General features: G+C 37.2%; 3 protein-coding genes across 4 annotated transcripts; 2 read left to right on the forward strand and 1 right to left on the reverse strand.

Moving 5' to 3' along the window:
- Positions 1-7,875: 7,875 nt before the first annotated feature.
- LOC6033359 (canalicular multispecific organic anion transporter 1) lies at positions 7,876-12,700 on the forward strand. The gene is made up of 4 exons (XM_001843770.2): positions 7,876-8,001; positions 8,074-8,310; positions 8,385-8,914; positions 9,236-12,700. The coding sequence occupies exons 1-4, from the start codon at positions 7,957-7,959 to the stop codon at positions 12,606-12,608; spliced, it is 4,185 nt and encodes a 1,394-aa protein (XP_001843822.2). The 5' UTR covers positions 7,876-7,956; the 3' UTR covers positions 12,609-12,700.
- Positions 12,701-15,511: 2,811 nt separating this feature from the next.
- Positions 15,512-200,505, reverse strand: LOC6033360 (transient receptor potential-gamma protein). 2 transcript variants are annotated; one of them, XM_038252717.1, is made up of 21 exons: positions 199,466-200,503; positions 120,865-121,086; positions 70,279-70,324; positions 63,370-63,791; positions 53,613-53,932; positions 38,763-38,893; positions 38,344-38,581; positions 38,127-38,269; positions 32,813-33,002; positions 32,570-32,752; positions 26,718-26,829; positions 26,356-26,478; positions 22,101-22,247; positions 20,396-20,535; positions 20,057-20,325; positions 19,854-19,961; positions 19,602-19,797; positions 19,347-19,541; positions 18,461-19,016; positions 17,112-17,569; positions 15,512-17,048 (listed from the first exon to the last, which is right to left on the reverse strand). In XM_038252717.1, the coding sequence occupies exons 5-21, from the start codon at positions 53,892-53,894 to the stop codon at positions 16,584-16,586; spliced, it is 3,936 nt and encodes a 1,311-aa protein (XP_038108645.1). In that variant the 5' UTR covers positions 53,895-53,932; positions 63,370-63,791; positions 70,279-70,324; positions 120,865-121,086; positions 199,466-200,503; the 3' UTR covers positions 15,512-16,583. The 2 variants fall into 2 exon arrangements, with proteins under 2 accessions (XP_038108645.1, XP_038108644.1); XM_038252716.1 differs by having other exon boundaries at positions 16,584-17,048; positions 18,461-19,019; positions 199,466-200,505.
- Positions 94,727-95,272, forward strand: LOC6033367 (myoglobin). Its single transcript, XM_001843779.2, has 2 exons — positions 94,727-94,848; positions 94,912-95,272. The coding sequence occupies exons 1-2, from the start codon at positions 94,745-94,747 to the stop codon at positions 95,270-95,272; spliced, it is 465 nt and encodes a 154-aa protein (XP_001843831.2). The 5' UTR covers positions 94,727-94,744.
- Positions 200,506-257,984: the final 57,479 nt, after the last annotated feature.

The following is a 257,984-nucleotide window of genomic DNA, read 5'->3' on the forward strand; positions in this document are numbered from 1 at the left end:
AAAAAGGTTTATGTAAATAGCATGGCCATTTTTTCTACTCTTAATCAAATCAAATGATGTAATTCATCGATTACCTGAAAACATGTCTATTCCCGTTTTCACAAACAAATCTTTTCATGTCTCAAATTTTATTAGTCACTTATGAAGTGGGGAAAAATTGGGGGGAGGCTAGGCATTGATAAGAGTCTATTTCGCCAATTAGGCTTTATCGGAGTGATAGTACCAGCACCCCGTTGCGGAGCACAGAATGACTATCCAAAACAGAGCATTGCAAAAAGTAAATCGAAGGGAAACGTATCAATCACGATGAGGGTGCAGAATTGAGGGTTTAAAGAACTGAACTGGGAGGCTTGTTAAGTGGAAGGACTAATGCTTCGCTGATTCTTGATGCGTTTGATTCGAAAGGATCTTAGAGGACCTTTTAAAAAACATTAGAAATTCCGTAGTAACTTTTCAAATGGGCGAAACCTTTGATGTTAGTAAACAGTTTATTCCTTTTACTCTAGTGACAGTTTACGTTAATTATGAGTGGGATAGTCTTCTTGTTTACATCCAAATTCCGCCTTTTTGAAAATTTATGGTTTGATGGTAATCATTCTTGAGATTCTTCAGGATCAAAAGCAGCAAGAATCATAAAAATTAGATAATAATTGACTGAGATACAGCTTTAAGAAATTTAAATCCATTTGAAACCCCTTTTGCTGCAACTGATATACATACTTTTGAACGTAATGCTAACACTTTTGATGAATATGCACAGAAAAAAAAAATCCGGTAAATTTACATCATTTATGATGTACCAAAAGTGCACGTCATTAATGATGCTAATTTACATCAAATTCATTGTAAATTTACGTATCATCCGTCGTAATCGTGCGGAACAAACGGCGCTCAGAAACTTGTAAATTTCCGATGAAATCGATGTAATTTTACCCAACCCAAAATTTTTGCTCCGTTGAATTTAGAATCCGATGTAAATTTCAAATGCTTTTTTGACCTGCAATGGCTTTTAACAGTTAACTTTTGTTTCCTTTCAAATCAAATAAAATACTTTGATTTGAATAAAAACATTACTTAACTATTACGCACTGCAAAAGGCAAATAAAAAGAGTGAAATTTCATCAAATTCCAAATTCAACGGAGTAAAATGGACTTATTTGTTTAAAATAAAAGCATGCATTTCCATCGTAAACCTTATTTTGGCATATTAGCACTTTGACGTTCGATATCTGCTTCTAAAAGGCGTTTTAACACCTAAACTCCCAAGCTCGAGAAAAAGGGAGAATTTGTATGGAAATTCCCCCTTTTTCTCGAGCTTGGGAGTTTAGGTGTTAATCACCAGATCGATATTGAACAAGTATTTAAAAGCTTAAAAGGAAGTTAGAAAGCAAGTCTCTACAGATTTTTTTTGCACAATAGTTCTTTGTATAGTGAGAATCTGCAAATTAAATTGATAAAGGACGTAATAATTGCCAAATATTTAAGATTTTTTCCTACAAACAGTTTTTGATTTCTATCTAGGTAAACTTAAAACTTACTCATTTAAAGTTAAGCTTGACTAATGTTGTGATCATGTGACTCGCCTCGCAAAGGATGTCGGAGAGTTGAAGATTTTCTTTTCCAGATGACCGTTTCAGATGGCCAGGCATCGGTGAAATAAACCCTAAAATGAAAAGATCTCACATCAAAAATTTTATACTTTAAACTCAACCTGAACAGCAACTCACACACACAAATGATAAATCAGGTTAAAAGCCAAGTCTTACGAAATTAGCCTCAGCTCAAGGTCATCAAAAACTGGAACTGTCCAGCACCTCCAGCCGTCTTAGCTCAAGATCATCAAATACTAGAACTGTCCGTCGACCGATAACTGATGACCAACTTGGCTAACTCTAGGCTGGCTCCGCTTCCACCGAGCCACAGCTCCTCCAGCAGACGGCACAGATGTGGTAGAACGTCCGACAAGGATTTCGCTTTGGAAATCTCTTCTGTTCTGAAAAATAAAACAGAATGTAAAACAAAGAAGTGGGACAGTTCTACAGTTAGGCATATTTACCGTCCATGTTGAGCGTCTTATGGCCACAAGTTACGGAAATTGATCCTATCACGACTCCCGACCGACGACCGCCGAGGGTAGATCTCCTTCGTTGGCCAGCGGGGGCATCACCTGGAGGTTCAACAATCGCCAGTTGTCTTCAACTAGAGAGGCGGGAACAGCATCCGATGGTGCCGCTACCACTAACCACATCGTTGAGGATGTCAAGCTCGACGTAACGGGCTAGCCGAAATGACGGTCCCTGTGTACTGGCCACGGTTTATGATCTTCGGCGGTTCGATCGAGCTGAGAAATTTCGCCACAAGCTCCAGCTTGATTGAGGACTCGGTGTCGTCGACATCTATGGTTGAGGAGAGGAAAGACCAGAGCTGAAAAGACACAAAAAAACTGCAAATCATGTTTTAAACAATGCAGTTTAATTTTACCCTTGAGGTCACTAGCAACATAACGTCGATCTAGAACTCCAGCTTGATCTTACGCGATGAAATCGTGTCTCTTGGCCACACTTCCGCTCTCAACCGACCGGATAAAGATCGCGTGCTGTGTAACCTTTCATTTTAAAAGAAATAGAATATCAGAATAATATTACAAACATCTCTTACATTTCCAGAAACTCTAGTTGACTGTTGAACTTTTGAAGTCGCCGGTCACGGTTTACCAATTTTTCATGGTAGCCTCGGAAGGGACACATTCCGTCCACCAGTGGACAAATTTTCCTTTTAGACTACACTCGCTTACCTGAAAAGTTATCACTCCCTGTGCACTTTAAACCGTCTGGGCATTTCTACTATCTTAAAACAGAAAAACAAAAACAGTGTTGCACGCTGCAAAAAAAACATCCACCATCATGACAACCCTTATTATCCAAGACACCAACCATATCACTGGGGTACACGTTTCTTTAAGGATACCGAACAAATCAAGAGTTTAGTTTGGTTTAATGACTAACCACTCCATAACGTGTATTCGTTTTTGTGCAGATTTTTTACGAATTCTCCTGCAGCGTGCAACATTTTTTTGATTTCGGTGTTTTTGCTGTCATCCCGTTTGTTTATCTTTTTCTTTCCCTGCCAGAGCAGTTTTTTTTCTGTAAAACAATATTTTTTTACTTTAAACTTTAGTTTTAAAAAGATTTGTGTACTTACCGTGAAGTTCTTTGAAGTCTCTGCATAAATTTAGTTTTATTTGAGCCAAAATCAACTGCAACTAAACATTCAGAACGAAGTTTACGCGTTGTTCAAGTCGGTGTTGAAAAATACTTGAGTAGTTCCAACTTCCTGCCTTCAAGAACCAGTACGACCAACACTGAAGACCTTAGATTCCGCAACTCCGGTAACAAAAGCTGGCGAGTTCGAGTTCCTAGGTTGTAGAGTCCGTTCGTTGACCCCTTACAAGCCCGGAAGGTTGTTCAAAGCATCAAACTTTGTCCTAACCTACGAGTGACCCTCGCTGTCTGGAACATCCAGACCAAAAACGGACTGTACCAAGATAGATCCACCAGAAGTTTGGCATGGAGTTTTTCTTTGCCAAGCTCGTCTTCGAACTGCCGTCCGGCCTGACCGACAACGTCCTCCAGCTGGGGCAAGAACATCTTTGGAAAGGTGAGCAAATACAAGTTCATTCTGAATAACAACTACCCGTCGTCCCCCCAGCTCCAGGCCTCTTCTCGTCTGAAAACCCATTTCCGCTGTTGACGCGCTGGAGGCCCTGCCTAAAAATCTATTCCATGGTCTAAATCACAAGTTGGTTTGTTTACCTGTTTTGATAATCTTGTTGTTTACACCGGCATCTTTCGCACTCAATAACATTTAACATCTCCACCACCAAGTCATGCCAAATACGTCCCCAAATGATTCTCCATCGTAAACAAACATGTTCCCTTAGACTTCCGCCTCCTGGTATCAAATTTTGTGACCTTTCCTCCACCATTCACCAGCGGAATCAACAAGCAGTTTTACGAGAAAAGACTATACATTAGATTTGTGAAGAAGTTTATATTTATTAGGTACTTTTTATCATGTACAATAACATTGCATTGCATACTTACTCTGATTTTTCGAAGTTGAACCATTTTATAAACTACATCAAACAGCTGCCGCCCGCAACTTTTTTTTTCAATGTGCCTCCAATCGGCATCCATTGTTTTTAAATAATTGCATCCAACATGTAGTTTGTCTTTCATAAAATCAAGCAATAAATACAAAAAACAGCTTCAATTTCATGCGCACAAAACAATCATAACAGTGCACTGATTTGTTTTCGCCATCTGCTTGAGCTGTCATTCCAAAATAAGGTAGCAATTTAATTTTAAACGCTTTTTGAGTTTACATTTAAAAATTTTTACATCAAATATGCATTTACATGCTTTTCATACTTTCAAATTTGGCCAATGTCAACAAAATCAAGTTCATTTACATGGGATTCAAAGGTTACATTCAATTCCAATTTACATTTACCCTCTTTAAATGCATTACAACGATTTACAACGATTTTCAAATTTACATTGAGCATGTTTACGTTCAATTCACCAGTTCAGTGTTCTGTAAAATTACACTTTTTTTTCTGTGTGTATCGTTGCATCATGTGGATTAACCATTTTCTCGCTGGGTTCATTTGACCAATTGTCACCACTTTTAATTGAGAGTCTCCGATACAAGCTTTAGATGATTTAGTGACTCCGGCTTTTTTAATATTGCAAAACACAACCCCACCTATCAAATCCTAGTTTCCGTAGAGTTGCTCTAACTCTTTCAGGATTGATGGGACATAAGGTCATAATCATATCAAGCAAAACAATGTAAATGGGCCAAAGCCGAAGTGTAAACAATGAGTCATATTATGATCCATAAATCAAAGTTTTCAATATCATGGTATACCGGCATGGTGAAATATTCAATATTACGTGAAATATATTTTTCAAAACAAAACAAACTACGTTGAGATGTTGAAATCAAGAGTTTTTTTAAAGGTATGTTTATGTATGAAACTCAATAGTTTATAGGACCATTTAAAAAAAACTCTAGAAATTCTGGCTTATTATTTCAATTTTCATATTCTTTATCGGACCAGGAGTCTAATTGTTGAAAAATAATAATAAAAAATCAACTGATATTTATACAACTACATTTATCAAAATACCATTGTTATATTTAAACAATAAAATCAACAAAACTGTTGAGAAATGTGTCGAAAATGTTCAAAAATTATCAGAATTTCAAAAAAACCCGATTTAATCCCACCAGGGGTGAGATAGAGCCTTTCTTACTAAAGAATATAACTTCTCTCAATTCACAACATCGACTTGATACAAAAAAAACTTATGATGAAAGCAAGGTATTATTAATGATGTGTTTTCTAAAAGAAATTGAAAACACAATTTTCACCTATCGAATATTTTTAATCGTACAAATTCTTAGCTTCCAATGCGCAAGTGACGACACGCACCGCGGTTTTGGTTTTCTAGTTTTGGTACGAGCCCAAAAACCGAACAAAGCAGGCGCAAAGCAAAACCGAGTTAACCGCACAGTGGGAAGCTTGCCATTCAGCGTCTACGAAAGTGAGAGAGTCAGAGATAGATATTTTTACAACCGCACCACTACACACTCAATCGCAATACCTTAGGTAGATAGCCATTGGCGTCGCGAGCATTAAAAACATTGAAAACGATATAAAGCTTAGAAGCTTCGAAAGCTCCTATTGGAATCCAATGAACTCTGTTTAATAAAACGACATGACAAATGAAGCCTACTTAAAGGCGATTTTAGGAGCACACGGGAAACAAATTGATTGTACCCGGATGAATGTCCTATGTCAAAAAAGTTTTTGCATTAACATTGGACAGTTATGCAAAAACGGACAGAGCAAAAGAAACCGAAAAGCTACGATATCTTACATGTTGAAGGAAACATCGGTAGACAAGCTACTACGAACGAGTATAAGTCGAGCCGAAACATATGCGCCAGCATTCTCGCGCCAGTATTCGAAGCTCAACTTGACGACTTGGCGACGAAGCGTCGAAAATCGATGCAGTGTGATTTTTTAGCGATTTTTCGGTTTAAAATTCATGCTGATTCGACATATTTACGAAGCTGGAAATGACGTCCTGGCTAAAAGTAAAACCCATACCTTTCTTTAGTAAGAAAGGCAAAAAGTAAATCGTTCTAAAAATTGATCGGGGTTGTCGATCGATGTCAAATTTGTTTCAGATGTTCACTCATGGTCTGTACTATGAATGTAGCAAGAAATTTCGAATAAAATCAGAAATGAAAAATGTTGGCGAAGGTCACCAGGTGGGCATTTACCTTTTTTTAGGGATTTTGTTTCTTATGGTAGGTCAATCAAACGGCTCTAACTCCAGAACTATATTATGAATCTGGATGAAAATTTGGGAGGTTGTAGAGCTCGAAAAATGCAATTTTTGAGATAAATAAAAGATATGAAAAGGAAAAAATTGGACCATATTTTCATTTGGAAACTGTGTATTTTCTGGAAAAGTCTGGCCGCATCCGAAAACAGATGGATAATTCGAAATTTGCGCGGCAACTCGCCCAGGTTCAGCACACTAGCTTTCATCTGCATTTAGGAGAATCGAAATCGGATTTATGGGAGCTGAGAACGGCGCGACACAAAATTTTGCAAAATTTTACCACATACGAACATCACTCGACCTCCACGGAATTTATTTTCTCAAAATTCGAGGGTTCGAGATAGACGAGTTCTATCAAGGTGAATCGATAGAGCGTCGAAAATCGATGCAGTGTGATTTTTTAGCGATTTTTTGGTTTAAAATTCATGCTGATTCGACATATTTACGAAGCTGGAAATGACGTCCTGGCTTAAAGTAAAACCTATACCTTTCTTTAGTAAGAAAGGCAAAAAACATCAGCTGATAGATTTATTTGATAGTTTCATAAATTTAAATAACGTAATTTCCAATTTCATGCCAGTTTCACGGCCATATACAAAATATGATTTATTTATGCATTTGTTAAATTTGTTCAAAAAATCCAAATTCATTTGCTTAAGTTTAACAAAATGTAATTGAAAATAAAACTTGTATTGCATTACTTTAATATAGCTATACTATTTTCAAAATTTTCAACTTGTTGATGCCAAACATTATTTCAATGCGTCATTTCGGTATGGTCCTCAAATTCATTCAACGAAATGAACGAAAGAGTATGGCTGCAGTTGCATTTATTGGATTCCATTGTGGAGTACGAGAGGGTTTATTTCCTCGATAGAGAGAATATAGGTGAGCATTTTCTGCAGGACAAGTATAGGAGAGCAGGTGTGAGTGTTTCTTGATAAGTATTTGATAAGGATGTGAATCATTATTTTTTACTTCTTTGGTGGATCATTAAGTAGGTTAAATAATTATAAAAATTTCTGAATAAATCAATAAATTAATAATTAATTATACATCTTTAAATGATCGACATTAGGCCAGACTACACATAAGAAACTAATCCAGATGTTTGTTTTGTAAAATGCAAAATATTTTACATTATTCGCCACGTCATTGCGCTGCAGCAGCTGCTGTCTACTGCAACTCGATATTATTCTCACCGGCAAAAGTTTGTTAGTTTATTCGCTGTCGCATCGCGTTCAAATCAAGAAATTCACACAGCCACGATGCAATTCGCATGCATCGCAGGGCCGCAGGTACTAATCGTCGATTAATTTCTCATGGCTTGCCTGTGTCTAAATGGTCCCACGCGACGCGCGACACTTTTGTTTTGACGCGTGAGCGCGCGCAGGCGCACCTACTTGAACGAAGACGAGACGAACCGCTGTAGTGCATCTCAGTAGCCGACGGACTTCCGACCAAAAAGGGCGCGTGGACTGCTGTGATCTCTGCTATTTGTTGAAATGAGGCTAGACGGCGCCGGTCACTAGTCATGGCACTCTTCGACGAGTATTTGGCTAGGTTCTTTCAACGAGAGGTGTGTACACTTTGGTTGAGCTGATTTATTGATGGGGGTTTGTATTTCAAGTGTTGTTTACTTTACTCGCAGACATTCCTGGAATCGGTCACGTACCTTCCGCAGCATGTGTTGCTTTGGGCATTGCTGGTGTCCGAGATTCGTTACATCCGGAAGCATTCGTTTGGGAAAAGCTGTCGGCACACCAAGGACCTGTTGCTATTGTTTGCCAAGAGTGTGCTGAATCTGGTCGTTCTAGTTCTGGCCATCTCGAACTTTGGACGTCCGGCAACTCTTCTCGCTACAAAACTCATTGAAGCGCTATCTTACGTACGTTATCAGTCGGCGCTTGTCGACATGATTTGCACAATCTTACCTGGTTTCCTTGTGTCTTCCCCATGCAGATTATAACTCTGACGTTGCTTCATCTCGGTGAACACTACAATGTACGCGATCAAACGTTTCTGCTTTGCTTTTGGACGCTGAATCTACTGGTAAACAGTATCCGCATGGTCGAGCAGTCATCCATCGAGAGCATGGTTTTTGGAGGGATCATGCTGACACTAGTCCTCCTCATAGCCTACTCAAATGTGATTTCAAGTTGCCATAGTAACTCCACCGTCCTGCCAAATCTCATAAGATCGGTGTACTTTAGCTGGTTCAATAACATTAATCGAGCGGTTCATCGTTCGAAATCATCAGATGAGTTGGGAACCCTGAACGATGACATGCAGGCTGCAACCCTGATGAAAACCTTTCGAGGTGTCACGGTATCCAGAGGACAGTACGAGTCGGTTGCGATCAGAGAGGAAGCGTCGCCTACTTTGATATCGATCAGAATTATGCTGCGACCCTTTTTGAGGGATTTGATCATCACGGGAGTCAATCGACTAGTTTTGACTGTATTGTTCTTTGTGTGTCCATTTTTGCTAGGGTGAGTATTTGGATGTGCGATAAAAGATCGAAGGACGAAAGATTGAAGGAGATAAGGTCGAAGGACAAAAGTTTTCTACGATCTCTAGAAAGATATCTATTACCATCACCAGGATTGACGTTGGATCTTGGGGTTGAGATTAGGTCATATAAAAATTCAGAAATTTGTATGACCCACTCTCACTCCCCAGACTCAATGTCACCCCTGATGCCGGTACCATCTTTCCCATGCATCTTTTGACTATTTTCCTTTCGAACTTTTGTCATATTTTCTTGTAACAGACATAAATTTTCTGTATGAAGCATTGTTCTCCCCTTGCAGTCAAATTCTTCGCCAGGATCGATCAACCGAGTTGGAAACGCACTCTCAAGTTATCACCATCTTCATCGTTTCGCTGCTGATCGCGGCCTTGAACGGCCAGTACTTGTACGATACCCAGAAGATTGGCCTCAAGATCAAGTCAGTCCTGATGACGATGGTGTACGAGAAGTCACTCAAGCTGACAAGCTCAAACCATGCGGACGTAACGCTGCTGACCCTGGATTCGTCCCGCTTTATCGATCTACTGCCAAACGTTCACATGATCTGGTCCGGGCCGTTGATCATAGTGGCATCGATTGTGGGTTTGGTGATCGTTTTGGGCTGGTGGTCTGCCCTAGTCGGTGTCCTGGTGATGGTTGTGACCATTTTCGCTACCAAGCTCATCACTGACAAACTACGCTTGCTTCAAAAGGACTTCATGGATCGGAAAGATCCCCGGATATCAACGACCAACGAAGCGCTCGGTATGATAAAGCAGATCAAGCTGTATTGTTGGGAAACGTTCTTTCAAGATCGTATTCAAGCGTATCGCCAGCGAGAACTCCAATCCCTCCGGAAGATCATCATCTGGGACATTCCAAAATACCTCCTCGGAGTAATCTCTCCCTTTGTGGTCTCACTGGCATCCTTCGGGATGATGATCCTCATCGGAGACGCCTCGCTGTTGACTCTCGAGTCAGTATTCGTGTCAATCGCGCTGTTCAACATCCTCAAGTACCCGCTGTCCGTACTTCCGAGTTTATCTTCGACGTGGACAGCCGTGCAAGCGTCAGTCGATCGCATCAACACATTCCTAGGCGCAGCAGAAATACCGACTCTACCAAGACCAAAGTCGTCATCCGGTGGGACGCGATCTCGTCAGCTATCGGACTCGCTCGATGAAGTCCTTGGAGAATGTCGCAAGACGCTGCACCGTCCAGTAGTTTCGATTAAGCGAGCAAGCTTCAGGATCGCCGGTAAACCTATCGTGCAATCGATCGACCTGCAGATATACGAGGGATCCTTCCTAGCGATCACCGGGCCCGTAGGATCCGGCAAATCCTCCCTGCTGGCGGCGATCCTGGGTGAGTTTGATCATAGTGGGGAGATGGCCAGCGTCGTTGGACACAGCGCATACGTGTCACAGGAACCTTGGATCCTGCATCAATCTATACGGCAGAACATCCTGTTTGGACTAGAGTGGGATCAACTGCGGTATAAAGAGGTTATTGAGGCGTGCGAGTTGCTGCCGGACTTGAGCTCATTCCCGGAGGGCGATGCCACCGTTGTTGGTGAGAAGGGTGTGACGGTTTCTGGGGGTCAGAAGCAGAGGATCGTGTTGGCACGGGCCGTCTATCAGAGTGCGGAGATGTATCTTTTTGACGACCCTCTGAGTTCGGTGGATGGTGAAGTGAGTGGGGAGATTTACCGAAAGGTATTCGGAAGGGGTGGGTTGTTGTTTGGAAAGACGGTGGTCCTCGTTACGCAGGACGTGGAGTTAATGAAGGACGCTGATACGATCGTGCTGATGGAGGGTGGTCGAATCTTGGAGAAGCATTCGTACGGGTCTTACCGGGAGAAGTACTGTACGGAAGATTCTTTGTATGGAAAGAGCGAGGAAGAGCCTAAAAGTGATAATCAAAAGTTTGACGAACAGCTGTTTGTGAAGAGAAGATCGGAAACGATCAAGGAGGGTCGAATAGACAGGAAAATCTACTTCAAGTACTTAGAGAAGCTCGGATGGATTTCAGTAATGCTGATCGTGTTGATCAACATTTTGATTCCACTGTGTGACATCTACTCGACGATTTGGTTGGCGGAATGGTCAACTACCAACCATAACTCGGCCTTGAAGGATCATTACTACCTGGGGATCTACAGTCTGTTTGTGCTGGGATTGGCATTCTTCCTAACACTCAACAGCACCGTAACAACGGTTCGCGGTGCTGCCGTATCGAAACAGATGCACAACAAACTCCTACAGAGCACACTCCACAAAGCGATGAACTACTTTGACTCGACCAACTCCGGCCAAATAATGAACCGCTTCTCAACCGATCTCGATGTAGTCGACTCGAAAATCGCGCTCAATTTTCGCGATCTCCTAACCAATCTTTCGAGTGTCATCTCAATCTTGATCCTGTTCTGCTTTAACACAAGCTATTACATTATCATTGTGCTCGTCGTGATCATGGTCTTCTACTACTGGCTGCTCAGCTATCACCTGGAAACGTCCCGTCAACTTAAGCGTTTTGCCGCCTCCAGCAACGCTCCGATCATCCTGCACTTTAACGAATCTCGCGAGGGTCGTACGACGATTCGCGCCTACAGGCAGGAAGACCGCTTTCGCGAGCAGTTCATGATGTTCGTCGATCTACACCAGCATTATTCGTACCTATACCAGGCTTCCAGTAGGTGGTTGGGTATCCGGCTTGAGGTAATTGGCGCGGTCACTATATACTTTGTGACCATGTTTGCGATCCATAACGAGGCTACGATTGGGGCCTCTAATGTTGGGGTCAACATCAGCTACGGACTGCGGTTGATTCCGTTGCTGAATGCATTGGTGCGATCGACGGCACTTCTGGAGGAGAACGCTACCTCGTTGGAGCGTATTGATCAGTCGTTGAACGATCACAGTGAATTGGAGGTCTGTGAAGTTGGTAGCGATCAGAAGGGTTGGCCTGGCGCAGGAAAGATCGAGTTTGTCAACTTTAGCATGGACTACGGATCGCGAACTCATGCCTTGTTGGACATTAATATGGTGATCGGTGCCCGGGAAATGCTTGGGATCGTTGGTCGAACCGGAGCAGGGAAATCCAGTCTCATCAGCTCACTATTCCGACTCTACCCATCTCAAACTAAAGGCGCAATCCTAATCGACGGAGTCAACATTGATCGCGTTCCGCTTAAGCAGCTGAGACAAAGTCTGACGATCATTCCGCAAAATCCAACGCTGTTCTCGGGAACTCTTCGGCAAAACCTCGATCCCACCAATGTCCACGTAAACGACGTCGATCTTTGGAGAGTGCTCGATCACTGCAAGCTAAAAGAGCTTGTCGCAAATTTCCCCGAGCAACTCAACACGATGGTTGATGATCGTCGATCGAACCTTTCCGTGGGACAAAAGCAGCTTCTTTGCTTGGCCAGAGGAATCCTACGTGATACCAGGATCGTAATTCTGGACGAGGCCACGTCGGCGATGGACGGGGAAACTGAGCGGACCATACAGCAGGTGTTCAGGGAGACATTTAAAGAATGTACGGTGTTGATGATCGCACACCGTAAGAGTACGATCAGGGAGGTTGATCGGGTGCTGTACATGAGGCAAGGGAAGATCGTGAAACTGGATCGACCCAGTGAGTTTGGGGAAGGAGATTTGATGGAGCTGTAAGAGGGGTACTTAATTGAGCTAAGATTTATGTGAATTATATGTTATATCAATTATAGAGGACGCTTATTTACATAATATATCGTAATGTGATGTATATGTGTGTGTTTTTTTGACAATAGTTTTGAATACACTCAAACCCCGGTGGTTTAACACTGATTGGGTCCTTTTTCAGTTTGACACTCCTTTTACACGGCGTGAGCGCCTAGTAAAAAGTGACAGTTTGTCACTTTTTAGTTTGACATTATCAAACTAAAAAGTGTCAAACTAAGCACAAAATGTAAGCAAGGAAAAAAAGAAAATAAAACAACCGCTTATCCATCCTTACTTTTGGTTTATTTTTTCATATAAACAGTTAGCATCTTTTCTTCTCTTTATTTCACTAGTTCCTCTTGGTTCTCTACTACATATTAAATAATCTGTGTGTGTAACCAATGACTGGAATTTATACGCCGATAACTAGTAAATATAGTGGTTTAGCTTACTCGTTCCTTGCTTCAATTTTTGCTAGTTTATTCTATCCTTTTCGGCATTTGCTTTCTCTTTCTTTCCTCCTTTTTTAAATATGATTATAATTGAATATTTATCTACCGTGTTAGCTGTGTGTGTGTGTGATTTTTTTCTTTTGTTATTTACTGTATCACCCTAAGTAGTATTCAATGTTTGCCTCATTTCGCATAACTAGCCACCAATTGATTTCTTAATGAGATTTTATCGTTTTAAATCCCAGATTTTGTGATTATCCACAAATACTAAAAAATAAATAAATGGAGTCACAAATGAAACTTGGACTTGCTCAATTCACCAGATTCGTTCCTTGTATCGCTTTTCAATGTTGTTGTGTGTTTTGTTTACGAAACGGTTTTTTTTCTGAAATCTACGTTTGTTCAACAGTTCGTTAATGTTTTCATTTGTTGTTATTTTTAAACAGTAAGTTTATCGTCACCGTGTACAGGCTGCACTGCTTTGACTACTTTGACTTTTAGTTCTAGTTGTGGTATTTCTTGTTATTTGTTTGCTCTGCTTTTTCTTACTTTAATAACATTTAACTTTTCGATTAATAAGGCCTCCTTTGTTTTTTGCTTCTACTTCGACTTCTCGCTCGTTCATGCTCGGTCATGCTTGTATTGGAAAAATTCCTTGTTTGCTTATGGTTGTTTTTGGGGGTGATTTTTTCGCTGTGAGTGAGTGTGTGAGAGGGTGAGTGTTGTTTGCTAAAATATACTGGTGTTTGTTAGAATATATCAATATGAGTTAGTGTGAAGGTTTTCTTTTGATTTTTCTTTTCTTTTCATTTGCTCATCTTTTCAAGAAAACAGTTCAACAGTAAAATTTCTAATGTTTCACATTTCTTTCGGTTTGAAACACCCTGTGGTTGATAAAATCTAACATTTTCTTTTCGTTTTTTTCATGGTTATTATTGTTTGATATTGTAGTATGGTATGGTTCTAGACGCTACTTTTTTTGAACGCCTAACTGTTTGCTGATTTCAGGAGACGTGTGGTCCCGAACTTTGCTTTTTGTCGCGTAAGATTTTTTTTTTAAATATTTGCACAAGTATAGCGCAATTCTTGAAACAATCTGCTTTGGGCATGATATTTACTGATTTTAACAAAACTAAGAGAGATTGTTGAAAAAGGAAACTTTACAATAAAAAAAAATCGAGTTTAATAAATATTTTAAAATTCTTAGGTGCCGTAAAATTTTATTACTGCAACAATTTACATCGAACTCTCAAATACTTAAATACTTAAATACTTAGATGCTTAAATATTTAAATACTTAAATACTTAAATCCTTAAATACTTAAATACTTAAATACTTAAATACTTAAATACTTAAATACTTAAATACTTAAATACTTAAATACTTAAATACTTAAATACTTAAATACTTAAATACTTAAATACTTAAATACTTAAATACTTAAATACTTAAATACTTAAATACTTAAATACTTAAATACTTAAATACTTAAATACTTAAATACTTAAATACTTAAATACTTAAATACTTAAATACTTAAATACTTAAATACTTAAATACTTAAATACTTAAATACTTAAATACTTAAATACTTAAATACTTAAATACTTAAATACTTAAATACTTAAATACTTAAATACTTAAATACTTAAATACTTAAATACTTAAATACTTAAATACTTAAATACTTAAATACTTAAATACTTAAATACTTAAATACTTAAATACTTAAATACTTAAATACTTAAATACTTAAATACTTAAATACTTAAATACTTAAATACTTAAATACTTAAATACTTAAATACTTAAATACTTAAATACTTAAATACTTAAATACTTAAATACTTAAATACTTAAATACTTAAATACTTAAATACTTAAATACTTAAATACTTAAATACTTAAATACTTAAATACTTAAATACTTAAATACTTAAATACTTAAATACTTAAATACTTAAATACTTAAATACTTAAATACTTAAATACTTAAATACTTAAATACTTAAATACTTAAATACTTAAATACTTAAATACTTAAATACTTAAATACTTAAATACTTAAATACTTAAATACTTAAATACTTAAATACTTAAATACTTAAATACTTAAATACTTAAATACTTAAATACTTAAATACTTAAATACTTAAATACTTAAATACTTAAATACTTAAATACTTAAATACTTAAATACTTAAATACTAAAATACTTAAATACTTAAATACTTAAATACTTAAATACTTAAATACTTAAATACTTAAATACTTAAATACTTAAATACTTAAATAATTTAATACTTAAATACTTAAATACTTAAATACTTAAATACTTAAATACTTAAATACTTAAATACTTAAATACTTAAATACTTAAATACTTAAATACTTGAATACTTAAATATTTAAATACCTAAAAATAGTGAAGATCACACCAAAAATTAAGAAAACTTGATTAATAAAATAGTGTTGGCAAGTCAGCAATAAATAATAAAGATATTGATAATAGAATATTTTTCAAAATTCCACCCAATTAGCCTACAGTTTTTTGGTTTTTTAGCAACAATTTTCATTTTTAATGAGTTCTTCAACATTCAAAAATTTTAAAAATATATTTAAATATTTAACCCTTGTTAGCGCTAACAAAAAAAAAGAGATAAAATACAAAAACAAAAATACAAAAAGAGAAAAAAATTTACATTTTTTAAAAAGAGTTATGATTCGAGATATATCATGCCCAACCAAACTTGCTCTAGAATTTGCTCTTATACCAACATGAGTGCTCTTTGAGTGAGTTAGTGTACAATGGATTTAATATTTTTTTTAAAAACTACAAGTTTTTCTTTTTTTGCGTGATTTAGCGAGTGACTTTTTTTTTGGTTTCTGGTGACAGTATGGTGCAATAACGATTAAGGGGATTACATTAGGAGCGTAAGGAGCGGGGGGTTTCCGGTTAAGGGGACAGCCCTGCGTCCAGACTTTATTAAGTGTTTTTTGCGCACAGTTCCCATTTTGTTTTAAATTTCAGAAGTTTCTATTATGTGCAGGTAACTTCCTTTCTAAACTAATCATTTACAGTTTAAAGTCGCGTTTTCCAACGTTTCCATTCCTCGTAGGGATTTAATTAGGCCTTGGTATTATTTTTATTTTGCTTTTTAAAAAAGTACAAAACTAACCGAAACGTTTTTTGTTTAGTTTTGGGTTCGAGGTGTGTCACCAATTGGTTTAGAATTTTGCTTTCAACAAGTGTTTACATCCGATTCGAATAGAGTGAGTTAGTGTAGGTGAGTGAGTGAGTTTGAGTGGTAGGTTGATTAGCGGGTGTGTCCTGTTTCTTTTCCTGATGGCAGTTTAAAATTGTCGCGCCTACTTAGATTACACGTGAGACTCTTATTTCTGTTACTACGTCTACTACTATTAGATGACTAGGGTGGATCCGAACCTTATGTACAGATGACGCACGGCGGCGCTGCACCACAACCACCTCCCCTATAACCATCCCTGGGACTGGAAGTGTCCGCGGACCGGAGTGACGCCGGGGATTCGGCAGGATGCGGACTGCTGACGGTCGGTACCACTCCGGGTGCCACCACCAGTTCGCCCTCCGGCGGTGGCCACCGCAAGTTCGTCGACCGTCGCAGCCCGGCCCGGCCCTATCCGGAGCAGCGGTTCCGTCGAGCTGATCCGGGCGTGGGCCGGATTGTCCACGCTCTCCTCGGTCGTGGACGGAGTAAGCGGGGGTGGTTCGAGCTGTCGCTCGAGTGAGTTTTGCTGACTTTGGGTCTGTTCGTGGCGACGGGCGCCGGCGCCGTTGGAACCACTGTTGTTTTGTTTGCTTTGCGGCTGCTGCGCCTGTTCGGCGGAACATTCCTCGATGACACCGTCAGCACCGCAGCATGTCGTGCCGTCCTCGCAGGTACCCCGCGACGGAACACTGGAAGCACGCTTCAGAACCTGGAAGTTGAAGTTAAGATTGATTGAATTGTGTTGTATTGATGTCTGATCTCCTTAACTCACCTTACTACTAGCGGAATTGTTTGCGGCCACTGTGGCCACCTCACAAGGTGGATCCAACACCGGACTGCTATTCCGACTATTAGAAAACTTTTTCCTCTTCCGCTTCAGAGCAGCCAGCGCCCCAAAGTGCAGATGATAGTGATGGTGAGAATCTTTCGACTTGGAATTACTTCCACCTCCTCCATGAGTCCGGTCACTCCCACCGTGGTGCCCGTGATGATGATGATGGTGGTGATGGGATTTATGAGGATCCGGTGACGGGTCCACGTCCGGCCGGTCCAAGCTTGGATTCGAATCGGACGGAGACTCGGTGATGGCTTCATCCGAGGCCGGGCTGTTACTGTGGGTACCGGATTCACCCCGGTGGCCTCCGCCACCGCCGCACACGGAGTCTTCCGATCGGGATCGTCCGATGAAGCGGGACACGCTACCGTGCTTAGCTGCCTCGATGAGGGTTCCTGAAAAAAAAAAAAAAAAAAATGGAAATGATTAGCTTATTTATTCATCAGATTTGGTTTATTCGTTGGGAGCACCATGCTAAGATGTTTCGGTACTCTGGGATTCTCTGGGATGGGACATTGTGTTTCCATGAATGCCCTGGGACACGAATTGCCGTGGCTATAGCGCCATAACTCGCTCACTGTAACAGTTTTCCTAATTCTAGTTCAAGCTCATCAAGTCTCCATGGCCTAGTGGTTAGCATTTGTGCCTACCAATCCAAAGGACGGGGGATCGAAAAGAGGAACTTTTCAGCATTTGTTTTGAGAAGGGGTTACTATTCGATTCTATGATTTTTGGTACAGAAAAGTAGGCTGATTCGTCGTTCAAGAATGACGGAAGTAGTTTCACGACGGAATTGCAAAAATGATTATACACGTAGGGGAATAGGAAGTAAATAACAAGGGAAATGCGTAAGTTATGATCTTCCTGAACCCTTTAAATTTGCTTTACGGATTATGTGACAGCAAAATTTGGTATCATACCAATTTATGGTATTTTTCTGATATTGAAAATTTGCAAAATTTGTCGATGATCGGATATCAAATGTTTATAACTGTGGGAACATTTTGACTAAATTTAACAAGACAATTTATTTTGCACTACAATGATGCCGCAAAGAAAATGCTGTTATTGAAAACCGAAAATTAAAAAAAATTATTGATATTCCCCCAAAGAAATCACTAGAAATTGTTGAAAACATTCTAAGTCAGGATACCAAATTTTCGTATAGTTTTGGTATTCAAATACCTCTGAAACCATGGGAAAATTTTCACCAAATTTTGACCAATCAGACAAAAACTTAGGAAAATATATGCAACAGCCTTATTATTGAATAAAACCCAACTTACCCCATCGCCTCTTATGCGATCCCTGCCTCTTGGAGTGAAACTTCGGCGCAAGCTTGGACAGCTTGTGCATGGGGTTATTGTTATCGCCGAACGAACTCTGCGACTGCGACGAATACTGGTGCATTGGATTGACCTGATGGAGGGCCTTCTTGGGGGTCAGTCCGGGCCCAAAAACCCCCGCAAACAGCTCTTGGGAAGAATTTTCCGGAAGTTGGGGGTTAAACTCGGACACCGGAGTCAGATGCTGACCGGCTTCCGGCGCCGGTGGTGGAGCAATGTTGAAGCCCTTCATCAGGCGCCGCTCCTTCTGGCGGTTCTTCTTGCCACCGACTCCGCCGCCGGAACCGGTGGCGCTCGTTGTGTTCATGCCGCTGTTCTTCAGAATCTCGACCAGTTCACACCGAAACGCCGAAATGTCCTGCTTGATCTCGTTGACGTCGTCCTCGGTGACGCCCTGGGATTCGGCCTTGCGCTGCTCCACGGTCACGTACCGCCGCACCAGGTTCCGCATGATGCTCTGGTACCGGAAGTCCCGCTCGCTGGCCTGCTTTACCTTCCGCTGAAAGAGAGTGGCCAAGAAGAAGAACAGGAAACAGAGCAAACAGGCGGAAGGAAAACAGAGACGGAAACCGATTCCACATTCAAGAGGGGGAGGGAACAAAAAACCGGAAGTAGTGAGAGAGACAGAGTGAGAGAGACAGTGGCGCCGGAAAGAGATAAAAGTACAGAGAAGTAGAGTAGAGAGGGGGAGAGGGGGGTCGTGATTACACACACATTAACAACAAACTTGGGTGCACGGTTGAAACACTTGAAACCCGGCCTCGTTCGGGGTCTTGGGACGTACGTGGGTCTACGGGTCAACACACCAGATTGGATCACTACTCACTCGAATCGTCTTCATGTGCTCCTTCTTGACGGCCTTGGAGTGACCGCAGAACTTTCGCTTGACCCACTGGAAGACGTACAGGATCGACTTGGGCGTCGGGATGATGTTGAACGGCGGTGGACACGTGCCGCCCTCCTCGAAGTAGCTGATCCACAGCTTAGACCGGGCAAACTTCCACTCGACGTCGGCGCGTTCCTAAAAGAAAATTTAGCTCTTCTTCAATTCTTTAAGCAGACCCAAAAGACTCAGGCTTACCGAAATCAGCTGGTACGAGTGATTCATCATCGCAATCAGCAAGTTCAGCAGCACCACGATGTTGATCACAGAGTACGTGCCGAACATCAGCATGCCCCAGAAGCGCGTGAAAATTTTGATCCCGTCCAGCTCGAAGTTCTCCAGGTCGACCAGTCCGAACACGGCCCAGAACAGGGTTTGGATCGTTTCGAAGAGGCTGAAATAAGGGTTTATTATTCAATCCGAAAAATATGAGGTTGAAGTGGAACCTACTTGGCAAATCTTCGCCACACAACGCACGCGTTCGGATCCGTTGAGGTCGTGTTCGAGGAGAATGTCGTAACGTCCGGACAGCGCTTCTTCTCCAGGTCGGCGTAGTACCTAAGATTATTAAAGGACATAAGTTTATTATTAATATAATTTATGAAAATGCATGAATTTTAAAAAGAATCTAAGGAAAATCTAATTTAACTCACCACAGCAGCTGATTGAGACCACTGCTGAACGCAAACAGCACCAGCACGTACAGGAAGAAGAACTTCATGATGTCCATGACCATCCGCGAGAGGGACACCTGCAGCGGCCCCAGATGGGGGTTCACCGAAAATATGTACACCAGCTTGAGCGAGCTAAATATGTTGGCCGCACTGAAGAGGCCCTCCGAGATCAGCATCGGATCCCACGTGTCCCACTTTTCACGTGGCAAATCCGCCGCAAACTTGTTCACCGCCATCTCCTTTTGGACCTGCGGAATAAGGATTTGAAGAAGTGTGGTCAGTTGAGGGTTAACCAAGAAGAAGTGTCGTCCGTCTAACCTCAAAGTAGGACACCACGCGGAGTGCGACGGTGGCGACGTACAGCGAGTTGGTCACGAAATCTATCACATTCCACATGTCGTTCACGTACTCCTGCAGCCCGACGTCCCAAAGCTGCTTCACTTCGCTCCAAATCAGTCCTGTATGGTCAATTTCGAATTCAGCCAGGTCGAATCATCCGTTGGGTTTTGGTGTTTTCAGATTTTCCGGGAATGAAAAAAAATGCAATCATGGAACAAAGGATATTTTCTCTGTGCAATTTGTAAACTTTTTGACGAAACATAAGTTTTCAAGATGTTTCCAAACCAAACAAAATAAACTTTGAATTTTGAAAATGAAATATTTAATTACAAATGACCTATATTTTTAGTTTTTAGTTTTTAGTTTTTAGTTTTTAGTTTTTAGTTTTTAGTTTTCAGTTTTTAGTTTTCAGTTTTTAGTTTTTAGTTTTTAGTTTTTAGTTTTTAGTTTTTAGTTTTTAGTTTTTAGTTCTTAGTTTTTAGTTTTTAGTTTTTAGTTTTTAGTTTTTAGTTTTTAGTTTTTAGTTTTTAGTTTTTAGTTTTTAGTTTTTAGTTTTTAGTTTTTAGTTTTTCGTTTTTAGTTTTTAGTTTTTAGTTTTTAGTTTTTAGTTTTTAGTTTTTAGTTTTTAGTTTTTAGTTTTTAGTTTTTAGTTTTTAGTTTTTAGTTTTTAGTTTTTAGTTTTTAGTTTTTAGTTTTTAGTTCTTAGTTTTTAGTTTTTAGTTTTTAGTTTTTAGTTTTTAGTTTTTAGTTTTTAGTTTTTAGTTTTTAGTTTTTAGTTTTTAGTTTTTAGTTTTTAGTTTTTAGTTTTTAGTTTTTAGTTTTTAGTTTTTAGTTTTTAGTTTTTAGAAATAAATATATTTTTTTCATTTTGAATAGGGTAGATAAAACTTTGTAATACAAATTTCACAAATCTTTTGCATTGAAACTTTCTTTTATACTCATCAAAATCTTTTTTTTACGTTCAAAGCAGTTTGCAAAAATAGGATGTTTCCTGAAAGACATTTTGTAAAAAATATCAAAAAAGTTGTGTGAATGAAATGATAATTAAAATTAGTAGAATATTTTTTAATTAAGAAAAAAAATTCAAAATTGGGAGTTCAAACATTTCTTTTCGATTGCAAACGGCTCCATAATTCCAATGGAAAAGTTGAATTCACTCTAGCACCGATAACTGTGGAATACTGGCTATTTGTCGGCTGGCCACGGAACCGCAAGCTGGTTCGTTCAGTTCGTGTGGCGAAGAATGAAGTTTTAATTAGATTTCCACATTTTTAATTCCGTTGTCCGAGGCCGGCCAGGCTTTGGTTTTTCTTCTGCGGTTTGCCTTTTCGTCGCGGTTATGGTGTTTTTTTTTGCTGTGAGAGATAAATTGATATTTCCTTCCCTCTCTTTTGGACTTTGTTTTTCCACGAAATCATGGTAGATATATTGTGCCTTTCGGTTCCATGTCGAATGATACAATTCACTTTCAATAGGTTGGTTCACTTTTTTTTATTTAATGTTGATCATTATTATTTTTTTCAAAATTTAAATTAGTTCTGACTAGAATCAGAAATAATTCACTCAAAATAAAACGAAACAAGATTTAAACATGAAACCACCCTATTTCACAACCATTCAATTTCTCTCTAACGCAAATATCATCGACAGATAGAAAGGCAGAGGGGGTTTGAGTTGTACTTACCGCTAACCCAGGCCAGAATGAGCCACTCGATCAACGTGGGGCTCGCCCCCCTTTTTGTAGGCACTTCGTCGTGTTCGCTAACCTCGCTAACTCCCCAAACGCCCCCGATTACCGTTTCGATGCGCTGCGAGGCCAACATCAGCAAAACTGGATTGAATAGAGGGAGGGGAGAAGTCATTAATTTAAATGAAAACAGATGAATAGAGTTTTATAAATGGAGTAGACGATACCTAGAATAAAAAAGGAGAAATTGATGAGCGTTCCACTTTAAAACCAATTGTTGAAACACTTGATATCAAGGATTTAACGTGGTTTTCATATTGAAGAGAGATTAAATATTGACTTGCTAGACTTGTCAAAGAAATCATAGCTAGACATTTTTTTTAACTGAGCTTAATTTGCTGAACATATGGAGCCCAACTTACTAAAAATCATCTGCAATTGTTTACAAAAAAAGATCACAGGCTTGAAATCGAAAAGTGAATTTTATGTAAAAAATTGGACTACTGGAAAAATGACCATCTAATTTCCCAACATTTTATTTTGAGTAAAAAAGGAGTCAATCCTTTCCATGTTTTGTAGTGGAAAGTACAATCTCCACTCAATTTGTTGGATATCTAAAAACACGCAATGATTTTTCATCTTTGATTTGCAAATAAAAGTCTCCATAAAATGTTGGCAGGTATCCATCAGATAATAAAAAAAAGTTCGCTCTACAGCATTGTCTTGGGGTCCGAAGGCTTGATTGTTGAAGCAATTGCAAACCTTTTTTTACACCTAAGCTTCCATCCACCCCGAAGTCGATCCGACGACCTTTGGGTTGTGAGTCCAATTGCCTACCAGCGACTCCACCGAGACAGGGACCCAGGGATACGTCTCGAAAAAATGCCACCGGGACCGTCTGGGATCGAACTCAGACCGACTGAGTGAGAGACAACCACGCGTACCCCTGATTCGAATTTTTAGATCGAATTGGCGAAATTTTAGGTATTATTATTTATTTTTTCAACTTACCAAAATAAATATTTTTTGATTTTTATCATTTGAGGATCAAACATTCTTTCCTTTTCTTTTGAAATGTTAGTCTAGATTTTAGAATTTTCTGAATGTTTTTTTTTGGAGAAAATCAGAAAATTTCACGAAAAGTTCATTTTTGACACTAAAAATTTGACGATTAGTTTCTGAGACATCGGTAACTGAACATTGTGAGCTGTTTAGGTTATAAACTTAGCAAAATATATTTTTGATTTATTTAATTTTCAGGGGCAGAGTTCAATTTACTTTTTCACAATGTTCTTCTTCTTTTCAATTGTTCTTTTTTCTTTGAATTAAAACATTAGGTCAATTTATTTTAGTTTTTTTCTTTAAATGGAGAGTAATATTACAAAAGGGCTCATGATTTTTGTAAACAAGAGCGTATCCCATTAGGTGAGTGGGGGGTTGTGCCCTTATGAAATGGAAGGCTCAAAATTTATTTTTTTTTTCAAAAAAAAAAGAATTGCCGCAGTATAGTATTATTTTTTTGGCCTCCTTTTTTCGATAATCCTAAAGTATTATTTTTTATAGGGTAACTATATTTTTGTTGTGGATAGTCCTTCAATTTTACCGAAGACACAATTCAATCAGATACTTTCTTCCAACTATCCCCCATCTATTAGCTTTTTCGAAGATTATTTTGTAACTTTTTTCCTTTTGTAGATTCACTCGATTCTTTAAACACCCCCAAACCCTGTTCCAAATTTTGAATAAATCAGCTGTTGAAAGGTAGTTCACATCTCAGCTTAGAAAATTTCTTCAAAAGATTCATTCATTTGGATATTTACATACGGATAGTCAAAGTTGTGTGGAAATTTGTAGGGCGGACCTTTCAGTGTTCTATCAATTTGACTCATTATTCAAACCATCAGATTGGGTAGTCAGCTTTTCATAATTCAGGTCAATTATGTGCTTACAACTTTTGATAGAGTTGTCAGATCTCCATTCTTTTGAACTCGGTGGAAAGGTTTTTTGATAACCGTCACATGATAAATCCGGACAACGCTTTCATCAAAACATCTGACATCCGGCTCCAAAAAGTGCATACATAACACTTAAGTGCTTATAACGATTCGATTCTGAGTCGATATGTATACGTGAAGGTGGATCTAGGAGGTCAAATTAAGAATTTCACTTTTTGAGTGATTTTATAGCCTTTCCTCAGTGAGTTGTGGATGGCAAAAATACTTCGTTGCTGATTTCCTGGAGAATTGCTCTGTTGCAATTATTTTGCAAACAGAGCAGTTCTCTCAGATTTCGGTCATTCGATTTTTTTTTTGTATTTTTTAATCCGACTGAAACTTTATTGGTGCCTTCGGTATGCCCAAAAAAGCCATTTTGCATCATTAGTTTGTCCATATAATTTTCCATACAAATTTGGCAGCTGGCCATAAAAAATGATGTATGAAAATTCAAAAATCTGTTTTTGATCGATTTGGTGTTTCGGCAAAGTTGTAGGTATGGATATGGACTATACTGGAATAAAATGATACACGGTAAAAATTTTTTGGTGGTTTTTTTATTTAACTTTTTGTTACTAAAACTTGATTTGCTATTTTTATTTTTTTTTATTTTTTGATATGTTTTAGAGGACATCAAATGCCAACTTTTCAGAAATTTCCAGATTGTGCAAAAAATCTTTGAGCGAGTTATGAATTTTTGAATCAATACTAATTTTAAAAAATATTTTTGAAAAGCTGAGAAAATTCTCTATATTTTGCATTTCTGAATTTTGTTGATACGACCCTTAGTTCCTGAGATATTGCCATGCAAAGGTTTAAAATAGGAAAATTTATATTTTCTAAGTCCCACCCAAACAACACAATTTTATAACGTCGATATCTCAGTAACTATAGGTCCGATTTTCAATGTTAAAATATGAAACATTCGTAAAATATTCCGATCTTTTCGAAAAAAAAATATTTTCAAAATTTGTAAACCAAGACTAACATTTTAAAAGGGCGTAATATTGAATGTTTGGCCCTTTTGAAATGTTAGTCTTGGTTTAAAAAATTTGAAAATATTTTTTTCGAAAATATCGGGAAATTTCACGAATGTTTCATATTTTTACATAAAAAATCGGACCAGTTGCTTGAGTTTCTGAGATATCGACATTAGAAAATGGTGTGTTGTTTGGGTGGGACTTAGAAAACATCAATTTTCCAGTTTTTAAACCTTTGCATGGCAATATCTCAGCAACTAAGGGTCGTATCAACAATGTTCAGAAATGCAAAATATAGAGAATTTTCTCAGCTTTTCAAAAATATTTTTTTCAATGGTGGGCAAACATGTGCACTAATTTAAAAAATGAAAAACTGCAACTATTTTCAGAAAAGTCACCTAAAATGGATTTAACTTGAAAACGGTGCACTTTATCAAAAATTCACTAGAGTACTTTTTTATTGCAAATTTGATTTTACATCGAAAAATGAAGCTGAAAAATTTTTGTGATCAATTTTTCGATTTTTTGAAAAAAAAGTATTGATTCAAAAATTTATATCTCGCTCAAATATTTTTTGCACAATCTGGAAATTTCTGAAAAGTTGGCATTTGATGTCCTCTAAAACATATCAAAAAATTAAAAATAGTGTTAAATAGAAAATTACCAAAAAAATTTAGCGTGTATCATTTTTTTTCAGTGTAGTCCATATCCATACCTACAACTTTGCCCAAGACACCAAATCGATCAAAAAATTCCTTCAAAAGATACAGATTTTTGAATTTTCATACATCATTTTTGTATGGACAGCTGCCAAATTTGTATGGAAAATTATATGGACAAACTAATGATGCAAAATGGCTTCTATGGGCATACCGGAGCCATCAAAAAAGTTTCAGTCGGATTAAAAAATACAAAAATTAAAATTTAAGAAAAATGACCGATTTCGTAGAGAATTGCTCAACACTAAATAACCTTAATCATCTTAGATGACTGATATCATAATGGTCTTAGTATTGGAATTATTTTTGATTATATTTTGAACATATTTTGCCTTCATTTATTTAAATAAAGTTATTTCTAGGCTGAAATCGAAACGCCTTCGCGTTAAAAGAGGTTTTTATCGTTAGAAGTATATTGCAGATGATCAAAAAATTAATAACAACATTTTAATTATAAACATTAATTCCTATCCTGTATTCCCAATGAGAGTAGTCTACGTTCAACATAAAATGCATGATAAAGATCTTCCCTCCCCCCCTTTCTTCCCCAAATACTCACATAAAAAGGTAAAATACGACGCACTGTGGCAAATAAATTTGATAAAAGGTTTCCTCATCGTCTGCCCGATCGGCGAGTGTGGCGCGAGGATGTACGAAAACGAAAACACCGGGAAAAGGATACCTGCGAAGTAGAGATTGAGAGTTGGAGAAAAAAGAGTTAGAAAAAAAAACGTGGAAAAACATTTTCCTTTACTTTTGGTTGGTCCAAGATTGGTTCGTTTTTTTTCCCACGACCCGTGGGAACCATAACTCTTGCTACTCTTTTCTCGACCTAACGCCCCTTCAGCAATGCACTCTAATTGAGGCGAAAATTACAATTTCTTTTTATTACCCAGCAGCAGCAGTGTTGCCATTCCTTACCTATTCGCACTATTTCCAGCGCTTGCAGGGCCATGTTTTTCCGCCGGAAGCCCGGGAGTCCCTCGTACCAGATACTGGCCAGCAGTTGCTGCACGTTGGGATGGGATACAAACTGTTTGAGGGAGAGAAAAAAAAATCAAGAATGAAAAAAAGGTGAACATTACCAAATGGCTGCACTGGTTGGTGATAAGGTGCACAGTTAAAAAGTTTAATAAAATTACGAATAAATTGTACCGTAATTTCAGTGTAATTACACAATTTAAAGAGAAACAAGCATTATTTTGAACATTTTGTATTAAAAAAACATAAACTTAAACAAGTTTTTTCAAGTGTCTCTGGACTTAGTGTGGGCGGGGTAATAAAATCACTTCTTTCAATTGGTTTTATTTGCCCTGTCACCAATTTGTCGTCGCCGATGATGGTGGCGTTGGCGACTTTTGCTAAAAGAGTGTGCAAAAAAAAAACTCGTTTTCATCGCCAGACAAACTCTTTGCGAAAAAGCAATTTTGGTCTTAAAGTTGAGGTTGGCTGTTTAAGGTTTTTCTTTTGGAAGAAGTTGAGTTTTTGGCGCGAAACAATGAGGTGGAAAGCAATTAGCCAAAGCGGGGTGTGAGAGTGAAAAGTTTTAATGGAGTTTGAATTGCTCTCCGCGTAGAGAGAGGTTTTAAGAGCGTTAGATTGTCACTTTGCGAAAGGTGATGAAATGATTAAGAAGATTGGCATAGTTTCTGTTGATCGAACAATTCAATTTGAAAATTTGTGACATTTTCAGCATCTTCAACCAAGCCTCATGAATTGGATAAATTTCTTTCAAAATAATGTTTCTTGGAAATTGACAAACAGTAATTTATATAAATTATTCTTATTCTTTTTAGGCCAACTTAAAGCGTGTTTTTAAAGTTGAAGGAGACAAAAGTAATAAAAATATATTTCATTCAGCTTATTAACAATGACCTATGCAAGTGTAAGACAAGTTATTTAAATTTTTTAACGATATTGTCCGGGAACTGTAGGGGTAAACAAGGTTGCCTCTCACCCCAAGTCGGCTTGCAAAAAAGATATGCGTCGCACTTCGCGACGCCCTAGACGCCTTTTGAGTTTTGCTAGGGTAAATTTTTCGGAAAAAATACCAAACTTTGCAGGTCTGTACCGAACTTTAGGATGCTCCAAACTTCAATGTTTTATATACCAAAGGATGCGCAAGGATTTGGCCTACACGCCAGAGGCGTTGAAAATAAACGATTTAGTGGCCAAAATGCCTCAAAAATTTAGATTTTCGTAAAAAAAATTCAACGGGTTAAATTTTTTTTCAAATTCAAATGCAAAGCGCCAGCTCCTGTTACGCCCAATCAAGCTCATATTTTGGATTTGGGCTCAGTATGCCCACCGGAACAAACCCTTGAATGCCCACCAAAAAGTCATTTTTGTTACATCCTAATGATCATGCTCAAATGTCGAAAAATTTCAATCGCGTTTTTCTCAGTTGTCCTTTTTTGAACATGGGACAATTATGCGTAGAACGGCAATTCAGTGCTGAAAAGTAGAAATTTTTATCATTTGCTTTGAAAAGTATTTCTATTCGATTTTATTGTTTTAGGTAGAGAAAAGTAGGCTGTTTCGTCGTTCGAGAATACAGGAAAAGTAAATAGTTTCATGACGAAATTTCAAAAAATAATATTAGACAATCGGACTATTAGCTTCTTAGGTACAACCTCACTAAGAATTCGAATCGATGAAAATTAGATTTTTCAGGTGTAACATAATTAGCCTGTAATTTTCCACCGACGGTATCTCGGAAACTATTGGTCTATTTAAACTATTGAAAACTGAAGTTTATATATTTTTTTTAATTGTCTAAACAATGAAATTAGGAAAATTGTTTACCTTCTCAAAAGTAAAGCTTGATTTTGAAAAGATAAACATTAACAATTGGACCAATAGTTTCCGAGACATTAATTGTTAAAAATTACAAGCTTTTTAGGTAACATTTGTAAAAACTTATTTGTATTGAATTGTGTGAAATTTTCTCAGCTTTTCAAATATTCGTTTTTAATTAGTGCTTTTTTCAACAATATTTAAAACAACGAAAATAAATCGAAAATCTATACCTTAAAGAAGCTTTAATTCAGGCCTGCCCAACGTCCGGCCCGCGGGCCGGATCCGGCCCGTGAAGCCATTTCATCCGGTCCGCGACGGCTTTTCAAAATAGTTCTATGACCGGCCCTAAAGGTTGTTTATGGAATACTCAATAAATAAATTGAGTGTTAAAATTTAAAATATAATCATGAGATTAATTTTTTTTTCAATATTTTGAAAACAAAACATTTATTTGTTTTATTTTTGTTTTTGACATACCATGTTGCTAATTCAACGTTTTGTTTGGATTTTCCATTTGTATTTTTTTTATTTCACATTCTTTATATTTGAATTTAATTCTTATCATGTCTATATTAATTTTTAAAATCAATTACTAAACCTAAAAAATGTGCAAAAGGAAGTGTCAAATATAAATTTCTAAAAATTTTGGCTGTTTTTACTTCTATTTGAATTGTTACATTTGTGAGGATTTTGATTTGAATTGATTTTGCCTTTCTTACTAAAGAAAGGTATAGGTTTTACTTTAAGCCAGGACGTCATTTCCAGCTTCGTAAATATGTTGATTCAGCATGAATTTTAAACCGAAAAATCGCTAAAAAATCACACTGCATCGATTTTCGACGCTCTATCGATTCACCTTGACAGAACTCGTCTATCTCGAACCCTCGAATTTTGAGAAAATAAATTCCGTGGAGGTCGAGTGATGTTCGTATGTGGTAAAATTTTGCAAAATTTTGTGTCGCGCCGTTCTCAGCTCCCATAAATCCGATTTCGATTCTCCTAAATGCAGATGAAAGCTAGTGTGCTGAACCTGGGCGAGTTGCCGCGCAAATTTCGAAATATCCATCTGTTTTCGGATGTGTCTAGACTTTTCCAGAAAATACACAGTTTTCAAATGAAAATATGGTCAAAATTTTTCATTTTCATACCTTTTATTTATCTCAAAAATTGCATTTTTCGAGCCCTACAACCTCCCAAATTTTCATCCAGATTCATAATGGTTCTGGAGTTAGAGCCGTTTGATTGACCTACCATAAGAAACAAAATCCCTAAAAAAAGGTAAAAGCCTTCCTGGTGACATTCGCCAACATTTTTCATTTCCGATTTTATTCGAAATTTCTTGCTACATTCATAGTACAGACCATGAGTGAGCATCTGAAACAAATTCGACATCGATCGGCAATCCCGATCAATTTTTAGAACGATTTACTTTTTGCCTTTCTTACTAAAGAAAGGTATAGGTTTTACTTTAAGCCAGGACGTCATTTCCAGCTTCGTAAATATGTCGATTCAGCATGAATTTTAAACCGAAAAATCGCTAAAAAATCCCACTGCATCGATTTTCGACGCTTCGACGCTTCGACGCTTCGACGCTTCGACGCTTCGTTGCCAAGTTGTCAAGTTGAGCTTCGAATACTGGCGCGAGAATGCTGGCGCATATGTTTCGGCTCGACTTATACTCGTTCGTAGTAGCTTGTCTACCGATGTTTCCTTCATCATGTAAGATATCGTAGCTTTTCGGTTTCTTTTGCTCTGTCCGTTTTTGCATAACTGTCCAATGTTTATGCAAAAACTTTTTTGACATAGGACATTCATCCGGGTACAATCAATTTGTTTCCCGTGTGCTCCTAAAATCGCCTTTAAGTAGGCTTCATTTGTCGTGTCGTTTTATTAAACAGAGTTCATTGGATTCCAATAGGAGCTTTCGAAGCTTCTAAGCTTTATATCGTTTTCAAAGTTTTCAATGCTCGCGACGCCAATGGCTATCTACCTAAGGTATTGCGATTGAGTGTGTAGTGGTGCGGTTGTAAAAATATCTATCTCTGACTCTCTCACTTTCGTAGACGCTGAATGGCAAGCTTCCCACTGTGCGGTTAACTCGGTTTTGCTTTGCGCCTGCTTTGTTCGGTTTTTGGGCTCGTACCAAAACAAGAAAACCAAAACCGCGGTGTGTGTCGTCACTTGCGCATTGGAAGCTAAGAATTTGTACGATTAAAAATATTCGATAGGTGAAAATTGCGTTTTCAGTTTCTTTTAGAAAACACATCATTAATAATCCCTTGCTTTTATCATAAGATTTTTTGTATCAAGTCGATGTTGTGAATTGAGAGAAGTTATATTCTTTTGTAAGAAAGGCTCTATCTCACCCCTGGTGGGATTAAATCGGGTTTTTCATAAATGAGTAAGCAAAACAATAATAAAGTTTAGCTGGAAAAAAGCTTTAAAAAAGCAAATTAATCATATCGAATATAAAGATCGCTGCAAATATTTTGAAATTTGAAAAAATGTTTCAAAATGAGTCAACAAATCAGATAGCAATTTTTTTTCCATAAACTTCAATTATTTTAGGAAATTTGAAGAATGACAAATTTAAAACTATCAGATATATATTTTTCTCCACATTTTTAAATTTCGTGCCTTGAAAGTCATTTTGAAATGTTTTGTAAAATATTTGAAAAAAGGTGCAAAAAAACTTAAAAAATGTTTTTTCGTAAAGATGATTTGAATCCAAATTTTGTTTCGATGATTTTTATCTTGTCTCGTTGATTTTTCAAACTTGAAAAAAACTTTCAACGACGAAATTTGAATGTTCTTTTTAAGTTAATGATATCAGGGTATTTAATTTCAATCGACAAAAACATTTACAATACAATTTTAAACAAAATAAACATATATAAAAAAAAACATCTTTGAAAGTTATCTTTGTTTGTCTTTCTTATAATCAGGATATATGAATCTTATTAGCAACACTAGTGTATTTAACAACCTTATCAAATAAATTTTATGAAAAAATGTTTACTTTTTTGAACATTTTCTAACATTAGTTCCGGCCCGCCACTGCTTCGGAAAAATCAGATCTGGCCTGCTGGGCCAAAAGGTTGGGCACCCCTGCTTTAATTTAAAAACGTTACATTAAAAAAAGGTAAATCATTGCATTGACCAGCCGCCAAAATTGTATTGATATTTGTATTGTTTTTTTTAAATCTTCTTCGTTGTATTTCGTGAGATCTTTTTTCTCAAAAAGAAATATTCTTGATAGGACGCATGAAAATTTTTCTTCATTTGTGTTTAAAAAAGCAATCACTCTGAATGGCATATTTGTTGTGGTAAAATGTTGCTTTAAGTGTTAATTACGCAATAATTTGACAGTTGCGCAATACTGATTTCTTTGTAAATTTAATATTGGACTGCGTCAATCGAAATCTTACTTAACTTTGTACAACTTTTGATTCTCGAGATATCGCAGTTTGAAAATTTAGCTATTTCACTATTTATAAGAAATAGATGAAACTTTGGGGTGTTGCCCAAATTTGTGCAGCAAGCTGAGAAAAACACATTTGAAGTTTGTCCCATACATTAGGCTACGTGTTAAGTTTTCGTGAAAAAACTGGATTTCCTCCTAATTTCTAGAACAAAGTACTGGATGTTATAGGCTCTTTTGAAAGAGCACGCGGTTCTGAACCAAACTGCATCAAAAACTTGACATCGATGAAAATGTATATGGGACATTTATGCGATCAGGGCCAGTGTACATGTGTCAGCTTTTTCGAAGGGTGCAACAAGATATGAAATTAACTTTTCACTATTTCTTTTTTTCTCCTTCCTTCTTAAAAAAAAACAAAATAAGTATCTAAATACAGAAAATGAATTTTTTTATTCGTTAAATCTATGATAGAAACCCTTAACATGTTTCTTTATTTTTTTGATTTTATTATTTATTGATATTCAAAATGATAATTCAAAACCTTGATTACCTTCTTCTGTCTCAGCTTGACGGCCAGCTTCAACCGGTTCAGATGCATGCGGTCACCGTGCTCGAAGGCCGGCCCGGTGGGATCGTGGTTCAGCAGCACCTCGAGCTCGTGCGATGACCGCGTGTGGTCCAGCAGGGCCGTCGCAAAGTCCTGACACTGTCGCCGCAGTTCCTGGTATTCGTTCTGAAAAGTTATTAAAATGTTAATAATATTCATGGCAGGAATTAATCATCATTTCTTCACCTTGAACTCGTGCTCGAGGAAGCTCAACCGCCGCAGCTCCCAGCTCAGCTCGAACGCCGTCAGGATCGGATCCTTGGAAGATAAGGCCACCAGCGAGGGGCTGGCCAGGGCGCGATATGCATTGATACGGGACCGTGAGTGCCGCAGGGAGTCCTCCTGCCGGGACGTGACACAGTCGTCGCAGCCGCACCTGGATTTTTTGTTGTGCAGAAAACAAAGAAGAAAAATAGAAAGAGTGAGGGAAAATGTAACAAGTCCATCATAAAAGCCACCGATGTTGTCACATCCATGAGGGATTCCAAGGTCCGACAGGGACCGGACGTTTGCAGGGGATTTAAAGGAAACAAAAGAAAAGATGCCCCAACCAACCGGAAGAGGAGACATGCAAAATGAGAAAACTTTTTCAATTGAATAGATGGCGATAATGGCGGATTGATTGGATAAGATTTTCATGATTTATTTGAAATTTACTTGGTGCCCAAACAAATTCAGGAAAAATATGAAATTTTCAGAAATCCTTGTCCAAAAGTTTTCAACGAATCTAACTAGAATATTGTTCAAAGAAATATGTAATCCCAGAATAATAATATTAATTTTCATGAAAATTTCAAACTTTCAAAATAATCTTCTTCGACGGTTGCTGCCTCCATTATCCTGTCGGGATTTATCTGGAGGATTTTTTCCTGTCACGACTTTGACTTTGACCGGATGTTGTGCCCGCCTCGTAAACTTCCAGCAAAGTCCAGCAGCCTTCCAGGTCGTGGATTTACGAGAAACAAAAGCAAGCTGTGACCTTGCTCTAACAGGGCGGGAGGAAGAGCTCCATTATCCCCCTTCCCCTCACTAACACTTCCGCACCTTTTCCTCCCAACTTCTCTGTTTTTTTCCGTTGTTGTTGATTTAATTTCCCTCTTTCCGCCCAGTCTGCACGGGCCACCGAGCGTTCTTATCTCGGGGAAAATGTGACTCTTGTGTTGAGGAATGTCAAAGGGAAGCGGGGCTGGAATTAAAAACAAACCAAATTTAAATGACACAGAGATCCGTTGCTTGGAAAAGTGACACAAGTTGCTGCTGCTAATGAGCAAACAAAATGACAAACGATGGAAAACTGTGGACACAATGAGAGTGAGCAGGAAGGTGGTTGTTGTTGTTCAGGGTTTTTTGCCTTTCTTACTAAAGAAAGGTATAGGGTTTGCTTTTGGCTCCGACGCCAAATCAAGCTTCGTTCCCAAATCATTTCTCGAGCAATATTCATTCGAAAAATCTGCAAAATTTCATGGACAATCGATTTTCGTCGCTTCGTCGCTTCGTCGACAAGTTGTCAAGTTGAGCTTCACATGCAGACGCGAGCAATGCTGGCGCGTGATGCTGGCGCGTATGGAGTTTTGATACTAGATTACCCCCTTTTAGTGCAAGTTGCTTTATCGATTGCTCGTTCATCACACATCGCCTATCATTATTTTCTATGCTAAGCTTCAGTGAACGCAAACTAGACGCAAGCAGCTATCTGTTCTGAAGCCTCATGCTCATTCTTTTGCCTTTCTTTTTTGTTTTGCTCATTCTCTGATCGATATCTGAGCGAATGAATTTCTGGGAAGCGTCCAAGCTTCCCATGTGCCAGTGACAACGCACATCGCGGGTTTGGTTTTCTAGCTTCGGTACTAGCCTTTTTGTGTATTAGTATTTTTGTCTATCGTACCAGCGCACCAAGGTGGTTTATTCGGTACGTTTGCGTTTGTCGTAGTGAAGTCCCACCGAGCGCTCAGTCGTTGTTTGCTTCCCAATCCCAAAAACGCCTAAATGCATACTCTGGCTTGCTTATTGAAAGCTCACAATTTTGCATAACGCCTAAATGACAGTTTAGTGAATTACAGTAGGCGTTTCAAAGCTTTCAAAAACATTTTTGCGGCTTTACCGTTACATAGTTGTTTACAACACGGCAAATTCTCTGGTGTTGAAACACTTTCTGCCAGTCATTTTCTAACCACTTTAACGCATTGGAGCAAGACGGAATTATTTTGTTTTCTCGTTAATTTTTAATATTTTGAAAAGTGCAAAAAACACTCAGAGAATACGAACAATTTAGCGATATGCAGAAAACATTACGAACATCGCAAATTGTGAGCTAATTCTCTGTCGCAAAAACAATGTGTTCTGATTTAAAAAATCGAAAATGCTTGTGTGCGAGCACAGCTCACAACCGGCCATGGCAAATTGGGCAAAAACCAGCGCTTTTCAGTTATATGAAAAAATATGGTTGAGTTTCGAATTGATTAATGAATGGACCATTCTTTATTTTGCTATTTCTTTGAAAAAAAAATCAACTGCCGTTAACTTCCTTTTGTAAGAAAAGCTCTATCTCACCCCAGGTGGGATTAAATCGGGTTTTTTTGTTTTGGTTTGGCGCTTGAAAACATGTTTTTAATTTTGAGGAAAGGTTTGTTTTTTTTTAAATCGTGAGTGCGGGAGATGAAAACTGTTTTCGTTTCTTGAAACATGAGTCATTTTAAAAGCTATTATGTTTCTTTTGAAATAACATCGATAGCCATAATATTTATTTTGAAATCGAGCAAACACTGATTCTAATCAAAACTCTGTTTCATGTTTTCATTTACAAATCTGTACAAATCTTGAGAACGAAATGTTTGATCACTTTGATCCTTACTTATATTTACAACTTTGCCGAAGACAACAGATTGATAAAAAAATCGTTCTCAAAGTACAGATTTTCAAATATTTGTGTACCTTTTTACGGGCAGCTGTCAAATTTGTATGAAACCTTGTGAACAAACAAATGATGCAAAATGGCCGGTTTGATCTCTTTTGGATTCTCAAAATGATTAATAAAATTGAAAAAAAAATACCAAAAAAGTAATAGGTTCAACTTAAAAACATTAATCCGAGCAAAAATTAGAAAACTGAAGAAACAAGTCTAAGTAAAATAAAATAAATTCAAAACATTAAAATAAAAAAGATGTGCGAATTTAGTTTTTTATATTTCTTGTTTTTTTTTGATTTCATAAAAAATTGACCGTAAATATTCAAAAATCTGTTAGTTTTAATGGAATTTTCTGGCAAAGTTGTAGGTCGTCATTTTACCGTTTTTTTAATTAGCATTTTTTCATAAAAACTCAAAAATGCAAAATTCCACCTTTTTCAATTTTAAGATTTTTGACTCAAACTTTGCGAGTATTTATGTCCTAAAACCTATTTTTTCTGAATAGTCCTCATCTATACCTACAACTTTGCCGAAGACACCTAATCGATCAGACATTTTTTCCAAACTCCTTCATTTTGTATGATAATTCTTAATAAATTCATTTTTTTTTTTATAATTTTAGGTATAAAGATTTTTTGTTATAATTTTAATTTCTTAAAATACTTGAAATGTATAAAATACTTGAGATATTTAAAAAAAACTTAAAATTCTTGAAATACTTAAAATACTTAAAATACTTAAAATGCCTAAAATACTTAAAATACTTAAAATACTTAAAGTACTTAAAATACTTAAAATACTTAAAATATTTAAAATACTTAAAATACTTAAAATATTTAAAATACTTAAAATACTTAAAATACTTAAAATACTTAAAATACTTAAAATACTTAAAATACTTAAAATACTTAAAATACTTAAAATACTTAAAATACTTAAAATACTTAAAATACTTAAAATACTTAAAATACTTAAAATACTTAAAATACTTAAAATACTTAAAATACTTAAAATACTTAAAATACTTAAAATACTTAAAATACTTAAAATACTTAAAATACTTAAAATACTTAAAATACTTAAAATACTTAAAATACTTAAAATACTTAAAATACTTAAAATACTTAAAATACTTAAAATACTTAAAATACTTAAAATACTTAAAATACTTAAAATACTTAAAATACTTAAAATACTTAAAATACTTAAAATACTTAAAATACTTAAAATACTTAAAATACTTAAAATACTTAAAATACTTAAAATACTTAAAATACTTAAAATACTTAAAATACTTAAAATACTTAAAATACTTAAAATACTTAAAATACTTAAAATACTTAAAGTACTTAAAATACTTTAAATACTTAAAATACTTAAAATACTTAAAATACTTAAAATACTTAAAATACTTAAAATACTTAAAATACTTAAAATACTTAAAATACTTAAAATACTTAAAAAATTAAAATACTTAAAATACTTAAAATACTTAAAATACTTAAAATACTTAAAATACTTAAAATACTTAAAATACTTAAAATACTTAAAATACTTAAAATACTTAAAATACTTAAAATACTTAAAATACTTAAAATACTTAAAATACTTAAAATACTTAAAATACTTAAAATACTTAAAATACTTAAAATACTTAAAATACTTAAAATACTTAAAATACTTAAAATACTTAAAATACTTAAAATACTTAAAATACTTAAAATACTTAAAATACTTAAAATGCTTAAAATACATAAAATACTTAAAATACTTAAAATACTTAAAATACTTAAAATACTTAAAATACTTAAAATACTTAAAATACTTAAAATACTTAAAATACTTAAAATACTTAAAATACTTAAAATACTTAAAATACTTAAAATACTTAAAATACTTAAAATACCTAAAATACTAAAAATACTTTAAATACCGTCAGTGGGGGTGACTATGGGTCAAAAAACGAAACACCTCTCGAAATTTCTTAATAACAAAAACAATTTAAATAACATCGAAAATCTTTTAACGTAGATTTGTTCTTAGATAGTTTACTAACATTTTCCCAAAATATGGTCGATTTTGATGAACACTACCTTAAATGCCAATTGTTTGAAAATTGACCCAATCTCACCCCTTAGAGGGGTGACATTGGGTCAAATGAAACTAAAATGATGCTGAAATACAAAGATATGGTAAAAACAAGTCATCCAACAGCGTTTCTTGTTTGAGGAATCGTATTGACACGCTACAATGTTTGAAGTGGAGATTTTCAAACACTTGGGTAGTTTTCGAGCAATTCTAACAAAAATATTAGAAAAATGATTTTTCGAGAGGTCATTTTGGCCAAAAACGTACCCCAACTTTAGACATCTGCCAAAATAACAGGATATGTTCTAGGAACGAATTTTTTTCAGCGAAGTCATCTTAAGATGTCCCCTACACAACCCTTTTAACAGAATTCAGTTTCATTGAAAAGAATCTGAGAAATGGTAAAATCCGTAAAAAATCACTTTGACCCAATCTCACCCCCCAGACCCAATGTCACCCCCACTGACGGTACTTAACTTTCCACTGAATTAAAAATTGTTTCCTCACCTCACATCGTGCGGCATCGGCAACGTGGCCCCCCGGTCGAGCAAAATTTTGATGATCTCGTAATTGTCCCGGTGGGCGGCCAGTATCAGCGGCGTAATGTCCGGCGTGAAGGTGGCCGTATCCGGCGGAAGTGCCTCCCAGCTCTGCAGGAAGACAGCATAAATCAGATTTAAAGTGATGAAATTGGTTTAATCCATTTTTGAAAGCGAGGACTCACGTGTGGGTCCCCGTTCTTGTGGCTGCTGTCCTCGTGGTCCAGCAGCACCTCGACGGCCTCGACAAACTCCTCGGAGATGGCGTGCAGCAGGGCGTCCTTCGTGTCCATCCGGTGATTGATGAGCAGCTCCACCATCTCCAGGTTCTCGTTATCGATGGCCATCAGCAGGGCGGACCGGCCGAGCGGATCGACGCAGTTGATGTTGATGTGACCCTCCGCTTCGGCCTTCTCCAGGATTCTACGCGGGAGGTTTCACAAAAGGAAGAAAGAAGCAGATTGAACAAGATGATTGAAGGGCGAAAAAGGTCGAAGAGTTGCAAAGTTGTCCATCAACTTCACACTCCCCGAGTGAAAAGTTCACTTTTTAAAGGATTACGATTGTTTGACTTTTCGAGAAAGGATGACCCGGGTCAACTTACCGCCTCGTGCTGGCCACATCGCCCCGCTCCACCGCCAGCAGGTACTTCTTCTCCTCCAGCGAGAGGGCCGCAATCTCCTGGTGTGGTCGGACCACGTTTTCCTCCTCCATCATGCCGTGGATGCTGTGTCTCTGAGTTTGCGAAAACGAGAAAAAAGAAAAAAAATAAAAGAAATCAAAAGTCACACACGTGATGTTTCAAAACCAAGCAGAAAACGTAACATCTGTAACAGAGCTTATGTTGATGATGATGCTGATGCTGCTGCTGGTCCGATAATGTGAAAGGATGACGGATTTCTGCGGTGATTCTCCGGTGCGGTCACGATGTGACATTGTGAGCAGATTGTGCTGAGTTTATCATACGTGGGAGGACACTCTTCGGTCAGGATGCTGCCGTTTTATGATTGATGGTATGCTGAACAATGCTTCACTTCAACGCGATTGCAATCTCAAATTATCTGAATTTTATTATAACCTACCCCTTTTCCTATCTTTGGGCTGAAAATTCATTTTTGAAGGCTTAAAAGGCTTCATAGAATGAAAAACATGACCGTTACAAAAGGTATACGAAATAGTTTACAACTGATTGTAAAAAAATGATCAAAATTTTTAAGCTTAATTTAATTTGCATTTTTTTTTATTTTTGGGGGAAATTTGGAGGGGGATCAAAACTTGGACAACTTTATTTATTTCAACTCTCAGAATGAAGTATCTTGACGAAACAGTAGATTTCTTCCAATAGGTTTGAACGAGTTCAGGAAAAATCAAGCACTGCAACAGGTGAAATGCATTTTTTTTTCAATTACGGACACATTGAATTTATTATTTTCTTCTGTAAAACGTTTGTTTCCTCACTTGAATGTGATAAGATAAGTGTCAAACTCAAAAACAGTATCGATAAGCATTACTTTTTGATACAACTGCTGAAAAGTTGACTCTTTCTCCACTAAAATGGATGCTGAAATAGTAGTCAAAAATCAAGTTTTGCAACGATTTGCTTACAACATTTTTTGCAGTTCCGAAAAACGTTTATTGAATGGAATTTTATGTCAAACATTCATGAGTTAAGATAAACAAAATCAAATTATTCGCTCTACAGCATTGCCTTGGCGTTCTCGATTGCGAGATTCCTACTCGAAACTAGGTGTCCGAAGGCTTGATTGTTGAGGTAATTGAAAACCTCTTTTCACACCTCAGCTTCCATCCACCCCGGGATTTGAACTGACGGCCTTAGGATTGTTAGTCCAACTGCCTACCAGCGACTCCACCGAGACAGGACCCAGGGAGACGACTTCTACAGCTGACGACCTAACCCTCTAGGTTAGATTGGGGCTAACATTTACTTCCCCGTCCGTTCTTAACAAAACAATATTGAAAAATGTTACTTTTCAATACAAGTGTTGGAAAGTTCAAGTTTTCAGTACCCAGTACCCAGTAGGACTTTTCAGCACTGGTATTAGAATTGATTTTGAAATCTGTTATTTTTAGTAGTAGGGGAAATCTACCCATTTTAATCCTAATAAGCGGTCGTGTTTGAATGATGCTGGATAATCTAGAGTCTCCCTTGAATTTTACTAAAACCAAGTACACCAACGAGTAGAGCAAGTTTTTGTGAACATTTCTGTTTATTTTCACTTTCACTAAAAGTTATTCTATTTCTTTACCAAGCATTTAACAAAAAAAATTCCCAAGGGTATTCTAATCGAGGCGAATGCATTGGGCCACGCCCATTTTTCTAATATCGGCTTAGTTCTTTTTTCTTCCAACACTCTGTCGAGTGTTGCCATTTGCGCTGACAGTTCAAACGAACACTCACGAAATGTGGTATTTATAGGGAAAGTTTCCTGGCATCGCTGGCTGTGCTGCTGGTGGTGTTGACGGCCAGTCTTTGTTCTTTTTTGCCTTCGTCTCTCGCTCGGTTTTCTTTAGCCTTCGATTTGAATGCAAAGTGAAAATTGAAACGTCAAACGACTTGGCGCGTTTGTTTTTTTGATGGCGCTTGCTAATTTATTACATTTTTCGGGATTATCCTTCAAGTGAGTGCCTTACTAATGATCAAAAGAACATGTTGCCGGTAGTTGGAAGCAATTTCATATCTTAAGCGCCGTGAAAAATGTAACACAAGATTTTCTTTCCTCCCAAATAACCACAAAATGCCCGGTGTTCAAAATCACAAAACACGTTTATTTTTCATTCCTTCTCGTCCCATTGTTCTCAATGCCTACTTAGTCCATCAAACCCTTCTTCTCCTCACCCTCTTCTTCCTCAAATGCCGCTCCACGGCCTCACCGTTGGCCGCTCCGCGACCGAAGACACCGCAACCTGCTTCCCAGAACCTGGCGAATCTTTCGGCGTGTCCACCGGCTCCTGCGCGTCGCTGATTTTCTTCGAGCCGCCTCGCGGCCTCGCTTCTAGCGGCCTCCCGCCGCACGTGGTGCCCCGGGTTTCGAAGGGGTTGCGCCTGCCCAGCAGAAGGAACCGATTCCGCTTATCGGACGCGGCGGCCGGGATGAGCTGACCCGGGTTCGCGGCCGATGCTTGCGGACCGCGACGAACAGTTGCGCTCCTCCACAGAACAGCTCCTTTTTTACTCGCGTGTACTTTCGCGCACCGCAATTTTTTCCGCGACCACCAGCAGTTGAACGCAACTGTTCTCACTCCGATTCATCAAACGACTCCTCGAACAGCTCAGGTTTTCCGTCCGTCAACCCGAACTTGCTCTCTCCTTGGTCCCGCTCTCTCTCCCTCCTCCTTGCTTTCTCGTGCACCGCTCTCCCAATCTCTCCGGCGGACCGGAAACAACGCCGATGTATTGGTGAGGACGCAATTGCTCGCGAGGGTGAGGTTTGGTTTGGGGACGTGAACTTATTTTTGGGTAAGCTTCTTAACTCTTAAGCAGTTTAACATCTTTTATGGGGGTTTTCAAATCAAATTACATCCTAAATTCTACCAACGTTACAAAAAGTAAGCAAAAGTGAAAAGTTAATTTTGGCGATATTCATTAAGCGTTTGAGGGATTCTCGTGTGTGTCACTGTGTGTGCCAACAAAATGATGAGAAGTGGTCTCGCAAAATACAAATTATGATCAAAAGTGCATTAAATGTGATCTTTTTGGCCAGTAAGTGGCATACATTTGAGTGCTTACTCGAGGCGGTGCTGTTGCTGGTAAGTTTATAGCCCAAATAGTATTTTTGGAGCTTTAATCGAGCATCAAACTTTCCATATGACGAAGATAGGTGTTTGATTGGAAAGGGTAGATTTCCCCTATAAGTAGGCTGTTTCGTTTCTCCAAAAGGGCAGGAAAAGTCGACAGTTTTACAGCGGGATTGCAAAAAAAAAAAAAATACTTTTGCAATTCCGTTGTTAAACTAATTACTTTTCCTGCCATTCTCGCATGACGAAAAGGCCTACTTTTCTCTACTTAAAATAAAAGTTTCGAAAAGTGATACTTTTCGATACAAGTGCACTGAAATGGAATTTTTCAGCACTCGTATCAAAAATAATACCTTTCAATATTGTTTTGATTTCAACTGCAATAATTTGCATAGATTTAGCTCAAATTTTGGGCAACGGACTATTGTGATGATAGAATCGACCACAAATTATCCAGATCTATCCATGAATCCTTTTTGCAACGCGAATCACACTTATGCCTAAGGCTACCAACTGTACGGATTTTTTACATACCGTACGGATTTTCAACTCTCTCCGCGGATTTTAAACAGGCCGGAATTTTTGTACGGAATTTTTCGCATAATACAGATTTGTACAAAATTTTAACAACTTTTTAAAAAATTCATTGCTTTTTTGATAGGATCAAAGCTTTTGCTAGTTAGACATTTTTATTTAACTGTCAGTTTGATTTTAAGTCTGCCTGTGTGGATCAATCGGACCGCGCACTGGACTCACAATCCAGAGGTCGCTGGTTCGAATCCCGAGGCGGACGCAAAAATTCTAAGTGTAAATATAGGTATTCGGTGCCCTCTCCCCGTGCCATACTTTCACACTTAGGAGACCCGGGAGGCGGAGTCTTGTCGCAAAAAGAACGATACACGCCTGTGGATCCGTTGACGAAACCGCAAGGTTTAAGAGGGCCACATTATAAGGTGTTACGTCGATTCCGTTTTTTTGATTTTAAAGATATAACTTGCATAATTTTCCGGGTTTTCCTCAGTTCAAACTTGATGGTCAATAATTGTTCTTTTCAAATTCCTTACAAAACATATTTATCAAATAAAAGATCAAAAGGCATTCTAAAGCTTGTGAAAATTGATCTTTCCAAAAAAAAACTCTGGAAATGTTTTCGTGAAAACACTGACAACGATATTATTCGTAAAAGCAAACTTGATGTTTCGTAAACTTTTAAACGTTTAACAAAAATATTTCTATTCCCCAAATTCCAAATTTATCTAAATAATTACTTGACATCACTCCCTTGTGGACCACCGATCAGTGAGGTACTCCTGGATATTAGCTCCTGAAAAGTGCTTTGAAAGTGCAAAAAATGCCTCACGGCAAGAAAAAGAGGCGGTCCTCACCAGCAGGATCGGCAGATTTGAAGAAGCTAAAGAATGCCGAAGCGCTACCTGCAAAGCCAGGCAGTTTGAGCAAGGACGCTCAAAATTCGTCTGGAAACCAGTTCGCTACCCTCCTGTGGACGTGAGCGAGAAGGAAGAATTTGAACGACGGGAAAAGTTGCCACCCATTTTTGTGAAAACATCGTCATCGGATTCGGTGCGAAAGTGGCTGACCGGGTTTATCAAATCTGGTGCTTTACGAGCTTCCATTCGCTTGTGTGCTGATGGACTCAAAATTCTGCTACCTACCAGAAAGGATTACAACTACGTTCGGGATTTCCTGAACAACACAAAGATTGAATACTACAGCCATGACGATCCAGGTAAACGCCCCATGAAACAGGTCCTCCGAGGCCTGTACGACATGGATGTGAATGTGTTGAAAGAAGAGCTCAAAACTCTTAAGTTGAACGTAATCGAAGTCTTCAAGATGACGAGACACAACAAGGACATCAAGTATCGTGATCAACTGTACCTGGTTCATCTCGAGAAAGGATCGACAACGCCGTCTGAGCTGAAGGCAGTTCGGGCAATTTTCAACATCATCGTGACTTGGGAACGTTATCGTCCAGTGCACCGTGACGTGACACAGTGTTCGAACTGTTTGCAGTTTGGACATGGTGGAAGGAACTGTTTCATCAAGAGTCGTTGTGCAACCTGCGGAGGTGAGCACAAAACTCAAGCTTGCGAAACAATCAACGAGAACATCGAAGCAAAATGCTTCAATTGCGGCGGCGACCATTCGACCAAGAATCGGAGCTGCCCAAAACGTGCTGAGTTTGTAAAAATTCGGCAGCGAAAGACGACGAGGCCAACCAAATCGTCGCAAAACACCACCAGCATACACGGACGTGGATTTTCCTGCTTTGGCGTCGCCAGTAGCAGGATCTGTTCGAGTGGTTCCAAATGCGCAGCCATTGCCGTTGAATCAGCAGCAAAAATTTGCAGAGAATACAACACCTCCTGGCTTCAGTCAGCATCCGAGGGAAAACCAACCAGCATCAACGGATGAAGGCAGCAGTGACCTGTTTTCACCACAAGAACTTCTGAACATTTTCATCGAGATGACAACAACACTGCGTGGTTGCAAAACTCGCCAAGAACAAGTAAGAACGCTTGGAGCATTTATTTTAAAATACAGTTCGTAGTTTACTCGTTCTAATGATTTTGAATATTTCAATGAATTTATTTTTTTAGTTTTAAGTTAGGATTAGTTGTTAAAGTGATTTTTTTTTCTTTTTTACCCAAATGTATTCGATTAAATGCAATAATGTAAAACAATTTGAAGTAAATAAAATAAATGTTATCAGTTTATAATAAAACGAAAAATACAACAAATATGAAGAGCATTAGGCCATACCACTTAGCATGTAAATGAAATGTAATTATTATAAGAAAGTTCAATAAAGACATATTCATTTAAAAAAAAAAAAAAATTACTTGACATTTTTTGTTATACCATGGTGTCATGTCGGTAAAGTATACGGATTTTTGCTCAGAAAGAGTTGGTAGCCTTACTTATGGCGCATCTTTTTAAAGGATTTATGTTTGACTTAACTAATCATATTCCAATGCTTTGTGTGACTTCAACTCAACTTCTTTTTGATTTGATTGGTCAATAATTTTGATTTATTTCAGATTATGTTGAAATACACTACAAAATGCTGAATTTCAGCAGTCCAATGTTTGTTTTGGCTTTGATTCATGAAACCCTAAGCCAGTTTCGTTACAAGCAGTTAAAATATTTGGTTTTGCTGTTTCCAAGTGAAATCAAATCCCCCTAGATGACCACCAGTACGAATTGCTGGCTGGTATAACGATACAACTCTGCTTTGGTTTGGGTTTGTGGACAAATCCGAGTAACAGAAAATACTAATGAAATGCACCACCGCCGAAGGTAAACGTTGACGTGCAAATGTTGGTATTAACAAACAGCATTTGCACGCTCAGGACGAACCGCAAGCTTTCAGGGAAATGCTCTGCTACACAAATAATTCTGTTGCACCAAGTCCGAGGACAAACACAACATTCGCAAAACCGCAATTTATCATCGTTTACTCGTCATCCTTTCTCTTGCTCACTCTAGTCTAGGCTAATCTTCCAGAGATTCTCCACCACGTCATAGACTGGCTTTCAGCCGTTTTCGTGTCGTTGGTTGGGCGAAAGATTTAAATAAATTTTCCGTAAATTATTTCATCACCACCCCGAGAACCTCCGCACCGTATTCCAGCTGGATTAGTAGCGGGTGATGAAACCGCAAACCATGTGAATGCACGACTTTGAAAAAAGATGTCACGGAATGTGGCGCGAGTGACGAGCTTTGACTTGGCTTTCAGAACCGTTCTACGTCGTCGTCACGTGGCCATTAAACTTCCTACGCCCCACCCCAACCAAGTTCAACCCCGCCCAACTTTCATCTCGAAGCTCTTCAGAAAGCTGTTTTTTCAAGCACTCCACCCTCACTTTGTGGTGTCTCGCTGGGAGCTGCTGTAATGGAATGTTGAGACGAGCGATGCTCGCTGTATGCTGAGACTGGGTTGGTGAGTTGGAAATTAGAATCATAAATTACATAATTTTTCAAGTCGCGCTTTCGTGGTGGAGGAGTGTTTATTCTGAGCGTGTTGTGAATCTGCAAAGCTGGAACAAAATTGCTTTCTGATGCAAATTTGTGGCGGGTTTTGTCTCTTATTTTTATTAAGGATTTCGAGTGAGAATAATATGGACCTTACAGATGTTTTCAGGTTAAAATATATGAGTGATATTGTTGTTAACCTAAAATAATAATATATGTCAGGTAATTTTTATGTGAACCGAGTATGCTTTTGGACTCGATTTTTACCGATTTCGACCAAACTTCGAGGGAACTCTCATGTATCAATAATTAAAAGCGAGTTTTTCACCAATTTGTAACAGGTCGTATCGTGGTGCTCCGATTTGGATGCAAGTTTAAGCGTTTGTTTGACTACTACTAAGGGAAGTGGGGTAAACGAGTATTGAAATTTTAGGTCTAAAAAACTTGAAATATTTTTAAGTTGCTCGCATTTTCGTAAAACTTTATCAATTCTAATTCTCTTAGCTGCATTCGGAAGGTCTTTCGAAGCCCTTCTATGAAGGTTTACAGGGCAAAAATTAATGTTATAGTTTGTTATAGAAAAATCGTAAAACTTTGTGAAAATCTGCGATTGGCAAAAAAATGCTGTAGGCTTATACACGGAGAAAAAAGAGTTCTCAATATCGTGAACATCCGTTCATGAAATTGGGAACCACGAACAAAATGTTCAAATTCCATGGTACGTTTTTGAAAATCGTACCATGGCATTTGAACACTTTGTTCGTGGTTCCCAATTTCACGATTTTGGGAACTATTTTTTCTCCGTGTAGTCCATGAAATTCCCTAACTTTTGACCTGTACGCAACGTTGCCAGATTATGTTATGGGAGATCTGTATTTTCTTAAAAATAAATCTGTATTTTATCTGTATTATGTCAAATTCAAAGCCATAGAAGTTTTTTTTCAACTTTTCACAACAGATTTAAGCTTTTTAATCATATTTAAGCATTATTCAATTACTAAATTGTTAAAATTTTCAAATTAAATCATTTTTGAAAAATCTGTATATACAGATTTTTGTGATTTTTGGGACCAAAAAATCTATATAATACAGATTTATCTGTATATCTGGCATGGCTGCCTATAGGTATGGGTAGTACGGGTGTTGGAGGCTGTTGCAAAAAGTTATTAAGGTTTAAAAAATAACCATTTTTAACAGTAATTTGGAAAAGCTATGAGAAAAAGTAAAACCATTCCTGGTTAGAGAGTTAGAATTGATAAAGTTTTGCGAAAATGCGAACAACTTTAAAAAATTTCATGTTTTCTGGATCTGAAATACAATGCTTGTTTTACCCCACTTCCCTTTGTCGAAGAGGGCTCATATTTGGCATGAGTTCATCTCATGTATAGACAAACCAGAGAGACAAACAAACGCTGAGAGATTCATCAAAACCGGAGCACCTCGATACGACCTCTAGAACAAACCGAACAAAATTTGCAAAAAACTGCTTCTTAACAGAATTCTCAACTTTGGTGTCAGTTCGACTATTTTCGGAAAAGCTCTTCTTTTTGACAAAATAATAAATATATATTTATTGAACGAATTGAACGTTGTAATCATTAGACCAAAAGACTTTTTTCTGGTATTTTTTTTAGGAAATTGTCTTGGGAACGAAAAAGTAACCCTCAACTGCATAGTTTTTAAACGTGATTTTGACCCATTTTTGATTCTGGGTTGCTTTAGATAATTTTAAGCTCACAGATTTTTTGATGAAAAGTGTACAATGTTGGCTTTGGAGAAATTTAAAACAAGATCACTCCAACCCCAATAAATATTGTATCCCAATGCAACGCTCCATCAAACATTGATCCTGAATAAATAATCTCCGAGGCCAGGATTCAAGCGGGGGTCTCCAAAGTCGAACCAATGAAACTTTGCGTTTCGCAATAAAAGTTGAGTCCATAAAACCTGTTCCAGCCAGCATCAGCGAAGAATTGTTAACGACCCAACCGACGCTGCTACCCAGAGCAAATTATTTTACGCGATATCAACTTGGCCGCCACCAACTGTCGACACAATGACCGACAATGGCCGTTTTGGCAAAGGACCCCGCGAGAAGACCCACATTTTTTTATGAACACTTAAAAGCTTGTTCCTTACGAGAAATTCCCCCGAAGCCCAGCGCTGCTTTCGGAATCAGAAGCGGTTGGTGGTGAAAAAGGGCAGAAAATCCCTTCACCAGCAAAGATGTACCGAGCGGGCGAGCTTTTACAGCTTCCGATTTTCACACGCTCTTAACTTTTCGACTTTGGGACCGACATTTGGTCAGAAAAAAGGAGGTAGAATACTTCTGTTTCTGTCGCTTTTGAGACATGCAGTCCCTTTTTTTTTTGGTGTCCAACTGAGGGGGTTTGGAATGTGCGTTGTTCTTTTTTTCCTGGGGCTAAATTTAACCAAAACGAAAAAGGGATTTTTCTGTTGTTTTTGGGTAATGTAAGGCATTCTTTAGACGAGCTGATTTGGGTCTTGTTTCGGGATCTATGTAAAAATGTTGCCAAATTTGAGAGGATTTGTCGAGCGAGCTGGGATTGAAAATTACGATCTGGTTGATATTCTTTGGACATTTTGGGTGAGATCAGTGCATTTGTTAACAGTAAATTTAAACACATTTTGATTATTTTGTTTATTTTTTTCCTGTCTGAAAATGTGAAATAGATTAAAATTCAATTCAAATGGTTCAACGACTGTTACTTGCTTTACTTCGATATCCAGTACTTTTTCAATATTATCTCTCCAATACAAACAAACCCACTAAACACCAACCCGTACAGCAGCACATACCACGCCGGAATCAGTTCATGGGCTTGCAACAGTTCATCCTCTTCCTGCGCCATACCTAGAGCTTGCTCTCTGTACATAATAATCTGCGATCGAAGGTAAAACAAGAACAACACCTGATCCAGCAGGAATCTCCTAATCCCAGCTTCGAAGAAGATCCGCTGACTCTTTAGCAGTTCCCTGGCCAGCGGACTCCTCGGTGCCATCCAAAACTGCCGGATGGTGCTTCCGGGTTGGTAGTTTTTTAGTATCACATACCGAGGACGGATTTCCCTCCGGTGAAAGCAGTTTGTCATCGTGACGATCACGTTAATCAGCGTTTCCTCACCAATCTCGGCGTGGCTTAGATGGGCCGATGTGTTGGCTGGGAACGCTTCTATCAGTGCTTGCAGCTCAGGGTTGTGCATGAAGAACTGGTCGGAGTATCCTTCGTAGAAGGCTATTTTGATTCCCATACGGTGGAGGTCTTGAAGATCGCGGGGATCTTCCTTGTACGGATAGCTGGTCATTAGGGTGATGATCTTAGTTTCGTAGGCTCGCAGGAGGAAGAAGAACATGATTGTGAGGGCCATGGTGAGATGCTTTTCGGTTGTTCCAGTTTGGTAGAAAGAGATTTTCTCAATCCCACACAGTGATGCCAGTACGGGATCGTTGACGAAGGTGCCCGAAAAGTAGTGGATCGCCAAACAGCAAACGAAGATCACCAGAACAAGCAACATCCAGACCTTTAAGCTGAACGGCAGGAGAAACAACTCCAGTATGCTAAGCTTCTGTCCCCGTGGAACTCTGATCACGTCCCGATCCGGCTCAATCGCACTTATAGCAAACGGCATCATCGAATCCTCGTGCATAGGATCCAGGTTTATCTCGTAACGATCCTTCCCGTTCGATCGATACTGGCGTCGACGCTCGCACTCCTTCCGCGATACCTTTCCTTTCTCGCAGTCGATTTTGACGATCCGAGCGCTTCCGTTGAGATGACGGGCGGTTTCCGAGATCCATCGGAAATCACGTCCGTGTATTTTGTGTTCTAAGAACATGGTAGTTTCCGGACGGGCAAAGTAGCAAGATGCGTACACTTTGTAGCCGTTAAGATTGTTAGTTTGATCTACAAAAAGCTCAGAGGGGGGTACATTCAAATGGTTGTATCTAACAACAGATTCCTTGTAGTATCGCAAGCAAATCAAGGAATTGCGATTCAAATCCAAATAAACGACATTCAAGAACTTTAATCTTGCAAAAGCCTTAGCAACATCCATCATTTGTGCTTCACTAGAAATTTGATGCACAACCAAGATCTTTACTTCAGCAGGAACCCGGTAATATCTCAAATGCTTCCAACTCCAGGGATCGTCGCAAAGGACGCATCGAACCACGATCATCGAAGGCTTCTGCTCAAAGGGATCAACGACAGTGGTGTTTGTCGTGGTCATCACCAACCTTACGATGTTAGCAAGGAAAGGTTGCCGCAGAAGATCCGTTACAAATTTATCCCCCGAGGTTTCCAAAGTGTAGATCCAGCAGGTGAAGTGAGACGGGTGTTGTTTTGCAAAAGAATTGACCAAATTAGCAGAAAATTTGACGGCATTATAGTTTGCCTCACTTGCCATGATCAGCAAAAGCAACAATGACGTGAATTCAAGTGTACCAAGCATGATAGTTTGTTTAGCACTGGTACAAACAAAAAGGTTTCCATTTGTTTCTATGTAATTTTGCGGTGGACTTCTGTCACACTTTAAACCATTTTGTAGCAGTCTATAATTCGTCGTTGCCTTGCTATCTTGTCGCCTCTGCAATTTTGACCAAATTTAGTAAAGAAAGCCTTTTTGCAGCTCTCAATGCCTCACGTTTTGATCTTCACAGATCCCCAAAATTCGATTTCAATCCTGAGATATTCAATAAAAACCGAAAAAACTCCGTGTATTTTTGTCACTTTTGATATCATATGAAAGAAAATTCAATCTTGACACACTCCGAAAATTGCTGTAAGTGTGACAGGTGGCCAAAGGGTTTTCAGATCATAACGCGTTTGGCACTCGTACATGCCCGACTGTCGTACACATTTGTAATTATAACTCCGGACTCCGGCAACCAAATTCAATCAAACTTCGGAACAATTCACAGAATTGTCAACCAAAGAAAACGTGTTTGAATTTGTTTAGTGTGTAGTGTGTCCATCCCGGGAATACCCGGGATTTTTCCAAAACCGGGAATTCCCGAAACCCGGGATTATTTACTTTTTTGTCCCGGGAATTCCCGAAATTGGAAAAATATCAAATTTTGGTCTGGAAATTCAGGTTTCGTTGTTATATGAACAACGATGAAAAAATATTAAGCATATATCACGGTTTAGTTTTATAGGTTCTATAAGCTATTATGTTTCATATGTTCATAAGACCTATTAAAAATAACTCTATACATCAGCATTAATTTGACTTAATTTGAATTGACAAAATTGATAAAAATTACCAATCCGTAAATTGCCTAGCGCTTTAAATGTTATCAATATTTAATTTTATAGATTTTTGGAAAGACTACGTTTATTCATGCTTTAAGATTTAAAATATAATATCATTTCAAATTATTTTTCTTGAAACATAATTGGCAAATCAAGACGAATGTATCTAATTAAGACAGCTGTTTTAGTCATTTTTTTGCATGATGTTTAGATTTTTTGGATTGATTTCGGTTAAAACAGAAAAAGACCAAAACAATTAGTACAGCGATCTCCAAATTAATTGCTCTAAAATCTCCTGTACCTAATTGACAGTAGTCCCGATTTTCCCTAGTTGGCAGTAGTGACTTTAAGATAATTTGTAAAATATTTTGTTATATAAAACATGAATGTCTAAACTTATCTAAAAGTTAATATTGGCTGGTATAATTTTAATTGTGGACTTTTTATTTCATTTTTGTAGATAGATATGAGTCTAAAAAGGGCGGAATAAATAATTTTAAGTGGTGCTGGCAAGGAAATTTACTTGGAGAAGTTTGGCAGCGATTTTCTTTTGCGTGATTTGCCTCCTTTCTCTTTCGCAGGTGAAGAAAGCTAGCAAGCGAACATATTTTTTTGAGAACATCCCAAGTAACATTTTTTTCCAGGAGTTCTACAAGAGCTCTTCAAGATATCTACTACATAGCACTTTGGACCGCGGTAGGATAAAACTCTCTTCAAGTACTCTTCCAAACTCCTGAAGAAGTTTTGAAGAGAATTTTATCCTACCGCGGTCTAAACTGCTATGCTGTAGCTATCTTGAAGAGCTCTTGTAGAACTCCTGGAAAAAAATGTTACTTGGGCATTCTATTCCTGGCAAATTGAATTAGAAACCAAAGCACAACAAAGAAAAAAAATCTTTCAAGCAATCTAAAAACTGCTATTCTTGTTTAGATTGAAGAGTAGATAATGACCAATAAATAGTATTGAGCTAATTCTATGATTTTCAGCTCTGAAAACATGACAAATATAATGAAAACATAGATTTTATTACTGTTTTAAAAAATTCCCCGGGATCCCGAAAATTCCTGGGATTTCAAAATTATTTCTTCCCGTTTCCCGGGAAATTCAAAACCCGGGAAAATTGGACGCCCTAAATACGTGCTCTTTTTTGTGTATTTAAGGTCAAACATTAAAACGTGTTTTTCTCGGAACGTAAAAAAATCAACGTGCGGCAAGATAGCACGACAAAGTTGAATTATTACCGAGATTCGGTATCTAAAACAGAACTTAAAAATGTTTGAAAATCTTAAAATAAAAAATGGTTTTTAAATTTTTAGTAATGTTTAATGGCACACATATAGAAGTTGCCGTTTTTAAACTATAATTGTATTTTTCTTTTCTATGGAAATCTTTTTTTTTAATTCTTAATTTTTAATTTCAATCAAATTGAGTGTTCAATTTTACATGAAAGTCTCATTGACACTGAACATCAACCATCACAATGATCAGGGACCAAAATATTGCGCAATTCCCACTAACTTGGACTTCGCACTAAATTATTGCTACTGATCGCACTATTGCGACTTGTCAGACTGGCTTGGGGAGTTTTGAATTTCCTCAAAAATGATCAAAGCGAGCCGAGGTTTATCGCTTGTTTTCCAGCTGTCACTCGCAATTTTGAAGTGCGAAAGTCCAGTTTGGTGGAAACTGCGACTGGAAATGTAAATAAACAACGAGCGGTTGCCTAGTTTTGTGAATTTTTGTTGTAAAAAGTGCGAGAGAAAACTGCGGGCAAAATCCATGTTACACTGAAAGGATCAATAACCTCTTATCACATAATTTCACAAAAATGTCATTCCTAACAGAAAATAACATAAAATCTCAAATCAACTGCAAAATGAATCAAGAACATCGTTTTGGGCAAAAATATCTTTAAAAAAACTTCCCGCACCTCTATGAAACAACCGTAGAACTTTGCACGACGATATTCTTTTCATAGCCGATGAAATGAAGACAAAATAAATTTCTCCAGCAGAAAGGTTCTCCTGGACAACTAAACGTTGTCGTAGACGTCAACGTCGTCGTCGCCGCCGCCGACTGAGATGCATCTGGGCGTGACACTCTATACGAAGGGAGAGAATATTATTATAAACGATGGCGGAAATGATGTGGGAACCAGCTCCAGCATCTTCCTTAGGACAGTTTTTTTCTGCCTCTATTTTTCCTGTGTTTACCGTAGTCATCATCATCATCATCAACTTCATCATCATTACCGCTATTTGCCACTGTTTTGTCTCTACTTTTAATAGTGAATTATGGCTTGGGAAAACTATAATAGTGCAATGGAACGGTGGGTTTGCTAGAACATGCAATTTAAAAAAGTGAGTCTTTTTCTTTCAAACCCACCGTGCCCGAATGCACCTTACGTTGCGCGAAAAAATAACTCACCTTAACTCGTTTATCGGCAAATTTCTCGCCCGTCGACGATGGCTGCATGTACGGTGGCAGCGGGATTTCTATCTTGGTGTCCTTTTTGTTGAGATCCCCGCCGCCACCTCCGGGACCAGGACCGGTTCCAGCACCACCACCTCCACCCCCGGTCGTCGTTGTCGTTGGTTCCGAGGAGTCGTCCCCGCCACGTGCCCGCAGCGTCATACCCTCCGACGTTCGGCGCGTTGCCGCCTTCTCATTTTTGACAAACAGTTTACTTTTTAGTGTTGTGCTTTCCATCGGGTTGTTTTGCCCCACATTTTCCTCCTCACCACTCTCTGGTTGTAACGACATGTGTGGGAAAAAGGAAAAATCAATAAATTAGTTCTGATACTTGGTTGGTGTTAAGTGATGCTAGGGTTAATGTACTTTAAACATGAATCTGGTTAGGAAAAACTTCTACAGCTAATTTTGGAATCACAAAGAACAAGGAATTCAGGATGCGAGTTAAATTTTGGAACAAACTTCTAATTTATCAAAATAACGGAACATGGTTTTAGATCAAACAAACTCTTCTATAATTGAGATTAGATGTGACACATTAAGAACAACCTGTAAATTGAATAATCTTCAAACAAAATGTTACGAACAAAAAATATATTCCAATACTTGAAAGATATAAGTTAGTCATGCAAGACTGTAGAAAATACAGAAAACAGATAGTTGAATTTATGGGGAGAATTGAAACATTGTTTACATTTAGAGTTTGATTTTTCTTATACTAAAAAGACCGATAAATAGAAATCATCATCACACAGAAAAATGAAAAGAGAAAAATACACATTGTGAAATGCATTGAAATCATATTGAATAAAAAAAACTTTGAAACCCAAACTAGTGCGACCAATCCTCTGACAAATTTGTAAGAGGTTTTGCAACTATTCCGTTTACACTCTTCAATCTTGCCCGATTGTAATAAAAATGATATTTCTTGTACACAATTTGAAGTATTTAATTTGATATGATACACGTTTTAACTAAAATGTGTAATAATATTTAAGTTATATCTTTTTGGCTTAGCTAGTATTCGATGTCCTCCAAAATTCTCCGTCCTTGACAAGTTTGTAAGAAAGTTTTGATTAAACTGTAACGATTGCCGCTACAAATTACCCCATTATTGTCCTAGGACATGATTGACGACTGCTTCAAGTGAAGGATCGAAGCCACAGCAGCAGCAGGCGCTCGAAATGACACACAAATTTGCTTCCCATTCCGTTCTCCATCACATTAGGGTGGGTCACTTCTGGCCGAACGCCGTTGGAGCGGCGGAGAAAGCATGCAATTTATTTCCTCGTGCTCGCCATGATAAATCTCTGATTAGCTCTATTCCTCTCGAACCAACCAACCGAACGACTCGAACAACCCCCACCCCCCACAAAACCCGACCAAATGAGCCGAGATTATGTCCCACTGCCCACAGGTTCATTTATTTGCTCCGTGTAACCTTTCAACCCGATCTCCGAACATAAGCTCCGCAACTCTGGCTGGCTCACACTGGCCCACGTGGTAGTCGCACTGTAGGTTTTCAGAGGGAGTGTGTTAGTGATTAGTTTGGGTTACTTGGGCCGGTTGTGGTGAAGTGTGGGCCCGCAACTAATTTATGGTGCGAGTAACGACCCAGCAGCAGGCACTGATTTCGAAACAGGACCTCCCCCCAATCACTTGTCCCTTGCGTTGAAGGGACGATGAGGTGACGGATTGTGGCGCTGTATGGTGTGGCGTGTGCAACAAAACACGTGTGGTCAGACGATTGGGAGGGATTGAGTGGGTTTCGGGAAAGAACACCGCTTTCCAGGTATTTTGAAACAGTTGGGTCAATTCAAGTAGCGAGTTTTATAGGAGTTAAATTGATGAAATACCGATTTTTGTATACACTTAATACCATTTTTCAAATTAGAGATAACATTATTTGAACGAAGTCATTTAACAATCCGAGTATTTTAGATTTAAAGAAAAAACAAATATTACGTTAATTAAGAATATGCATTTCAGTTTTTTTTTGTTATCTAATGGCAAAGCTCCTGCATATAAAGAAGTTCCACAAATGCATGACAATTTTAACGCCCTTTTTTCTTAATTGGAATCTTTTATAGTTCAAGCATTTGGATAATTTGGAAATTAAAAAAAAATCTTTTAATCTTGCCAAGCGTTTGAAAAAAGAGTTGAAACCGGCATTTTTAAAATAATACTTGATCCCCCATGAACATTATAAAGAATTCTTAAACAACATGTTTCTTATTCATTAAAACTATAGATTTTATATTAGTAACAAATATTTCAAATAAAACCTGTACGATTTTATCAAAAAAAAAAAAAAAAAAATAAATAAATGCTTAGGATATTCTTATTTGGATCAAAATTTAGCATGTTTACAAAATCTGATATTTTTGTTTATAAAACATTTCAAAAATAATTCAAACTGCCACCTTAAAAGTCCTTTTTTAAACAATTGATTTAAAAAAAAATGAAAAGATTAATTTAACGTCAAACAATTTAAACAAAATAAAATGTGTCAAAAAAATTTAAGAAAAATTTATACATGGGTAATTCTCTACCAACTCACACGAAATCGGGAAAAGTTGCCCCGACCCCTCTTCGATTTGCGTGAAGCTTTGTCCTAAGGGGTAACTTTTGTTCCTGATCACGAATCTGAGGTCCGTTTTTTGATACAGTCATGCCTCGGTTTTGCACGCCTCGGTTTTGCACTGCCCCGGTTTTGCACCGTTCAGCTGCCTCGGTTAAGCACGGCCCAGTGCTTAACTGAAGCACAGAGCTTATGGGTTTTTGGCTATATGGGAGACATTGGCTTTAATCGTATGGAAAATCATGCAAACATCAAAAAATTATAGTGTTTTGCAATCGGGATGATGTCAGTTATCCATTAAAATTATTATTTCATGAAAATTTTCACAAAAATACGTATTTTTCCTGTATTTTGAAAATGCATTTTTTTTCTCTAAGGAATCCAAAAATATATTGATATTGGAATATGGGTATCAAATGATCAGGTTTTTTCATACATTTCGGATATAATAACAAAATTTTTAGAAAATACTCCAAATTTTCACAAAACTACGTTTTTTCGAAAAAATACTCAAAATTTAAATTTTTTCAACGATCGGGATTTTTTCATACATTTCGAATGTAATAACAATTTTTTTAGAAATTACTCAAAATTTTCACAATACTACGTATTTTCGAATAAAATACTCAAAATTTCAATTTTTACTACATAAGTATTAAACGATCGGGATTTTTTCATACATTTCGAATGTAATATTAACATTTTTAGAAAATACTCTAATTTTTCACAAATCTACGTATTTTTGAGTAAAATACTCAAAATTTCCGTTTTTACTATGTGGGTATCAAACGATCGGGATTTTTTCATACATTTCGAATGTAATAACAATATTTTTTTGAAAATACTCAAAATTTTCACAAAACTTCGTATTTTTGTAGAACTTTTCAAAATTTCAGTTTTTACAATATGGATATCAAATAATCAAACCAATTTTTTTCAAAAATACGTAGTTTTGTTAAAATTTTGAGTATTTTCATTTTTTTAACAACTTTCGAAATATATGAAAAAATTCCGATCGTTTGATACCAACATTGTAAAAACGGAAATTTTGAGTTTTTTTTTGTCGGAAATACGTAGTTTTGTGAAAATTTGGAGTATTTTCAAAAAATATTGTTATTACATTTGAAATGTATGAAAAAATCCCGATCGTTCGATACCCACATTGTAAAAACGGAAATTTTGAGTATTTTATTCGAAAATGCGTAGTTTTGTGAAAATTTTGAGTATTTTCTAAAAATGTTGTTATTACATCCAAAATGTATGAAAAAAAACTGATCGTTTGATACCCATATTGCAATAACAATATATTTTTGGTTTCTTTAGAGAAAAAAATGCATTTTCGAAATACAGGAAAATACGTATTTTTGTGAAAATTTTCATGAAATAATAATTTTAATGGATAGCTGACATCATCCCGATTTCAAAACACTATAATTTTTTTATGTTTGCATGATTTTTCGTACGATTAAAGCCAATGTCTCCAACATAGCCAAAATCCCATAAGCTCTGTGCCTCGGTCATGCACGCCTCGGTTTTGCATCCCCCATATGCGGTGCTAAACCGAGGCATGACTGTACCTCGTGACGAAGGGGCGGTACAACCCCTTCCATTTTTGAAATTGCGAAAAAAGAGATGTTTTTCAATCATTTGCAGCCTGAAACGGTGATGAGATAGAAATTTGGTGTCAAAAGGACTTTTATGTAAAATTAGAAGCCCGATTTAATGCCGTTCTCAGAATTCCGAATAAACATATTTTTCATCGAAAAAAAAAAACACTAAAAAAGTTTTAAAATTTCTCCCATTTTCCGTTTCTTGACTGTAATTTTTTTTGGAACATGTCATTTTAAGGTAAATTTAATGTTTTTTTACGAATGTACATTGACCCAGAAGGGTAATTTTTTCATTAAGAACAAAATTTTTCATTTAAAAATTTCGTATTTTTTCTATCATTGCATGGGTTTTTTTTTAATAGAGTAACAATGTTCTACAAAGTTGTAGAGCTGAAAATTACAAAAAATTTGATATAATAACATAATGGGTTTGCTTATAAACATCACGAGTTATCGCGATTTTACGAAAAAAAAGTTTTGAATAAGTTGGTCGTCGTTGATCATGGCCGTTCATGGCGACAGACACGGACGACTGTTTTTCGTAACATCGTGATAACTCGTGATGTTTATAAACAAACCCATTATGTTATTATATAAAAATTTGTGTAATTTTCAGCTCTACAACTTTGTAGAACATTGTTACTCTCTAAAAAAAACCCATGCAATGATAAAAAAACACGAAATTTTAAAATGAAAATTTTGGTTCTAAATGAAAAAATGACCCTTCTGGGTCAATGTAGATTCGAAAAGTACATTAAATTTCCCTTTAAATGACATGTTCCAAAATTCGGGAAAGTAACGGGAAATGGCAGAGTTTTTAAAACTTTTTCAGTGTTTTTTTCGATGAAAAATACGTTTTTTCGGAATTCTGAGTACGCCATCAAATTGGGCGTCTGCATAACATAAATGTCCCTTTGACACAAAATTTCTATCTCATCACCGTTTCAGGCTGCAAATTATTGAAAAACACCTCTTTTTTCGCATGCTCAAAAATGAAAGGGGTTGTACCGCCCTTCCGTCACGAGATATAAAAAAACGTTGCCCCTTAGGACAAAGTTTCACGCAAATCGAAGAGGGGTCGGGGCAACTTTTCCCGATTTCGTGTGAGTTGGTATATGGTATATTTATATAATAATAATAATAATTAATTAAACAAAAATAAATGAAGTTATATTATTAATACAAAATTTGAAAAATAAGAAAAGTAGTGGACCTGACAAAATTCCAGCAGCTGTTCTTAAAATGAATGCTGTAGCCTTTGCAAAAATTTTATCTCAAATTTTTAATTTAATTGTTCAAACAGGTTCTTATCCAGACTGCCTGAAAATTGCAAAAGTTGTCCCAATTTACAAATCTGGTGATGCTTGGGATTGTAATAATTATCGCCCAATTTCTACGTTGTCAGTTTTTAATAAAATTTTAGAAAAATGCTAGTGTCTAGACTGATTGATTTTTTTAACAAACATGATGTTTTTTATAAATTCCAGTATGGGTTTAGACAAGGGTCTAGCACTCAAACAGCTGTGATTGAACTAGTAGATGAGGTTGTGAAAGGAATTGATGAAGGGAAATTTGTTGGTGGTCTTTTTATAGATTTGAAGAAGGCGTTTGATACGCTCAATCACAACATTTTACTTAACAAACTAGAATGTTATGGTATCAGAGGTGTTGCTAATGAAGTAATCAAAAGTTATTTGACAAATAGAAAACAATTTGTTCACATTGAAGGTGAGTGTAGCTCTCTATCTCCCATCAACGTTGGTGTACCACAAGGTAGTAACATTGGGCCATTATTATTCTTATTGTTTATTAATGATCTGGGTAGATTGAAACTTAATGGAAATGCAAGACTTTTTGCGGATGATACTGCGTTATTTTATCCTCACAATGACATTCACACAATAATATCACTCATGGAAAAAGATCTTCGAATTTTGAATGAATATTTTAATGCAAACTTATTGTCGCTTAATGCTTCCAAAACGAAATATATGATATTCAAATCTATTAAAAAATTGTGCCCGATCACGATCAAGTTAGGCTTGGTTGTAACATAATTGAAAAAGTGTATTGTTTTAAATACTTGGGAATTCTATTTGATCCTGTGTTGTCCTGGATTAACCACATTAACTTAATTGAAAAACGTGTTTCGTCGTACATTGGAATTTTGTGGAGGGTAAGGCTATTTGTTCCATCAAAAACTGTTAACATATTATTATGCCTACATCCACTCTCAAATAAATTACCTAATTTCTGTATGGGGACATACCGCTAGTTCTCATTTATTAAAGTTACAAACCTTACAAAACCGATGCCTGAAAATTATTTTCAAAAAACCAATACTTTATTCAACTCATGAACTTTACTCTGATAATTGTCATAACATATTACCACTAGCCTTTCTCTGTGAAAAACAGACATTACTTTTTGTCCATGATGTACTTAACAATCCTATGTTTCACCACACCATAGAATTTACAAATTCGAATCTGTCACGAAGAACCCGCCAATCGAATAACATTCTAAGCATTAGAGCAGTTACAACACGTGGCCAAAAACGAATCAAGTTTACAGGACCTACGCTATATAATTCACTTCCAAGCAATTTGCAATTAGTAAATAACCGCTCCACTTTTAATGCAAAAATCAAAGAATATTTTAAACAAAAACTCAACGAACTATTTAATTCATCAATTTAGTTTTAAGTAATCACTCGTCAATGTTAGCTTTTAAATAATAAATTTTAATTTCGTGGATCCCTTAAAAGGAAGACTCTTCCACTGGGATACCATCCTTGTAGTTTAACTCACCGCACATCTAATTAGTCCTTGGCTCAATTTTTATTTTCAATTTTCTTGTTTATGTGTGTACGAGCTAAGGATAGTTTGCGTCCACTACCAGGAAGTTCCTAGAGCTTTTGGTGTGGGGGAGTGTGGTGGGCCATTTAAAATAATATAAAAAAAAAAAAAAAAAAAAAAAAAAAATTGGGGTAATTGTTTTGGTAAGACTAGTAATGAAAACTAAATTTAAACTTAAGCAGCTTCTTTTTTGTTATTCAACCTCAGTAAAAAACTAAAACATGTTTAAAGTATTGTTTAACAACCAATAAATTACATAAAACCGTTTGAGTCTATTGACATTCATTGCATAACAGCAGTGTGCCTACCAAAAAGTCAATTGATTCATCTCAATTTCCTTCTCAATCTACCTTGTCACACTAAAGCATCACACTTAATGAAACTTCAAATGCAACAAGTGGTTGCAGGCCTTGGACCAGTCGGCTGTCGGTCCAGCTTTCATCCGTTTGAAGTGCGATTTAGGCCTTAATTAAATGAAACACACAATCGCCTTTCCTGCATCGTCCTGGTGTCGGTTGCTCGTATGATATGATGCTTTTGGTAGCAACCAGACAAATTAATGAGGAGAGCTTTTTCCAATTTACTTTCATTGCCTTATTTTCTTAAAAACATTTATCATAGTTACAATGTTTGTGAGAGAATCAATTTGTAGTTGAATATCAACATGAAATTTTCAAAAAATTCCCCAACTTGTCCTCCGAAATGCGCAAGAAAATAAAAACCTGAAAGTTATCACCTTTTACCGAGTGCCAATGTAATTATTTTCTACTTAAAAACTCCACCCACAAAATGGTGCGTTGATGCAGCAAATTTTATCATCACACCTGCAAGGTGTGAGCAACGTTGTTTTTTGTTGGCTCACTTTGAGGTACCACTTTTTCGTGCTTCTTTCGAGAAAAGCGCAAAAAAGGCGTGAACTGTGAATTAGGGTGATCACTTTTACACGGGATTATTTTTTGTAACATTCACATATTCACATTTCCAAATAATGTCTTAGTTTAGATTCTTGATGGATCTTAAAAAAAATATTCTTTAAAAAAAGATCACCCTTAAAGCACGTGTTAATTTCTTTGAAAGCGGCATCATCATTACCGTGTCTCTCTTTTTCAAAGTTTTTTTTCTGTTGGCATTTTATCAGATGCGAGGGAAACTTTTTTTTCCTGAAGATGCAGTCTTCTTGCACTGCGTTGGAACTGAGGCTGCATCCTCGATGTTGGGGCAAGTGATAAATTTTAAATTCGAAACTATTAGCGAGTTTTCGGAAGACTTTAAGCTGTTAGAGTGGAGGTTTGCCTTTGGGCAGTTCTCACCTTAGTTTGCCATTGAGAAATTTTGATTGTTTTAAACTTTTGAATAAAGTTGTTTTCTTGTTTTCAAACCAAGTTCAGAACAATCGAAGCTACAATTTAAAAATATACGAATATACGAATATTCAAAATAAAAAAAAAATAATAATCAGATAATCGTGTCAGAATAAAATAATTCGAGTATTTCAAGATTATTGACTTTGAACAAAAATTATATTTTATTGCTTTTTACTCAAAAACTGTAATTTAGAAATTTCAACTAAAATACTCATAAAAAATGATTGATTAAAAAATGCATTTTTTGAGGTTTTATTCAGTAAAGAAAAAAAATATAAAATAAGTATTTCAAAATATATTTTCATGACTGGCATTTTAAATCGGCTTATCATGTACAATGTTGCCCCTTTGAAAAGGCCTGATAGAAAATATAGTCAAAAAATATTATAAGTGCCTCTTTGAAACGGCCTGATAGAAAATCTAGTCAGTTTCGGTTTTCAAAATTATTCCCAGAATAGTAAAAGTAACATATTCTAATGTTTTCAAGCTAAATTATAGATTAAACAACATGAGAATTTTAAGATTTAACCCGTTTAAAAATTTCAAGTTGTTTGATAATCTTACTGAAATTTATTAAAAATTAGTATTCAAAATGATTAATTGTTTTGCTATTTGGACATAGTTCGAGTATTTAACACTTAAAACATATTTTTCAGGTAAAAGGTAAGAGCCTGCGATGTTTTTTTCAACTATCGCAATACAAATTAACTTAATTACCGTTAGTATTATTTAAATTGATAATAAATTTGGGTTTCAATGTTCATTTCAATTGTTTTGCAATGATTGAAATTTCCCTTTCCAAACTCGCACAACAATTACACCATGAATTTTTTTCATAAGCCCTAACAATAAAACTAGAACACGTGCACATGAACGTCATAACTTGGACCAATTATTCTGCAGCACCACTACACAAACATTGCCCGCCACAAGCGGTGCGACAAATTTGGCCGTTGTAATAAGCGAAACCGCGCTGCGAAACGAGAGAATGTTGGTTTTATAGCGGCCGCCATTATGGCGGCGGCACCACCGCGACAACGACCCCCCGTGGCCAACGTCATCAAAGCAGGCTGTTGTTTCGCTTTTAAAATAGTTTACAGGGTGGCAATAAATTTCGGCAATTTGTTCGGACTTTTAACAAAGACAGAGTATCTATTAGTAAAACAAACACACACAGTTAACAATAACATTCCATAAACGAAATAGAGAAGGGGGTAAGTGGGGTTTAAACGTCAAAACAGGGAGAACTATCAATAACAAAGGGGGGTAGTAAGAATCAAGAGAGAAGAAGAGCAGTACCGGTACCATTCACAGCTTGGGTTCAACATCGAGAGGATGCGAACCTAGTTTGAGTTGGGACAACACCTTTGTCGCATAACACCACCACCACCAACACGATTTTTGCTTTTGTAGTGTTGTAGAGCAATAGCAGTAGGCGGCGACGACACAAACACAATAGAGACAGAAACGTCACACGCTCGTTGTCGTCTCGCTGTCTATTTACAAACACGTTGCTCGTGTCCCGTGGCCTGCTTAGATTGGAGCTTTTGTTTTGCACTTAAATTTTTCTTTTCTACGATTTTTATTTACACTTGGAATGGTCTTTTGTGTTTGGTTGCTTGTACGTGTACGTGTGTTTGATTGCGAGTCAAATTGTAGTGTTTGTTAACTTTAGAGTGTGTCAGTTTTGGGTTTTTATAGCTAAGCAAGAGTAATCAATTCTGCAAATAAACGAAAAAAAAGAGAAAGAGAGACAGTTTGTTCAGACAAAAGTGGTACAAAAAGCTGTCACGATCACAGGACAAAAAGAGAAATAATTAAATCTTTGATAATCTACTCTATGTCAAGCATGTGACATTTGAGAACGCGTGCGCTTGATGCTATCCGAAAATATGTCATTCTCGTTATGTACACAACCTTGCGTCTCCACCGCATTGCAATCCAATCACCTTGCGACTCCACCACCAGCTCAAATGAAGAGAAAAAGTATTGCCAATCGCAAGTAAACCGTTTACGATTGTTACCAAAAGGGTGATGACTATTGCGAGAAACCGTAAACTGGTAATAAAATACAGTTGGAACCAGCTGCGTTCAATTGGGCACACTGCATTAAATGGCTCTCTTGAAAATAGCAATTTTTGTGTTATGTTATTTTAAACTGAAGTTTAAATATTTTTAAATCAAACTAATTATAAATAAAAATGATTTGCTTTATCTGATTTTTTTAATTATTTCTTAAAGCCATCAAAATCCATGTTTCTAAAATTTAAAATGTTTTCCAATTTCCACAGAACTTCAACAGTATTTCAATGGTATGTATATTAACAGTATTTCAACAGTATTTAAACAGTATTGCAAAAGTATTACAACAGTATTTCAATAGTATTTTAACAGTATATCAACAGTATTTCAACAGTATTTCAAAAGTATTTACACAGCATGCCATAATTGTATTTTTTTAATTTAGCTCTTTTACAGAGATATTCCCAACGTCGAAATTGCAGCACACGCCCGCAATAGGGTGGTGCGAAATAATTTATTCACTAGCTGGTGTTAATAACCGTGGTTCGCAAATACCATTAACACATCTTTGGTCAGCAATTTACTTTCCCGGGGAGGGAGGGAAAAAGGACCATAAAAGCAACAACGGTCATCGACGATATTGGGGCACCGGAAATGAAATCGTTTAACCCCCTCGCTCCTTGACACAGGGGGTCGACAAATGTCCACAGATGTTGCCATCGAACCGGTACCACCAAAAGGAACGGTTCGATGAGTAATGACGCTTGACTCTGTAAGTCCATAAAAGGGAATGTTTTAATGGTGCTTTTTTGTTGTTGTTGCACTTGAGACGAACAAATTACAGATTGGTGTTTATCGAGATCATAAATTCGCTGTCAGCAGTTGTGTACTGAAGTTTATTAAATTTGTTGAAGTTACTTTCTGAAGCGATTTTGCAATCAGTTGAGAAGCTTGATTGAATGCAATTTATTTGAAATTTCGCTTGAAGGGACATCAAAGCATGTTTTGACAGGATTACATAACTTCACTTCCCTTGCGGGAGGTCAGTTTTTTGCTGTGACATTTCAAAACTTTTTTCTTGCCAAGAAGTAATAACAACTTGACAACAAATCAATCAACATTAAATAAATACGAAATGAGGCCATCCCGTCAAGAAAAACTCCTCCCAAATCGAAATTTTCCGACAGTTTTCCATGGAAACCACAGAACAAGCATTTTTACGAGCCAGATCGTCCTAACTTTTCCCTCACCAGATGTCACTCTGCGGTTTGCCAACCTTTAGGCGCTCTAGTCTCCCCCACAATTTCCCTTGCCAAGCCGGGCAAAAAACGGAAGGTTATTTATTTTCCATTATTGTTTCCGCTTCAATTGACTTAAATCGGATAAAATATGTCGCTCATTGGCTCCGAGCTCCGAGCGAAACGAGACAAAGACGGTTGCTGGGATCTTCTCCGGAGGACCTTGGGCCATGGCATGCTGTGGGAGGTTGGTTGAGGGAGTAAATTTATACCGCTCATTGTTTGTTGATCCTGGCGACGTCGTCTTCGGGGCCGATTTGGAAAAAAACAATGGCGGTCAACGAGCTCATCTTTACGGTGTAACAGGATCTGTGAGTAAAAAGCTCGGGCGGAATCGAAGGAAGCTTAACCTAACCTCAAAACCGTACGGGTTGGGGGTGGTATCTCAGTTGGTCAGTCCGTCCAGGGCACCGCGGTCAATCGGACCGGAATACCGCCAAGAGCGAAATTGGAATTTGATATTTTATGTCAAACATAAATTTATTGACCTCCCATGCGATTCCGCTCATGTCCCACTTGAGTGGAGAAGAAGCAAAAAAGAAAAATCCAAGCATTCCCCGTGCTTCCGCCTTTTCCTAGGTGATTCAGAGATTTCGAAAGAATCTCAAATTTTAAGCATTTTCGAATTGTGAACTTTTCAAAAGCTACATTCTTCCTGTTCTCATTGAAGTCGCTGGGGAGCTGTAAATCGATCCTTGGCCACTTGGAGTCAGTTTGCTTGGATTAAACGATTTGGCAAAAATGCTTTTCCTTAAAATAAACAAACATTTTACAGATTTTTAAAAGATTTCAACTGTCACAATATTTCAACAGAAAATCATTAGCAAAAAAATTGTGTCACCCACTGTAATGGTGGACGGTGTGAATTCTGCAGCTGCTCGGTACAGTTTTCGCCTCAAACCCCATGAATGCAACTTGCGAGCGAACCAAGCAGAACAAAAAAAAATCCCCTTTAAAAAGTAAGGTAAAGTGATGATGAATCAGTTTTCATCCTTGTCGGATAGGTACTTTACGATTGTTGCCGAGCTGCTGCTGAAAGTGCAGCACTGATTGATGGTCGGTGCCATAAATTTGTGGCGCTGTTTTCGAACGGAGGGGTTTGACGTTTTTATTGAGTTGGGCAATAGTTTTGCTGGATAGGGAGAAAAATATTGGTTGGTCTCAGCGATGGATTGAGAATAGATTTTGAATTTTTCTCTTTACTGAAAAACAAATTTATAACAATCACAATAACAATCAAATTTTCAATCAAATTAACAACTTTTAGACTTCAAACTTACGTGGAATTTCCTGAAGATTTCGGATATGTAAAAATGGAGCCCAAAAAGTGCCGTCTTCATGAGTTACAGGGCAAAAGTAAACGATGTAAAATGTTTGTTTTAGAAAAATCGTAAATCTATGAGAAAAACTGCGATTGGCCAAACAGTTAACTCAGTAGGCTTATAGTCCATGAAATCACTGATCTTTCGACCTATAGGAGTATGGGTGTTGGAGGTTGTTGCAAAAAGATATTTAGGTTTTAGAAAAATCAATTTTTAACAGTTATTTGCAAAAGCTATGAGAAAAAGTCAAGCCAATCTTAGATGTATATAGCACATTTTAAAGTGCTTCAAAAGACCTTTCTAATGCATCTAAGAGAGTTGTTATTGATCAAGTTTTACGCAAATGGGATCAATTTTATGATTTTTCATGTTTTTTTACCTCAAACTTCAATGCCCGCTTTACCCCACTTCGTTTTGTCATAGAGGGCTCATATTTGGCATGAGTTCATCCCATGTATAGGCAAACAAACGCTGAAATTTTATCCAAATCGGAGCACCTCGATACGATCTGTTATACACTGGTGAAAAACTCGCTCTTAAATCTTTGATTTTACCAAATCTTGTTTTTTTTTTTTAACAAATGATTGCAAATCAACTGAATTAGTGTGAAATGAATGTTAAAATGCCTTTTTTCATTCAGTGTTTAGACTGTGGCTTGATATTTTAATTTTTATTGCTGCAACAGTTATGCTTCTAAAATTGGCAAAACATCTATGAATTTATGATTTTTTTTTTGTTTAAAGCGCCCGATTTGATAAAAAAAAGAGAAATAACGTTATCTTATCTATTTTGAATCTGTTTTTTTAAAGTTATTTTTTTGATTTCCTAATAATATTTGCATGACTGATGGAAATAAATAAAAAGAGCTTATCTCTAAGTCTTCCGAATATATATGAAGAGTTTTTTTTTATTTTCTATAAGCACTTGTGTTTTATATGATTATAGAACTTGCGATATCTGGATTGAAAAAATTACGGGTCTTAGTATTTCGGACAAGGAACTCCGAGAAAAATGTTGAGCTTTATCGGACTATTTTTTTTTTAATCATGCTGTTTTCGTGGGGAATTGCTGTATTTTGATATTTTTGAGTGATTTCGGTTCGACCAGATTCAGAGCAAAATAATGTGTGCATTCATTTCCAAATTTGATGCTTTTAAGTGCTCCTAAACGTGCTGTCCCTGTTCAGACTGTAATCCCAGTTCGCCCCAGTTGACGGTATCGATTTCTCTTGACAGTGTTCCCAGAGTTGAAGAAAATAACTTTGATAGTCAAAAGATTTGTGGAGTAATGATTTCACAATTTAGAGAATTAATGTAAATTTTACCAGTTTCACAAAATGTAAAGAAACACATTTAAGATAGTTAACTGTGGATTTTAAAATTAAACTATTTTTTTTTTCATTCACTTCACTATTTTCAAAATTGCTAGCGATTTTATTTAAGACCATCGAGATAGATGTAATAAAAATAACATTGACAATTTGAGTTATGATTTTCTGTACAATATTTCTGCATTCGATTGTAGGTTTCAGCATAATCACCATTTAACTTAATTTTAAAAATTCTTTGAAAATAAACTGAAAGAAAACGTATATGTTCCGATTTTATTTTAAATATATTGAATAGATTCAAAAGTTTTGATTTAAATACATTTTTAATGAATGAAATTATGGTTAATTAAATTATCAGTGAAAAAACCAAAAAACTCCTTCAAGTGCAGTTTTGCTCAATCTTTTTTAAACTGTAGTTTAATACAGAATTGGTTATGTACAGTGTAAACTTATTAGTTGAAAATACCATACTATGAAATTATTGTGGGTATGTGGGTCTCGTGGCGCAGGGGTAGCGGCTTCGGCTGCCGATCCCGATGATGCTATGAGACGCGGGTTCGATTCCCGCCTTATCCACTGAGCTTCTATCGGATGGTGAAGTAAAACGTCGGTCCCGGTTTCTCCTGTCTCGTCAGAGGCGCTGGAGCAGAAATCCCACGTTAGAGGAAGGCCATGCCCCGGGGGGTGTAGTGCCAATAGTTTCGTTTTCGAAATTATTGTAAAATTTAGATGGTTTGTGATTGGCAGCCAAAAAAAATCTTGCCTTGTGCTGACTATATAAAAAATCTGAATGTCTGATTCATTCAAAAATAAAAATAAAAAATAAATAGGGAATTTTACTTAAAAAGCGATATCATATGAACACTGTAACGAAAATCCTGTGTAAAAAGAAAAGAAAATAGCTTTCAAAAATGCCTGTAATTTTAAATATCTGCGAATCTGGCATCCCTGATGTTTGTGGCTTAAAATATTATTAGGGTTTAAAATAAGTTAATAATAACTTGATTGTAAAGAGAATATCGAGCCCTGACCTCATCCACCACGATTATCACGCAGCATCAATCAATTTCAAATAACTTCAGAAAACATCAACAAGATGCTTGTAAAGCACGACCATTAAAACCGTTTGCCATAAAACTCCATTTAATCACCGAACCACTTTTCAGCACGCCCACCATTAAAGTACCCCATTCCTAGCGGATGATGGCTTCACCATTCCAGCGATCCCAAACACCATTAATAAGGTGTGTGTGTGTGTCCCAAAGCCCGTAAAAGTGCTCACCTTTTTGCCCATTACCCCACCCTACAGAAGGCTCTGGTAATCCTCACCGGGATTAATCCCCAGGTTGGTAAAACTCTCCCGACAAATTTAATCTCAATTATTACATCACAGCAACCATTGCCATTGGTTGCGTCCGGGTGACTTCACGATTATCGTAAGACTGTCTTATTTGCCGTTTTTAAAGATGATTTTTGACTTTTGCATGTTTTTTGTTTCATTTACTCTAGATTTTTTTTTTGTTTCTGTTTAATGAAAATGAGACATTCTTGGTTTAATATATCATTATTTCCAAGTCAATAATAATTTTTGCCGCTCTACAAATAATATTACGTAACAATTTCGACACTCAAATCCCATTTTTTTAGGTAGTTTTTTTTGTTTTGTTTTCTCTTCGTGTACAAACAGGTGAAAACAGAGCACAAAATGACAGCAAAACAAATTGTCAACCATTTTTTCCCCTGCTCCACCTTAACGAGAGCTTTATTTTCTATTGTGGGTGGATTTCCATGGCTTACTGCGATTGGCGTCAGAGGTGGTGGCGGCGGAAAATCGCATCGAGTGGAAAATGGATTTGTTTGGTTGGCGGCGGGACGCAATTCGTTTGATACTGCAGAGAGGGTGGCGCGCAACGGCGGGTTTTTTGATACTGTCCTAGATTATGTTTACGAGAGGAATGGTTAAAGTATCATGTAGGTTTGTTTTTTTTTCTATGCTGGTTTCATTCGCGATGACGATGCAGAATAAAAACAGAGCAGGAATTTTTCATACATTTTAAACGTGTTTTTATTTTTCGACGAGCACAACAGAATAAAGAGAAAATGATGGGCAAGACCAGTTTTAGAGCGGTAAAAAATGAGCAACTTTTTTTTTCGTTGGAATTTTCCAGCATTGTTGAGATGGCCCAGACAGGCCTGGCCTGTATACAAACAGGTTCTGCGGGACGAACCGGCTTACCTTCATCCGGTGCGTCATTTTCGTGCTGATCCGCCCATTCGGAGAACTGGAAAAAATGTGAGAAAAAAAAGAGATTAGAGATGGATTTTTTTTTTCAGGAAGTGTAGGGTCGTTTATCACCTTTAAGTTGTTAGGTAGATTCAAAATGAAATTTAAGAATTAAATTGATGTTGTTTACGAGACATTTTATTAAATTCTCTGATTATCCTGTTGATTTTTTTAAAGTATTGAGATTCAAAATATTGAATATAATTGTCAGGCTATTACAATTGTTATTCAAAGTTAGTGTCCTTTGTCCAAGTCCAGGGGAGGAAAACAGATTCAAGCATCATTTCCATCATTTTGGAACATGTTACTGTCAAAAAGTTCAATGAATTCTTGAATTTGTTTTTCCTATGATTTCATTATTATTTATTAATTCAAATCCATATTTTTTTTAATTTTTTTAATTTTTCGTTAGAAGATATATTTTTAAATTCTTTTCTACGTTTGCAGCAGAAAAAACGTAGGAAATCGAGAACATTATAATTACAAGGAGATATCTTCAGTTTATCTTGCCTTGACAATTTTTTTAACATTAAAATTCGAAGAAAAAAAACATTATCGTTTTATCATTCTTATATACCTTTAACGCAAAACGCAATCAAGAATTTAGCTTGTCTTCATATAACAATTCACGTACAGGGCAAAAATTGAATATGATAAAGATAAATAAAATGTGATATTTCCTAATCTTTTACATGTGCTTTTACATCCCTTACAACCAGCAAAGAGATCACTATCAGATAACTAGTTCTACTTTGACCGAAAAAAAAGCGAAGTGATGTCTACAAAAAAACGACTTCCTTCCTCATTCCCCATTTCATTTCCTCCCGTTCGAAAAAAAAACTCAAGCTGTTTTTCTTCCAGAGCCAATTTCGATGAGGCAACCGAAAAATTAGTCCTCCCCTCCCCAAGTTCCTCTACCCGCAATTCCCCCGACAATATAGTTTCCGCTTCCGGCCTGTAGGGTTTCCACGTGGGGTTGCACACTCAGGTTTGGCCTAATTTCATTGCGTTTGGGGAGGAGGAAGGGCTCATAAAAGCAAACCAAATGGGCTGGCTGGCAGCAGGCTGTTATTTCCGTGTCCTGGCGCCACCCACCCCTTTGCATGTCACCTAACCTACCACCACCTCCCGTTCCTTCGCGGTCAAAGTGTGCCATGAAAAATGCAACTTTCGATTTTTCTTTCTCAGCCATGTTTGAGGGGAAGTTTCTTGGAAGGAACTTTGAGGAAGGTGGGAAAGGGTTGGCACAATAACCAATGAAATTTTAAAATCATTTAATTTTTAAAATACATAAATTTTTGAGGGAATCTTGCTCCAATTTAAAAAAAATCAAACAGGTTTTTTTTGACAGTGCACAACTGGTGCAATAAGTTACATAAAATTGCATGCAAGAAGCAATCGAAACACACAAGGTGAACAACACAAGTCTACACAGAACTGCTGCAGCGGGACAAAGTGGGCCGAGAGTTGAACGAACTTTGTGTCGGCCCGGCCTACTCAGGTGAGGCCACCGCCACCGGCCAGGGTTCGGTTCGTGATTGAAAGCCAGCAACTTCGGTGGTGCCGTGGCCAGACCCGGTGCAATTGCCTGGTCTGGCACGTGGAAATTGTATGGAATTAAAAGGTAATTTGTGGGCTGTCGATTACGAGGAAACGGTTTTATACATCAAAGTAGGCAGGAATGATGATGGCGAAAAACATGCGAGGTGAAAAAATGTGAAAAACATTTTAAAACTTTCAAAACTAAAACAAGACAGTGCCAATTTTTTCATTGGCAGCCTACTACGATCCTCCTCCTTAAATTATCCAACGATGACCCAGTTTTGCGCAAAAGTTTCTCACAAAATTGCAAAGTTCCCACTCTCAAATGTACTATCTGTATAATGCAGTTTCCAATTCGTACCCATCAACAGAAAAGACAGAAAAATAACTAACTATTCTGGCCACTCCTCCGACCCCTTGCCGATACAACTGGGGAGCCCCATCTCTCAATGTCGGGGGCTAGGTTCTATTGCCTGGTGGTGCTGCCTCGTAATTTACTCCTTTTTTTCGCTTCCTTTCAGAAAATTTCCTGTCATTTATCCTATTCATCCCACCCCCTACTGTGGGAATGTTCCACCGTTCCACTTCTACCGGGATCGTGGGAATCGTTATTATCGCTTTTTTAACAGTTACCGTTAAGGATTAGATATACGGTGAGTTTAGAGATGTCAATGTTTTAAAATAAATATTTAAATTTTTCCGATTTAACATCTTCAAAACTCCTTCGAAAAAAAACTTAGGTTACTCCAAATCATGTCAACGACCACATAAAAACTGGCAAAAACAAATATCAATAGCTATAGAGGGTTGTGTAATAAAGGGTTTAAAATACTTATTAAACTTGAAAATTTGGAAAACTGGAAAACTTTAGTTAAATAAGTATATTTTATTATTTTATTCTTGAAAGCATGCTTAAAAAAAAAAAATTATAGGTCCTATAAGTTGTTGTGTTTCATACGTTTATAGGACCTTTTTTATAATAAAAAAAAACTTTAGAAATGCTTTCTCAGCAGTAGTTTATGCAACAAGTTAAAAAATAATGATTTTGACAGCACGTACACGTTGGACGTTCCAGTGTTAAACTAGCAAAAATAAGAAATAAATGAACTGCTCATGATCGAAACAATCCAAAAACTTGAAGAAATCTTTTTTGTTTTAATATTTTGAAGAACTACTCATTTTGGAAGATCATTAAAACTTACATGAACTATCTTTTTAAATAAAATGTAGTATAGCGCAGTTTTGAAAACAAAACCAAAATTATTTAAGAACTGTTCATGTGGAATTATTTAAGAACAAACAATGTGAAAAATTACAGAAATTGTTTTAAGAAACCCCATTTTTTAATTAACAAAAAATCAAAAAATAAATAAATAATCTTTGGAAAAAACTCGAAAACTATATTAAAACCTTTTATTAAGGAATCATTCATGAAAACATTTCTGCATTATTAAGCTTTAATCTGCTAAATACCATCAAAGATGAAATCTAAAGAAATTAAAAAATTCTGTAGTTACTTATCAATGAAATTACCATCAGTTCAAACATTATTTAAAGCATTAAAGTATAAAACAGATAGTACTAGATAAAGATTTAAGATTATGCAAAATTTGTTCAAAAACATTGGATTTCTATTGCATCTTCATTCCCCCCAAGAATGACCAAATTCCCCCCAGGGGGGAATTCCTCACCGGATGAGAATTACTGAGATAGAGTTTCCTGATTTGCAGGGATGGAATAATCGCAAAACAATCAATTTCTTCACCCGCGAAAGAGAGAGGAGGCGAATCACGCAAAAGAAAATCGCTCCCGAAATTCTCCAAAAAAATCAATCTGCTGATGATTATTGGCGAATTTCCTTGTCAGTACCACTTAAAATTATTTATTTCACTTTACTTACACGCATTGCCCTTCCACAAAATGTGACAGGTCATTTTTCGACGTGTGACGTTACATCGGCAAGTGTAGTAGTGAAAAAGATATTCCGCCGAATAAGTAAGATGATGATTTTTTTAGATTCCTTTTACCGATCTTTCGTGCGCGAGAGAGGAGAGCCATGCTCCCTTCGGATTTTTTCTCTTGATGAACATTCAATAATTTTCTTTTGATGATGATTGTTCCATCGCTGCTGATTTGAGTTGGCTGGACTGGACTAAGTCCGTGCGTCCTACCCTTAGTTAAAGCATCGGCATATATATTTTTTCATTTATATATTTTTTGTAATTGTCTGCTCAACAACTTTGTAGAACATTGTTAAAATCTAAAAAAATACCCTGCAAAGTTAGAAAAATCGCAATATTCTAAAATGAAAATTTTTGTTCCGATGGAAAAATGATCCTGTCAAGTGCTGTGTGAGTTGGCGGAGAATGAACCGTCGAGAAGATCGATAGCCTGAGAGTCGACTGTATTTGGAAAAATGTTTGCTAATTTAACCAATTTTTCGCTAAAACTAGCAAATGCGCAAAATCAAAATCAACGACTAAGTTTTGCTGGTTTGTTTTTTGCAAATAACAACCAATAGTACTGTCCAGACTCGATTATCCGAAACCTCGATTATCCGGAGGTTTGTATGAAAGTTTGAATAATCGAATTAAGAAAAAAAAATCCGTATTTTTTTATTTAGGGTATTTTAACCATTAGTGGACCCCCTAGTAGAGCCGAAGCACATTTTTCACAAATTTTCAATATTTTAAGCACTTTTTCATAACCCTTTGAACAAAATAATGGAATCTGGAGTGTTTTGAACAATTTTGAGTATTTGTTTCATCAGTCTTTTGTTTTTGAGCAGAAAAATAGCCATTTGAAAAAAAAGTTTTTTTTTTTGCCTGTACCCCCTTTTCCTATAGTGGACCCGGGTCCGTAATCCGATTGTGGACCCGGGTCCACTATAGGCAAACTGTTATTTTTATACCTTATTTAACCGATATTTGATGTTTTGATGCATTGTGTGGGTCTAATGATAGATATAATGAATAAAAGATGGATTTTGCTCACTTTTCATCATGGAAAAATATGTTTTGTTAACAAATTTGGCTTTAAACAACAAAAAAACCTAACAGACATTTAAACACATTTATTTCCGAAAAAGATCAGAGAAAACGTTTCAAAAACCACTGTAAACATACAAATAATTTGAAAAAGTAATTTTGATGCAATTTTTTCCATATTTATTACATAAATGATTGACCGAAACTAAACAATAGATTTGTTTACAGTTGCTGATAAAACCACGCATGTTTATTTAAAAAAAAAATGTTTTGTAATTGATTTATTATTATAAAATATCATTTCAAACTGCAACTATGATGCTTCAGTTAAGTACCATTAACTAAAGTTTTGATTAATTATAAATTCTTTCGGCTTCAGCATATTTGGTACTTTTAACATGAAAACAGCTATATTTATACTCATAATTGAAAAAAATATGCGTTTAGGTTGATTACAACAAGCATTTATTGTATATTTAAGAGAAACTTTTGCATAAATACACAGTTTTCTTTATTTTTGTAAGTTAAATTAACAGGGGTCCACTTTTGGAAAAGTTTAGATTTTCGTTGTCCTATATTGGACCCCCCTAATTTTTGCTCGAAAATGAGCAATTCTTCGCTTTATTTTAGTAAAGTTTCTTAAACTTACATTATTTCGACCTGCTGAAGTTGAATAATCAATCAAAAAATGATTGAATAGTTAATTCAATCATTAAATATAAATGCAGTTTTGTTGTGAAAATGCTAGAGGCCATGGCTGATTTCAGATGTCGAACTCAAAACACTTATTTTGGCTGAAAGGACACGTCAATGTCAGCCAACATTGTTTAAAATTATGCTGAACATGCCAAATAAAAGATTTGTAGACAAAAACACGCTTGAAATTGTGATTTTATTGATTTTTTCATCAAAAACACTTCAGAGGGTCCACTATAGGAAAGGGGTCCACTAATGGATAACGTACCCTATTACTTTAAACACAAAATTCTCATTTTGATTAAATTTGAATAGTTGATTGTTTTCTTTGCTGGTTTTGCATTATTTTTTTCTTCTTCGTCAGAAATCTTACTGAAAGTGACAGCTGCTAAAAGAACACTTGTCATTTTAATCTCAGCAGCACGACACATGTTTTTGCAAAAAAATTGTATAAGTAAGGTAAAATATTTGCAGGAAAGTTGTACAATGCAGCGGCAGTTTTCTCTCAATTGGATTTGAATGTTTTATATTATTAGCTGACCAAAAAGTCAACGCTTTCAACGCATAACTAGCCGAAAAACAATCTGGTTGATATTGAAATTCGGCAGGCTCGTTAAAAAATGGTTGACTCTAGAGAAAATGAGTAGCCGAACAGCGGAATTTTTCGCTCAATCAATAGTTTTTATTACTGGTTATGTCAAAATCGTGTGAAAAAAAACTAGCGATTTCAGCTTATTTGTCTAGAGGCTGAGAAAATAGAGAGTTTTCTGGCTAGTTTAAGCTTGCCCATTCGCTTTATGGCGATGGATCCTCTTTCCATGTTAATAATATTGGTTTTAAATTGGAAACATATATTAGTATTAGCAACAAAATAATGATTTAAGATTAGGAAACGTAGTAGAGTAAGTAACTTTTAAGATATTGTTTTTCAAAACGTTTTTTTATGCAATGTGTTTTATCTTTTAAACAAACCCAAAACCACTCCATTACGGTACTTGCACCATATTTCACCCACATATCGTGCCTACAAATGGCCACCCCATTAGGCCTGCAGTTGGACCCAAAACCAGCCCACCCACTACAAATACTACTATTCCCACCACCCCAAAAGCTGATGATGTGTAATAGTTTATAGTGCTGGAATGGGGGCAATCAAAAGCAGGGCGAAGGCCGGGGGGAACTTTTCCAACTTTCCATCATAACCCGTCTCAGCCCACAAGGATCAACGAATAATGAGCCTTAAACCCCGCTCAGCTCCGTCACAGTGGAGCAAAACACCTCATGAATCAAGTCACGTGAAATTTTCTGAATGGCCACCCCGTCTAACCCTTGACTCCGCCACCATCCTCATCGTGTAACGGCCGTGTCGCGTGAGCGGTCGTGATTCCGTGGGGCCATCGAACCAGCGCAAAAAAAACACCCCCAGCTTAAACGGTTTTTCACCTCTCTCCCAAGAGAAAGGGAGGGACAGCTGGCGCAGTGTTGCCAGCCACACATTTGCCCTTATGACATTTCGAAGAATAATGGCTGGCCGATTGCGTGCCTTCACTGCAAATTCAAACAGCTGGTGCCACAACTACGTACTAAAAACCCGACCATTCTTACTATTGTTTGAGATGCGTGTGTGTGTGTGAGTAGAATATGGTGGGGGTGAATAGGGACAATAGCGAGTGGGGAAAATGCTATTCAAAATCAGTGACACAAATTGCTTTTGCTAACCACATTAGGGCAGTGTTGCCAGCAGAGGCATTCATTCGTGGGGTTTAATTGATTTTTGTGAACGTGTGTAATGAAACAGTCCGTGGGAAAATGTGTAATGATGGTGTCAAAAAGGGCGCCACGAGTGTCAATTAAAGGGAACATTTGTTTAAAACCGGACTTATTGCGCAATTTATAGCTCCAACGCGGCGTGGGACTGAGGGGGGTGCAATTGTCCAAATTGGATAATGGAATTTGTAGAGCTCAACTGACTGGTTTAAGTGCAAATATAATTAATCCAGCTCAACATGATATTAATTATTCAGCATCAATTGTGGTGGTTAAAATAACATATCAGTAACATAAGTTAACATTATATGTATCATTTACATCGGGGAATTTTAAACATGCATGAGCTCAAATAGGTCTACATTAAAAGAGGAGAAGGCATTTTTAAACAGTTACCAGCCAGCGATGTTTAACCATTGGCCGTCTTGCACAATTTGTTATAATCAAGTAAATTGCAAGCTTTAAAAAATCGTTGGTCACAACATGTTAAGCTCTCCAAAATACTTAGACTTGGATACTTGGAGAAACTTGGGAAAACAGGGTGTGAACTGGATGACAAAATTAATTATGAAAAATTTGTAGAGTTTTTTTATTTAATCAAAATTCTTAAAAGTGGTTTGACAAGATTTTTAACAATCTATGGGATTTTTTTTAAATTGTGTTTCAAATAATTTAGTGGTATCAGGAAGCTACCAAAACCAATTTGAAGCTTAAAGTATTTAACAAATATTTAAAAAAGATCGATACAGGGCTGTGAATTCGGAGTTAGCCAATTTTCAACAACTTTGTATAAAAGTTGCTGTTGAATCCGGAGATGGAGTCGGAGCTAGAATCGCTTTGAACCTTAACTCCAGAGTTACGATTTTAGGAATGGATTTTAAGTTCATTCTCCATTTTATAGAATTTTAGAAGGAGCAATTTGGATTGGATGGCCCGAAGAATGAAGGCGCAGAAATAGTTTTACATATTGTTAAATGCTGAATTATTTTACACTTAAACCAGAAATGGATTTAATTTGTTTTTTTTTTATTTCCTATTCATTTCCTATCCAACCCAGACGGGTCATTTTTTCATTTAAAACGAAATTTTCGTTTTTAAATTACGTGTTTTTTCTAACTTTGCAGGGTTACATTTTAGAGTGCAACTATGTTCTACAAAGTTGTAGAGCAGACAAAAACAAAAAAATTGATGATAGACATAAGGGGCTTGCACGTATTCTTTGTGAGTTATCAGAATTTCACAAAAAAGTTTTTTGAAAAAGTTATGATTTTGACCATTTTTGACCAGTTTGTCAAATTTTCAACCCCAGAAACTAAATCGTGAAAGTTTTTTTTTTTCGGAAAGTTCAGCTAATTTTTTATAAGAATGACCCCTTGGACTATTGTTGTGACTCGTGCATTGCGAGAATCAGAATTTTTTTTCAAAAAAAAATATGTTTGTGGTGAGTGAGTGTATCCGGTTTGTTTTTTTTTTATTTTCGAAAAATCCCCACATACAAGCAGTGCACAAGCCACAACAATCGTCCAAGGGGTCATTCTTATGCAAAATTATCTGAACATTTCGAAAAAAATACTTTCGTGAAGAATACTTGCAAACCCTTATGTCTAGATATCAAAATTTTTATTTTTGTCTGCTCTACAACTTTGTTAAACATGAATACACTCTAAAATGTAACCCTGCAATGTTAGAAAAAAACACGTAAATTTAAAATGATTTTTTTTGTTTTAAATGAAAAAAATGACCCTACTGGGTTATTTCAGATTCGAAAAGTACATTAAATTTCCTTTAAAATGACATGTCTCACGATTTTTGACAGTTGAGTAACGGGAAATGGCAGCGATTTTAAAACTTTTTTTAACTTTTTTTGATGAAAAATACGTTTTTTCGAAACTTTGAGTACGCCATTAAATCGGGCGTCTAATTTTACACAAAAGTCCCTTTGACACCAAATTTCTATTTCTTCACGGTTGCGAGCTACAAATCACTGAAAAACGTGTCTTAGTATTAAAATCCAGAAAAATAAAAGGAGTCGTACCGCCCCACCTTCACGAGATATTGAAAAATGGACCTCGGATTCCGATCAGGGACTAAAATGACCCCTTAGAGCAAAGTTTCACGAAAATCGAAGAGGGGTTGGGGCAACTTTTTCTGATTACGTGTGAGTTTGTGGAGAATTACTCATAAGGAAATGTGGGCAAAAAAAGCAACCCAAAATTTCAGTTTGAATTAAATGACACTTTTCAATGACACTTATCAAAGTGATAGAAAGCTTTATCAATTATCAATAACTGTCACTTTTTGTATTAAAAAAAAAGAAAACCTTGAAGCCATAATAATCATAAAGCCTAAAAAAATATCAAATTCATGAAAACAACAGCCAAATATCCGAAAAATAATTGCAAAAACTAACAACAAAAATTAAAAGAAGCAAAATTACAGATTACAAAAAATCTCTCCGCAAAAGAATTCAGAATCAAATAAACACCATGCCCCGAATCTCAACAAAGTTTCCGACCAGTATGCGGTCATGCCGACTGTCAACATCCAGAGCCACAGTCGGTCGTAGCAGGCCGCTAGCGGCATCGTTTTAGTGCATCTTTTGAGTCGACACCACGCTCCAAGCTTTGAAGTGCATTAGGAGTAATTTGGACTGCTCGTTACAAAATTCGTGTTTATTTTACGACAACCATCTGACATTTGAACCGCAGCATGCTGAGATCGTGGTGCTTTTGATACCCCCTGAGTTGGCGTCTCCCACAGTACTGGTGGTGGAAGCACAGGCACAGGAAAATTAAAAATTAATGTGCACGTTTGAGCTTTGGCTGAGCAGAACTAATTTCGTACTAATTTGTGCGATGAATTATTGATCAGTGCAAATCACCCGCAAAAACGGTTCGGCGAATGTCCCATCGGAGTGGACACTCTACCCCCTTGGTGATGATGGCACCACCGTTTAGATCAAATATTAATCAACTAGTTAGGGATGATCTGATCTGGTATTTGGTAAATTATTTAGATGTTCATAGTATTTTCGATTTGTTATGTATAATCTAACATGTTTTAGATTAATTAATTAACGCTGTTTTCAACTTTTTTGTTTAGAAATGTGTTTTTTCGCTTTTTGAGGTTTTGTAAACAACCTTTTAAGTTTAAAATAATCCTTAACCAGGACCACCTTGCTCAACGCAAGCAATCCAGACGTAGTCTACATTAAAGATTCGAAAAATTGTCAACCATGGTGAGCTTACCCATTCCCAGGGGGAACCATCCCGGAACGATGAAGCGGGGCCGGCAAGCGAAGCGGAGAGACAACCATTTCCAATTCCGACCGGCTGATTGGATTCCAATCAGCTAGCGTTTCACACGGGTTGGGTTCCGTCTGGGACGGGTTATATGGTATACGTCACGGCACACAAATACACTACCTCCCTGCCTGTGGATCTTTGGGACCAAAATCAAGTCATTTGCATGTTGACACCTATCGAACTTCAAATGTGCGAGGTAGAGGATGAGGGAATATGAAAAAGAACTGACAATCAAAAATTTATGTTTATAGTACAGTTATTGTTTTTTAAATTATATTGAAAATAAAAAAAATCAGTTTGAGTCACGCAAATTTTGGACTTCATTTGAATATTAAAAATTTTTCTTTTGATTTCGTACATTTACAACAAGTTAATTTATTCTTCAGTACATCCATAAAGGTTTTATTTGAAATTTTTTGAACAAACCGAGAACTAATTATTCAAATGGACGAGAATCGTTCCTAATCGCTTGACATGACTAAAACACCAATTCTATTCAACTTTCTATTTTGGTCAAAATATGTTTAATGTGTAAGCTTCCAACGAATGCAAAAATTCAGAAAATATACGATAGTATTTATATCTTTCCTCTTCCTCTTCATTTACTTTTAACGTGAATACAATGGATCCCAAAGTTCGAAGAAGTAATAAAAACACTGCTAAGTTGCATGACAGTATACAGTCATGCCCCGGTTTTGCACTGCCCCGGCTTTGATTCGTTCAGCTGCCTCGGTTAAGCACGGTCCAGTGCTTAACTGAAGCACAGAGCTTATGGAATTTTGGCTATTTGGGAAATATTGGCTTTATTAGTATGAAAAATCCACGGATACGTCACGACTGTCATCCACATACAAAGCGAGTGAAGTCAAAATCGAACCAAGATCGAACCAAGTTTTTGCAGCGAGGTTTTTGAAAATGTTGTATGCACATGAATTGTTAAAAATAAAAACTTTTTTTTTTAATCACCAAGTTTTTTTTTCAAGCGATTTACATTTAATTTCACATTTGAACTTTAATTAATATTCAAATAACTTGTAGCAAGCAAACTGTAGTTTTTTTTAAAGATTTCCGTTTAATCTCAGATTTGAACTTTAATATTTAAGGAACTTATAGCACACGTATGTTTGGCTATGTCAATGTCACTGTTGACGACATTTATTCAGTTTGCTTTCTTTGGTGTATAGCAGTTTGCTTTTTTTGGTGTAATTACTAGCAAATCACATTTTGGAACAGGATGCAATGAATAATCATCGAAATATGTTGTTCCAACTCGTTGTTGAATTATGTTTAAATGTTAATTAACTGAGTATTCTACAAGTGTAATTAAATTTAAACCAACAGTCAGGAAGAATCTTACAAAGCTAATTTTGTTTCAAGGACAATGAATATATTCAATTTTTAGTTTAATGTTACGTGTTGTTCTAGTACAACTTTGTTTATCGGTCTTATAAATAATAAATGAGGAAATCTGCACGTAATACTTGCCATTTACTTTAATATACAAACAAAAGATATTTAAAACTTAAAATTAATTAATTTTTAGATAAAAATTAATTAATTTGTTTCATACTACCTTTTCAAAAACCCCACGTAAACAACATTGACAGCGCCGCTGGCGGTGGCTTCGGGAAAGTGCATGCCTGTCAGATCCCTGGAAAAATCATGCAAACATCAAAATATTACAGTGTTTTGGAATCGGGATGATGTCAGCTATCCATTGAAATTATTATTTCATGAAAATTTTCACAAAAATACGTATTTTTCCTGTGTTTTGAAAATACAATGTTTCTCGAAAAAAAAACTCAAAATTATTTGAAAACACTCAAAATTTTCACAAAATTACGTATTTTCGAAAAAATACTCAAAATTTCAGTTTTTTACCATATGGGTATCAAACGATCGCGATTTTTTCATACATTTCGAATGTGATAACAACATATTTTGAAAACACTCAAAATTTTCACAAAACTACGTATCGAAAAAAATCTCAAAATTTCTGTTTTTACAATATGGGTTTCAAACGATCAGGATTTTGTCATACATTTCGAATGTAATAACAATATTTTTTGAAAATGCTCAAAATTTTCACAAAACAACGTATTTTTGAAAAAATGTATGAAATGTCGAAGTGTATGAAAAAATCCATATTGTAAAAACTGAAATTTTGAGTAATTTTTCAAAAAAACGTTGTTTTTTGAAAATTTTGAGTATTTTCAAAAAATGTTGTTATTAAATTCGAAATCTATAAAAAAAATCCCAATCATTTGATACCCATATTGCAAAAACTGAAATTTTGAGTATTTTTATTTCAAAAATACGTAGTTTTGTAAAAAAAATTGAGCAATTAAAAAAATGATTTAACATTAGAAATGTATGAAAAAAATCTGATCATTCAATACCCATATTGCATTAACAATATACTTTTTTGATTTCTAATCTAATCTAATCTAATCTAATCAGACCCTAGCGCAGCCAATCTTTCGAAGGGATCCTGGAGAGTGCCTTAGGTTAGATGACGCCTAGCACTCTTCTTGTCATTTATTAACATTTGTAGTGCGCCATTGCATCGGAATGCATTGAAACATCACAAGCGTTAAAGCGGCCAGGCCTACTGCGTAAAGCCGTATCGCAGAGATGACTCGTAATTGGGTTGAGTTTGAGCACTGAGTGTTCGAACAACAACACAATTCTGAATCGACAGGGGAGGAAGAAGCGTGGGGACACACCACCATACGCTCCGAGATTTTGGTTGTATTCGTTGGGAGCACCATGCTAAGAAGGTTTGGTACTCCAGGACCCTCTGGGATGGGACATTGTATTTCCACGAATGCCCTGGACACTATTTGCCGTGGTTATAGCGCCACAACTCGCTCTCTGTAACAGTATTCCTAATTCCAGTCCACGCTCACCAAGTCGACATGGCCTAGTGGTTAGCATTTTTGCTTACCAATCCAAAGGACGGGGGTTCGAACTCCGCCTCGAGCGACTTTGATTTTTCGTTCATATTCATCATTTCAAATTTATGTGTTCTTAACTTTCTCGTTGGGAGCAGATGGGCATCGAACCCAGAACCATTCGCTTACGAAGCGAACACCGTAACCAGTCAGCCACGGCCGCTCCTTAACAATAAACTTTTTTGATTTCTTTAGAGAAAAAAAATGCATTTTCAAAATACAGGAAAAAAACGTATTTTTGTGAAAATTTTCATGAAATTATAATTTTAATTGATAGCTGCCATCATCCCGATTCCAAAACACTAAATTTTTTATGCTTGCGTGATTTTTCATTCGATTATAGCCAATGTCTACCATATAGCGAAAATCCCATAAGCTCTGTGCTTCAGTAATGCACGCATCGGTTTTGCATCCCCCATATGCGGTGCTATACCGAGGCACGACTGTAATCCGTGATGCATTGTATTTTTAAAAAAAAAACTCATACATTTAAGAATGCATTTTTTTTTGCAATTTTACAAGAAACACCTAACCTAACAGATCACACATTACAAACAATTTAAATGTTTGTATCAATTAAACCTTTTTAAATCAGCTCATAATAAAGTAAGATCTTTGCATCCGGTTCTATCTCGTGTCAAAACAAGTGTCATGAAAACTGCTCCATAACAAGATGATCCGATCGCAGGAGATCATTGATCACCAAATCATGAAAATGGCTAGGTTGTTGTTGATAGATTCAACAATCAAATATGCCCTGTTACTTTTCGGACATTTTTCGGATCAGCGATGCAGTGTAGGACGTCACTTCTTCCTGATGGGTAGCTTGAACGGCCAAAACGATTCCCAAAACTATCTTCATCTTCACGGTACTAAACGGTGCTTAAACAAGTAAAATAGTTTTAAAAGCCTAAAAGCTGATTCCAATCTACCGTAAAAGGCGTGATAGTCATCTGCTTTCAGTCACTTATTACCATCAGTTTGACTTGCGTTCTACACAGTTTCAAAATGACCATCATGTGGATTGTTTTACTGGTTCTGGTTGTTCCTGGGCTTGCCCTGGAATTGCACACGTCCTACACTACTTCGTTAGTTCGGTATCTATCCGAGCGAAGCTCGGGCATCTTCGACTGCTGGTTCTACCAACTACTAGACGATCCTTGGATCGATGAACTGCTTCAATCCAGGGATCTTGAGACTATCCCGAAAAAGTTGATATCAAGTGAGGTGGTTGTACAAGTTGATCATCAACCAAAGATGCTTTTGGTATCTGGAGACTTAAATCCAGTTTCGCTCAAGCAACTGTCCAAATTCATCGAAACCACCAACTTTGACGAAACCCTCAAGATCATCGTGCTCCATCGATGTCCATCAAGAAATGATCTAGAAGCCTTGAACGCGATCTTCACAGCCGCCAAACTGTTCAACGTTCTCTACATCCGCGTGGACCAACTTCAGCTAGACTACCCGCAGCAGTACCGCAAGTCCATCGTCACCATCAACGATCCCATACCCCCCGCTGACCTGTTCCCCGATCAAACCCTGAATCTCCACGGCCGGCTGCACCACGTCTCAATAACATCCGCAACCGTCGACGCGCGTATTGTTGCCGAAGAAGGCGCCAGCCGAGGCTGCCTGATCGAGTGGATCATCAACACGCTGGAGGCCGTCAACGGAACGTTCCACTTTTCCCAGATCTTCTGCGAGGAACTCACCCCTGCGGAGTGCACCCAGCAGCAGCGCATGCTCGATGGCGTGACGCCATTTGACTTTGCCGTGGATGTCAAGACACTAACCGCGGTTGACAATCGCTTCTTAAGCTCGACCTTCCCCGATCAGTTCCTAGTGGTGGCTCCCCGCGGTCGTCGCCTCACGATCTACGAAGTGTTTGCCATCCCGTTCAAGCTGGAACTGTGGATCATGACCTTGGTGGTGATTTGCTTCTTTCGTCTGCTGGCCTGGCGATTCCCCCGCCTGTTCCAGAACGACCTGCTCCTGATGGCGATTTGTGGCTTCGAACGGATGAAACTGTGGCACGTGTCCAAGCTGGAAAAGTTCACCTGCCTGGCGCTGTCGATCGTGACGTTCATGCTGTTCAGCGCGTACGAGGCAAAGATCATTACGTTCATGACGAGCTTTCCGTACGCGCCAAGTCCGCGCACCTTTGACGATCTTTTCCAGTCGAAAATCAAGATCTTTGTGCAGAACACCGAGACTTACGGGGCGACAAATGATCCCTGCTTTGACCAGGTCATCCAGTTCAGTCCCCACGCGTGGGATTACATTGATTTTAACAACAGAAGCATCGGATTTGGTGGCAGTTCGCGGCAAATGTACATGCTGGCTGATCATCCGCTCTACTATGACTTCGACAATAAACGCAACAAACTAGTCCTGCTGGACCAGTTTTCCTTGGGAACCTTCATTCCGTTCCACTTTGTGGGGCATAGGAATCCGCTGAAGTCACGGTTGCATCGAACGGAACAGGCCTTTCTCGAGATGGGTTTGATGGACTATTGGACACGGACCTTGATCAGGCAAGCTTATGGGCCGATGTATATGATTCTGGTTTCAAAGGGAGATGACTCGGAAGGTAGCACGTTATCGCTGGCCGAGCTGGGACCGGTTTGTATCGTAGTGACTGCTGGATTTTGCCTGGCAGCACTGATTTTTGTGGGTGAGTTGGGTATTTATTGGACTCGGAAATGTATGATCTTTTAAGGATGACAAAATATGATCAACAGTGTAGCTCACACCTTTGCTTATTTTGGGGATTTTGCTCATTCTTGGTTGTTGAAAAGATTTCTTAATGTCATTGAGGTTATTTGAAATAAAAATAGAGGTATATTGGTGTTAAAAATGTCGAATATTTACTGCCCAGTAACGCATAGTTAATTTATCTGCGCTGCTCAGAAAAGCATCCTGGATCTGCGTCTTTTGTTTTCATCTCAAATTATTAGCGTTTTTGGGCTTTTCAGTTTCAGTTCTGAGATCTTTTGAAAATTCCTATCCAGTAGGTGGGTAGTGTAACTAAATGGAAATAATTTTAGTAATTTTTGTATTAAGAACCCTACAACATAAAAAAATCATTGCTAACAACAAATGTTTGTGCCAACAAGTTTCTAACCTGTTTCACAAGACAGACCCAGTCCCCTATTAGTAGTGCTTCATAATCCGGGCCATAACCCGGTTCCATAACGATAATCATACCCAGTCGGTACGTGATTCCCAAAGATCTCGCTGGACGCGTGGAATGTGAATGGTCTAATTTTTGGACCCGACGCGCCACGAGGTAGGCCATGACTCTATCCTCTCCACGTTGAGCTCCGAGTTGAGCAAATTTGAGCTCGCGTCCCAACCAAACATGGCCATGATTGCCACTAATTTGGGCATTAATTATGCAACGCGCTTGCTTTGGTACATTTCTCAAGGAGTGTGCTTCGATGACTTTTGCCGGCTGTGCCTTCAGCACACAAATTGCTGCTGATTTTCGTCGACGTCGTCTTCGTTCCGGTTAATGGGTGAGGACGTGTTTTGTGCGACGACGACGACGACTTGTTGCGCTTCACCCGGTTGCTTCCGCCAGATCCGGAACGGCTAAACGGTGAATATTTTATGCTTTCTTTTCCCAGCGGAACAAGTGCCAATCCGGGAGGGAGGTTGATTACGCCAAAAACAGGAAAATATTGGCACAATCTGTTGCGTTCAGCGATTTTGGAGAATTTGGCAACCCTTCAACCTTGACAGACAACACTCGTGAAATCAGTGGATCAAGTTTTACGAGTTCATCAAAGATTTATTCCAAATCTGTTGCGTTTAAACCCCCAAATCGATTCCAAAATCGCTCAACCGTAATGACACGGATGTAATCGCTTGGGACCGCACACTAGATCCGATCTGCTTTTTGTCATTTCCGCTTGAAATAAAGCTCGTGTCACCACATCGTAGTAAGCCACGTGTGTGCCAGCTTCAGCTAAGCTGGGGAAAACGCTTCGAATATAAATAAAGCCTCCATTGAATACTCTCTCCGCCGTTCCGGTGGTGGTTACGCCTCGAGCTCAGACGGAACGAGAACCACTTGGGCTGGGGATCCTCATTTGCACGCTAATGGGGAATTGTGTTGATATTTCATTATTCAGACAGCGCCAAGTTGGAGCCAAGGGTTTGACGAGAGCGAGCAGACGCGTGGGACGGAGAGAAATTAATTGTCTTTTACAACGAAGAGAAACAATTTGGACGCTTTGAGGAACTGTCAATCAAAGGAGGCGACGGGTTCACGGAAAAGATTGAAGGAATGATTACCTAGTTCATTTCTGAAGTTGGTGGGGAGGGCAAATTGAAAAAAATATAATAAATTGTTATATAGTTCAAAAAACTCTTCAAAATTAATCAAAAAATATAAAAATACTACAAAATTCAAAACAAACAAACCATTAAGGTTACGCAGTAGTTGAAAGCCTTTGGCTTGCCAAAGGAGTGAAGTTGTCCGAAAAAAAAAACACTTTTCATTTTAACAGCTCGAAATGTTTTCTTTTCTCCGAAAACCTGTGGCCACAGCCAAGTGGGCAAACTGATGTGTTTAGTTCTCTCCGGGGTAGAATTAAGTGTAAAACACCGGCTTTAGGGGTTGGTTAATGCCCGGGAAATATTATACGAGCTATAGGTGAGAGTGATGGTCTCTATTTGAAGGTAGTAAATTGAATTTAATTTTACCAGATGACCTAGTTCTGGGAAAAATTGTTGTAAAAATGAGTTTTTTTTTTTGGTGGTCAAAATATACTTGTTTTTTTCTAAGTATTTGTCAAAATTCTGGCAAGATTCATCAACAAAGCTCAACATTTTAATAAATATTTCAAACTGTCGATCTCTACGTGCAACGTCAGTTCCAGAGTCCCAGAGGGACGAGTTAGGAAGAAGCGGTTCAGCTCGTTGAATTTATGACCCGAAATAACTTGCTACGGCTGGTTTTTGAAGCATTTGCAACGGCTACACCAGGCCACGCCAAAATGAAGCGGTCTGAGTCAGATTAAATTTCGCCAGGCCACAGACGAAGCATCACAAGTGGTTAGTGGGAGGTAGTAGGGTGCTCTTTCTGAATCTCAATAAAAAAAAATCTATTAAAGATTCATAAAACATTATATTTTCATCATAAAACTCGTTAATTCAATACCAAGCTGTTTTATTATGTATAATTTAAAAAAAACATCACCCTAACAAAGAACGGGCGGATGCTGTTTAGGGGAGAGCAGGTACAGTAGTACCCCTAGGTGGAATAATTGAATTTTCACTTGGTGCATTCCAGCGTGGACTGTAGATGAAACACGGTGAAGCTCTAGTTTGCTCTCCGACGAGCAACCGTTTAGTTGTTATAAATAGGTAATTCTGCTTGATTTATGAAGGGGGATTCCGGATGGTGCACGTTTCATTTGAGTTTCGTGGTGGGAATTGCGCCGATTAGTTTAAAATAGGGACGTTTTATTGCGTCTTACAAATGCCAGTCAGAACCCGGTTGAATGATCGATTCATGCAAACGTTTATTAAAATCAAACAATTTGAACTCTGACACTGACTAAAATGCGTTCAACATTGAAATTTAAGCAGCATGTGACGAATTCATTAAATGTTTTTTGGCTCTAACTATTACCATCATCAATGGAGTAGAAATCAACATCAAACAAAGTCGCCAAATTTTCTCAGCCTTATAGCAGAAACACTCCACAACAAACACCAGTGTTGCCAGTCCACAACCAATTATGAACATGATACAAACCGGTCCAAGCTTATCAATTCCCAGGATGTTCACAGATGAGGCCTCAGTTGTTGATACACGTATGACATGATCAATACCGAAGGAATTGTGCAAAAAATTGAGCGTCCAAAAGTCCAGCAGCCCTGCCTCCAAGAATATCTGTTCAGTTTGGCGAAATCGCTCTCTGAGTGGATTGCGTCGACCTACAAAGTAAAACGGGATAAAGATACCCAACGAAAATTGATCCAAAATGACCAGTTGGCTGTGCATCGTACTAGTTTCCAGGGCCTTTGGATGGTTCACAAGGTACTGGATCTCCCCGGATACTCCACTGTATCCTAGGCGTTTGTTGGTAAGATCGACTTTTTTGGTAGCAAACGGTGCATACTTGAACACTTGGCCAAAGCGAGGATCACCTGCTACACCGTACGAATTGTTTACGTCAACCTGAATAGTGATCCCAGCTTGGAGTAGATCGTCAAAGCTGCGTGGACTAGAAACAGTTGGGAAACTAGTCATGAATGCGATTATCTTGGACTCGTACGCACTGGTTAGAATGAAGGTCGCGATGATCGTAGGCAATATGATAAACTTTTCTAATCGAGAAACTTGATTCAAGGTTTGACGCTCAAAGCCACATAATGGCAGTAGAATTAGATCGTTCTGGAACTGCTTTGGGAAAATAATCATCAGCACACAGCCAGCTAACGTGAATACGACCAGCAATATCCACGCTGGAAGTTGAAATGAGATGAAAAATAGTTCATAAACCAGCAGTTGTCGTCCTCTGGGAGCGGCCACCAGAAACAGATCCGGAATGGCAGAATCCAAAAACTGTTCTTCAACTAGCGAATTTGTCACCATTTCCAGTGAGAAATCGAACGGAGTCGTATCGTCCATCATGTGCTGTCTTCTAGAACAGTCTTGGTCGTACTCATCAATGCATACTATCCTGTGCAACTCACACGATCCATTTACGTGATCGATGGTTCCGAGAATCCACTCCAGCAAGCGACCATGGAAAACACCCTTCCTAGACGAGAGTGCCGAGTCCAGCGAAAGAGTTGTGAAAGAGATGTGCACCACGTTTCCGTTGAGATCCGCCGTCTGATCGACGAAAAGACTATCAAAATTAACTTGGCTGTGCCACCCGTGAAATTCTTCACGATAGTGAAGGGAGAAATTGACCTCAAAATGATCCGTCCGGATATAAACCACGTTGAACAGCTTTGCCGTAGCAAACACGAGGTTGAATCGAGTGAGCATCTTCCCAACGGTACATTGATGAAACACGATGACCTTCAACGATTGCTCAAAGTCCGGGTAGAACACGCAGGCGAACATTTTTCTCAAAGAAAGCACGTTGAGGCAGTCTCCATAAATCAGCAGCATTTTTGGTTGGCGTCCGATGATCCGGCTTGCTTCCCGAGAAGAAATCAATCTCTTCGGGATGTCGGACAATTCCGTCGATTGTAGAAGCTTTTCCATGAGTTCGTGTTGTTCCGGGTCGCCGTACAGCTGCAAGAACCAGCAGTCGAATATTACTGAGTTTTGATCGACGAGGTACCGGATAAGGGATGCACTGTAGGACGTGAGGGATTCTTGGGTAGAACATGTCGCTAGTATTAAACAGAGAAAAAATGTCAACCTTAAGGCCATGTTGGTAGTGTATCGTGTGTAAAGTATGATAGTGAGCTTTTAAAAGTCATCTACACTGATAGTGTCGAAAAAGCTTTTATCAACTCTAAAATTATATACTACTCTAGCACTTTAGATGCATAAAATCTGGTAAACCTGAACCTCTACATCAGCGTTTCTCAACCTTTTGCGATCCATTCCCCCTTTGACTGATTTGCAAGAACTTCATTCAACTTTTGGTACGTGAACTGTTTTTTGTTCCATTTTAACTTCCCCTGTGGATGTTGCTGACCGTACTCGCGATCGCCGGTTGTTTGCTGATGTTGGCGTTTCCTAACCTGTTCCAGAACGATATCATTCTAATGGCTCTTTGTGGATTTGAGCGTCGTTGAAAAAAGTGTCTCGATTTGTCTGCCTGTGTGGATCAATCGGACCGCGCACTGGACTCACAATCCAGAGGTCGCCGGTTCGAATCCCGGGGCGGACGCAAAAAATTCTAAGTGTAAATATAGGTATTCGGTGCCCTCTCCCCGTGCCATACCTTCACACTTAGGAGACCCGGGAGGCGGAGTCTTGTCGCAAAAAGAACGATACACGCCTGTGGATCCGTTGACGAAACCACAAGGTTTAAGAGGGCCATATTATAAGGTGTTACGTCGATTCCGTTTCCGTCTCGATTTGAGTAGTTCATCCTATTTCCGACGATCATCGTCACTTTTTTTCTATTTAGTGCGTACGAGTCTAAGATTATACATACATGAAGAGCTTTCCCCATGTCCCAAGTCCACGCAGTTTCCAGGATCTACTTCAAGCTGGCATCACTGTTCAGGTTGAGTCTAACACTTCTTATTTCGTTTCAAGTGATCCTCAATTTGGCAAAGTTTTCAAGTATGATCCGTCGTTAACAGTAGATATTAGGGTGTTTCATCCATAACCAAAAGTTCTCAGAATCAGGCAAACCGAGGTTCCCCTAGTAGAGGATACCCATAGGGACTCTCATGCCAAATATCAGCCCATTTGGTTGAGAATTGGCCTGTCCCCAGCGGTTTAAAGTTTACATGGAAATTACTATGGGATTTTTGTGATTTTCGTTCAATCGTTCCTACAGGTCTGGGGACAACATGGATTCACTCGGAATAAAGACAGGTGTGGGGATGGTCCAATGAACACATTCCAGAAGGAATTAGGCTTGTCCATTCTGTCCCCAAGGTGCGCATTGGATCGACGTTCGGTGTCTCCAAAACCAACGATTCATCCTTCAAAAGCATCGCATTTCCTTAGTATGCTATGACGGCTAGGTGAAAACCACGACGCCCCATATGAGACGGTGAACACGTGGAGAGGCATCGATTGCATTATTAACACAAAATCATCATTTTACGTTATTTAGAATAGTTGAAATTCTTCCAGGAACAACAATAATTATAATTTTAGTACTTTAAAGAATGTTTCTGAGCCAAAACTCGAGTAGATGCTCTGCCACGTGTTCACCGTCTGACATGGGGCGTCGTAATTTTTTCCTAGCCGTCATAGCATACTAAGGACAATGCGTACATTTGAAGGGTGAATCGTTGATTCTGGAGACACCGGACGTCGATCCAATGCGCACCTTGGGGACAGAATGGACAAGCCTAATTCCTTCTGGAATTTGTTCATTGGACCATCCCCTACACACCTGTCTTTATTCCGAGTGAATCCATGTTGTCCCCAGACCTGTAGGAACGATTGAACGAAAAGCACAAAAATCCCATAGTAATTTCCATGTAAACTTTAAACCGCTGGGGACAGGCCAATTCTCAACCAAATGGGCTGATATTTGGCATGAGAGTCCCTATGGGTATCCTCTACTAGGGGAACCTCGGTTTGCCTGATTCTGAGAACTTTTTTGTTTGGCTGAAACACCCTAGTAGATATAGATCTTACCAACAATCGTCTAGGTTACAGTGGCAAGTCCGTAGAGATCCGATACCTTGTGGATCATCCCAAAAGCTTCGATCGCCCGCACAAAGCGCAGCCGGTCGGTCATTCTGGACCGGTTCTCGATGGGTATCTTTATACCGGCTTTCTTTGTGGGTCGACGCAATCCTCTGCGGGCCAGATTTTACCGAACTGAGCTGATATTTTTAGAAGCAGGTGTGAGGGACTTTTGGACGCGTAAATTTATGCACAAAGCATTTGGCATTGATCATACTCTTCGCGTATCAGCTACTAAGGAATCCGCTGGAACCGTTCTAGGAATGGGTAAATTGGGACCGGTTTGTGTCGTAATGGTGATCGACTGTGGACTAGCAACACGGGTGTTTGTTGGAGAGTGTCTTTATTATGTGGTTAAGAGCGAGTTTTTCACCGATGTGAAACAGGTCGTATCGAGGTGCTCCGATTTGGATGAAACTTTCAGAGTTTGTTTGTCTATACATGAGATGAACTCATGCCAAATATGAGCCCTCTACGACAAAGGGAAGTGGGGTAAAACGGGCATTGAAGTTTGAGGTCCAAAACACATGAAAAATCTTAAAATTGCTCGCATTTTCGTAAAACTTCATCAATTCCAACTCTCTTAGATGCATTCGAAAGGTCTTTTGAAGCCCTTCAAAATGTGCTATAGACATCCAGGATTGGTTTGACTTTTTCTCATAGCTTTTGCAAATTACTGTTAAAAATGGATTTTTTTAAAACCTTAATAACTTTTGGCAACAACCTCCAACACCCATACTCCCAAAAGTCAAAAGTTAGGGAATTTCATGGACTATAAGCCTACGGTATTAACTTTTTGGCTAATCGCAGTTTTTCTCATAGTTTCACGATTTTTCTAGAACAATCATTTTACAACGTTAGTTTTTGCCCTGTATGCCTACATAGCGGCACTTTTTGGTCTCAATTTTGACATATTCGGAATCCTCAGAAATTTTTACATTAGATTGAGGTGTTGGAATTTTGAATTTGATTGGAAAAAATGCCATTTAGAATGAATTAAAATAGTTTCTAACAATTTGTTGGATTGGGGGTAAAAAAGGATTTCGCCTACTTGATACAGCATTTGACGTATTGATCACAGGGTATATAAGATTTATTTCTTTTTTCAAAAATGTTTTATTTAATTAGTTTTTAAATCAAATTTACAACTCCAATACTTCTAACTTACGTGAAATTGTCCAAGGATTCCGAATATGACAAAATTGAGACCAAAGAGTGCCGCTATGGAGGCCTACAGGGCAAAAACTAACGTTGTAAAATGATTGTTCTAGAAAAATCGTGAAACTATGAGAAAAACTGCGATTGGCCAAAAAGTTAATACCGTAGGCTTATAGTCCATGAAATTCCCTAATTTTTGACCTATAGGAGTATGGGTGTTGGAGGCTGTTGCCAAAAGTTATGAAGGTTTTAAAAAAATCCATTTTTAACAGTAATTTGCAAAAGCTATGAGAAAAAGTCAAACCAATCCTGGATGTCTATAGCACATTTTGAAGGGCTTCAAAAGACCATTCAAATGCATCTAAGAGAGTTGGAATTGATGAAGTTTTACGGAAATGCGAGCAATTTTAAGATTTTTCATGTGTTTTGGACCTCAAACTTCGAAACCCGTTTTACCCCACTTTCCTTTGTCGTAGAGGGCTCATCTCATGTATAGACAAACAAACCCTGAAATTTTCATTCAAATCGGAGCACCTCGATACGACCTCTAGAACAAACCGAGCAGAATCTACAAATACTGCCTCTTAAGAAAAATGTTCTTGCTGATAATGACAAAACGTTATCAAAGAAGGCTGTTGCAACAACAAAATGGACGAAACCGGATTGACAGGAAAGCAAAAGATAACTCTTCTCTCAGCCTGGGGCCTCATCAAACAGGACCTGGATCTGCACGGCCGGAACATCATGCTGCTGTAAGTGCTCAACCCAGCTCTCAAAGTCGCCCACCCCTAACCGTCTCAACCTCGTCCCCCCAGCATCTTCCGCGAGCACCCCCACTTCATCCCGTACTTTGACTTCAGTGCCGACCCCAACAACACCAGCCTGTCCGAGAACCGTGCCCTGCAGGCGCACTCGCTGAACCTGATCATGGCCCTGGGTGCACTCATCGAGTACGGCCTCAAGACGCCCAAAATGTTCGAGTGTACGCTGGCGAAGCTGGTCAAGAACCACAAAACGCGGCGCGTCACCAGCCAGGACGTGAAAATGTTCGGCGAGGTCATGCTGATGTACTTTGCCCAGGTGCTGGGCCGGCAGTCGGCCAGCAGTCTGCCGACGGCGTTCAACCGGCTGATTGAGCAGATTGCCGAGGCGTTCGAGGCGGCGCAGTTTACTTAGGATCGTTATTGAAAAGTTAATAAATACATCAAAACTATGAAATTGATCTTTCAAATTGCTTTGTAATCCAAAATGAAAAGCCTCAAGTTTTTTTTTTATAAATGTTCATGTTGCAAGAAATACTAAATGTCTTAAGGTGAAGCCGTAGATCATTTTCGAAGAAAATTGATCATCACTATAAAATATTCTGTATTAAATTCAATTTTACGAATTTCTTCACCAAAAGGAATCAGCATGTGCCGGTTGTTGCCTTCTTGATGCTACTGAAAGATTTTTTGTTCTAAATCAAATGTGTTTCAAAATTTATATAATTTTGTGGTACAATCATTGACGTTCTAGTTGGCAATCATTGATTAATGACGATTTCCATAACTTTGCAAGGAATGGGATAATCGTTACCAAAAGGAATCAGCATGTGTAGGGCACTATTCTAAACAGCTTGTTGAAGGAATTTTGTCAAAATATTGATAGCGAAGCAATATATTTATATCTTTGAACGAAAAATCATGGCAATGATGGAAGTCTTCAAGTTAAGCGGAAACAATGACAACAACAGAATACCTCCACACCGCCTACTGCCTGTAAGAGCTTCATTATTTTTTATCCCTCCTCCCCCAACCTGGATGCCAGGGGGGTTGCCTGTCTGATCGAATTACTTTCCCTCGGAAAAGTGAGAAACAATAACGACGACTCCGCAGGGGATTTGAGCTATCTCGCTGCTGTTGGATTTTGGCAGTCGATTTCCTCCGTTACACTAAATTAGCGTTAATCAATCAAGTTGGGGGAGGAGAGAAGGCCCCACGACACTGAAGATGGTGGCAAAAGGACGGAAAATGACCAGAGAAAAGTGGAAAACGGTGTCGCTGTCGGTGGTTGTTTGGCTTTCGGATGATGACATGGATGATGACTTAATATAGGAATATTTTAACTGAGATGGAAGTCTGAGATCTAATTGACTGTTAGAATTTTCTGTGGCGGAACTTGTTTTTAATGGATATGCTTGGCTAAAAATAGATACATTTTATATTTGTTTTTAATACCGTCAGCTATAAATGAAAAATACAACTTGATTAAAAATTTAACATTTTTCACAAACACAACATTTACTTCTAAAATAGCATAGCTCAAACAAAAAAACCGCAAACGACAAACTGCATCCACCAATTAGCCCAAAACAGACTGGTCCAAGTTCTTTCAATCCGAGAACGTTTCCTTCTGCTTCACCATTAGCAGTCTCAATATGATCAGCAAACTCGGTTCCGAAGAACCGTCTCGCGTTTCGTCTCGTCCAAAAGTCCATCAATCCGGCCTCCATGAATGCCATCTCCGACTGGTGATACCTCCCCTTCAAGAAGTTCCTTCGACCCACAAAGTACGCCGGCACCAGCAGTCCCACCGTAAACCGGTCCAAAATCACAAACTTACTCCGCTGCAAGTAAGCATCATAGTTGACGGTATACTTGATGGCCATCCGAAGGGCTTGCGATGTTCCCAGAAGGCCAACGTTCCGCTGGGTTGAGTCATAGGTCACCGAAGTGGCCGAGCTGTACTTGAATACCTGCGCGAATCGGGTATCGTTACCAACACCAAACGAATCGCGCTCATGCACGGGAATTGTGATGCCAGAACGCAGCAGATCTCCAAACGATCGTGGGCTTGCTGCGTAAGGAAAGCTGGACATAAACGCGACGAGTTTGGCTTCGTAAGCACTGAGGAGAACGAAAGTAACGATGATTAGCGAGATCATGGTGATTTTCTCCAGTCGAGAAACTTGGTTCAGATCATGGCGTTCGAAACCGCAAATCGACATAAGAACTAGATCATTCTGGAACAGGTTGGGACGAATCCACGTTAGCAGGTAACTAAGCACAATGGAGATTGTCAACGCGATCCACAGCTCTCTCCGGAACGGAATAGCAAACAACTCGTAGGCTGTCAACCGTCGACCTCGAGGAGCGGCTACCTGTAGCTTATCCGGAATTGTCGAGTACAAAAAATTGCTCAAATATTCCGTATATACGAGCGTATCCAGCGTGACGTCATACAGTCGAGATGCGTTGTACCAGCGTGCTACGTTATAGCATTGCTCCAAATCCGTCCCCTCACACTTGACCTGGTATGGGTCGCAGGTTCCGTTCAGGTGTCGCAACGTGTTGCAGATCCACTCGATGAGACGACCATCTCCGTAATCGGTGGAAAATACTGCTTCACTGGTGGAGACTGTAACGGAAATCTTCACGGAAAGTCCATTCAAATCTGCGGTTCGATCGAAGAAAATGTCTGTAAAGTTACTTGTACTTCGCGATTTGAGTGTTCCCTGATGCGTAGTGAGTACTTCGAATTGATCCGTTCGAATAAAAATCACATTGAACAAATCTGCTGTTCTGAAGATCAGATGAATTTGATTTAAAACCAAGTTAAAAAATCCCTTTGACGATAGTTGATGGTACACAATGATCTTCAGCGATGAATCAAAGTCTGATTTCAACACAAAGTTTAGTAAACTCATCAAATCCGCATCGAATGTACCGCCGAAAATTAATAACAACTTCGGTTGACGATCAATCACACTCGCTTCAAACGACATCAAACGCTTTGGAATGCTAGTTAGTTTCGAGGACGAAAGTAAACCTTCAAGTGTGGAATCCCTCCCTGCAGCTGTCTCTGGGATTCGGTACAACCAACAGTCAAATATTCCATGCTGTTGATCAGCCAAATGTCGGATCAATGAAACACTGTATGATATTGAGGTTTCCCGCGCGAAAATGGTGACCACCAGCAAAGTGAAAACAGAAGCTACCTTCATGGTGAGCAGTGTTGAACTGAAAACACGCTTAAAGTGTCAACATGGTTTGTTTGGTGGCCCCTAAACTGAAAAATAAAGCATTGAACTGAACAAACTGTTTAATGGCTTTGTTCAAGTGTGTTGATGTGTTGATGAAGAGTTATTAAAAGCAGTTTAAAGAAGTGTAAACATCCACTGGCATGAACAGGATCACAGTTAAAAATGTGTCAATTTCGATGATGCAATTTTGTAAAGTTGAATATTAACTCTTTTATGATTAAATTTTATCTAAAAGTAGCATTACACCAGAGAGTGGTAAAATTAAAAATTTTATGAGGCAAAATTACACAATAAAATATGTGAGCAACTCTATACGAAATCGGCCGATTTCGACCATTTTTTTGTATTTTTTATTTGGCTCAAACTTTGTGGGGGCATTCCCTATGACCAAATAAGCTTTTTTGTGTCATTGGTTCACCCATACAAGTCTCCATACAATTTTGGCTGCTTTCAATACAAAAATGGTATGTTAATATTCAAACAGCTGTAACTTTTGAGTGAATTTTCTGATCAATTTGGTATCTTCGGCAAAGTTGTAGATATTGTTGAGGCCAATTGAGAAAAAATAGGTACACGGAAAAAAATTGCAGAATTGTAAAATTGTAACAGATTCCCAAGTAAGTGTCCACGTGGTTTGTGGATGGTCTCTAGGAATCAAACCAGGTTTCCAAGGGTGATTTGCGTCAAGCCCAATTTGTGCTCACGAGTAAAACGAGCGATTTTGAGCTCGAATTAAACTAAAGGTGGAATTATATTGAAAACAAGGCAACAGATCAATATTTCTCTGAAATGCTTTTTAAACAACTTTTAAACAATATTCTAGCAATTGCCAAAAGAAAGTGCTGCTATTTTGTGATTTTCTGAAAAAAAGGTTGGAAAAATCATCCTTCAAACATGTCTACCAGCACAATTGTCCCACTTTTTAAAACTTTAAGGTTTTTCCTTTTCATCCCTCAGCTCGATTCCGCATGCCAACTCAGCAGCATCCACGTGTGTATCCCATACAGGTTGAAGGAAAAAGTGCTGTTATTTTTCCGTTACGGCAAAGTTTTCCCTTTCACAGCTCTTCTCGGTGAGAAATCTGAGGCAGGTCAGAACATATAGTTTCTTTTTTTATTCCCACAAAACGTGTCAAAGAGTTGTCCTGGAGTCTCCGGAATCGGCAAACTGCCAACTTTTTTCTTCCTCCTGTTACCATCGGATTGTAAAAAACCTCATCGCCACGAACGACCGGTGGTTGGGGAAACTTTTATCGGTTGACCATCCCAGCTTGTCTTTTTTTTGCTTCTCTCTCGACAAAAGAACGTGACTTGAGGCAAGCGGTCTTATCAACAAGCTCGGCGAGTAGCAGGGCAAATACCTTTTCCCTGTTGGAAATTATGGTGGTCAAACTATTCGACCAAGTATGATGCCACACAAACACTGAACTTTTGTACTGCGCGTGGGGGGTGGGGGCGGGATTCTGGGAAGGATTTATCTGTGGAAAAACAAAAGAATTCCCCCCTCTTCCTTTGGGAAAGTTTACAATCTGACCATCGCATCGTAATCAACTCGTTCGTTATCCTCTTAAGGTTGTTTTCATTGATTTAGAAGCTTTTTACGATGTGCCTCTGGCCAATTTTATTTTATTGAAGAAAACTTTTACGAAGTTATTAATTGAATTAGATTATTTGACAGATTTCTAGTAAATATTCATAAATAGCTATAATCTATAACGTGAATCATTCAACTCGATTAACCAAACCAATTAACATTCGATTCCAAGTAAAGTTCATCATTTTCTTGTCCCCCTTCGGGAAATCGGATCCGCTAAGATAAATAGAACCGTGACATCGTCATTAGTGACTTACGGCCCACCGTTCGTCATCAACGGCCGTCCCAAGATCCAGTTTATCGTAATTATACGATTCTTCGACTGCTCCACGTGCCCATCGGTGAAACACGATCCGCGCGATGAACAATATTTATTCATCTCCCACGGCCAATTTGCACAAAGTAGGGGAAATTTGTCAATTTTAAAAACAGTTTAGTCAGAATTAAGTCAAAACTTTAAATCAGTTGATTATTACTTTGATGTCGTTGAAAAGTTCTTAGAAAACTAAAATTTGTTGAAAAAAATTTCAAAGTAGACGATTGAATGTAATAGGTAGGTCCCCCCTAAGGAAGCTCAAGTGGTGGCCCAACCCAACTCCCTTTTGGCCCAGACCAGAAATCGTTCATCATCATCAATTGTCCTGTTGTCAAGTCAAGTGTCGTGGCGGCCCCCTTTCCCCTCCCACCCAGGGTGACGACTTGGCGAGTAATTTATTTTTATATGCGGTTTAATTTTCACTAATTGGTGATAGCGCGTTTGTAATCGTTTATCAAATCGCTCGAGGAGTGACCCCCGACGATGATGAGTGTGACTACTCCTGGTGGGGGGCAATTAGCACACCCACCTACCCACGTGGTGGACTGCAACTTGCGGTGACGTTCAGTTCGATGTCATCCGATATTGGTCTACAGGGGTGACGAATTGAAGTCAATTACGCTAATTGAGTCTAATCGGTCGCAATTTTTTCCTGGCATCAATTTCTTTTATTCTGTCAAAATTAAAGAAACTAAAATTATTCAAATCATTGAGCACGTGCTCACGTTCAAAGCCTCCGACAAATGGGCAGTTGGTAAACAGCTCCCAATTCATATCTGCCAAATCAAATTGCGCTAATAGATTCGCCAAAAGTTTATCTTAAACCTCTCCCCTCTCCAAATGCTGTCAGAAGGGTTTCCATTAAACAATAAACATCTCAACACGCAAAAACGAGGTAAATCCAGTAAGATGAGGCGAGCAAAGTTTACGTTTTCCACCATTCATCTCTCGTTCACTCTCCGTCTCTCGTAAATACGTAAATTAAGATAAACAATGACGATTGATATCTTGTTTATCCGAGTTCGTTCTGTCTTCGGCGTCTTTTCGAAATCAGATCACAATGAACCTTCAACGGACCTTCAAACCAAACAAGTGCTCTCAATTTTCGCAATTTTCCTGCCACAGTAATGAATTGAGGGATAAATTACACTTTTCATTATTGTATGTAAATGTGGTAGGCAGCAAAAATAAGATAAAATCTTGCCGAGGCAAATTTGCGTAGAGTTATTCTCGGATGCTGTAACCCAAAACTTAATCCATTTCCTTTTCCGGACAATGTTGTTGCAACTATGGAAAGTCGTTCTTATTAACATTTGATTGAAATCTTTGCCTTTTTTGTCTGTCTTTTCCGATTCCAGTAACATTTACAATGTAGCGTTTTTGTGGTACAGAAACGAATTACGACGGTTTTTCTTTGGAACATAGGATTATTTTGGGATGATTTCTGCAAAGCTATAGTTTGAGGTGTTGCAATTGAAACAAACGCTGAAAGTTTCATGCAAATTTGTGCTTCTCGATGGAGATTTTTTTATCAAACCATTGTTAGACTTTTTGAAAATTTAGAATTTTGAGGCCAGAGATTGGGAATAGACATTAAACTTTTTGATAAAAAAAAAACATTTTCATACGTATAAATTTTGCATATTTCTGGTAATACCATAAAGCCGCCATGGTTTGAACAATTAAATGAAAAAGGTGTTTTAAAATGAATTTTACTCCAGTCCAGTTGATTTTCAAACATTGGTTTTCAAAAAATCTCAATGCTGACAAAATAAAACTGATCCTCGAAAAAAAAAATTGGTACTGTACAATGGAATTTCACAAAAAAAAAACAAAAAAATATTTTAATCGAGCACAAACAGCCAACGATGCTTTTTTTATTGCAAGAAATTTCAGTTTAAATTGTATTCAGTTGATATGATTTCAATTTCCATTAAAATCTTGATGTTTTTTGAAAAAATATTTTTTGCGCCCTTATTTTTTGAGTCGATTTTGACGAAAATTTCTTCAATATCATAAAAAGGGGAAAACAATAAAAATGTTTACATCACCTTTTAAAGTTTTCCCATGAACATTAAAAATCAAATTTACATTAGCAAGAAAAATGTTATGAAAAACTTATTTAAAAATTATCTGCAATTTTTTTAACCAATTTAGAATTACATCCTGGAGTTTTTGACATCCTAAAAAAATAATTGCAGAGATAATAAAGCTCAAAATATTTTATCATAACAAATTTTTGTATATTGAGCAATTCTCTACGAAATCGGTCTTATTTTAATTTTTATTTTTGTAATTTTTGATCCAACTGAAACTTTTATGGTGCTTTTGGTATACCTAAAAAAGCCATTCTGCATCATTAGTTTGTCCATATAATTTTCCATACAAATTTGACAGCTGTCCATACAGAAATGATGTATGAAAACTAAAAAATCTGTATATTTTGAAGAAATGTTTTGATCGAACTGGTGTCTTCGGCGAAGGACTACACTGAAAAAAATCATACACGATAAAAAAAATTGGCGATTTTTAATCGAACCTTTTGTCACGCCCATTTACGCCCATTTGAAATGTTAGTCTTGATTTAAATTTTGAAAATGTTGTTTTCGAAAAGATCGGAAAATTTCACGAATGTTTCATATTTTAACATCCCGAGCAGACGAAAATATCGTGGGAATAACAAAAAAAAATCTTCCAAATCGTTATTCTTTTTTGTTATTTTAACAACTAATCCGATCATCCCAATAACAGTTGAAGTTATTTTTCCAAAACAAAAAATGTTATTTCCAAGTTGTTTTGGCTTTCAACCAATATCAGATCAATAACAAATTTTGTTATGATAACATAAACTGTTATAAAAGTCTTATGCAAAAATGGATTTAGCAAGAATATTTCATAACACTTTTTTGTTATTTTAACAGTATTTGTTACTGAAATGGCATAAATCTTGTTATTACCATCTGCGAGGGATTGTAAGTCAGACCATTAGTTTGAAGGTGAGACTTAGAAAAACTCAATTTTTCTGTTTTTAAACCTTTGCATGGTAATATCTCAGCAACTCAGGTCGTCTTAACAAAGTTCAAAAGAGCAAAATATAGAGATTTTTTCAGCCTACCAATTTTTTTTCAAAGGTGGGCAAACATTTATGTTAATTTTAAAAAAAAATAACCTAAAATGGCTTAAACTTGAAAACGGAACACTTTATCAAAGTTTCACTAAAGTACTTTTTGATTGCAAATTCGATTTTACATCGAAAGATGCAGTTAAATAAATTTTGCGACCGATATTTCGATTTCTTGAAAAAATCAGTATTGAAACAAAAAATCATAGCTCAGTCACCGATTGCCCATTCTGAAAATTTCTGAAAAGTTGTCATTTGATGTCCCCTAAAACATAAGAAATAGAAACAGAAAATAAAAACAAAATATTTTTTTTTACAAATCAAGTTTTAGTAATTAAAAGTGTGTTTCAGTGTAGTCCCTATCCATAGCTACAACTTTGCCGAAGACACCAAAAAAAAACATTCCTTCAAAAGACACAGATTTTTGAATTTTTATATATCATTTTTCTATGGACTACTGCCAAATTTGTATGGAAAATTATATGAACAAACTAATGATGCAAAATGGCTTCTTTGGGGATACCGAAAGCACCAAAATTTTCAGCCGGATTAAAAAATACACAAAAAATTGAATGACCGAAATCTCAGCGAATTTCTCATATGTAAAACTTAATTTTTCAGTCTTAAACGATTTTGATTGGAAAGCCGGTCTGAATTCTTATTTCAGTCGGACATATTGTCTTGTTGATATCGGCGCATTTGTTTTGCATGTCGAGGGCAGCAGGATATTTTTCAGTGTAATTAGCTGGATTGACAAAATCTGTTCAGCTAATGATTCCATATATATACGCCAATACGTCCGACAGAAATGCGGCCAGAGGCAATCTTAAGAAAAACGGACTTTCCGATAACAATAAATTTGATACTGTTTCTAGTAGTAAACTTGTAACGCCAGCGCCTTATCGAATATCACTTCAAAACATTTTCGGAAAAAACACAGTTGAATGCACTCACTCATTTTGGTCGAATCAACCAAATGAAAAATATATTCGTAGATGAAAATGGTAAATGTTGATGATCAAGCAATGCAAAGTTTTAGATTTTTTGTTTGCAATGCATTGATCTGTATTCTATAAATATTTATATTCATTCATTGTAATGCTTTCAATTCTTTCTACATTAAAAGTGGTTTCCGGCTTAATCGTCAACTGATTCTAACAGATAAATACTCAACCATTTATTGCCCCAATTTTCCCGATAATTTCCGTGGGAAGCCCAATCCACCCAGTCCCTCTCGTTTATCGTACCTGGAACCTGGAATTGCGGTATCGATTTCTAGATAATCCATTGTGTGTTAACCACAGCAGCAAAAAGCAACAAAAAAAGTGTGGAAAACTGTCATCGCCAGCAGCAATATTCGAGCCAATTTATATGTTTACAATTTTCCTGTGAAATTCCAGCAACATTTTCACACCTAATCCACCACCACACACACACACTCGCAAATAGTATGTACTCGAGTTCTATTTATTCAGCGAAACAATTTGGTAAACCATAAAGCCACCCCACCATTGGAACCACTCTTTTATGTTTTGTCAGTCGTGGGGGTGGCTTAACGCCACGTGGTCTCTAATAGAGAGGTTTACCTGGTTTTGATTTCAAAGCAGCGGCTAATCGCTTGAAAATGAGAGTGCTTTGTGGTGTTAAATTAATTTGGTGTGAATTTGGTGTAATGGAATGGAAATTCGGTTATCAATATTTTTGCTTTTAATACAGTAACCAAATTTGTAGACAAGGTTGCCTAATTTCAAGATTGACCCAGTTAGCACAACCACCCACATCAAAAATGTTCCACTTTGTCAACCTGGACCTCACCGCAGAGGATAACAAATTATTCCGGTGGTTTCTCTTCAAGAGAAGCTTCCCCAATCTAGTACATTGTCAGTCGGTTGCCCCATTGTCCCGTGGTTGATGGGACAAAACGAGTAGCTTGAACTCTGCACTTGATTGCTGGCAGCACTTCCTTCTCTACTTTTTCCTCTTTTTCGCAGCTATCAGCACGAAAAAATTACCATCACAATGAGACTTGAACCTGCGATGATGATGATGATGATGGTTTGGCTCGGTTTGCGTCAGAGATCCCCGGCAAAAGATGAAAGTATGTCCTCCACTTTCTAGGCCATGGCTAGGCTTTAATTTCTTCTTTTTCTGTTTCCTGGAACGTGATTTTCGCTGTATCAAGGCAAATACATCAAAGGTAACAAGATGATAATCTTGCAAAATTACTCTAACCTTCCAATAGACGACCTTCGGTATTACGTTTGTCCCAGTTAAGGTCTCAAAATCGAGGAAATAACCTGCCACTGTTGTGGGGTGTGTTTCACCAGCATCCGGAATGGACCATCATCATCATGTGGCCGGTCAGGCATGTCGGGGAGGACGAATCGCCCGAGGGCCAGTTACAGCGTTGATTAGATAGGCGAATGGGATGGCAGTTCACACACACACTCAGAGAACCGTGTAGAAGTCATTCAGAAAGGGGTTATTCTTGGTCACCTATAGGAAGGTCAATGGACGAACGAGAGCTGGTGGCGTTCCCAACGGGATGGTGGTCAGTCGCAATGGTGTTGGAATGTGATAAGAAGCTCACAGCACATATGCTAGTTAGAGGAAATCGTGGAAAATCCTGTTAGTGGAAGCTTTGTGACGAAGCTGGGATTGAATTTGGAACATTGGAGTTCTGATTTGTATGGAGGCATTTTTTTAATTTACATAATAACTGAATTGTATTGATTGAACCTGCTTTTGATGAAATTAATAACCAAAGAATTTTAAATTTTAAGTTGATAACACAAAACACAATTCAATGTTTTTACAAACAAGGTTTTGTAACCTTAACCTGATAAAAAGTTGTAAACTACCTAGCACTCGTCGCAAATAAACAATTACAGTCCAGACTCGAAATTATTCGAAATTTCGATTATCCAAAGTTCGATTAACCGAAGGTTTGTATGGGATTTATTTTCCTATTTTCTACATTTTCATGCTTTTAACAATAAATTCAAGTTCTGCGATCCCATTTTAATCAAATTTTAATGTTTGATTGCCTTTTAAATAAAATAAATCATTTTGTTCAATATGTCAGCACTGTCATCTTGGGTTTTTGTGAAGCCTTTTGAGCAATAAATAGCTTTCAAATGAAATATTCTAAATTTAGCAGTGTTTTATGCTGGAATTTGTATTCAGGTAATCTGTAGTTTTATTTATATGACAAATTGTACAAAGTAAAGATTTTTATTTGGTCGAATGGAGATTTCCAGCTTTGATTTTGGGGTTATCTCATGAAAAGCTAGAAATCTGGTAAATTTGGTTTGGAACTTGAAGGTCAAATATTGGTCAAATATCTAATATAGAGCAATTGTCTGAGATTTCGGTCATTCAATTTTTTGTATTTTTTAATCCGGCTGAAACTTTTTTGGTGCCTTCGGTATGCCCAAAGAAGCCATTTTGCATCATAAGTTTGTCCATTTAATTTGCCACACAAATTTGGCAGCTGTCCATACAAAAATTATTTATGGAAATTCAAAAATCTGTATCTTTTGATGAAATTTTTTGATCGATATGGGGTCTATGGCAAAGTTGTAGGCATTGATAAGGACTACACTGAAAAAATATTATTCACGGTTAATAAAAATAAGTGTTTTTTATTTTCATTTTTTGTCACTAAAACTTGATTTGCAAAAAAAAACCTTTTTTTATTTTTATTTTATTTTCTGATATGTTTTAGGGGACATAAAATGCCAACATTTCAGATTTTCCAGAACGGGCAAAAAATCTTGGTCCGAGTTATGAATTTTTGAATCAATACTATTTTTTTGAAAAAAATTACATTTCAATAGGGCGTATTGAATGCTTGCCGCTTTTGAAATGTTGGTCTGATGTCCCCTAAAACATATCAGAAAATGAAAAAAAAAAATGGTGTTTTTTTGCAAATCAAGTTTTAGCAAAAAAAATCACCAAAAAAATTTTACCGTGGATCATATTTTTTCAGTGTAGTCCTTATCCATACCTACAAATTTGCCGAAGACACCAAATCCAACAAAAAATTCCTTCAAAAGATACAGATTTTCGAATTTTAAATTATTGTATTGACATCTGCCAAATTTGTATGGAAAATTATATGGACAAACCTATGATGCAAAATAGCATCTTTGGGTATACCGAAGGCACCAAATCAGTTTCAGCCGGATAAAAAATACAAACCTTTAAATTGAATAAAAATACCGATTTTGATATTTCAATTTTCATTTAAACAATTAGCACTCATAACCAAACTTGTTATTATTTTTCATTGTTGATTTTTACTTCAACTATGCGAAAAAATTTACCAATTTTCCATAACCCAATTTGTTTCATTTTTTAAATATGAGAAAATAATGGCCAATTTTATCAAGGACATTTTTTTGGCCATGAAAAGCGGTCTTCATATCAAAACTTTTCTAAAAGGTTAGAAATATGAAAGTTGTTTGTATTTTTGAGGGAATCAAAAATTTGTTCATTAAACTTTTACGTGTCCACAATCCATTTTTTTATTTTTTTGTTGTTGCCTAATATGGCAAGACTATGGGCAAATTTTGACCAATTTATTAAAATTTATATTGGTTTTTATTTGGTCATTATTTTGAAAGAAAGTAATAAAATTGAAAGCGAATTTTTTGTGAACATAACGAAATATTTTATTATTTTCCAACACAAATCAACATGACAAATTAAACAAAAGAATAAAATTATGTCATTTTGAGATAAACAATATTCATATTGCAATTACTCAGAAAGCAGTACTACTAATGATATTTCATAAAAATGAAAATAAAGCTCCCTGTCAAAAGCTCCTCCAGTTTCTCATCATATTAAAAACGCTAAAAGCATTTACCCGTACACACGCCCATTATACTCAAAATTACGACATGAGCTTAAAACGAGGAAAGAAAACAAAACCACGGAAAAAAACAATCCGACCCCGCGGCCAAACCAAAGCAAAAAAGAAGAAGCACCAGCAGCAGCACGCAAAAGCCCGCTCTTATTAGCATATTTCGCTCAAGTTCCAAGCGAGCTTTGTCCCGACGACTCGACGATTTCCATCTGGCCTTTCGCCGTGGGTAATTTTTCCAGCTGCTTTCTTTTCTTCATCCCAATTTTGTCGTTAAAACGCCTTCCAGACATAAACTTGCCCTTGCCGCCACCGGGAGCAAGCACAATGAGCTTTTGCATGTTGTCCCTATTAAGACCGTCGGAGTTATGGCACACGCGGGGGTGGGCGTTTCACCCCCCCCCCCTCCCCTCACAACTATGGAGAGTGGTCTTAAAATCGTTGGAAAAATGGTGCCTTCCCAGCGGAGAACGTCTTTATCGTGACCTCTCAGACGTTCGTTCGTAGGTTCGTTTAGCCGGATTTCGGCACTAATTAAGATTTGCCAAAGCAACCACCCACATTCGCACATACAAGTCGGTTGTTGGCAGTGGCATTCCAAGAATCTCTGTCTCTCGGGAAAGCGATCGTTAATTGCTTTCCCGGAAAAATCACGTCACTGTCATTAGGGAGGGATGGCAAAAAGCAACCAGTGCCAGAGAGAGAGGAAAAAGCGGGAACCGCAACAGCACTTATCCTGGAATACCCTTTTTCTCTTCTTGGTGAGAAAATGAGGGAAATGGATCTCTTGTTGGAAGATTTTTCTCGACGCATCTGAAAGAAAAAGGTACTGATTTCTGAGGGGAAAAAAACTAATTTTTGATTTGAAAGCAATCGCGACAATATTGATTTTATTTACTGTTTTTTTATCATTTGAGCAGTTCTCTCAGATTTTGGTCATTCGGTTTTTTTTTGTATTTTTTAATCCGACTGCAACTTTTTTTTTGCCTTCGGAATGCCCAAAGAAGCCATTTTGCATCATTAGTTTGTCCATATAATTTTCCACACAAATTTGGCAGCTGACCATACAAAAATGATGTATGAAAATTCAAAAATCAGTGTCTTTTGAAGGAATTTTTTGGTGATTTTTTATTTAACTTTTTGTCACTAAAACTTGATTTGCAAAAAAAAACACTATTTTTATTTTATAATTTTTTTTTGAAATGTTTTAGAGGACATCAAGTGACAACTTTTTAGAAATTTCCAGGATGTGCAAAACATTTTTGAGCGAGTTATAAATTTTTGAATCAATACTGATTTTTTCAAAAAATCGAATTATCGGCCGCAAAAATTTTTCAACTTCTTTTTTCGATGTAAAATCAAATTTGCAATCAAAAAGTACTGAAGTGAAATTTGAAAATAGCCACCGTTTTTCATTTTTGAAAATTACTGCACATGTTTGCCCACCTTTGAAAAAAATATTTTTGAAAAGCTGTGAAAATTCTCTATATTTTGGATTTTGAACATTGCTAATACGACCTTTAGTTGCTGAGATATTGCCATGCAAAGGTTAAAATGGAGGAAAATTTATGTTTTCTAAGTCTCACCCAAACAACACACCATTTTCTAATGTCGATATCTCAGCAACGAATGGTCTGATTTTCAATGTTAAAATATGAATCATTCGTGAAATTTAATGATCTCTTCGAAAAAAATATTTTCAGAATTTTTAAATCAAGACTAACAAAAGGACTAAATACTCAATGTTTGAAAATGTTTTTTTTTCGAAAAGATGGGAAAATTTCACGAATTCATATTTTAACATTGTAAATCGGACCATTAGTTACTGAGATATCGACATTAGAAAATGGTGGGTTGTTTGGGTGAGACTTAGAAAACATAAATTTTCCTGCTTTTAAAACCTTTGCATGGCAATATCTCAGCAACTAAAGTTCGTATCAACAAAGTTCAAAAAAGCAAAATATAGAGAATTTTCTCAGCTTTTCAAAAATATTTTTTTTCAAATGTGCACTAATTAAAAAAAATGAAAAATTGTGACTTTTTTCAAAAAAGTCACCTAAAATGGATTTTACTTGAAAACGATGCACTTTATCAAAATTTCACTAAAGCACTTTTTGATTGCAAATTGGATTTTACATCGAAAAATGAAGTTGAAAAATTTTTGCGACTAATATTTCGATTTTTAAAAAAATCAGTATTGATTCAAAAATTCATAACTCGCTCCAAAAAATTTTTGCGACCAATATTTCGATTTTTTTTTAAATCAGTATTGATTCAAACATTCATAACTCGCTCAAAAATTTTTTGCACAACCTAGAAATTTCTGAAAAGTTGGCATTTGATGTCCTCTGAAACATATAAAAAAAATAAAAAAAATAAAAATAGTGTTTTTTTGCAAGTCAAGTTTTAGTAACAAAAAGTTAAATAAAAATAATCAATTTTTTTACCTTGCATCATTTTTTTCAGTGCAGTCCATATCCATACCTACAACTTTGCCGAAAACACCAAAACGATCAAAACATTCCTTCAAAAGATACAGATTTTAGAATTTTCATACATAATTTTTGTATGGCCAGCTGCCAAATTTGTATGAAAAATTATACGGACAAACTAATGATGCAAAATAGCTTCTTTGGGCATACCGAAGGCACCAAAAAAGTTTCAGTCGGGTTAAAAAATACAAAAAAAAAAAAAATTTAAGAAAAAATACCGATTTCGTAGAGAATTGCTCTCATACAAAAATGCTGAAACTTGAAATCTAAATCCCCAGATCCAATGTCACCCCCGATGACGGTAAACAAGATTATGGAAACGATTTGAAAATATCGAAAATATAAGATGAGCAAATTTTAATTTTTAAATGCTTAGAACAAATTCATCAGTCTTCACCTAATAAATCTGATGTTCAAATCCAAAAACTAAGCAGTTCCAAGCAATCGAAAATTGTCCAATGAATCCAGAAATTATAAATTTAATGCATTTTTTAATGAAATTTTTAACTCATAAAGCTATTTAAAAAATGGCAACCAAGTAAAAATTAACTTGTTTTGACTTTACTTAAAAATAAAATATACCAAAAATTTAGGAAATGATGTTTCCAGCTTTAAAAATGCGTCAAAAATATATGATTAAACATTAAATTTTATTACAAACGACTATTCTTGGAATATATTTTTTTTCAGTTCCTCTGTGACAGCGATGGAAGAATCATCATAAAAAAATCTTTGAACTTTCATCAAGAGAAACAATCCAAAGGGAATATGGCTCTCCTCTCTCGCGCACGAAAGATCGGTAAAACGAATCGAAAAAAATCATCATCTTGATTATTCGACGGAACATCTTTTTCACTACTACACTAGCTGGTGTAACGTCACAACTCAAAAAATGACCTGACACATTTTGTAGATGGGCAATGTGTGTAAACAAAGTGAAATAATTGATTTTAAGCGGTGCTGACGATTTTCTTGGAAAAGTTTGGGAGCAATTTTCTCCTGCGTGATTTTCCTCCTCTCTCTTTCGCGGGTGAAGAAAGCTCGCAAGCGAAAATGATTTTATTGGGATTATTCCATCCAAAATATTCCATCAAAAATATAATTGCCTAAAATATGAAATAAGTTATTCGAAGTTCTGCAAAATATCCTGCACTACTTAGAAGCAGGCTATCAGATGCTTTAGGTACGTCTATCCCGGAATTTCTCGGAACAGAATATTACCCGGAAAATTAATCCTGGTTTCCCGAAATTGAAAACAATTTTTCTTGAAATTCAGAATCGGTGTGTTTCAAAAAATTCACTAATATTTTGTAAATTAGTACCATAACTGATATAATGTGTTAAGCATTTTGTGATACATTTAGCTTGCAAATTTTGTTTATATAGAATAGAAATTGAATTTCCAATTGCTGTTTTTCAAGCAAATTAATTTTATTTTTATCTTCTTTTTTCAGAAGAAACCCTTCGATACATCATCCTTTTTTCTGGCTATTAATATTGCCATTTTTGAAAAAAAAATAGTTTGTGAAAAGTGTATTTTTTCAACAGCAAATAAAACCTAAGAGCAAATGCAATTCCTTTCAATATCAACAAACAAAACATCAATCAGCTCTTATGCTAACTAGATAGGAAAACCAGCAAGCTTAAGACAAGAGAGCACAGAGGCATTGTTTTGTTAAAATAACCAACAAAACAACAAGAATACGCAAAAAAAATTAACAAAGAAGTTTCACAATCAATCACACTGCTAGGTGACCTCACTGCACAGCACAGCTCGTGTCTCATTTTCCCCTTAAAACACACGTTGAGTTCCCAAGATTTACCACTCCCAGACGACATGGAAATTATAGCCTCAAGTGGCGAATAAGGCACACACCTTTATTTTCCACTCACATCACACACAATTCCCCGCCGTGGTAAAGACAAGTAAGAAGAAGAAAAAAGGAGTGGTGCTTTCTCAAGTTTTAAACGGTCATAAATTAACTCATTTCGCCACGTGTTGAAAAATCCAACCGAGATCTTTCGCTTTCTGAAAAAAATGGAAAAATTTCAAAAGAAAAAAGAAAATTTGTTGACGACAGAGTAATTAATGTTCGTTGCTCCGTCGTCGTCGTCGTCTTGGCTTCAATGGTTTTGGAGCAAGCAACCATGTTTGTAGCTGGTTGTGGTACTACTTGGTAAAAGGACGTAATTTATCATTTGAGTGTTTTCTACTGCTACTTTTGAGATTTGTTGTGCTGCCTCAATGATTTATGTCATAATTAGTGGTTGAGTCCTCAGGGAGTTGACAGGAAAATCAATTTTAAAATTTTAATCCCTCAAATAAAATTTAATATTTTTTTATGATTTCCTCAATCAGTTATCTGAAAATAATTTTTACTTTAATTGAATAACATTAACAGCAAAGGAAAAGTAATTGCAGTAGATCATACCTGATTTATCCTTAAAATAACCAAAAATCAAAATTCTCGTCATGAGAACAGTGCCATTCACTATTTGCTCAAAGAAATAACCCCAACTAAATTTACTCAAATAAACTTGATTTAATGACAGAACAATAGACACACACACGAACGACACGAGATTCTTCCGAAATCTAGTTAGTTTCACAAGGTTAGAGAGACCAACTCTGCAGAGAACAAACCCAAAAGCAAATAGACACGTTCGTTGCCACCAACCGATTTTCACCCGGAAAAGCCAATCTAAACATTTTCTCGGCAGCAGAATGAAAGGCGACACACTACTGCCTGTGTGGCCCCGACATGGCACCGACGGTTGGTTTTGCCGGAAGTGGCCCCGTTTTTCGGGCTGCGAACATCACACTTTAAATTTCCTCTTGCTCTCACTTTGCTCGGGGAAAGAGCGTGACTGTAATGTTTAGTGATGACAGAGTAGGGGAAGGTATCTAATTTTGATAAAGGATAATGTTTTGAGGTCTCTAAATAAGTAGATTTGTAAAAGAGAATGCATTTCAGAGTTTTAGCAAATCATAACCTAATATTTACTGGGTTGACTGGAATTTGAGTTATTTGAACAAAAAAATCAATGTTTTTCATTCAGCATAGTTTTTTTTTAATTGTTACCGTCTGCAGGGGTAAACTTGGGTTTGTAAGTTGAGATTAGCCCACAGACCCAATGTTACCCCGGAACTTTGGAATCTTTTATGTGATTTGTAAGTTAGCATTAATGTTGAAAACATCCGAACAAAAGTTTTTTTTTAAATTCACATTACTGGATTAACATGAATAAAATATTTAAAAAATGTGAAAATTTTAGTGTATTGGAAATAGAAAAACATGAAATTTTACGTGTTTTCACAAGAAGTACAAAATTTTTCAAAGTGATCCAAATTCCACGGATTTACTAGTTTCGTTATCGTTTTAACTGTTTTCATGGATTATCTTAAATTATTAACTATCAAAACTTCAAATAAAATATGCATTGGCCTGACCTTTAAAAAGGCTATTCATAAGAATGATTGAACCTGCATTGTATCAATAAATTTTGATTTTTGTATGGACAAAATGAAGAAATAAACAGCTTATGAAAAATGTCAAATCTTTAGAATAATTTGATTGAATCGGAAAAAATCCTTATTACGTGAAAAAAATGAAAATTCTTTTTGTGTGTATCCCTTAAACATTTTAAAAACAAAATTGATTCCATTTTCAAAGAACTCTGAAAAATCCCTGTATTAGGTTCAAATCGACTCAATTTCTTTAAGTAAAGTAAATAATGTTGCCGAAAAGATAGAAAAGTAAGCTTTATTTTATTAAATCAAGGCAATCACTGTATAGCATAAAAAAGTAATAACTAAAATATAACGAAAAAAAACTTAAATATAACAACTGTTATTCTTCTTTCAAATTTATTAACAATGGAACTAGGAAATTAAAGAAATATGTTAAATTTTAAACAAACAGCCTGCCTACTATGATTAAAACTTTTTAAATGTCTATCTACATATACAGTCAACTCTCTGGCTGTCGATCTTCTCGATATCAATAATTCTCCATCTATCGATTAATTCTTCAGTCCCTTCAATCTGCATACTTCAATTATCTTCATTCCTCGATATTTTCCCTTGCTTGAAGGATCTATTCCTCGACGGTCCCTTGGATTCTTTTTGCTTCAAAAATCTCTTCCGGTTGTCAATAATTTCACTTTCTCATGGCTTGCATAGACATTTTTTTTTTTTGGCGAAAAGAAACTTTGAAGGGTGTACATTAGTTTGTTTTTGTTTGATGGACGTTGCCATGATTCTCTTCCAGAGCTGGGTATCATGAAAAAAAAATTCAATCGAGTCTTCATTTTGCATCGTTCTGTAAACTGATGATTTCTCTTTCTCGACGGTCCCTGGGATATTGACAACCAGAGAGTCGACTGTATATACAAAAAATCGACGGTTTTGATCGACCACGAATCAGTTAAATACGGAGCGTCGGATCGAGGTGCTCTTTGTTGCGTTGGGTTCGTATAAGTCGAAGGAAGGTTCTTACGCCAAAAAGTGATAACTTTGGACAATCTGGAACCGAATCCGGAAAATGTTCAGATTGTATGGGAAAAGTTACGTTTAATCAAATTTTGATCACAGAAGGCTGAATAATCAAACATGCTAAAAACGTCAAGAAACGAAAAAACAAGACCAATTTTGTCGGCTTTAGCTTGTTTTTAATAAAAATTTATTGGAATATACCTTCACAGTAAAAAATGTGTAGAATTGGAAGGTATAATTTTGGAAGGTTGAATATATCTTCTTTTATGAAGTAATTTTACCTTAATTTAGTCTAACAAAGTGACATTACACCAGAAAAGTGGTAAAATTACTCATTTTCAGAGGAAAAGATTTCTTATGACAGATGTAATATTACCATGATTTGCTTTACTGTGTTCAAACACAATTTTATCCTATTAAAATGGGTTTTAATTTTGAATTTGGCAACAATAAAGCTATCTTTTATATAATGTTATGACTTGGTTTATTAAAAAAACCTTTTTTAAGGAAATTAAAAAAAATAAACAAAGTACTATTTGTTGTAGTCTGTTCATTAAAAATCATGTTTATCTGGACTCAGTTCTAAGTTATTTGTTAAATTTAAATATTGTATTTTCTTAGCATGAATATAGAAAATTTTCTGTTTTTGAACTTTTAAAAATAGAAAGTTTAAAAAAATTGGAAATTGGAAAACTACAAGTGAAAGGTCTTGTCAACCTGAAAATGACATTGAATGATGAAAAAGCTCTAACTGTGCAAGATTTTGAAAAGGTGCTTTGGAAAAAGTTGGCAAATCTATTAAATTATCGTACGTCTCAATCCAATGTGGCTAATTTTCAAGCAAATTTTAATCTTATCATAAATATTGTTAAATTTGCGACGTATTTTCGTGTGTCGCATTATTTTCAGAAACAGTCCTTACAAATAAGAATTTATATTGAAAATTCATCTGTAATTAACAAAAAAAAAACAAGTTTAGTTTATTGCGCAATTCTCACTAACTTGATCTTTGCACTAAATAATTACTATCGATCGCACTATTGCGACTTGTCAAACTGGCTTGGGAAGTTTTAATCTTCTCAAAAAATGATCAAAGCGAGCCGATGTTGCTCTCCTGTCAATCGCAATTTTGAAGTGCGAATGTCCAGTTTGGTGGAAACTGCGACTGGAAATATAAATAAACAACTGCTGGTTGCCTAGTTTTTGAAAATTTTGTTGTCAAAAATGCGAGAGAAAAGTGCGGGCCAAATCCAAGTTACAGTGTAAGGATCAATATTCAGTAGGACTTTTCTATCAAAATAAGATAGGATGAATAAGGACAAAATTTCAACTGAGCCCAAATCATTGATTTCGAATTTCTAGAAATGTTTTATATCATCCTGAAATGAGGAGCATCATTTGAAAAGGGCGGATAAGCAGTTTGACAGCTGGAACTGTTCAGCTAATTCCAAAACAACCGGTAACTTTTCCACAAAACTCCAAATTTTTTACCCAAATGTATTCGATTCAATTCAAATATGTAAAACAATTTCAAGTAAATAAATGAATGTGAACAGTTAATAATAAAAAAAATACAACAAAGACGAAGAGCATTTAGCCATACCACTTGGAATGTAAATGAAATGTTATTATTATAAGAATGTTCAATAAAGATATATTTAATTTCAAAAAGAAAAATCCACAAAACAGTTCTAGCTGTCAAAATGCTCATGCGCCATTTTTAAATGTTGCTTCAAAAATGGAGAAATCCCCATAACATTTAAAATATAAGCCACTATTTTATTTTAAAAAAATCCAGAAATAGCAAACCCAACCTTAACCCTAGCTTTTCACCGTAACCAAACCAGCGTTGACTCAAGTGAGCTTTCGGATGATTGTTTTAGTTTCCTGGCTTCTTTCTGCCTGATGCTCTCCTTCCTTTAGAAACTTCCCTGTTTTCGGCAGGACGACATCCATTGTATGCAAAGAGCTTTTCCGGGCCACCACAACCACTCCCGGTAACATTTGTAAGCACCTCTCAAAAGCTCGTAAAATGCTGAGGTTTGATGCAAGAACAAAACGAAGGGGGTGGTGGGTAAAATGTTCTCTTTTGAGTTATAGAACAAATGAGGTATAGTGAGTGTGATTATAATTTGATAAGTATGTGTGACTTTGTGTGTGAGATGTAATTAAAATGGGTGAATTATAGCACTCCGAGGTTAAGTCCTGGCTGGTTTGCCATCATTAATTTGGAAGTGTATTCGCAGCAATGTTTTGCTTCAAACTAGATAAATAAATTTGTCGTTTCTAGCACGACGGTGAATAATTTAGTTGTAGCACCTTTGAGTGTTCTCAGGATTATTTGCTTTACGGGACTAGAGCATTAATTTATTTCACTACGAGTATTTATTCAGCAATTCCCTACGAAAACAGCATGGAAAAAAACAAAAGTGCTCGGATCGGGCTCAAAATTTTTGTGGGAGTTCCCTGGCCGAAATAATTAGACCCGTATTTTTTTGTTTGGCCATTAGGGTGACCTACGCCGTGTTAGGGTGGTCTGAAAAATTGCCATTTTCGTCGATTTTCGCAAAAACCACTTTTTTAGAAAAATCATAACTCCTCGCCATTTCAACCGATTTCAATTGTCTTATACGCAAATAAAAGGTGATAAGTTGGCCTTTCAAAGAAAAATAGTAAGAAGTTTCTAAAATCTAGCCTAACATATGAAAAAGGCGTATGCAACTTTAAAATGCCGTTTTGACGGTGTCTGGACCAAAGAGCCTATGTCTGGAAATAATTTTATCGGATTCCCCAGACATTTTTACATAACATACTAAAAAATGGGAGGAGTTCATTAACAGGATTCCGAGATATGATTTTTGAAAATAAAATCCGTGTGTTCTGACGCGCCGCGCGCAAAAACCGGAGAATGACGAAATTGGCAAAAAATCAACTTTTTTCACAAAAGCTGCGATAACTTAAAAATTTCAGCGATGACGTATACATGTCTGGGTACCAAAAGTTGCGTCTTTTAATTACAAAAATTTTGGTACCCAGACATCTATACACACTAAAAAATAATTAAAATTACATTAGACGTAATTGCAAATCTAACTCAAAATATATCCATGTAATTTAAAATAAAGCGTAAAATTATGTGTTTTCAACGCAATTGCATACATTTTCAAATTAATAAAACAAAACAGAATGTTACGTCTTACGAATCGTAATATTCAATCATCCTTGATGCACATATCTAGAGCGTGTTCTTTGATGTAATTTTACTGCAATTTAGACCGAATTTTAAGGGTATTCAGCTTTATCACTTGAGCGTGCAGTGAAACGTCAGCCATGTTGGAATCAGCAGACGGATGTTTAGTTTGTGCGAAAAGTTTTTATTTTCTCTTGATCTTTGCAGAAAATAGAAGAAATCTACGGGAAGAACCAGCAGAACATTGAAAAACGTTTAGTAAAGGTAAGTTGATTGATTTTCCACTTAAATCCAAAATAATCGAACTTTTTTGACTGTTCGTTGCAGGTGCTCAAGTTTCCAACATGCAGATTATACTGTTTTCCGATCCGGTTCCGGATGTTTACGCTGGTCATAGGTTCCCCTTTCGGAAAAAGAAATACCGAGCTCAAACCACCATCGACAATCGCAGTTCCGATGGACATTGGAGAAGCGCACCACAACAAAAACAAAGGATCTGGTGGAGAATGTTCGCCCTCACATCACCGGGAGCCAGACACCGTGTGCAGAACCAGACGTCTAATCGATTCCGGTGGCCAAGCAAGTTTTCCGGTCAGAGTCCAGCCAGAAACAGCGACTGAGAGCATTCCATAGGTGAACTAGTTTATGAAAGATCCGGGGGAAGTAAACGAGTTGAGAAAATCTTCCGGCAAACTAAGCTCAGTGCAAACAGACCCGCAAACGAAGATGCAAATTGATCAAAAGTGTAGATAAAAAGTGACATGAAGAGAAAACTTTGTATATTTTGTTGAAATGGAAATAAAAACTAAAAAATTTCGATGATTTCATCAAAATGTGTGTTTTTCCTGTCTAATAAGAATATCCAATTCCAACAGGAAATATTCCAACTGAAATGCGTTCAGTGTAATTTTACACGACCGAATCGGTTGATAGTTTGGGACGTGTAATTTCCAAATCAGACATAATTTTCTGTCTTATTTGACGCTCCAGTTATGTGCATCAATAAGACAGAAAATCACACGATTTTTTCGAAGTGTGTAGGTCATCGCTGAAATTTTAAAGTTATCGCAGTTTTTGTGAAAAAAGTTGATTTTTTGCCAATTTCGTCATTCTCCGGTTTTTGCGCGCGGCGCGTCAAAAAACACGGATTTTATTTTCAAAAAATCATATCTCGGAATCCTGTTAATGAACTCCTCCCATTTTTTAGTATGTTATGTAAAAATGTCCGGAAAATCCGATAAAAATATTTCCAGACATAGGCTCTTTGGTTCAGACACTGTCAAAACGACATTTTAAAGTTTCATACGCCCTTTTCATATGTTAGGCTAGATTTTTGAAACTTCATATTATTTTTCTTTGAAAGGCCAACTTATCACCTTTCATTTGCGTATAAGACAATTGAAATCGGTTAAAATGGCGAGGAGTTATGATTTTTCGAAAAAAGTGGTTTTTGCGAAAATCGACGAAAATGGCCATTTTTCAGACCGCCCTAACACGGCGTAGGTCACCCTAATGGCCAAACAAAAAAATACGGGTCTAATTATTTCGGCCAGGGAACCCCCAGAAAAATTTTGAGCCCGATCCGAGCACTTTTGTTTTTTTCCATGCTGTTTTCGTGGGGAATTGCTGTATTGTGATTATTTCTCATGTGTACTCTGTTAGAAATAACACCACACAGATTAATGCATAACTTAAGCTAGTACCTAGCTTTAGATTATTTTACTAAAACTCTAACTTTATGAGTAACACTTATAAAAATTCCAGACAAAACCAATTTTATCATTAGTTTAAAGAGAAAAGGCAGTTCAACTTAATTTCTCAACTCCTCACAAATGCAAGAACCCTTGAAATTTTCAAGAAGGTCACAACTTTCTCCACCTCCCGGAAGGCTACAAAACTTCACTTCAGCAGCAGAAACAACAGCCTCAGCTTAGCTTAATTCAATTGCACTGCCACAGCTTCCGGGGGGCTTTTTTAGCTCCTTCTCTTATCCTTCATACAATCCAGAGCACAAAAAAACGAAACCATCAAGCTAAAAGCACTGCTCTCAGTACAGAAAATCGGCGGAACCGGTTCCCCGGTTACGTCCCCCTGAGGTGCTGCAAACCACACCGGAGAACTAAAACATGTCCCCCAGAAATACTTTCACACATGGTTCAAATATACGGGAGGCGAGGACTCTCAAAATAGAGTCGACTGGTTGTTCATTTTGGGGCGACGGCAACACTGTTGCCCTCCGGAGGTGTTGCTGGAAAATGTCGATTCAGCACGTGCTGGAAAACGGAACGTGGCATCGTAGCCGCCACCGGAGGACATGTCTTGGCTCCAAAGAGAAGGTAAATAAGGTCCCCAAGACAATAAACACGTCTCGGACGAGTTACGATGACGGCAACATAATGGCGTTAGTTTCGCGCCATTTGTCAATGAAGCTCCCCTCCCGAAGATGGCGTCCTTCAGAGGATAAAGTCGTGATAATCTAGTAGGCGAGGGTACTTTAGTACGTGGCGTCATTATGGTTGGTGATATTTCTTCGTGAAATTCTTATGTGTCATTTCGTAAGAATAATAAAATTTTAAATCTGTCAATCTTTCATTTTGAAAGTAGTCGTCATCTCAGCATCACTGCTCAAAGCATCGCCCTTTAAAAGCAAAAACCTATCTCAACGCCTACCTTGACCTTCCGTCCGCGGCGTGCCGCTATGGACCGCGACTGCCGCCGTATCGCCTCCAGTCCCGATGGCGGGGATGTCAGCGCCTACTGCTACTACTACTCTTGTTGCTCCCACTTGTCAGTGCTGCCAGCAGCTAGGATTCGATGTCGTTAGTTCCGGTTCGGCGCTGTAACTTTGCATAAGAACCTCCCAAAATGCAAATCCAGAATTTTGTTATTGAGCTGGAATAGAGAGAAACAAGGGAGCAGATTAGAGGCTATATCATGAAGATAAATTGACAGATTATCTGGAAGAAATGATCTAAAAATAACCCCCGGAGAAATGTCAAAGCAAAGTAGTAAAATAAAAGTCCAAAAATATCCTTGGCACGCGATGATGAGGGTCCGACCATGGTCCGACAAAAGTTTAATCAAATTTTTCGAAGGACGCAACAAACTCAATCTTATTTCTCAAACTTCCGCCCCAAAACAAAACAGAAAAGAAATCGACAGACAGCACATGCTGACACACACCCTAAGAATGATGTAACAAGTGCGTGTGTGTGTGTGCGTCTCCTGAAAGAGGAAGGTTCCAAAAAGAGTCTCGACAATACCACGGAGATTTGCCTCCTATTACGACATCATCCCGAATAAACCATTACGAATGATTAGGGTATTTTTCTCTCAGATTGTATGACTATGTGTGTGTTGCTAGTTGACATTCCATTTAACCTTGCACAAAAAAAAAATCCTGATTTGTTTCCAACTTTGGATTTTTATGGCGTATTTATGGACTCTCAACGCCAACATTACCTTTTTCCACAACAATTTTTCTTTTAAAAGTACCGTCAAACGGGGTGACTTTAACACTCAAACGCTCGGGTAGTCATTTGACCCCTATTTTTTTTCTTAAAAATCTCATAACTTTTGATAGAATTGACCAATTTGGATGCTTCCGGGTGCAAAAGATCAAGATTTGTCTATATTTTCAACTGTCAGACGGAGGACAAATGTGGTCCATTTTTACCCGAGATATTCCGATTCTGTTGGTACCTCGGCCCTCCTAAATGGATATTTGGCCAATATAATAAAAGTTTTCAACAGAATAAAATCGGAAATGATGCAAAACTTCAAGGAATCATCCTAAAACATCATCCTGCATAGATACATGACATGCTGAAGACCTTCGGGCACCGGAACAGGTTCTATCCGGAAACGGTTCACTGAGCTGATGTCAATTGTTGCCCAACTGGAACCGGCTCCGCTGCCCCGTAGGACTTAACCATGTCAATTGTTTTTGCAGGATGATGTATTAGGATGATGCCTTGTAGTTTTGCATCATTTCCGAAATTTTTCTGTTGAAAAGTTTTTATTATATTGGCCAAATACCCATGTAGGAGGGCCGAGGTACCCCAACAGAATCCGGAATATCTCCGGTAAAAATGGACCACATTTGTCCCCCATCTGGCAGTTCAAAATATAGACAAATCTGGATCTTTTGCAACCGAAAGCATCCAAATTGGTCAATTCTATCAAAAGTTATGGGATTTCTAAGAAAAAAAATAGGGGTCAAATGACTACCCGAGCGTTTGAGTGTTAATAGGATTGAGATTTTTTCGCAAAATGAAGAGTACAAATAAAATACGTAAGGAATGGTATTAAATCATACTGACCGAGGTAGAGAAAGGTTCAAGGTACTTCTAGAAGAAGTTAACGTTATGTTTTGAAAAGTTTAAAAAAGTTTGTTAACTATAATTAAGAAAACGTTGATGAAAAGCACTATTTTCATATTTTCAAAGTGTCATGATTTTATCAATGATCGTGATTTCAAATCGAAAAACGGAATGCATTTTCGGATTCTTCGGATAATTTTCCACTAGGAGTAGGTGTTAACGCACAAATTGACGATTTTGTAGAAAACATTTGGACGACACTGTAGTAGAGATTCATGTACTTTTCTGTTGTATGTTTGTAGATGTTTTAGTACATGTGCCATAATGTTTTGTAAAGTCTCCCCGGTTAAGAGATTTAGCTTGCTCAGAATTCCCAGAAACTAGACCAGTTACTTCTGACCAGACGGTCGACCAGAACAGACACAGCAGAAACAAGATAAGTAAAGTTTACCCGTCCACAAACACTCTGTCGACGCAAAGTATTAACGCTCTCGGAAACGATCCGAGCCTGCAATCGAAGGTGTGCTCAGAGAGAAACCGGGTTATTTCATGAAACAAAAATGTTGACGCACATTCCAAGCGTTGGATGTGGTCCTGTGCCTGAGATGTTCGGTGAGTCAAAAAATACGCGTAGAGTTAAGGGACGACTTTATTCCGCTTTGCGTTCAAAAAGACAGAGTGTTTGTGGACGGGTAAACTTTACTTATCTTGTTTCTGCTGTGTCTGTTCTGGTCGACCGTCTGGTCAGAAGTAACTGGTCTAGTTTCTGGGAATTCTGAGCAAGCTAAATCTCTTAACCGGGGAGACTTTACAAAACATTATGGCACATGTACTAAAACATCTACAAACATACAACAGAAAAGTACATGAATCTCTACTACAGTGTCGTCCAAATGTTTTCTACAAAATCGTCAATTTGTGCGTTAACAGTAGGAAAACAAAGTAAGTAAACAATAAAAATTGTGTGTTTCAAATTTCCAAATTTGAAGACATTTTCAATAAAAACTAATTTTGATACAAAATGTAAAAAAATTGATTCGTGCTTTGAATTCAGTTAAAAATGCAATATGAATCGATAATTATATAAACGAAATTATTTTCAACACATTCCAGGCAAAATTCTGACTTTTTAACAATTTTACCTAAATGTATATGTATTTTGGTAAAAAAGCAGATAAACTCAGTTAACTATATATGAAAATTGATTTTTTTTGTTAAAAACTATTTCAGGAACTTAGCGATGGTACATTTGACGTAAAAATAAAATTTGAACACCTTCAACCTGATTTTAACAACAAAAACAATGACTATCAAAGTCACCCCGGTATTTATTTAAAATAAGAATTTTCATCGAAACTATTTTTTTTAAACCATTATGAAAAAACTTTTTTTCAAAAATAGTGCATGTACCTCGTGTGGCCTACCCCAGGATATGTTTTAGAAATAATTGTCTTGAGAAAACCCTTACTAGTTGGAAAATATTCCAAAAATAAATTTAAATCCTATCAATGTCACCCCGGTTTACGGTAAATCAGTTTTCCTCATCAGAGACAGAGTTGCCAGATATTCAATAAATGTTCAAATTTGACAAGTATCATTCGCCTTTCTTAACAATGAATTATATCATCCGTGTTCAATAGTTTGTAAACAAACTGACTTTTGAATCTGATCAAATAAAATTCAACATTAAAATGCCAAAAAAAAGAGCGAGTGAATAAATTGAGACAAAATATGAGTGACTTGCTATGGAATCACCCCTCTCTTGAGACACAGTCAAAGGACGTAATGGTATGGGAAAGAAAAAAAAGTTGCTTCTGTCAAGTTTTATGACCTTTTGGGAATATTGACCATTGTTTTGTAAATATATGCGTGCATCGAACCGGAAAGAAGATTTACGCAATGGGATAATCTAATATTAACTGTGTCTTGTGCTCTAGCGAGTCAACTTTCTTGGAAGGAGACACATTATCATTTGTTTAAATTTTGTTATTTGGACCTTTTAAGAAAGCATCGCTAAAATAATGGTGGTATAAATTATTCACCAAATCACCAAGTCTACTTGTCAAACGTCAAACGCGACCTATGACACTGTCAACTTTCCTCTCCTCCTTCCGTGAACAATAGACTCAAATCGACGACAACATCACGTACGACATTTCGCGCTATCGCACTTCTGTCACGCTGACATCCCGCTCCAAAAAGTGGTTGGCGAGGGAGATAATTTGATTCTGTTTCCAACCGTTTTTTTTCTTCCTCAGAAAAAAAATCTTGTTTTCCGTTCCGTCGCCATTCATTCATGGTTCACCCATAGATTGTGGCCGGGTACTGCCACCTCCCTGGTAATTGCCGGTGCCAGGTACGTGACTACCGGGTTGCTGCGATCGGCACTTTTTCCGCCTGGCATGATGAGAATATTTTTAGAAATTTGAGCTTGAACCCACCGTAGGTCAGGAAGAACCATTCTTGGTGGGAAGGATGTGGAATCATCACAGCAAAATTCTAATGAAGTTTAAAAAAAATATTCTTATACTTTTTATTTATTCGAAAAAAATATATAAAATGTTAAGTACAGTGCGTCTCCATGGAATAATTCAAGATTTTGAATTTCAATGGAGATGCATAGTACTTTAACAGCGATTGAAATATTTAACTAAATTTTCCGATTCATTCATTCGTTTTTTTCCTTTCCTGATTATATTCAGAGAGCTTAAATTGAGACATGTTCAAGTTTCAGTTCACTAAACCGGCTGAAAAGGTAACAAACATTCATGGGTCAACGATTTTCTGACGAACAGATTGCGCTTTTAATTGAGCCTACCGTCCATCAGAGAATAATAATTGCAAATTGGTTCCACTGAAGCGAATGGATGCACTTTCAATAGCCCATCCGTTTTCTTACTGAAACGTGACAAATTACCCCAACCCCCGTACTCAAAAAAGCAACCTCACTCAACCCAAAATCAGAGCCTCACCGGTTTGATTACCCCGTTATTACCACTTATTATTCCAGTATCAATGTGAATGTGCATAAGGAGAGGCAAAAATGGCTCCTGCCCCAAAAATAATCATCCGATCCTATTTGGGTGGGGTGGTTGTCGATGTTTTCGCACCCCATTCCAGAGACCATTGAACGGATTATTATAATGAATATGGGTGCGGCCAAAAGGGTTTACCGTGAAACCAAACCGACGCAAAAAGGAGCAGCTTCCGGCATCGAAATATAATTGGCTGATGATGGTATTTTTTGGGGGGAAATGTATTTGCACTTTTGTACGGGATTCAATATGTTGATTTAATTTTAAAGTGAATGTCTTCTCTGCTATTTTTTTTTAAATTGCTATTGTTGTTAAGGATTACGAAATAGCGGAGCACATCCACCAAAGTATAGTGCACCGAGATTTACGTTGGAAAAAATTTCGTATCCTAAAAACTACGAAAAGTAGCGACATTATCCCCTAAACCAAAAACATTAACTTATTTTAAAATCAAACATTCTAGTAATGGGTACGTAAATACAACGATCTTGAAGGAAGAAGAATACAACTTCCCAAGTTTTTGTGTATTTTAGACGAATAATTCTTCACAAAATCGACTGATTTCGTAAAAAATTTATTTTTTCATTTTTTTATTCGACTGGACATTTTTTGGACCATAGTGATTAGCTACATTATTGCAAACCGACTTTTCTTTGTAATTAGCAGAAAATATTACATAGGATTCAAACTTATAACATAAAAATCGCACTAATAATTTCCGAGATTCCAAGTTGGAAATGAAAGCTAATTAGATGACATTAAGAAAAGCTATTTTTCTACTAGATTTTTAATATAAGGGGCTGCATCCCTGCAACCAGCAATCCGGTCAATGTAACAAAACAAAAATTGAAGGAAACTTTCTCAACGTTTCAAAAATATATCCATCACGAAGAAATAATTAAACATTGCAAAAAATACAACACCTTATCAGAAATCATTTGAATTTTAAATTCTTATTTTAAAATTTGAAAATTTGAGAAATAAATATTTTGGGAATTTATTTTTGGTAAAGGCAATTTAAATACAAAAATCAGGATTTTTTTCGTGTTTCTATTTTATTTCTGAAAAATTCAGATCGATAAGAAAATCTCTTCTTAAGATAATGATTTTTAACTTAGCATTACTAACATATTTTTTTTAATCTGAAAATAAAAATGTTAGAATAATATCTATCATTTAGGAGGAGGAGTAATATTCAAATTTCTTAAAGAAATACAGTCGTGCCTTGGTTTAGCACCGCATATGGGGGATGCAAAACTGAGGCGCGCATAACTGAGGCACAGAGCTTATGGGATTTTGGCTATATGGGAGACATTGGCTATAATCGAATGAAAAATCATACAAACATCAACAAATTAAAGTGTTTTGAATCGGGATGGTGGTACCTATCCATTGTAATTATAGTTACAAGAAAATTTTAACAAAAATAGTTTTATTCCTGTATTTAGATAATTAAATTTTTTACTCTAAAAAAACCTCAAAATATTTGTTATAGCAATATGGGTATTAAATGATCGTGGTTATGTCATACATTTCGAATGTCATACAATTTTTTATGAAAATTCTGAAAATTTTCACAAAACTACGTATTTACGAAAAACTACAGAAAATTTCAGTTTTTTGCTATATAGGTAACAAATAATCGGAACTTTTTCATACATTTGGAATGTAATAACAACATTTTTGACAAAGAACTTTGTCTTAGGGCTCTATACAAGGGTAGCAATCTAGATTTTTCGCGAAGCGAAATGTAACGCGTAGAAGCAAATTTTTGAAAAAAGTGCAAGATTTCAAACGATTGTATCTTTTTTCCCTCTCGACCAATTTGAACGTTTTACCCACCAAACGAAAGGGGAAGACTTACTTAATGATCTTAAAACATGTTTATCACAGTACTTATTTATTTAAGTACTTAAAAGTTAACATAAAACTACTAAAGAATAGCGAACGCTGATTGGTCAAGCGCAACCTTTCCCGAACACATTAATCAGATTCAAGTATCTAGCACTTAGCAAATTTTGCCTTGCCTCCTCCTTCCGTGGAACTGTCACGCGAGAATGTAGCACCATGGTTGCAACATGCCGTGCGATACTATTTAAGTTAGCACTTAGCCTCAGACAAATTCAGTGCCTACCGAGGTTTCATCCGAAGCGGACCTCGCGTTGGTTGTTTAAATGCTCACACATACATTCGCACACTCACACAAAGCACTGTTTAGGTTCCAACTCGGAAGGGTTTGTGTCTAACTTGAAAGGGGGTGTTTTTCGGCAGCTTACTCAAGCAAAAGAAACCAATTTTAATGTTTTTACGTGTATTTATTTGAAACGTGACGAATTACCCTCTCGGCAAATTTCCCCTCTTTTTGGTGCACGCTGGTTGGATGAACGAACGTTTCCCAATCAGTCAATCGAGAGACGTGAGATTGATGTATCTAAAATCACCCCACTCCACCTCATAATTTTCGGATCGTCGACGAGCCAACAAAACTCGGCTCGGTCGGTCCTGAAAAGTCATTCTATTGCTGGACGTCGACGAGAACACATCAGAAGCAGATGGCCTGGTGGCCCGGTAGCAGACGGCCTGGAGGTCTGGGAGCAGATGGCTTGGAGGCAAGGACCAGCTAAGACATGGTAGTCGCGGAGTCGATCATTGGAACTGGCCACCACCTGGACTGGAGTGGCCGGAGGCCCCAGGGATGTTCCGATGGGGGGACATTTTCCAGACCGTAAGAGTTGGGGCAATATGGGTATCAAACTTTATGGTTTTTGCTACTGGACATGAAATTTGACATTTCGGCAGTAGTGGCCACAATCCGGAGTGACCGGAGGCCCCGCGGATGTTCCGATGGGGGGACATTTGTCGGACCGTAAGAGTTGGGGCAATATGGGTATCAAACTTTATGGTTTTTGATACTGGACATGAAATTTGCCATTTTGGCAGTAGTGGCCATAAACCGGAGTGGCCGGAGGCCCCGGGGATGTTCCGATGGGGGGACATTTGCCGAACCATCAGAGTAGGGGCAATATGGGTATCAAACATTATGGTATTTGATACTGGATATGAAATTTGACATTTCGGCAGTAGTGGCCACAATCCGGAGTGGCCGGAGGCCCCGCGGATGTTCCGATGGGGGGACATTTGCCGGACTATAAGAGTTGGGGTAATATGGGTATCAAACTTTATGGTTTTTGATACTGGACATGAAATTTGACATTTCGGCAGTAGTGGCCACAATCCGGAGTGGCGGAGGCCCCGAGGATGTTCTGATGGGAGGACATATGCCGAACCATAAGAGTAGGGGCAATATGGGTATCAAACTTTATGGTTTTTGATACTGAATATGTAATTTGCCATTTCGGCAGTAGTGGCCATAAACCGGAGTGGCCGGAGGCCCCGGGGATGTTCCGATGGGGGGACATTTGTCGAACCATCAGAGTAGGGGCAATATGGGTATCAAACTTTATGGTTTTTGATACTGGATATGAAATTTGACATTTCGGCAGTAGTGGTCACAATCCGGAGTGGCCGGAGGCCCCGCGGATGTTCCGATTGGGGGACATTTTCCAGACCGTAAGAGTTGGGGCAATATGGGTATCAAACTTTATGGTTTTTGATACTGAATGTTAAATTTGACATTTCGGCAGTAGTGGTCACAATCCGGAGTGGCCGGAGGCCCCGGGGATGTTCCGATGGGGGGACATTTGGCGGACTATAAGAGTTGGGGTAATATGGGTATCAAACATTATGGTTTTTGATACTGGACATGAAATTTGACATTTCGGCAGTAGTGGCCACAATCCGGAGTGCCGGAGGCCCCGGGGATGTTCCGATGGGGGGGACATTTTCCGGACCGTAAGAGTTGGGGCAATATGGGTATCAAACTTTATGGTTTTTGATACTGGACATGAAATTTGACATTTCGGCAGTAGTGGCCACAATCCGGAGTGGCCGGAGGCCCCTCGGATGTTCCGATGGGGGGACATTTGCCGGACCGTAAGAGTTGGGACAATATGGGTATCAAACTTTATGGTTTTTGATATTGGACATGAAATTTGACATTTCGGCAGTAGTGGCCACAATCCGGAGTGGCCGGAGGCCCCGCGGATGTTCCGATGGGAGGACATATGCCGAACCATAAGAGTAGAGGCAATATGGGTATCAAACTTTATGGTTTTTGATACTGGATATGAAATTTGACATTTCGGCAGTAGTGGCCACAATCAGGAGTGGCCGGAGGCCCGGGGATGTTCCGAGGGGCGGGGGGACATTTGCCGAACCATAAAAGTAGGGGCAATATGGGTATCAAACTTTATGATTTTTGATACTGGATATGAAATTTGACATTTCAGCAGCAGTGGCCACAAACCGAAGTGGCCGGAGGCCCCGGGGATGTTCCGATGGGAGGACATTTGCCGAACCATAAGAGTTGGGGCAATATGGGTATCAAACTTTATGATTTTTGATACCATAAGAGTAGGGACAAAATGGGTATCAATTTTTATGGTAATTATGAATCTAGTGAATCTTGGGAAATTTGGACCAGACAATGTAATCGAAAATTTCAACAACCATCTTGCAAAGTTCTTTGTCATACTGGTCATGTGTAACATAACCACCTGCACCTTTTTTTAAATTACTCAAAAATTTCACAAACATACGTATTTTTGAAAAAATACAAAAAAATTCACAATATGGGTATGAAATAATCAGAAATTTTTCATACATTTCGATTGTAATAACAACCTTTTTTGAAAATACTCAAAATTTTCACAAAACTACGTATTTTCGAAAAAAAACACTCTGAATTTCAGTTGGGTAACAAACGATCGTAATTTTTTCAAACATTTCAAATGAAATAAATTTCGAAACTTTAAAATTTTGAGTACTTTTTAGAACATACACAGCTTTTGAAATTTTAAGTACTGCCAAAAAAACTGTTATAGCTTTCGAAATTTATTAAAATATCTCAATCTCTTGATCCTCATATTACAAAAAACTGAAATTTTGAGTATTTAAAAAAATGTGAAAATTTTTAGTATTTCCAACAAAAATGTGTAACAATTTTCGAAATGTATGAAAAAATCCCGATTGTTTGATATCCATATTGTAAAAACTGAAATTTTTCGAAAATATTTAGTAAAATTTTTGAGTATTTTCGAAAAAAATAAACTATATTTGAAAGAAGAAATGACAATTTATTCATAAAAATTAAAATTGGTAAGGATACTCTCACAATAACTTAAAAGCAAAGATTTGAAAAAGTACGCAAACTATTTCTTTTTTTCAAGAATATAAAAAAAGATAAGAAAAAGAAGATAAACTATTTATGAAAAGATTACAAATAAGACAAAAAAATGGAAAATGAAATCAATTAATGAAAAGGAGTTAATTTAAATAAATATTTAAAAAAAATCTGAGATACCAACAATAATAACTAAAATGATAACGGTAGCATAATAAACACGAAATAAATTAAAAGAATGATTAAAAAATTGGCCGAAATTGTTTTATCAATGATTCTAGTTTGTTTCAAATTTAAAAAAAAATCGACTTTTAAATATATTGAACCTCAAAATAAAATATGTCAGCGTTAAAACAATAAACGAAACATAAAAAATTCAGCTAGGAGAAATATTACTATTCTCAGCCCATTTCTAATATAACACGAACATTGAGAATGAATAACAGCTTTCATGAAATGTTTTTGACTATTTCAACATAATAAATAGCTAATAACAACTCTCCTTTGTTGATGTATCAGAAAATGTTTGAAAAGTAACAAACTGCAATAGTGATTAGGTCGAAAAGCTTAGTGAAAAAAAGCAATCGCTGTAAATTTTAAAAATACCCCAATTCACCTAGTTTTATGAAAATCAAAACCAAAAGTAGACAAATATAAAATGAAAACACAAGAGGGTCTTGAACAGGGATGGAATAATCACAAAAAAATCAATTTCGCTTGCGAACATTCTTCACCCGCGAAAAAGAGAGGAGGCAAATCACGCAAGAGAAAATCGCTCCAGAAATTCTCCAAGAAAATCAATCTGCTGATGATTTTTTGTGAATTTCCTTGTCAGCACCACTTAATAATGTATATTTCACTTTGTTAACACACATTGCCCATCTACAAAATGTGACAGGTCTTTTCTCGACGTGTGACGTTACACTTGCAAATGTAGTAGTGAAAAAGATATTCCACCGAATAATCAAGATGATGATTTTTTTAGATTCTTTTTTGGAATAGGAACTAGTTTGATTGTTAATGAAAGTAAAATAAAAATTCTCACAATTAAATAATGCTTGAAACAAATTTAAATTTCAACATGCTTGTTAATTTAAGCACCTAATTTCCTAAATAATCTTAATCTTATTGCTATTACATAAAATAATTTTATTTGTATTTAAAGCTCTAATATATTGATATATTCCACCAAAGTTGAATTAAGTTTGTTAGTAAATTTTACTCATGCGTCAGTGGTAATAAATGTGCTCCAAACCGAGCTTAAACTGGCTGACGATGACGGTGATGATGGCCGAAAAAGTCATTGCAGGGAAAAAGTCCTCCTCCAGCAAAAGTTTACTCTGCAAAAAAAGAGAAAGGAAAAAAACAATTATTTATTGTTTGCTCATTTAAATTTGCTTTCAGTTGACATATGAACGATTAAATTTGCAAAATGGAAAACGGCGGTGAAAACGGCTGCCAAAAGAAGAGTTTGATGAGGGAGTATGGGGCAAGGCGCGCGCAACTCGTTATCATATGTAAATTTAATTAGAAGCATCCCATGGCCATGTGTGTGGGTTTCAGTTTCGAGTGTCGTGAGGTTCCGAGTTGGAGGAAATTGAGAGAAAGTTGAAGAGTAAAGAGTAAAGAGTAAAGAGTAAAGAGTAAAGAGTAAAGAGTAAAGAGTAAAGAGTAAAGAGTAAAGAGTAAAGAGTAAAGAGTAAAGAGTAAAGAGTAAAGAGTAAAGAGTAAAGAGTAAAGAGTAAAGAGTAAAGTAAAGAGATAAAGAGTAAAGAGTAAAGAGTAAAGAGTAAAGAGTAAAGAGTAAAGAGTAAAGAGTAAAGAGTAAAGTAAAGAGTAAAGAGTAAAGAGTAAAGAGTAAAGAGTAAAGAGTAAAGAGTAAAGAGTAAAGAGTAAAGAGTAAAGAGTAAAGAGTAAAGAGTAAAGAGTAAAGAGTAAAGAGTAAAGAGTAAAGAGTAAAGAGTAAAGAGTAAAGAGTAAAGAGTAAAGAGTAAAGAGTAAAGAGTAAAGAGTAAAGAGTAAAGAGTAAAGAGTAAAGAGTAAAGAGTAAAGAGTAAAGAGTAAAGAGTAAAGAGTAAAGAGTTATTAGTTTAAATCATTTAGATGTTCAAGCAATAATCATAATTAATTTGATGACAAGTTCTCCTTTTTCGGGTTGTGTTGTCCACCGGACAAGGGACGTTTGCTGGCCAGAACCACGTCCGTTGTCGGTGGGACACCGAACGAATGGCGAAGCAAACCGCTAATCATATTCATGGTGTCCCAGAAGCGGAAAACCGTTGCTCACTCAACGATGCGGACGATTTCGGGTTGTCCTCAAGTACCGTAGCGTTTTTGGGCTTTGGAATTTAGTAATTGATTTTGATTTATTTTTAACTGAACGAATTTATTTAACAAGAATCCGTTCAAACATATCTATAATTTTCAATATTTTCATGATTTAGGACAATTTTCCGTCGAAAATAATCACACCAAAATAGCTGAAACCAGCTCAAACCATATTTCGGCCAGGCTCAGAGGACAGTGGGAAACGATCCCCAGCCGCGTCACGTACGTGTCAGGTCAGCTGTTAAGCGAGATTTTGGTTGTTGAATTAGCAATTTCATTCGGCAAGCCACAGCCCGTGAATAATGTGTTGCACATCGCAACGTGACTTGTAGAGCAGCAGCAGCGCCAGCTCAAAATTTGTTATGGTGATAAGATGCACGTGAAAATGTTGCTGCAAAATTATTCTCCCACAGCTGGCAAATGATGACGAGAGAATGATTGCAATTAGCAAGTTTGTGTTTTTTTTAAATTATGCGCAAACATGTTCTAAAGAGCATTGTTTTGTGTTATTATTTGCAAAAACTTAATTTGATTAAACCATACTCTTTCAAAAATATTATCGAAGTCTCTTTTCTCCGCTTTTCAGGCTATTAACCCTGTCACACGCGTTACAGCCTGGTAAATTCCCTACCCGTACAAGCTTAAAAAATGAGGCCAATTTGTCAGGTGATTTATCCCACCGTTCTTTTTTTTTCGTTAACCTCCTGGGAAATGCTCCACATCTTGCGCCTTGGCTACGTTTCAGGGTGGGGTTGATGGTTTCTTTTTCAAAAGTATTATTTTTTGTAGTTCATTCAAACCGATGTTAATATATTTTTAATCATATGGATAATCGATTCTGCAGTAGCGTTGTCCATAGAGTTTTAAAATGTTTAAAATTATACAAGTGACTTGAAATTAGAAATAAAAAAAAAACATAAACACGTTAAACACACCGTGTATTTTTTCCCAGCAAACCTTGTGACACGGATGAAGGCAAGTGTCACAAACAACAACTGTCTCTTTGCGTTGCTGTTGGTGTTGTTGTTTTTCTCCAAAAATCCCCGTCGCACGCGCGCTTGGCACCCCAAAAGCAGTCCCGAAACCCTCCCCGTCACGGGAAAGCGAACTTTATTTACTTTACTCTTCTCGAGGGGTCCAACGACGGCGTCGTCGAGTGAACTTTTTCCCCAAATTGCTTCATCTTTCTCAAGTTTGTTTACCGTTTAAAGTTTGGCTTGCTTTGCTTCCCTTCAGTCGCTCCGACGTGACGATTATCCATTTTGCCAATGCTAGAGCGAAAATTATTCCAGTTAACACTTTTAGAAGTTGAAGTTTCTTCGCTTTTTTTATTATTTTTCGGGTATGGGAAATTCCCACTTGAGGGAAAAGGGCAGTAGCCCCCCACATAATTGCTTTAAATGATGTCTGTGGGCCCATTTGGGACATACGAACTCCAAGTGGCAGTAGGCCGTGACCTAATGGAAACGCAATTTCCCACGCGCGCCCTTTAATCTTGTAGCCCCTAATGGCATTATTGGCAAGGCTGACTCGATAATGGATTTCAAAAAGTGGGTTGTGAAATCATGCAGGATTGACTCATCAAATAATAAATAGAATTTAAACGTCAAATATCAAACAGTTTATTCTGCAAAATGTTCCAATCAGCAACAAACCTTTTTTATGGATTATGAACAGTTTTCAAATAGCTGCAAATCTTTTTTTTTTTTCATTATTTATTCTAGACATAAACCAAGATTTATGAGTTCATCTGACTCACACCAACAGCGATAAAAAAAATTGAATGAGTTTTGAAGAGCACTCATTGAGAGCAAAAATCGAAAGAGTCGTTTCTCTCGTTTCTGTCACGAAAAATTTCAGAAAAATAATTCAATTTCAACATTTTCAAGACGAATTTTGAACTCACTAATACCGATGAAGCGTCAGATGTCGCTAAACGATGTTGCTTTTCACATTGTGGAAATATTCAAATCTTAATATCGTTTAATCATTGATATTCTTTTGAGGGTTCTTAACAGATTTTCATCTCTTTTTATCATCGTGTTTCAGTACGTCTACCTTTCATCGGTAAGAAAGATTTGGTAATGGAAAATGATTTTTTGAGATAATTCCATCGCTTTCATTGTCGTATTATACAATGAAAGCGATGGAAATTCCAACAGTTACAAGATTATGAGCATTTTTTTTGTATGAACTACATCTATTGTTCTATGATCAAACCCTGGGTGCTGAATAGTGGTTCGCAAAACGGCCTCAATTTTGAACTGTCAAAGCGGAACCAATTTACTGTCCGCCAAAAAAAGAGAGTATTGTTATCGATAATTTTTTTTTCATGCTGGAATAAAAATGCGTGGCTTTTGGAACCTGGAGATGAAGTCAAGAAATCTTAAGAATGTTGAAGGAGTGATCGTCGTTTTTTTTATAATTATGAATAGAAGTTGTTTATGGAGTCGATGCGGTTGTATTTATCCAGAAGCTGTCTTTATTGTTTGATTTTTTTTGAAACCCTACTGGATTGGTGACAATCTTCTTTGTTTGTTGGATCAGCATAACTAGAATTAGCGATGTTTTATAGCTGGACCAGGAATAGCTGCAGGAATCTAAAATCAGTCAGGGAATGTATCTGCTACATCGCAAAATGACACTCTCGCCGCAGTCCTTCGTCAACCGTAAAAAACAAAAACCTCTTCTATCCAATCAAAACTTGAAAACACACCCAATTTTCCAGCAACAAAATGTCGAAAACTTCATAAATAAAACACATACTACTGATTATGAAACAGCTCATTTACCAGCAATAAAAAAGTCATGCTTGTGCTTGAACAGCCTCCTGCTTTGTAGATGAAAACAAAGTGGGATGATTCGAAAATGACGTTACGCATTCTCTCTATTCATCACCCAGATCAAACCCTACGAATGTAATCCTTCCGGTTCAAATTTGTATCCAACATCCACCTGACTTATAAAACACAAGTAAAACTTCCCCTTCTCTGCCCAGTTTTCTCATTACATATGCAGCATCATACGTGTACCAACAACCACCAGATCTTTGGTTTCCGTGAGTTTCGAACCGAAAAGTTTGTGTGTGTTTATGCGAACATGTGTGTGTGTGTGTTCTTTGCCAGTATGAATACGAAATGATTTAATCAAAAGATGCTTCAAAGTTCAACCAGGGAGCCAAATTTGTTTCCTCCCCCTGTACGATGTGGTTTTCATTTGAATAACAAATGTGAAAAGGAAATGAAATATTTCACTCATGTTGAAATTCATGACGCTTAATTCTGGCAACACTTCTTCCGGACGACCTCCCCCAAGCACGTAATCCCACTGCAGAACAGCCCAATCACGATCACGTACCACGCCGGATCCATCTCGTGCATCTGCAGTTCATCGTCGTCCTCCTCACTGTCTTCATCCCCCTCCCGAACCGCGATCAACCGCGATCGCACCCGGTAAATGTGCATCACCTGGTTCATCCAAAACCGACGCAATCCAGCCTCGAAGAAGACCCGTTGCGTCCACTTGAATTTCTGCGCCAGCGGACTCCGGGGTGCCATGTAGAACTGCCGAATTGCCAGCCCCAGCTGGTAGTCTCGCAGCAGTACAAACTTTGGGCGATCGCCACGAGCGTAAAAGTGGTTCGTCATGGACATGATCATGCTGACTTGGGTTTCCTCACCAATCGAAGCGTAGACTGGCGTGTTGGTGGTGTTTGGAGGTAGCGTTACGACCAAGTCCCACAGCTCGGGGTTGTGCTGGAACGAGTAGTTGGAGAAGCCCTCGTAGTAGCGGATCTTGACTCCCAGTCGGCGTAGATCATCTGGCGTTCGAGGATCGCGTTTGTAGGGGTAGCTGGTCATGAGCGCGATGATCTTTGTCTCGTACGCTCGCAGCAGGAAGAAGAACAGAACCGTAAGAGCTATTATGAGAAGCTTCTCGACTCGGTTAGTTTGATAGAAGGAGATCTGCTCAATACCGCACAGTGCTGCCAGTATCGGATCGTTGACGATGAAGTCGGAGTAGTAGAAGACCACCATCCAGCACCCGACGATCACGAACGACAGCGTCAACCAAACGTAAACATGAAACGGAGCAATAAACAGTTCAAGTGCGCTCAGCTTTGCTCCCCTTGGGACCATGATCACTTCACGATCAGGCTCCACCGAATCAATGAAGAACGGCTTAATCTGATCGTCGTGCGTGAGATCCAGATTCATATCGAACCGTCTATTTCTCGAAATGAACTTCCTCCTAAACTCACACTCCTCCGGAGAAACCCTGCTTCGATCACAATCAATATCCACAAAGATCATCGACCCGTTCAGAAACTCCGCACTGGACTCGATCCACTGGGCGTCCCTACCCTGCACCTTGTGCCTCTCAACAAAAGTGACCTCGGGACGCTGCCAGTAGCACGATACGGTCACCTGATAGCCGTTCAAATCTCTAGTCTGATCCACAAACAACGCCCCCGGCGGAACCCGCAGGTTCCGGATCTCAACCGCTCGCCAGAAGTAAACGAGCAGGTAGTGCATCGTGTTGGTGTTCAAATCCAGCAGCACCGTATTGATCAGGCCCAGCTCGTCAAACAGCTCTAGCAAGTCTGAGAGCAGGTTCCGGTTCGGGCACCGGTGCACGATGAAGATTTTTGTTTCCGTTGGAACCCTGTGGAAGGTTAGGTGTTCCCAGGTGAGACGACGATCGCAAACGCGACAATGGATGATGATCAGCGAAGGTATGTCCGGGAAGGTGTCCAAACTGACAGCGGACGTGCTGGTGGAGGTTAAGACTAGGTGGGACGTGGTTTGAAGAGTTGGTGAAGTGAGGAGGTTGTTGATGAAATCGTCACCTGGATGTTCCAAGTCGTAAATCCAGCAGTGGAAGTGGCCAAACGGTTTGTTGGCGAAAAATGGATAAGATGTTCAGTATAGTTGAGTGCGGCTTTGTTTTGGCTGCTCGTGGAAATTGCAAGAACTATTAGAAAACATTGTAACATCATAGTGGTTAAGAGATTACTGAGTGTATTTTGTTCGAAATAGCTTTGATATAGATGTTGAACACCGGTAATTTTCAGAATGCTATCAATATCAAATACACATTAATATTGCGGTACCGATATATCTTTACTTCATGTATACTATATATATCGGCGTATAGGGTGGAGGTCATGATCCGCTTGGGAAGCGTTTGAAGGTCTTGAGTTTGGCGTAGGGAAAGGAGGAAGTTGTCCGTTGATCCAGCAGTTGAAGAATCCTATGTGGCGCTCCGCTACCGTTCGGATCACTTTGAGAGCGTAATCGAAGGCTAGGCGTTTTTGGATGCTAGCTGGGACTTGCAGAACAAAAAAACACACAGTTGTTTGTGTCATCGTGGTGCTTTGAGTAATAAGGATACCAAGGTGTGCAAAGATATTAAGGTCGCAAAAGGGATAAAAATTTAAAAAAAGTTTTAGTTCAAAATCCCAAATATTATTTATTTGTTATCACTCAAATCTTAAAGTGATGAAGTATTTGCCGAAAACCACATATTACTAAGAATTATACGGCCCGACGCTGTTAAGTTCCAGAAAGAATGAAAGATTGAAAGATTGAAAGATTGAAAGATTGAAAGATTGAAAGATTGAAAACCGACGCAATCCAGCCTCGAAGAAGACCCGTTGCGTCCACTTGAATTTCTGCGCCAGCGGACTCCGGGGTGCCATGTAGAACTGCCGAATTGCCAGCCCCAGCTGGTAGTCTCGCAGCAGTACAAACTTTGGGCGATCGCCACGAGCGTAAAAGTGGTTCGTCATGGACATGATCATGCTGACTTGGGTTTCCTCACCAATCGAAGCGTAGACTGGCGTGTTGGTGGTGTTTGGAGGTAGCGTTACGACCAAGTCCCACAGCTCGGGGTTGTGCTGGAACGAGTAGTTGGAGAAGCCCTCGTAGTAGCGGATCTTGACTCCCAGTCGGCGTAGATCATCTGGCGTTCGAGGATCGCGTTTGTAGGGGTAGCTGGTCATGAGCGCGATGATCTTTGTCTCGTACGCTCGCAGCAGGAAGAAGAACAGAACCGTAAGAGCTATTATGAGAAGCTTCTCGACTCGGTTAGTTTGATAGAAGGAGATCTGCTCAATACCGCACAGTGCTGCCAGTATCGGATCGTTGACGATGAAGTCGGAGTAGTAGAAGACCACCATCCAGCACCCGACGATCACGAACGACAGCGTCAACCAAACGTAAACATGAAACGGAGCAATAAACAGTTCAAGTGCGCTCAGCTTTGCTCCCCTTGGGACCATGATCACTTCACGATCAGGCTCCACCGAATCAATGAAGAACGGCTTAATCTGATCGTCGTGCGTGAGATCCAGATTCATATCGAACCGTCTATTTCTCGAAATGAACTTCCTCCTAAACTCACACTCCTCCGGAGAAACCCTGCTTCGATCACAATCAATATCCACAAAGATCATCGACCCGTTCAGAAACTCCGCACTGGACTCGATCCACTGGGCGTCCCTACCCTGCACCTTGTGCCTCTCAACAAAAGTGACCTCGGGACGCTGCCAGTAGCACGATACGGTCACCTGATAGCCGTTCAAATCTCTAGTCTGATCCACAAACAACGCCCCCGGCGGAACCCGCAGGTTCCGGATCTCAACCGCTCGCCAGAAGTAAACGAGCAGGTAGTGCATCGTGTTGGTGTTCAAATCCAGCAGCACCGTATTGATCAGGCCCAGCTCGTCAAACAGCTCTAGCAAGTCTGAGAGCAGGTTCCGGTTCGGGCACCGGTGCACGATGAAGATTTTTGTTTCCGTTGGAACCCTGTGGAAGGTTAGGTGTTCCCAGGTGAGACGACGATCGCAAACGCGACAATGGATGATGATCAGCGAAGGTATGTCCGGGAAGGTGTCCAAACTGACAGCGGACGTGCTGGTGGAGGTTAAGACTAGGTGGGACGTGGTTTGAAGAGTTGGTGAAGTGAGGAGGTTGTTGATGAAATCGTCACCTGGATGTTCCAAGTCGTAAATCCAGCAGTGGAAGTGGCCAAACGGTTTGTTGGCGAAAAAATGGATAAGATGTTCAGTATAGTTGAGTGCGGCTTTGTTTTGGCTGCTCGTGGAAATTGCAAGAACTATTAGAAAACATTGTAACATCATAGTGGTTAAGAGATTACTGAGTGTATTTTGTTCGAAATAGCTTTGATATAGATGTTGAACACCGGTAATTTTCAGAATGCTATCAATATCAAATACACATTAATATTGCGGTACCGATATATCTTTACTTCATGTATACTATATATATCGGCGTATAGGGTGGAGGTCATGATCCGCTTGGGAAGCGTTTGAAGGTCTTGAGTTTGGCGTAGGGAAAGGAGGAAGTTGTCCGTTGATCCAGCAGTTGAAGAATCCTATGTGGCGCTCCGCTACCGTTCGGATCACTTTGAGAGCGTAATCGAAGGCTAGGCGTTTTTGGATGCTAGCTGGGACTTGCAGAACAAAAAAACACACAGTTGTTTGTGTCATCGTGGTGCTTTGAGTAATAAGGATACCAAGGTGTGCAAAGATATTAAGGTCGCAAAAGGGATAAAAATTTAAAAAAAGTTTTAGTTCAAAATCCCAAATATTATTTATTTGTTATCACTCAAATCTTAAAGTGATGAAGTATTTGCCGAAAACCACATATTACTAAGAATTATACGGCCCGACGCTGTTAAGTTCCAGAAAGAATGAAAGATTGAAAGATTGAAAGATTGAAAGATTGAAAGATTGAAAGATTGAAAGATTGAAAGATTGAAAGATTGAAAGATTGAAAGATTGAAAGATTGAAAGATTGAAAGATTGAAAGATTGAAAGATTGAAAGATTGAAAGATTGAAAGATTGAAAGATTGAAAGATTGAAAGATTGAAAGATTGAAAGATTGAAAGATTGAAAGATTGAAAGATTGAAAGATTGAAAGATTGACAGATTGAAAGATTGAAAGATTGAAAGATTGAAAGATTGAACGATTGAAAGATTGAAAGATTGAAAGATTGAAAGATTGAAAGATTGACAGATTGAAAGATTGAAAGATTGAAAGATTGAAAGATTGAAAGATTGAAAGATTGAAAGATTGAAAGATTGAAAGATTGAAAGATTGAAAGATTGAAAGATTGAAAGATTGAAAGATTGAAAGATTGAAAGATTGAAAGATTGAAAGATTGAAAGATTGAAAGATTGAAAGATTGAAAGATTGAAAGATTGAAAGATTGAAAGATTGAAAGATTGAAAGATTGAAAGATTGAAAGATTGAAAGATTGAAAGATTGAAAGATTGAAAGATTAAAAGATTGAAAGATTGAAAGATTGATTTATTGAATTAAAGAAACTTTTAAAGTTTGAGGTTTGCCTGTTTGGTATGTGTTATTTGATAATGCGGTATACCAATTACAAAGTCAGTCCATAAATCGATAAACACATCCAAATGGACCGAGTTCCCGACCCCCCACCAAATGTTCTGAATTTTAATTAGCATCTCGTGTCCATTCCAATCTGCATACTAGTCATGATTTGGCTCTCACAAACACGCCCAACCACGCTGGATGCACACATTAAGGGGAGGCCCAACAATGTTGTTTACTTTTGAAGCCATTTTGTCGCTCCCCCTTGGAGCTTAGTTCAAAGTGCAATCAGGTCCACCCTTGGTGAGCTCATAGTTGGTGTTCAAGCAACGAACTCTGCCAGGTCACGTTTGAGTCATTTTGAGACCAAACAAATTACGACAAATAAACCTCATTACGTGTGTGCTGGTTTGATGTTGTGTAAAAAGAAGGAATTTCCCTCTTAAAAAGCATGCACAATTCTCAGGTTGCATGACCTTAGGCAAAACTTGTTGGGAAAATATCGAACGCGATTTGTTCTAATTAAGCCGGATATTGAATGGCTCCAAGGGACGAACTTTTGGAAATTAAGCTAATTAAGTGATGATTCGGAAAACGTGTTCGGTGTAGAAATTGGTTTTCTCCCAGGTCCAGACGCGAGCACTCGCGCAGGAATCGTTCCGAGAATTGCCCCATGATCTACAGACAGAAAATCTGCGAGGAAATTCTCGCTGGGAAGATGAAACGCCACAAGACGAACACAGATCACAAGTCATTATCGATTTTCTGCCTTTCCATGGGAGCGATGGAAAGCAGCCATTCGTCGTTTTTCCCCAAACAAAAGAACATTCCGGGGAAAATCAGCATGGTGAAGATGGAAGGAGGGAGACTGAAACACTCTCAACTGGAATTGTAATATATTTATATTTATGTTATTATCCCGAGACATCGACTGTGGCAGCCAAAGAGAATGGCAAGTACGGGGAAATATATGATGATGCCCTGATCTTGAGGCTATTTTTACTCCATGGGATGTAATCAACCCCTTCGCTTGCCGTACTTGAGGCCAATGAGATGTGCCGGAGCGTGTCGGGGAAGAAAGGCAGGGAAAACTCCTCCTGCCTTTGTGTAGTATGCGAATGACCTTGCAAACAGTCAAGTGGATGGGTTTTCCGGGATTCCCATCACGGAGCCGGTTACAAATAGGCGCAAATCTGTCCGGAGAGAGCCGGGTGGTTGTTGTTCAAAACAGAATCAATTGTATCAATTCCAACTTCTTTGAAATCATTTGATAATAAAAGAGAAATTCTTGCGTAACATTAAATTTCAATCGATACTTAATCCTCCTATTACAGTGTTCTCAGTCTTTTAAAAATATCTTCGAAAGTAACTCATTCCAATGTTGCGACATTTCCTAACAGCTCTTCCAAGTTCGCGACTCATCAGATATCTGTCAGGAATTTATACAAAAAATGTACAGTAAGACAGCATAATCATTAATTATATTGGGTCTAAAATTCAAAAAATTGAAGTATGATTAAAAAGAAAAAAAGAAAGCAAATAAAAAATTGACACAAACACCGTCGTCGAATTTTCCACACGTGAGTACTATCTAGTATGACAGCTGATTACGCACGTCACAAAACTATTCCTACCAGCCTGAGTCACCACATGCCACCCGCGATGTCGTCCATATTGCTGTCCCCAATTTTGTCGTGGCGGGAAAAAGTTCACATCGTTGACTTTGTTGATAGCGAATTTCCCGCCTCACACGACCTTCCAGATAGCGGAAAAGAAGTTAGGAGGACCGAACGAGAAAAAAGGGAAGAGAAAATAACAACCGAGTAAAATCACTTGCGAAGCTTTCGATTTTGCTATCGCCCACTATTTGATGATCTACTGTTATGTGGGGTGGAACTGAAAAGAAAATTTTAATGTACGACCACATTTTTTGCAGACTACACGAAATTCATTTCATTTAAACTAGTTTTGATCAATATTTACACTTTTGCCTTTCCTTCAACTCAATAAACTTTGAATTTCTGGCAATTGAAAAAGATTAATTAAATTAATTAAAACCTGTTAGTAAAAATTCAAAATTTCAAAAAAAATGAAAATATAAATTTTAAAGCTAAACACTGTGAATTACAAATAATCTCATAAAGAATTTAAATGTCAAGCGTCACACATTCTTCCAAAACAAAACTCAAGTCACTCTTCTTCACAGCTATTTTGACCATATGGATGTTGCCTAGAAAAAAGGAAACTCCACTCGTTCAGAACTTTGAAATTGAATTTGGGGGGCTCGGCGCCTTCTTCACAGTTCGCCTCACTTTTCGCCTACACACCCACTTTGCTGTAAATATTTGCTTGAGTGGCGCGAAATGAGTGGTGGCCCGCGGAGCGAGCGGATGTGACGTGGGCACGTGGATTTCCGGTTTTTGGTTACGGCGTTATTTATTTTTTGCGAAAATAAGGGTCATGAAGGGGAACATCTTTAGCACGTTATGACTGATTTTTTTGTTCAAATTTATGTGATGTTAAATGTTTCTGTTGATTTCTATTTCTAATTTCAATCAAATTTAATGAACAATGATAGCAAAAACTATCACAAAGTGCTCAAGGCATGAATTCAGTTATGCTAATTGTATAACACTTTAAAAAACATATATGAATTCAAGTTTGTACACGAATATATCCGGTAACTTTTTTTTTTTGTCAAATTTGTCAACATTGAAAGTTTTCAAAATCGTCAACATTTTCTTCCCCGATTTTGACAACACTGTTGTCGATTTTGAAATCGTTTACAGCGCAATCAAAAAAAATGATGGCAATTTTGGAGAAAAAAAATAAGGTTTGCATATCTACACATCTTTCTTACATCCTAAATTTTTCAAAGCAAATACCGAATCATTTCTATTCCAAACGATTCCAAAATAGTAATTTATGCAACAAGTTGCAAAAAGAGGATTTTTTCAGCACGTGTCGTACATTTATCCAACGAGGTTCACCGAGTTGGTTAAATACGAAGAGTGCTGAAAAAATCAAGTTTTGCAACGAGTTCCATACAACAATTTTGGCAATTCAAAAAACACACACTGAGTGAAATTTGATGTCAAATTTTCATGTATTTTGTCAATAAATCGTTTAAATAAAAAAAATGTTGAAAAGTGTTACTTTTCGAAACAAGTGCTTTTCAACTTTTCAGCACCCATTTGAGTGCTGAAAAGTAGAACTTTTAAGCATTTATTTTGAAAAGTGTTGCTATTCGATTCTGTTATTTTTGGTACAGAAAAGTAGGCTATTTCGTCGTTTAAGTATGACAGGAAAAGTAAGTAGTTTCACGACGGAATTGCAAAATTATTTTTTCAACAGTTGTTTGTTTTTCAAGTCCTATTTTCATTTCCCATTTTTTCTGAATTGCCTAAAAGCAGGCTATCCCACAATTAGAATAGTCAGTATTATAGACGCCTATTTGACACATTATTTTCAAGCCAGGTAGAGTTAATTCGCTTCGGATTTTGGCCAAAGTCAAGTCAAGTATTTGTATCGGCATTAGTTGTTTTCATAACATTTGAGGCAAACATTTGAAAAGAACTTAATGTGGTTAGATTAAATTAGAAAAGATTACAATAAAATGAAAAATTATTCTCTTTTTTAAAATGATAGTCTCAAATTCCAAATTTTGATATTACAATCGACTCTCTGGTTGTCAATATCCAAGGGACCGTCGAGGAAGAGAATCATCAGTTTACAGAACGATGCAAAATGAAGTCTCGATTGAAAATATTTTTTTCTTGATACCCAGCTATGGGAGAGAATCATGGCAACGTCCATCAAACAAAAACAAACTTATGTCAAACACCCTTCAAAGCTTCGTTTCGCCAAGAAAAATGTCTATGCAAGCCATGAGAAAGTGAAATTATTGACAACCGGAAGAAATTTTTAAAGCAAACAGAATCCAAGGGACCGTCGAGGAAGAGATCCTTCAAGCAAGGGAAAATATCGAGGAATGAAGATTATTGAAGTATGCAGATTGAAGGGACTGAAGAATTCATCGATAGATGGAGAATTATTGATATCGAGAAGATCGACAGTCAGAGAGTCGACTGTATTTACTACGACAAAAAACGCAAAAAGTCACGGACGTTTCATTTTTCGATATTTAAAATTGGACCAATAATGTTAAGATATCGGAATTTCTAGATTTTTTTTTTTTTGAAATGTCCTATAAACAATTGTGTTTGATATGTTTAAAGAGCCTTATTAAAAAAGTCTAGATTTGAAGATTAAGTTCTGTTTCATCGAGACCGTGCTATTTTGTCGCATGTCATTAGAGTTGGAATTACCAACTTTTTAGTTAAATTAGCCAATTTTTATGCAGCAGTTGAAATAAAAAAAAAACGTTACTTAATCCACCCTCAGGTGGTTGGTGCCTTCCTCGCATTTAAAAGGTAATGCAGACACAAAAGAGCGGACTTTTCAGTGTACTATCAACTTGACTTATTATTCATACCATCAGATTGGATAGTCAGATCTTCATATTTCTGGGCACTTATGTGCTTACAACTTATGATAGGGTTGTCAAATCTTCAATGTTTTGGTCGCGTTGGAAAGGTCTTTTGATTACTTATCCAACGGACAAAATCGGTTCAGCCAATGTCGAGATAATCGAGTGACAATTTTTTGATCAACATCCCACCACACACACAGACATTTGCTCAGAATTTAAATCTGAGTCGATAGGTATACATGAAGGTGGGTCTAGGAGGTCTAATTGGGAAGTTCATTTTTCGAGTGATTTTATAGCCTTTCCGCAGTAATGTGAGGAAGGCAAAAAATAAAAACTTGATAAACTTGCCAAAGCAAAAAAAAAACGTTTGATTTATTATTTCTTTCAACCTTAAAATCGTGAAAATCAATTTATATTTAAAAGTGGTTTAAATGCGTCCATCTATGTCAATTTGGTTGACTATGTGAATTAAAAGAATTCAGCCCAAAATCGATGTTGCTTTCAGTTTTTCTGAAGCCAAAAAGTCAATCCGATCTTACATAACCCTTTTATCCTCCCGGTTGAAAAGTCAACCACCTTCGAGAGCCCAAGCACTTCCAACAAACATTTTCCAGAAAGAGGTAGAAGCAGAAGGAAGAAATAGTAAACATTGTTGTCGCAAGTCGCGTGACTCGGAAGTTTTCATGAATTAGCTGAGAAGTCGTTCAACGGGGTTTGACCTGGTGTGGTGGTGAATGAAGAATAAAAAAGAGTTGGTGGTTTCTACTATTCATACTACGAGTCGAAGGTGTACGATAAAGCCAAAGAAAGACTCTATTAATAACTTTCATTCAGCATTTTCCAGTTTATTTTTTCCCACTAGATTTTTTTTCCTTCATTTTTGTTTATTTTTCCCCTTCTTCTTCGAGCACCACCATTGACGGCAGGCACACTTTTCGCCGTCGTCATCGAGTTCAGCTTTTACGTTGGCACCACAAAAGTCTGGTTACGTACAATCTAGATTAAAAGTGGCCATCGCCAGCCTAGCATTTTTGGCCACCACATTGTCGCCATTGACGCCACACGCAAACGGCTTCGAAAAAAAAGAGGCAAAACGATATTTTATTTCCTCGACGATAGTTTTGTTCCAAGGGCGTGCAATAAAAGGGCTCCCCAAAAACTAGGCCACATGGCCGGCAGCACTGGCTGCTACTGGGTAGGCCAACTGGCAGCCACTTTGGCGATTTCGGATGCAGTTTTAACGACGGGGGTTCCCGACTTTGCCCCTGGTGCCAAAGTAATATGCAAATTTGTAGCCTGGATTAGGAAGGGATTATAGGTCGAAATGTGGAGACCTGGAAGGTGTTAATTTACATATTGGTGGTTACGAGCTTTTTTGTAAAAGGAAGTTCTTAGTTTGTTTAGAAAAGTTTAAATGCACTTTCTAGATTGATTTTTTAAACGTTTTTCCTTTTTTTAAATAATGATTACATTTCAATGCAATTTAATATAAGTATACCTTCAGAATCACCAAACAAAGCTTCAAACCACAATGTTTTCCGATGCATTTCGAGAACGCATAAAACTTCCTGCCAAACCGCAAATACTTTAGATTTCCCCGGTGAAAACATCTTTCCTGTGCATCTCAGCTGTACCTACTTCAAACCCCTGACGACAAACATTTTACTCTGCCGCACGTGCTCTATCACACAACAGAAGCCTTCCATCGTTTACCACATTGCACTCACAAGCAACCCACACACTTACAACACTAAGCACCTCGCAAGAAGAAGCTTTTCGTTGTGTCTTCCTGTTTCCGGTTTGTCAATGGAGCGCAAAAGTAAGCCCTCGCGCTGCACCGGCAAGGCGCTCTTTTGTGACAATCACAAGCGCACAAAATTGTGGTTTTGTAATGGTTAAGGAGGGAACAGAATTGTCACTACTAACTTTTTGAATATTTTGATCGAATTTCGGCAAACCTCTAAATAAAAACGAACAAAAAAAACATTTAAAAAGGTCTTTGCAGCATTTGAGGCACATTATTCTGTCCCAACCTTAACCATGCATTTGTCGACGTTGATGCGTCTGGTTTTGGAAAATGAGGCACGAGAAGGAAATCATTTTCTATCCCTCTCTCCCTCCTGCTTTTTTGTGGGAAAGCCTCTTGTTGCTGCGGTGAAAGGCCCTGCTCCCCAAGGGTCTTAGCCTAGTTTCGAGAACGGTTCGGAGAAGATCTTTTGTTGAAACTGCAGTTTTGTCAGCTGTGGGTTTGGTGGAAAATTGGTTTGCTTTAAGATTGGTTTCTCTAAGCTTCCTCTGAGTATTTTTAACTTTTTGTCATTCTAAATATATCTGTAATTTAATTTTTTTTGTTTTGTTTTTAGATCATGTTTTCTTGTAACAAAAATGCAGTAAAAAAAAATCATGAAAACATTGATAATTAGGGTCATTCAAATACTCTCAAAGTGTCATAAATTTCTCAATGTAAATAAGTTCGAATCGGAAATTGGACTGCATTGTCGGATTCTTTGGACAATTTTACACTTAGAACAGCTAAACTAAGTTTCAAAATTTCATGTTTTTAAAAACAAAAATCAAAAATAGCATCAGGTCAGCGTTTTGAGTAGAACAATTATCTAAGTATATTTTGAAATTTCTTGAATCATGCTACAAAATTGTTTTGTTGGAAACACAGACAAAAATTGTGTAAATTTTGAAGGTGTAATTTTGGAAGGTTGAATATTACCTCTTTTATGATGTAATTTTACCTCAATTCAGACTGAAAAAGCAACATTACAAGAGAAAAGTGGTAAAATTACATATTTTCAGAAGTAAAATTACACATTTTTTCTGACATAAACATAAACATAAACATATTACCATGATTTTTTTCTGTGAACTAGAGTGTCCAATTTCCCATCCCAAGAAAAAAAATCCCGGGAATTCCTGAATCTCCGGTGAAGTATTAGGGAAATTCTCCGCCAACTCACTCAGCAGTTGCCCCTTAGGACAAAGTTTCACGCAAATCGAAAAGAGGTCGCCTCTTCGATTTGCGTGAAACTTTGTCCTAAGGGGTAACTTTTGTCCCTGATCACGAATCCGAGGTCCATTTTTTGATATCTCGTGACGAAGGGGCGGTACGACCTCTTCCTTTTTTGAACATGCGAAAAAAGAGGAGTTTTTCAACAATTTGCAGCCTTAAATGGTGATGAGATAGAAATTTGGTGCCAAAGGTACTTTTATGTAAAATTAGACGCCCGATTTAATGGCGTACTCAGAATTCCGAAAAAACGTATTTTTCATCGAAAAAACACTCAAAAAGTTTTAAGTCCCATTTTCCGTTAAATACGTTTTTTTTCGGAATTCTCAGTACGCCATTAAATCGCGCGTCTTTGACACCAAATTTCTATCTCATCACCATTTAAGGCTGCAAATTATTGAAAAACACCTCTTTTTTCGCATGTTCAAAAATTAAAGGGGTCGTGCCACCCCTCCTTTACGAGGTATCAAAGAACGGACCTCGGATTCGTGATCAAGGACAAAAGTTACCCCTTGGGACAAAGTTTCACGCAAATCGAAGAGGGGTCGGGGCAACGGCTATGTGAGTTGGCGGAGAATTATCCATATGTTAAACTTGTCACAACTAATTTTTGAGATTTTTAAGTTATAATTATCGATTTATTTCTACAAAATTTGTTTAAAAAATTAAAGAAATATAAATTAGAATTTTCGTACATGAAGCACGCGACGGGGTTCTTTTTGCCTTCCTCATTTTACTGAGGAAAGGCTATAAAATCACTCGAAAAATGAACTTCTCAATTAGACCTCCTAGACCCACCTTCATGTATACCTATCGACTCAGAATCAAATTCTGAGCAAATGTCTGTGAGTGTGGTGGGATGTTGATCAAAAATTTGTCACTCGATTATCTCAAAATTGGCTGAACCGATTTTATCCGTTTTAACGTCATTCGATCCGTCTTGGGGTCCCATAAGTCGCTATTAAAAATTATGCAGTTTAGTAAAGTACTTCAAAAGTTATGCTAAAAAAACGATTTTAACAAAAGTCCGGAAGATTGTAAAAAGGGTGGTTTTTGTAAGAAAACCCGTCATCTATACATTTTCAGAAAGGTATTTAAAAAACCTTCCCAACGCGTCCAAGACAATGAAGATCTGACAAACCTATCAAAAGTTATAAGCACTTAAGTGTTATTTATACGCTTTTTGGAGGCCGGATCTCAGATATGTTGATGAAAGCGTTGTCCGGATCTCTAATGCTACCTATCGTTGGATAGGTATTCAAAAGAGCTATCCAACGCATCCAAAACATTGAAAATCTGACAACCCTATCAAAAGTTATAAGCACTTAAGTGTTATTTACGCACTTTTTGCATTTTGGATAGCACCATTTAAATGTGAGGAAGGCGCCAACCACCTAAGGGTGGATTAAGTAACGTCATGGTTTCGTTTTTAAGAAATTGTTGCTTAAATGAAGTATAAGACATACTGATTAAACATGGCAAATAATAAACGCAAAATAATTTCACATATGATTAAAATAATTTCCCACGTCTTACGAAAAGCAAACATTTCATATCAAGATTGGGATCAATATCACAACAAGCTCGGAACCTCACATTTCCGAAGAAATTTCCCCTCCCTCCTCGCACAAAGAAGCATCAAGGGGGAAAGGTTGATTCCACGAGGTGTCAATATCACGCTGCCAGAACGTTGAGCTCCAATTTATGTTCGTGCATATTTTCCCCAAAGTTCCCGGGAATTTCTCACGAGCAACCAAAAGTACAATCACGCGAATCGATCCGGCGGAAATTTTCCTCCGAACACAATCATCATGCTAAGAGGAGTACACGTATCGAAAAAGCATGAACCATGAAAACCACCACCACATAAAACCACTCAAAAATCCATCCACGTACCTTACCACCGGAGTACATGTGGGTCGTCGTTCGACTTGTTCCGAACCCACTTAGCGCAGACGATTTTCGCGCCCTGGCAGCGGCACCTCCAAGCCAAATGATGAATTTCCATTAAGGTTCCTTCCCCCGCTACACTTGTGGTGCTAGTGCATTAAATATGTATAAACATTTCGACAGTCAACGCCTAAGTCTTGTACCCTCCCACTGAGTGGTTCAGTTATCTTTCGCTGAAGTACTTTAAGAGCCCTTGTTGGTTCTGGTCTGGATCGGATGACCGCCAGTTCCGGCGTTGTCTAGGCAGGGTTTGAGCTGACAACTGTTCTTGTGTTGCAGAAAATTATTTTAAAAAAATCGACGTGTTTTTAACATTTTCAATTAATTTCAAATAAAACAAAATTTTCTCATTTTCATAATAATTTGATTCAAAATAAGCATAACATCATAATGCTACACAGAACTACAGACCAACTCCGTCCCACTATTCTTCACAGCTACCCTACAAACAAGTCCTCGTCATCATCCTCGTTTCTGTCCCGAAGCCACTCCGGATGGTGCCCGCGGGAAAGTAGCCATAACTATTCCCACTATTCGCGGGTATCGCCATATACCGTCCTCGTCGTACTTTTTTCCCTGGGCGGAAGCTCGGAGTTCCAGCAGCTATCCAGAGTGTAGAGCGCTCGAAAATGACTCTACAACATTGCAAACTATAGAAGCAGCATCAGGAGTTAGTGTCACCGTGGTAAGCCACCACCAAGACTCGTGGTCACCACCGTCGTCGTTCTGTGTTGTCTGTGCAAACACGCGAAGTATTGCCCTGGTTCGGATTCAAGCAGAGGGTAGGCAAAATGATAGCCTCAGCGGCGGTCGGCGCTGGTGAGCGGATTTGCCATGCCTGGAGCTTACAGCAAATTGATTTTACACTCTACACACGCTGGAGTGTTGAACCGATGGATAGATGTGTGAGTGCGTGGTTTGGTTTCGAGTAGTTTGAGTAACGCGTGAGATTGTGGAAATATGCTTGGCATTTTTTTTAATCTTGTCAGTGATCGATGAAGATTGAAGAATTGTGTACAATTTTTAAATTTTATTATCAATCTTCCAGTAACTAATACGCCTGTAGATAACCTCAAAGATGCAAACTGCAGCACTGCAGAGCCATCCAATGAAAATAACGTACCAAGCCGGAGCCATTTCGTCAATTCCAATATTTCCATCGCCTTCGGAGCGTTCCAGTTGTACTCCAGCTTTAAAGTCATCCAATCGTGCGCGCAGCTGATAGATGTGCATCACCTGGTCCATCCAGAACCGGCTCAGTCCAACCTCGAAGAAGATCCGCTGAGTGCGCTTGAACTCCTTCGCCAGCGGACTCCGCTGGGCCATGTAGTACTGCCGGATGGCGAGTCCCAGATGGTAGTCCTTCAGTATGATGAACCGTCCATCGCGGTTATAGATATGTCTGGAAATACTGATGATCAGCTTCAGTAAGTTTTCCTCCCCGATAACCGCGTACTTGAAGATCTCCGAAACGTTACGGGTTGTCACAGTTTGCATCAAACTCTGCAGCTCGGCATTGTTGCTGAAGGTGTACTTGGAGTTGCCTTCGATGTGGCGGACCTTGATCCCAAAACGCTCGAGATCTTCCAGGTCGCGAGGGTCTGACATGTACGGATAGCTGGTCATCATGGCGATGATCTTGGTCTCGTATGCTTGGAGCATGATGAAAAATAGTATTGAGAGTATTAAAATGAGCATCTTCTCTGGCTTCCCAGTAAGATGAAAACTCCTCCTCTCGATTCCACTCAGGGCAGCCAGTATCGGGTCGTTAATAAAGGTGTTCGCGTAGTACAAAACAAGTGTCCAGCAAGCAATGACTAGCAAAGTCAGCATTACCCAAACATACAAGTGAAATGGCACGATAAACACTTCGAGTGGAGTCAATCTTTGACCACCCGGAACCATAATAACCGATCGATCCGGCTCCACACCGTCGATGAAAAAGTACTTCATTCGAGTGGCATACGAAGGATCCAGACTGATGTCGTGTTGCTTTTTATTCGACTGATACATCCTCTTGGAGCTACACTCTGCAGTCGAGAGACGCGAGCAATCGATGATTTTTATGTCCACCGATCCATTCAAATGATCCGCAGTTTGTTCTATCCACTGAAAGTCACGACCAATAACTTTTTTAAACTTTTTAAAGATCGTCGTCTCCGGCTTTGGATCTGACATCGAAACCGATATTCTGTAACCGTACAGGTCCCGTGCGTGATCTACAAACAACTCCGATGGAGGTACTTCAAAGTTGCTGATCACGACCAGTTCCCGCTTGAAAACCATCGCATAAACAATCATATTATCTTCCAAATCCAGAAATACAGTATTCACCAGCTTTAACTTTTCAAACAAACTAAACATCCACTCAAACTGCTTGTCACCTTCGCACTGATGAACCACCAAGATCCTAGTTTCAACCGATACATTAGCATACTTCAAATGCTCCCAGTCATTTCGAGGACCACAAACCACACAACGAATCACGATCAGCGAAGGAGCGTGCTCGAGAGGATTAACGACAGTCATACTGGTCGTGCTCAAGACCTGGCGAGGTATGTTTCGAATGTGGGGTGCTTCCAGTAGTGCCGTAACGAAGCCATCATCCGCTGCTTCCAAGTTGTAGATCCACCAGGTAAAGTGTCCACCATGATTATCCGCAATGGATTCAATCACCTTGAGCGTGAGTTCGATGGCCAAGTACTCCTGGGATGTTATTACACACAAGTAGTAGAGCAGCAAAACAATGTGACTAAACATGATTGACTTTTATAGTTCCAGCAGAGAATTGAGCTTAAAAACGCTGCATCAAACCGTTTTACTCGAACGTCCAAATCAACATAACTTGGCATAGAGATGATACCCATAGACAAAAAAATAGTTGGTAGTAGGAAAGATCCATGGAATACCCGTATAATAACCCGTATAAATGGAAAACGGGTGCTATTGTCCATCAAACAAAAAAAAATGTACACCGTAGGTGGTTATTGTATTGAAAGTTGTCCATTATAGCGTTGAACTAAACGTAGAATTTCCGTTAATGCATTACTGTCAAAAACAAAGGCTTGAATTTAAGTGCCGCCTTTATTCTCAGTCCATGCTCTCACATAACTGACATCAACCTTCAACATGTTACTCTCTTTTTTCTTGCCAATCTTCTGGATTTTGGAAATCGTCACCCAACAGCACTTAGCCGTTGACTTCACAACAAATGTAATCCGATCCATCGCGGACGACCATGGTGGACACTTCACCTGGTGGATCTACAACCTGGAAGCAGCCGACGATAGTTTCGTTAGCGCACTCCTGCAAGCTCCACACCTTCGAAACATCCCCCGCCAGGTCATGAGCACGACCAGTATGACTGTGGTGGATCCCCTCGAGCACGCTCCATCGCTGATCGTGATTCGCTGCCTGGTTTGTGGTCGGAGGAACGACTGGGAACATCTCAAGTACGCCAATGTGTCGGTTGAGACTAGATTCTTGGTGGTTCATCAATGCAAAAGTCGGGATGCATTCTATCTGATGCAAAACGTGTTCAAGAGGCTCATGCTCATCAATACGGTTTTTCTCGATTTGGATGAGAACCTGTTGATGTACGTGTTGCACTTCAAGCAAGAACTGGTTCTGGTACGGAACCTCGAAATTTCACCATCAAAGCTGTTTGTGGAGCAGGCCCGCAACCTGAACGGACGACAGGTCGCAATATCCATGACAGATCCAAAGCCGGAAACGACCGTCTTTCCTCGATATCGAATTATTGGTCGCGACCTCGCGTGGATCAAGTCTACGGTTCTACATTTGAACGGTTCAATAATGCTTAGTATCATTGATTGCAGCCATTACTCAAGTGCTGAGTGTGCTTTCAAGCGGCAATATCAGTTCAAGAACAAAACAATGTACGACATCTGTCTGGATCCTACGTATGCCACTCGAATGAAATACTTCTTCATCGATGGAGTGGAACCGGATCGTTCGGCCATTATGGTCCCGGGCGGTCAAAGATTGACCCCGCTCGAAGTTTTCATCGTTCCGTTTCACCCGCACGTGTGGGTGATGCTGGCCCTACTTTTCGTTGCCTGTTGGGCACTAGTTTTGTTCTACGCGGACACCTTCATCAACGACCCAATACTGGCTGCTCTGAGTGGAATTGAAAGAAGAAGCTTCCACCTTACTGGAAAGCCGGAGAAGCTGCTCATCCTCATACTCTCAATCCTCTTCTTCATCTTGCTCCAAGCATACGAGACCAAGATCATCGCCTTGATGACCAGCTATCCGTACATGTCAGACCCTCGTGACCTGGACGATCTCGAACGATTAGGAATCAAAGTTCGTTACATCGAAGGCAACTCCAAGTACACCTTTAACAACAATGCCGAGCTGCAGAGTTTGATGCAAACTGTGACAACCCGTAACGTTTCGGAGATCTTCAAGTACGCGGTTATCGGGGAGGAAAACTTACTCAAGCTGATCATCAGTATTTCCAGACATATCTATAACCGTGCCGGACGATTCATCATACTGAAGGACTACCATCTGGGACTCGCCATCCGGCAGTACTACATGGCCCAGCGGAGTCCGCTGGCGAAGGAGTTCAAGCGCACTCAGCGGATCGTCTTCGAGGTTGGACTGAGCCGGTTCTGGATGGACCAGGTGATGCACATCTATCGGTTGCGCGCGCGAATGGAAGGCTTTAAAGCTGGAGTATCTCTGAAGAGATCCGAAGACGATGGCATTCTTGGAATTGATGAAATGGCTCCGGCCTGGTACGTAATTTTGATCGGATGGATCTGTTGTGCTGCAGTATGTGTTGGAGAAAAGGTTATTAAACGTTTTATAAGTTTGAAGAAAGGCAGAAAAGCTAACAAGCTGTACACATTAAAAAGAAACATTCTGAAATTGAGTGTTTGATAAGCAAATTGTGTGAAATTTAAAACAAATCATAAAAAAGTAAAGAATTTTAAATCAAGTGTAAACTATTTTCAAACATTTTATAATATTTTATAAAGCTATGTGTGGTAGATTGTAATATTATTTTATTTTTATTTTTTGGAACCCATGCTTCATTGTTTATTTTTTTCTGAAATTACACTTTTGTGAAATCTAAAATACAATTCAAATAATTTTGTCTACCAATGACCGACTGTTTATTACCAATTTTCTTCTGAAGTTTTCGACAAAAACACAATTTAAACTATTCCAGATTTATTTACCTGCCTAGGTTCGAAAATAAAATATTTGTTAATAAATCAAACTTTATAATTATTTGTGTCTTCATGTAACTCACATAACAGCAGTTATGTATCGACAAACTTCGAATCAGCAACTTTACCAGAACTTTTTTCAATCAACTCCCACCTCCCACCGTGTCAAGGGTGTCAATTGCTGGGTGCCAAAATCACAATCGAATCCGGAAAAACTTGTTATCCTGTTTCACCCAACCAGATTTAAATCGAGCTGAAAATTAAAATCGATCGGACTTTTTCGGGCACGGCACCCTCCTTCCCTTCTTGATACGAGAAGTCACTTTTCCGGCGAGCTTTTGTTTTTCCCACGAAATTTTCCCCTCCCCCAGTGCAAAGTGGGGATGCAAAAGTTACTTCTGTGCTGTGATTCGTTTTTGATAAGCTGAATAGAATCCAAATTTTCGGTGCTTTTCATTTGCGCGTTGGAAATTTGAAGCTGATGGAATTTCAAGTCAAAAAACTGCTCGAAACTGACGAAATAAACGAAATAAATAAATTTGCATTTAATTATCCTGATTTCTGCGCGCACACACTGCTGCTTTGTTTTCGTCGAAATTTTTTTATAAATTATTCGTGAGACTCTCAAAGCGCGACTGTACCTTTTCGTCGGTTTAAATTTATTCCATCGTTATTTCCTTGCGTATCCTGAAGGACCTTCGTCTGCAGCAAACCTTAAGGTGTTCCCCAAACTCAAACAAGCGTTGAAGTGAACTGAAAAATTGCCCCGGCATGATTTGATCGCGCGGGCAAAAGTTTTCTGCAAACCAGCCAAAAGGCGCAGCACAAACAAAATTAGAGTTTTTTTCTTTTCGCGGAACCATCGAGGTTCAGTTGGAAAGAGAGAGTGGAAAAAGCGCACGAACTTTTCCTATTGCTGTTTTTGTTTTTCATTTTGGATTTTTTTTTTCGGTTTCAGAAAAAAATGAGGGGCACAGAAAGAGACGTTCCGAACTTTATGATTTTGAGTCGTTGTTAGTGAGGGTGCTGACGAAGGAATTTATGTTCCTGGAAGTGACGGGGGATGTGATTTACGCAAATGAATTATTTAAACAGAACTTTTTGACAATTTTATTGCCGATTAAGGGTTGGTACCATTTTTCAGCTGTTTTTTGTAGATTAATTGTAATTCTAACAAAATTTTAATAAAATTTAATGGTATCTTATCTTTTGTATAAAAATCGATCTCATTTGAATTTTTCTACATTTTTCCTTTTCAAACATATTTTGATCGGACTGCTGGTTTCAAGATATTGCCTCTTCAAGCTTAAAATTTATGAATAATAATTAGTTTTTTCTTTGGAACACAGCTGATGATATCTAGAAATCTATTGATTCGACTTTCAATGTGAAAAAATGAAGCTTTTGTGATTTTATTTCGATAAAAATATTTTCCAAATTTAAGAATCAAGCCTGATATTTGGCTAGGACAAAGTCCAAATGGAGTGTATTCTGCTCAAATTTGTAGAATTTAGATTATGGGTTATCAAAGTTATAAAAAATTGAGCTAAAAAATGGTTTAAGAAATACAAATGAGTTCTTATGGGTTGAAATTGCTACACTCTGACAAAAGAACATTCAAGTGAAAACTTTAAAATGCTTAAAAGAATTTGTATGAGTAATTTCAAAGACCCGGACCTAGACTAGGTGCAGAAAGACTATTTGGAAAGTCAAGTTCAAGTAAAGTACTGACAAATTTGTTAACCTCTTTATGAGTACTTTTATCAAAAATTCCTAAAAATGATGTTTGTGTCACTTCTGATGGTCCCATTTTCTCTAAAAAAAAAACAGAAATTTAATCTCAAACCTGTCTTTTTTCACAACGATCAAACAACGCTGTCCGATTCCAAACTACCCATCAGAACCGAGCCCGGTGGAGCGTTCAACTTTCAGAACACAGCAAAAAATCCGATGGTAAAATCGCATGCAAAAGCATGCACATCACCTTCGTCAAAATAAACACTTAATATTACACACTGCATGTACAATTTTTGCAAACACTACCTAGTTGCAACCGACGGGATTCAAACCCAGCACCAACAGTAAGGACTGGCGCCTTAGCCCGCTCGGCCATCAGACCGATGAAGAACGGATAGGATGAACGCATATATGAGCTTGACATTTCGGTCAAGTAGGTTTCCCATACTGATGGGCTACATATTTCAGGGTGTAAAATCACATAAAATTGCATAAAAAATGCAATATTTAATTTACACCCAGGCCTTTTACACGCAGCTGGATTACTACTTTTTTAGCTGTGAATTTCCAATATCCCTGCCATCGTGTACGATAAGACCACGTTCTCTTCGACACGCCTGAAAAGCCCTCGATTATCCTTATCGTAAGCTTTTTTTAACCTTAGAGTTTCCTTTGACGATGCTTTTTGCAGAATCAGGAAACAAAGTCCAAACTAACTACGTTTTTTTTCTTTTTTTTTTGTCCCCAATTTCATGTTCCCATAGTTTTGATGTAAAAATCTGAAATAAAAAAAAGTTAATCTTAAGCTCTGACTAGAAAAAAATTACGTCAATTTGTGAAACACATGTTTCCCTTTCTTCTTCCTCGAAGCCGTCCGGTGACAATGTGTCACCCTGATTAAAAATTTAATAACTGAAAAACTCGTTCACACAAGCATTATGGGGGGGGGGTCAGAAGGGCTTGGAAAGAGATAATACTGTAAGTCAACTCCCTTTTGTAAAGGTGCCCCAGCTGACCAGTTTTAAACGAGGAGAGCACAAAAAAAAGTGACAGGCAGAAGGGATTTCATGTCAATGTGAGGAGTATGAGAGTGTGAGTAAAATAACAAAATCTGTTGAAAAAAAATAGATAAAATAACACACTATGTTAAAACTGAACAAATATTTTCATCAAATTTTAAAGATTGTGAAATGTTTCTACAGAAAGTTAATGCTTCCAGTTTAAAATGTAAATAAGGATACATTTCAAAAGGAACACAAATTGTTACTAATTCGTGCTAACTTTTGTTCGGGTTCACTAAACCTGAACACAAAACGTTTTCCTTCTACTCAAGTGGATTTAATCTCGCAACCGAAATGGATTGTGGTTTTCACCTATTTACGCCAATCAATCGCCATGAAAGGTAAGCAATTAATCCCATCATGATGGGAACAATCGTAAAATTATCGACAATTTTCGCCTGCGGTCACAACTAACAATACTTATGACAACATGCTGAGCTGTGCACACAGTGACCAATAATTACACATTACACGACCACCACGTACAAGTGTAATGTGCTCCATTCAAGGGTGTGGTGCCGGAGGTCATCTCGTCAATCCGGGGGAAAATTATGACCAATTTATCGACGAGATGAGAGGCGGTGGAGGAAGGATAATGGTCCATCTCGGTGAGGCTTTATCGTCCATCCTCCTTTCAACATCAGTTAAGGGTGGGCACTTTATGGCACAACTTTACGGCCTATCTGGGCTAAACTTTCTCCATTGTTCAATTTCTGGGTATAGCGTGGAGGGAGATTTGAGGTTCGGGTTAAGGGTGAAACACTTACGAAGATTTGGAGATCATAATCAGCAGTTATTTTCGGTATTAAGTTTAGTTCAGACTCAATATTTTATTACTTTTAAATCTTCTCAAACATTTGACAAATTTTAATTCAATTTTCTTTAAATAAAAACACACCTCACCAACAAAAACCAGTGTTGCCAAACCTAACCCGATTAGCATTCCTTTGAAGATTGGTACCAGATGTATCATCCCTAGCGTTTCATCCTCTGGTCCGTTCCCATCCTCAACAATGCGGCTGTACTTTATTCCAAAATACTCCCGGAATATCCTTCTCGTCCAAAAGTCCATCAAACCAGCCTCGTAGAATACCAACTCCGTGCGCTGAAATTTGTCCCTCAAAGGACTCGTAGGTCCTACGTAGTAAAAGTGAACGAAGCTTCCCAGCGGAAATCGATCAAGGATCACCAACATACTACGTTTCGTTCGCAGGTCGTAATTCACCGGATCAACGATTCCCAGCCGTATATCGTTCGATCTGGCGTAGTATCCCATCTTGGGATGATACCTCATGGCGGGAATCCCCGGACTGTACTTGAAGACTTGCTCGTATTTAGGATCGCCGAGCAGTTCGATTGAAGTCCGTGTTGACATGTTAATCGTGATTCCACCTTCGAGAAGATCTTCGAAAGTTCGCGGATTCGCAGCGTAGGGCGCGTTTATCATGAAGGTGATTATTTTGGCCTCGTACGCACTGCACAGCAAGAAGCTTAGAATCACAATCGCAATGTTCAAGATATCGTTCTTGAATAAACGTGGTAACAGCATCAATGAAGCGTAGAAGAACCCTCCCAGTGTGATTATTAGGATCCACAGTGCAGGGGAAAACGGCATGAAAAGCACTTCCCGAATCTCGTACCTTCGCCCAGCGGGTGCAGCTACCAAAAACCTGTCCGGATACGCCGACAATAGGAAGGTGTCCTTAGTATCCAGAAAAGACATCATCTCCAGACAAAATGGGTAAAGATGCGTTGAATTTAGCACGTACAAGTTGTGCTCTGGCGCAAGCCTATGAATCACCACCGTTCCATTGTAATGCTCAACCGTATTCAAAACCCACTCGTAAACACGACCTTTGAACAGTCGTTTCGGCGTAGACACCAGCTGATCCGGATCGTTACGTGAAGTGGACAAGTACATCTCGCGCCCGGCGAGATCCGCGGACTGATCGGGAAACAGTTCCCCGTACGGTACCGCCCCTTGAGACGATACAAACCGCTTCTTGTACACCAGGTAGTAGTGCACCTGTAGGCGATCCGTTCGGATGAAAATCACGTTGAACAGGTTAGAGTAGGTGAACGCCGTTTGAATCAGAACCAGCTGTTTAACGTACAGATGTTCGTAAAATACGATGATTTTGAGGGATGCCTTGAAACGTGAATGTACCAGGAAGTTGTGCAATGATTCAAGGAACTGCTGAGTCCAGTCATCGCAGAAGATAAACAGCAGCTGGGGATGATGATCAAACTTGGCTGCTTCAGAAAGGCACAGCACACGAATCGGAATCGAGGCCAGTTCTTCTGATGTTACAATCTTATACAACATATTAGTTTCCAAAGGAAATTTGGAAAGTTTATAGAACCAACAGTCAAAAGTTCCATATGGATGATGTTCTGCCAGATAGCGAATCAACGCAGCACTGTAAAGTACTGGTGAATGGGTTGTGGAAATTACACAGGAAAGGAAGCAAAGTGTAGCTATCCAACTGAACGTCATGGCTGTACTGTTGCTTCCATTAGAACAAAAACTGTAACGTTATTATGAAATTGTTACGTATGATATCAAATCAAGATAAATTACTCTATTATAGATAATAGAATAATCTTTCAAAAGGCTAATGGAAACCCTAATGTTATGATACCAACAGAGTGGTCAAAATTGACTTTTCGCCGTCTATTCCAGGGCTTAACTATTCTAAATGAAATCCAAATCGAACTGGACTGTTAAATTTTCAATTGGGCTGATTTTTTAGTAATGAAAAACCGCCGTTACAAATTTGTGAATTTTACCGTTTTTGCGTTAGTTCAGAGGAGTTGCTGCAAATTGAAAAGAGATCTTTTGGCTTTTTTCAAAATTAGGGTGTTTTAGAAAAAGTTATATTTTTTTTCTCTTCTAAATTTTTTTTGGGCATGTCAATAGCATCAGAGCAAACCCTTTAAAATCAGTTTTTTAAAGTAGCAATTCAGTTTTATAGAAAAGTGATGTTCAGGTTACATTCAGAGATCTATTAACCAAACATTTTCGTTTGGTGACTTATGACCAAATTTTGCGCACCAAGATGCATTCGAAAGAATAGATTTAGCACTACAAACGTTGAAAAAACCTTAAGGGTATTTTTCTTTAAACTCTAGATATTTTCGTTTGAAAGTGTCTAACTTTCATTATAAAAGTGTATTAAACCACCCTAATGAAATTCGAAGATTGTCCATTTTTTATGTTTTCTCCGTGTATTTTTTCCTGACAAATCAGAATCTGATCTCCAAATTGAGCAGAAGAGTCCAATTATCGCTTATTTGTGGTTTTTGGAGAGTTCTTGTAAAAGAATCCTTAAAAACCCAATTTAATGATGATTCTCTAAAACGAAACCCTGGATTGCTACGGTCAAAAACTGATTGTATAGAGTTCGATAAAGATAGTGGTGTAGAGAACAACTTTATAGAACTTCATGAAAAATAAATGTCCCGTTTGATATCTAGCTGATTAACAATTTTTACTGCGCAGAAATGGATTTCAGTAAAACAACTTTCATCAATATTGAAACAGACGGTTTCCGAGAACCGAAAAGCCAAACCACCATCATCCGGCATTCTTGCGAAAGTACTCGACAAAGTGCACCATTTTCCCCGTCCGTATCGGAAAGGTCATGTCCACTTTGTTTGTCTTCGTTTTCCGGGGGTTCCCGCCACAACCAGCCAGAATAATTAATTGAACCATTTTCCCCGGCACCACTCGCTGTAATTACAGCGGTGCGTTCTTCTCTCGCTCGCTCTCCAAGTTGAACATCATTCATTTTCACTTGCTTCACAAACAGTTGGCAATCCCGGACCCCATTCGAGTTTTGTTCGATGCTATTCAGAGGGAATCGTAAGCCTGGAATGGCTTCAAGTTCAGCAACCACTAGAGAAAACCAGCTGGGAAATAAGTGGAGAGCACTTGGCAAAGTTCCAGTCATTCCAGAGGCTACCGGCAACGATCGGAGACAGTGAAAAGTATGATTTTCAGCAAGTTGAAAGACTTTCGATGTTGATTTCATTTGAAATTATACTTCAAAGATACTGTGTAGAGTTTGTAGAATTTGTAGAATTTGTAGAATTTGTAGAATTTGTAGAATTTGTAGAATTTGTAGAATTTGTAGAATTTGTAGAATTTGTAGAATTTGTAGAATTTGTAGAATTTGTAGAATTTGTAGAATTTGTAGAATTTGTAGAATTTGTAGAATTTGTAGAATTTGTAGAATTTGTAGAATTTGTAGAATTTGAAGAATTTGTAGAATTTGTAGAATTTGTAAAATTTGTGGAATTTGTAGAATTTGTAGAATTTGTAGAATTTGTAGAATTTGTATAATTTGTATAATTTGTAGAATTTGTAGAATTTGTAGAATTTGTAGAATTTGTAAAATTTGTAGAATTTGTAGAATTTGTAGAATTTGTAGAATTTATAGAATTTGTAGAATTTGTAGAATTTGTAGAATTTGTAGAATTTGTAGAATTTGTAGAATTTGTAGAAATTGTAGAATTTGTAGAAATTGAAGAATCTGTAGAATTTGTAGAATTTGTAAAAATTGTTGAATTTGTAGAATTGGTAGAATTTTTGGAATCTGCAGATTTTGTAGAATGTTTAGAACTTGTAGAATTTGTAAAACTTGTAGAATTTGTAGAATTTTTAAAATTCGTAGAATTTGTAAAATTTGTAGAATTTGTAGAATTTGTAAAATTTGTTTTTTTTTATATTTTCTCTGTGAAAATCAGCTTGGCACTAAAACATAGACTAACCCACCCTGAAGATAAAAGCGGAGATGCTGAACATCGATATGCTTCCTGTCTTGTTCGCAGAGCCAGCCGGAAGCCGGACGGCGACTGAAAAATTACAGTTTATGTTTTATTAAATCGAAACCAATAAAATATTCATTTGAGACAAAACATTCCCCACGATGGAAAAGCTCCCCCAACTTTCGTTACAACCAATATCGTTATATCCTTAGGAAAGTTTTCACGAAATAGATTAACTTTTACAAAACTTCTGGAGAGTAATAAATCCATTCGACAACTGCTGCTAACCGCTACCGGGAAAAGGGGGGAAGGGGGGTGAGCTTTCTCATATGCCAAAACTTTGCAGACTACGATGAGCGAGGCGAACCGCTGTGTGACATCGCGCTGAACCGTGCCGTGGAAAGGTTACGGATTCGATGTAGAGTCGAAGTCCAATTTGTAGTTGGTAATCTCGTCGACGCTGACGTAAGCCGGTTCTAGATCGGAGGATGTGTAAATTTGCTAGCATGATTTGGTGAAGTTAGGATGAAGGTTTTGACAATAAATGGTCTTTTATGAAGTTTGTAGAGTCTGTAGAGTTGAAGAGTTTATGGAGCTCAGAGAGTGTTCGTAAAGTTTGTAGAGTTTGTAGTGTTTGTAAAGTTTGTAGAGTATGTAGAGTTTATAGTGTTTGTAGAGTTTGTAGAGTTTATAAATTGCATAGAATTGTAAGTTTGTAGAGTTTTGAAAGTTTGTAGAGTTTGTGAAGGTTGGAGACCTTGAAGAAAATAAAATTCTTAAATAATTCTTACAATAGTTGAAGATTGTAGAGTTAGTTAGGTTTGTAGAAGTTATGGAGTAATTTCAAAATAAGCAAACATCATGACATCATGACCCACTTACGTTCAGCAAATATTAAAACCAGAATCGCAGACAAACCGTCGACGTTTTCACCGTCGTCACCATCATTGTCTGACGCATGTCTCGACTGTGTTTTTTTCCCAACTCTCAACAGACATCCAAAACAAGCTTAAATCGCCCTTAAAAAGGGGCGACACTATAAACCATCTTTCCCAATCTTCTTAATCAACGTGGGATAAAACCCTCGCGCCAAAAGTTGGCCAGTCCGCATGTCGCGCGTAACTTTTACTATGATACTCTCCTTCGGTCCACGACCCACCGTAGCCGACTCTCAAATGCCATTCAGGATTATTTTATTTTCTTGTGAAGCTTTCAACGAACGAATCTCCCCCACCTTCTAGAGTCTGTGCTCACTTTTTTACGATGGGTTGTATGCGTTTTGTAACATGATGACTCGACGACCAAGGCGATGTCTTTAAGGTTGAAGTACAATGCCTTGAACTGACAGCATCTCCACTCCAGTGTCTTGAAGGGAAGGGCATCAGAGCTGTTAGTTTATATTTTGTTGGATTTTTTATCTGACAACTATTTAAGCTTCATAAAATTTGTAGAGATTGTAGAGTTTGTAGATTTTTTTAAAAAAAATTTACACATGATTTTTAAAACGTTTTTAAGGTTTGAACCTAACAATTTTTGATGTTTGTAGAGTTGTGTAGAGTTTAAAAAAAATCAGTTTGTGAATTGCAACCCTGCTGGTTTCAATTTTCTTTCTCTTGCATCGTTTAACAATATCTCGTAACGAATGGCGTAGACAGCAATAATGCCGTTTATCCCTTGAGAAAACTGAAGCTTAAAAAATCGTATGCAATGTGCAAGACATTGCAAATGAAATTTTTTAAAATAGTGCAAGAACAATCTTAAATATAAAGCTTCATAAATTCCAAAATTGATGAAGCCACTTGATATCCGCTCCCCGTCTTTTCCCCTGCCGCCAAAGATTAATGGTGTTTCACATCAGGACGAAAACACCGAAAATTCCTCTAAAACTTGGTAGACCCGCAGGCGCTAGCCTCTCATCTTTCATGGCTAACCGACAATAGCATCTCCTTCAGCCTCGGCATATCCTTGTGCCACGCTGGCTCTACGCCATTCTCTTCCGTGAATTGTCTCTCCTTTTCTCTTTCTTAAAACGTCGTCTATGGGAGGCACTTTAAGGCCTCGACCTCGACAAAGCGCTGAAATGAGCACAGCTCATAGAGTTATGTTCAGGATTTTAAATCATTTAGATTAAACTCTACACAAAATTTCATCTTCTTTTTATACGTGTAATTATTTTGAGTGGATTTTATCTGAAGTTCTCGAGTTCATCAAAATTACTTTAAAAAAGCCAACATTTAACCCATTCATCTGGAATCTCAGTCTATGGCATAAAACACAAAGATGTGAGCTCAAGTGCCCTCCACTCTCCACTCGTTGGAGACTCCGGCGCTGTCTTTTCTCCTTTACGTCATTCGGAAAAGTGTGCCTCCAAGGTTCGTTGTGTCTACTACTACGAGTTAGTGAGTGAGCGCTGTGTTGGAGGAAGGAAGTGCAGAGACTCCACACATGTGACGTCACATGGATGAAATTTATCGATCCAACTTTTACCCGGTTAATGGTTGTTGGGAATAATAGGCTTTTTTGGGTCAAACAGGTCGGAGGCGAGATAAGGTTAACAGTCAAGAACCAAAACAATCTGCCATGCAGTTTTTTTTTTGTAATTCCGTCTTAAAACTACAATAGTTATTCTCGAACGACGAAACAGCCTACTTTGCTCTACCAAAAACAACAGAATCGAATAGAAACACTTTTCAAAATAAATGCTAAAAAGTTCTACTATTCTAATCTAATCTAATCAGACCCTAGCGCAGTCAATCTTTCGAAGGGATCCTGGAGAGTGCCTTAGGTTAGATGACGCCTAGCACTCTTCTTGTCATTTATTAACATTTGTAGTGCGCCATTGCATCGGAATGCATTGAAACATCACAAGCGTTAAAGCGGCCAGGCCTACTGCGTAAAGCCGTATCGCAGAGATGATTCGTAATTGGGTTGAGTTTGAGCACTGAGTATTCGAACAACAACACAATTCAGAATCGACAGGGGAGGAAGAAGCGTGGGGACACACCACCATACGCTCCGTGATCTGGTTGTATTCGTTGGGAACACCCTGCTAAGAAGGTTTGGTACTCCGGGACCCTCTGGGATGGGACATTGTATTTCCACGAATGCCATGGACACTTTTTGCCGTGGTTATAGCGCCACAACTCGCTCGCTAAAAAGTTCTACTATTCAGCAATGAACTGAATGCTAAAAGTATGAACTTTCCAGCACTTGTTTTGATAAGAATTACTTTTAAACATTGATTTAATTTAAACGGTGCATTGACTAAATGCATGGACATTCGATTTACAATTCCATTCAAAGAGTGTTTTTTTTCGGATTTTAAAAAATGTTGATTTTTCATCCTTCCATATATCCAAGTCGGTGAACCTCGTTGGATAAATGTACGACTCTTGCTGTCTTTTTGTAACTTTTTGCATAAACTACCCGAGCAGACGGAAATAAGAGCGGGTTGTGGCGCTATAACCACGGCAAATAGTGTCCAGGGCATTCGTGGAAATACAATGTCCCATCCCAGAGGGTCCCGGAGTACCAAACCATCTTAGCATGGTGCTCCCAACGAATACAACCAAATCTCGGAGCGTATGGTGGTGTGTCCCCACGCTTCTTCCTCCCCTGTCGATTCTGAATTGTGTTGTTGTTCGAACACTCAGTGCTCAAACTCAACCCAATTACGAGTCATCTCTGCGATACGGCTTTACGCAGTAGGCCTGGCCGCTTTAACGCTTGTGTTGTTTCAGTGCATTTCAATGCAATGGCGCACTACAAATGTTAATAAATGACAAGAAGAGTGCTAGGCGTCATCTAACCTAAGGCACTCTCCAGGATCCCTTCGAAAGATTGGCTGCGCTAGGGTCTGATTAGAGATTAGATTAGAAACTACCCGAGCAGACGGAAATAACTTGGGAATAACATTTTTTGATATTTGAAAATACTAGGCCAATAACATTTTTTGTTATTTATAACAAGATTTGTTATTCGTCGTTATGATTTTTTTGTCATTCGGTTGTTATTATAATAACAAAATAATAACATTTTTAGTCATTCTTCGAACAAATCTTTGTTATTATTTTTTGTTATTTTAACAACTAATCCGATCCTCCCAATAACAATTGGCGGTATTCATCCATAACAAGAAATGTTATTCCAAAGTTGTTTTGGATTTCAACCAATATCAGACCAATAACAAATTTTGTTATAATAACATAAATTGTTATTAATGGATTTTTCAAGAAGATTCCATAACAATTTCTGTAATTTTAAAAATATTTGTTATTGAAATGGCATGAATTTTGTTATTACCGTCTGCCCGGGTACTATATTAGCATTCATTTGAGTGCTGAAAAGCCCATCCTTTCAGCACATGTATCGAAAAAGAATATTTTTTCGATACTGTTAGCTTATTTTTCTATGTAAACTAAAATTTGCAATTAAATAGTATTTTGGTAGAAATTTATAATAGGTTGTACTGTTTTCAAGCTTGAGTTATTTTTATTTTTGAATACAGTCGCAATTTCTATTTTTTTTTTCAAATATTTTTTTATTAAGAAAATTTCCTACATTTTCTTGTTTGGTCTTTAACCCTCTACTGCCCAAATTTTTTTCGAAAATTTTTTTTTCCCGTGTTCAGGAGGTCATTTTGAGCAACTTTTGTTCTACGAAAAACTTTACTTCTCTTGTTTTATGTTTTTCTTGTTTAATTTTTAGTATTTTTATTTGCATTTATCTTGTTTAGTTTATGTTTGTTTTTGGTAGTATTTGGCCTACTCTACCGCCTCCTATCATTACATTTTGCCTATCTAATTTTTTCATGTTTTTACAGTAACTTTTTCCATTTTTTGCATGTTTTCACATTTTCTGCTATAAAATGGAACCATTATCATTAAAATTGTAAAAAAATGCGTAGAGGCATAGTCTGGGGCACTAGAAAAATTACTGCATACTTCTTTTTACTTAAAATATAGGAAATGTTAGTAAAAAACACAGCCAAAGTTGACCCGTAAAAAAATTACATTTTTAAAAACATTGGCAAAGTCACATAAAACAAGTCAAACTTCCAACCCTAAAATTTTGCAAAATTTTAAAAGTTCTTCTTTCCAATGCTTTTAGAAGATCAAAAATTGGTTGAAAAATGGATTTTTGGCGATTTTTTAAATCGAAGCCCGTCTAGAGGAGGGGTTGGGTTGTAGAGGGTTTATGATACGGCCTTAGATTGATGGCAAATTTGATTTTAATTAAAAATAAAGTCATAAAAATTGTTTGACCGTTACTGATTTTCTGAGAATTGCTTACATATGAAAAGGCATAAAACCACCTAAAACTGATCAAAAACATCTTTTTTCAAAACAAATATTTGTAAATACGTTTAATGTTTAAAAGAATAATAACAATTGCCAATATGGAGAATTTTAGGTAAATTGTAAGAAGAATCGATCCCGTGGTATTTTTTTAGATTTTGATAAATTTGATAAATAATTTTTGTATTCTTGTTAGGAGAGATGCTCCATCTTCAATTTTTCGTGAGGCTGTAATAAACATGTTAAAAAATAGTGGGTTCACCATTTAATTTGACTTTTATACTGAAGAATCAAAAAATCTCATTAAAATTGGGGTGTATTTTTCTTTTAGTATTTTTTTTATCCCAAATACAGTAAAATTTCCCGTTAAAGTTTGTCTTTGATTACATTTTGATACGATGCAACGGCTTCAAGACACAGCAAGCTGCAGAGAAAAGCGTTCTTTAAAATTTATTGAGCTCAAAATGCTAGTGCAACAAGGTAGCACAATCACAAAAACCTCGTACGATAAACAAATTTCTTAAAAAAATATTCTATTTTGTTTTAGATTCCATTTTCGGTGGGGGGGGGGGTTGGGTCGGGTGAGATTCGTTCATACAAAAATGCTGAAATTTGTATGACCCAATCCCACCCCCAGACCCAATGTCATCCCTAGTGACGGTAGTCAAAATTACAAGCCAGTCATAGCATCATTACTGCTTTTTATGCAATTTATCAAAGCCATATTTCAAAAACAAGGATAAATTCTGAAAATTTTCATCCATTGATCATTTTTTAATCCTTCATTCAATTAGACCTTTAAGGCCACTCCGAAACCCGTGAGGAGCCGACCTTCTTCGGGAGCTATCTTTCACGTAAACAAGCTCTCCGTCGCTCGTGCGGCCACCATCCATTAGCATCCAACGCGTGGCCTCCAGGATCCACCGGATCGGAGCCATTCCCGGGGACGATGTAATTCCAGCTCGAAAACAACGCGCGCACGCCACCGTTGACGACCCTCATAAAAATAAACCAATTAAACTCTGTTCTCACTTTACCCACCACCCACCTTCCCCCTGGCATGGGGGGAGAAGGTATTTTTTCCGGGTGGTGGCTACCGTAACCAATGGATTTCTGCTCCAAAATAAAAGGCTTTTTTGTTATGTTGAAATGAGTGTGCGAGGTAAAGTGGGGTAAATTGGATCGCCCTGGGGCCGAGAATGGACACTTGCGAGGAGGGGTTCAGATGATTATGGACCCCTCCAGGTCCATCCTTTCGCGTCAGCAGTACGCAATTTAGAACACTTTGCTGTCCTCAGGATGTGGAGTGATGGCATAGTGGGATACCAGTTTTGAGAAATTTTGATTTGCTAAACATTCAAAATTTGGAGGTTTTGTAATGTTTTTGAATGGACATACACATTTTATAAATTTTGACGAATTATGAATGTCTCAGTTCCACTGTGCAACGTGGAAATAATAGTATAGCACAGCGCTCAGCAATTAACGAATAATGACCCAAGACTGGCGCACCTGCCATTATTGGCCTGGACGTTACGCGCCACGATTCCACTTTTAATGAGATGCTCAGGGCGGAAACTTGAAACCTGCAAAAACTTCAAAATAGCTTAACTTTTCGCTTCCAAATAAACAGAGCAAAGTGAAAAAGTTCATCTGATTGAGACAGAAGTTTCCCAAAATAGGCCCATATTCTTTCTCCCAAAAGAACGTTGGAAATTCGCTCGATAGCATCGCTTAATTATACCTTTTAGCGGAAGATTCCGGCCCATCTTCCAGGAAAATTTGGCCGATGATCCCTGCCCCTCACCGAGCCACACCCTTTGCTTGCACCCGAAAGTGCCATAATATAGACATCATTAGGGTTTATTACGACGACCTTCCCGGTTGTTCGAAAAACGGCCAAAAACGAAAAATTAATTTCCTCCTAATTGCTTCAATCTGCACAATTTCGCCCATAATCATCGTCTATGGAAAGGAGCTACTTTTGGAGGAGAGAAAAAAAAACGAGTTGAAACAGTCTGAATAAATCATCCGCATAATTAATCGGTCGTAAATTACAAGATACCACGTGCCAACCCCTTCAACCCAAGTAAGCCAAGAACGCAGAGTTCACCGCCTACGTGGATGAGCCAGGAAAAAAGGGAGTACATTACTGCCCATAATTGTAAATTCGGCTATTATGCCAAATCAAGTATTCCGAGAAAAACGCGTTTTAGTGTTTGTCACAAAATCACCGTCAAGGCAATTTCCCATAAGAGTGGCATATTAGCCGTTTGGTTTTTCGCATCGGCAGCCAAATCTAAACATGATTTCTGTGAAATTCAAGGTTCAGAAGATGCGTTGGAACATCCTCTACAACCTAGTGCTTAATCTCGTTTTTGCCAAAAGTGGATATTAGCCGTTTTTTCAATGGTGGGCAGATTACGCCCCATCATGGAAAAAGTCGGGAGTCGAAAGTGCCCCTTTTCCGTGCGAAAGCCATTAACAATGAAACAATGAATTATTGTTCGTTCGCTACCTTTGGAAGTTTGAGGAGTCGAGGGGAGGAAGTGTCTTTACAAGTGTCTAGTCGTTTTTAGGAAAGGGAAACTGGTTTTATATCTTCTCTTTAGGAAAGAAGCTGATGAAGAGTACACTTGTTGAGTTTCCCAAAAAAATTGTGAAAAATGAAACCAGAACAAGGGCGCGTGTTACGTCAAAGAGACAGGATAATTGTTTTTCATGTTTGCGCATTTTTTGATACTAAGTGACCCAAAACTGGACGGAATGGAACAAATCTTGGCCTACGCCGTGATAGGGTGGTCAAACAATTTTCATTTTTTTTTTTTTTTTTGCAAAAACTTCATAAAAAAATAGCTGGGAGTTTAAAAAACCTAGCCTTATTTATGAAAAAGTCATATACAAACTACACATGCCGTTTTGAAAGTGCTTGGACCAAAGAGACTATGTCTAAAAGTATTTTTTCGGATTTCTCGATTTTCAAAACTGAAAGACGCAACATTTGGTATCCAAAAAGTAAAGATCATCGCTGAAATCGTATGATCGTAATTTTAGTGAAAAAGTTGAAATTTTGTAGTTTTTGCGCGCAGCGCGTCGAAGATTCCAGCTTTTATTTTCAAAAAATCATGTATTGGAATTCTATTACTGAACCTAGCACATTTTTTAATATGTTACGTAAAATTTTCCTAAGAATCCGATAAAAACAAAATTCGGCTATTAGGTCCAGACATCGTCCAAACGGCGATTTTATAGTTTCACAAGACATTTTCAAAGGTAAGGCTTGATTTTTCAAACCTCAAACTATTTCTCCTTGAAAGTCAATCTTAACACCGTTCATTTGCGCCTAAGACAGCTGAAATTGGGTAAAATTTAGCGATGTTATGATTTTTAGAAAAATATATTTTAAAATGTATTTTAAATATTTTTTTGGCACCCTAACACGGCCCAGGTTTAATTTTATTATCAAACTTAAAATATGAAATTTCTTTAAAATTCAAAATATTTTAAACGAGTTCAAACCTACTAAATATGAATGTAGAAAAATGCATTTTTGATTGTTTTTAGCTGATTAGACTTATTTACGTTTAAAAAATGTGTTTTTTGAAAAAAAATATGATTTTTCCCCGTGATATCTCATAACAATTTTGAAGGGTTTGCAAAGTGGATATCAAACGAAACGAAATTTTGTAGGGGAGTTTGGGGTAATATGGACAGTGGGGGTAATTTGGACACCCCTTTAAAAATCACGTTTTCTTTGGATATAAAGTGAAAACAGCAATTTAAGTGATAAGGCTTAGACTAGTAATGGCCTAGAAGTATGGACAAACCAAAAAAGTTGGAATAGGTTAAGTAGTTTTGGTATAATATGTAAAAGTTTCCAAAGGCAGGTTGGCACTGCCTTAAGTTCTAATATTTGAGGGTTAGGAAATAAGGTTTTGCAGGGGTTATATGACAAAAAAGTGGACAATTCTTGTTTAAGGGGGTTGCTTGGACGATGCCTGAGATATGTACGTATAAAAATTGCGCATTTTATCCATTTTTATCATCAAAAATGGCAATTTATGATAGAATATGCTATGGGGGTAATTTGGACATGGCTTGTGGGGTAATTTGGACATACCTGAAAGTCTACCTGTCAGGCAACAAAAAATAACTTGCATGGTTGGATGAGTTTTTAAAGGGATTTAGCCAAATTGTTTTGTGAAAGTTCTCATTGTTCACATTCCTTTTTGATTGTTTTGACATATTAAATCCCTCTATTTAATATGTCAAAACAATCAAAAAGGAATGTGAGCAATGAGAACCTTCACAAAACCCCTATTTTTTAATTTAGATAAATTTAATCCAATATTCGAATTGATGAAAATCTGATAACTGTACATTTGGCATTCAACAAGACTCTAATGTTGATTACTTTTAATTAATTTCTTTAATATTTTTAATTTCTCTGCTGGTTTACAATAATATTTAAATTTGAAGGGCTACAGAATGTAAAATTTAAAAAATGATATTTCTAGGCTAATAAATTCTATAAAAAGATTGATTTATATAAACAAAAAAGATACCTTAATCACTAAAAACTATACTTGTGCCTAATCCAAAATCAATGTTTAAATCATTTCAGTATTAAGGTTAAATTATGTATACTACACTGAACTATTTGTTATCTTCCTATTGAATTATAGTTCTATCACAAAATCATTATTGAAACCTTTGATGAAATATTGTGAGCAAAACAATACTTCAAAATATAAAGCAATTACAAAACCAGGTTGAAGGATAAAAAACATGCTCAAAAAATCAAATGTTAAACTTATTCCTCAACATGTGTCCAAATTACCCCACAAAAGGTGTTCATATTACCCCACAAGGTATGTCCAAATTACCCCACAAGGCATGTCCAAATTACCCCACAAGGCATGTCCAAATTACCCCATAGGGGTGTTCATATTACCCCCACACAAAAATGTGGGGGTAATTTGGACACCTTTTAATTTTTGCGATAAAAATGGGGTTTTCATCAAAATTTATCGAAATTAATGACATTTTTCCATCAAATATGGTCTCTATTATCCTCTGGTGTCATCCACATTCGTTTAAAATATCCATACAGCCCGTGACAGAGTAATTTCCTTAGGGTGTCCAAATTACCCCACACTCCCCTATGATTTTTTTAAATAAAATACGGAGTTTTTCACTAAATACCTTATTTTCGAAACACTAAAATTTTTCTGACTTTCTGTATGTGTATCAAACGTAAAGTAATTTAGAATTTATTTTCACGTTCTTAGCCGGGACCGTGGTGTAGGGGTAAGCGTGATTGCCTCTCACCCAGTCGGCGTGGGTTCGATCCCGGAAGGTCTTGGTGGCAAATTTTGAGACGAGATTTGTCTGATCACGCCTTCCGTCGGACGGGAAGTAAATGTTGGCCCCGGACTAACCTAAAGGGTTAGGTCGTTAGCTCAGTCCAGGTGTAGGAGTCGTCTCCCTGGGCCCTGCCTTGGTGGAGTCGCTGGTAGGCAGTTGGACTCACAATCCAAAGGTCGTCAGTTCGAATCCCGGGGTGGATGGAAGCTTAGGTGTGAAAAGAGGTTTGCAATTGCCTCAACAATCAAGCCTTCGGACACATAGTTTCGAGTAGGAATCTCGCAATCGGGAACGCCAAGGTAATGCTGTAGAGCGAATAATTTGATTTTTTATTCACGTTCTTAGTTTTTTTTATACCCCCAGAAAAATTTTGAGCCCGATCCGAGCATTTTTGTTTTTTCCATGCTGTTTTCGTGGGGAATAGCTGTATAAATGTTTTCATAAAATTACGTTTTGTTTTTCGAAATTTTCCCAATTTCCATGATTTGCAAATGTATTAAACGAAGCGAAATTTGGAATGCATTCAAAGTTTTTTTCAAGGCATTATGATAATTATGACATTATGATAATTATTACAAATCACCGCATTTTTCCGAAAACAATTAGATCATTATAACTTGCAATATGGGAATCAAATGAAATGAAACTTTGCATGTATTTTCATTTAATTATAATTTTAGTTTTTGTAGAATAAAAAAAAATCACAATATTTTTTTTTTCAATTACATATGGGTCATTCCAGGTCAACTGAGTACACTTTTGGACTCGACCTTCACCGATTTGGACCAAACTTGGAGGGAACGTTTATCTATCGATAGTTAACATAAATCCCAAGTTTGGTGCTGATTGGACCATCCCCTTTATTTTTGGCACCGCCCTCTTTTTTGGCGATTTTCTAAAAAACTTTTTTTTCTTTTAATCATAACTTTGCAACTATTTGAGCAAAAGACTTTCTACAGGTTGCATTTTATAGAAAATTGTCCAAGGAATTCGATAAAAATAAAATTTTAACCCTTAAATGCCCACTAATATTATATTTTAACGTTTTAAGTATAAAAAATCAGTTTTGACCAATTGATTATATTTTTATTTTTTTTATTTTATCGCCATCGTGTTCCCCGGACAATTTTACATAATAATCAATATTGACTTCAAACTAAAATGAACTATTGGCGAGATACAGCGATTTTACTGAAAAAAGTTTGATTTTGCACTGCACTCTGTCCTATGAATTCAAATCCGAAATAAGTTTCTCACATATAAAAACCGAATTATGCGAGATTCATTCCTTTTTTTTGAAAAGTACACCATGAACTTCAGAGTGCTGCGCAAAATCAAACTTTTTTCAGTAAAATCGCTGTATCTCGTCAATAGTTCATTTTAGTTTGAAGTCTACATTGATTATTATGTAAAATTGTCCGGGGAACACGATGGTGATGAAATAAAACAAATAAAAATATAAGCAATTGGTCAAAACTGAATTTTTATACTTAAAACGATAAAATATAATACTAGTGGGCAATTAAGGGTTAAAATTTTATTTTTATCGAATTCCTTGGACAATTTTCTATAAAATGCAACCTGTTGAAAGTCTTTTGCTCAAATAGTTGCAAAGTTATGATTAAAAGAAAAAAAAGTTTTTTAGAAAATCGCCAAAAAAGAGGGCGGTGCCAAAAATAGAGGGATGGTCCAATCAGCACCAAACTTGGGATTTCTGTTAACTATCGATAGATAAACGTTCCCTCCAAGTTTTGTCCAAATCGGTGAAGGTCGAGTCCAAAAGTGTACTCAGTTGACCTGGAATGACCCATATCATTAATAAATTAATTTGAGTATTTTTGAATTAATACGGTATTTTGTGATAATTGCAACATTTTACAAAAAAAAACTCTAAGCAAGCGAAAATTCAAACACAATTTCTCTTCGTTTGATTGTCATAGTGTAAATTATAACCATTTTAGTATTTTTGAAGAATGCGGTATTTTAGGAAAATTAGAGTTGTTCTTAATTGAAGTTGTTTAAAATATTTTTTTGCAATTCCGTCGTGTAATTACTTACTTTTCCTGTCATTCTTGAACGACGAAACAGCCTACTTTTCTGTACCAAAAATAACAGAATCGAATAGTAACCCTTTTCAAAACAAATGCTGAAAAGTTCTACTTTTCAGCACTGAAATGGATGCTGAAAAGTTGAACTTTTCAGCACTTGTTAGGAAAAGTTATACTTTTCAACATTTTTTTTGATTTGAACGATTCATTGGCTCAATGCATGGACATTTGTCCTATAATTCTGTCCAAAGGGTGTTTTTCGGAATTGCAAAAAAACGGTGTATGGAACTCGTTGCAAAACTTGATTTTTCATCACTCGTCGTATTTATCTAACTCGGTGTACCTCGTTAGATAAATGTACGACTCGTGCTGAAAAAATCCTCTTTTTGCAACTTGTTGCATAAACTACTATTATTGTGTTTGTACATCCTTACCAAAAATCGTGATTTTCTGAGTTCAATATCCCACTTTTCATACGATTTTTTGAGTTCAGGTACTACAACCATAAAAATGAACTGAAAAATTCATATGAAAAGTGGGATATTGAACTCAGAAAATCATGATTTTTGGTTAGGATGTAATTAATAAATTAGCACAACAACAACTGCTTCAACAATTATTTAGCGTTTTCGGTGAAACATTTAAAAAAAATCAAATTATTCGCTCTACAGCATTGCCTTGGCGTTCTCGATTGCGAGATTCCTACTCGAAACTAGGTGTCCGAAGGCTTGATTGTTGAGGCAATTGCAAACCTCTTTTTACACCTAAGCTTCCATCCACCCCGGGATTCGAACTGACGACCTTTGGATTGTGAGTTCAACTGCCTACCAGCAACTCCACGGAGGCAGGTCACAGGGAGACGACTCCTACACCTGGACTGAGCTAACGACCTAACCTCTAGGTTAGACCGGGGCCATATTTACTTCCCCGTCCGACGGAAGGCGTGATCAGACAAATCTCGTCTCAAAATTTGCCACCGGGACCTTCTGGGATCGAACCCAGGCCGACTGGGTGAGAGGCAACCACGCTTACCCCTACACCACGGTCCCGGATGGCTGGTGAAACATTTACACTCACTTATTTTGCTAAATCGCAAGTCAATACAATTTAGCTTGCTGCCAAAAACTTATTTACTTTCACCTCTCAACTCCAATTGATGGGCCTGTTGCATTCCAGCCGCGTTCAAATATTCTCACGTCCAGCAGATGAAACAGACCGGGCCAGAAACCGCGGCACTTCTCACTCCCACCCTATTGGTGCAAAATACCCCAAATTTTACCACGTAGCCGTGCCCACACGCAAAGTTCCGGTTGTGACGATAGAGTAAACACTCAACCGCGCGGGAGTACATAAATCATCCAGATAAACATGGCGCTGCTGCTGCAATCGAAACGCCGGTCTCCTGGAGGGGAACTGACTAGTAATAGAGTAGTATTTTTCCCTTAGATTGGTTCTGGGTTATCTGGTTTTTGGACCCAGAAAGAAAATCTTTGACAGAAGTTCAAATTAAATAATTATAAATTAACAAGTCAAAGTTATCTCGAAACATCACCTTCCAAGAATGTCTTTGATGTCATTTCTGCTAGACCCAACTCCAGCAAATCACTCAAAGTCACCAACGAACGGTCCCTTTGGTATCATGTCTGGACCACGTTTCAAATCCATCTCAACACAGAAAGAAGAAACCTTGTACGCCACAGTAGATCCCCAGCTGTTTATTGGTAGCTGCCCATCAGTCAAGTCATTATCGCCAAACTTTTCCTCGGCCCCAGCCCACCAGAACCAACACCAACACTGCTATCACCGGAGATGACTTTGGGGCATCCTCTCAATCTTCAAACATCAACAACAACAACAATCTCATCATCACACCATCATCATCATGTGCCTTCCTGCGGTGCGAGCAAACAAAATTTGGCCCCAATCCATGTCCGAGCCCGTGTTCGACGCTTGGAATTTCAGGACAACCTCAACCTCGGTCCCCCAAAAAAAAGCCCCCAAAACCTAAATTTCTATTCATTTTTATTTCCGGAGCAGGTCGTTCGTACGTGCTGGTTGGGGATCTTATTACTACAACACACATTCATACATTCAGGGCATTTTTCTACCTACAAATAGAGGTCCTTTTTTGGGGAATGCTTGAAAGTCCCTTCCCGGGGTGACTGAACTGGACTGGTGGTTCTGAAAGCTTGACTTTGAACATCGACGTCCTTGAACTCGCTGAGTTTAGAGTTCATTTCATTTTTAAAAGTAAAAGTCAAAAGGTCTAAAATTCATGATTTGATTGAATTCTAAAAAAATAATAAATTAATAACAGATCTCTAACATGCTTTATAGGTATATTACAAACATTCATGATTAATTTTTTAAATTGTATCGAAATGTTAAAAAATTTACAGATTTCCAAATTGGCTTATTATTTCAAGGTTGAGATTTGAGTTTCAAAATTTGTTTAAACAAATATTTCAAATTTCATTTTTAATTTTTTGGAAAATAAATGAATGAATGATCAACGTTTTAAGAAATGTCTCTTTTTGCTATTGGTAATCGAAAGAATAGTTTCCAAAATAACGCTGCAACAATAAGAGTGAATTTCATCAAACTTTTCTTTTCAACGAAAATTTCATACAAATTTTTAGACTGTTTTTTTTTAATAATTCATTGAAAATTTTCAAAAAACATTATATTTTTTTTAAATCATGGAAAAAATAAGAAAAAAAACTTATTTGTCATGAAAAATATAATTTTCCTATGAAAAGTATTTTATATAATTTCCAAAATTGTGCACAATTTATAAGCTATAAACACTGAAATTTATTTTTTATAAATAACTTGACTTTTCGTAACTTGTGAAACCATGACCATCTATGAAAATATTTTTTTCAAAAACATCAGAAGATTTCCTTTTAATTTGCTTCCAAATTATAGGAAATAGAACCATTGGTTACTGAGAATTTTTGAATCAAAATAAATATGTAAGCTAAGCAAATATGCGTCCGATTTGCGGTGTCAAAAAATTAAAAGTACCGTAAAATTTTCAGAGCTTTAGAATAAAAATATTTTCAAAAATTATCAAATTAACTCTCACATTTGATATGTTTGAAATTAACATTTTAAGTAAATGCCGGACCCTTGAAGAGTATCGGGGCCGGCATTTACAAAGCGGATTCAGTGACAGTCGATCACTTAATGTTAACATGTTAAGGTTAATGATAACAGCTCCAGTTTGTGACGGTACACTACCTTCCCTTTACTATGTTATTGAATCCACAAGAGAAAAAAATCACCAGTTGTGTTGGTCCCAGCCGGAATTTGAACCCCGATCTACCACTTACGAGGCGGAAGCGTTACCTCTGGGCTACGTGGCTCGGTCAGATTAAATCTGAGCAATGCTAATTTATTTTTCGAAACTGGACAACATTATAAATGAACCGTAAGATTTCATTCCAAATTTTATTTATTTTCCAAGGGATTTTTATTTCAAATTTAAGGCATTTGTAGAATGCATTTTTTCATTTTATTTTTTTTTATTTATTTTTTTTTTTGCTACAGATTCTTAGGCTAGTTTAAATGTCATGTTAAGTATTTGTCTCTCTACAGACAAAAAAAAGTAAACGTCACTCGAAATTTTTAAGAAGCGTTGTTAAAAAAATACATTGTACATTTTTTTGCATATTTTTTTGTTTCATATCCTGATTTTTTGGGCGAATTTTGCATTTTTCAATGTTGAAACAAAAAGTGCATTGGCCTTGTTTACTAAAATAAAAACAACATTCCATAGTTCCCGAAGTAGAAATCTGTATGATGTCAAAACGCTATTATCCAGAACATCGATTATCCAATGTTTCGATTATTCGAAGTATTGTATGAAACTATGTACCGTAAACTGGGGTCAATCGGGACACATGGGGCGAATTGGGACAGCAGTTTTAACCATGTTGGAGCACAATATTTTGATTTTTCTGGTTGGTTTCGGTTAGAACAGACTCAGGCCAACTAAAAATGTACATCCATTTCCAAATTTAAAAGCTATAAGTGCTCTAAAAACTGATGTCCCTATTCAGACTGTTGACCCGATTCACCCCAGATTACGGTATAATCGAATCATGACCAAATAAAAGTTTTTTTTTATTATCTTGCTTCTAACATCTAATTTGAGTTCTGGGACAACATCACATTGGTTGCCATCATTCATAAAACAAATAAAATAAAGTGAAATGTTCAAAACTTAAAAATTTAATTTCAAAATGTTCAAATTGCACACATACAATTTCAAAATTCAGACAACCCTTACGCCAGCCTAAAATAATGATGCTAACGCCCCCATTGCCGAAATCACATTTTAACTACCCTACGCGGGAGTCCTTCAATTGCCAGCCATATCCCAGTGTCAAATGATAATAAAAACTACTTCTGAGCCATAAAAGATAGTCGGGACTCACCCCAACCGGATCGACCCCAACCGGTTTCGAAATGTGATTTCTTAATTTTAAACCGATACGAGGACATGACCACTTTTCCACGAGAAAACTCAATAAATTTTTGATTTGATTTAATTTTTCCCAAGCATTTCATCCCGTAATGACTCTTGATTGATCCGGAGAGCTTTTATCTACAGCGAGCAAGGCAGGAAAAAGCAAACTTTTTGTTTGCTTTTTGTATCTTTCACTTGGCAAGCGACCCCAGCAATCCGTGGAGCAAATTGTAAGCACATATCCAGGTCACAGGAAACGGCAACTGCAACAAAAGTTCGCAGCAAGCTTCGCCATCAGAGGCACCCACTGCCAGCGCCACGATGACTGACAAAAACAACTCCCGGACTTTGTCAGGATTGCACACACACGGGAGGTTTGCTTTGATGCACGCAAAATTGAACTTGATTTTTCATTACAATGTTGTTGAAGTAGATTGCTGAGTTGTTAAGTTGTTTAGTTGTTGAGTTGTTGAGTTGTTGATTTATTCTTTTATGCGTGGTTGAGTTGTTCTGCGTGTACAATCATTGCCACTCACTGACACACCCGCTTGCTTACCGTTTGACATGGGAACGCATCAACAATGCACTCAGCGGACATCCAGAAGGCAAGCAGACAGGCAGGTACAGCACACATGGCACACTCCGATGTTGTTGCTGTTGTTGTTGCAGCTGCAAGTGCTCCCACACGTTGCTACTCACACAAAGTGTCACTGCAAGAATCCAGTAGTCGATGACGGGGAGGAGAGTTGGATAATAACAGCCAGTGCAGCCAACCGTTTCTTTTTCCTCTTCTTCCGTTTCGTTTTTTCCCCACACTCGATGTTGATTAGAACCCCAAGTGTTTCCTCAGGCGAAACGTTGTTTATCCTGTGCCAAAGCGGCAGCACATCAAGCAAACTTCTGAACTGACGTTTACCATCGCTCGCTCATTTTCCTCACATGTAATGTTTATTTTTGCTTGTTAAAACAACATAACCTGGCACAAATCTGATTACAAGAATGTTTTCGCTACTGCTGCGGCTGCCAACTTTTGTGGTGCAATATTTTTCAAAGCTCGTATATTTTCATAAATATTCAAGCCATTTCCTCACACATCCACGTGGGCATATTGGGTGGGCCAGAAGGCGCGAACCGACACCGTATCAAAGTGGCCGCAAGCCAGATAACACTTTATCAGTAATTATCATAACAAACGGACAGGCCGGCGTAGCAGGCTCGGCCAAATGTGTGCACAGTAGGCGGACATCAGTACAGAACCGATTGTGGATTGTGGCACCAGCGTGGCCTGCTTGAATTAATCATTTCAACACAGTTGGATTTTTTTTTTAAATTAACTACAAATAATACAAAGTGTTTGATTTTCTTAGATGTCACCGAGCTACCGTGGCCGTTAGGTTACGGGTTTCACCTCGTAAACGGAAGGTGATGGGTTCGATTCATGTCTGGCTCGACAAAGTCAGATCCCGTAAAAGAGTCAATCTGCTCACTGGGAATACTGACCGGTAGAAGATTGGTTTCGACTAGCGGCATGCTGGGGTTCCAATCCAGAGGTCGTGAGCTCGATTCTCGTACCGAGATGATGAAGTTTAAAAAAACGACATGTTTGAATATTTGTGAAATTTCGATGAAAAAATGGTTTTGCTAAGACCATTTTTTTTAACTATGATTGTTCGACATTTGTACCCGTGTCCAAAGCATGTTACAACTTATCATCCATTTAAATTTTGGAAAACATGGATAAATATCATGTTTATGTTTTGAAACGTGTAAAATAACTTGTCCCGAGACTTTAGGAGGTGAATTCATATATTTAGTCCAGTTTTTCTTACACATCTTCTTGATTTTGAAATTTGTTTATTAAGAAAACAAACTGAAATTGGATATCTTTTTTTTTTGTCAATTTTTCATAAAGATATTACATGTCTTTTATCAATTTTAACCCGCGGTAAAAGTTTTTGAGCAGAACTAATAAATGCTCAAACTGTTTTTTCAACTGTAAAGTACTTTCTTTAATTTTTGATATCATCTTCGTTTACAAGTTAAAGCCATTTTTATGTCAAAATTTCCAGAAAAAATCCTTTTTATTTTTTTAAGTAGTGTTTCTCAATCACGTCTAAAAAAAATTTAAAAGCTGAGAAAAATTCTTTATAGCTATCTTTTAAAAACATTGTCAATCCGACCTGGTTTCTTGAGACTATTTTGAATAATAAAAAATAACAATGTTTCTAAAACAAATTAAACCTGAATATGGAGCAAAACATAAAAAAAACACACATTAGTACTTTTTAATTCCAATTTAAATTTTATATCCCAAAGTGAATTTTGAAAGTTTTGTCGAATAGAATTTCGTTACTTTCCAAAAATCACTTTATTTTTCATAGAATAAAAACTCAGCTTAAAGTTGTCCTTTTTGACCTATTTTACAATTTTTTTACCCTTCCTAAGAAACAGATTTTTGAACATTTGCAAAGCAATTTTTCATCAAAGACAAAGTTTCATCCAAAACAAAAAATTTTGAAATTCTAGAGCAAAAACTACGACAATTCTGTCAATTTCTTACTTTAAAAATTTTATAATTTTGTTCGGATATATTTATGTTTAGATCGAAGGTTCGTCGAAAAATTACGTAGCGCAGTATTTCTACAATTTTTGTTGAATTTTTCGCAACCTATATGAGTGAACTTTTCAACTCCATTACAGAAAAAAGTTAGTATTTTTAAAACCGAATAGCAAAAAATATATTATTATAATCTTTTGAATGATCTTGAAATATACAAGCAAAACTAAAATATCTTGTTTTTTTTTTTTCAAATGTCCAATGAATCATTTTTTATTTTTATTTTTAACTTGCATATTTCCTCGAGAGGCGGAAAAAACAAAACTCAAAAATCATAAAATTTGTTTTATTGGATTATTTATGGTCGTTTTCTCATTTCAAACATAATCCCACAATACCTTATTTCTGAATTTCAAATAATAATTTAAACCTCGAAACCACTACGATTTTTTGTTTTCCGATCCAACATTTTAAAAATTAAATAATATAACTAACCTATTCATTTGAAGCATTGTTGGAATTCGAGCGAGAAGAAGGAAAGCATTTCTCGCTCGCGAACGAGGGAGAGAACTTGTAGGTTCTTTTCTCTTCTCGCTCGCGCTCGCATTTTCGTTCGCGTTCTCGCTCTCGCCGCGAGCGCTCGCGAGCGCCTCGTGCTAGCCATTCGTCCCAAGCTAGCAATTTGTTTATCAGGCTTATGAATACGAACCAAGCGATGGTATACAGGTGTAACTTCAATCGCTGTGTTGTTTTTTGTTCGTTTCTAACACGTTCAACTTCTCGCGAACGGGCAATTCTGGCTCGCGAGAAAGCCCGTTCGCGAGCGGAGGAGAGCACGGGCAATCGGTGAGTTTCTCTCGGCAGCTCGAGACTCGCGGCGAGAACTCGAGAGAGAGAAAATTTTCTCGCGAGAGCGCGATAATACCAACACTGATTTGAAGGAATCTACCTGGCAACATTGGCAATCTTTTTTTTCTCACCAAAACTAACAAACCCCTGAAAATGCAATAGAAAACAGTCACTTGCAATAAAACTACATACCTCTTTAATTTTCCACTTGATTAAACATTCCTCCGCCTGGCAAGCTTGCTGGCTTGGCTGATTCACGCGGTTAACGGTGCCGAAACTGCCGCTTAACGCCTCGATGATTCTACTGGTACCGGCCGCCGGAGCTTATAATCAGCATCATCACCACCAGCTTCATCATCATCGTCATCGTCAGGATCAACATCTGTTTTCTCTTCGGTTGGTTTTCGCACGACGGAAGAGGAAAAAATCCATCAAACACAATCACACACACGCGCTCACTCACACAGATAGCTTGGTGTTCATGTGTGTGGCGTTTACGACTTTCTGTCAGCGAAGAGGAATTCTCGTCACGTGAGTCGCTTTTCTCTCGTGCCACCACTGACTTTAACAAACACTAAACTAACCGTTTAAGCCTTGCCACAAGTTGTGTTACATGAAAATGGCACTTTGAGCACAAAAAAGAAAATGTATGATTTGATTTATTTTTACAAAAAAAAAAAAACAAAATGGATAGGTGGCCATTTTGTGCAACATTGCTTTGTTACACGTTTTCGATGTACTAAAAGCCGAGTAAAACGCAAAAAAAACTAACGCTCACGCTCACTATTACCAATAGCCGGAAGTTGAATTTATTGTTGTAGCGATTATTTTCTGCTATTGTTACCCCGTTGCAATAGCACGGGTTGAAACAAGGTTGGAACAGCTATTTTCACACCCCCAACCCAACCCCGAGCTAGCCAAAATTTACACGTGGATGGCTTAATCGGCACCCCCGCCTTGTTTTTCCTCACGTGGCATGATTTCCGGTGTATATTTTCCACGCCTCAATTTACTCGCACTTTTGCACGCACACACACACACACACACACACACACACACACACGCACACGCACACCTCTTTTATTGGCACACCTTGTGCCAGACGTGCGTCGACGTGTTGGTTCTGATTTTGGTGCTTTTTTCGGAATACTCTTTTTTCGTGTTTTTTTTCTTTTTCTTTTGTTGATGGTATGAGATTGGTAACACATGTAAGTGTGTTTCCTTGCCCAAGTGAAACCGGATGCGTCTCATAAACAGGAGCGAGCTCTCTTTGTGCGATACAATCTTTGGTTTATGAAGCTTTACTATTTTCTACCTATTATGAAACGGTAATGAGATTGTCAGCATTTGATACCTTTTTGAATTGATCAATCTTCATTTGATGGTATTTTCAAAATGATTTTTGGACAGATCAGAAAACGTTACGAAAAAATAATATTGTGATAGTTAAACCTGTACATCAGGCTTGGCCGAATGGTTCCGCTGTCCGCTTTGTTAGTGGATGATCATGGGTTCGATTCCCATCTGTTCCAACCTTCTATCGAATGAGGAAGTAAAATGACAAACAACACACCGAACCAAGCCAGCATCGGTGGAATCGCTGGCGGCGGTTGGTCTCGCAATCCAAAGGTCGTCAGTTCAAACCCTGGGGTGAAAGATTCCTTGGTGAAGAAAGAGGTTTTGGTGCTCTTCCCATTCAAGCTTTTGGACTAGAAGGTTCGAGCAGGAACTTGCATAAGATACCATAAAAGACCTGGGGGTCGTTAAAGTGGATGGATTGTTTTTTTTTTTTTTTTTTGTAGAAAGTCTGTGCAACAGTTTTTGACCAATACAATAAGAGGTTATTTTGATAGCACTCCAGAAAAAAAAGTTTATTTTAAAGGGTTTCAGTACTGTCCCACATTTTTTTTAATTTTCACCTTAAGAGCGAGTTTTTCACCGATGTGAAACAGGTCGTATCGAGGTGCTCCGATTTGGATGAAACTTTCAGGGTTTGTTTGTCTATACATTAGATGAACTCATGCCAAATATGAGCCCTCTACGACAAAGGGAAGTGGGGTAAAACGGGCATTGAAGTTTGAGGTCCAAAACACATGAAAAATCTTAAAATTGCTCGCATTTCCGTAAAACTTCATCAATTCCAATTCTCTTTGATGCATTCGAATGGTCTTTTGAAGCACTTCAAAATGTGCCATAGACATCCAGGATTGGCTCGACTTTTTCTCTTAGCTTTTGCAAATTACTGTCAAAAATTATTTTTTTTAAAACCTTAATATCTTTTTGCAACAGCCTCCAACACCCATACTCCCATAGGTCAAAAGTTAGGAAATTTCATGGACTATAAGCCTACGGTATTAACTTTTTGGCCAATCGCAGTTTTTCTCATAGTTTTACGATTTTTCTAGAACAAACATTTTACGACGTTAGTTTTTGCCCTGTAGGCCAAGAAGACGGCACTTTTTGGTCTCAATTTTTTCATATTCGGAATCCTCAGAAAATTTTACATTAGATTGAGGAGTTGGAATTTTGAATTTGATTGGAAAAAATGCCATTTAGAATTAATTAAAATATTATTTAGAATGTTGTCGGATTAGGGGTAAAACCAGTTTTCGCCTACTTGATACAGCATTTGACGTATTGATCATAGGGTAAATAAGATCTATTTCTTTTTTCAAAAATGTTTTATTTAATTATTTTTTAAATCAAAATTACAACTCCAATACTTCTAACTTACGTGAAATTGACCGAGGATTCCTAATATGACAAAATTGAGACCAAAAAGTGCAGTCTTCTTGGGCTACAGGGCAAAAACTAACGTCGTAAAATGCTTGTTCTAGAAAAATCGTAAAACTATGAGAAAAACTGCGATTGGCCAAAAAGTTAATACCGTAGGCTTATAGTCCATGAAATTTCCTAACTTTTGACCTATGGGAGTATGGGTGTTGGAGGCTGTTGCAAAAAGATATTAAGGTTTTAAAAAAATCCATTTTTAACAGTAATTTGCAAAAGCTATGAGAAAAAGTAAAACCAATCCTGGATGTCTATAGCACATTTTGAAGGGCTTCAAAAGACCTTTCGAATGCATCTAAGAGAGTTGGAATTGATGAAGTTTTACGAAAATGCGAGCAATTTTAAGATTTTTCATGTGTTTTCGACCTCAAACTTCAATGCCCGTTTTACCCCACTTCCCTTTGTCGTAGAGGGCTCATATTTGGCATGAGTTCATCTAATGTATAGACAAACAAACCCTGAAAGTTTCATCCAAATCGGAGCACCTCGATACGACCTCTAGAACAAACCGAGCAGAATCTACAAATACTGCCTCTTAAGTCGCTGCAAATATTTTTCATTGTTTTGTTTTTTTTTAATTGTTAGGATCAGACTACTTTTCTCATAGCTTTTGCAAATTACTGTTAAAAATGGATTTTTAAAACCTTAATAACTTTTCCCAACAGCCTCCAACACCCATACTCCCATAGGTCAAAAGTTAGGGAATTTCATGGACTATAAGCCTACGGTATTAACTTTTTGGCCAATCGCAGTTTTTCTCATAGTTTGACGATTTTTCTAGAACAAACATTTTACAACGTTAGTTTTTGCCTTGTAGGCCGCCATAGCGGCATTTTTTGGTCTCAATTTTGTCATATTCGGAATCCTCGGACAATTTCACGTAAGTTAGAAGTATTGGAGTTGTAAATTTGATTGGAAAAATTGCCGTTTGGAATGAATTAAAATATTTTTTAACAATTTGTTGGATTGGGGGTAACACAGGTTTTCACCTACTTGATACAGCATTTGACGTATTGGTCATAGGGTTAATAAGATCTTTTTCTTTTTTCAAAAATGTTTTATTTAATTATTTTTAAAGAAATATTACAACTCAATACTTCTAACTAACGTGAAATTGTCCGAGGATTCCGAATATGACAAAATTGAGACCAAAAGTGCCGTCTTCTCGGTCTACAGGGCAAAAACTAACGTTGTAAAATGTTTGTTCTAGAAAAACCGTAAAACTATGAGAAAAACTGCGATTGGCCAAAAGTTAACACCGTAGGCTTATAGTCCATGAAATTCCTAATTTTTGACCTATGGGAGTATGGGTGTTGGAGGCTGTTGGGAAAAGTTATTAAGGTTTTAAAAATCCATTTTTAACAGTAATTTGCAAAAGCTATGAGAAAAAGTCAAACCGATCCTGGATGTCTATAGCACATTTTGAAGGGCTTCAAAAGACCATTCGAATGCATCTAAGAGAGTTGGAATTGATGAAGTTTTACGGAAATGCGAGCAATTTTAAGATTTTTCATGTTTTTTGGACCTCAAACTTCAATGCCCGTTTTACCCCACTTCCCTTTGTCGTAGAGGGCTCATATTTGGCATGAGTTCATCTCATGTATAGACAAACAAACCCTGAAAGTTTCATCCAAATCGGAGCCCCTCGATACGACCTCTAGAACAAACCGAGCAGAATCTACAAATACTGCCTCTTAAGTCGCTGCAAATATTTTTCATTGTTTTTGTTTTTTTTTTAATTGTTAGGATCAGACTACTGAACGCTGTGACAAAAAACAAATGTTATTCCATACAAATTCCTAAAATTTTAAGGGTGATCAAACAAAATTAGTAGTATTAGATTTTTTTTAAGTATCCTAAAATATTTCTCAAATCTCGAGTTTGTTTTTTTTTTTTTGTTATATGGTCCAGCAATCCATTTTATGTTCGCTTTCTGGGTATTTTTTTCAAATCGCCTTGAGTCAAGGTGGAATAGAGCCTTTCTTACAATTCATTTTTCAGAAACAAAATGATACCACTCAGTGAGAATTTGACCTAAAGCTTCGAATATTTTTAGGCTTAACCAAGAAAACATTTTTTTAAATTTCAGAGTTACATTATGGGTCGCAAGGTATTAAAATTTTATTAAGAAAAACGTATTGGATTAACATTATTACAAAAATATAAAGGGTACTCAGTCTCTAATGTTAGAATATGATTAACTTAAAAAAAATGTATCGCAATTGCACTTTGTCGATCCATTATGAGAAGCCAAAAGGAATACTTTCACGCGCAGCGTAAAACGCGCAAGCGTAAATGTGTTGGCGTTTATGCTTCGACTTGACTACTTTCGAGCGAGAACGTGCCGGGACTTCGAATTTGATGTTCAGTATATGATTCTGTATAGAACCAGAAATTTAATAGGAAAAAATAGGGTAAAAATAAGACGAAAAACACTAATATGGCTATATCTCTGTGAATACATTTTAGAAAAGCTTCTAATTTTGGGCCCAAGCAGTTTATGGCGCATGTTATCGAATGGCTTTTTGTTTGAAACTGAATTCTTTTAATTTGCTAGTGTTATCTGTAAAATAGTCAAAATAAAATACCTCTAAAAATGGCTTTGACCACATTTATTGGTCGAGAATTGTGAATCGAAAAATAAAATGTTCGTCTCCGACCCCATGGCTACAAATCTGAAATATAGAAATTGTGGGTTTTACGAGCGGTTTTCCAATGATGGAAGACAAAAATTTTTAAGAGCGGATACAGACATCGCTCAAGTATTTCAGAAAAGAGCTCTCAAAAATCAAACTTCCGGGTTTTGGGCCAAAATTCAATCGAAAGAGCGCATTTAAACCTTCAATTTGGTAATAGGATTTTTTCCAGGACGACTCCTCGCCGCGCACGATTTTTTTTAAATTTCTGAGAAAAGTGTTTTTTTTTTAAAGCAAACCTTAAACCTTTCTTTTGTAAGATGTGCCATTTCATGATCTGGAAATCAGATCAAGTTTTATCAAAAAATGTCACCTCCAAATTGGCACTAGAAAACGTTTTTACAACATAAATTAGCTTTCCGACCATCAAGAATCCTAAAAAAATAATTGGAGACAATTTTGTAAGTTCGTCAAAATATTTTTAGGGTAGCCAAAAAATAGAATTGAAAGTCAACTGACACCTTGGATATTTAGAATAAAACATTTAATTTCAAAATATATCATAATATGTTTTGTAAAACGACATTAAAATAGTCCTCAAAATTTGTTCCTCCTTTCATAAGAAAATACTTATCAATTATAATACATATTGTGCAATGTTTTTCTGTTATGCCTGTCAGAGGAATTTACATTATTCAAGTTTGTTCTTTTATATATAAAAGTTTATCAAACCAAACTCATACAAATACAAAATTCGAACTTTCTTCTCATCAATGTCTATAGCACATTTTGAAGGGCTTCAAAAGACCTTTCGAATGCATCTAAGAGAGTTGGAATTGATGAAGTTTTACGAAAATGCGAGCAATTTTAAGATTTTTCATGTGTTTTCGACCTCAAACTTCAATGCCCGTTTTACCCCACTTCCCTTTGTCGTAGAGGGCTCATATTTGGCATGAGTTCATCTAATGTATAGACAAACAAACCCTGAAAGTTTCATCCAAATCGGAGCACCTCGATACGACCTCTAGAACAAACCGAGCAGAATCTACAAATACTGCCTCTTAAGTCGCTGCAAATATTTTTCATTGTTTTTGTTTTTTTTTTTTAATTGTTAGGATCAGACTACTTTTTCTCATAGCTTTTGCAAATTACTGTTAAAAATGGATTTTTTTAAAACCTTAATAACTTTTCCCAACAGCCTCCAACACCCATACTCCCATAGGTCAAAAGTTAGGGAATTTCATGGACTATAAGCCTACGGTATTAACTTTTTGGCCAATCGCAGTTTTTCTCATAGTTTGACGATTTTTCTAGAACAAACATTTTACAACGTTAGTTTTGCCTTGTAGGCCGCCATAGCGGCATTTTTTGGTCTCAATTTTGTCATATTCGGAATCCTCGGACAATTTCACGTAAGTTAGAAGTATTGGAGTTGTAAATTTGATTGGAAAAATTGCCGTTTGGAATGAATTAAAATATTTTTTAACAATTTGTTGGATTGGGGGTAACACAGGTTTTCACCTACTTGATACAGCATTTGACGTATTGGTCATAGGGTTAATAAGATCTTTTTCTTTTTTCAAAAATGTTTTATTTAATTATTTTTTAAAGAAATATTACAACTCCAATACTTCTAACTAACGTGAAATTGTCCGAGGATTCCGAATATGACAAAATTGAGACCAAAAAGTGCCGTCTTCTCGGTCTACAGGGCAAAAACTAACGTTGTAAAATGTTTGTTCTAGAAAAACCGTAAAACTATGAGAAAAACTGCGATTGGCCAAAAAGTTAACACCGTAGGCTTATAGTCCATGAAATTCCCTAATTTTTGACCTATGGGAGTATGGGTGTTGGAGGCTGTTGGGAAAAGTTATTAAGGTTTTAAAAAAATCCATTTTTAACAGTAATTTGCAAAAGCTATGAGAAAAAGTCAAACCGATCCTGGATGTCTATAGCACATTTTGAAGGGCTTCAAAAGACCATTCGAATGCATCTAAGAGAGTTGGAATTGATGAAGTTTTACGGAAATGCGAGCAATTTTAAGATTTTTCATGTTTTTTGGACCTCAAACTTCAATGCCCGTTTTACCCCACTTCCCTTTGTCGTAGAGGGCTCATATTTGGCATGAGTTCATCTCATGTATAGACAAACAAACCCTGAAAGTTTCATCCAAATCGGAGCCCCTCGATACGACCTCTAGAACAAACCGAGCAGAATCTACAAATACTGCCTCTTAAGTCGCTGCAAATATTTTTCATTGTTTTTGTTTTTTTAATTGTTAGGATCAGACTACTGAACGCTGTGACAAAAACAAATGTTATTCCATACAAATTCCTAAAATTTTAAGGGTGATCAAACAAAATTAGTAGTATTAGATTTTTTAAGTATCCTAAAATATTTCTCAAATCTCGAGTTTGTTTTTTTTTTTTTGTTATATGGTCCAGCAATCCATTTTATGTTCGCTTTCTGGGTATTTTTTTCAAATCGCCTTGAGTCAAGGTGGAATAGAGCCTTTCTTACAATTCATTTTTCAGAAACAAAATGATACCACTCAGTGAGAATTTGACCTAAAGCTTCGAATATTTTTAGGCTTAACCAAGAAAACATTTTTAAATTTCAGAGTTACATTATGGGTCGCAAGGTATTAAAATTTTATTAAGAAAAACGTATTGGATTAACATTATTACAAAAATATAAAGGGTACTCAGTCTCTAATGTTAGAATATGATTAACTTAAAAAAAATGTATCGCAATTGCACTTTGTCGATCCATTATGAGAAGCCAAAAGGAATACTTTCACGCGCAGCGTAAAACGCGCAAGCGTAAATGTGTTGGCGTTTATGCTTCGACTTGACTACTTTCGAGCGAGAACGTGCCGGGACTTCGAATTTGATGTTCAGTATATGATTCTGTATAGAACCAGAAATTTAATAGGAAAAAATAGGGTAAAAATAAGACGAAAAACACTAATATGGCTATATCTCTGTGAATACATTTTAGAAAAGCTTCTAATTTTGGGCCCAAGCAGTTTATGGCGCATGTTATCGAATGGCTTTTTGTTTGAAACTGAATTCTTTTAATTTGCTAGTGTTATCTGTAAAATAGTCAAAATAAAATACCTCTAAAAATGGCTTTGACCACATTTATTGGTCGAGAATTGTGAATCGAAAAATAAAATGTTCGTCTCCGACCCCATGGCTACAAATCTGAAATATAGAAATTGTGGGTTTTACGAGCGGTTTTCCAATGATGGAAGACAAAAATTTTTAAGAGCGGATACAGACATCGCTCAAGTATTTCAGAAAAGAGCTCTCAAAAATCAAACTTCCGGGTTTTGGGCCAAAATTCAATCGAAAGAGCGCATTTAAACCTTCAATTTGGTAATAGGATTTTTTCCAGGACGACTCCTCGCCGCGCACGATTTTTTAAATTTCTGAGAAAAGTGTTTTTTTTTTAAAGCAAACCTTAAACCTTTCTTTTGTAAGATGTGCCATTTCATGATCTGGAAATCAGATCAAGTTTTATCAAAAAATGTCACCTCCAAATTGGCACTAGAAAACGTTTTTACAACATAAATTAGCTTTCCGACCATCAAGAATCCTAAAAAAATAATTGGAGACAATTTTGTAAGTTCGTCAAAATATTTTTAGGGTAGCCAAAAAATAGAATTGAAAGTCAACTGACACCTTGGATATTTAGAATAAAACATTTAATTTCAAAATATATCATAATATGTTTTGTAAAACGACATTAAAATAGTCCTCAAAATTTGTTCCTCCTTTCATAAGAAAATACTTATCAATTATAATACATATTGTGCAATGTTTTTCTGTTATGCCTGTCAGAGGAATTTACATTATTCAAGTTTGTTCTTTTATATATAAAAGTTTATCAAACCAAACTCATACAAATACAAAATTCGAACTTTCTTCTCATCAACATGGTACAAGAAATCATAATCTGCTTGAACGTCCAAATGTTTCCACTTTGTCTGGTGAACGTAGTATAACTTTCAAAGGTGCAAATTACTTCAATTTCTTTTTTAATAAATTTGGCTTATATTCATCCCTAAGCATTTTCAAAGATCGTTTGAAATTGTATCTAGCTCAACCTGAAATAGTTGAGAAACTTATTAAATCCATTGACATTTTAAGTTAAACAGTATTTTATAACTGGGTAATTCTCTACCAACTCACACGAAATCGGGAAAAGTTGCCCCGACCCCTCTTCGATTTGCGTGAAACTTTGTCCTAAGGGGTAACTTTTGTCCCTGATCACGAATCCGAGGTCCGTTTTTTGATATCTCGTGACGGAGGGGCGGTACGACCCCTTCCATTTTTGAACATGCGAAAAAAGAGGTGTTTTTCAATAATTTGCAGCCTGAAACGGTGATGAGATAGAAATTTGGTGTCAAAGGGACTTTTATGTAAAATTAGACGCCCGATTTGATGGCGTACTCAGAATTCCGAAAAAACGTATTTTTCATCGAAAAAAGCACTAAAAAAGTTCGCCCGATTTGATGGCGTACTCAGAATTCCGAAAAAACGTATTTTTCATCGAAAAAAACACTAAAAAAGTGTTAAAAATTCTCCCATTTTCCGTTACTCGACTGTAAAAAATTTTGGAACATGTCATTTTATGGTAAATTTAATGTACTTTTCGAATCTACATTGTCCCAGAAGGGTCATTTTTTTCATTTAGAACAAAATTTTTCATTTTAAAATTTCGTGTTTTTTCCAACTTTGCAGGGTTATTTTTTAGAGTGTAACAATGTTCTACAAAGTTGTAGAACAGACAATTACAAAAATTTTGATATATAGACATAAGGGGTTTGCTTATAAACATCACAAGTTATCGCGATTTTACGAAAAAAAGTTTTGAAAAAGTTACTTTTTGCGTTTCTCTTTGTTTCGTCGTCCGTGTCTGTCGCGGGTGACCATGAACGGCCATGATCGATGACGACCAACTTTTTAAAACTTTTTTCGTAAAATCGTGATAACTTGTGATGTTTATAAGCAAACCCCTTATGTATATATATCAAAATTTTGTAATTGTCTGCTCTACAACTTTGTAGAACACTGTTACACTCTAAAAATAACCCTGCAAAGTTAGAAAAACACGAAATTTTAAAATGAAAAATTTTGTTCTAAATGAAAAATGACCCTTCTGGGACAATGTAGATTCGAAAAGTACATTAAATTTCCCATAAAATGACATGTTCCAAAATTTTACAGTCGAGTAACGGAAAATGGGAGAATTTTTAACACTTTTAGTGTTTTTTCGATGAAAATACGTTTTTTCGGAATTCTGAGTACGCCATCAAATCGGGCGTCTAATTTTACATAAAAGTCCCTTTGACGCCAAATTTCTATCTCATCACCGTTTCAGGCTGCAAATTATTGAAAAACACCTCTTTTTTCGCATGTGCAAAAATGGAAGGGGTCGTACCGCCCCTCCGTCACGAGATATCAAAAAATGGACCTCGGATTCATGATCAGGGACAAAAGTTACCCCTTAGGACAAAGTTTCACGCAAATCGAAGAGGGGTCGGGGCAACTGCTGTGTGAGTTGGCGGAGAATTACCCAACTATAACTTCATATTTCCTTTATTTCCTTTATTGTTCCGATACAGTTGTCACTTCTATATTTTCATTTGCCACATTCATCTCGTAGGTTCTTTTTTTCTTTTATTTTCTTTCCTGCCCGTAACAGCCAGTTCCGAACTCCTGTAATGGTTTCCACCGATGGAGTTCTGTCTTCAGCCGCAGTTTATTATTTACTTTATAATTGTATTTATTTATTGTATTTTTTGTACCGAAAAGAAGTAGGTTTTTATGCCAGCATTCTAGTGGCTTTTCCTGTCCAAGGAAAATTGATCAAATAAACAAACAATCAATCAATCAATCAATCAATAATCTATTTTTTATGCAATGAAAATACCTTCTAAAATTACAATAAAGAATATTAGACTGGATCACCATTATGTGATATTTTTAGAAATGAGAAAACTTCCTTTGAGTTTTGATTTTGTATTTTTTTAGTAATTAATATTTAAAACAACGCAAATGCGTTAAAGTTTAGACAGTTTTCTTAAACATTCCCAAAGACAGTATGCTGCTACATATATTGCTCCAGCCATTGCTCTCATATTTGGAGGATCATTTTAATGTTGTTTTGAAGAAACCAGGGATGGAATCATCGTAAACAAACCTTTTTCGCTTGTGAACTTTTTTCACCCGCGAAAGAAAGAGGAGGCGAATTACGCAAAAGAAAATCAATCCTTTGATAATTTTCTGTGTATTTCCCTGTCAGCACCACTTAAAATTATTTATATCTCTTTGTTTACCCACATTGCCCATCCACAAAAATCCATTCCAATCTGTCCCCACGAAGGTCAAGGATACAAATAAATAATGACAAAATGTTGGAACTCATGTCCCATGCAGCACAAAACAGACGGCACCAGTCCAACCAGCATGATATAGTTACTATCATCGGGTGCAACGAGTAGTGCCATTACGGTTGCTGAAAAATTGAAGCATGTCGCTGCTGCTTATCCATGATTGCGAAGGAATCCAGCTGGAAATGCCTTTGTGCAGACTCTGCTCCCGTAGCTCATAACAACGTTGAGATGTTGTTCACAGTGTCCCGAATGCCATTATTTTGATTTATCTGGGGGTCTCCTTCTTGATACCGGAGAGGGTACCCTGAAAGTGTGTGATTTATGCAATTTATTCTGGCAGATAATTAATTCTTAATGGAGACGCACGGCACTTGAGGCCAAAATCGTTTAAAAACTCATCCAACTTTTCACACCAGAAGTGAAAATTAATAAAATAATCACTGCCGAGGGAGGCCGACATTCCTCGTGCCCGAAAGTCATTTCGCGCATGAATAGCCACCCGGAAGCCTTCCTATCCCAGCCATAGCATCTGTGTGTGAGAGTTTTCCATGGGATGACTTTTCCATTACCCATCCTTTTTACAGAAACGAAAAATACCCATCTACTCGGTGGTTATGCGAAGACCACCACACACGTGATTACCGATGAGGGTAGAGGGCACAAAAACCACCGGAAGCGGTTTGCCCATGCCAAAACCACAATAACGCTGCCGTACCGAATCCCGGAAAGGTCGTTTGGAAATACTTTTGAGCAGGAAAATGTGGGGGAAAAAAGTTAATTTGCTTGCCAACAAAAGGTAAGCCAGTTAGAATGAGATGATTTTTTTTTTCTAATCTTGCGTGGATTCCAATGATGAAATTGGAATGTTTTGATTGGAAGAGGAATGCAATTGCATTTGGTAAGAATTTCGACGAAGATATATTTTATAAAATTCAATGCATAAATCAGACAACGTTCGAAAATCATTATATTTTTTTTAAACAACAGTTATTTTACTGAATAATTCAGAAGTTGACAAAAAAAATCATTCGTCTCTAACATCAGCGCATTTTTTATGCTTCAATGAATTCAAAAGACTTTAATGGATTATTATTTCAGATCTTTTAGGAATTAAATATTTTTTGAGAATTTACACAGTTCAAATCCACAGGATATCTGTACACTAAAAATTCAAACTTAAAATTAGGCTTTCGAAACTAACCTATTGTGGGAACACAAAACACACTTCTTTTTCTTATATGCTTTTCCTTAAAATTTTTAAAACATGTCTAGATAATTTATGGGGTTACATACATGTAAATCGACAAAAATATAAGAGGTTGGTTTGGGCACACACTTAAAAAAAATTTAAATTATGTTTTAAGGGCATTAAAATACACATTTTCAACTAATAGCAAAATAAATTTGAAGATATTTGGTTGTATCATTGCCGAGATATAGCCATTTTAAGTCAGCAGTTTCAAAAAACGGGTGCCACGATATCTCCACACTGCTTTGACCAAATCGGCTCAAAATTTTGGCAAAGCCTCGTTAAACCAGTTCTGTGTGCATGACGAAGCTCGATTTTCAAAAAAAAATGTTTGAAAAAAAGATAAAAATATGTTTATATTTTTCATATAAAAAATCGCCAGTTTAAGATTTTTGTATTTTTTTAAAAAGCAAAACTTCAAAATCGGGCTTCGTCATGCACACGGAATATGTCTTAAGAGTCTTCACCCCAAATTTCAGCCAATTTGGTCCATCCCATCTCGAGATATCGTGGCACCCGTAAATCAACTCCGAGTTCAGAGAAAAACGCTCACAAAGTTCGACAGTTCGCTTTGCGCATGGCAAAATTTTTAACGTAAATCGTCTCTTACTCTTACTTAGTGATTGAAAATCATCTTTTTAGTGGATTTATTAAATTTTCTGAAATATGAATTTTTTGAATTTCTACATGTATGTAACCCCTTAAACAAATTTCGTATTTTTTTATTACAATTATAGAAAACAAATCTTAAAAAAATAGAATTCCTTCAGTAGCGAAATTCAGGTTCGTCTTCCGATACATAGTAATCTGCATTGTCGCACTACTGAAAAAGGAGAAGGTAAAAAACGATTGGATGTTTGTCTTAATTTCATATTCAAAGGCAAAAATCCGTCAAAAGATTAAAGAGATAATTATTATGATAATTAAATTTAAATTTCATATTTTTTTTGCATTTTTGTGAATGTTAATTTTGCTGCCTGAATTCGAGGTCTTTTTTTCTGTACTATATTAAGACACGTTTTTGAGTGATTGAAACCGTGAAGATAAAAATTTGTTGTCAATAAGACTTTTATGTATTAGACGCCCAATTTTGAAATTATTTTTAAAAAAAATTGAGGAAAATACGTTTTTTTTTTAATTTTGAGTAAGCCATCAAACTTAAAATTTAAAAAAAAAAACGTATTTTTCCTCATAAATTTCTTAAAAATAATTTCAAAATTCCAAAAAAAACTATGAGAAATTTAATGTTTTCAATGAAGCTGCAATAATCAAGAGAGGTAATTTTTCCAAAGAAAACCGAATTTTTCATTTTAAAATTACGTGTTTTTGTAACAGTACACTTTTTTTAATGTTTTACAAAGTTGTAGAAAAGACAGGTATTCTTCACGAGTTATCAAAATTTTACCAAAAATGTTTTTTTAAGTGATAATTTTGACCACTTTTAACAGTTTTTCGTGTTTTAAACTCTAAACAAAATCGTAAACTTTAAAGGTATTATTTGTTTCTCAAACATAATTTTTTATTGATATTTTCGTTTGATACTGGCAATAAATATGAGTTTTCTATCAACAAAAAAAAACCCCAAAATAATCTCATCTCACGGTGAATATTTCAACAATAGATTTTCAATTGCTCAATAATTTCTTGAATAAATAACTAACAGAACAATATTTCCTTTCCAATTCCATTAATTATTGGTCAAATATTAAACACTCTTATTCAACATTGAACATTTTCTCAAAATTTATTGTAAAACGTTTATTTTTAAATTCAGACAGTAGACTAAAAGTACAGTTTTTGATGTCTACGTTGAATTAGATAATTTATGAAAACCGATTTCTTATTTTCGCATATGCGAATGAAAAAAACTCTAAATTTAATTTGCTGCTGAATAACAGTTTTCTGAGTCTAAAATTTTCAGGTTGATGAAAAAATATAGGGAAAATTAATTAGTTCAGTTATTTAAGAAAGTACTATTAAAATAACATTCACTAAACATTGTTGAAAAAAATTCTTGCATCATCTTCTGCAATTCTTTTGGTCTCGTCATCAGTGTAAAATATTATGATCATACCTTTCAAAAGCCAATTCAAACCCAATTCACATCGTTCATCATCCTTCCCTTCTGCTCGAACAAAACGTACAGCCTGAATAATTCAATCCCTTCGGTTTTTACTGCCTCTCGACGTCTGCCGTGTGCAATGCATCAATAAAACTGATATATCATAAACTTCTCGCTTCAACTTCTTCTTCAAACATCCCAACACAGCATCCACTTTACAACATTTTGAGCTCGTCTAAACCCAGTGCTATCAGCTTCACTGCTTTCCTGATCTACTTTCCACACAGAATCCTTTTCAAAGCGATTTCAATTGAAGCGAAATTTGAACGCTGGAAAATAAAAGAAACTTTCTTCCCTTTTTCAGCACTCGTTTGCTCACACTTACTCTTTTTTTTTAACGGTCGTCACTAATTCTCAACTCCACTTCGGGCTTCCGGCTATCAGCGGCTACTTTCACCAGCTCACGAGTGAGTAATTTTCGTTAGATTTCTTCTTTCACCTTATTCTTCAACTTGCCACACTTTCGAACGTGCTGGAATTTCCAACGCCGAAAGTACTCGTTCCGAAATTTCTTCTTTGAAGAGCTTCTTCCGTAAAACACTCACCCTCTCAAAAATCGCCACGAACGCTCGCGGTCAAAATGATTTATCTCACAAACACTTACTGGGTTGGTTTATTGTTTCTTCCTGTTTCACCACTCTCCTCCACCAACACCGTCAATAACCACCACGTTGCTCCATCGAATCTTCTCTTTACCCAAAACACGTTCAAGATCACCGACCTTGTCGTCTATCACCGTCTGAACCCCAGAACTTCACTCACTGCTGATTCTCCCTTAGAACTGGCCAATTAATCCATTGGGGGTTAAAAGGGAAACCGGTTCCGGGAAGATTCCCAGCATCCCCAGCACAGAACAAAAGGTTCAGAGATCTTCTCCCCCACTCTACTTTCTCCACCCCACAAAGAAGCTACAACCACTGACAAGAATTTTCCGCGCCGAATTTTCCACGTCCGATCTCGTTCGCAAGTGCCCGGAGACTGAGCTGTGGCAAACGGACCATCGATGGTCGGCCGGAACCAGCTCAGCGAAGTAAGCGTGAGTACCGCCCGGTGGAAGGACCCCTCGGTCGGCGTCCGCGTTCGGGGAAGGAACGTGACACGTGGTGTGGCACGAGTGATAAAGCGCTGATATCAGCTGCTGGAGGTGAGAGTGTGAGTCGTCGGGATTTTGGGAGAGGGAAAGAGATTGAGAGAAAGTTGTGAGTGATGAGTGACGCTTTCCCGAACGGGGTTCCAGGATGAAGCGATTGGGAGGTTAGTTATGAAAGGGCGCGATTCAAGGCAGTGATGAGGAAAACTACACTAAATCAGTTAAAATTTAATTTGCAGATAAAATTATTCATATCCGATTTTATGTATTTATTAAAAAAACAATTTTAAGATAATTCAATTTCACTTATTTATTTTTTGACGTGTATTTATGGTTATTTTTTTTTAGTTTTTTTAAACAACTCTTTGCTCAACATTGTTTGGAAAAAACACCGCTGTTCGAAATTTTTCGAAAATCTTATTTGGAATTCAAATCTTTAGTTTCCATATTTTACCAATCTAGAGTTTAAGAGGTACTCTAGATTGGTAAGATATGGAAACTAAAGATTTTCTCAATTTCACGGAGCACGTAAAATCCGTACACACTTGATTTTTTTCAGCAAACAATTAATTTATTAAATATGTAAATTAATAAGTAAATTTATTAAATATTAAGTAACTGCTTCGTGAATATTTTTTTTTCTCGACTACAAGCAGTTTTATTTTGCCAAATTAAGATTTTTTTCGATTTTTCCAAAAATAGCTCAATTTTTCAGATGCCAAAAATGTCTTACTTTAAATGAAAATGGTACATTTAAATTGCCATACATATTTAAATCAGCTTTAAGCTTGTGTTGAGATTTGGCAATGAAAATTTCAATATTTTGTTAAAGTGTTTTTTGCTCGTTGATTTTGTGGGGGAATTTTGAAAGACAATAATTTTGAATATATTTTTAATTTATTTTTATGATTTTTTTTCAACTAAATTTTCAAAAAAAAGTACGTTTCGTGATTTTTTTGAGAAATGTTGTGTTATAAATAACTTAGCCTCATATCCTTCACACGCAATTCTGGTATTTGTGAAATTTTTTTTACACATTTACGAAAAATTAAACGTTTTTCGGATTAGTTTTCAAAAAGACGTAAGAGCCAATGGTAAACCAAGCCTTTTTTGCATCGGTATTCGACCTACTTACGAAAAAACTATTTCAATAATGATTAAGATTGTTCATCTACACGTCTTTCAAATGCCAAACTAAAAATAAATGAAATTTTGTTGTCAATTTGAAGAAAAACAAATATTTGTGTCGGAGGTGTGACTTTTATGGTTTTTTGGAAACACACCCGAAATTTAATGAAATATTTGTTGAAATTTTCCATGTTACAAATTCATTTTCTGCAAATTTCGGAAAAGTGTATTCTTCATAAAGTTCAATCATAATATTTACCTTTTTGACAGGAGTGGTGGTGTAATTCTGGTGTGGGCAAATGGATCTCTACACCACCGTACCTGTCATTTTTTTTTTAAATATTTTGATATTATAAACCACAAGACGAATATAACTATAAAAATTCCATTCAATTCGACTTAAATTGTGAAAAAATATGTCGCCTTTCTTCAAAATGCTCAATGGCTGATTTTATCGAAATATTGTTTTCAGAAAAATCTAAAAAAACAAAAGCAATAGAAGTTTAAAATGTTACGTTTAGCATGAAATTTTGAAATGATCGCTCAACTATTTTTTTTATGTTTTGACAAATTCTCATGAACTGATCACGTTTGAAAGAATGCAAAAAATAAAATAAAATCATATTTTCTGGTAACTCAAACATTTTTAGACAATTTTTGATGTTTAAAAGAATGATAAATCACACAGAACTTATTCTTTGAAAATCGAAATATAAATTATTTAAAAAAAACCTAAAGAACAGCTCATGTATAAAACAATTCAAAAAGCTTCATACATTATTTCATAAGGATCGAATTGGTATTCAATGAGCTGCGCATGTTTAAAAGAATAACTCACAGAAAAATTGTTTAAGAACTGCTTAGATTACATAGAATGCAAATTCACAAACGAATAAATAAAAAATCAACTAGACTATTTGAAAACCTGCTCCTGTTCGAAAAACTAGAAAAAAGAAATATATAAGTGTTTGGACATACAGCAATTCCACACGAAAACAGCATGATATGTAACAACGTTCTCCGATCGGGTTCAATTTTTTTCTGGGGGTTCCTTGGCCGAAATAATTAGACCCGTATTTTTTTGTTTGGCCATAAGGGTGACCTACACCATGTTAGGGTGGTCCGAAAAATTGTCATTTTAGTCGATTTTCGCAAAAAAAAACACTTTTTTCAAAAAAAATCATAACACCGCGCCATTACAATTAACTGCAAATGAAAGTGTAATAGATAGGCTTTTTATAAAAAATAGTCATAAGTTTCAAATATCTAGTCTAACATTTGAAAAGGTCGTAAGATAACTTAAAATGCAGTTTTGAAGGTCTCGGGACCAAAGTGCCTATGACATTACTTTTATCGGATTTCTCGGAAAAATTTTCATAATATATCAAAAGTGGTAAAGTTATGTTTTCAATATTCCGAGATACTTTTTTTGAAAATAAAAACTGGGGGTTTCGACGCGTCACGCCTAAAAATGGGAAAATGACGAAAACGGGAAAAAAAATCAGTAAAATTTTCACTAAAACTGCGATAACTTTGAAATAAGAGCGATAACCTATTCATGTTTGAGTACGAAAAGTTGCGTCATTTAATTATCGGTTGAAATGGCGCGGATTTATGATGACCAAACAAAAAAATACGGGTCTAATTATTTCGGCCTTGGAACCCCCAGAAAAAATTTGAACCCGATCGGAGAACTTTGTTTTTGAATCATGCTCGAATCACATTTGTACTCAATACAATTTTACCACTTTATTTTTTAAATAGTTAAAGTAGTAATGAAAAACAGTGTTGTTGATGTTGTTTACTCATTTCTCTCTTGATTTCGATCAGAACAAAATACTTGCCTGAAAACCACGTAAACAAAACTCTCTATTTATATATTGTTTACTCCATATTAATGTCCAATAGAAATTCCCACACACGAAAGAAAAAAAAAGCCCGAACCCCCAAACCAATTACGCGATGCGGTGTGAAAAACGCGAAAATCCGATTGACGTCGACCTTCCAAAAAACATCAAACAGTCAATCAACCACGCGCTCACTCAATCACTCATTCTCCGCATTCAAACTTATCACACGCTCAAACGCGCCTTGCGCAAAATTTTCCCGCCATCGCTCAGCAGGCCAAAGCAGTCCAGAAAATGAGAGCTCTCTCGATTGCAAGATCCAAGAGTTTTTCGCGCTCAGCCTACTGAGTGACGAGACTCTCTGTTTTCCGATGGAGACGCACGGCAGTTGGTGAGATCGCGCCCTCAACGAGCGGCCACTCTCTTAGCTGAGTTCCAAGACCGTTGTTGCAAGTGGATGAAAGTGGTGTCGTAACAGGGCAATTGGCTGGTCCTGGGTGTTTGTGTGTTTGCGCGAAAGAACAAGTACAACGCAAACGACAAATAATTGCATGTAATATCACACACAGGCACAGAGGGAGAGAGAGTGAGTGGCGGGAACGTGCGAGAGGGGTGGGGAGCTGGAAACGGCGATTGAACAGCGATAAGAGACAACCCGGGAAGCAGAGTTTGAGGTTGACATTCTGCGGAAGAAAGGCACTTTTTCCTAGGATAACAACGTGTTTGCCGGGGAACTGTCACGGACTGGGTTGAACATGACTTGGAATGTGATTTTTGAGTATTTTCAGACGATGTTTGACATCGAAGGAGGCGTGCTTAAGAAGAATTGTGAAAGTGGATAGGTTTTGTTAGGAACAACACAGTTTTTAACGGATTTTTAAGGCACTGACTACAGTAAATCTTTCCCACTTTCCCAGACCCTTAAAAATATCAAATTATACTTAATCAGTGTTGATTGTTAAACAACGTCAACGGAAGCACCGAAAATCATCGATTTGCGTGCCGTCCTGGAACCGATGAAGGTAGGTACTCTTTGAACTCGCATGTAAGTAGGTGTTCGGCGGCTGTCAATGAATATCACATGACTTCGTCATTTCCGGACACAATGATCGTAGCGGCTTCGAGAGGTCGTATCGTAATCTTTATGTTCTTGATTTTTTCTTTAAACCGTTCGAAATAGAACATCGGGCTGAGCTCACCTTCTACGAAACAGGGCTGATGGACTTCTGGACGGCTCCTAAAAAAGAGCTGTTTTGCCCACCTCAACTGCAGTGTATGGAATGCGTTCCATCCTGCTAAATCGAGCCGGAGCGGTGAAAACACATCCCCTCCGCCGCCACCGAGGATGAAATTTTTCTCTGAACTAGCAATATTTGACGAGCTTATCGAAAATAGATCCTCATCTTGCTCAACCGCGTACAACCTTTCCAACCTTTACAACTTTCCATTTCATTGATATGCTGTATGGTGTTAAGAACCCACTCGTAGATTCGACCTCTGACGAGTCGCTTAGTAGTAGAGACTAGCACATCATGATTGTTGTATGTAATAGACAAATTGATTTGACGTCTTCAAACGGTACTGATCCGTTTGATTCCACAAACTGATCCTTATAAAACAGATAGTAGTGAACCTCTAGACGATCCGAATGTAAATCACGTTTACCATGTTGTAGAAAGTGACGGCAGTCTGAACGAGAATTACTTCATCCACCGTCAAATGCTGCCAGAAAACGATAATTTTAAGAGGTGCCTTGAAACGAGTCTTCAACAGGAAGTTGTACAGCGAAACTAGTAACTCCTGAGTCCAGTCGTCACCGAATATCAGCAGCAGTTCAGGAGGTCGATCAAACTCAGCTATTTCCATTTCATGCAATACTCGTTTTGGAATATAGTCCAACTCTTTTGCTACTATCAAAGTGAACAACCGTCACTTTGAGGCCATACTGGTGAGAGCTAGCATTAATCCTTAAAACGCTTTTACGTTTATCTTCATGTAGGATTCCCTACCAAATTGCACGCCATTTCAAAGCACTATAAACCACTCACATGTTCGAAATCATTACATTACCACGATGACCCACGGATGGAAAGCACTACTCGTCGCCATCTTCGTGACTTGCACCGCCCACGAAGACCCCATTCAGTACAGTGCAGCGTTAATCCGATACCTGGCCGATCAATCTCCCGGAACATTTGACTGCTGGATCTTCCAGCTGTCAACCGATTCGGAACAGCATGATGCCATGGATGAGCTGCTACAAACCAACGAGCTTGCGGACATCCCGAAGAGGTTGATCGCTACCAGGGATCCGCGAATCAGTATTGAACGCCAACCGAAGCTACTGCTGATTTTCGGCGATTACCACATTGCTGCTCTGCGAGAGTTGTTCGCGCTAGTGTTCGAGCCGGACTTCAAGGAATCCATGAAGATCATCGTATTCCATCAGTGTGCTGAAAAGGAAATTGGTCGGATTTTGAGCGTGTTCGTCTCTGCCAAGTTGTTCAACGTGATCCTGGTCCGGATGAGTTACCTTGAGATACACTACACAAACCGGTATCGTTACGAATTGGTCGCGTGGACCGATCCGGTCGATTTCGAGGATCTTTTTGTCGATCAAACCACGAATCTCGCTGGCCATCCGCTGCGGATTTCTTTCAACACGGTTTCGATGGAAACAATATTCTCCACGAGTAAGGAAATGTTCAACGGACGCACTCTCGAGTGGATTCTTCGTACCTTCGAGCACATCAATGGGACGTGGGAATTTCATAAGAGAATATGCCGCGAGGATGAACGAGAAGAGCGTTGCTGCCGTAGAAAACGCTTGTTTGATGCCAAGACGACGTTCGATTTTGTGCTGGAACCGTTTACGTATGATCATGTTGACAGTCAGTTTATTAGCTCCACTGTTCCGGATCAGTTACTAGTGGCCGCGCCAAGAGGGCGACAGCTAACGGTGTACGAGCTGTTCATCGTCCCTTTTGATATGTATTTGTGGATTTTGTTGATTTTGATGGGTATCTCCTGTTGTTTTCTAATGTGGTGCTTTCCCAACCTGTTCCAAAACGATCTTATTCTTTTGCCGCTCTGTGGGTTCGAGCGCCAAGCTTTAAACCACGTTTCTCAACTGGAAAAATTCATCATCTTCCCCTTGATAGTCGTCACCTTCATTCTGTCCAGTGTGTACGAGTCCAAGATCATCGCGTACATGACGAGCTACCCCAACGTAGCGAATCCGCGATCGCTCGAAGACCTGCTCCAAGCTGGAATCGTAATCGTAACTGACGACGCCAATTTATACGGAGGCAAAAGTGATCCTCAATTCGACCGAGTTTTCAAGTACAACCCCTCGTATGGATCCGAAATGTTCGATCCCTCCAACACCCACTTCGCGTACTGTGGCAGGTCCCAAGAGATCAAATTTTTCGTTGATCACCCCAAATCCCACGATCCGCAAACAAAACTCAGTCGACTGATCATTCTGGACCAGTTCGCCATCGGTTTGGTGGTGCCGTTTTACTTCATAGGTCGTCGAAATCCGCTGAGAGATCGATTCCGGCAATGCGAGATAGCTTTTCAGGAGGCTGGATTGATGGACCTTTGGTCGGTAAAATTTCTCCACCGAACATTCGGCATGAAGTACGTCGTTCGATTATCGGATGCAGCAGGATCCACCGGAAATCACCTGGGAATGGACAAGCTTGGTCCGGTTTGTATTTTGTGGATCGTTGGCTGTGGGTTGACCGCACTGGTATTTGCTGGAGAATGGGGTTGGTTTTTGTTTCAAACTCGGGGAAGAATTTGGATAAAAAGATTAACTGCGAGCTTTAAGAAGCTAAAACATCGAACGATGTTCAAAGCTTTTGAACAACTTCGAAAAATTCACTCAACAAAAACGTTATAACAAGTTTTGTTTTACAAACTTTATCGCATAAAGTTAATCTAAACGCGTATAGTGTTAAACCGAAAAAGGTACTTTTACCATCCAAATCATCAAATTTGAACCAAGCCTACCATAAAGCAGAAATAAACTAAAAAAACGCTTAAGCTTTTCATTCAGCTAAGCTTGAATCCTCATCGTTCCATTACCATAATGATCCATGGCTGAAAAGCATTTCTCGTCACAATCTTCACGGCCTACACTGCCTGCAATTTTTGGCAATTATCACCCTGCTTGGATTGAATATTGGAAAAAATAGGGCAATAACAGAGCAATTCTCGGTCATTCATTTTTTTTTTTGTATTTTTTAATCCGACTGAAACTTTTTTAGTACCTTCGGTGTTCCCAAAGAAGCCATTTTGCATCATCAATTAGTCCATATAATTTTCCATAAAGAATTGGCAGCTGTCCATACAAAAATGATAAATGAAAATTCAAAAATCTGTATCTTTTGAAGGACTTATTTGATCGATTTGGAATCAAAATCAAATTATTCGCTCTACAGCATTGCCTTGGCGTTCTCGATTACGAGATTCCTACTCGAAACTAAGTGTCCGAAGGCTTGATTGTTGAGGCAGATGCAAACATCTTTTTACACCTTAGCTTCCATCCACCCCGGGATTCGACGTGACGACCTTTGGATTGTTAGTCCAACTGCCTACCAGCGACTCCACTGAGGCAGGACCCGAGGAGACGACTCCTACCTACACCTGGACTGAGCTATCGACCTAACCCTTTAGGTTAGACCGGGGCCAACATTTACTTCCCCATCCGACGGAAGGCGTGGTCAGACAAATCTCGTCTCGAAAAATGCCACCGGGACCGTCTGGGATCGAACCCAAGCCGACTGGGTGAGAGGCAACCAAGCTTACCCCTACACCACGGTCCCGAATAAATGCCACACCATCCTCAGAAATTTGTTCTAAATTTGGTCAGGGGGTGTCCACAAATGACGTATTTTTCAAAAGGCCATATTATTGCCCCACCTTCCTTAAAGAGCTGGGCACGCTACCCTAGTAACATTTTTAAACTTACAGGTTTTATCATGGTTCTGAAAACCCTCATACGGCCTAAATAGGCTTTTATGGCCTACTTAAAACCTAAAATGTTACTAGGGATAGTGGTTAGGACTACACTGAAAAAAAATCATACACGGTAAAAAAAATTTAAGATTTTTGTTTCATTTTTAGGCCGATTGCGTAGAGAACTGCTCAACAGCAATTCCATTAATTCCTGATTTTGTTGTTCACATGGACTTAGAAAATGGAATATATTTGATATTGGATATGTGTTAGCCTCTGAAAAAATAAAGTGTGTGTGTGTGTGCAACCAACCAAACGGGACCACGCGGTCGCATCTTACAAATTGAGTTGTTTCCATGTGTTTTAGATTTCCATTCTATACATGCAAATAACTCGCATAGGCATTTGGAGGGTGTTAGCTCTGCCGAGCTTCGGTGACCCATTTCTACGTAGGCTAGCCGTACGCGAGGTACCTCAGCTTGAACCGACAAGCCCCGCTCTAAAGAACGTTTGTATCAATCGGATACAAACGTTATTAAGAACTTCCGGGTCCTTGCCAAATGGATTAAGACCCAGCACGTATTTAGTTGGTAGTAATAGTATTCTTAATTCCAGTCAAAGCTCACCAAGCCGTGATGGCACAGTGGTTAGCATTTTTGCTTACCAATCCATAGAACGGGGGATCGAACCCCGCCTTGAGCGACTTTGATTTTTAGTTCATATTACATATTTCAAGTATTATAAGTCTTAAACTTTCTCGTTGGATGATGAGATGGGCATCGAACCCAGGACCATTCGCTTACAAAGCGAACACCGTTACCAGTCAGCCACGGCACTCCCATATTTTTTCCGTTATGTAATACATGAAAATTAAACGTAGATCCAAAAAGGAAAGAGCTCACCGGGATGGGACAACACGATCCAGGACAAATCGATTTTTTGACAAATCCATTTTTTGACTCGATCATCTCGATCACCATTCAGCATGAATCGATCCCGACAGCACCGAAATTTCCACCAGCAGGGCAAGCTCACCCTTGAAGGTCCCTGTCTTCGGATTTGCTTGCCAAACAAAACTGTCACCGTATTTCCAGTTTACGAATCATATTTCTCTTTGACCTCCAATTTGAAAATTCGTCGCTCAGCATTCGTAATCCGACTCTCAACCTCCCGGGCAATCAAAATATTAAAATTAAAATTCACTTAGAAAACTATAACAATCAAATCAAGACACGAAAAAATCGCGGAGCAAAAATTGAAAACGTCACGACACGCGCACGGCTTGCTTCGATCTCAAGCCTCTGAAAAAATAAAGTATGGTTAAAAATGAATCAATTCGTCATTTTTTTTTGATAAAAAAGCTTTTGTATCATTTTCTTGAATACTATTTAAAAAAAATCAAAATTAAATGCTTAACACTAACGATTAAAAAGTGTCCGGAATTGATTTGACCTTTTGCTAAGAAAATTTCATTTTTGGTACATACATCCACGGATTCCTAAATGCCGTCTGTCATTCCCCAAAGGTCATAACAATCAACAATTAGCTTTCAATAACTCGTTAGAAAAACACGCAAAACGTTACCCGACATGTAGTGAGGTCGTACGTTTTTGGTGCGCTTTGCCAATTACGCGGTGTTTAAAAATTTCATTGCCGTCTCCTCATTAGTGCAAATATCCACCGCAACGGTAGCAAAATAAGAGTCATTTTTGTGTTATTGTTTAGTGCGAGACACGGAAAGTCGTTAGGGTGGTTAAAAATGTATCAACATTAATTTGATCAAATATTTTAAAGTAATTTAAACTGTCAGTTCAATGAGTACATATTTTTTAAGTAACGTTATTTTATTTGTGCAGGAATTTGTAATTTAATTTTTTTTTTAATTGTTTTTAAGATAAAATTTACCACCCTCTCCCACCAACCGGCTCCAACCGGCTCCGGTTGCGTGAAAATGCAAACAACAAACCGGTTCGCTTGTTAAAAACGGAAAATCTTCCCAAGGTATGGCGGCCACCGCGAGGAAAAGTGTAATTACATAAATAAAGTTTACTGTTTGTTTATCCCGATAAATTTTCATTCCGTTTCTTTTACTGTTCCGAAGCGCCGCGCCGTCCGTCCGTCGTTGGAGAACCACCTTGGAGTGGCCGCTCCGTGGTTGCTCACGTGTTTTCCCAGGAGGAGCGATGAATGATATGTGTACAATGGAATCTAAACAAGTTGAAGATTTTTTTGATGAAATATCTGTGCCAAGCAGAGAGATTTAGCTGGCAGGGAATTTATTAAGTCTTCGAAAGTGGGGAAACAAAATAACTGCAAGTGTGAATTTAAAAATTATGTGAGTTCTTAATTTGTTCATTTGTATTGTTTTTTATTAATTTATGTGATCACTTGTTCGCTTAGCTCTTAGGTAATAAAACAAGTTTTAAGTTCGCTTGTAAAATTGACCAAACATTCCAAACCATCATCAAATCCTCACCATCTCACAACACCAGTTCCCACCCACAAAACCATCGTCGAGCACAATCAACAAACAACCCAAACAGGATTTTCGCCGAAACCCAACCCCGAAAACTCCCCTCCAAACAGACTCCAACTTTTCGCTTTGTAACTCACTTTATTTAAATTAATCAAACCGTCAGTCAGAACTTCAACACTCGCCCATCAAAGTTTTGGCGGTGCCAGGTCGCAGCTTCCTTTGGAACCACTCCAGATTTGTTATCATCCTTTCAATCTCTTCTCCCTGGGGCTGTCAGCAGGTCGGTAAGAGAGTTTCGAGGTTTCAAGAAGATGCCAAAGTTCGACAAAATCATAGCGGCCAATTTCTATCCCCTCACAAGGCGCCTGCAAGGTAGGCAAATCCCAGATGATTTGAAGAAAAACATTGCAACATTTTTTAGAAAGCCTTCGAAATCGCAGGGCGATTGATTCGTGGTCTAAGGATGACGGTTTAGTATTTTTAAAAGGGACTTTTGAGAAGTTTTTTTTATTTAATTTACAATTTACTAAACATACATACAGTCACTGAATTCTGAAGATGGCACCAATCGATCAACAGAATCGATGTATGCGATGGGATAAGAGCTACCACAAGGGAAAACACACACACATACTAGCAAACATTTACTGTCGCACATTTCTCTACACCACTAATGGAGTGAATCGAAACTGGCGGGAAAAATCAATCATATCATAGAGCAATGATCGAAAACTTCAATATTGGTTCGAAACAAGCCATGCAAGGTTTTTTAGAATTTTTAACATATACAATATTGTAATTTGACATTGCTTTTTAATCTACTTTCTTAAGAATTCTCAATCAATGAAATCATTCCCTTGACCATGTACTCAACTTAAGTGGCCCTCTCCGCACGAAAACAACCGCCCCAAACGAACCGAGTCCGCCGAAAAAGCCGGACCACATTTCCAACGCCTCACGCGTCATTAAATTCGTTTCCCATCCAAAGAGTTCAGGGGCCAGTCCGTAAGATGGGGCGCGCCTCGCCTTAGACAAACTCTGAGCAGAACAAAGACTTTCACTTTCGCCGAAAGTAAAACAAACACGCGCGCCAGAATCTCATAATGTTATAAATCAAACATCGATTATCGGCCGGGAAATGTGGTTCGAGCCGGCCACAGAAGTGAAAGTTCATCGTATCGGGGCTTGGCTGTTTTTTTTTTGCGGAAAGAGAACGCAATTTTTGCCCCCATCCCTTAAATCTGGTCTTATCGAATCTGCCCAAAGATGACGCATCCTGAAAGTGCGCGATGTTCTGATTTCAGAAATAGGAAGATTTCGTTGTTCTTCGATTCGGGCATCCAGGATATGCACTGCCTAGAATGGATTGCTTGGGCAAATATTTGGTCACCAAACAGAAAGGAAAAGGAATTGATGGGAAAATAAGATCGATGGGAGAAAGAAAAACGCACTGGGAAAGACACTTGAAACATCCAGCAATTTTTAGTTTGGAAAATCCTTCCAAAGTTTATTTAAGCGAGAAGGACAGCAGCAACAAACTCAACAAGGAAAAACCCATCACCGGAAAATTGTTCTAGGAGGGATTGGAAATTCAAATTGATATGATTGGTTTGTAACCATGGTATCGAAGATCGAAACAATGAAAATGAAGCCAGATCAAAAATTTGTCTATTCATTTATCCATATTTTGAGGATTTCATTTTGATTTTATATTGATATTTGCATAGTAAAACTAACTTTTCCTACTATTTTTTGTAATTTTAGTTTTGAACTAAATTTTCAAACCAACTCGAAAAAAATCTTTAAAATGTTTCTCAATTAAATTTGGTCCTATCTTGCTCCTGTCAAAAGAATGCAGAGTATTCCAAAATGGTCTAAAATGCAAAATTCACGTTTAGACTTACTCTACAACTTTCCCGAAGAGAGTATGGTGCTGTAATGTTACAGAAGGTTCTTTTTTTTTTTTTTTTTTGAATTAAATATACTTTATTGAATCTTTCTTATAATAATTACATTTGGTTTACATAATAAGTGGTCAGCTGTGGCTCTTCAGCTTTAGTTTGCTTTTCGTGATTTAAACACTGTTCATTTTCTTAACTTTAAAAGTATATGATTTATCATTTTTGTAACACTAGGTACAATGAGGAAAAAAAGAAAACATAACCTAACCTAAAACTAACTTAATCTTACCATAAACTAAACCAATCCTTGAATCAAGGGGTATTCAGATATAGCACATTTTTCCCTGAATTTCAAACATTTTTCTTGAATCTTCTGATCCAACATTTTTACTTCTGCTAACTCATGAACCTCACTTGATCTTGTCCAGCCAGGAACATTCAAAACCATTTTGAGTACCTTGTTCTGGACACGCTGCAGCTTCAATTTATGAGTTCTAGCGCAACACTCCCAAACAGGTACTGCATACTCAATAACGGGGTAAATTATTTGTTTGTAAACTGCTAACTTATTTTTCAAAGATAGCTTTGATTTTCTGTTAATTAAAGGATACAAACACCTGATGAGAATGCTGCACTTGTTCAATATTTTATCTACATGCTGCCGAAACAATAGTTTCGAGTCAAGTATGAGACCTAAATAGACAACTTCCTTTGACCAGGGTATCGAAACATCATTCATTTTTCAAAACATCATCCTTTGGGGCAAATCTGGCCGATTTGGAAAGTGGAAAAATGATGGTTTGAGTTTTGGCTGCATTAATGCGAATTTTCCAGTCGCCAAAGTATTCGGAAAGAACGTCAAGACCCTTCTGAAGGCGGCCAACTAAATATCTGGTTATTTTACCCTTATAAATAACGGCAGTGTCATCAGCAAAAGTGACAACACACCATTACCAGGAAGAGTAGGCAAATCAGATGTAAAAATATTGTACAGAAGTGGGCCAAGAATACTTCCTTGGGAACCCCAGCATCAATGTTGAATAATCCAGAAGCAATCCCATTCAGAAAAACCTGAACGATCTCTCCGAAAGATAGTGCTGGATAATTTTGATAAGATACATTGGAAAACCGTATAAATACAGTTTATGTATCAAACCATCATGCCAAACATTGTCAAAAGCCTTCTCAACATCCAACAAAGCCATAGCAGTTGATTTAGACTCAAGCTTGTTCTGCTTGATGATTTTAGTTACTCTCGTAAGCTGATGAGCAGTATTATGCCCCTTTCGGAAGCCAAACTGCTCATTCAAAATTATATTATTATCGTTGGTAAAATCCAAAAGCCTTGAATAGATGACCTTCTCAAAGAGTTTGGACAGACTACTCAAAAGACTAATGGGACGATAACTTGTTGGCGATGTTGGATCTTTTGAGGCTTCAAAATTGGTATGACTTTGCCCAGCTTCCAATTGGTAGGGAAGTAACCAAGTTGCAAACATTTATTGAAAATATTGGCTAGATGTTGAAAGAACTGATCACTCTGTTTTTCAACACTAGATTAAAATGTTATCAAAGCCTGGAGCTTTCATATTTTTCATTTGTTTAACTGCAACTTTGACTTCCTCACCAGAAACATGGGAATCTGCAGGAAATTCAAAGGTAGAGTCATTGATTGTTGAAATACTATTGGCAACTGATGTTTCTTTACGGCTGGTCATGGAAGCGCCAAGATTATGTGAACTAACAAAATGAAGCCCAAGTGCATTTGCCTTTTCCTCGGATGTAATCAAAGGAGAATCCTCAACAATAAGAGGAGGAATAGGCTTTGGTTTGTTTTTAAGAACTTTTGAAAGTTTCCAAAATGGTTTTGAATAATTCCCAAGCTGGCTTACATGTTTTGAAAATTCTTGATTTCTGATATTGTCAAGTCGGTCTTGTATGATTTTGTTCAAATTGTTCACTGAAATCTTTTGTCATAGTCCCCAGTCCGTTGATATTGTCTCCTATAAACATTCCTAAGTCTAATCAAGTGTTTAGTATCTACGTCAATATCAGTTACCTTAAAATTAACAGGAACCTCCCGAACGTTGGCAGCCTCTGCTTGGTTGATAGCCTGCTGGATCACCTCCAGCGAACGATCAATATCAGCAGAAGTTTCCGGGTGTTGATCATAGTCGATGTTGCTGTCTACCACTTGCTGAAACTGCTGCCAGTCAACGTTGTGGTAATCTTTCCGGGTTGGTTGCCGCTGCGGAGTAACGGAAGCTCCAACCTCCACAACCACCGGGTAGTGATCAGAACTCAACTCTTCAAACACCTCAGGATGAGCCACGTTCTCAGCCATATTGGTAATGAAGAAGTCGATGATTGAGTGATTCCCAGACCGAGCCACCCTCGTTGGACGAACAGTGTCAGCTTCTGGATATCGCCCTTCAGTTTTGCTGCTGAACCATCTCTGGAATTCACCTGACGTGGGCAGTATGCAGCAATGAAGAGTACTGGGCCAACCGAAGTGGGAATTTCCACCCCAACGGCCTCGATGATGTCCAGCTTGAAGTGTGGCAGCCGTCGTGGCTTGAGATCACGATGAACAGCGACAAGCACACCTCCTCCTCCAGAGGTGGTCCTGTCGAGCTGCGTCGCGATCTTGTAGTTTTGCAGATAAACTTTTTCACCGGGCTTCAGATGAGTTTCCGTGATGGCAGCTACGTCGATCTCCTTCTCGCGAAGAAAATCCACCAGCTCTAAGTTCTTCCTCCTAATGGAGCAAGCGTTCCAATTCAGCAGCTTGAGGGACCTACGATCCATACTGGATGACGAACGAGGTCAGCACTTCAATCTGCTGGGTCTTGGTTTTGCATCCACGCAGTGCAGCGGACATCTGTTTGAAAATATTGAGGAGTTCGGTTGAGGTGTAAAGATCATTACCATTTTCCTCAACTGCTGGTTCTTGGGTTGGTCTTGGCTCCTGGCTGAAGCCCGGTGGTGGCGGTCTCGGCTCCTGGCTGGAACCCGGCCGTGGATGATTCATCTCAGCTCTCTTCCTGGGATCCAACGGCAACGGTGCCAAGTTCGGGACCTGGCGTCGCGGTTGAAGAGGTGGAAAATGTTGCTCCACCAGGGCTGGAGGAGTTCTACGACGCTGAGGCTGATTCTTCGTCGATGCTTGCTGCCGAATTTTCACGAACTCAGCTCTCTTGGGGCACTTTCGGTCGGTTGACGAGTGCTCACCGTTGCAGTTGAGGCACTTCACCAGCGAATCTTGGATGCACTGGGATGTGATGTGCGCATCGGTACCACATTTGGCGCAACGACGCTTCAGGTGGCAGTTCTTACCTCCGTGCCCGAAGCCCAGACAGTTGAAGCATTGTGTGACGTCACGATGCACTGGTCGGTATCGCTCCACGACACGATAATGTTGAAAACCGCTCGAATTGCCTTCAGCTCAGGAAGCGTCGTCGATCCCTTAGCCAAATGCAGCAGGTAGAGCTGGTCACGGTACTTGATGTCTTTGTTGCGTCGGCTCATTTTGTGCACGGCCAACACATCCAGTTTCAAAACTTTTAGCTCGGCAGCTAATTCCTCCACTGGCATGTCGTACAGACCTCTGACGACGATTTTGAACGGCTTATCCATGACGACATCATGGGTAAAGTACTCCGCCTCGTTTTCGGTCAAGTAATCCTTGACCAGTTGATAGTGCTGCCTGGATTGCACCAGCACCTTAAATCCATCCTGACACAGACGAATGTTGCCTAGGACTTTCCCAGACTTGATGAGTTCAACCAGCCCCGCACGAAAGTCGATCGTTGCTGCTGATTGCCTCACATAAAAAGGAGGCAGTTTCTCCTTTCGCTGTTTCACTTCATTCTCCTTTGCTTCCGCTACCTGGTCCTCGTCAGGCAGTCCAGCAAACTTGTTGTTCTTCAATAGCTGCTCCTCGTGCGACGAAGAGTTCTCCTCCTCCTCATCCATCGGTACAGTACCGTCGCTCTTTTTCGTCTTTTTGCTGTTCGATGTCACTTCCAAAAGCACCTTCCTTTTGGAAATTCCCGGTTTTTGGCCATCAGTTGAGGCCTCAACCTTCCTTTTGGAAATTCCCACTTTTTTGCCTGCTTGAGCCGCAGGTAGGGCAATATTGCCGACGTTTTGCGCCGGGACGCGACGAGTCATGTTGATTCAGACAACCTTCACCAACGAATGCTCGGATAACAATAACAGAGGGTTCTAAACTGTTCTAAAATGTGATTTTTCTGTCATCCCAAGGAACATTTTTTTCCAGGAGTTCTGTTACTTGGGATAACTTATACCTTTCTATACCTTTTGTGGCTGGCTGAGTTGGACTAAATTGGCTTTTTTTTTAATGATTTTCATGATAACAAAAAATAAAGTTAAATACAGACAGTTTAAATTTTGCAGTACCACCACAATTAAAACAAGTTGACGCATAGGTCAATTCAAAACAAATATAAATTGAATTAGTCATAGTTAGTGACCATCAACTGCATCGGCCACTGTGGGAATACACAAACAAATCAAATTGGATGACAACTATATTCATTAATCGCCGCTGAGTAAATAGATTGGATTAAAAGCCGAAACGCCAACATCATTCAATCTACCCTTCTACGATGCTCTGTTGTAGATTTTAAAATTGCTGCCTCAATATTAAAAAAAAAAAACGTTATTTCCTTGCTAAAAAGACAAAACTACAAAATTTCAATTTAAATAAGATAATTTCAAAAATGAAATAAACTCAACTCGTCAGGTTTATTAAGGATAGGTCGAAAATAGGGACCATTCCCCGGTTTGATCAAAGCGCAAAAATCCGAGGCCCCAGGGAGTGATAGTCAATAAAACACATCCTCTGATACTAGCAAAAAAAAGTGCACAGTCGGAAAACCAATTAGTCATATTGCATTTTCCGCACAGAACAAAAACGGCAACCCTTCATCACTCGACAAATCCGCGAATCGATTGCAATCAACCACTATAAATTTGGGGATTGAAATGTCACGCTTATGGGGAGGGGGAGGTCAGGGAGTGTTGATTTAGAGCGCGAGATGTACTAACTAGATTTGACTCTGAAGAGGACAAACGTTCGAATGGAGAAAGTTCATTTTTGGTAACAGTTGAACAATTAAACAATTTAACAATTTAACAATTTAACAATTTAACAATTGAACAATTGAACAATTGAACAATTGAACAACTGAACAATTGAACAATTGAACAATTGAACAATTGAACAATTGAACAATTGAACAATTGAACAATTGAACAATTGAACAATTTAACAATTGAACAATTGAACAATTGAACAATTGAACAATTGAACAATTGAACAATTGAACAATTGAACAATTGAACAATTGAACAATTGAACAATTGAACAATTGAACAATTGAATAATTTACCAATTTACAAAAACAAAAATTTAACAATTTAATAAATTAACAATTCAATAATTAAACAATTTAACAATTTAACAATTTAACAATTTAACAATTTAACAATTTAACAATTTAACAATTTAACAATTTAATAATTTAACAATTTAACAATTTAACAATTTAACAATTTAACAATTTAACAATTTAACAATTTAACAATTTAACAGTTTAACAATTTAACAATTTAACAATTTAACAATTTAACAATTTAACAATTTAACAATTTAACAATTTAACAATTTAACAATTTAACAATTTAACAATTTAACAATTTAACAATTTAACAATTTAACAATTTAACAATTTAACAATTTAACAATTTAACAATTTAACAATTTAACAATTTAACAATTTAACAATTTAACAATTTAACAATTTAACAATTTAACAATTTAACAATTTAACAATTTAACAATTTAACAATTTAACAATTTAACAATTTAACAATTTAACAATTTAACAATTTAACAATTTAACAATTTAACAATTTAACAATTTAACAATTTAACAATTTAACAATTTAACAATTTAACAATTTAACAATTTAACAATTTAACAATTTAACAATTTAACAATTTAACAATTTAACAATTTAACAATTTAACAATTTAACAATTGAACAATTTACAAAATAATTTTTTAACAATTTAAAAATTTTACAATTCAATAACTAAACAATCAGATAACTGTATAATTATAAAATTAATTAAATGATAATTACAAAGTTAAACCATCAAACAACTAAACAACTGAAAAATTCAAGAAATAAACAATGAAACACAGCATTTTTGCCTTCCTCACCTTACTGAGGAAAGGCTATAAAATCACTCGAAAAACGAAATTCTTAATTTGACCTCCTAGACCCACCTTCATGTATACATATCGACTCAGAATCAAACTCTGAGCAAATGTCTGTGTGTGTGGTGGGATGTTGATCAAAAAAATTTGCACTGAGTTATCACGGCACTGGCTGACCCGATTTGGACCGTTTTGGTCTCATTTGATCCGTCTTGTTGTCCCATAAGTCGCTATTGAAAATGATAAAGTTTAGTTAAGTACTTCAAAAGTTATGATAAAAAAACGAATTTAACAAAGGTCCGGAAGATTGTGAAAAGGGTGTTTTTTGTAAGAAACCTCGTCATGTTATACATTTTTAGAAAGGTATTGAAGATCTGACAACCCTATCAAAAATTATAAGCACTTAAGTGTTATTTATGAACTTTGTGGAGGCCGAATCTCAGATATTACCTAGCATTACACTCAAAATGTGAGGAAGGCACCAACCACCTAATGGTGGATGCAGAAACGTTTTTTCCTTTGAATTTGTTACAAATGTTTATATCTTCAAGGAAATTCCATTATAAATTCTTGAAAACTTTATCTTCCAGAAGCAGTCAGTGTTAATCGTATTTGTTCATATTAGGCCCAAAGCATTCTATAAAAAGTTAACATAATATTTTTTCAAACAGAAGAAGATCACAGCGAAAATTCTGACAAAACACGTTTCGAGACATCAATAAAAGAACGCTACAGAAACAATAAAGAAACTCATTCATTCTTCCCCCGTCAACGCACACACAAACGGATAAAGAATGATACAACACGATAATGGATTTACTAATAAACTAATTATGCTGCCTTTGTTCAGCGTAGCATAGAATCATACAATCACCACGACAAAGCTGCGAACAATCCAACTTTCTCCCAAGGATGACAATGGAAGCCACGTGTCTGCTGACTTCCTGTCTGTCATATCAATTGTTTTTTTAGCAAAAGGGGCTATTCAAATTAATCTAAATTTTTGTTCAAGTTACATTTTTTTAGAAATTCAACGAAAACAAAGTTTTTTGTTAAATTACCATGCGCCACCATTAAACAACTTAACTCAAAAAGTTTCAAAGGAAACGCTTGATGTTTCACGATAGGCCCTTTGCCTTTAAAAGTATACCGTAGAATTTGATTGGCGATCATTCAAATATTACTTAACACATTAAGTTTTAATTTTTGTAGGAAATATGTAACATGCCGGTAGGGGTAAGGGATTGTCAGAAATTTATCACTGTTGTGTTTCGTTATATTCGAACATTCCCCTGTCCTCGGACGCCAGTTGCCCCGTCAGGAGGCAATCTTTTATTAAATTACACCATTCTTCTATCATCATACGCAACCTGCCTGCTGACGTCCCGGTGTTGTGTCCCATTTGGAGGCTGTTGGGACCGGTTACGCGACGAATTAATATTACCTTCCTCCGCATCCATACTAACATTCCTCACCACATTACGAAGAGGGGGGAGTGGCGCTCAGCAAATTCGCCTTTTATACTAATGACATGTCACATGATATTAGTGGCCAAGTCTGGCGTTTGGACCGAGCCAGGCCAAACCTGAGCAGCGATTCGTTTTCTTCAATGGGGACAATGGCATTATGTTGCGACCTGGACTCCGCAGGGATATGATATTATACAAGAAGTTCTGATTAAATTAAAGCACACGCATGATGCTTTGGGCAAGATTCACATAAGAGCAGCGTTGAATGTCCTTAAAGGTATTGTGTAACGAGAAAGCATATTTTGGATTCTCATTTTATATTAAGTATATGAGACTGTTACTTACAAAGTTACGTAATTGCTCGTAAGCAAACTGAATGAAATAAAAATAACAAAAATCTTTTAAGTTAAGAAACAGCCATTAGTCAAACCCCGTCCAACCAACTAATTAACCCATGGACGAGGCAACCCAGCGAGATCGCACCGACCACCGGAAATCGCCCGGACATCCCGCAGTTTGCAATCATCGAGACAAATTAAACGTCATTTATCACACACCCACCATCAGGAGCTGTATTAGAGGCAGCGCAGCATCCTGCCGTGTCAGCCGGAAGTCGTCCTTGGTCGGGGTTGCACTTGATTGGTGACCCCGCCCCAGTCCCATTCAAGGCCGCACGACCTCGGAGATTTATTGCCATCGTATCACAGGCACAGACACACACACACACACACAGTTTAAACTGTTATTATTAGCACACATCTGTGATGTCGTTAATGGAAGCTTTGTGCGGAATCAATGACAGATACGGACAAGTGCTAAATACGGGATTAATTCCACCGATGACGTCCACGGGATGTGGCTTCGGAAGGAACAACGGATCGTTATCGAACGATGGGAGGCCAATCGTGGCGTGACAAATTTGGAATCTATAGAAAGTCCGTTATATTAATTCATTCATTTAAAACATTAAAAAATAAAAATAGTTACTTTCAAATACCCTGCTGCAATCGATTTCCAAACCCGATTCGCCGATGAGACAAGATGAGCTTGAACAGCGAGATTAGCGTCACACTTTTCAGTTTCAGTCGCGTAAAAGCAGCAGGGGGCACTCTCTGTCATGACGACACCCATCGGTGCCGTCTACAACATGGCATTACGAGCCGAGTAGTTCAGGACCTAGCCCAAGGACCAGGGATGCCATATCTACGGATTTCTCCGTAGATCTACGGATTTCGGCCATTTCTACGGATCTACGGATTGATCTCCAAAATCTACGGATTTTCATACCGGCTGATAATTGTATGAAGGACGTGAAATTATATTTTTGCGTGATAAAAATGTTTTATGAAAACGTTTTGAACAATCTGTTTTACAAGAAGTTTTGAGGATCGTTAAATTGAAAAGTCGTCTAGGGGAAATAAGGCGATGGCTTAAATCCAGTGCAGCTTATAGATAAGTCACGTCAAGTCGATGATTGAAAAATAATTATGTTGGTGTAAATAAAAAATTAGTAAATAATTTAAAACAAAATCGTAACATAAGTTAAACTTGAGTTAAAAGGCAAATTTGGATTGAAATTAGAACATGTGGTGTGTATTGTGCCCAAGAAACAAAAAAAATATCCCAAAACATCCTGTTTCTTTTCGGAATCAACTCCTAGCGCTTTGCGATGTTCTACAAAGTTATTCTCCGGATCAAAACCTTTAACAACAATTGAGAGTAGGAATATTGTATAGGGTTTTGAGTAACTTTCTCTAAGAAGAGGTTACAAGTGCAAATTGTTTTTCCCGTGTTCATGAGGTCATTTTTAGTAACTTTTGCTCTACGAAAAATGTTACTTTTCTTCAGGGATGCACCTTGGGTCCAAGGAACCCTTGGCGAAGCATCAATTTGGAGCCCTCCTTAATATTTCCCCACTGTAATGAATTGATTTTAAATTCAAATGTTTGCCAATTGCTTTAAAGAATTCTGATTTAAAAATTGCAATTGGATTATTAAACAGGTTGATAAAAAATCCCTAACCCAGTTTGCTTGTTGCAGTATTTTTAAATCGATGATTTAATTTCTAGTTTCTATTTTCTACTTTAAATTGACATGAAATTTAAAAATAGAATTTAACAAAAATCTAACATTGAATGTGATTTTTTTTGATTAATTTTAGTATTAAATTTTTTTTTCAGTTTTTTTTTTATTTTTTATTCGTGAAATCAAAGATTTTAAACAAAACTAAGGAAAAATATTTTTCAAACCATCTATAAAACATATTTTTGATTATAAATATTATTATTTCAATATTTCTAAATTACTAATACCAAATTTGCCCAGAGCATTAATATGGTAAATGAGCAATTCTTTGAGATTTCGGTCAATCGAATTTGTTGTGTTTTTTAATCCGGCTGAAACTTTTTAGGTGCCTTTGGTATGCCCAAAGAAACCATTTTGCATAATTAGTTTGTCCATATAATTTTCCATACCAAGTTTGGCAGCTGTCCATACAAAAATGATTTATGAAAATTCGAAAATCTGTATCTTTGGAAGGAATTTTTTGAACGATTTGGTGTCTTCGGCAAAGTTGTAGGTATGGACAACACTGAAGAAATATGGTAGTCGGTGAAAAAAATTTAGTGATTTTCTATATCACTTTTTTTCATTAAAACATGACTTGCAAAAAACACTATTTTTATTTTTTTTTTTAATTTTCTGATATGTTTTAAGGGACATCAAATGCTAACTCTTCAGAAATTTCCAGAAAAGGCAAAAAATCTTTGAGTGAGTTATACATTTTTGAATCAATTCTTTTTTTTTCAAAAAATCGAAATATTGGTCACAAAAATTTGTCAACTTAATTTTCGATATAAAATCAAATTTGCAATCAAAAAACTTAAGTGACATTTTGATAGAGTGCACCGTTTTCAAATTATAGCAATTTTCAGGTTACTTTTTTTAAATAGTAGCAGTTATTCATTTTTTTTAAATTAGTGCCCATGTTTGCCCACTCTTGAAAAAAATATTTTTGAAAAGCTGAAAAAATTCTCTATATTTTGCATATCCCCTAAAACATATCAGAAAAAAAATAAAAATAGTGTTTTTTTGCAAATCAAGTTTTAGTGACAAAAAGTGAAATAACAAATCACTTATTTTTTTACCGTTTGTCATATTTTTTCAGTGTAGGCCTTATACATACAACTAGAGAGCCTGGAGCTTATTAGAGAACGGACATCTCAAAGCAAAAGTACCAATCGAAGCACGAGAACTATCAAACGGAGGTACCAATCGAGCAAAATCCTTTGTCTTATGCTCGATTGGTACCTCCGTTTGACAGTTCTCGTGCTTCGATTTACTTGGTTTGAATGTCCGTTCTCTAATAAGCTCCAGGCTACATACAACTTTGCCGAAGACACCAAATCGTTCCTTCCAAAGATACAGATTTTCGAATTTTCATAAATCAGTTTTGTATGGACCAAATACAAATATGGAACATTATATGGACAAACTAGTGATGCAAGATGGCTTCTTAAAGCATACCAAAGGCACCTAAAAAGTTTCAGCTGCATTGAAAATATAAAAATTCAAATTGAAGAAAAAATACCGGTTACGTAGAGAATTGCTCAAATGTGTTAATTTTGGCAAAATAACGCTGTAATATCCCAAAACCTGAAATCCATGTAAAAATAAAAAAAAAATATAGACAATTTGTAACTTCTCTCCATACCAGCACGTCCCTGATTTTTTTTGTACAAAAAGGATAAAAGCAAAATTCATATCCCAAGCAACACACTTTGTCAGATAAACGTATTTCCTAACTGGTTGTATAACCAATCCGCCTCGTTGTCACAACTTGTTCTACAACTCCTGTGAACTGGAAAAAGCGCATTTTTTTCTGTTGTATAACTTGCCAGAAAAAGATGCAAGTTATCAGAGTAAGTTGTACAATTGTATTTGACAACACTGTGCCATCAAACAAGAGATTCAACGAATAAAAGGGGGCGTGGTTTACGGCTGTGCTGTCAAATCAAAGCGCACACTGAAAAGGAAAGTTAGATTGAAAACAACTATCTAACCGTCGACTAACTTACATGTAAACAAACGTTTCTTATTGGAATTTCAATCAACGACGAAGCTAATAAAAAAAGTACGCTTGTTTCTGCAAGATTTATTTAAAATAATTCGAAAATTAATTTAAAGAAAGAAAAACAATCATGGCGCGCATGTGATTAGTGTGAAATTCCCTGCATGGCGAACTTTTAGATTTTCCTTTTTTGATGAACTTCCTCTGTCCCAAGATTCGATCCGATGACTTCGACGATTTGTTGTTATCTCCACGGCAGGTCCAGGCGCGCTTCCACATCTCTCCACGGGGCTTCATAGTAAACAAGCTGGCCCAAGCGTCAATGAGAAGGCTGCTGTCTGTTTTGTTAGCTAAAGAACTTAATTCCAACGAAGGCTGTCATTGAAATTGAAGTTACATAAGTTTGTTTCAAATCAGTTTTTAGAACGCCACTATATAACTTTGTTATAACAAACCGTTTCAACTGTCATTTCGATTACCGTACCACGGAGTAATATTGAAAATCGGTATGATTTTGATTTGTTGTTTCTCTATCATAAACTCTATGAGCTGATAATTTTTGTAGCTTTTACCAGCGATATGTTCACAAATGCATTAGTCAACAATCAAAACTATTGCAATCTTCAATACATAAACATTTTTGAAACTCTAAATTCCTCATGTACAAATTTACACCACCTAACAACACACAATGTCAAGTTGAATATGTATGTTGAGCATCAGTTATATAATCTATTCTCCGATAACATTTGTGTAACAAAGCGAGAAAACCTAAGGTTATTTATAGAATGGTTGGCCACGCCCACTTTTTAGAAGATGCCGTCACATGACAATATTGACAATGTTAGATAAGCAGTGAAACAAACAGTGCAATATTATTTTTATTCAACAAACTGTTTTCGAGTAAAACATTGCAGATGAGGAAACAGCATCTTGGCATATCAGCACTTTGACGTTCAATTACAGCTCATAAAAAGTGTTTTCGAGTGAAATAAAGTGATAAATAGCTCAATAGGAAATGAGCAAGTAAGTTTCTATCAAAAGTGTTCCAAAATAAATTGTTTAAATAGTGAAAATCAGCAAATTAGATGGAGTTAGGAGCGAGTGCATATTGCCTATGTTGTGTGTAAAAGTTGGAAAAGAGTGAAGTTGACTGTGTTTTAACACTTGTATAGCACACATCTCATGAGCTGCATAATTCAGTTATACAAGAAGTGAAACAAACTGATATGTAACTAACGTTGACATTTTTTCTCGTATGTTGATCCAAAACAGCTGTCTAACTATTATTCAACAGTCGACAAGTTATGAGTGCTACTTGGGATAAATGTTTCAAAAAATGTTTTGGAAAAATGTTAAAATTTTATCATGTAATTGTTTTTTTTTTCAATTTATGACATTAATATAATATTTCATGAACGGTCTACACAAACAATTTTCGAAAACCGCCGTAGGCCAGATAGAATGCCTTCGCTGCCGGATGTTAGGTAGCCCTGGCTTAGGATTTGCGGAAAATTTCAAATTCAATTTTTTTCAAATAAGTGGCTGTATCGCAAGAACAAAAAGACAAAATCTGTACTTAAATAAAAACTAAAAAAAATTAAATGAACACTTATGAAGCAAAAAAATTCTTTGTAAAAGCTTTATCAAAATTTCTAAAAACTGCTTTTCGATTGCAAGTTCGATTCTACTTTCAAAAATGCAGTTTAAAATGTTTCGCGTAAAAATTTTATAAGTCACGGCCAAACATACGTTTTTAATTAAATACAAATTTTGGGAATTTAAAAGTTAATTATAAAAATGTGTTTTTTTGTTAGAGTTAAAAATCATATCTAGCATGTCTGCGATCGATTAAAAATATTTTGATTTTTAGTAAATTTCCGTTGTACATTACTACAAAAGGTTTTTCTGCGAAAAAAATAATCGTCAGTTCTTAGATATTTTTAAAACTAATGATTGCAAATAAGTGGGAAGGTACAAAATGCATTTAAAAACACTATTTCAAAAAAATATTTGCGACGGCCTTAAAAATATGAAAATCTTAGCCGATAGTTCATTCACAAGATAAAATTTTTCGACTATTTACAAACCACTTGAAAACGTTGCAAATGTCATTTAAGTAATATAACATATAATATGAAGGTTTATCAAATTATATAACAATGATGAGAATAAGACTGTGGACATATTTTTTATGTAATACACATAAATTCAATATTAATGTTGCCTTTTCTTCTAAATAGGGTACCTAACAAATTATGGTAAACCATTTTTTATAATAAAAAATCAGAGTTGTCTTGAAAATAGGAGTGCAATCAACTCAACATTAAAATGCATTTCCCTGTGTTTATAAGACACATTCTCCGAGCTAGTATACCAGTAGGAAAATTTTAAAACTTGATTTAATGGCGAAATATATGTTGTGATTCCACCTTTGGAATCCTGAAATATATCCGGTTGTTAGGAACCATTTTTCCAAAGCATATCATATCCAGAAAATAGAATAAATTTCTCGTCGAAAAACACGAACGTAAAACAGCAACCTAAACGTTAAACCGTTAGCCCAATGTCTTATGGCAAATTTATTTACTTTCAGAATCTGTAAAAATATTGAGGATGTTTTCTTTGAAACTTCCGAGTTACAGCAAAAAACTGAAAAAAGAAACGTCATTCTGTCACCGCACAATGTATTATAACCATCATAACGGACATATGCACATAAAATCATGTAAAAACATATTTTCAAAAAATCATTGATATTTTGTAGTTTATGTACAGTAGCACAACTGTGGAAATATAGTTTCGTAAAATTAGGCATGAAATTTGAAATTAATTTTTTGTTGATCTTGATAAAACCTTAATTCAATTTTAGTAAAAAAAAATATTTAAAAGAAAACTTTTGGTTTTGGAAATTCTATAACCCCTAGCTAGAATAAAAATATTTTGGGTTCCCAAGACACCAACCACCTGAATTTTTTTTTAACAAGTCTACGGATTCGACTTCCACCAGACCTGGCATCCCTGCCAAGGACATACGCAAGCATGGCCCAGAGACCGACCGTGACTCAAAACGTATTTGTGTATTTTTAACTACCGGGGGAAAAAACATGGTGACTAGTCGAATTCAAAATTTTGAATAATTATTATTGCATTTATTTTAAATTAATTGGATTTCCCTAGAAGTTTCAACAGTTTTTAAGAGATTTTTTTCCGGTTCCGTAACAAGGTGCTTCAAACCGGTTAAATCCTGCTCTATCACGCCATCTGGTGGCCTCCGAAGGCAACGCCGCGAGAAGAGCAAGGATTACATCTGCTTATCGTAATCAACCTCAGCGGAACGCGTCGAGCCTTACCCCATTTTATGCCCCTAATTCGGGGGAAGGTGGCGGTGTGATGATGGTTTTAAAGTTTTCCCTCCCGTTTGATCTCGCCTCGATGGTTCAGGTGCCGTGAAAGGCGAGTTTGGGTGATCCGGTGAGGTTGGATTAAAAGCAATTACACGTAACGGGACGGAGGATTACAAGTTTTGTGTTGATTGTTGTTTTTCACCCGACGGCTGAGCCGGGTTTGAGCGACGGGTGATGGACTTTCAAAAGCGGGGTTCGTTTAGCTGTCTGATGGTGGGTGCTTTCGATTTGACACGGAGTTTTTGCTGGAATGTCCGGAGGATTATGGTGTCGTTAAACTGGTTGTTAGAGACCAAACAGTGGTGATTTGTAAGCTTTTAGCGAATAGCTGGATTAAAACTTCTTCATTGTATTTAGATACCGCATCCCTTGAAGAATCGCACACTTGTATTTCACCAACTTCAGCGTACAGTGCACCTTGGTTCGACCAACACCATGGAGTATTTGATTGCTGGTTACATCAACTTACGGAGTCTTCATCTTCTTTTCTTCTTTATTCCAATTCAACCATAACCGAAAATCCAAAACAGGCTATTTTCATTCAACAAATCCAGAAACCAAGAACTAGATGCCCATGAACCAAATTTAAATCTCTACTCATCGCTCATGCCACAGATATCCTCTGAATAGATACTAAACACCGTAACTTTGCGTACAGACGAGATAAAATCATGTCCTGAATCCGAAGCCACTATCACACAAGAAGAAGAAGAAGTAAAAAGGACATCTTAGAAGCTATAAATATTTTCGGCCACCCACCGAAAAGCTTCATTCTTCCGGACACAGCCAGCATAAGGTTGAGTGAAGAAACGTGCGGAAATGGAGCATAACGAGAAGCCAGATTCGCCCAGACTGATAAGTGTGGAAATTCGAACGATTCAAAGAAGAAGCGGGCGAAGTGGCGCAACGTGGCGTGCCATATCTGGGTCACGTGGTCGTCGCGAGGATTTATTGCGCCGGAAGTGATTCGTTATTAAAATATGACTAATGAACTCAATCAGATGACTTTCTGTCTGTCTGTCTTCGCTGTGCGAAATTTTGCCACTGCTGATTTTTGATTGATGCGAACTGATGAACACGGTAGGACTTGAGTTATTTCTTGGGGGGTTAACACAAAGAAGCTGACCTATTTGACTTTCCGAAACAGTACTTTCAATGGAAATGTATTCTAACTTGAAGTCATTTTCGGTGGAACTCATTGGAACAATTGCCCAGAAACCAATTGAGCGATGCATTTGTTTTTTCAACTTTTCGCAATTTATTGCCCTCCGAAGAGAGCGGAGCAGTTGGATTTCCCACTATCTATGACAGGCAAGTTTCCGCTGCCACCCACAAAATAAGGTTCCCAGTCAGAAAAACAACCCAGTTGGTCTCGCACCGAGTCTCGAGAGGAAAAGTCTGGGCAGAATAAAATAAAACTGAGAGAAAGTACCAACTGACATGCACATTTCCCCTTGCAATTGCTGCAAACTGCTGCTTGTTATAAGAGAGAGAGAAAGTTAACTTTGGTGAAATTTCGGTTTTGAAACCCGGGGAAAAGTTTTCCCATCTTGTGCATAGTTTTTGCCCAGCGAAACCAACTATGAACTCTGGCTCAGGCTGTATCTGCTCATGACATAACAATTGACTGGATACTCCTGAAAAGGGATGTTGAAGGAAGATGAAGGCTTTTCACACTATTTGCTGTACTATGAGTATTAAAACTGGATAACGGGAAAGCTGTTCTGACAAGTTTTGATCTATTGTTTTAGTTGGACAGTTTAATTTATAATGCCGAGGCTGACGACCTAACTTGTTCTGAAGTAAACAATTTTCACTAGGATTACTATGAAATTGAACAAGTCAACAACAAAATATTCATTGTTCGAACTTGTTCAAGCATTGGTATTCAAACATAGTTTAAAATTTTCAAATGGAAATTTACAGTAGTTATGCTCTCGACTGGTAATCTACAATTTTTGGGTTTGGTTTTTCGGCTTTCAGTCATATAGCAGTGAAAACAATGTATTGTTCCAATTTCCGACGTTTTGGCAAATTTATTGCCTTTTTCATGGGTTCTAAAAAAAAAGTTTGTTTTTAAACTATTAGTGCTTGTTTTAGGTGGGAAAATACTGTTGGTAACTTACCATAATGGTTTGTTTTCTTGTTATTTTTGGAGTTTTGGGTAAATTGGTAACTGTCTTTTGTTGTTGTTCCTCAGTCTTAGTTGGCTGTAATTTTAAGGGTTTGCACAAGGGGGAGGGTGTTTAGATTGAGTAACGTTACAGGTAGTTCAAAGGGCACTTACTGCATAGCAGCACATATTATGCTAGTAGCTGAGACTGAGAAACAACAACAAAAGACGGTTACCAATTTACCCAAAACTCCAAAAAAAACAAGAAAACAAACCGTTTTTGTAAGTAACCAACAATATTTTCCCATTTAAAACAAGCACTAATAGTTAAAAAAAAACAAACAAATATTTTTTTTAGAATCCATCAAAAAGGCAATAAATTTGCCGAAACGTCGGAAATTGAAACAATAAATTGTTTTCACTGCTATATGACTGAAAGCCGAAAAACCAAACCCAAAAATGGAAATTTACTTTAAATTCATGGTTTATGACAATATTTTGTTATTTTACGAAGAATGGTGACGTGACCAACAGAAAACAGAGACCAACTTTAATATGTTTACTGTTTGCAGGAAATCATCTTTATTTTACATTTTGGCAGTTATTCCATGGATAAAACTATAAATTTTAGTAGTTTTCTTATGTTATTTTACACTTGTACCTTGTTGTTGGTGATTCTTGACATCCTTCCGGATCAAATGCAACAAGAATGTTTTATGTTTTATGTTTTATGTTTTATGTTTTATGTTTTATGTTTTATGTTTTATGTTTTATGTTTTATGTTTTATGTTTTATGTTTTATGTTTTATGTTTTATGTTTTATGTTTTATGTTTTATGTTTTATGTTTTATGTTTTATGTTTTATGTTTTATGTTTTATGTTTTATGTTTTATGTTTTATGTTTTATGTTTTATGTTTTATGTTTTATGTTTTATGTTTTATGTTTTATGTTTTATGTTTTATGTTTTATGTTTTATGTTTTATGTTTTATGTTTTATGTTTATGTTTTATGTTTTATGTTTTATGTTTTATGTTTTATGTTTTATGTTTTATGTTTTATGTTTTATGTTTTATGTTTTATGTTTTATGTTTTATGTTTTATGTTTTATGTTTTATGTTTTATGTTTTATGTTTTATGTTTTATGTTTTATGTTTTATGTTTTATGTTTTATGTTTTATGTTTTATGTTTTATGTTTTATGTTTTATGTTTTATGTTTTATGTTTTATGTTTTATGTTTTATGTTTTATGTTTATGTTTTATGTTTTATGTTTTATGTTTTATGTTTTATGTTTTATGTTTTATGTTTTATGTTTTATGTTTTATGTTTTATGTTTTATGTTTTATGTTTTATGTTTTATGTTTTATGTTTTATGTTTTATGTTTTATGTTTTATGTTTTATGTTTTATGTTTTATGTTTTATGTTTTATGTTTTATGTTTTATGTTTTATGTTTTATGTTTTATGTTTTATGTTTTATGTTTTATGTTTTATGTTTTATGTTTTATGTTTTATGTTTTATGTTTTATGTTTTATGTTTTATGTTTTATGTTTTATGTTTTATGTTTTATGTTTTATGTTTTATGTTTTATGTTTTATGTTTTATGTTTTATGTTTTATGTTTTATGTTTTATGTTTATGTTTTATGTTTTATGTTTTATGTTTTATGTTTTATGTTTTATGTTTTATGTTTTATGTTTTATGTTTTATGTTTTATGTTTTATGTTTTATGTTTTATGTTTTATGTTTATGTTTTATGTTTTATGTTTTATGTTTTATGTTTTATGTTTTATGTTTTATGTTTTATGTTTTATGTTTTATGTTTTATGTTTTATGTTTTATGTTTTATGTTTTATGTTTTATGTTTTATGTTTTATGTTTTATGTTTTATGTTTTATGTTTTTTTAATAAATCTTTTTTTTTTCAGCTCCCTCCGTGTACGCACGAGAGCATGCAGCTAGTGCTCAGTGCTCCATCGTTTTTTCGATTTTTTTCGCCGTAATTGATTGTGGTTACCCGCGAGTTTGCTTCTCCAGCATGCCAAAGGCCGGCCGTGGCCGTGGCAGTTCGAGTGCGGCCTCGAAAAACCCGCGAAGTTCGTCTACCGGCCGTGTGCAAAAAGGTAAACAAACCAACGCCGTGTCGGCCGCCATCGCGCAGGGAGCGTCAGCGCTGAAGGCATCGACAAAAGTTACTACATCCCGGATACGTTCCGAGATCACCAGTGCGAACCCGTTCCGGTACTTCCGGTGCCACGACCAGTGGCACATCAACATCCGCCAACATCCCCATCAGGAACGAGTACCTGATGCTGAGCGACGACGAAGAAAATAACAACTCTGACGGTAGCAGCACTACCGACGACGACGACGACGATGATGGTCGTGCACGGAAAAAAGTGCCGACGTCAAAAAGAACAACTCTCCAGCGGAACGTAGACCACCTCAATTTTTGTTTTGGACACGTTAGCGGACGATGTTGACGAGTTGCTGGAAGGCCTCGGATATTGTCTGAAAATCGGTAAGTCGGCAGTGCAAGTGATCACACTGACCAAAAAGAATTTCGACCTGGTGTTTGAAGAATTGAAGCGTAGCAACTTCAACTTCAACACATTCAACCCCGAGAAGCCCCCTGTTAAGGTTGTCTTGCAGGGTTATCAAGACCGTCCGATCTCCGACCTGAAGGGTCACCTTTCGGACGCCGGAATAAAACCGCGGGAGATTAAAGTGCTCTCGCGCAAGACAACAGTAACAGGTACACACACACTGTACCTGTTGTACTTCGACCGCGGCACCGTCAAGATCCAAGACCTGCGGCGGACTAAAACGTTGGACGGTTTTTGGGTAAACTGGCGGTTTTACACCAAGAACCCGACGGACGTAGCGCAATGCCACCGTTGCCAGAAATTCGGCCACGGCTCGCGGAACTGCAACCTCCGGCCCCGCTGCGTGAAGTGCGGTGAGTCACACCTCTCGGAGGCGTGCGCACTGCCACGAAAGGCGGACTTGGGGGACAAGGCAGAACAAACCAAGCCGCGCGTAAAGTGCGCGAACTGTGACGGCAACCATACCGGCAATTACCGCGGATGCGTCGCGCGCAAGGCCTACCTCGAGGAGCAGGAAAAGAGAAAAAAGAAAGCGTCCCAGCGAAGTACGAGCGCAGCCGTTCCTGCAGCTGGACAGCGTACGGTTCCAGCGGAAAACTCAGCGTTCCCTCCTGGTTGGGGGCGTTCGTTCGCCAGCGTGGTCGCTGCCGGTAGCGGCAGTACGGCCCAGCAAGAAGTCACCGGGGAAGATCTCTTCACCCTGCCGGAGTTCTTTGCTCTCGCGGGGGGAGATGATGACGCGGTTTCGGAGCTGCCGGAACAAGGCAGAACAATTCCTGGCCCTTGGGGAACTGATGATCAAACACATCTACAAAGGATAAATTTTCTGTGATCTAGTATTAAGCTTTCTCTTCCTCTATCCCCTTTCCTTTGCAATTTCTGTAAGTTTTTTTTTATAGTTTTTTCTTACTCTTGCTAGTGCCTTAGTTAAAGAAATAATTGTTCCTAAATGGATTATGATGCAACACACAGCTGTAAGGAACTCCAAAACTCTGTTATGCACTTCAAAATAACTCATTGTATCTTGATTATTCACCAATAAAACCGAATTGAATTGAATTGAATTGAATAATAAAAAAATAATAAATCTTTTTTTAGAAATAAATTGGTGTATGGAATAGACGTAAAACTGTAAATGTCTAGATAAACGTAAAACCTTAAGATGAATCTAAATTAAATTTTCAAAACAACCTATCCTTCATGGGTTTCATGTCAAAAGATTTCAAAAGAAGAATTTAAAGTTCAAGAGACAAAATATCTCATTTCAATGATTTTAATATTTGCAATATTTGTAAACAACAAAAAGAAGCAAATCAATCAAAATCAACAGATGATAATTTCCAATTGATACGTTCCAGCTTCATCATCTTCAAGCGTAAAAACTCGTTAACTGACTCATTTCCCGCCCAGCTGGATACAACCGAGAGAGAGACTGAGAGATTTCAGTCCAGTTTTGTTACAATTCCTTTTTCCAACTGTTGTGCGGTGCGTTGCATTCCTCGACAAGCCAACATCAGCTGATGTAACAAACGAGCTTATAATTGAATTATCCGCCCCCAACAGATGGAAAAATGCACTTTTCATCCAATACCACCCTCTTTTTCCAACACGAGGGGGTAATGTTTGTGGCTTTCCAATGACCACCACCCACCAACTCTCAGAAGGATTTCACGCAAAAAGGGACATCGAGAGAAAAACAAAATGTGCCGACTTGAAGCTGCTTGCTGTGTGTAATCGATTCTGTTATTATCGACACATGCTGCTGCAGTTTCGACCCCAACCAGAAGAAGAAGACGAGTAGTCATGGTCAACCCTGGGACCCCGGGACAAGCCACTTACAGTGCCGGGCACTATCGTAGGACATACACTTGACATTAATGGAATTTAGTACCACTCTCGCTGGGTGTAAACGTTGACTGATGGGGTGAAGGAAGTCACCCGAGGGATTTGTTGCACTCTTGGGTGGCAAGTGTGATGTAAACGTTTCGATTTTATGATTTTATGATTTTATGATTTTATGATTTTATGATTTTATGATTTTATGATTTTATGATTTTATGATTTTATGATTTTATGATTTTATGATTTTATGATTTTATGATTTTATGATTTTATGATTTTATGATTTTATGATTTTATGATTTTATGATTTTATGATTTTATGATTTTATGTTTTTATGATTTTATGATTTTATGATTTTATGATTTTATGATTTTATGATTTTATGATTTTATGATTTTATGATTTTTTGATTTTATGATTTTATGATTTTATGATTTTATGATTTTATGATTTTATGATTTTATGATTTTATGATTTTATGATTTTATGATTTTATTATTTTATGATTTTATGATTTTATGATTTTATGGTTTTATGATTTTATGATTTTATGATTTTATGATTTTATGATTTTATGATTTTATGATTTTATGATTTTATGATTTTATGATTTTATGATTTTATGATTTTATGATTTTATGATTTTATGATTTTATGATTTTATGATTTTATGATTTTATGATTTTATGATTTTATGATTTTATGATTTTATGATTTTATGATTTTATGATTTTATGATTTTATGATTTTATGATTTTATGATTTTATGATTTTATGATTTTATGATTTTATGATTTTATGATTTTATGATTTTATGATTTTATGATTTTATGATTTTATGATTTTATGATTTTATGATTTTATGATTTTATGATTTTATGATTTTATGATTTTATGATTTTATGATTTTATGATTTTATGATTTTATGATTTTATGATTTTATGATTTTATGATTTTATGATTTTATGATTTTATGATTTTATGATTTTATGATTTTATAATTTTATGATTTTATGATTTTATGATTTTATGATTTTATGATTTTATGATTTTATGATTTTATGGTTTTATGATTTTATGATTTTATGATTTTATGATTTTATGATTTTATGATTTTATGATTTTATGATTTTATGATATTATGATTTTATGATTTTATGATTTTATGATTTTATGATTTTATGATTTTATGATTTTATGATTTTATGATTTTATGATTTTATGATTTTATGATTTTATGATTTTATGATTTTATGATTTTATGATTTTATGATTTTATGATTTTATGATTTTATGATTTTATGATTTTATGATTTTATGATTTTATGATTTTATGATTTTATGATTTTATGATTTTATGATTTTATGATTTTATGATTTTATGATTTTATGATTTTATGATTTTATGATTTTATGATTTTATGATTTTATGATTTTATGATTTTATGATTTTATGATTTTATGATTTTATGATTTTATGATTTTATGATTTTATGATTTTATGATTTTATGATTTTATGATTTTATGATTTTATGATTTTATGATTTTATGATTTTATGATTTTATGATTTTATGATTTTATGATTTTATGATTTTATGATTTTATGATTTTATGATTTTATGATTTTATGATTTTATGATTTTATGATTTTATGATTTTATGATTTTATGATTTTATGATTTTATGATTTTATGATTTTATGATTTTATGATTTTATGATTTTTATGATTTTATGATTTTATGATTTTATGATTTTATGATTTTATGATTTTATGATTTTATGATTTTATGATTTTATGATTTTATGATTTTATGATTTTATGATTTTATGATTTTATGATTTTATGATTTTATGATTTAAAATTTGATAAAATAAAATTATGATTTCAGTTTTCATATTTTCATATTTACGTTTTTAGTTCTTATACGTATAATTTTGATTTTTTTTATGCTACCATTCAAGGGACACTTCCAATCTCACTTCCCGTTACAGTTGTACTACCACCATCCGCAGTCCAGCGATAGTGACGAAGTGCAGTAAAAGAACTGTGTTTTTCTCCGATTCCGGGTTCCTCGTCCCATAAAAGCAGAAAAACCTCGAGCCCAACGGAATGGAAACAGATTCCACAGCCCATACGGCTCACGGTCTTCACCAGAGTCTGCGATCAGCAGAGAAGCGAGTCAGACGTGCGTCCCTCACAAACCAAAAAGTGCTAAAAAGTGCAAAAAATGCCTCACGGCAAGAAAAAGAGGCGGTCCTCACCAGCAGGATGGGTAGATTTGAAGAAGCTAAAGAATGCCGAAGCGCTACCTGCAAAGCCAGGCAGTTTGAGCAAGGACGCTCAAAATTCGTCTGGAAACCAGTTCGCTACCCTCCCTGTGGACGTGAGCGAGAAAGAAGAATTTGAACGACGGGAAAAGTTGCCACCCATTTTTGTGAAAACATCGTCATCGGATTCGGTGCGAAAGTGGCTGACCGGATTTATCAAATCTGGTGCTTTACGAGCTTCCATTCGCTTGTGTGCTGATGGACTCAAAATTCTGCTACCTACCAGAAAGGATTACAACTACGTTCGGGATTTCCTGAACAACACAAAGATTGAATACTACAGCCATGACGATCCAGGTAAACGCCCCATGAAACAGGTCCTCCGAGGTCTGTACGACATGGATGTGAGTGTGCTGAAAGAAGAGCTCAAAACTCTTAAGTTGAACGTGATCAAAGTCTTCAAGATGACGAGACACAACAAGGACATCAAGTATCGTGATCAACTGTACCTGGTTCATCTCGAGAAAGGATCGACAACGCCGTCTGAGCTGAAAGCAGTTCGGGCAATTTTCAACATCATCGTGACTTGGGAACGTTATCGTCCAGTGCACCGTGACGTGACACAGTGTTCGAACTGTTTGCAGTTTGGGCATGGTGGAAGGAACTGTTTCATCAAGAGTCGTTGTGCAACCTGCGGAGGTGAGCACAAAACTCAAGCTTGCGAAACAATCAACGAGAACATTGAAGCCAAATGCTTCAATTGCGGCGGCGACCATTCGACCAAGAATCGAAGCTGCCCAAAACGAGCTGAGTTTATGAAAATTCGGCAGCAAGCGACGACGAGGCACCAACCAAATCGTCGCAAAACACCACCAACTTTCACGGACGTGGATTTTCCTGCTTTGGCGTCACCTGGGGCGGGATCTGTTCGAGTGGTTCCAAATCTGCAGCCATTGCCGTTGAATCAGCGGCAAAAAGTTGCAGAGAATACAATACCTCCTGGCTTCAGTCAGCAACCGAGGGAAAACCAACCAGCATCAACGGATGAAGGCAGCAGTGACCTGTTTTCACCACAAGAACTTCTGAACATTTTCATCGAGATGACAACAACACTGCGTGGGTGCAAATCTCGCCAGGAACAAGTAAGAACGCTTGGAGCATTCATCTTAAAATACAGTTCATAGTTTACTCGTTCTAATGATTTTGAATAATTCAAAGAATTTTTATTTTAGTTTTAAGTTAGGATTAGTTGTTAAAGTGATTTTTCTTTTTTTACCCAAATGTATTCGATTCAATGCAAAAATGTAAAACAATTTGAAGTAAATAAATGAATGTGAACAGTTAATAAGAAAACGAAAAATATAACAAAGATGAAGAGCATGTAGCCATACCACTTAGAATGTAAATGAAATGTAATTATTATAAGAAAGTTCAATAAAGACATATTTAATTTCAAAAAAACGGTCTTCACCAGGACGTGTGGAAATCAGCTTTTGGGGTTTGCTCTGCAATCCGAAGGGAATTTTTGGACACATCAAATGAAATAAAGCTAAATTTTACCTGACTAGTTAAAATTTGAAGGTTCTGTAGTTAGATTAAATTTAAGTTTATTATCATTATGTCTCAAAGCCCCAACCTCCCTTATCACAATTTAACCAGGAATTGACCAGTTCAACTTTCCGTATGATGTGTCTGCGCACAACTTTTCTCTGATGGTTTAGTTATCTAGTTTTCCCGCTTTCTAGTACTAACTGCCTCATCCCTGGAGACTATCTAAGGTCCTCCAACAGAGAAACCACTCACCACAAACACACACACGCTTAACTAATTCCACCCAAAATTGGCGCTTTAAATTTGCCAACTTTTCGGCACCAATTCGACCATGACCCAACCTTTTTTGGCTGAAAACGAACGAAAATATCTTCCAAACACAGAAGCCAAAAGAGATGGTAGAGTTTTAACTTTATGTTCCTGATAAATCAACCCACCAAACCTGACCACCTCACCCGGGCAGGAGGACACTCCGGAAAGGAAGCAGGCATTAGTTCCCACTGAATGACCTGTCTGGTCGGGACTGACTTATGGCAAAGTTTTTCCTCCGTGCTCTTTTAAGTTTTAATTGCACCCAATGAGCGGAATGCTGCTTGGCAAGTTGTAGTGTTGGCTGGCTGGCGTCATAGTTTGGTACGATTTTCATCTTATTGATTCCCCAGACCAATTACTCTGGATTTAAACCTCTAAGAAGGAAAAGTTTTTCTCTCTCAGTGAGTGCGCGCGCGAGTTGGACTGTAAGAATTATTGCTCTTCACTTCCGTGCGGAATGCAACTGGAACGAGGAAACATAATGTGATAATTGAGTTGGCAATCAGCTAGAACTGTTGGACGATGTTTGCAGGGGAGTTTAGAAAAGCTGATGAAGGAATTTATGGAATGAAAATTGAGCTTATCCACTTCAGAAAAAAATAACCTTAATTACTTGTTTGTTCGAATTATGTCTTTGTGTGTTATTTAACATTATTTTATTTCATTATTTTGAAAAATTCTGATAAATTATTGTCTTACAAAGTAATCTAACTCCTATCACGAGGCTGGAATTTCCATCAAGCCCAGCCAAACAATTTTAATCAATTTTCCCCAAAACTATAAACTTCCACCACAATCATTATCATCGTCATCATGACATTTCCACATTCCAGCGGAATCTGCTAAAACCGCATTTCCTGCTACATATTTCCCGGGTAGACATTTTTTTTTTTGTTTTGCCTTTCACTAAAATCATAAAAAAAATTATGGCGTCAAACAGACTGCGCGAGATCTCATCTATACGAGACATCGACTCACATACAAGCAGCCAAGTGTGTGTATGTGTGTTAACGTCCATTAAATATTCATAAAAATTTTTACTTTGTCTTTACATTGCGGCCTTTTTTACGGCCGTCCATCTTATCCGGTTTTGATACTCGTTCAACCAACGACAGAGAGGGAGTGGGAAAGAAAGAGAGGAAGTTATTTTTAGGCCATTTTCTGCAACGATGCATAAAATTTGCATCTTGTTCCGATTTTCCGAGGAAAGTTGCTTGCCCTCTCTCACTGCTCAGCTGAGATGGGTTGAAAAATTAATTTTAGACTTTAATTATTCATTCTTACGGGTAGAGCTTAACTGACCTCAGATAAGTAGTCGGTAAACCTTGGGAAGAAGGTTTGAGTTTGAGTTTAATCCCGTTCTAGATTGTTATCCGAAAGTCAATTTGTCCTGAAGAATAACAGTTCAGTTCCCAGTCCCTCCCACTCACTTGATAGATTAAAAATTCTCTTTATTCCGAATTAAAAAAAAAATACAGTTGATCCGGAGCAAAATCCAATTTCAATCAACCACATTGTCTGCCATTCAGCTGTGAATTTTCCACCAATTCCAGATCCCCAGTCAGTTCAGATGCATTGAAAGAGGGAACTTTTGTTTTAGCACCCAATTGCCGCCCAGCTTCGGAAATAAAAGGATGCACCAGGGACAACCAAGGATCGACGACGATGACGACATTAAATATGGAATCGTTCAGGAATTGATCAGACATTGTAAATTAATAACGTCGCAAAGCGAGAAGAGCTGAGTTCGAGAATGTTAGAAGGTTTGTCTGTTGAAAAAAAACTATATGACAAATAAAAAAAATTGTTGAAAAATCTTCAAAAAAATCCTGAAACTTATAAATAAACCTAAGGTTAAGATTTTTTGTTTTACCCTAAGCAAAGGGCAACGCGATTTCTTAATTTATCATGCTAATTCTTCAAGCCGAATGAGTACAGAAATTAACAGTGCGAGGAAAAAGCTACCGCACATCTGGCGCGCCGGGGAATCGAACCCCGCTCTTTCGCATACCGTGCGAGCGCGTACACCACTTCGCCAACGCGCCGTGCTTGCCGAGGCAAGTTCAGCTAGTTGTTTTGTAAAATAAAAAAAATCAGGAAAATATAAAAGATAAACGTGTAAAATGGGAAAAAAATAAAAAACAAACTTTGAACTTTAAATCATGAATCTTGAATCTTGAATCTTGAATCTTGAATCTTGAATCTTGAATCTTGAATCTTGAATCTTGAATCTTGAATCTTGAATCTTGAATCTTGAATCTTGAATCTTGAATCTTGAATCTTGAATCTTGAATCTTGAATCTTGAATCTTGAATCTTGAATCTTGAATCTTGAATCTTGAATCTTTAAAAAACATGAAATGTAGAAAATTGAAAAATAAAATGAAAATTGAATGAAAAAACAACATACCTATAACTTGGAGCTAGGAATTTGTAACTTGGAATCAAAAATAAAAATGGAAAATGACACAATGACAATGATAAATAGGATAAAAAGTGGAAAATAAAGAATATCAAACGTAAACTGAACTTGTTACTAGAAGTTTGCAACTCGTAATCAAAGTATAGTAACTGAAAACAGAAAATGAACCATGAAAAATTCAACTTGCTAAATTAAAACAAATTTAAAATTGTTAAATCCTTTCAACACTGCTAGTTGAACAAAACCTAGCTTTTCCACCTCGTTCTAGGTGACAGATAGCACCAATAAAAAGAAGAAAAACGAACACGGGATAAAAGAAGGATCCGCTCGAATGATTTGATTTTCAGCCAGCCAGCCAGTCACTGATCCATGAATGGTTTCAGATTCTGCTTTTTTACTCCTCTCTCTTTTTCCGATATAGGGGAACGGCATCTAATTCCAGCGTGACTCTAATGTTGGCAGGTCAGAACTTTGACATTCAATTAAAGCTAATTAAAAGCGTTTTTAACTGAAATCGAGTGATAAATAGCTCAATGAGAAGCGAGCAAGCAAGTTTCTATCAAAAGTTTTGCAAAATTAGTTGTTTAAATAGTAAAAATCAGCAAATTGGATGGAATTAGGAGCGAGTGCTTAACCTGCCAAACATACGAGAATTTCCCCTATGTAACTAAAAAGGTGAATTCAAAGCGAGAAACAGCGCGTGAATTACACTTTTAGCATTAGCATTAGCATTAGCATTTGGAGGACGCCCCACCACCGGAAGGCTCCACAACGCTTATCCCACTGTTTGGTCTGGTTGTGTTAGACCCTCATCCGGAACAATAATCCAACACGGGAGATACCATGTTTTCATCTTTTGATGAGTGTGTAATACAGCCCAGGGCATAAGGGGGTCCACGCCGGGTCCAAGCTATCCTCGGGGAAATGAAGGAATGTTAGTAAACACCTATCTAAAGTGCGCAGGGACCCCTACGTCACCTTAGTGGTATAGATGTTTGTAGGGAGGTTTTGGACTCAATGTTAGTAGGAGAGGTAGAACCCTAGGATATACCCTGAAAGGTATTGCGGGCGAATCAAGAAGAGTTAGTTTTTTGATTATTAGACTGATGATTATTTATGCATGATGATTGTACAGTATTACAGATGCATGATTTATAAATATTCGATTTAAAGCCACGGCTGACACAACGCGACGAAGCCGTGCATGATTATATTGACTGTTGTATTAAACGAACCATTATTTTCTCAGGTAAAAGCAATGCTGATTAACCACAGTTTTAATATGTCTACTTTTAAACTCAAGCAACCGACTGTAAGAGTAAAGAGTAGTTAATATTTTCATTAAAATTTGGATGTGTTTAAGCGAAATTCGAGGTTGTAATTGATTTAGCCCATAATTGGAATCTTGATTTTAAACTCTTACAGCGATGCAGAGTAAACAATAATTAATTATTTATTTGTTGGGTTTAAATGTAAGAGTTAGAAGTTAAATTAAAACGACCGATTCAAAAAGCATACTTAGTTAATATTTGTTTGTTTGTGTCATGGGATTAATCAGCATATTTAATATTTTTAATTAATACAATAACTACACTGCCCATGATCGCATAAATGTCCCATATGCATTTTCGTCACTTTTGAGTTATTGATGCAGTTTGGTTCAAAATCGTGTGCTCTTTCAAAAGAGCCTATAACATCCAGTACTTTGTTCTAGAAATCAGGAGGAAATCAAGTTTTTCGTGAAAACTTAACACGTAGCCACGTGTGGGACAAACTTGTTTAGCGTTTTTCTCAGAAACAGCGCGTGAATTACACTTTTACATTCATATTCCTTGGTGAGAGTAGTTCTGGTGGATGTGCGATAACGAGTATGTTTTCATGCGGGTTTTTTTAATCCGTTTCCTTTATCGTTTGTAATTTGATTTGCTTAAAAACCATACAATTTAATATTTTCTTAAATATAAAGAATTCTGAAAGTTGACAGATATGAAACTTTAACTTTACTCAGTTCTTGATTTCGTTTGATCTAATCTTTTGATGCCACTCGATGGATCTTGAAAAAGGGTTTGATGGCTGCCAGTAGCATTTTGCGATGACTTTGATTCGGGAAACGACGAGCTGTTTACGAGTTTATGGTAGTTTCTCAAGAAGATTGACATATACCATTTTCTTCCCATTTTTCATCTTTACGATGGCAATCACTTTAAAAGGATGCCTCCTACAAGGTGACATGAGAGATTTTTCCCTCTTTTTCATGAAAACTCTATTAGCATAGTCGTTTTTCACACTTTTTGTACCGCATCCTATCGCAACACACGTTGCTGTTATCCGGATGAAAGCTTCTTATCAGCTGAATATTATTTTCAAATCCATCCATCCCTCATCTTAATAGATCGTGAGAAAAAAACAGCACAATCATCGATGGGTGAACCCCTGTAAAGCGCCTATCCCCAAGCACAATCATCAATCTTGTTAAAAAAAGATACTCTCAGTTTAATTCGCAACATAAGTGTGATAAAAAAACAGCACCACACTTTAAGGTTATTTTCCATCCACATGGCACTTTACCCAGAGAGAGAGAGAGAGAGAGACCTAGCCAAACGGAAACATCAAAGCAAATTTTCAAACTTTCCCTTTCACCGAATCAAATTAATTCCAATCAATGTCTAGCGGGCTGGAAAATTGATTTCCATTACCGGGGCTAATATATGGAAAGCTCCTCTTCTCCCTCAGGCCTCCCTTTAAATTATCTGCACTGAGAATTATCTACTTTCAGGCGAAATTTCCACTTGAAGCATCGCCTACAAATATGCAACCGTGCAAGCATATTTCTATGAAAGCGATTTTTCCCCGCTAAAATTTCTCTCAGTGTACCCCTCAATACGACAAATTGCTTTCAATTTGTGCGAGGCGGGAACCAGGTAGACCAGATGAGACTCAAATCTTTACGGGTCATCGAGCACCGAGGCCGGTTATTTAAGTTGGAAAGTTTGGATAGTCAATTTGTGATCTCGGTGCGCTGAAACTAATTATTTCAAATTGAAACTTCTGGAAACTCCAGACGAGATAATATTTGCTCTCCAACTGTTGGTTTTGGGCGCAAGCCAATTAATGCCACTCATCAACGCCGCCGGGGCATTCTGTACAAACATTATGAGGCCAAACATGGCACGGATCAATCAAGTGTCATGCAGCTACATCGAAATTCGAGGCTCGATTGTGTGTCCTCCATGATTGATTGGTCTTTTGAAGGGTAGTGCCGAAATAGTGCAACATAATGCAGTGCAACTGGTGTCATTTTTCAACCTAAAACTAAAGGTAACTTAAAAATAGGACGTAACCTTGGGCGCCTTCAAGCTAGATTAAATCCTTTTAAAAGAATTCACTCAGAAATAACGTCATGATTCGAAATCCGGACACTTAGTCACATATATTTATGTATTAGCTAGCAAAAAATCATGTAATAAGTGGTAAATGTATAAATATCATCAGGATGTAGTCAAAACACTCATTTTTTAAGAGAAATCATGCAATACATGTTATTTCTAACAATTTTTCATCTGAATTTTTAAAATTAAAATTACTTGATGTGCTTCAAATCCCGGACACTGAAAGAAGCTGATTCGAAATCCGGATACTTTTGCTTCGAATTCCAGACACTCGTTTTTTGTTACGAATCGCACAAATTGATTGAAGTTTTAGTGAATGTCATTCTTTAAGTCTTAAATAAGCTGTTAACATCAAAACAATCGAAACTTTGTATAGAATTTTACTAGACTTTAAAGAAATCAGAACCATAATTTTCTGCTTTGCATTCCCGGTGCTTCTCACGCCTCTGAAATATTTATCATTTTTGGTAACGTCATTTGACCACATTCATCAAACCAATTTAAAATTAAAGTGATCGGACTACTGATTGTCATCAATTGGTTCGATTTTGAATGTTGAAAAAATAAACTTTTGTGAAAATAAATTTGAATTTTTAAAATGAAGAGTAAATAAAAACGGGCTAAAAAATGTATTTTGGACATTTTCAAATGTTATACGATGTTTTTTTTTATATTTCTACACTATTTTTATAAGAAACTAAACTAAACTAAAAGTTTAATTTTTTAACAAGAGTTTGCGAGATATCGCGAGTAGAAAACTTAGGGCTTATTAGACACATTTTTGATGACACTGAGAAATACTAATTTTTCACAAAATTTTAACTTAAATAGGCTGTATCTCAGCAACCTGCAGTCCGAACAATAAAGTCAAGGTAAAAAAATGTTAGAAATTTTCCAAGCTATTCGAAAATATTTTTGCAGGGATGCTTTCTTTCGTTAAACTATATCTCAGGAACGCCATGATCCAATCTGAGCTCACCGCTGTGTAAAAGAATTGTGATAATCTGGGCTTTAAGGGAGCGTTCTTCTGTTTACTTCTATTATTTTATGTTTTTCTTGTTTCATTTTTAGTATTTTAATTTGCATGTATCTACATCCTGTTCCTAATTTGTTTATATTTCCACAGTCACTTTTTTCATTTTTTTGCTTGTTTTCCACATGTTCTGCTATAAAATGGAACCATTATCATTTAAATTGTAAAGGCATAGTCTGGGACAATACCAAAATTACTGCATACTGCTTTTTTCTTAAAATATAGGAAATGTTAGTAAAAAACACAGTCAAAGTTGACCCCTAAAAATAATTACATTTTTTAAAACATTGTCAAAGTCACATGAAGCAAGTAAAACCTCCAACCCATTAATTTCTTTAAATTTTAAGTGTTCTTCTTTCCAATGCTTTTGAAAGATTGGTTGAAAAATGGATTTTTGACGATTTTTTAAATCGAAGTCGGGGTTGGGTTGTAAAGGGATAATTCATCGGATTTCGGTACATTGATCGAACTTAAAGCACCATGCTTCTCCATAGAAAATTGTTTTCCAATACATTTTGCAGGAGACGCATAGTGCTCTAAGTTCGATCAATGTACTGACATCCGATGAGTAAGTTATTTTCAAATAGAGTTATCTACGTGCGTATGTATTGCGTGTACGTACACGATGGATTTTTAGGTTAAAATTTGTGGTCGCCAGCAAAAACAAATGGTAAGCTAGTGTGCGTGAGATCGGGCTTAGATAACTCTATAATAATAGGGGAACTATACCCTTTCTCAGCCTATTTCTATTATAGGCCTATCAGCACTTTGATCATGAATTACAGCTTTCATAAAGTGTTTTTAACTGTTTCAAAGTAACAAATAGTTTAAATAAAAGTGAGTAAGCAACTCTCCATTGTTGATACATCAAAAAATCTGGAGTTTTTTTTTAAAAAGGTCCAATAAACCAAATTTCCAGTTTTTGCTTTTTGGGTGTTTTTAGAACCGCCTTGAGTCAGGGGTATTGAAAAACACCCAAAAAGCAAACACTGAAAATTTGGTTTATTGGTCCTTTTCAAAAAAACTCCAGAAATGTTGATTTAATAGCCGAAAACTGCATAAGTGATTAGAAATGGTCGAACAGCTTAGAGTGATTAAAATGGGTATATTTCCCCTATCTCGGAATTCATTGATGTTCCTGCGAACATTGCAAAAAGAGGTTAACGTGAAGACTTCCATCATTGTCATGATTTTTCGTTCAAAGATATAAATTTTGCGTCACTTTCAATATTTTGACAAAATTCCTTCAACAAGTTGTTTAGAATAGTGCCCTGCACATGCTGATTCCTTTTGGTAACGATTAGCCCATTCCTTGTAAAGTTATGGAAATCGTCATTAATCAATGATTGCCAACTAGGACGTCAATGACTGTGCCACAAAATTATATAAATTTTGAAGCACAATTGATTTAGATCAAAAATTTCTTCAGTGGCTTCAAGATGGCAACATCCGGCACATGCTGATTCATTTTGGTGCTGAAATTCGTTAAATTGAATTTACTACAGAATATTTTATAGTGATGATCAAATTTCTTCGAAAATGATCAACGGCTTCACCTTAAAGTTCAAGTGTGACAAAAAGGGTCACACGCCACCTCGTGACACACTTTTTCTCGCGTGACTGTGATCTGCATGTGGTTGCTGTGAAGTGCTGAAAACTCAATTCAAGCTCAATCATAATATTCCTCCCGCTGCCATTGTGTTCCGAACCGGTTCTGAGAGTTTATTGTGTTGCACCATAGATGACAACGATACCGCGCGGTACTCCTACTTGAACACTGCACGATCTACGATGAAGAAGCGCTTCCAGGTTCTCGTTCGCTGAGCTGATAGAATAAAAGTGACTTATATCCTATTTGAACGAGTGTGTGTATGGAAAGTGGATATCCTTGCCGTGGTAAGTGAATGTGAATAGAGGAGGATAATAAAAACTCGTGGGCGAGTAAGTATCACTTTCTACTACTATAAAGGGATGTGGATTGGATACGGTTGAGAGATACGAGCGAGATCCGTGCGACGGGATAAAGTGCAGTTTATGACTGTTCTGACAGTCACTTTGAATTGGGTGTCACTCCGGAAGGGATTGAAGCTTTTTCTCTCTCGCTTTTATTTAGATTGATCGATTCCTGTTAGGGGGAGATTGCTCCGGGTTTTAAAAACTTTATGTAACAATCCAGCAGATAGTAAATTGAAAATTTTAAACTGATTTAAACTGAACTGTGCAAGACAAGAATGTGACACGAAATCTACCCTTTGTCACATCCAAACTTCACAAAAGATGATATCTTCCCACATGTGAAATTCGTCTCGTCATTACTTAATACACTGCCAGAGCTCAACATTTCACAACTATCTCCGCCTCCATCTTCAGGGAAAATCTTGCTCAACCCTTCTCTGCTGGTTGGAAATGTAGAACATGACCATGTGTGGGAAAGAAAAACATTGCATTCGGGATGTCCTTCCACATGACATGGGTTTGTTTTTGGGTGATTTGATATGTTTTTTGTTGTCCAGTTCGTAGAGAGAGGACCCCAGCTTGGCTTTTCATCATCCATCATAACATGGGTTTGGGTTCTGAGTCACTTGTGGAGGCAAAATTTGCAAGATGATTCAAAATTTTGATTAACATGTTTTATTGATGGATATTTTTTACATTTGCACACCTGACCACATGCAATATTATAATAAAGAATATTTTAGTGTAGCATAAACTCAAATTAGGTCACAAGCAATTCAACATTTTAAACCCATATAATTCTAAACTAGAAATAAGACGCGAAATTCAATGCAAGCAATTTAAGCTATCGCACGCATCAACTCACCAACAGCCCATCATCGCACCGCAGCAACCCACACGCCCATTCGGATGTGACATATAGTATTTTTTGTGCTTTGTTGTCGCATATGTATCGATTTTTATCCAAACATTGAGTTGAAGGCGCCATTTTGTACTGCTTTGCCATAAAGTATAAAAACACGGTTTCAAATCTGAGCTCTTCAATTTTTTAAGCACAATTTGCTGCATTTTTGCACACATATTCAGTCAAAAACAAACTTGCGCTGAGAAAGCACAACCACAACAATGTAATCACTATTAAATCGTCACGAGAGTCGTCGTCGTTGTGACAGAAACCATGACGCCGATGACAGTTGACTGTTGGGCGCACGCGGTTTTATGCCCCCTCCATCATAAATCTAGTTGCCTGTCTGGTCGGAAGATGTCATGACTCTGGTTAGTGTATCTGTCATCCGCTGACAGATGATCGTATCAAATGCTTTCAAATCCAGTGCGGAGCTTTAATTCCTTGTTTTTTGGAAACTATGAATAAATTGTTTTCATCAATCTCACTAAAACACAATTCATCAGGTAAAAAAAATCTGACATGTTAAATTGCAGACCCGGTAAAATTGCAATCTCAGCGTTAATTGTTTGCTGCACCCGACAACTTCGCCAACTAGGATCGTTTCAGCTGAATCAGCAGAAAGTTGTAACGAAACAACGAAATTTTCCCTGGTCATGGCACGCTATTAACTTTGCTCCATCCACGTAGACTGCAACTTACTAGGATTTGGTGCGATGGAGACGCATGATGATTATTATTATTTTTTTTTTTTTTTTTTGCTCCAATTTAGATTGTTAATATCATGCAATTAATTAGAAAATCTGCAAATCTGTTGACACCAACTGGGTCTCATCTGTGATCCCCGAGAAAATCAATTTATTTTAATACTTCCCATCAATCATCGGCTGCGTCCCTCAAGTTATTTCCTTTCTTTCCCGGAAACCGGGATAAAAGCTCATTTGATTACGCCGTCCTCTTCTGCAGCCATTTTTTCCCTCCATCTTTGTTTGCCATTTTTTGGGGGAAAACAAAACCATACTTGATGCGGGTCAACACCCACCCTGGGCAATCTGTTTTTCCTGGTCCTCACTTGCAGTGGCCAGAACCGAATAACGATGCGTTATAGATTTAGATTGTGCTGGCGATTTCAATCACGGTTTTCTTTTTCTCTCTCCCTGAGAGTCATCCCATCCATTAAAATGGGACACTTTTGAGAGCAAAAAATCAAAGTCACTTGACTTCTTTCTAGTCTGAACTCGGTTTTGTAGGGACAGTTGGGGTTCTAGTAAGCTAAACATTGGATCAATACATCATGTAATGACACTTCTTCGCAAATTTGTAAGACAATAACGCCCAAAAGTGGGCCACCCACCCACACGACACCACACATTCAGGCGCACATTACCCCAACTCCCCCGCCGCAGGACTTACTTTTTACAGCACACACTTCGAAGCAGATCTGATGCTATCATATCGTCATGTAGGTTTCCAATTTCGTCTAATCTATTATGTTTTTATCGCATGGATTTCGCCATCATCGCGTCGTCGTCGTCGTCGTTCTTTCTTGTCTGCCCCCAGGAGCGGTTTGGCATCAACACCCAACCAACCAGTGGCCATTACGAGGGGGGGGGGGTCTGAACTGAAGAAATGGTCGATAGAACCATTTATCTTATTCCGTTCGTTGTCTATCCCTTTGGACGAGAGAAGGGCATGGAGGAGGTCGATTTTCGCATGTTACAACAGTTACTACTACTTCTGGTCCAGGATGGTGAAGGGACACCGAGCGGGATGAAATATTTTAAAATTACCCATCGAACTGTGACATGGCAGTTTCTCGGTTGAAAGGGGAAAACCCTTTTGCTGATGAATTGTGTCTTGTGTTGTGTCACTAGAATCAGAAGGTTTTGATTGATTTTGAATTCATGTTTGCTTTTTCATGAAAGCAGAATGGGTTAGGGTTTTTAAATTGTTTGCATTAACGTCAAGACTTCCATCATTGTCATGATTTTTCGTTCAAAGATATAAATTTTGCGTCGCGTTCAATATTTTGACAAAATTCCTTCTACAAGTTGTTTAGAATAGTGCCCTACACATGCTGATTCCTTTTGGTAACGATTATCCCATTCCTTGTAAAGTTATGGAAATCGTCATTAATCAATGATTGCCAACTAGGACGTCAATGACTGTGCCACAAAATTACATAAATTTTGAAACACATTTGATTTAGACCAAAAAATCTTTCAGTAGCTTCAAGAAGGCAACAAACGGCACATGCTGATTCAATTTGGTGCTGAAATTCGTTAAATTGAATTTAATAAAGAATATTTCATAGTGATTTTCAATTTTCTTATAAAATGATCAACGACTTCACCTTAACGCCAATGTTCGAAATTACTGAAAATAAAGTTAGAGTTTGCCAAAAAAACAAACAGCTTTTTCAAAATACCAAAAACGGATGCTATAAAAAATGTTTCAAATAAAATAAAAATGCGAAATAATTTTAATTACCAGATAAATTTTTAGCAGAAAAATATGAATAACTAACTTAATAATTCGCAATCTTGTGACAACGACCATTTTTGTCGAAAATAAGTTAATGATTACGTCTCTTAAACTAGACAAATCCTAAAATTTGCCTTATACCGATTTTAGAAATTCACTTCTGATTCTCAGATAATTTGTCATCAAAAAGATGAACAAATATTTTTTTCATTTTTCCCAAATTAATTTTGATATCCATTTTTTCAGTGCATTGATTTTTTTTTGTTTTTAAAAATATATTTTAAACTAATTTTAAAATCTTAAGCCGTTTCGAAATGTTAGTCATGAATTTAAATTTTTGATAGTATTTTTGTTGGAAAGATCAGCATATTTGTTTCTTTTTTCACATTGAAATTCTGATTACTAGTTGGTAAGATATCGCCATTAAAAAGTTGAGTACAATGTGTGTGATAAATAATAACCAAAAATCTCATATTTCCTACACAGAAAAAAATATTTTTCAGCAACATGGAACATGCAATTAAAAAGTAGTTAATGTAAAATTGAACTTCGATGTAATCTGCCATATAACACGCAAATTTTTAATTCCCTATAGGCTTTGATGTAAATTTCCATGCAATTAGCATTTTATTTACATATTTATTTAAATAAATTCTAGTACATGATTTATCATGTAACTTTTTTTCTGGGTATTTCTTGTTCTATTTGTACCCAACCCTAGCAACCAGAGGTCAAATATTCGAAATAAAATATTTTAAGCAACCATGGGCATATTGAAAATAAAACAAAAAATTTAAAATTTTCGGGATAATCAGACTTTAAGTGGATTAGCCCTCGAAAATGCTGCACGTTACCAACATTTATGAAAAGTACTTTTTGATTTCAAATCCGATTTTACATCTAATAATGAAGTGAAATTTTTATTTAAAAAAATTATCAGTTTTCCTAAAATTAAGTTATAAAATGTGCTGACGCTGTCAAATATGTTTTCGCCTTTCTGGGCAATAGATCAAAAAATTTATTTTCTAATTCTTTAAAACAAATCCAAAAATAAGTTTTTCACAAATAATGTTTTTGCACAAAACATTTTTGTTTTAACGTGAAGACTTCCATCATTGCCATGATTTTTCGTTCAATGATATAAATTTAGCGTCGCTTTCAATATTTTGACAAAATTCTTTCTACAAGTTGTTTAGAATACTGCCCTACACATGCTGATTCCTTTTGGAAACGATTATCTCATTCCTTGCGAAGTTATGGAAATCGTCATTAATCAATGATTGCCAACTAGGACGTCAATGATTGTTCCACAAAATTATATAAATTTTGAGACACATTTGATTTAGATCAAAAATTCCTTGAGTGGCTTCAAGAAGGCAACAACCGGCACATGCTGATTCATTTTGGTGGAGAAATTCGTTAAATTGAATTTTGTACAGAATATTTTAGAGTGATGATCAATTTTCTCCCAAAATGATCAACGGCTTCACCTTAAAATAATGTGAAATACAAAATGAGTTTATTTTTGTTAAGAGTTTACCTATATTTCACGAACTATCCACAACTTTGCCGAAGGCACCTAATTTATCAGAAATTCCGTTCTCCTGATAAAGATTCTAAAATGATTAGATACCATGCTTGTATGGACACCTGACTTTGAAAAGGGAAACAATGACGTAAAGTATCTTCTTTAGTCATAAAAAAGCCCTGGGTGCTGAATAATGATTCGCAAAATGGCCTCAACTTTGAACTGTCAAAGTGGATCCAATTTACTGTTCGCCAAAAGCAGAGAGTATTGTAATCGAACGTTAAAAAAAATTATTTATTTTTTTTTTTTTGCAAGAATGAAACATTAACAAATGTTGTGGCTTTTGAGGACCTGGAGTTGAAGTCAACAAATCTTAAGAAAGTAGAAGGCGAGATCGTCTTTTTATATTATGAATGGAAGTTGTTGATGTAGTCGATGCGGTTGTATCCATCCAAAAGCTGTCTTATTTGTTTGATTCCGTTTAAAAACCTACTGGTTTAGTGGAAATCATCGCTGTTTGTTGGACCAGCTTCGTTAGAATTAACGATGCTTTTCGCTGGACCAGCCAAAACTCAGTCAGGGAATTTATTTGCAACATAACAGAATGACACTCTCGCCGCAGTCCGTCGTTACCCGTAAAAAAGAAAAACATCTTCTAACTGATCGGAACTTGAAGTCATACACAATTTTACAGCAAAAAGTCAAAACTAGGCAAAATAAAACACATACCGTCAACTGGGGCGAATTGCGACAGCAGTTTTGACCATGTCAGAGCCAGGGATGGAATAATCGCGAAAAAATCAATTTCGCTTTCGAACTTTCTTCACCTGCGAAAGAGAGATCACGCAAAAGAAAATCGCTCCCAAAATTCTCCAAGAAAATCAATCTGTTGATGATTTTTTCAGAATTTCCTTGTCAGCACCACTCAAAAATATTTATCTCACTTTGTTTACACACATTGTCAAACTACAAAATGTGACAGGTCATTTTTCGACGTGTGACGTTACACTTCCAAGTGTAGTAGTGAAAAAGATGTTCCGCCGAATAATCAAGATGATGATTTTTTTAGATTCTTTTTACCATGCTCCCTTCGGATTTTGTCTCTTGATGAACATCCAAAGATTTTCTTTTGATGATGATTATTCCATCGCTGGTCAGAGCACAATATGTTTATTTTTTTGGTTGGCTTCGGATAAAACAGACTCAGACCAACAAAATGTATACACCCAAATTTAAAACCTGTAAGTGCTCTAAACACTGCTGTCCCTATTCAGACTGTAGTCCCGATTCGCTCCAGATGACGGTACCACTGATTATAAAACAGCTCATTTACTAATACTATAATGAGATTGGGTCAAAGTGATTTTTTACGGATTTTACCATTTCGTCGCCATCGTGCTAACTTGTCGTACGTGCATTTTGGGCCAAATTGAGTTAAGAACGCCATTTTGTGCAGCTCACAATGCCTCACCTTTTGACCTTCACAGATCCCCAAAATTCGATTTCAATCCTGAGATATTCAACAAAAACCGAAAAAACTCCGTGCATTTTTGTCACTCTACATATGAAAGTAGTTTCAATCTTGTCGTGCTATCTTGTCACTCCATGAAAATTGATGTAAGTGCGACAAAATGCCAAAGGGATTTCAGGCCAGGAAAGTCAGGATGCGTTTGTCGCACGTACAAGCTAGACTACCGTAAACATTTGTAATTATAACTCGGGACTCCAGCAACCAACTTCAACCAAACTTTGGGACAATGCACAGAATGGTGAGCCAAACAAAACGTGTTTGTTATTGTTTACATTGCGTGCTCTCGTTTTTGAATATTCAAGGTCAAACATTAAAACGCGTTTTTCTCGGAACGTCAAAATGGCGGGTGCGACAAGATAGCACGACGACGTCGATTTCTCAGATTCTTCTCAATGAAACTGAATTCTGTTAAAAGAGTTGTATAGGGGACATATTAAGATGACTTCGCTGAAAAAATCTCGTTCCTAGAACAAATTCTGTTATTTTGGCAGTTGTCTAAAGTTGAGATACTTTTTTGGCCAAAAATCAAACATTGTAGCATGTCAATACGATTCCCTCCAACAAGAAACACTGTTGGATGACTTGTTTTTACCATATCGTTGTATTTGAGCATCATTTTAGTATCATTTGACCCAATGTCACCCCCTCTAAGGGGTGAGATTGGGTCAATTTTCAAACTATTGGAATTTAAGGTAGTGTTCATCAAAATCCACAATATTTTGGGAAAATGTTAGTAAACTATCTAAGAACAAATCTACGTTGAAAGATTTTTGATGTCATTTCAGTAACAACATTTCAAAAGGGCGAAACCTACGATCCTGCCGTTTCGAGAAAATCAACATTCAAAATTTTGCAACTCCGATCAATTCCTATTTTCACAAAAAAACATGAAAACCATCATTTTTTTTTCAAAACGTAATAGAAAATAGCAATAATTTCATCACAGAGAGCAATTTGAAATTAATTAAGGTGTTTTTGCTATTAAAAATTGAGAAAAACAAATTACGCCTTTTTGAAGAGCGTGCCTCCATTTTCGCCCCACCGTATTCGCCACCCACTCAACCAAAACAACGGTTTAGCCCGTCAGGTTACGCCACAAAGCAAAAGTAAACAACAGATTCGCCCTTTTGTTTTTGTTCATTTTTCGGGTTTTTAAAGAAAAAGTGGTGAAACAACTATTTTATCATTGTGAAACGTTACAGTCAGTGATAATACAGTGATATTTGCAACCTCAGTGATAAAAATTGGTCTAGAAAGCCTTCATAAGGAGTCCGATTCAGGCCAAGACTCGTTGAGCTAGGATACACCGTAAGTAGCAAGTTGGTTTGACGATGTGGTCTATATTGAAGTGACGTTCCTTGGGGTGTCCCCGCCGGAAGTGGGAGACACCATCCGGCCATCTCAATCTTTGCATAGCTTCGATGGTTACGGAGGCGATGATTTTGTACGGCATTCCACCTTAACCTCCCTACACTAACTTTTTGTCCTGCAAATGCTCAACCTAGAATCCCCGGATGTCCCAAGAACCGGTAAATTATGGACCTTCACATCTAGTTTGTGAATCCAGACCAGATCCGATACTACAATAATTGAAATTAAAAGTTATGTATTTAGGATCATACAAATCTGTGTGTTTTTGTGGAATTGTGGTCAGAGACATCAAAAACATACATTTTGATCCATTTTGAGGATTGTCAGGTTAAAATTCACTAAATTATAACGAAAAATTAGTGTTTCTAAATATACGTCGGAACTTGCAGAAAACACTACATTCGCCCCTCGTGATTGGATGAAAACACAAGGGCGGAAACTCAATTTGGTTTGTTTTGATTGATGTTGTTGATTAGCCCTTTTGTTTTTTGCTTGTAAAACTACGTATTTTCGGAATTTTGTGATGATGGAGGGTGTTTTAGAATCAGTTTTGTTCGCTTTATATGATTCTGACAAAAACTCAGTTTGTTTACATCTGAGGGTTTCGCCCTATTGAAAAGTTGTTACAGATTTAAATTATTTTTGTTATTAAGAAATTACGAGAGGTGTATCGTTTTTTGACCCATTGTCACCCCCACTGACGGTACGAACAAAGTCATGCTTGAGCTTGAACAGCCTCCTAGTTTGCAGATGTAAACAAAGTGGGATCATTCGAAAATTACGTAACGAATTCTGTCTATTCATCACCCAGAAAAAGCTTAGTCAAAAATAAATTTAAAAGAGTTGAATTTCGTAATTGAAATTCCCATGTTCCACGTACACACTCCCACTTTTAATTTATCGATTCAATTCTCACCATGATTAAAGTGAGTTCAATTAGTTGGGTGGTGACGCGCGGTCAATTATGTGGCATTGTGTGTGAAAAGAAAAGAATTTTATTTCGTGTTTCATCCTGATTGGCTTGCTCAAGTCCTTCCTACATCATCGTTGATCGGGAGGCACGACGTCGTGTGAATTGTTGCATTAAAATAAGTTTAAGTTTTACTGTAAATGACTGTAAAAAAGTCCTTCCTATATCATCAATGTCGTCTGGGTAATCGTGATGAAAAATTACATTTTTTCAGTATTTAAATACCTGTGCGCGAGTGTTTTGGTGTGCTAATTAGAAAGACCTTCCCATAGCATCGTTGCTCGGAAGGCTCGCCGACGGGTTTGTTATGAAAGTCCTCCCCATAGCATCGTAGCTCGGGAGGCATCGAAAAGCCAATACCTTATCCTACTAACCCAAAAATAATAATCACGTGATGCTTGAAGGAGATGCTGTGGATTCAACGGTCTCAAGCGGTATCAACAAGTATATAGCGAAAAACTATGTGCTTGATGAGTCTGCAACTTCAACTATCGGACTAACATTCCTCCTTTTTGTTGAACTGCAGGCTTCTTGGGAGGGCGCCGGTATTGACTAATAAAGTCGGGGTCTTCAGGGGTTAAACAGTGAACGGATGGTTGGCTCCCACTGATCATTTTTGATTCATTGTTTAACTTCAGCTGATCTGTCAATAACGGAGTAGCAGCTCATTGGCAGTCAACCATGCTCATGCTCATGCTCATGCTCAATTCTCACCATGATTAAAGTTGAGGCAAAAGGATTTGAAGCAAAAATTATCATTAAAATTAAAACCATAAAGTGGCATTGAAACCGGGGGAAAAAAGGAAACAGAAGATAAGTACTATTTTAATGCAAATGTGGATAGTCAATAATCCAACTTATAATAAACATAACATGGAAAAAAACATATTATCTATACCATTGCTATTTCATATATTTTGTTTATTAGTATCCGACACCACGTGTGGCAATGATTCACCGACTGCAACTAATCCGAATACAAATCAAGATACAGTTACTACTCCACCGAACAGGAAACCCTGTGTACCGCCCCTCAAATAAAAACACAAATTCCACCTCCAAACGGAGTAAAAAATCCTCCACCGGGACCAATGCCCACCTCAACACCCCAAAAGCCCAGACCGTCCCAAACCAAATGTGCACCTTTCGTGACGCGGAATGTTAAAGTTTATTGACTTGGTGGCCTTATTTTGCTGCCTGCCTACCTTCCAGGAGGGGGCTCTCGTTCGTGTGGTCGCAATTTCGCTGGAAAATGCCCAGTCAGAGCGTTTCCATCGCCTTCTTCACTCTTCTTCTTTCCGGGTTCCGGATTCTCCCTCCCACATATACCGAGTTTCTGAGTGCAGTGCATACTTCCGGTCGCGCACCAGCCAGCCCAGGAGGTCGTTAGATATGGGTTTATGGGACAGAGTGCAGCAAGGGGAGCCGTGTAGTGGAGGGAATTTGAATCGATTGTATAAACATGCCAATGATATGAGCTTATCTTCTTCTCACTCTTGAGAATTAATTTTAATTCAAAAAATATTCCATTAATATTTTAATATGTCAAAAAAACACATTTTACAGTGGATTCAATTTTAAATGAA

The sequence above is a fragment of the Culex quinquefasciatus genome, chromosome 2 (assembly GCF_015732765.1).
Source record: "Culex quinquefasciatus strain JHB chromosome 2, VPISU_Cqui_1.0_pri_paternal, whole genome shotgun sequence".
NCBI classification, from domain to species: domain Eukaryota; kingdom Metazoa; phylum Arthropoda; class Insecta; order Diptera; family Culicidae; genus Culex; species Culex quinquefasciatus.

Excerpts from the sequence above, each read along its gene's own strand:
- LOC6033359 (XM_001843770.2), top strand. The coding sequence starts at position 7,957 with ATGGCACTCTTCGACGAGTATTTGGCTAGGTTCTTTCAACGAGAG. Across the intron at positions 8,002-8,073 it reads CTAGGTTCTTTCAACGAGAG|ACATTCCTGGAATCGGTCAC; the intron begins GTGTGTACACTT and ends CTTTACTCGCAG. Across the intron at positions 8,915-9,235 it reads GTGTGTCCATTTTTGCTAGG|TCAAATTCTTCGCCAGGATC; the intron begins GTGAGTATTTGG and ends CTCCCCTTGCAG.
- LOC6033367 (XM_001843779.2), top strand. The coding sequence starts at position 94,745 with ATGGACGAAACCGGATTGACAGGAAAGCAAAAGATAACTCTTCTCTCA. Across the intron at positions 94,849-94,911 it reads GGCCGGAACATCATGCTGCT|CATCTTCCGCGAGCACCCCC; the intron begins GTAAGTGCTCAA and ends TCGTCCCCCCAG.
- LOC6033360 (XM_038252716.1), bottom strand. The coding sequence starts at position 53,894 with ATGGAAAGCACAACACTAAAAAGTAAACTGTTTGTCAAAAATGAGAAG. Across the intron at positions 33,003-38,126 it reads CCGATGCCGCACGATGTGAG|GTGCGGCTGCGACGACTGTG; the intron begins GTGAGGAAACAA and ends CAAAAAATCCAG. Across the intron at positions 22,248-26,355 it reads GTCGTATTTTACCTTTTTAT|TTTTGCTGATGTTGGCCTCG; the intron begins GTGAGTATTTGG and ends TATTCAATCCAG.